A 274,130-nucleotide genomic window follows, 5' to 3' on the forward strand; every position below is an offset into this window, starting at 1 on the left:
GCAGTGCAACATATGCAGAGGGTGCCAAGTTGGGGAGGGCTAATCTAATCTCTTGCCCTGTCTCTTCACTGCTGGCGTGGTCCTGCATTCGGACCTAATAGAGGAGCTGAGCTGTTATAAGGCAGCACGATAAGTCCTTCCTTACTCGTAAACTGGCTTTGGAAACTCTGAAAGCATAAATGTAAATGTCAGTAATAACGTTTTAAGTTGTTGATTACTGACCCTCTTTTCAGAACACATTTTTCCCTGACTGGACCTGTGTGCTCATACGAACATTCAGCCATAACAGCAGTTCACAATAAATGTACACTGAAATCGTTCACAATTAAAATAATTACAATCACAACAGAGGGGCACAGAGGCCAGGAGAAAGTGCTGGAGAACACTGAACAGAAACGATAATGCTGTTGGATGTCGGGGGGGAGGGTGTCCATGGTGTCTGAGACATTCAACAGGCTTCCTGGCGAAACAATAAATAGCAGACTGCATAATAAAACACAGCACGAATGCTAGCCTGGCTGCTAGAGATGGAGACGGACTGAACTGTAGGGTTGTATTTCATTTGAGAACGGCAGGAGGTAAGCTGAGAGGTAAGAGGTAAGCTGAGAGGTAAGAGCTTACTTCAGAGGTAAGAGGTAGGCTCAGAGGTAACAGGTAAGCGCAGAGGTAAGAGGTAAGCTCAGAAAGGCAAGAGATAAGCTCAGAGGTAAGAGGTAGGCTCAGAGAGGTAAGAGGTAAGCTCAGAGGTAAGAGGTAAGCTCAGAGGTAACAGGTAAAAGGTAAGCTCAGAGGTAAGAGGTAAGCTCAGAGGTAAGAGGTAGGCTCAGAGGTAAGAGGTAGGCTCAGAGAGGTAAGAGGTAAGCTCAGAGGTAGAGGTAAGCTCAGAGGTAACAGGTAAAAGGTAAGCTCAGAGAGGTAAGAGGTAAGCTCAGAGAAGCAAGAGGTAAGCTCAGAGGTAAGCTGAGAAGGGCAGGAGGTAAGTAATAAAGAGGGGGGCTGGCTTCAAGGGAGGGCATGGCTGGGCACCTGCCAAGGGCCCACATCACAGCAGGGGCCCACTGGCAAGAGCTCCCCGGAGTTGCTCCTCCTCTTCCCTGTTGCGACCTGCTTGTTCCCCTGCCTCTCGCTCTGGCCCAGACAGTGGCTGTGGTGAGGAGGAGGAGGAGGAGATGCCGCGGCCCGCTTGCTCCCTGGCTCTCTGCCTGCCAAGTAAGCAAGTGATGGCAATGACGAGGAAGAGGAGCAGCTGGTGACCATGGCACGGAGAAGGCAGACCCGCTGAGGGAGGTGGCCATGGGAGGTGGCTTGCCCAAGGGCCCCCGAAACCTGGATCCAGCACAGCATGTAGCAGGCCTGACGTGGCCAAGCAGCGTCCAGGGTGGGCTTGCCACGAGCGAACATGAGGTGGCAACCAGAGGGTGCAGAGCAGAAGAGAGGCAGAGGCGTCCCTTGAGGCAAAGTCCCCTGGGAGGTTCTCCGGCAACAAGCCCCACTCAAGTGACACACTCTCCCCGCCACCGCCCCCCCTGCGCCCCGCTCCACATCTCTTATCTCTGGCCCTGTGGGATATCGGTCGTCGCTTCACTCGGGATCCGAGCTCTCCCTGAGCAACGGATTTTGCTTAATCCCTGCATGCAAATTGCTAGATCAATGAACGGCTCGGTGTGAATTAGAATTCTCTGTGTTCACCGATGCTCGCCAGCTCCTCCCGCGCAACAGGCTTTGCGCACTCAAAGCTTGCGCTCCCTCGCTGAGCTGGGGATGCCGGCCCCCTCCCTTTGGCTGCTGCTGAGCCAGGGAACTGTCATGGGTCGAGCCAGGCCCGTGCATGGCTGCAGCCAGCCAGACCCAGGCTCGGGATGGAGGTTTCCCCACTCCCAGGGCCCCTGCTGCCCATCGCTGGAACCAGAACCGAGGACTTGAGCCAGAGCTGCAGCAAGGAAAAGATAGTTATTTATTGCATTTATATTTCTATCCCACCTTTCTTCCTCTTGCAAGGAACCCAGGGGGGCTTACACGGTCCTCCCCCCACCATTATCCCCACAACAACCCTCTGAGGTAGGTTAGGCAGAGAGTCAGTGACTGGCCCAAAGTCACCCAGTGAGCTTTATGACCGAGTGGAGACTAGAACCCAGGTCTCCCGAGTCCCAGTCCAACACTCTAACCACTACACCACACGGATGGGTCTGTTCAACTGGCAATTTCAGGAGGCCAGCTTCCTGGCATCTATACAAGGCGTGACCAATCAGAGGTGCTGTAAGGAAATTTTAGACCCAGGACATAATAGTCTTACGCAGTCGTCTACAACCTAGTTCCCTCCAGATGTGCTGGACTACAAACCCCAGCATCCCCCAGCCAGCTACTGAGCATGCTCAGTCATCACTGAGCTACTTTTGGAAGGGGGAGGTGGCCCTGTCAATTTTGCAGTGGATCTTTTTGCATCCCTCAATGTCTCTGGAATGTCTCAGGTGTGGGGCTTTGCTCAGGTAGGCCTCATCAGGTCCTCATTGCGTCTGCTGCTGGGCCGCCGTAAAGACAAAGCGTTCCTCCGAGGGAATACCTGTGGATTTATTCTCACCCAATTCATGGGGGATTAATTTCTCTATTTCACGCGTTCGTTAGAACATCCCACCGCCCCGCCCCGCCCGCCGATGGATGGATGGATGGCCTTGAGGCGACTCCGTCAAATCGAGCTCTCGTCTGAGAAACAACTGTTTCAGTCCAACGGCCCCTTCCTACTCCTCAGTCCCACGCGCTGAGCGTGCCCCTCAAACAGCCAGAGCTGCTGGATGCTCTTGAGTTGTGCGTCGTCGTTTCTCTCCGAGTCAGCCCGATTCTATGCAAAAGCAGTGGCGATTCTTCACTCACTCGTTCGAGGTGCAGCCTGCCGGGAACAAGCCCCCGGATGTCTGCAAGGCCCTTCGCTACTGCCGTCAAAAACGCCTCCTCTTTTGAAAACGCTGTCCTAGGCAACAACCTAGGTTTCCTTTAGGGACAGCAACGGGGACTGGGACTGGCGTCAAGGGTCGGCATGGTCGGGCACCTGCCAAGGGCCCACACCCCCGCAGGGACCCACCGACAACAGCCCCCTGGAGCTGCTCCTCCTCTTCCTCTTCCACTGGCCTCTCGCTCTGGCCCAGGCAACGGTGGCCGTGAGGAGGCGCATAAGACGCCACAGCCAGCTTGCTCCCTGGCTCTCTGACAGTCAAGTGAGCAAGTGGTAGCGAAGAGGAGGAGCAGCAGCAGCAGCAGCTGGTGGTAATGGTGGTGAGGAGGTAGACTCACTGAGACAGGGGGCCCATGGAGGATGTTCTGCCCAAGAGCCCTCCAAAACCTGGAGCCACCACCGACTGGGACCAGCAAGAAGGGCAAAAGGGGTGTGGCCAAAACAGCTTAAAAGCACAATCCTACGCATGGAAATTTGGTTTTGTTCATCAGGAACTCAATAGGGAGTATGGTTTCTACGCACATTATAAAGGCTCTTAAGGGGCAATCCTATGGTGGGGCATGCTGGGAGTTGTGGGTCTTTTTTCTGTCTGCGCCATAGGATTGCACCCTAAAGCTCTTCCTGCCAGTAGCTAAGCCTTAGGAGAGGCATTTCAACCATTAAGAAGGGGAAGGAGGCCGCAAAAGCCAGAAAGCCATCAAGTGATAGGTGTTCAGGGGAAGGGGGCATAGCTGGCTGGATTTGGACCCTGGCTTAAGCCCCCCACCCCCCAGTCCTATAGCAGCAGTAGAGAATATGCTACTTTTCAGATGCCGGAATACAGCTCCCTTTCCCTTACCACTGACCCTACTGTCTGGGGCTAATGGGATCTGGAGTCCAACATCTGGAATTTACCAGCCCTGTCCTCTCTAGGATGCCTGCCCATTTCTGGAAGTCACAGCACAAGCCACCGCCTTCATTGGCAGGACTGAGCGGTTGGGAAACGTTTCCATGCCGCGTATCTGTGTCCGCTCCTCTCAGTGCAGCCAGTCCAGGGCTGCTGCTAACGCTCCAGCTCCTGTTTTGCCACCGTTCTGTCCGGAGCTGACCGGAGACCTTACTCCAGGCTTCCCCAACCGGGGATTGCTCTCCCCTTCCGTTGGTCCCCTACGGACGGATTGCTTCCTGGCCGTTTAAAAGTAACACGCGGCTTGCTGGGGAGCTGTCATAGCAGAAGGCCCGAGATCAACCCTGGCCGGTCTTCTCAGCATATTCCCGGAAGAGATGGTCTCCTTTGGTGGGCCGGTGTTTATTACTCCCGCTTTCAGCTGCTGGACGTGCGTCATTTGCCGCCGCAGCTGTTTTATCCAGATGTGAAAGCTTTTGCTGGAGTCCGGCAGGAGGCCTTTTCTCTACCCACGCTTCCTCTCCTCCTGTTGCTTCTCCCCCCCCCCCCCGCCTCACCCCAGCATGTGCACAGCAAGTCTTGAAGATTGGTAGGGGAGGAATGGTATTATATTAGCAAGCACAGCTGGTACCAGGCAAGCAGAGAGATCCATTCCTTCCTGCCTGCTAGGCATTTTTTCTGTCCAAACATGCATAGGATTGCACCTTAAAGCTACAATATTCCCACCCACCCACCCCGTTTTACCTTTGGCCCCGTTCTTTGGCTCTGCCAAGTTTTTATTTTATTTCATTTATTTATTTTAAATTATTTCTTTTAGGCCACCTTTAAGGGTAGAACCCTCTCCGGGTGGTGTAGAAGCTTGCATTGGGGGACAATACATAAATATACAGATAGGCAATAAATAAATATACAATGAGATATTATAAAAATACTATAAAAACAGATAACACCAATAAAACCTGCAGCCCAACAGATGGTACAAAAGCCCGCGAAAACACCTAGGCCTTCAGAGCCTGCCTGAAGACCTACAAAGAAGAAACCTGGCGAAATCCTGATGGAAGCTGATCCCAGAGGGATGGCGCCACCACTGAAAAGGCCCCCTGTCTTGTATTCGCCAGCTCAGGCACATTTGGCCATGAGCAAGTGAGAAGGGCTTCTGTTGATGACCTCGGAGTGCAGGCAGGCTGGTACTGGAGATCCTTCGAGTAACCAAACCATTTAAAGCTTTAAAGGTTAAAAACAGCACTTTAAATTGGGCTCAGAAACACACTGGCAATCAATGTGGCTGGTGTCGTATCGGGGTCAGATGAACAGACCCCTCAGCACCCACCAATATTCAGGTGGCTGTATTGTGCACAGTTGAAGTTTCCAAACTGTCTTCAAAGGCAGCCCCACGTAGAGCGCATTACAGTAGTCCAGCCTGGATGTCACCAGAGGATGGATGACCGAAGCAGGGTTGATTTAAGTTTGGGAAGAGGCAATGTTCCTACACAGAAGCATGCATAGAGAACCTCAGGGCCTGCTCCATTTGGACTGTCCTCCCCAACCCGCCACCCTGCCCCAGGCCAACTGACATCATCTGCCCTGTGGGAAAGAAGATGGAGCAAGGGAGACAGGAGCAGGCAAAGGGAACAGCAGGGCCTGTTCCAATTAGACTGCCTCCTTCTGTTTTTCCTCTTCCCTCCCCATCCTTTTCCTTGTGTGCCATGGCTTTTTTAGATTGTAGGCCTGCAGATAGGGACCGTGCTGTTTACTGATCGATTGTAAGCCCCCTCGGGAGCCTTTTCTGGCTGAGGAGCAGTATAAAAATACTTTAAGTATGTACGTACATTCATACGTACGTAAATAAATAAATAAATAAATAATGCTTCCAGTTTGATGGAGCGTTGGCTTCTATTATGAGGTGTAATTTGTGTCCTGAATTTTGACTGTTAGATATTAAAATGTGCAAATAACTAGGGCATTTTCAACTTCCTGCCGTCCACTATGGGATATATTTCCTCTCCCCTCCCCTCCCCCTGCTCCTTTTGCAAGAGAGGTGAACATGTATCTCCCTTTCAGACTTCTCTAGTAATTGAGAACCAGCATGGCGTAGTGGTTAGAGTGTTGGACTGGGACTCAGGAAATCCGGGTTCTGGTCCCCACTCAGCCATGAAGCTAACTGGGAGACTTGAGGCCAGTCACTGACTCTCAGCCTAACCTACCTCACAGGGTTGTTGTGAGGATAAACTGCAGAGGAAGAGGGTTGCGTAACTTGCCTTGGGTGATTTGGAGGAAAGGCAGGACATAAATGTAACAAATAAATAAATAACAAGCATGAACTAGGATCTTGGGTAGGGCAGCTTGAGATTTTTGTTCAGTCCACATTTTTAACCTATCTGATTTGACTTGCACTTTCTGGGCTAAGGTTATTAATACTAATAATCGGAGTGCGGTTATCCTTCTGTTTTTGTCCTTCACCAAATTTTTCGATACAGCTCTCATCTCGAAAAGCATAGCACGGTGTGCATTGTAGGTTAAAATGTGTACAAAAATGCTAATTTTAAGGGGAAACGCATACAAAAATAATGTGAATTTTTCTGCCTTTTTAACTGGCGGGGGCAGATTGATACAGAAATGGGAAAGAACAGACTGATTAATGAAAACTGACCAGACATGGACTGACCATTCCCCCCCTAGGTCCTGGGCGAGATGTATTCCAAATTCCTGCTTGCTGGGTGGTACCTGAACCATTTTTGAGTACAGTGACCTCTCAGTTTGAGGGAGAGATGTCCACATAACTCAAAGATTTCTGCTTCTTTTAGGAAAGAGGCCCACTGTATGAATCGTATTTCAGCTTCCCAAGTCATGCGGAAGGACTCTAACCATTTTCACAGGGCTGATTCAAGACATTTCGCTGCCTGATGCAAAGGACATGACAGTAAACAACTCCCCACATTCCGCATACCAAGGCCAATTGTACTGGGAGTTGAAGCTTACTTTGACATGCCAGCGTCTTCCTGCTGCCCTCTGGTGCGGTGGAGGCAGCTGTCTCATTTTGCCTAATGGTAGGGCTGGCCCTGAGCCTTCATGACCCCATGAGTCAGTGAGCAGCTCAGACCTGTATAGCAGTGGTGCAGAACCACAGAAGTCTCTCCTGAGGCTTAGTTACTGCCAGTTACTGCCAGTAAGAGCTTTAAGCTAAAATACGCCGGTATGTTTGTCTCCACTCCTTTTGCCTTTCGTCCCACCCACCCCTGGAATGCAGCCCCCGAGAATTTCTCCGAAATGGAATTCGGCACTCGGGCGGAGAGAGGTTCAACAGCCCCGCCGTATAGGATTATTTAACGCCACTGTCCACAGTAGAACCAAGGCGCTTGGAAGCCCCATCAAAGCCATTTCCCCATTTCCAGTGCTATTTAAATAATAACCTCCACATATATCCAGAGAGAGGTCAGCCACATCCTCATTTTGCTGGCCGCTGGATTTAAAATAATAAGAACTAGGAACATAGGAAGCTGCCTTATCCTGAATCAGAAACAACGATTACCAATAATGGTTCTGTCCTTAACCAAATTTAACAAAGAAGCAAAATAGGTTGCAATTTGCATTCTTAAAAGCTTCCTTACACCTATTTTGCTTCTTTATCCTGAGTCAGACCCTGGGTCCATCTAGCCCAGCATTGTCGACACTGACTGGCAGCAATGGCTCTCCACAGTTTCAGGCAGGACTTTTTCCTGCCCTACCTGGAGATGCCAGGAATTGAACCCATGACCTTCTGCATGCAAAGCAGGTGTTCTACCACTGAGCTACGACCCTTCCTAAAAACACAGGGGCAAAGGAGCACCTCTGTAAACACCAGGAAGGTTCGTGGCATTTTGCAAAGGAGATGCCAGGTGGGCAGGGGAATCAACTGCACCAGCCTCTGCCTGCATTTAGCTTAATTCTCCAAGAACCAGAGCTCAACTTCCCTGTGTGTTTTCCATCACACAGACACAAATGCAGAAAACTGCATTATTTATAACAAGGAGGCTCCCTCTCTATGCTTGATGCTGAAATTAGGTCAGCATTTCTTGTTTTAACTTTTTTTATTTTTCCTTGCTTGTTCTCAATCGAGAACAGGCATCTCCCTCCCCGCTCTCCCTCCCGTCATCAAAAAGGAGTAAATTCCCTCTTCGCCTCCGCTCAACTGTACCTCCTGTCTGGTTTGGAAAGAAAGAAAGAAAGAAAGAAAGAAAGAAAGAAAGAAAGAAAGAAAGAAAGAGAATAAGCCACATCAACTCATCTACTGTTCCTGAGCCAATTACTGAATTTGGGCTGTGGTGGGGAGCGTGCACAAAATATGACAAACAAAACCATCTTCCTCATCAAAAGTTAAATTTAATCTCCAGGGGACATGTTTTTTCTGGGTAGCTGGGACTGTGCAAACACAGAGAAGATAAACAACTCTGCTGGTGCATTTATTAAGTGACACAAGCAAATCTGGAACTCCGAGCGTGACAAGGCTGGGAAACCGCACCAGAGCGTGTTTGCCAATGAGAGGCCCCGCACCTTCCTTAATGGCCCACGACAAGCTTGCCAGTGAAATGCAAATACGAAAAGGGTCATTTTCAGACTGGCTTGCAAGACCCTTGGGTCACGCTTTATATATATATATTATAGACATACAACAGATCTGGGAAGGAGATGACTGAGTTGGGAAAGTGGCATCTTTGGTTAAGAGAATCTCAGCAGGGTGGCCAGCATCAAGGGGTAGGCATGGTCGGGCACTTGCTGGGGGCCCACACCCCAGCAGGGCCCCACTGACAAGAGCCCCTGGAGTTGCTCTTCCTCTTCACCTGGGAGTGAGAAGCTTGACTCACGGAGGGAGGGGGCTCACGGAGGGGATCTTGCCAAAGAGCCCTCCAAAACCGGGAGCAGGCATTGCTGGGAAAGACCTCTTTCTGCTGGAGACCTGGGGGAACCTCAGCCAACAGGAGCAGACACCTTACAAGCGAGATCAGCCTTCCCCAACCTGGTACCCAGCCTGGCTGGGAACGCTGGGAACTGTAATCCAACCCACGTGGAGGGTACCAGATTGACGAAGGCTGCTCTACCACCTGCCTGTAAATTCTGATTTCATTGGGTTTGTTTGTTTATTAATAATATTTCTTGGCCACCTTTCAGGGCAGAAGCCCTCCCAAGCCAGCTTACAGCAATAAATAAAAGAGGATTGTTGAAAGGCAGTCTTCAAATATTGTTTGCATACTGAGAGATTTTATTATATTCAGCAGTATACAGTCAGGGCCAGAAATATTGGAACAAGGATAACTGTTTTGGCAGTTGGCCTCTGTACACCACCACATTGAAGTTGAAAGGAAACACACCCAGATAGGAGCGAAGTCAGGACTTTCAGCTGTAATTCAAGGGGTTGACAAAAATGGGGCACTAACCATTCAGGAAGGACAGCCAGTGGCATACACACACACCCATCGTTGGGGGCTCATAAGTAATGGAACAAACCAACATCATTTCAAACTTAAGGATCGCCTTCAATACCTGGATGAAAATCCTTTGCAGTCAAGGACTGCCTGCAGCCTGGAACCCATGGACATGACCAAATGCTGAGTTTCCTCCCTCGAGATGCTTTGTCAGGCCTTTACTGCAGCTGCCTTCAGCTGCTGTTTGTTTGTGGGTCCTTCTGCCTTCAGTCTTGTCTTCAGTAAATGAAAAGCATGCTCTGTTGGGTTGAGATCCGGTGACTGACTTGGCCATTGAAGAACATCCCACTTCTTTGCCTTCAGAAACTCTTGGGTAGCTTTTGCTGTATGTTTTGGGTCATTATCCACCTGCAACATGATGCAGCGTCCTATCAGTTTGGCAGCATTCGGCTGAATCTGAGCAGAAAGTATAGCTCTATACACTTCAGAATTCATCCTGCTGCTTTTATCAGCAGTCAGGTCATCCATAAACACCAGTGACCCGGTTCCATTGGCAGCCATACATGCCCAGGCCATAACACTGCCTCCACCATGTTTGACAGATGATGTGGTCTGCTTTGGATCATGAGCTGTTCCTTTCCTTCTCCATACTTTTCTCTTCCCATCATTCTGGTACAAGTTAATCTTGGTTTCATGAGTCCAAAGAATCTTATGCCAGAACTGGGCAGGCTTCTTTAGGTGTTTGCTGGTGAAAGCTAATCTGGCCTGTCTGTTCTTGAGCGTTACTTTTCAGCGTTTTGCACCTTGTTGTGAAGCCTCTGTATTTACATTCATAAAGCTGTCTCTTGACTGTAGTTGTTGACAATGACATGCCTACCTCCGCAAGAGCGTTCTTGACCTGGCTAGATGTTGTGAAAGGGTTCCTCTTCACCATGAGCAGCATTCTGCGGTCATCCACTTTAGTTGTCTTCCATGGTCTTACCAGGCTTTTTGCTGTTGCTGAGCTTGCCAGTTAATTCCTTCTTTTTCAGGATGTTCCAGACTGTTGTATTGGCCACTCCCACTGTTTTTGCGATTTCTCTGATGGGTTTATTTTGTTTCCTCAGCCTAATGATGGCCTCCTTCACTCGCAGGGACACCTCTTTGGACCTCATGTTGGGAGTTCCAGTGAACAGCTACCAAATGCAAATGTAACACTCAGAACCACCTCCAGGCCTTTTGTCTGCTTGATGGGTCATGGGGTACCCAGGGAACAGGCCACACCTGGCCATGCAGCTGCTTGTCAGCCATTCGTTCCATTACTTATGAGCCCCCAACGATGGGTGTATGTGTATGCCACTGGCTGTCCTTCCTGAATGGTTAGTGCCCCACTTTTGTCAAGCCCCTTGAATTACAGCTGAAAGTCCTGACTTCGCTCCCATCTGGGTGTGTTTCCTTTCAACTTCAATGTGGTGGTGTACAAAGGCCAACTGCCAAAACAGTTATCCTTGTTCCAATATTTCTGGCCCTGACTGTATAAATGCCAATAATATGACTACTAATAGGGTTGCAAAAAAACATTTTAAAAAGCTTTTAGAGCCATTTTTTAAACTTGCTCTACAGTGATGCAGCTAGGGCTGGACTTCTGGGCCAAAGTCCAGGGCCTTGCAACCCCACCCCCACCCCCACTGATCTCTGAGAGATGGCAAATTCAGCACAAGACCAGCGGAGACACTGGGGTTGATGCTGGGGTTCACTTCAGTATCCTTCCTCTTTAAAAATACATTTTACAGTCACGGGCAGGGCAGCCGGGCAGCTACATGGGTACAGAATGTCATTTTGTCCTTTGGACTTTAACAATCTGTTGTCCTTTTCTATAGCAAAATGATGCTTATTCCCAAGTAGATGTGTAAACCACCTGGTTTGCCTCTTGCTGGGTGTTCAAGCAGAAGCAGGACAGCCATCTATCTGGGATGCTCCAGTGTTGGATTTCCTGTGGCAGCAGGGGGTTGGCCTAGATGCCCACAAGGGACCCCTCTAACTTTGCACTTCTGTCTCTGCATTCATTGTCAAAGCCCACCCACCCAACTGGCTTCGTTTGGGTGTCCACACCCTTCCTCCCAAGTTGCTCGTGCATCGCTTCCCTCCACCCCACCTCACAATCTTATCCGCACACCAGGCCTCTGAGGTAGGCCACGCTGGGTGTACTGTTGTAGGCCAGCCTGAATCTGTTTCCATGGAATGTGTGGAAAGAGCCTTAAGCCTTCCCTGAGGCACAAGAATGCTCCACCCAATATCTGCTGTACAGGGCCGGCGTCCAGGGTAGGCCTGGTCGGGCACCTGCCGAGGGCCCACACTCCTGCAGGGGCCTGCTGACAAGAGCCCCCCGGCGTTGCTCTGCCTCTTCCCCCTTGCGACCTGCTTGTTCACCTGCCTCTCGCTCTGGCCCAGACAGCAGTGGTGGTGAGGAGGCGCGGGAGATGCCAAGCAAACAAGCAACGATGAGGAAGAGGAGAGGAACAAGGGAGCAGCTGGCGACAATGGCAGTGAGAGGGGAGCCTCACTGAAGGACGGGGCCCACTGAGGGGCCTCAAACACCCAGAGCCAGCACTGACCCGTGGCTTTGGCTTCTTTTGCATCTTGGCTCAAAAGCCACTGGCACCAAAGCATTCCTGGGGAAATATAACAGGCCGCTTCTGCCTGACCTCCCCGTGCCATGGAGGAGATGGAGACGGGCAGCCCAGACAGGCAGGATTGACGCGACCCGCTTTCTCCCCCTTCCTCTGAACACACAGAGCTTTTGACTGGCACTGCCTTGCCTCCCGGAGGAGCCCTGGCCCTTTGCAACTCAACGGGGAATATCCAGAGATCATATTATCTGGCAGAGAGACGCAGCTGCCTTCAGTGTGCAAAGGGGCAGGCGTCTGACAGGAAAAACAAGATTACATAAGTATTCGGGGCAAGGAACGAGGCACACGAGCATTTGAGGAAGGGTTTGGAGACAAGGGAGATAATGAACCGAGAGCAGGGCTTGGAGGGAGAGAACAGAGAAAGAGAGGAGCAGGCTCGTGGCGCCTCTGAGGTCCAAGAAGGGTTGTGCCATGGCCTTCAAAGGAGTGTGTGTGTGTGTGTGTGAGTGAGAGAGACAGACAGACAGACAGACAGACACAGAGAGAGACAGAGAGAGGAATTCCCTGTGGAAGCTGGTGGCTCCGATGTCAGTGGGGCAGTGAATCCACTCTGGGTTGCAGTCAGAACCAATCAGAACTCTAACGTAGCTATCCAAGGTGCAAACCACCCTGCATCTAGGAAAAAGAAACCAAATGCACAGTTACAAGATGGGGGATACGTGGCTCAACAACACTACAAGCGAGAAGGATCTTGGAATTGTTGTCGATCACAAGCTGAAGATGAGCCTACAATGGGATGTGGCTGCAAAAAAGGCAAATGCTATTTTGGGCTGCATGAACAGAAGCATAGCTTCCAAATCCCGGGAAGTACTAGTTCCCCTCTACTCAGCACTGGTTAGGCCTCATCTGGAGTGCTGTGTCCAGTTCTGAGCGCTACACTTTAAGAAGGATGCAGACAAGTTGGAGAGGGTTCAGAGGAGGGCAACAAAGATGATCAGGGGACTGGAAACAAAGCCCTATGAGGAGAGACTGAAAGAACTGGGCATGTTTAGCCTTGAGAAGAGAAGACTGAGGGGAGATAGGATAGCGCTCTTGAAGTCCTTGAAAGGTTGTCACAGAGAGGAAGGCCAGGATCTCTTCTCCATCATATCAGAGTGCAGGACACAGAATCAAGTGACAGGAAGCCAGATTCCGGCTGAACATCAGGAAAAACATCCTTACTGTTAGAGTGATAAGACAATGGAACCACTTCCTGAGGGAGGCGGTGGGCTCTCCCACGCTGGAGGCATTCAAGATGAGGCTGGACAGCCATGTGTCAGGGATGCTCTGACTTGGATTCCTGCACTGAGCAGGGGGTTGGACTCGACGGTCTTATAGGCCCCTTCCAACCCTACTATTCTATGATTCTATGAGAGCCGCACAGTTTGCAGAAGTACAAAGAAATACTTCCCGGGGGCGGAAGGAATAAGTAGAGGGATCCACAAACAGCCCAAAAAGAACCAAGCAGGCTCAGTAGGCACAGAATGCTGATTGACTGGGAGATGGGGAAATAGGAAATGAGGGCTTGTAATGGAGTCTCCTGGAAAAGGGCCTTCCCTGAGTAGGAGGCAAAATTATGTTACAGGTTTCACTGGCCACCCTGCACAAGGCTTTCCCATTGATGCCATCCACACATTCAACAGAGAGTCAGACTGTTCACACTCACACACCTTAAGAACGGTAGCATGTTGCATGTGTGAACAAGCCCCCCACCAATTTTTCACTACAGGCAGAACTGCCATCATTCTGAAGGTTGGGGCTGCCCTCTCCCCACCCCCGAGATCATCGCTGAACCTAAAGCAAAAAGCAGCAGTGGCATCACCTCCATCTTCTCTCTTTGTTTTGGGTTTGAGAAGAAATAAGGTGGCCTCCCCTTCATGGATCACTGCCTTGTTGTGGCGAAGGGGCTTGCGTAACTCAGTGAAGCCATAAGCTATGCCGTGCAGGGCCACCCAAGACGGACAGGTCATGGCAGAGAGTTCTGACAAAATGTGGTCCACTGGAGAAGGAAATGGCAACCCACTCCAGTATTCTTGCCAAGAAAACCCCATGGAACGTATCACAAGGCTAAAAGAGATGACGCCGGAAGATGAGCCCCTCAGGTCGGAAGGTGTCCAATATGCTACTGGGGAAGAGCAGAGGGTATTTCCAAGTAGCGCCAGAAAGAGTGAAGCGGCTGGGCCAAAGCCGAAAGGACACTCAGCTGTGGATGTGTCTGGCGGTGAAAAGAAAATCCGATGCTGTAAAGAACAATATTGTTTAGGAACCTGGAATGTCAGATCAATGAATCAAGGTAAGCTGGAGGTGGTCAAACATGAGATGGCAAGATTGAACATCGACATCTTGGGAATCAGCGAACTAAAATGGACAGGCATGGGCGAATTTAATTCAGGTGACCATCATATCTACTATTGTGGGCAAGAATCCCTTAGAAGAAATGGAGTAGCACTCATAGTCAACAAAAGGGTGGGAAAAGCAGTACTGGGGTACAATCTTAAAAATGATAGAATGATCTCAGTATGAATCCAAGGCAAACCATTCAACATCACAGTAATTCAAGTCTATGCCCCAACCACTGAGGCCGAAGAAGCTGAGGTTGATCGGTTCTATGAAGACCTACAACACCTTCTAGAACTAACACCAAAAAAAGATGTCCTCTTCATCATAGGGGATTGGAATGCTAAAGTAGGAAGTCAAGAAATCACCGGGATAACAGGCAGGCATGGCCTTGGTGTACAAAATGAAGCAGGACAAAAGCTAATAGAGTTTTGCCAAGAGAACACACTGATCATAGCAAACACTCTTTTCCAACAACACAAGAGGCGACTCTACACATGGACGTCACCAGATGGTCAATATCGAAATCAGATTGATTATGTCCTTTGCAGCCAAAGATGGAGAAGCTCCATACAGTCAGTAAAAACAAGACCTGGAGCTGACTGTGGCTCAGATCATGAGCTGCTTCTTGCAAAATTTCAGCTTAAATTGAAGAACATCGGGAAAACCACTAAACTGTTCAGGTATGACCTAAATCATATCCCTGATGAATATACAGTGGAGGTGAGGAATAGATTTCAGGGATTAGACCTGATAGACAGAGTGCCTGAGGAACTATGGACGGAGGTCCGTAACATTGTTCAGGAGGCAGCAACGAAATCCGTCCCAAAGAAAAAGAAATGCAAGAAAGCCAAGTGGCTGTCTGATGAGGCTTTACAAGTAGCTCACGAAAGAAGGGAAGCGAAAAGCAAGGGAGAAAGGGGAAGATATACCCAACTGAATGCAGAGTTCCAGAGAATAGCAAGGAGAGACAAGAAGGCCTTCTTAAATGAACAATGCAAAGAAATCGAGGAAAACAACAGAATGGGAAAGACTAGAGATCTCTTCAAGAAAATTGGAGATCTCAAGGGAATGTTTTGTGCAAAGACGGGCATGATAAAGGACAAAGAAGGCAGGGACCTAACAGAAGCAGATGAGATTAAGAAGAGGTGGCAAGAATACACAGAAGAACTATACAGGAAAGATTTGAATGTCCCTGATAGCCATGATAGTGCGGTCACTGAACTTGAGCCGGACATCCTCGAGAGTGAAGTCAAGTGGGCCTTAGGAAGCATTAGTAACAACAAAGCTAGCGGAGATGACAGTATTCCAGCCGAGCTATTTAAAATCCTAAAAGATGATGCTGTTAAAGTGCTGCATTCAATATGCCAACAAATCTGGAACACTCAACAGTGGCCACAAGACTGGAAAAGGTCAGTTTACATTCCAATTCCAAAGAAGGGCAACGCCAAAGAGTGTTCAAACTACCGCACAATTGCGCTCATTTCACATGCCAGCAAGGTGATGCTCAAAATCCTACAAGCTAGGCTTCAGCAGTATGCGAACCGAGAACTACCGGAAGTACAAGCTGGGTTTAGAAGAGGCAGAGGAACTAGAGATCAAATTGCCAACATTCGCTGCATCATGGAGAAAGCAAGAGAATTCCAGAAAAATGTCTATTTCTGCTTCATTGACTACGCTAAAGCCTTTGTGTGGATCACAACAAACTGTGGCAAATTCTTAAAGTGATGGGAGTACCAGACCACCTTACCTGTCTCCTGAGAAACCTGTACGAGGGTCAAGAAGCAACAGTAAGAACCAGACATGGAACAACCGATTGGTTCAAAATTGGGAAAGGAGTACGACAAGGCTGCATATTGTCACCCTGCTTATTTAACTTATATGCAGAGTACATCATGAGAAACGCCGGGTTGGATGAATCAGAGGTCGGAATTAAGATTGCCGGGAGAATTATCAACAACCTCCAATATGCAGACGATACCACCCTAATGGCAGAAAGCGAAGAGGATCTCAAGAGCCTCTTGTTGAGGGTGAAAGAGGAGAGTGCAAAAGCTGGTTTGAAACTCAACATTAAAAAAACTAAGATCATGGCATCTGGCCCTATCACTTCCTGGCATATAGAAGGGGAAGAAATGGAAGCAGTGACAGATTTTACTTTCTTGGGCTCCAAGATCACCGCAGACGGTGACTGTAGCCATGAAATTAAAAGACGCTTGCTCCTGGGGAGGAAAGCTATGGCCAACCTAGACAGCATAGTAAGAAGCAGAGACATCACCTTGCCGACAAAGGTCCATCTAATCAAAGCTATGGTTTTCCCAGTAGTAATGTATGGCTGTGAGAGCTGGACTATAAGGAAGGCTGAGCGCTGAAGAATTGATGCTTTCGAACTGTGGTGCTGGAGAAGACTCTTACGAGTCCCCTGGACTGCAAGGAGGTCAAATCAGTCCATCCTAAAGGAAATCAACCCTGACTGCTCATTGGAAGGACAGATAATGAAGCTGAAGCTCCAATATTTTGGCCACCTAATGCGAAGAGAAAACTCCCTGGAAAAGACCCTGATGCTGGGAAAGACTGAAGGCCAAAGGAGAAGGGGACGGCAGAGGATGAGATGGCTAGATAGCATCACGGATGCAATGAATATGAACTTGAGCACGCTCCGGGAGAGAGCGCAGGACAGGAAGGCCTGGCGTGCTATGGTCCATGGGGTCACGAAGAGTCGGACACGACTGAACGACTGAACAACAACAACAACAACAAAGGTGGCCCGAGGCAAAGCAGAAAGAGGCCTCCTTTAATAGTAGGGTAGAAGAGAGCCAGTGTGGTGCAGTGGTTAGAGTGTTGGACTGGGACTGGGGAGAGCCGGGTTCTAGCCCCACTTGGCCATGAAGCTCAGTAGGTAACTTTGGGCCAGTCACTGACTCTCAGCTTAACCTACCTCACAGGGTTGTTGTGAGGATAAAAATGGAGAGGAGGAGGAGGATCATATACGTTACCTTGAGCAACTTGGAGGAAAGGCGGGATATAAATGTAACAAAAAAATAAACATGAATTGCATCAGGCACACACATAACTTAGGGTGCAATCCTATGCATGTTAGGACAGGAAAAAAGACCTACAACTCCCAGCATGCCCCAGCCAGCCATGCTGTCAGGGGCATGCTGGGAGTTGTAGGCCTTTTTTCCTGTCTAAACATGCATAGGATTGCATCTTTATTCTCTCAGCCCTGTCATGTTGCATCTTCCAAAATTCCCTTTTCTATGCAACTATTACAAATAGAGAATCCCTCATCTGGTCGCCCTGGAGAAAGAAAAGCAGGAAGGGGCCCATGCATGAGTTAGCAAATTAAAAGCCGATCCCATGTTGCAGGTTATGAACAGTGGGGTCTGGGGCAGGAAAAAAGGCTGAAGAGGGCAGTTGACTCCAATGCAGTACTTTTCGAGGAAGACAGATCACAAGGTCCAAATGAAAAGCTGGATCAGAGCCTGCATTTCTACAGCTAGAGATAAATGCAGTGTGAGGGCTTCTCTCACGAAGGGAGGCCCGGAACTGAGCCCTTAGCCTTTGGGGGCCCAACAGAGGTGGATCTGAGTCCCCATCCTACTTTCTGTGGGGGAACAGAGAAGGGACTAACACAGGGAAGGTTTTTCTTTTAGCTTTTCATAAAACTGCCCCCGTCACAGCCTATACCGCCCCTATTTATAGCTCTGATCCCTCAGCTACATGAAGGTAGGCGGCCTGGAACAACCTCCTCCAATACAAGATTGATTCCAAAAGGGGTCCGACAAATTGGCGCACACACACCCTGCCACCCACCTCACACGTGTTTGAAATTCCTCAAGTGCTTTCGGAGAGACAATGCAGGAAGCCTAGCAACTGGGAAACAGTTGTGCCTGATGAAGTACACAGATGACAGGAGCAGCAAGACAGCGTTGATCTGTGTGTCAATAATTTATGGATATCCGCTTTGGTGCTCAGGAGCTGATCACGCAATTAGAAGCACCTCGCAATGTTGCACAATAGGAGGCTAATTAAAGCACTTGTGTGTCCTTTTGGAGCAAACAAAAAGACAACAAAAACAACCACCTGCAACCGTTCTCTCCCAAGTGCTTGGAATTTTTATTAAAACTAAAATGAGAAACAACCAGTTCTGTAGCGCAATCCACAGAAATAGAAAAAAGGGTCTCATCCGTACCAAGACCCTGCATAAGGGAACAAAGGGGGGGGGGGCAGTAGGATGCTTCAGTTATCTGATTTTCAGACGTACATTTAAAAAAAAAAGGTTAAGTACAGACAGACAGGGATTTATTTTTTAAAAAATAAAAGTGACATGAGAATACAACTGGTAAAACAAATGAAGAAAAACGGGCGCGCTGCACTAAATTCTGGCTTGAACGTTTGGGACAGATGCATGCCTGGAATTCAGCAGCAAGCCTGGGGCTCAAATGTGCCTAAAGCCAGGAACAACCCAAGCAAGCCAGAGGCCCTGCCCCGTAAGCAAGGGCCAGCTACACCAGCTCCGGGCTCCTTCATATTTGAGGCACCGAACATTTTTCAAGCATCTCCTCCATGTGTCTTGTGGCAGCACCACTGCAGTAGGGGTGCCAGTCTACAGCGCAGGAGACGCAAGTACTATGGGATAGGCATGGGTAGGCGAGCAGAAGGACCCGGGGCAGAAAGTCAGGCCTGCGTGGCTGCTTGCTCCCAGGCTCAACAGCCTAGAGCAGGGGGAGGCAACACAGAGGCTATACGCTCCAATGCGCTTGCACTGCCCCCCCCCCCCGCGCCGGATGCCTTTCTTAGCACCCTTCCCTTCCCATGTTCAGTGGTAATCCAGAGCAAGAGAGAAAGAAAAAGCGATGGGGGAATGAGTTGACTGGCAGGGGGTGGGGGGTTGCCGTCGGTGAAAGAGGTTTCTGCTGGCGCTGAAAAATGTGGGTTCAAAGGAGTTTAGCGTACGAGGGCTCAGACCTTTCTCTCCCTTGTACTCAGTCTTTGGGACAGGTTCCTTGCCTTCTGCCATGCCTCCTGTGGCAGCCATTTTGTGGTGGTGCCCGGGACAGTTTCTCAAATTGCCAATTGTACCCATGGGCCCAAAATGGTTGCCCACCCCTGGCCTAGAGGCAAAACCAAAGCACGGCACGGGGTGGGGCAGGGGCTGTGCCTGTACTACAGTGTGCACAGGAATGGTGCACAATCGCTCTTTGGACTAGTCTGATGGCGTGCCCATTCAAAGGGAAGCTGTGTCAGCGGAAACCAATGACATGCCAGCCGAGGCCAATCCCAGCGCCTTTCCAGGGATCCAGTTTCCCATTTACTGACATGATGAGCCCCCTTCCAGAACATTAGCATAAAATCTGAAGCTTCCCTCAATGGCAAGGGAAATGCTTTCTATGCATGCTCAGAGGCATGTTCCTACAGCCAGACTGCAGACCATGGGGAAAATGCAAGCCCAACTGCTATGGATGAGGCAGCATAACCCATGCAGACTTCCACGACCTGGCTCCTCACTTCTGAAAACTGTTTTCAAAGGCATGATGCTGAGGTGAGCTGGCTTAGAATTAAGTGCTGCCTACCAGGGTTATTGTGACCGAATTAAGTGCTCACCAGGGTCATCTGGCTCCAATTAAATTGCAGTTGAGAAATACTAAAGCAGCAAGTTCAATATTTTGTGTCAAAGCATCAAGGCAGATCACGTGTCATGTCTGAAAAGCTGGGGCAGTTCTGATCACTGCTTACCTTGTAAGGGGGCTTTGTAGTGGCCAGACACCCAAGTCAGCTGAAACCTCATATGCATTTACCAATGTGCAGGATCTGGCCTCAGTGCGTGGTGAATGCCAGCACCTAGAAGCCTTCCAATACCTCAAAATGGTTTTGACACTCTTACTCAGGGATGGGGAATCTGTGGCCCTGTTGAGCCCAAGCCAGCATGGCCAGGGATGATGGGAGTTGCAGTCCATCATCATCTAGAGAGGCATAGTGTTCTCCATCCCTGAACTAACCCAAAATATGCCTTGCCTTTACTGGCAAAAGCTCTCAGAGTTTTATTTTCCTTCCTCACCTCAAAAAGACAGCAGCTTTCTCTTTCCAGCTATCTAGACAAGTCAGCTTGTTGCATCCAAACCCATTTTTTAGTTACTGGGGATGCAAAACAGAGGTCAAGCCAGTGTTTGAATCTGGCAGGAGTCTAAGAGACCTTGGATAAGATCTTACCTGATGTACCTTCTTTAAACAGGGATCTGTTAAACAGGGCTGCCCAATTCAGACTGACTTGGACTTTTGTCACCGAGAGCAGTGCTGGCGCCCTGCAGTCCCAGAAACTCTCCACCCTCACTGAGTTATAATTGCAGCTCCCCTCTGGTCCCTCCCCTCATCTTGTTCACTACTGTTTCACTCCATAAGTTTGATAAATAGATTATAGAATTATGGGGGACAAACCAGGAGGGCCAGCAATGGTGGTGATGGTAGAAAACTGTAGCTGCTGGGAGTTTGGGCACTAATACAGCTTTGAAAGTTCACCTGGGTCTGCTAAATCTACCTTTAAAAGTGCTACTTTCTTATATCCTTTGCTAATTGCACAAAGAGACTAAAAAAGGAGCACAGGCAGTACTAAGGCCTGAAAGTGAGAACATTATTTGAAGCATTTTAAAGAGAGGCATGCTTCACTGAGGTATTGCAATATACTTTTGTTTTTAAATGGCCAAAGATCAAAATACTAGAACTTGAGAAATGGGGTGGGGAGTGCCCATTTTGATCTCTTGGCAGGCGTCCCACAGTAGTTAAGGCTGTGTGTTCCTGCACAAGTTATACATTTTTCAGGCATCATGAAGCCATAATATAGTGCTCAGTTTAGTTTTAAAAATAAGTTTCCAGCCCTCATGGTTGCACAGAAAATGTTTATAAAGACATGATAGCATTGTCCATTAGAAATTCAGAATTCACAGATGATCCAAATGTGAAATGATGAAGTGTGTGTGTGTGTGTGTGCGCACGCGTGCGCACGCACGCATGCATATGAAGAGTCTGCATCTTCTACAGCACCATGGTTGCAGCTTCCGGGCACTCAAATGCCCTGCCTTTCTGCTTCCTTGTCTTCCACTATCCCAGTTCTTGCTAAAACCAATTTTGCAAAATCTCAGTTCCTGAAATTAGAACGATGATGTGCCTTAAAGCAAATCGGCTTGTTACTGGTTGTTGTTGTTGTTGTTGTTGTAAGGGCTTTTTATATGCTGAGCCTGGAGCAGAACCTGACTTTCTCTGTATGCAACACAGATCAAGAGGGGCGCTCCTTCCAAGCCCATCCAACCACTCTCCTCAGATTGGCTCAAAACGAGAGACAGAGTGTTCACTGAAATGTAATACTCTAGCAAGGTAAGGGTTTCACTTTGTTGACCACACAGCACGGGTGTTTTCAGAGGGTGATGTGGGGGCAGGGGGAAGAGAGGGGTTAAAATCCACAGATGGGGGCTTCAGAAAGGAGTTGCACCTCTTTGCCTGCAGGAGGAAGCATAATTCACAGTGCCCCTAAAGAGGGGCAGGTCGGGAAGGAGTAATGCTGATGTCCACCTGTCATAGGAGGATAATACAAGTCGCAATCAATACACTAAAAAAAAAAAAAAGCTACAGAGTATATCACAGCTATGTGCCATACAAACGTTATTAAAAACTACAAAGTACGAAGCTAGAGAGGATCAAGTCGAACTCTTCCAACAGCGCAACGCCGGGGCTCACCACACACGCAGAGAGGGCCGCAGTGCAGATGGTGGCTCAGAAGAGAGAGTCCTGACCGGTCATGGCTGAGTCCTCAAAAGGAGGTTCCGTTGGGTGGGAGCTGGCTCAGGCAGAGCTGGCTCGCTTGCTAGAGCTCCTCAAAGAAGGCCACACGGGACTTTGTGCTCTGCAAGGTGAGCTGAAGAGGCCGGGGGGGGGGGGGAGAGATGGTATGGAGAGAAAAGAGAAAAACAGACAGACAATATAATACACAGGCTGTTGATTTCCTGCTGTGCAAATTCATTGCCCCAGTGAATCTTGGGAGAACAAGGCCTGTAATGCAGCAGCAGCAGCAAGCAGGCCTTTTGGTCAGGTACAGTTTGCATGGAATGGAATGTGCTTTGAGCCGGTCGGACCAGAACCATAAAGTCCAACTGGTCCAGTATCCTCTTTCTCCACAGTGGGGAACCGGTTGCCTCTGGAAAGCCCACAACTAAGGCATGAAAGCTGCTTGGCTCTCCCCTGCTGCTGACCACCCTCACCAACTGGTATTCAGATATGCTGTCTCTTGACATGGAGGCTGAACTGATCCGTCGTGGCTACAGCCATCAACAGACTGCTCCTCCTCCATGAATGCAACTGGCCCCTCTTTTTACAGTCATCTGAGCTGGTGGCGTCTGTGCACTCGGCCTTGCTCCCAGGTGAAATGGTGGATGCTAGAAAAGCTGCTTTTCGGAGGAATCCAGAACTCTAGGATGCACAGCAAAACACAACAGGGAGTGTCCCACAACCCTAAGCAATATAACAGCAGAACAACTGGGCTGGGCTGGGCTTACCGGTGATAATGAATGAATGAATGAATGAATGAATGAATGATAAAATCTAATGATACAGTGTTTTTTTCTGTGTGGTTTAAATCATACATCTAAACATTAAAAGAGAATACAATATTATTGAGCTGGAAAAACTGAACCATACCAAAAAAATAAGCAGTACCAAATGGTCCAAACAAGTTTCAGCATACAGTCAGTAGTCTAGTACAATTAGAACATGGTCTCGTGTATAAAAGGGATGCCAAAGAGTGAACAAATGTTACGTCGAAACGTGTTTGGTTTGTCTACAGTCTGAATTCTACAGATCAGGCAGATGTGCATCCCTGATCTTATTTGGGCAGAACATCCCCCCCCCCCAATCCACTTACAGGACCTGGAATGTTGTTGTGCAGAAGCTGCAGGTGGTCCGTTCTTTTCACAGGGGTGAAGTATGTTACTGACAACTGGGGAGGGACGATCGCTCAGCGCCAGAGTACATGCTTTGCAGGCAGACCGTCCCAGGTTCAACCCCAGGCATGTGGACAGCAGATGCCAGTAAAGGCTCCTTTGCCCGAGACCCTGGAAAGCTCCGTTGCCACGCAGGACAGACAATTCTGGGCGAGACGGCTCAATCGCCTGACCTGGTATGAGGCAGCTTTCTGTGTTCACCACCTGGGAGCCCTATCAACATGCTTCCCCTTGTTCCAGGACACCTCCTAAACCAGCCTTCCCCAACCTGGGAATTATGACTCCCATTGACCATGCTGGCCAGGGATGATAGGAGCTGTAGTCAACCCATCTGCAGTGTACCAGGTTGAGGAAGGCTGGCCTAGTCTCTCAAAGTGTAGTGTCGGGGCTTAGGAGAGGTGATGAAATGCCTGCAGGGGCCCTGTGAAAGCTGGGGGCTCTGGGAGCACCCGAAGGCAAACTGCAGCTGCAGCCCCCCCCCCTCTGGAACCCAGGGAGGGGGAAGCTCTTTTGCTAACGTACCTATTCACCCCAACTCATAGACTCTTGTTTGCAATGGGGGGGGGGGCAGGGGATGCATGTGAAATGTCTCTATGCCCTCACCCAAACAGATGGCCAATGCATTGCAGGGGGAGAGAAGGGGGAACGGTCCTGTAAAAAGGGTGGAGTCAGCGCAGAAGCCCCTCTTGCTTCCCCACCAGGCAAGCAATCAGAGGCACTCGCCTCCCCTGTGCTTCCGTAATCAGAAGGACCAAAGGGACATGTCGAGCGGTCTATCTCTGCAGAGCCTCAAGTACCATCTAGTGAGCTTCGGCCTTTCAAAAAGCATTTAACCCCTCCCTTTCTTTTTCTTTTTGTGCCTGGCTCAACTCACTGTCTAAAGGAAAATGACTCACCTATGGATAGGGGCGGGGGAAAGCACTGAAATATGTATGACAATGGAGAGGGGATGACATGACACATTTCAACAGGGGCTGGAGGGACTTTACATGAATGCCAGAAATTCTGAATAGCAAAACTCCAGTGCGGAACGCAGGGAGCTGCCCTCCGCTAGCCTGCTATGTGGTCCATCCAGCCTAGCACTGTCTGCTCTTAACTGGCAGCGGTTCTCCAGAGTCTCTGGCAGGGAAAGAGAGTGGTCTTTCCTATCACCATCGCATGCTACCTGTCCTTTTTTAAACTGGAGATGCTCAGGATTGGACGTGGGACCTCTGCATGCAGAACGTGTGGTCTACCATGAACTACAATTCTTCCCATTTCTCAAGAGAGGGGCTGAACCTGCTACCCTAGCATGATATGCCCTCAGCCTTGCCTTGCCCATCTGGAATAAAGGCAGTCCAAACAACCCACAGGTACAATTTAGGGATGTCAGAGAAATCCATTTGGGGGAATGGAGTTCGACGGGTTTTCCTAGGCTCAGCCCCCAGGACTTCATTTTGATTCCCATTGCGATGCCCGACTCAATCTGCAGTGAGTCGGGCCAGTTTGTGGATTTTCTGGGAATTTTGCACATTTGTGTGTGGGGGGAGGTTCTGTAATTTGCACAAATGTCTAAGCAATTTGTGCAAATTTCAGAACAGTGTGCAAATTATGGCTGAATTTGCACAAATTACGTACATTTGGCCATAACTGCACAAATTGCTCAGAAAACAAAAATTGCGCAAAAAAGTTCCTGGCGTTCAGGGAACAGCCTGCAGTTCAGCTCGCTGACAAAAAGCAAGCCATGCACTCTGCAGAACTCTGTCGAGCCAAATAAGAACTGGATTTCCCAGAGATGGGCATCCCTAGTACAACCTGCTTTTCCTGGCCTTAAGTTACCAGCAGGCTCAGTCAGACCCCAAAGGAAGCTGGGAGCTGCAGCTGTCAGACTGGTCACCCATCAATTCTGAGACTGTGTGACTGCACCGCACATGAACAACTTTTCCCCTGGAAGTCTGACCACCCACCAATGCATCATTTAAACCGGCAGGTGGGGAATTTCCACTATATTCTCTCTGTCTGAATTCCCCAGCTGTGCTTTGGATCCAGCTCTGCTTTGCTTCCTGCTGCTGGGGTCAGCTTCCAAGCCACGTCTCAGGGCCCAAGTCAGCAAAGACTGCTCTTTCTGCCACTATCGTAACCTTCTGGAGAAGAGATGCTGCTCCAAAGTCATACCAGCTCAGCAGCAGTGGTGGGGCTCCTGGGCATTTTGGGAGCCCACTGAGCTGAGTCCAGAACTCGCAACCTCTAATCCAGCTTTCCCCAATGTGGTGCCCTCCAGATGTGCTGAATGACAACTCCCAGCAAGTTCCAGCCAACCATGCTATATGCTGGGAGTTGCTGTCCAACACACATGCAGGGCACCAGGTTGGGGAAAGGTGCTCTAATCCACTGTTCCAACTGCTCTTCCAGCAGGAACGTTCGATTGCAAAAGGGTGGGGAGGGGGAGTCACTGTCAGGACAGACAACACCCTCTCGCTGCAAGATCACTTTGCTCCCAAATCTTTCCATGTGCAGCAGATGACCAAGACGTTTGGAGGCAGACGTGGGTTGCTTGTGCTCTCACCAACCACAAGCTGAAAAGTTGGGAGATCGCTGCTCCCCTGTTCCCCTGGTCATCAGAGAAGCACAGAGGGCTCAGCAGTAACGGGGATCTCAGAACCTTTGTGTTGAATATGCCTCCCAGTCCAGTATGAACTGCAGGAACTTGCTTCCCCTGCCCCCAATGATGTCTGCATTGTGCAAAAGAGCACAGGGGTGGAGGCCTCAGACTGCGAAAATGTCTTTGCTCCACAACAGAGGGTAGCCCCATTAAGTCTTGCACTGAGGAGAGGCAGAGACAAGATCATGCCTCCCCCACCACACACACACACATGCCCATGTTTTCTTAGAAGACATGCCTCGCACTCCAAGAACGCTATTTCGCATTTTCAAAAAGCGTCTTCCGTGTTGTCAATACAAGAGCAGCTCTTGGGAGCAGGCTCACAGAACTGTATTTGCAGCCAAATAAAACACCATAAGGGGCCGGAAGGATTTTGGCTCCACAATCAACTACTGAGACACCTGTAGAGAGTCTGCCGTGCATGTGTGCACCTTTTGCTTGAGGTGTATGTGCTTTAAAAGAGCCGTTGCCAATTGGTCACATCGCAGAGACAGGCACAGCAAAGCAAGACTGTCCTGGCAAGTTCAACAGTGAGGATTCGCTTGGGGGCCGTTTGCTTGGGCCGCCCTTGGCCACTGCTTCTCGGCTTTTCCTACCCCATTATTAATTAATAGTGCTTTTTATGCCACCCCAAAAGCCCCAGGGCAAGTGGCAACGCTTAAAACTCTAATAAAGCCTTCAGAATAAAATACTGACTCAGATGCAGCTTACCGAAACGCCGCCATGCCTGGTTAACCCCAGCTGCTGAAAGCTCTCTCCCCCAGTGTGTACAGAAAGCATCCAAGCTCAACCGCAAATACAGAGTGTTTCAAAAAGATGAACCTGATTTGAAATCGCTATATCTCTGCAACCACGAACCACCCATGAATGAAACTCTTACCACTTGAAAGGGTGGGGCATAGAGTTTCAAATGATTACCACTAGATGCCTCTCTCAGCACACAAACAGCCCCTAGCCTCACTCATTGGCAAGAAGGCGAACCCGCAACACAAGGCGTTTTGCATTCTGCAGTTCAGCAAGACTGAATCCGCAATCGCGGTGCAGCGTGCGTTTCAACGGCGTTTTGGCATTGATCCACCAATGCCAGAGAGTATTCGTCATTGGTGCCGACGATTTGAGGAAACAGGCTGTTTATGCAAGGGGAAGAGCACAGGGCGACCACGCACTTCAGAGGAAAACGTGAGAAGAATTCAAGAGAGTTTTCAGCGTAGCCCGCGAATTCAACTATTGTCTCGATATTGTCCGTACAGCAGGTGGAGGGCACACAGAGCATTTATAAAATGGTTAGTAAAACTTGGTAACTCATTAAACTGTTTGTAACTTTTGTTGTAATTGTAACATGTTGCCATCGTAAAATATACTGCTTTGAAATTGGGTCCATCATTTTGAAACACCCTGTATGTCTAAAGGAGGGAATTCCGCAACTGCGGGCCAGCTCTCAAAACAGCTGCCTCTTCCACAACCCTGCTCCAGGAACCTCATCCTCAGACCGAGTACCTAAGAGAGCGCCTGCCAGTCGGTCACAAAGACCACGGCAAATGTTAGAGAAGCTGGGCACACCAAGAATAACTTGTCCCTACTCAGTCAAGCCAAGCACGGGAAAGGAGGAGGAGTGAGGGGAGCGGGAGCAAGCGAAAGAAACATTGGGGCCTGCTCCAGTTGGATCATCCCCAAGACTAACTGACACTAACTACCCTATGGGAAAGGAGAAGGAGGAGTGAGGGAGACAGTAGCAGGCAAAGGAAACATCAGGACCTGCTCCAGTTGGACTGGCTCCTCTCACGCGAGATGAGAGGGAAGCAAGGCCATTCCATCAGCCCAGCTCACACTCTACATAATTTTTTGCCTCTTCCCTCCCCACCACTTTGTGTGTGTCTTTTGTCCTTGTGTGTGTCTTTTTAGACTGTAAGCCTATGGCCAGGGACTGCCTTTTTTGCCGAATGATGGTCAGCCATTCCAGAAACCCTTTTTTGGCTGGAGAGCAGGATAAAAATACTGTAAATAAATAAATAAGCAGGAAGCCGCCTTAAACCAGGTCAAAACTGCTTGCCCAGTATTGCCTGCTCTGTCTAGCGGCAGCTCTCCAAAGTTGTTCCCATCACCAGCCTGATCTAGGTTGTAACTGCTGTTGGGTTTTACTTTGGTTTTATATGCTACTTTTAAACTTTTGAAGTCTTATATTACATTGTATCGTGTTGTAATTGTTGTGAACTGCCCAGAGAGCCTCACCTATTGGACAGTACATAAATGTAATTAATAATAATAACAGTAACAATAATAATAGAATGATGATGATCTTTTTTTAACTGGAGATGCTGGGGATGGAACCTGGGATGTTTTACATACAATGCAGATGTGTTCTACCTCAGGGTTATGGTTCCTCCCTGAAAGGTCACCCACCGTGGGCACTAAATATATCAGCCAATATTTTTGCACAGGCAAAACTATTTAAATAATAGGTCTGTAGTTCCCAGGTTCCTCCTTTTTACCCTTTTTGAAGATAGGGACAACATTAGCCCTCCTCCAGTCATCTGGCACTTTACCCATCCTCCATGATTTCTCAAAGAGAATAGACAGCGGTTCTGAGAGTTCTTCTGCCAGTTCCTTTATTACTCTAGGATGCAGTTCATCTGGCCCTGGCGATTTGAACTCATTCAAAGTCATTAGGTGTTCCTTGCCCATATGCCTATCAATCTCCAGCTGCAAGCCTGCCCCTTCAGCCTGTACTTCGCCTTTGCCGGGGGGGGGGGGGTCATAGACCCTCTTTTGGGAGAAGACTGAGCCAAAGTCGGAATTGAGCACCTCTGCCTTTTCTTGGTCATCTGTTATCATTTTGCCATCCTTATTTAATAGCTGAACAACCATTTCTTTCCTCTGCCTTTTACTATGCATGTAGCTGAAGAAAGCCTTTTTGTTGTTTTTAGCATCCCTCGCTAACCCCAGCTCGTTCTCAGCTTTAGCCTTCCTGACGCCATCCCTGCAATTCTGTGCTACCTGTCTGTACTCTTCCTTTGTTGCTTGGCCTTCCTTCCACTTCCTATATGTGTCCTTTTTTGTTTTCAGGTCATCCTGTGAAGCCACATTGGCTTCTTCTGTTGTCTTCCACCTTTTCTTCTTGTTGGAATTGTTTGTGATTGTGCCTTGAGAATTTCCTTTTTTAAAAGCTCCCACCCATCTTGGACTCCTTTTCTCATTCGCGTCGCTTGCCATAGGACCTTACTGATCATTGCTCTGAGTTTATTAAAATCAGCTTTCCTAAAATCCAGGGTACACGTTTGACTACACTCGGCTTTTGCTTCCCTTAGAACCAAGAACTCAAGTACAACATGGTCGCTTTCCCCCAGAGTTCCTGTAACTGCTACTGTATCCACTAAGTCATCTCTGTTGGTTAGGATCAAGTCAAGGATAGCCGATCCTCTAGTTCCTTCCTCTACTTTCTGTAGGAGGAAGTTATTCGCCACACAAGTCAGAAATTTCCTGGAGGGGCCATGTTTTGCAGAATTTGTCTCCCAACAAATATCGGGGAAATTGAAGTCCCCCATTACTACTACATCATGCTTCCTTAAAACATTGACTATTTGCTTTTCAAACGTTTCATCCTCGTCTTCTCCTTGGTTGGGTGGCCGGTAGTAGACTCCGACCACCAGGTTCCTTTTATTCTTTGCTCCATTTATTTTGATCCAGATGCTCTCGATGGGGCTACCAAGCTCCTCCTCCTGTATTTCTGTGCAGAGTTATGTATTTTTCACATACAGTGCAACCCCACCTCCCTTTCTGTTCCTCCTGTTCTTTTTGAACAAGTTATATCCTTCCATTGCTGTATTCCAGTCATGAGAGTCATCCCACCAAGTCTCAGTTATACCTATCAGGTCATAATTTCCCTCCTGTATTAAGAGTTCAAGTTCATTCTGTTTGTTTCCCATACTCTGGGCATTAGTATATAGACATCAAGACCATGTGCTTCATAGTCTGGCTTTCTTCCTACATGTGTCTGAAGACTATTATTGGGCGCTATCAGAGCTGTTCTCCCCGTTACAGTGCATGCGCCTACGTCCATTGTTACCCCCAACATTATATCTCCCTTCCTCATAGGATTCAGTTTAAAGCCCTCCTGATGAAGTTCTTCATGCTGTGGCCAAACACATTCTTCCCAGCCTTTGTGAGGTGCAACCCATCCCTTGCCAACAGGCCATCTTCCAGGAAGTATAGCCCGTGGTTCCAGAATCCAAATTTCTCTCGTCGGCACCACCTTCATAGCCAGTCATTCACTCGGAGTATTTTTCATTCCCTTTCTATCCCTCTTCTAACTACTGGAAGGATGGATGAGAAAACTATCTGGGCCCCAAAGTTCTTGAGTTTCCTTCCCAAAGCTTCAAAGTCTGACGTGATTTCTTCGTAGCTCCGCTTGGCGGTATCATTTGTTCCCACATGGATGAGAAGAAAGGGATACCTGTCAGTGGGCTTTATGAGTGCAGGCAACCTTTCAGTCACATCTCTAATCCGTCCTCCTGGGAGACAACATACCTGGCGAGTCCACGGGTCTTTGCGACATACTTGGGTCTTGATCTCACGCAGCAAGGAGTCTCCCACTACTACCACTCTTCTCTTCTTCTTGTTGTAGGCCTGGGTTTCATCACCTCTGTTTGACTGACCTTCAGCCTTTTGCTCACTTTCATGCAGGTTCCCCTGTAATCCTTCCTCTGAAGGCTGTCCTCCAGTCTCATCCACAAGTACCTGGAATCGGTTCCACAGCTCCACTGCTTCCACTGGTGCAGAGTGGCGTCTAGTTCTTCTTCTCCTAACTGTCACCCTTTTCCAAGGAGTATCCTCTACTCCATTTTTCTTCACCTCAGCATTTCCCACTGCCTCATCTTGCTGTTGCTCTTCAAGCTTCTGGTCTTCCCTTTGGTGCTGTAGTTCCCCCATTCTGTCCAAGAACTCTTCATGTTCTCTTATTCCCCGGAGGGTCGACAGTCGCCGCTCCAGTCCACTTACTTTTTCTTCCAGCAGCGTGATCAACTTGCACTTGTTGCAGGTGTAGGCCATGTTGTTCTCAGGCAAGAAAACAAACATTGCACACACCTTGCAGGTCACCACCACTGGAGAGTCCTGTCCTTCCACTGCCTCTTTTCCCTTTTTGTGTCTAGCTTTGTGATTGTTCTAGACTAGCCTGTGCCTGCTCCTCTACTCAGCAGAGGTTAAAAGCAGAGTCTCACTGGTGTGGAAGTATGTGTTACAAGACAAATAAATGAAAAAAGTTAGTTAAAAAATAATATAAAATGAAAAAATGAAAAAAAAAATGTTAGGGGCCTCCCCCTTGACCTCCCCTGGCCAACTCCTGTTTGCTCCCCCCGTGTGCTCGCTCTGGTTGCTCGCTCTCTGGGAGCTTGCTTGCTTCTGTAGTCCCTGGACCAGCTGGAGCTTGCTCTGCTCTGCTCTGCTGGGAGGTGGGAAACAGACTGAAGCTTCCCGCCCACTCAGCTGCTGGAAGTACTCAGGCCACACACCCCCAATTCAGTTGGAGCTCTCAGAAGCACCTGGTGAGCTCATAGCCACTCAGAAGGATAAAGGACAGCCCCCTGGGCTTCCTGCAGCCCACTTACCTCTTTGCCTATGTCTCCTTTGTCTCTTGAACCACTGCAACTCCCCTGGCCAACTCCTATTTGCTCCCTCTGTTCGCTCGCTCTGGTCGCTCTCTCTCTAGGAGCTTGCTTGCTTCTGTAGTCCTTGGACCAGCTTGCTCTGGTCTGCTCTGCTCAGCTGGGAGGCGGGAAACAGACTGACAGACAGGGTAGGACTAGCCCTATCATTAGGCAGAGTGAGGCGCCTGCCTCAGGCAGTGGGTGGGCGGGGGGCAACATTGACATGTTGCAGCGCAGAGTTTGGTGTGCCAGGTGGCCTGCCCCACACCCTCTAAGCTAGCCTGCTGTCCTCTGGCACAGAATGTTGCCCTGCTGGTAGTGTTGAAATAAGAGCAAACTGCCAATCTGGTTGGCTTCTGTAGATGGAATAAACATGTTTTAGCACAAGGGCACCTATGGCAGCACTAGTCTTAATAAGCATAATGTCCCATTTTATAGATGGGGAACACTGAGGGTCAAAGATATTGAACTTGTCCATGGAACAGCGAAGTATAACAATTACGTCATACCTCATCCATTGTGTGACTCCTTTGACGGGCTGGCTGTTTTTCTATTAGCATCCTCTGTGCCACCAATAAATTGCTTCATTCACAGGTAGGATGAACGTCTTCATGGATTTTTTGTATTCATGCTGTTGTTAAGCACTTGGGAGTCACAAACCATCTGTCAGGGATGCTCTGACTTGGATTCCTGCATTGAGCAGGGGGTTGGACTCGATGGTCTTATAGGCCCCTTCTAACCCTACTATTCTATGATTCTATGATTCTGAGCTACAAATGACCCAAAGATCTACCAGCAGATCCCATCTACCACCTGCCGGCCCCTGTTATAGACTTCTCTTATGAGATTCCCAGCTTCCTCTTCTCAGAGCTACAATTCCAAGATGCTTAGGAAGAAGCTGTGACAACTGAAACCGGTCTGGCTTTTTCTCATGTAAACCTACACTAGATTCCTTCAGGGCAGACAGGACACCCCACCAGTGAATGAAGCAATTTATGAGTGGCACAGAGGATGCTAAAAGAAAAAGGCAGCCCCTAAAAGGAGACATACATGGAATGTTCTTGTGCTACTGCAGGAATGTGGATGTGAAAGGAAACAATTATAGACCTTATGAGATAATTATCGTATTTGATTACAGTCTCTGTAATAGGCATCCTGGGACACATGATGCTTTCCGGATTAGCAAACGAGGAGGGGCACATCTGAAAGGAGTTTCATTAATTGGGAACATTTTGGCACAGGCAGACTACACGGTGAGCGACTTCGGTCAAGGTGCTGACATTTTGCTGAAAAACGCAGTCTTACGGGAAACACGGGAGGCCCGTAAGTCATGCTGCTGGCCTCCCTGCTCTTCCACCTGCCTGTCTTGCAGTGGTGAGTTATTCCTCACAGTACTACAGCGTGATGGCAGAGCCCCTCCTTTGCATGCAGAAGGTCCAGGTTCAATCTCCTGACAACTCTAAAGGGTCAAGTCATAGGCAATGGGAAAAACCCTTCCTCTGGCCGAGACCCTGGAGAGGCACTGCCAGGCCGAGGAGACAATGCAGGGATGGACCCGCAATCTGACCTGGTAAAAAGCAGGCTCCCATGCACCCGTTTGGTTGGGAAAACCTGATTCACAGAGGAAATTACCGCAGAGGCGTAATGCCCTCTGCTGGAATCTATCCTATTGCTGCCTCAGCCGGCCCAGCTAGCAGCTGCCTGGTTCTTGCTCTGCTGTGCGTTGCAAATTTCCTTGGGTAGCAAGTGCCTGCAATCCCTGCCACTTCTGACACCGGTCAGGCACGGAGGAAGGAAAGAACGGGAATGGAACCTGCCTCCATTGGGTGGCAACTCACTCCTGCCTCTCCCTGCAAGTGGCTGCTGGATTCCAGGACCAAGTATAACATCAAGACCAACTGCAGGCTGGCACAATCACCAGAAGCAGGCAGCTCCCTGGGGAGATGGGGTGGGGAGAGACACTGGCTTACCAAAGCCTAGCATAAACTACAGCCTGTTTTTTACACACGGAAGAAGAGAGACTTGAGGCACAATCCTATGCATGTTTAGAGCTGGCTGGGGCATGCTGGGAGTTGTAGGACTTTTTTCTGTCTAAACATGCACAGGATTGCACCCTTAGTCCAGTAAACTATTTACAATAGAAATCTGTTGCTGGCTTTCCACTAGAACTACCCCCCGCTTCCATTAGCACTGTGCATACTCTGCATCTAACTAAAATAATTCTGCAGCAAGGTAATCCAGATTCTGCAGCAAAAAAGGGTGCATTCTTTGGTCTCTATACATTAAGAAAACCTCCATCGTTTCCCTTGTTCTGCATAATTTAGTCTGCAATCCTTACTAGTTTATGATAAAGCAGTAAGCCAGCCTTACCAAACTGGTGCCCTCCATATGTGCTGGACTGCAACTCCCAACATCCCCAGCCAACAGGAGAATGATGGGAGTTGCAGTCCAACACATCTGGGGGGCACCAGGTTGGGGAAGGCTGCAATAAGCATTCACAATGCTATTTTGCTAGATGGAGGGAGGGACCAAGAAGTACACAGGGGAATGGAATCCCCACCTCTGCCCACCAGGAGCTTTTATTTCACCACCCCTCTCCCTTTGGGGATTCCAGGAGGCGTTGTCAACACACGTTCAAGCACATATTTGCAGCGATAAGGGTGAGAACCTTGCTCCCGTTAAATGAAATAAAGAAAAAAGCTCTATTTCTCCAGAAGCTGAATTCTGCAGCCAATTCTGCCACTTTACAACAACCCTGTGAGGTAGGGCAGTGTTAACCTCAGGATACAGTGCCAACTGAGAGCCCCCCCACTTCTGCTACCAACTGTCACTGCTGAGGCCATCAGAGGGAGAGGAAGCAGCAGCCTTTCCACTGTGTCTCTGACGTGCTGAACTTTGCAACTAAGAACCAAGTCCCCCTTTCCTTTTGTGTCATGGCTTTTAGATTATAAAATCTGTGTTATTTCAGGGACTGTGTTATTTCTTATCTTTGTAAGCTGCCTTGGGAACCTTTCTGGCTAAAGGACAGGATAAAATTTTAGAAATAAATAATAAATAATACAACCGATGGGAACTAAGCGAAAGGCTTGCCGAAGGGCACCGACCGATTTGGGGGAAAACCAGGATATAAATGCAATGGAACATGACATGAGGAAAGTCCAACCTGACCAAACACACAGAAATTGACTGTACCTATTAAAGACCCAGCGTACTGCAACCCAACCTGGCAAGCTAAAGAGTCACCCCACAACCGGGAAGCTGTTTCCCATGTTACAAAGACACTGGGATAGCTGAAAGGCGCCTGGGCCTATTTTAAAAAGAACTAACATTTATTGGCAGTTCTATAATGATTTCCTCCCCCTCTCGGGTCCCCACACCACAACATTCCTGGCTACAGGCCCAAATGCTGCTCTCCAATCAACCTTTCGAAGCAGGAATTGGCAGCTATAAAGGGGAAAAAAGAGAGACCCTGCTTGGAGGTTTCCACAGCTTACCCCTTAAGACAGGGGTGGGCAACTTGTAGCCCTCTTACCCCTTCGGATGGGGTGGGCAACTTGTGGCATACAGTTCCCACAGCTACAAGTTGTGTAGGCTACAGCCTTAGCCAGCATAGCCAATGATGAGGGACCATGGGTGTTGTAGGCCAAATCATCTAGAGGGCCACAAGTTGCCCACTCTTGTCTTAGGATCTCCTGGACTTCTATAGAACTGCTTAGCCATGCTACAACTGGGCCTGGGACTTCTGTCCCCCGTGGACCATCAGGTATTGCAGAAGCTGCCCCTCTGGACATGATGATGCCTCAAGCCCACACCAGCCCCTGGCAAATAAAGCATGTGGGTCTGCACTACCAGGACGCCAGAGGAAGCCCATGTTCCACAGTGCTGGACGGGGAAGGCCATGCGGCCATGGAGCTCACTGGGTAACTTGAGGCCAAAGACTCTCACCCTAACCTACCTCACACGGTTGTTGTGAGGCTAACGTGGAGAGGAGGAGGACCACGGGGGTTGCCTTGGGTTCCTTGCAAGATGGACAAAGGTGGGATTTACATGTAATCATCATCCCAAACAAAATGAATCTGGACTGGGTGGTGGAGGGGGGGAGAAACATCCTTCCCACCCTCTTGCTTGTGCCCGAGGAAAGGAAAATCAAGAAGAGGAAGGCTTTAAATGACACATCGCAGGGGTGCCTGTTTCCAGGGAGTTTAGAAAGGTAGAATTCCGCCCAAGGAGTTCCAGCAGGAAGCCCGCGGAGCTGCGCCAGGCTGTATTTGCGTCGTGTCTGCCAACCAGAGAGTGGGACGGCTCCCGACAGCTTCAGGCGCGAGCTCACAAATTGGGGAGTTTCCAACAGACCCTGGGGCTGACCCACATCTCTCCTCTAGCTGCTGCTGCGCATCCAATTAAAGTTGGCCGCGTGCAGTTTGCTCTTGGCTGAGCAGGCGGACGCTTTCCATCTCTGACCCTGCAGGGAGTGCTGCTCTCAGCACAGCGGCTCTTCAAGAGAGGAAACGCAAAGGGGTCTCTCGGTGGCAAAGGAGTTCCAGGCATGCACTGCGTTTGGCTTTCCCCTGCTCTGGTGCATCTGCTTCAAGCCTGCCTGGCGCTTCACCCGTCAGCCTTCCTCTTGCGCTTTTGACAGTCACCCTGCTGTGGCAGGCGGCTCAGAGCTGCGCTGGGATCCGCCACGTACCAGCTGCATCCAGACAGTGCAGGATAGAACGGAGGCTGACATGTCTAGTCCAGCAGGAAAAAGAAGACCGGAGCCTCGCCTGGCCTTTGTGGAGAGGACGCCCAGGGGATTCAAAACCGGCAATGGGTGTACATCAGTGGGAGATGGGAAGGAAGAACTCTCTTTCCTAATAACCTAGGGCACTGGTCGCTGGGGCAGGTGGGTTTTAAAAGCAGAGAATTTTGTCCCAAGGCATTCCTACGGCAAGGCATCTTGTCTGGCTTTCTGGAAACTACCAATTTCACTCTTCCCTGCATGCGGCTAATCACTGGTAGCAGCTAACACACTTCGGTGGCCAGCCCCTCCTACGCTGCTGTCTGCAGAGGGACGCTGCTTCTGCAAATGCTACCTGCTTCCCACATTCTCACTCAGCAGTTCTTATCCAAATAACTTGGCAGTTCAAATTAAGCAGATACTTGTCCCAACCACTTCTGCGCCTGTCGGTTCTTTGCACACGCAGCCAAACACTTGGGCAGACACAAGCTGTTCCTTCTCTGCAGCTACAGGCTAGGGCTGGGGGGGGGGGGGGGGCACACACGACATGAGAAAAGAGATGTGTGCTATTTCCTTCAATATGGATGTGTGTGTGTGTGTGTGTGTATCTGCATGTACATGCAGCAAAATTGTGCAAGCAAGTTGGAGTGATTAAGAGCAAATTACATTTTTGTCACAGAGAGAAAATTGATTTTGCAAGGCAGTATTGTGTGATCATCTCCTTCCTGCAGGGAGGGAGGGAGGATAGAAAATGGACTGTACAATGCATCACCAGAAAAATCAAAGAAAATATAAATAAAAAGAGATGTCAGGAGGGAGAGGAAGGCAGTTGAGCAGAGAGGACTCAAAAGGGATCAAGATCTAAGGAAAGAGAGGGACATTCTTTGATCCTCTTGGCTGGGGCTCCTGCATTCTTCTCAAGATGTCCTAGTTTTTTATTTGATTTTAACTAACCAATAACTCCATTGCAGTCAAACCAGTTTTACAGCAGCTATCTCAATAACTACGGGCACAGAAGTTTTGCGGGCCTTGAAAAATTGCACAGAATTGAAATGAGACCACCAAATCCATTTAGACTCCTTTCCCAATAAAGCTGGAGATTATGGTTGAGTGGGAGGAAAAAAACAGGAGGAAGGGGCTACAAAGCCAACTCTTAATCTGGAGCTTGAGTCAAGAACCTCAGAGGGGGCTTCCTTTGATCTAGAACAGGAAAAGAGGAACCAGAGCCTTAGGATCTAACTAACCCTGATGGGCTTAAAAACAGAAGCAGGGGGAGAGAAAACAATCTGGAAGGGGTTCATCTGAAGTCGTGGTTTAAGTACCCCATCAATGCTTTCTACTCCAAATAGTTTGTCTGAAGCAGCTTTTCTCAAAACAAAAACTAAAAAAAGACGATGACATCAAGCTGTCGTTGCATAAATTTGCACGCAACATTTACTTAGGCCCTTACAAAATATGAATATTAAACCATCCACCTTTCCTTTATCTGTGCCAGTAGCTGCGCCTTCGATTTCAGCAGCATAAAAAGTTTACGGCATCTCATTTACCTGTCGCTGGCAAACTATACAGAAACCATCTTTTGTAGAGAAGGTCACCCTGATGTCTCTGCCACCTCCTTTTAATACCACTTTTATCTTCCCAGGGTTCCCCCTGCAAATGAAGCTTTCATGGGTGTGCTTCCGCACTATAATTGGGAGGAAAGTCAAATAACTCTGTGCAGCACATATCTGAAATTCAGCACTCGGAAAGCTTCCTCTAGTGACAGGCCTTGAACCAGGGTTTCAAAGCAAGTTGTCAGAAGGACAAGCAAAAGGAGAACTGGAGCAGCACAGCTGGGACTGCACACATGTTGGTTTCCAACACCCACATCTATTTGCTTATTCTGAATATTCCTGGAGTAATTAAACCCTGACATTCAGGCCAGCAACATAACCAGCAGTAAATCCTATGGGGCTGTTGACATACATCATTCAAACCACAAACAAAATGGCACCCCTTCTTTCAACTGTGGTTAAGAAACAACAGCAGGCTGTGGGATCAGGCTATGCCTCCCCCCACCTTGTCTCTCATTATGTGTAATGAGAGTTGCCCCCCTTCAGTTGCCCCCCTTCCCTGCCACCTTCAAGACATGATCTAATGTTAATCGATATACTAGCATTAGCTACGGTTATGGGCAGTGGTGGAACACAGGAGGCTGCCCTATACAGAGTCAGACCATGGGCCATCTAGCCCAATATCAATGGCAATCTTAGAAGTACCAATGTAAACCAGAGGATAACCAGTGGTTCCCACTTGTCCTCTGCTTTTTCAGTAAATGCTGGAATGTGCAAGGCTATTATAAGGGACAACAGAGGGCACAGATGGCCCAAGACACTTTGCGGTCACCCCCAATTCTATCTTCATAAGCTGGCCAGACCAGTAGTTTAATCTTACTTCAACTCTGGCAATTTATTTACTTCATCTACTTGTAGTATTTATAGCCTGCCCAAAAGCCTCCCAGAGTGGTTTACAAAGGTAAGTAGCTTGATGGCCCCTGCCCTCAGGTTTACAATCTAATAAGGGACAATGGGACATCCGCCTTCGGGGCAACAGAGGGCAGCAGGCTAGTTTAGGAGAAGCACAACTGTGTGCTCCGACACCTTGCTGCTACCGCCCACCCTCCAGCATTTACCACTTGAGGCAACCGTCTCACTTTGCCTAATGGTAGGGATGGCCCTGCTGCAGGATATGCAAAATGGACTGCACGTGCTTAGGATTCTTTGAAGCTATGGAATAAAGCTGTTTCCCAATTTTTGGAAAAACAAATTGGGGGAGTGGGGAGGGGGGAAAACTGAACTATGCAATATTCACTTTCTTAACAAAAGGAACATGAAATGTATCATGCGACTGACACATAAAATGGTGCCACCTTGTATATTTATGAAATATAAAAGTATAAATGCCTAAGTTTTATTCAAACAATAATTGCAAACAGACCCAGGTTAGAAATGGTACCTAAATATATCTTTAGTTTTTGCCAGCTGGGAAAATTGCCGCGGGGGGGAATTAAATGACGGCTGAAAATTAAGACCATCAGCATTGCAGTAAAGAAAGGAATTTTTTTATTATCTGAGCTTAGAAACAGCATGTAGGTCTCAGCATTATGATCAAAAGTTGTAGAAACCCATAAAAGCTCAGAAAATAAATGTTCCTAAAATGCAATGAAGGGGTGGCAATGAATTTTATAACAGAACATAATTATACCCAAAAAAAGATTCTATGCACATTTAATTGGGAGTGAGCCCCACTGAACTGAGTGGGGTTTGCTTCTGAGTAAACATGCAGAGGAACAGGCTGCAGCTATCATAGTAACTCTGCAGAAAGTAGGCTTTCATGGTTCCATATTATTCATACAATACTGCACCTTGAAAATACTAGTAAAACTCAAGTTTGGTTCTCTAATCAGTATCTGAAAGATACAAAGCTTCTGATTGTAAACTTCTACCAAGTTTCATGGACTTCAGAAAACAGAAGGTTTATATGAATTGAAAGAAGTTTGAGAAACTTATTTCATACGTTAGGTTATTCCTTGATTGCATGGGTCTATTTTCAAACATTCATCAGTGTTTTACTTGTTGCAGATGATGGAGGAATTTGAGGCAGGTGAGAAAACGAGTCAAAGGCTCTGTTGTCTGAAGGCTTGCCACCAAGCTACAGGAGCAATATGCAATGAAGCATAACCCTTCATTGGAACCAAATACCTGAAGATGCTCTACTTTTGAAAGTGCTTTTCTGACATCACGTTTCTCACTAACCTTGCTACCACTGAATCTTGGATCTCAAGGTTCTGCAGCAATGCAAAATGTGGGACAGTGCTCATCATGGACCACTGTTGCCATGAACCAGGACCCCAAATCCTCGGCCTCAGAGGATCTCAACCCCTTGTCCTCAGTGGAGGCTCCCAAGTTAACGGTTCAGGAAGAGGGTTTGGTCATGGAAAGGTATCACAAGGCTTCCACCTCCCCAGAGCCTAGTTCCCCAGAAAGATCCTGGGGGTTGACTCCCCTGCTTCCAGGGGTGGTTGCCTTGCCATCTTCAGACTCTGGCCCTGAGAACCCTTGCGTGCCACAGCTGCTGCCTCCTGGACCCCGCTCGCTGAGTTGCCATGCACTTACCAGGCCCATTCACCGAACACCACACAGTCTGCGAGCACCTGACAGCTGCCCTTTCCCTTGGTAAGCTGCCATTTTGCACAAAAATGGTGGTTCGAGGCTTTCCAAAAATATAATGTTGCGTAAATGGCAGCTATAATGGGGACAGGTGGCTACTGGGCCATCCAGCAGCTCGCACGGCAAGTAGGGGTGAGCTGCAGTTCAGCGAGTGCCCTGTGAGGATGGGTGGAGGTGAGTCCGTCCATCCCTAGTTAAAACAGACAACCCTCCCAACACTGGGAGCTTTCCGTGGTGCTGATCTCTTCCAATCTTGCTTCCCGACAAACCGGACCTAACCTGACCCATAGCAGAACCCTAAAGAGTACTGACAGAACCCACAGCCTGAAACGGTACAACTGGTGGCCTCCTTTTGCTGCTTTTGTCCTTGTCATGCCATCCCAGGTGAAAGGCCAGATTACACCACAGGTGGGCACTGAGCCCTTTAAAAGGCATGAGCCCTGCCATCTGCCCAGAACTGTCTACGCTCCATGATGAGGCTGGCCCCGCTAAAACTCCAGAACCCTGGTGGCATGACACCAGAACCTTTCTTAAGGGCTGGGTTCCTGGATGAGAATAACTAGATTCTGAAAGGGTCAAGAATTGTAACGAAAACAAGCAAGAAGGAGCATGCAAGGATGGCTGGCCCTCCTCTTTTCTTGCTTCAGAGGCAAAACAGATGCCTTTTCTGTTTGAAAAAGTAAAGCTTGAAGCAGCCCCAAGTTCTGCTTGCTCTTGCTGAGCATTCTTTGCTGATTCATCAGGCTGGTCTAAGAGAAACCCTAGAAGTCAAGGGGAGAGAAAGAGGGCACACACAGCCCTCAAGAGAAAGTCTTGTCTCTTATATTCTTCTGAAGTCTAAAGTAACAAGCCTCCCTGAAGCTCAGCCAGCCGGAATTAGTGCAGCCAGCATGCTACACAAGGAGGAAATCAGTTTCCAGAAGAGATGCCTGCGCTGTGTCCACAGAGCTCATAAAAAGGGATTAGCATGTTAACCACATAATTAAACATGAAAAACTTATCCAAGGTGGATAAGAAAACTCAGAGGTCACAAAAACAGCACTTGTTCCTGCATCAGGGCTTAATTATAGAGAGGCCTCTATCCGGACTAGAGACTCCTTAAACCTCCTCATTTCCATTGGGCCATGTTTGCCGCTGGATTTTGGCCAAACTGCAGATGATGCAGAGGTTCTCAAAATAATTCGGAGATCAAACCTGGGAGCCAAACAACAAGCCTTATCACATTCCTTTCCCCTAGACCTGCAATGCCTTGAGCGCTATTTTGAGGGCTCTTTGCCACCTTCAGTGCTATTTTAGAGGGGAAAGGTGGGATATAAGCAAACCCCCTCCCAAAACCAAGACAGGGTCCCACTGACAAAATCCCTTTTCAAAACCCACCTCCTCCAGAAAGTCCTTGATTTAACGCCCTTCATCTGTATACCCGCCTGAATGAAATCCAAGTCTGTGTAAATGCATTTGGTTGCCCTGTATGATGAATGATGTTGGGAGAGAGACAGGAGGAGTGCAAACCTGTTGATTCTCCTTGATCTCTCGGCGGTTTTCAATACCATCGTCCACGGTATCCTTCCAGGGTGGCTGTCTGAGCTGGGAGTGAGGGGTACTGCATTGCAGTGGTTTCGCTCCTACTTGGATGGCCAGCTCCAGAAGGTGGTGCTTGGGGGATATTCCTCGGCCCTGTGGATTCTCCAGCACGGGGTTCCGCAGGGGTCAGTTCTGTCCCCCATGCTATTTAACATGACTTTTCTCTATTCCCAGGCATTTGATGGAATATGTTGATAGTTTTGATGTCTGTGTTTTATCAGGTCCCAATATTATATTGTAACTGGGGTTTGTTTTGTTTGCTTTTTCACTGTTTTTAAAATTTTAGTATGTATTTTGTATTGTAATTTTTGTGAACCGCCCAGAGAGCTTTGGCTATCGGACAGTATAGAAATGAAATAAAAGAAATGAATGAATTTGCTCACATTCATCCTTTATTGCACCATGCCTTTCTCGTCCCAAAGGCTGCATAAAATGTAGATTGTAAGCCCCATGTGGCAGAGACCTGTTGGTTTGCTCATGCAACTGTACACTGATGGCATTATATAACATACGACCTGAATTCTTCCTCATTTTCTGGGTTTGTTTTTCCTAGAAAGATTAGCATGAGAGGTTTCTTTGCAGTCTCCATGAACAGAGAAGGCTTCAGACAACATACAATTTGTACCACTTAATGCTAGTCAAGAGGGTAAACCCAACAGGTCTGTGCAGTTCATACAAAGGAACAAAAACTCATTACCACTGCCAATTCTAGCATCAAGGAGGAGAGTAGAAAATCTTTATGGCTAACACAAGAGGCTTGCATCTCTCTTCTATAGTGATGCCTCCTCTCAAGACATATATGGATTTTTTAAAAAAAATGCAGGCCTGGTTAATTGTGGTTTAGTCAGAGTAGTGTATAGATTATGCAAGAAAACCACTGATCAGAGAGAAATTAAAATCCTGCGGGGAGGTGCAAAAAGAATCAACACAATGTTTAGCGAGGGCAGGAATTGAATAATGTAAGGTTCTTTAGCTGTGGGGCTGGAAAATGATAATCTCAAGTATCAAACTATAAAGAAATGGCTCATAACTGTTTACATACACACACAGACGTGTTGCCAAGTCAAATAGATTCATCATTCCCAATACACCGATAGCAAAGTAGAAGCATGACCACAACGTAGCTAACATCAAAACCTGGACAAGGAAGTCAACTTGAACTGCCTTTCAGATTAGGGCTCTGCAACAAGAAAGAGGGAATGCCACAATTCCAGAAAACCATAGAATGTGACAAGGTGTATAGAGGCGTGGGATGCCTGTGCCCCTCAAGATGTTGTTGGACTACAACTCCCATCATCCCTGACCATTGGCCAAGTTGGCTGGGACTGATGAGTGCTAGAGTCCAGCAACATCTGGACAGCCACAAGTTGCTCACCCCTGTACAGAATCCAGCCTCTTGAGAATTTTAAAATCAAGTTTCTGATGATTTTAAAATCAAGTCCTGATGATTATGCCTGAAGCTGGGTAGGCAATGCCTGGAAAAGCTTCTACATCCAGAGGGGTTGTGAAATAAGATTTCTCACAGGGGATGAGACTTTACTATCCTGTTTGTCTCTATGGTAAGCAGAAAGAGAACGAATTATGTTCAACAGAGAAAAGCGCAGAATAAGCTACGCATAAAGAACATTTACACCCGTTGCAGAATGCAGCTTATCTTGGTACAATAGCTGGATGCATTTATAGCACAAAGTGCACTCAAGACCTCCTACAACTGAATCACAGCATCGTTCAAGATAAATGGAGTTTCTACTTGGCAGCCTTTCGTAATTTAGGCAAAAGTGTGGAAGTGCTGGCACGTGTTTCTAAAAAAAAGTGTGTCTTCCACAAGAATCGCAAACCTACATCTAAGCAAGTGGTGCCTCTGGTGGCCATCAAGGTTGTTTGTTCAAATCTCTCAATGCTAAGACTTGGGGTTTGGGGCATCCAACGAGAAAGGGCTGCCGGTCAGCAGCATGAAGACAGAAGCAACTCCTGAAATATGAATGATTCTGACAAAGGCAGGCAGGCTTCAAGAGAAATGAACACAACAAGGCCAAAACTGGAGAGGTGATCCAAAGAAATCCATGTGATCTGAATCTGGCAAACAGAAGGCTGTCACATGCTTTCACTGGCAGGTGTCTGACCCAAGGTAGCCATTTCATACTGCCAAGCTCAATGTGACATGCAACAGCATGGCTGTGTGAAACATGACAGCTGCCGTTATCCAGTGATGGATGCTCTTGTATGATGCAAGCACGTTGAGGGCAATCTGTAAGTCACTTGCTCCAGCACACAGCCCTAAAAAAAGCACTTTGGATGTGCCAACGATGGCAAATGGCTCCAATTCAGGTCCCACAGGGAGGCTCTTAGTGGCCTTCCTGCCTACGTGATGCTGGCTGTCATTTGCTCCCCCTTCTCCCACTTCATCAAGAGCCGGCTGAGTCTATTGAGCAAACTGCGGAAGGGGAAGCAGAGGTGCAGAGCAGCAAGCAGGGACACCTTTCTGAATGCTTCGAAAGACAATGTAGCTGCTTTGAAGTGCTTGACTAGGGAGTCAAGTGGCAGCCTCAGAGGGTTTCAAACGATTAATTTTTCACCATTTTGCACCAAGTGCAAAACGGGGGGGTGCGACGGATGGGAGAAGAGATGCAAAGCAGCCTCAGCTTGTGGCTACTGATACAGGGTGGTGATTCTCCTCACCCATCCCCTCCCTTCCTGATCAAACACATAGAATAAGGCCGAGATGTGTAAGCGTGATTTGCAATGGTGTGCAAATCCAATTCGTGCAGTCGTCCCCTAAATAGGCTTTTTGAAGTGGCAGAGTTATGATAATCAAGTCTGCCCACAGAGATCTTCATGCGGAGCACCCCTTTCATGTGCTGCTCTGCAACAATGGAAGATGCGCAAATACCCTCCACTGGTGTATGCGCACCCTCTACCATTGGGTGTATGGTAAGACTGGAAGCGTCTCCCCAATGCCTGTATTATTTAACTGTGAGTCGTGTCGAAGCACAGAAGGCGGAGTAATATTAAAACTGTTCAGCCTCTGCCTCCATTCTCAATGCCAAGTCTGCTTCTGTCAACCCTTGTCAAGGTATCAATTGCATAGCAGATGCACCCATAGCAGATGCACCCAAATACTCCAAGAAAGAGGAGAGGTTCCCACCAGCATCACGTTGGCTGGGTTTTGTGGTGCTGAAAGGCAGCTGCAGCAGCAGGTTTGCACAGGCAAGCTCATGCAGACATTAGTATTAGAGACGACCATCCCATCACCACACACAAAGTACCTGGAAAGAACCTACTTGGAAGTCTCAAATGCAGATAGGTCTTCTGCTCTGGGCTTGAGGCTAAACCAGCAAAATAAAAAACAAACACAAAGAGGTCCTCTGTGAAATCTGGAGTACCAATGTCCCAGTCGTGGATTCCTTACAACACTGTGAAATTCAGGCTGACAGTTCTAACCCAGGGGGCATAAACCCTCAGAACATTCTCTGTCGTGCTCTTGTGCAACGGGACTTGCACAAGAGAACTTTCCACGGGGGGGGGGTGGGCTTGTGAGCTATATTAATTGCAGGTAACTGAGATGCTAACTGGATGTTCTTTCTCGGGCACTAAGCCAGACCCGACAGTTACTAAGGGCTGGTCTCCTTAACTTGTATGTGCAGGAGATTATTTTCTTGTCACAGCAGTAGACATCACTCATTATTTGATTAAAAGAAAAGATTTGCTATGCAGGCTGATATGAGATCTGTTTTGATGGCTGTCCCTGCAGGAAGTGAAGGGGGAAGATGCGAGTTAAGCTTTCACTAGGCAAGGCTGGTAAGGGCAAATCCTAGTATTGACAGACAAAAAGAGAAGCCCCAGAGTGGTACAGCAGTCAGTGCTGTCACACAATGCATAACCAACTTTTGCTGCCACTAGGGATGGGGGAGAAATTCATTCAGTTCCCATATTAATGTGAACTTACATAATTTCACTCTTTCGAACCATGATGCGAACTGAACCTGTTATCCTTTAACATTTGCACTTTTCCAAATTTTGTAACAGAGTTCTCCAATTAAAAAAGTGTACAAAATCCTCATCCTCATCCTCATTTCTATACCGCCCCATAGCCAAAGCTCTCTGGGTGGTTTACAGAATTAAAGTATTATGAAATACATTCTTTTAAAATTTAAGACAATGTGTTTACGTATTGTTATCAAGCCTTTACTGCCCCCCAAATGATTTCTAAAAAGTATGTAATAAGAAGACTTACAGAAAGACTAGAGATGAAAAATGTCTGGAAATAATGAAGCCATGGGGGAAAACGTTTTTTAATCCTCTATGAAAGATTCTCCGCATAATTATTTCTTCCATTTCTTATTAAAATTATTGATCCACTGTATCTTTCACTGATAGACATTTTGGGATGTTCCAAGTCCTGCTCATTTCCCAACATGTGAATAGAGTCACAATATCATAATATGGAAGAAAATGTACATTCTTGACAGTTTGGGTTTTGTTCTGTGTTTCTGGACCCATCTTCCACTGCCTCCAGTTCTTCCTGCTTCTTCTGGCTAATAGGATGATTCAGATGTTTCAGGGACTACTTGCTGAAGTTCCCTCTAATCAGGCATAAACTAAGAATCTAAAATATGCTATCTATAACTTGGTTTGCTCATAAAATTAATCATGTTTGGTATATTAAATTTTAAAACTATAGTTTATTCAGACAATAATTACCAATTTATTGAGTTCACTTTTTAAAGTTTTCAGACACAATGCTAATTTTATGAGCAAATGATGTTATACATAATATAACTTTAGAAACATAAAGGTTGTCTTCCTCAACCTCGTGCTCTACAGATGTTTTGGACTACAATGTCCAGCATTCCTGACCATTGGCCATCCTGCCTGAGCTGATAGGGGCTGAAGTCCAAAATATCTGGAGGGCATCAGGTTGGGAAAGAGTGACCTAAAGCAACAAAGTGACTTTAGATCTGTCAAGAGTGCTTAAAATGTAAGTATTGCTTATTTTTCATTTTTTCCCAAAATTTCCGTGTTTTTTTTCCAGAAAAAAACAGGAAAAAACCCAGGTGTTTTTCCATGGCTTCAAAATTTCTGGAAAGTTTACGTCTCTAGACCCTACTGGACACAATAGCTAAATGGAGCCTCCATGTTTTCCAGTAATGTGCCTCCAAACACCAGTCGCTGGAGGGGTAAACCTCATTCAGGCCCTGCACATGGGCTTCTGGGTAGCATCTGGCTGACCGCTGGAAGAAATGGGCGGCTAGACTAGATGGGATGCTGGCCTAATCCTACATTCTTATGTGCTGAGTTTGGACATGGGAGATATTGGTCAAGTAACTGTCTCTTAGTTTAATGACCTGGTCTTTCTCAGCTGGTGGATCTTGCCCCAACCAGAGGTGGGTTGTGTCAGTGGCACCACTATTTTCTTTAAATAGGAAACAGGCATTCCCACCTCCATCCTCACACACCCCACCATGATCTGATGCAGAACTCCTTTAATACGTGTACAGAGGAGGGGAATTTTGGCAAATCTAGCTTTTTCCACTCCTGCATATCAAGCTGCACCTGCCTAAATTCCCCCTTCTACACACATATTAATGATACAAGCACCTACTTTTCATCAGGACACATAACTTTAAAAAAAAAAATCAGATGGGGATCTTATGTTCCAGATTGGGATTTAAAGCAGCTCTCGTGTCTGAAAAGTTTGAAACTACTGGCCTACCTCTCAGGGCTCCTGTGGAAGTAACATGAGAGAAAGAGCTCTCGAGACAGGAAAGAGATCAAAATAAACCAGAGATGAGATGAAGCAAAGCCCACAGCTCACATTCCTTGCATATAATAATCTCTGTCTACTGCAGTGCCTTCCCCAAACTGGTGCCTTCCAATGGCCATGCTGGCTGGGGATGATGGAAGTTGCAGTCCAAAACATCTGGAGGGCACCAGCTTGGGAAGGCTGGTCTACCAGCATCTTACAGGATTTCTTTTAATAGAAGGCTGTTATCTCTAGCTTAAAGGGAAAACAAAACCCTAGAGATTTTAGAGAGATATTAAAGGCAATCCAAGGATTTCTCTACACCCAGCAAATAATTTTTTTACAAATGCAGACATCACTTAATTTACAAGAATGGAGCGCCAAACAAAAAGAATGATTCTAAATAGCAGCTCAATCAAGCAGAGAGGCACACAAAGGCAAAGCAAGGACACTTTCAGCATGAGAGGTTTAAAATAAACGTGTGTTTCAACTTTTTTTTAGTTTCAGCAGCCTCAAAGAGGATCAGTAATATGGGAAAGGAGGCTTTGAGATGATGTCTAAACGGAACCTCCATATTCAGGATAGCAGCTGCTGGAGAAAAATAATAGGTGAAGGATTTTGCTTTCATGTCCTGTTTGCGGGCTTATCTGGAGGTATCCAGTCAGCTCCCAAAGGAAGCTGGATGCTGGACTAAATGGACCTTTGCTGTGATCCAGCGGGCTTCTTCTTATGTTCGTAAGAAAGGCTCTGCGTTCCCCCCGTCCTGATGTGCTTTTCTGCCACAACTCCTTGCATTTACAAAAGGAGATCTCCACTCACAAACCATACACATTCCCTTTCATTTAAAAGGTGATATATCAGTTAGGGTCACATGGCGCCACAGCTACGAAAAGCAGGGAAGCCTGAGAGAGATTGCTCTTGCCGCGCAAGCAAAATTGAGCACAGCACCACACCGTGATGAGCTTCCAGGCAGCAGTGCTTTCCTCCAGCATACAATATGCCAGCCATCCCTCAACAGAGCGCCCTCCAGATGCTTCGGACTATAACTTCCCAACATTCCTGACCACTGCCCATGCTGGCTGGGGCATATGGGTGTTGGAAGTCGAAAACACCTGGAGGGCACCAGGTTTTGGAAAGCTGCTATAAGCTGTTTAGGGCTCTAGCAAGCCAATTCACGATTTCAGTTTTCCCTGCAACTGACAAGATTCCCTGGCTCCTGGGTCCACTGACTATGGTCAGTCCTCACTCAGCTGGATTTGCAGACGTGAGTGTGTGTGTGTGTGTATGTGTGTGTGTGTAAGCTATCCCTTTTGGCGGTTTTTTAAAATATATTTTTTGTGCTTCTACAGCGCTCAAGGTCCTCCTGAGCGTGGTGATACTTCCCTTCTTCTCAGTGGCCCCACTTTGGCTCCATTTCCATCAACACAGAGGCACAGAATTCACTACTGAGGTGAGGGCGTGTTGCTAACATTCCACCCAGTCCCATTCACACACTCAAGTGACCAGGCAACAGAACCCAGCTGCACAGATAGGAGCAGGCTTGGAGGCTGGGGCCACCGGGGCAGGGAACAGTTTATCTCACTGATGTCCCCAATGCTCTACTTTGTGAGACTACACAGATGTCCTCCTGTCCTGGGAGGGAAAAAAAACTGCTGTACTTTGTGGTCGCTGCTGCAGGGAGAGCAAAATCTGCCCCACTAACAGCAGGTGGCCCATTCCCTCTCCAACAGGGCCCCTGCAATGAGCTGTATCCCACCTAGGGAGACTTGCAAGACCAGAGCCCTCTCTGCACACATACCCACTCCTGACACAATGGGAGGCTTTTTGCTGGTGTAGATGTTCAACGCCAAGGTGGATGAAAAGGTTCCCCCTATCCCTTTCCACCCCACTGCGGTCAACAAAGGATTCAACATGGATGAGAGACAAATCATCCTCTCCTTGGGATAATAATAACACTTGAGAGCCAGTGTGGTGTAGTGGCAAGAGTGTTGGGCTAGGAGCTGGGAGATCCAGGTTCTAGCCCCAACTCAGCCATGGAAGCTCACTGGGTGACTTTGGGCCAGTCACAGACTCTCAGCCCAACCCACCTCACAGGGTTGTTGTTGTGAGTATAAAATGGAGAGGAGGATAATGTAAGCTACCTTGGGTTCCTTGCAAGAGGAAAAAAGGCAGGGTATAAATGCAATCAATCGATCGATCAATGAATCAATCAATCTGGGGAAAATCCCTTCCATTTACTGCTCGTAGCAACAACTACGCTTTTTTAAATGTTTCTATTTTGTGGTTGCGGAGGGTATCCCTCTGGCTTCCTAGCTTGCATCCTTCTGCTTGTGGACCAATTTAGGACAGCTGACCCACTTACCAATACGTTCGGTTACAGCCCCTAGAAACCGCCGCACGTAAGGCCTGTTTTAGATCAAACTGCTCGTCGCAGGGCAAAACTGCTCCTGGATTAAGCCATGGCGGTCCGCACTGCAGACAAGGAACTGCCTGGTTAAATGCTCCTGCACATCAAAAGCCAAATATCAAGGAGAGAGGGTCAAGTCTAGCTTTCTGACATGCCAGCTTTTCTGTGTGTAAGGATTCTTCTCCCCATGGTGGAGCATTCATTCATGCAGTCGCTCATCTGCAATCTAAAGTGTCCAGTCCAGAACAGTTTTATTTTGTGGAGAAGCTAGACTGGGCCTCATATCGTCCAGGAAACCTCAGAGAAGAAGCCAGAGATCTTTGGGGGTAAGATTATTTTTCAAGACTACCAGACCATGTTGTCGGGGCAAGGACTACGACTGCTGCTGTTGAATGTTCGCTGCACACAAGCGTGCTTTATGCTGAACAGAACCACTGAAGAGACGCTGCCTCTACCCCCAACAGTTTCCAATCTCCATTAGGAATAAGAATGTGGGAACTGCCCTAAAAACAGCATAGGAAGGACAGGGAAGTGAGGATCAGGACAGCTCAAGAGAATAGTGAATTCTGAGGAAGAAGGTGGAGGAGGGAGGCCATGGGACATCTGTACAATGCTCTATGCTGATAACTGTTTAAAGGCAAGCCATGCTAGCGGAGATTTCTCACTCTCAAGGTTTTTAAAGCAATTGGCATGTGCCACTGCAGGAGATCTCCCTGCACAAGACAGCCTAATCAGACTACAGTGGCAATTTCACAAGCCAAGCCAACTCCATTTTGTAAAGCACTGTGTTATGGCAAAGGTCCCTGGTACCTTCTTAATGGTGTTGTGCTTGCTATTGCCTCGGTCGCTGTTCTCATTGTGCAATATATCCATCGCCGTCTCCCTCTCCTTCAGCTTCAGAGCCTCGATTTCGGTCTTCAGCTCATTCAGCTGCTCCTGAAGATGCTTGCTCTTTTCCATGTACTCTACCCTGAGAACACACACGACACCAAAAGAAGTCTGCCGTTAGCTCGTGAAACCAAACGATTTTGCAGACGCAGCTAGAACAGCTGATTGGCTTCTTATTTAATTACCCCCGAAGCACAGCCTGGAGAATGAAACTGATGGCATTGCTTTGAACTGTGCCAGGAAGATTCAGTTAAGCATCTTTTCCTCCCACAGTTTGCAATATTGTCCTGACTGCAGCAGGTTGAATGTCAGCTAGTGTAGCCTTCCCACCCACCAAGATGACAGATTATCAGATCTACAAATCAGAAGTCCAGCATGTACAAGGGAGCTGCACAAACATGCCTGCAGTCTGACATCGCCAAGCAGGCTTCAGTCATCACCTCAGCTCTACTATTTATTTATTTTATACCAGGCAACACAGCATGGCAGGACAACCCACTGCACGGGCAACATTTGAGATTCCCATGGCAATCAATGCTACTTACATCCAAGCCATGAGGTAGGGGCGAGGATCCTCTTTCAGCCCGCGGGCTGAATTCCATTGCAGAGAAGCTCTCAGGGGCTGCATTCCAGGGGTGGGCGGGGCTAAAAATACCAGCATATTGTAGCTTAAAGCTCTTACTGCCGGTCGCTAAACCTCAGGTGAGGAATTTCAATCTTCTAGAAGTGGGCAGGGGGTGAAACTGTATAAAAGATGGGAAACCACCAAACAATCAATGAGGCCATTCACAGAACATGCTAACTCACACTCAGTGGTTGAGTGTGGGTTGTTTTGAAGTGTGGGTTATTTGCTGAAGTGTGGGTGGCAGCATTTTGTCTAAATGCAGCACAGTTCCCACAGGGTGGGCTATCGTGTTGTCTGAACACAGCCAGGGTGGCTTGTTAACCAAGCAGTGGCTTGTTAACCACCCTGAACAACCCAACAACAAACCATGGGTTCTGTAGGTGGCTTGTTAGAGAAAATAAGAGACATTGCATGGTTAACAAGCCACCCTGGCTGTGTTCAGACAACACAACACTAACCCATGGTTCAATGAACAACACACAGTTCAAAACAACCCACACTCAACCACTGAGTGTGGGTTAATGTGTTGTGTGACCAGCCCCAGAGGTTGGGGGAAATGGGCTGGGGCCAGGGGAAGGGGGCATGGCTGTCTAGAGCGCCCCGGAGGGCTGGATTAGGACCCCAGGAGGACCAGATTTGGTCCCCAGGCTTGAGGCTGCCCACTCCTGCCATAGGGCTTCGGATCAGGAAGTCAGTTCCTTAGCTGTTAAAAGCCATTTCTGGCAGGGCCTTTGCTATTAGGCTAAATGTCACACTGAAAGAGAGAAGGCTTTCTGCATTGCTTCCAAGCAGTGCCACCAGCCAAAGGGTTACCACTACATAGATATAGCACAACGCACTTCTCCTTCTCTATCTCCATGGACAACCTCTTCATGTCGGTATCCTTGAAATCAAAGGACAGGCTTTCGCTGATGAGGCTGAAGGTTGGCAAATCAGCAGGCAAAGTGGCTGTGCTTGAATTCATAGGCTGCTAAAGACAAAGCAGAGATTAATCACCAGGACAGGTTAACAACAGCTGCCTGCTCAAAATGGTTCCTAGCTGATGAGACAAGAGTAAGGAGGCAGCAGTTGGCTCTGGCTTAACAAGATCGACTACTGGCAGATGCTTGCAGGCTTTACGAATGCCCCAGCACCATCGGAAACTGGCTACGGTCTTGCATCTCATTTGATGCTGCTAAGAAAACATGGTTGGCCTCACTATGGAAAATGCACTTATTTCTCAAAGCGCCTAAACGAGTGTAAATGTTTACTCTGGGTGTGCGTATGTGCGCATTTAACCATTTAGCCTTAGGGGAGGCATCTCAAGCTTTTAGAAAGGGGTGGGGGTGAGGGGAGGAACTGCACAAAAGCCAGGAACCCACCAAACAATTGGTGGTTGAGGATGGAGGCCAAGAGGATGGAGCCCTGGAAAATTGGTGGTTGAGGATGGAGGCCAAGCGGATGGAGGCCAAGGAAAAGAGGGCATGGCCATCTGGGGAGCCCTGGAGGGCCAGATTTGGCCCCTGGACCTAAGGTTCCCCACCCCCGTGTTAGATCGTCAGTTGTTGCTGATGAGCGACCAGTTTAGGTTGGGGTCTGTGTGTAAGTCAGGAAAGGCCTCTCACACCTGGCCTGGGAGAGATTTAAAGATGGGTTGTAGACCAATGATGACCCACTGGAATTGTTTTAGCTGGAAGCTGCAGGTGACAACAAGTGGTGTTGTGGTCATGTTTCCTTCCTGACATGTTGCTGGTAACACCTGGATACTAGTCCAGCTTTGTCAATCTGTTTCTTTACTTCACTGGCTGAGTATTATAGATCTAAGGACATCTGATGAACAGCTGAGTGTAGGAAATGATATGGTTTCCTATCCTTCCTAAGTGTAGGAAGTAAGAGTAATCAGGGTTTCCTGCTGGAACATTGGGGACTGCCACAACCCAAAACAGGATGTTGCGTAGCATAGATGTTTCACCCACATAATTTCTGGTAGCACAAGTCTGGATTGATTTTGTTTGTCCTGAGATTCCAACTGCCATGTTTGAGGTTGGGAAGGAATCCCAAGACTAGCTAGTGATATTTTAGGGGGCAGGGGTGCCTTCATGTGTAGCTTGTGGCTTCGCTCACTTGCTTCAATTGCCTGGAGCTATTTTGCTCTGCCAATGCCTTTGGCAAGGCATACAATAGTATGAGTTGCGTAGGCAGATGGAGTGGGAGAAGAAGACTGGTGGATGGGTGATTCTGCCTCGCAGCCGGACTTGGACTAGATGGCATTTTGTCCCTTCCAGTTCCACAAGTCCATGAATCTGGGATTTATCAGAAGCAGGAAGGTGCAGTGGAATCCTACACTAGAGACTGGTCAGAGCAGCCATGCTGATAATTGTTAACTCTTCTGGACAGCTGATGTCGAGGTGAAAGTGCTTCAGACTGAATGGATTTTACAACTCACTTGAAAAGCCTCAAAAATCACCATCAAGCACTATCTTTCAGAACACAAAACGAAAAGCAGTGTACCAAAGCTACTAGTAAGACCAGTTGTTGTTGTTCAGTCGTTAAGTCGTGTCCGACCAATACAAAATACGGTCCACTCGGTCACTGGGTTTCCCTTGCTTGATCTACAGTTGCTATGTGCTACAGTTTTAGCACATAGGAAATTATATCTAAGTGGGTGCACACAGACTTTCCACAATCCAGTGGCTGTGGTGCACATATGGATGCTCTAGAATTCATACACACATGCTAACAATGATCCATGATAGCAGAAGCTGCCTCATGCCTTTCAACACTGGGAAATGCACCTTCCCTGCCCGCTGCTGCTTCATTAAGTAGTGACTGGGCTCCCTCCCTTCACTGAGGCCATTGCAGCCAGCTGCCATGTGAAAGCTAGAGAGGAAGAGGAAGCTTTGGCTGGTATGTCAACTGTGCCCATTCCTGGACAGGGAGAGCTGAACCTCTGAGATCCATGCATTAGTAACCTCAAGACTGAACTACTGAAAGGCTACGTAGCCCCGCTAGACCACTACATTCCTCAGGGAAGGCTTGCTTTCCGTGCCTCATCCCATCGGGCAGCAACTCAGCAACAAGCCTTCCCTGTGGTGGTGCCCTCCCTCTGAATGACCTCCCCTCTGCGATATGTCGGGCGCCGACGATCACGGGCTTTTGACATTTATTAAAAACGTACATGCTTACCCTGGCTTTCCCCTTGTCTAAATGTTGTTGTGCTTTTATAATGATGTATTGTTTTATCATTTGTTGTAAACTGCTTCAGGACTTTTTAAGTGGGAAGCGTATTATTATTATTATTATTATTTTCATTTCTCTACCACCCAATAGCCGAAGCTCTCTGGGCAGTTCACAAACATTACAAACCATAAAATACAAGATAATAAAATGCCATATAACATTTTAACATACACAATTTAGAACAATTCAGACAGCTAAACAATTTCAGTAAAATACTAGACCTGTTAAAGACAGCTGAGATAAATGCCCCATCATATGCCATTAAATGCCTGGGAGTAGAGGACAGTCTTAACCTGGAGCCAAAACGATAACAGTGCAGGTGCCAGGTGGGCCTCAGTGGGGAGAGCATTCCATAATTGGGGGCCACCACTGAGAAGGCCCTCTCCCTTGTTGCCACCTTCCAAGCCTCTCTCAAAGGAGGCACTCGGAGGAAGGCCACTAATGTTGATCGTAGTGTCAGGGTAGGTTCATGTCAGGAGAGGTGCTCCATCAGGTATTGTGGTCCCAAGTGTAAAGTTAAAACCAGCACCTTGAATTGAGCTCAGAAACATACAGGCAGCCAATGCAAGCAGGCCAGAATTGGTGTTACATGCTCACACCTTCTGGTCCTAGTTATTAATCTGGCTGCTGCATTTTACAGAAGCTGCAGCTTCTGAACAGTCTTCAAGGGTAGCCACACAGAGTGCACTATAGTAATCTAACTTGGAGGCTGCTGGGTAGCAGGGTGGGCAGTACACCAGCAGAATCCCCAACCTGTCCTGCTAGCACAGCACAAGATCCAAACACTCTAGACTAGTAGTCAGATGGACAGGGAACCTGGAGAGAGAGGGAGAGAGAGAGGGAGAGAGAGAGGGAGAGGGAGAGGGAGAGGGAGAGGGAGAGGGAGAGGAGGAGAGGGAATTCCTATAGACCGAGGCAATGTCTCTCCCCTCACATCCACCCTCATGCTAAACCAAGTACCCTGGTGGGCACAACTGGGAGAGACAAATTTAAATGTCTTAAATTTGGATTGCAAGCATGAGGGCAGGGACTGTCATACTTCGTATCTCTGTAAGTCACTCTAGGAGGCTTGTTGGCTAAGGGGGGGCCTGTTATAAATACATCCACATGTATGCAAGCCTGGTATTTCAACTGGCAAATATGAAGCGGACAGTGTTCCATGTGGGGTCTTCCCAAACATCACACGTCCTTGTTGCCTAGCATGCCTATCCACACTGAGCAAGGATCACAATGGCAGCCTTAAAAAAACCCATTTTATTGGAAGTAAAGTGCAAAGAAGGTTGAAGTATATTAGCGTCTCTCTGATGGAAGCACAAAGGGAAGACTGTGCAGTTTTGTTTGCCAATATGCTCCCCAACCTCCTGTTCCAAGCAGGAGGGTGGCTCACCTGTTAATAAGTAAATTTACTCCAGAATGGGTATGCTGAACAAAAAGAGTAGTGACAATTGCTGCAGAAAGCTGAGCCCTTTCAGAGTGAGTGCAAATGCTGTAGAGAGACATTTCTGAAAATTTAAACAGGGCATAGAAAAAGATCCTGGGGAGATGGTAGCAGTGAGCTGTATAACAAGGAGAAGCCGTTCTCTTCTGGAACATTTCTGGGATTATTGCAGCTGGAGGGGTGGAACCAAACTGCCATCCTACAGTCTTCCTCTTAATTATACTTCAGTTCCAGGGGCAAAAATATACTTGCAGCGCCTGCTGATTAGCTTCCAATGACAACACAGAATGCATGCATGATCAGAAACCCCTGTTTTGTTTAGTAGAGTTTCGCCAAGAACATGCGGCTAAACTCATATGGCTAGCAACCTTCCAAACATTCCTCCAACATTCCTTAATGTCCTGATGTTGGAGGAATCCAACACCAGGACATTAAGCATAGCAGGGTGAGCTGGAGTTCCCTGCTTCAAATCTCACCTTGGCAGTGAACAAGTCTCACCGAAGGCCAAACAGTTCCCACTCATGCCCTCTCCCTATTTTAATACAATAGCATTTCTGTACTGCACGTCAAGGGTACAAAGTGTTTCACTTACCTTATGTCAGTCAACTTTACAGCAAGCCTGTAAAGTAGGTTACTATTATCCCCATATTACAGATGAGGGAGAGGCTGAGATATACGTGGCTTGCCAAAGGCCACATACCCACGTTCAGCTTAGGCTGGTGGATACTAGGGATGGGTCTTTCTCAGTGGTGACCCAACACCTTTGGAATGCTCTCCCCAGGGAGATACGTATGGCTTCATCACAGCTGGCTTTTAAAAAAGCAACCTGAAAATGCCTTTGTTCCAGTCTGCATTTGGTGCTTAAAAATCATTAGATGTTTCGTGTGTGTGTGTGTGTGTGTGTGTCTGTCTGTCTCTGCATCTCTGTGTGTGTCTATATCTGTGTGTGCGCGGGCGTCTGTCTGTCTCTGCATCTCTCTGTGTGCGCCAATATCTGTGTGTGCGCGCATGCGCGCACACACCCGTCTTTCTGTCACTCTGTGTATGTGTAAGTCTCTCTCTCTCTCTCTCTCTCTCTGTATGTATCTATATCTATATTGTGTGTGTGTGTGTGTGTGTGTGTGTCTGTCTGTCTGTCTGTCTGTGTGTCTGTTTTATTTCAATTGTATGTTCATGTTTTTGTAGTATTGTAGACTGCCTTGGGAGGTCAGTGCACCTCACATGAGATAAAAACCCCATAACCATAATAATGGCACAAGTGAGATTTTATCCAGCGGCTCCCTGGCTCACACCATCCTTTAGCCATAATATTGCCCTAGCTCTCATGGCGTGGCAACACTACCCTACCAAGTTGTTGCAAGGATTTTGGAGATAAACAATCAAAATATTATTATTGCTATCATCCTAAAACAGTCTTTGGACCCTAAAGTTTGGAGACCAGCCCTACACCATATTTGAGGGACATCCACCCATTCTCCTGGCTTTTCCTCCCTCCTAGTGCCGTCGCCTCACTTCAGACTGGAGCTTTAGTGCCTCAACAACCATTTCTGTGAAGTGGCAGAAGAACCCCTCAGGGGCCCAAGCGAGCTGGTCAGGAAACCCAATTGCTGGCACCAAACCTGTTTCAACTCTGGCGGTTAGCACAGGGAAAAGACAAGCGGAGAGTATTTGTTCCAAAGGCGTCCCTGACAAAGCACACCAGCAACTAGTGCTCAGCTCCAGGGGCCTCTGGCTAGAAATGGCAGTCTCGTTTCAGCACCACAAGTCAATGCTCTTAAAAGCTTCTGAACATTTGCAGAGAGAGCCTCAGAGAATCTAGAGGAAAAGCCATTAAATTCAAGCCACCTTTGTTCTGCTTGTTTAAACGCTCACTCAGGGCGATGCAGTATTGAAGACAAATTGTGATGGTGAGAGAGGCTTGGAAATGGCTGTAAAAACCAACCTGTTTATAGGGCTTATTTGTGACAGCACAACTTGGCTCACACAGCCCTCTCCCTGAAAAAGGCGCTAACCATTTAATCTTAAGGAAAACACACACGCACACTCATGCCCAGTTCCTACAATCACAGAGTGGTTAATAAGCCATGGCGGCTTGTTAACCACCCTGCACATCCCAGTTGCATGCTGGGTGGTTTGCATAATTCCCCTCACTGGGTGCTGCTTCTTGTGCAGTCTGAACTTGGCGAGGGTGACGTGTTGGGATGGTTAACCAACACCCAGAATCCATGCCCTGTTGTAAGGTTGCAGGGTGATATGTGAACTACCCCAGCAAGCCACCTTCGTGGGCTACGGTGACTGAGCAAACCAGGTCAGACAAAACAAGCATATGACCCTTCCCAAAGCCTTGACTAAATGCAGTGCTGGGGGGAGATAAATCATCTGAGTGCCCCCAATTATGATCAAATCAGCGTTTCCATATCACACACTGTTCTTGGTATCATAAAGACTGGCAGAGCCTCCCTGCCGGGATCAGTGGGGCCTCTGGCACAAGTTGTCCTGGGCAATGGATCAGCTCCACCACAAACCTGCCCACCCCAGGGACAGAGATGGGATAAGTGGTTACCGGAAGGGGGTGGCAGAGGCACTGCGCTGTACTGTTTATGGCCTGCCAATAGCAAAAGGAGAAGAGAAAATAGGCATACGTGCTTACTAGGAAATGAGTAAGCTCCCTTGGATCCAGAACACCAGCATGGCCAGCTGTAAAGATAGGAGGACAGGGGGCGTCCCCAACCTGGCACCCTCCTGATGTGTTGGACTACATCTCCCATCATCCCTAGCCATGCTGTCTGGGGATGGTGGGAGGTGTAGTCCAACCCATCCGGAGGGTGCTGGGTTGGGGAAGGCTGGACCACATCTTGCTGTCCCTCACCCCTGCTACATTTCCATGTTCAAAAGAAGAAGGCAACAACTGGGTCACAGCACAGCAACTTTCTGGACGTTGCAGAACTGTGCAATAGCCAGCATACAGTAATTATGGAGCAGTGGGCCAAAGCAAAACACCCCTTGACCTTATCTACTCAGTCCTAATACATCTTACTCTGTATCACAGGAACCTAGGAAGCTGCCATATACTGAGTCAGACCCGTGGTCAATCTAGCCCAATAGTGTCAAGGCTGCCCAGGAGCAATAGCTCTCCAGAGTTGCAGGCAGGAATTTTTCCAGCCTTAACTGGAGATGCCGGGGATCGAACCTGGACCCTTCCGCATGCAAATCAGGTGCTCTACCACTGAGCTACAGCCCCTCCACATCCCTGGCCTACTCTCTCCTCCCTCACACATTCACAACACACACTCCATTGTTGTTGTTGTTCAGTCGTTCAGTCGTGTCCGACTCTTCGTGACCCCATGGACCATAGTACGCCAGGCCTTCCTGTCCTGCGCTCTCTCCCGGAGCGTGCTCAAGTTCATATTCATTGCATCCGTGATGCTATCTAGCCATCTCATCCTCTGCCGTCCCCTTCTTCTTTTGCCTTCAGTCTTTCCCAGCATCAGGGTCTTTTCCAGAGAGTTTTCTCTTCGCATTAGGTGGCCAAAATATTGGAGCTTCAGCTTCAGTATCTGTCCTTCCAATGAGCACTCAGGGTTGATTTCCTTTAGGATGGACTGATTTGACCTCCTTGCAGTCCAGGGGACTCGTAAGAGTCTTCTCCAGCACCACAGTTCGAAAGCATCCATTCTTCGGCGCTCAGCCTTCCTTATAGTCCAGCTCTCACAGCCATACATTACTACTGGGAAAACCATAGCTTTGATTAGACGGACCTTTGTCGGCAAGGTGATGTCTCTGCTTCTTACTATGCTGTCTAGGTTGGCCATAGCTTTCCTCCCAAGGAGCAAGCGTCTTTTAATTTCATGGCTACAGTCACCGTCTGCGGTGATCTTGGAGCCCAAGAAAGTAAAATCTGTCACTGCTTCCATTTCTTCCCCTTCTATATGCCAGGAAGTGATGGGGCCAGATGCCATGATCTTAGTTTTTTTAATGTTGAGTTTCAAACCAGCTTTTGCACTCTCCTCTTTCACCCTCAACAAGAGGCTCTTGAGATCCTCTTCGCTTTCTGCCATTAGGGTAATCTGCTTCTCCAAATCTACTTCTCCACTTAGGTTTTCCCAGTTCCAACTCTTCCATCTTGATAGGCTCGTTATCTTTCTTGTCAGAAACCACATTAATACACAAGTAAAACCTCCTCGGGAGGAGCCATAGCTCCGTGATAGAGCATATGTTTGGCATGCAAAAGGTCCCAGGTTCAATCTCCAGCTAGGGCTAGGAAAGAATCCTGCCTGAAACCCTGGAGAGCCAGTCAGTCTCAACAATACTAGACTTCAATGGGCCAATGGTCTGACTCAGTATAAGGCCGCTTCCTATGTTCCTAACTTTATTGCCCCACTCCCCACCCCTTTCCCAACTTCAACTATGAGCCTTTTAGGACGGGGATGGTTGTCTATGCTGCCGCACTTTTGCTATCCAGTCCAAACCTGGAATGGTGCTCACAGCAAGCAGAACAAAAGTGGACAATAGAACTGTGGAGGGCAATATGAAACCTCATCACTGTTCCATGATAAGAAGTTCTATTAGTTAATAAGTGCAGCCATTTAACAAGCCACAGCATCTCACTCCACTTAAAAATCCATTTCATTCCAGTTTAAGTAGAAGTCTTGTAATTTTTCTAGTACTAAGAGGATGATAAAGGGATTTAAGGAGTCAACCGCCTGCTAAAAACTCCAGGAACAGATGCCTAAATTTCACTAACTCAAAACACACTGATTGCTCTCACAAAGCACACAGCAGGATAGTCCTGTAAAAACCTCAAAGATTAGGAAGAAGCACTGGTGATCCTCTTGTCTTTTTTTAAGGAACATTTTCACAACTTTTACTGCGTAACCTGGACAATCAGAAGCTGAAGAAGAATCGCTGAAAATCAAGGGTTTCATTTTGAAGGGTGGCAGGGGGAGAGTTTCTAGACCTCGTGGCAGGAGCAAGTAGTGCTGGCATTTTCTGCTAAAAGTCTTAGAAACTGTTGGCATTCTTAGGACTTCTTAACTTAGCATGGAGATCAGATACTCCCTGTGTCTCTACCTCCCTGGCTTTGAACGTGTATTTCTCCCAAGACTCTTAAAAAAGCTCCCCAACTGTGGAAATTGATACAGTTCTGGCAAATTTTCATAACCTCCAAATGCAACACTCAGAACTTGGGATTGCAGAGCTTGGAGGCTTTGGCGCAGACTGCCAGGGGCAAGCAGTACGGAGTCACTAAGGGGCGGGGGGGGGGGGAGAATGGTGCAGAGTTGTTCTTACTGTGTATGACGACTTGCTGGTAATTTCCAAGAGTTTCTGTTTGGCTCTCCGCTCAGAGTCACGGGCTTCCTGCAGGTCCTGTTTGAGCTGATCAGCCTCCTTTGCCCTATAAGCACCAACACAAAACAGGAGTCAAGGGCAATCGCTGGGCCAAGACAGGACAAATCCAGCACTCTACTCACTATGCTACCGTTACTCCTCTTTCCCCAAAAGCAGGAATTGGCTGATGCTTGTCCAGGGAAGGACCGGGGGGGGGGGGGGGGGCTGTTTTTGTCTGGGGCAAGTTCTAAGAATATTTTGTCTCCAGGATCTGAAGCTTCTTTCTTCTAAATGCTAGTCTAAAGCTATTAAGGACAGTTTGGTCCACCCATGCAAGGAAAGCACAAGCAGTACTTAATTAGGGTGCTCAAGGTTTCAAGAACTACTGCATACCCCTCAGAATTGACAGGTCCTTCTGAAGCTTTCTGAGTAGAAAGTTGTGGGGGGGGGGGCTGTGCGGTGGAGAAAGAGGAAAGAAGTAGTGTGTAAATCACCTTTTTCTGAACAATATCTCGCATTGAGGAGCTTGGAAAGTGAAGCACAGAAACAACAAATAAGGGGGAAGTTACAAACATGAGAAAACAGAAGCCCAAACACAGGATGGAAAGGGGGGCGGGGGAAGAGAAGGAGTTCAGAATGAAATTAGCACTATTGTTAATTTGCTCACTAATGAATGCAAATTATGACAAGAGCCCTTGGCAGCAGCCCTCTTATGCCCAGAGGATCAGCAAAGCGAAGGCCTGGCATATAGCAGGAGCCTCGTGATTAGTTGGGAGGGGAGGGAGAGATCTGCAGCAAGATATTGGAAACAAGGGGGAGAGTAATGAATTCAGTTTAATATCTAGAGGCAAAAAACTTAATTAATGGCATCGCAATGCTTTGAAGAATACAGTGAGTGTTTCTTGAGCAGCTGAAGAATCAGTCAGTGCCCAGACTTAAAGGCTAGACTAGATGGCACTTCTTTCCACTGGAGCACTCAGCCAAAGTGTGGGGTAGGGGGCAAGGGGTGGGGGGGAGATGACAACAAGTTGTCCGAAGCATCTGAGAACCCCATCAAATGGTCTCTCTGCTGGACTGTGCCACCTGTGAAGAACTGGCTAAAACAAGACCTATTCTTGCACTATGAATAGTGCTTTCAAGGGTTCAAAGCACACCACACACATCATTTCTATCATGCTTGCAACAACCCTGTAAGGTAGGCCAGTGTTGCTGTTTTAATGTATACTTTACTACTGTGCTTTTATAACTTTTTGAATAAAAGCTTAAAGAACACAACTTTGCAATCTTTTTCCTTTCTAAACAATAAAAATTAAACAACTTTAGCATTACTCAGTCTCCAGCTTTGATAATATGAGGAGTACTGTGTGATTTTATTTACTTCTACTCTCTGTATTGCAAAAGACCCATGCGTTCCGATTGTCGCCAGAGGCAGATGACTTTTATAATTTCAAAGAGGAGAACATCCCTGGGTGCAACCCGAAATCTGTTTTGCATCTAGCAAGATCCAACCTAATTAAGTCTACGTAACGCTTCCTTGCACCTCCATTCTTAAGACTTTGTGGTTTTGTCATCATGCTCTGAAAGATCTTTCTCTCTTCCCCCCAAAACCAGAGTAAATATTTTGGGAGTGCTATAAAAAGAGCCAGTGTGTCGACAGAACCAAAACAGAGGAGAGGTGACACAGGTCGATAGCAGAGTACGTGCTTTGCGGGCAGAAGTCCCAGGTTCAAACTCCTGTTGTCTCCAGGTAAGAAGAATCGCAGTAGCAGGGCTGGGGAAGGCCTCTGCTAGGGACCCTGGAGAGCTGCTGCCAGAACGGTCAATACCAGCCTAGACGGAATGCTGGTCTGACCCAGCTTCCTAAGTTCAAAGCGGCATTCCATCTAGTGACGGAACTATTCCGGAACAAAAAGATGAGCACACCTGTCTGAGAGGACAAAGCAGGCAAGGAGGAGCATCTCCTTCCCCACCTTACCTTCGCTCAGATTCCTCCGCCATCTTCAATGCCAGCATCTCCGCCTCCAGCACTTTTTGCTCCATCAGCCGCTTTTCTTCCTCTGTCCGGATGGCCGTGGCCTTGATCCGCTGCATCTCCTGCTCTGCCTCAGCTGCTTTCTGAGCCAGGAGCTTCGCTTCCTCTTCTGTGATCTGGGCTTTTTCAGCCAGCAGGTCTGCTGTTTCTTCAGATCTCATCTGGGCAAGAGGGATGGAAAATTACATCCGCCACGTCTGACACAACCGCACTTACCATCAGTCCAGTGGATCGCTGCATCTGGGAGTTATGATTCCCTTCCTAAAAAGGACTCCGGCCTTCTTCTCAAAGAAGTGGTAAACCTGCAGCTGAACCACTTCAGACTGGGGCTCACAGGACTGAATGTACCACCATGAGGGGGGAAATCCATGCAAACAGAAAATTAGCCCAGCAGGAAGAAGCCTGGTTAGAACAGTTCTCCTTGACATGCTAACTTTCTATGTTCAGGGAATTAATTTTTTATGGAGGCGCATTCAGTCTGGTGAACCACTATCTGTGGCATGAAGTGGTACAGGCCAGATGCAGGTTGATCTCCTCCATGAGTGCAAGGTCTCTATCGGCAACCATTCCACCTAGCAGGTGTCGGAAAGAGACTGGAACCAACTACTACTTGGCTCCTTCGCCCATCTACTCCCCAATAAAGGCAATGTTCATGGCTTTCACACCTGGAAAGTGACAAGACCAGAATTCTGGATATGTTTGTTTTCTTCTTTCCTTCTTTCTTTCATGATACGTCTACTGTCAGCCATGCTGGCAGGATGTGAATCTCTTATTCTTGGCACAACACTTAATGGAATTTTAATCACTTAATAATGATTTTATTTTTCTTTCCAAAAAAGGAAAGGCAATTCAGATGGCCTGGTGACCACAACAGTAACTTCCAGGTAGCATAATTACTTGAGCATAAGTCTGTTTTACCAAACAGCCCCATAGGTAGCTTTGACCAGCAATCGCATCCTTGGCTTCCAATACCCTGAAATCTGGATAACGTGGGCTAATCAGCTGGACAGGGTTAGGTACAAAAGGAACATTTGAACTTCCTCTAAGTTTCAATTCTCAGGGGTTCCAGGGTGAGTCAGTCTTTAAGTGTTGGGAAGTACCTCCCCTCTTCTTTGGCAAGGAATGCCCTCTAGTAAGGATGGCACCAAGGAGGGCTGCAGCATCCCCTCAACTCCCAGACCAAGCCCGAAACCTGGAACAAAGGCCCTTGGCCCTCACGTGAAAACTAGATAGGTTTCTCTCTTCTTTCCCGTTCCTTCCAATATAGATAGGAAGACTGCCTTACTCTGGAACCCCTGATACTGGAAATTTACAGAAAGTTAAAAAAAAATTCCAGTGGTTCCACGGCAGGACAGTTCTGGGATGTAGGAAAGCAGTTCATCCCCAGGGTGGGAGTATATTCTCTCATTTGCTAGAAACAACTTTTTGGAGGAGATATTACCCAAGAGCTGCATCAGAAGAGACAAATGTATTGATGCGGTAGTACCTAGGGAATACGTGGACAGGTTTTCAGGCTGCTGTCCTACCCAGTTAACTTGGTTAAATGCCACACCTGTAAGCTGAAGTAGTAACAGAACCTCTCAAGGAATGAACTGTAATGCCTTTTGGTGGGGAATGATCCCAGGTCTGATAAGACAGACAAATGCAATTGCTTCTCCATTTAGCCACCCTCGAAGTAAAACCCAAAGAAGATTGCCTAACAGACATGAACAAGATTTCTCGAACCCTGGGTCTAGGAAAAATAGAGACAGAAGCATCTCCTAAAATCCAGGATGGATTTTAGCCTGGTTGGAAACCTCTGCAGATGCCACTAAATCTGTTGGGTCTGTCTGCAATGTGAGCCTTAGTCCCTGGGCAGTGAAGCTACTGCTCATCATTGAGACAGGGGAGAGTGGGCTCAGGTCTGCTCAGAAGAGGTGGGGAGCCTGGGAGCTGCCATCCCTCTCCATTTGGTTCTTACACGAACTGTCAGGTTTCAGTGCTGTTATCTGTCTCATGTCACACGCCAACTCGGCACCCCATCAAGGGAAGGAGGAGCTGCTTGCTCTGGAGAGGAGAAATGGAGAGTTGTCATCCATCTCCAAGGTGCCTGCTCTGCCTCTGTGAGGACTGAGGGGGGGAAGCAAGTGGAAACAACCGCATTGCTGGTAACAACGCTAAGGGGGTGTGATGGATCAGCACCCCGAACCATCATCCTCAGAGGAGGCTCCAGAGTCAGTAGGAGAAGACTCAGCCATGGAAAGGCATCATGCAGCTTCCATATCCCCAGGACCCAGAGGAACCCCAGGGTGCAGCTTCCCTTCATCCAGAGAACGCTTTGTTGCTGTCCTCAGAGTCTGAGGACTTCGGCCATGAAGACACTAGCATGCCACAGCCACTCCCATCTTGTCGCAGTCTGAGGTTGCTGAAGTAGATCCAAGTCTCCATCAATGTAGAGGTGAAGCTAACTAGCCTCAATGCCCGTAACTTCCTATTTAATCCTCAGGCTTGCTCAGATCTCCAGTGGAACAACATACAGACAACTCTGCCAGGCTTCCAGCCCCAGCACCACTCGGAGCTTTCCGTGGTGCTGATCTCTTTCTGCCTTGCTTCCTGACAAACTTGACCCAACCTAATTCCTGCTCATGACTGTAGCAGAACCCTGCAACCCAAGCTTCATCACAGAGCCTGAAACAGGACCGGGGAAAGGCAGGAAGCAGGAGAAGCCTCAACAAACCTCTTCTGGGGAGGGGGGATTACTTACAGCACATGCACTGCTCTCTTCTGACCTGTGGACTAGTTCCTGCCATTTTGCAGATGCTGAAGAGATACAAAGCTGACAAACCAGGGTCAGCACGCTTGCCCCAAACCGTGATCGAGGAAAGCAATAGCCGTCACTTGCCTCCTCCATAACATTCAAAACGGTGTCTGCCTGTTGTGAGGCACCACAGAAGGGCATGAGGTCTGGCCAAGAGAGATGCAGAGGAAGGGTTGCCACTTTGCCTCTTTACCTGCCCAAAGGAGGGGAGAAGATATATAGATATATATAGAGAGAGGCATTCAGCAGCCTCCTTCACACCAGTGTCAGCTGCTTTCCTGAGTGAGGGAAGGAAAGAAGTTGAGCACATGAAGCTACATCAGAAGAGGAAATGCCACCTTCTCATGAACACTCTTTTCCACAGCTGTTGGGGTGGGGGCTTAACACTATGGCCAGAGTCCCTGCCTAAAATGGTGGCTGTCTCCTGCAAAAATAAAGCTGCTGAAGTAAAATTCAAATGGTGTTGCGCCAGATCAGGTACAAGCGGCACCCAAACTCTTCTGTTTGGTACCCAGGCAGAGCTGGCCTGGAAGCTGAAGGGAAGCCCTCCAGCCTTTCATGTCATTCTTGCTAAAGGAATCTGCTTGTCCACCAAGAGGAGATACATCCCAGAATTAAAGACTCTATGCCTCTGAACATGAGTTGCTAGGGAACACAGGCAGGACAGTGCTCTTATGCGCATGTCCTGCTTGTGGGCTTCCCATAGGCATCCTTTTGGCCATTGTGGAAACAGAATGCTGGACTAGATAGGCCTTGGGTCTGATCCAGCAGGGCTCTTATGACTGCCCCATCCCACAACCACTGGAGAAAGATCTTGTCTAAGTGAGGGAGCAAGACAAAAAAAAAAAAATCTTCCAACCCTACAATTCATAATGCTATGAGCAGATGCAGACTATTCGTTTTCCTAAACCACTGTGGTCCATTGCACTCACAATGCAGGGGTATCTATGTCAATTTAAAATGTTGTGCAGGACACCATCACTGAAGTCCATTCAGACTGGGCCACACAGCAGGAAATCCAGTCTTCTGAATATATCCTACATCTCTCAGAATACTGGAACCCCAAAGGGTCATCCCATAAGCGGGATGCTGGGAGATTCAGATCAGATAAAAGGAAGGACTTCTTCACACAGCGCAGAGCCAAACTATGGAATTTTCTACCACAAGATGCAGTGATGACCACCAACCTGGATAGCTTTAAAAGAGGATCAGACAAATTCCTGGAGGAGAAGACTATTGATGGCTACTGGTCCTGATGGCTATATGTTAACATCAGGGTCAGAGGCAGTATATTTATGCAGACCAGTTGCCAGGGGACATGAGCATGAGGGTGCTACTGCACTCATGTTCTACTCATGGGCTTCCCGTGGGCAGTTGGTTGGCTACTATGTGAACAGAATGCTGCACTAGATGGACGCTTGGTCTGATCCAGCATGGCTCTTATGTTCTTACTTATTTGGTGTTAATGGGACGATGTCACTGCCCTAGCCTGCAAATCAGTCTGAAGAGACCTACCAGGGCTTCGTTCGCCATCGTTGCCTCTTCTTTTAACTGCAACAGTCTCCTCTCTAACTCATCCCTCGTTCGCTCTGCCTCTTCTCTCATCTGTTTCTCTCGGGCTAAACGTTGGCGTTCCAGCTAGAAGGAGAAGAGAGGGAAGCAGAAAAGTCATAGATATTAAGAGCAACCGATGTGTGCAGATCGTATATATTCTGCACTCAAAAGAAATCCAATTTATTAGGACCATGCAAGTGACAGAATTCATATATTTACTTGGCACAATCAGTTCTGCTTCCATGATTCAGATTTATAAGAGAATGTATCATTTTTGTTAAGAAATGGGGTGATTAAAGGTACGGAGTTTGCTGCCAGACTGAGACAGAGTTGGGGAAGCCCAACTTGGTACACCCTAAGATTTCTGAGTTTTCACTCAATAATTAAACTGTTTACATGATATGATCCTTACATTATCCCCCTGGATAAGCAAAATAGACTTTGAACTTCTACCAGCCATAACTGGAATGGGCCTTTAGTAAGATGTCTAAAAAACATTAGATACTACGCCAAGTTGTGCATGAGTGCAGAAAGGGTACATAGTGTGATCAGGAAGGGACCAGTGAGCAGGCTGGGGATCCGAAGCCTCACACATACTGACAACTGGAAGTTCCAGCCAGCCAGCACTCTCTAGCTTCCTCGATTCCATGCAACATTCTCTCTCTCTCTCTCTCTCTCTCTCTCTCTCTCACACACACACACACAAGCTTCTTTCCATAAGAGCTGGATACTTCTGTTTCTTTTTTGAACTGAGCACTGAGAATCACAGGATGCTAAATGCTGAATCTGAGCCATGAAATTGAGGCTCTGTACCCTGCACACAGCACCAAATAAAAGGAGATTAGGAGTAGTAGAGTTCATAAGAACAAAAAAGGAGAAAGAGAGAGACCAAGGAGAATTAGTCAAGAGTCTAATAGAGCACCTCATTCCTTATTAACCATTCCAAACCAGCAGTGGTTGAAAAGCAGAAGCTCAAAGTCTCTTACGGAATAGCTATTGATTGTCCTGTTGTCTATTAATTTGTTCCAACGGGCTTCAGTTCTGCCTGCTATTAACTCAGACAGGCCTCCCTCTTCTTAAAAGCATCTGCCAAGTTCTATACAATTATTTATTCTTCACCAAACCAACCTTGAGCCGTCATTATCTGAGTTGAAATGGAGTTCAGAATGATCTTTGCAGCTAGTCAAGATAATGTTTTTATTGGCTTGGTGACACAGCCCAAGAAACCATCCTCCCCACCCACCACCCCTGCAGAGCTCAGGGGACTGCTTTCATGTTCCTCGGGACCACTTTGATTTTTACTATTCAAGTAGAACTGAACACAAGTCCTTCTCCTCTGCAAACCCAGAGAGACTATCACTGAGCTGGCTGCCCCAGCACTAAGCTCTAAGCCCAGAGTTGTAACATCCCTGACACGAGCAAATCCAAGAACAGTACTTTAACCTAACACTCCTCTAAGCTTAGCATCTCTTGGCACAGGAACGCACTCCCCTGCTGCCGCTACTACCTAGCAGCTTACCCAGAAGTGGCAATCTATATTCTGAGCAGCACCGTACAGATTAGCTGTGTGGGTTTCAGCAAGTAGAAAAGGTCTACAAGCAGAAAACAATGATTCATACAATCCAATTTGCTGATATGTGCTCATTGGCTCCATGCTGCTGCCTGCAATGTGCTGTGTCTGCTAGCTGGGGCTGACCCGCAGCGGATAAAGCAAGCCAGGCCCAAAATTAGCATGCAGGCAGCATGCAGCAGACTGCCGCCGCGCATTCCATCACCTTCTAATTAGGACACAAGCATGCCCTGCTCCCCCTCCCAGGTCCTGTCTTAGCTGCAAGGAGCCTCCCCAAGACAGAGCAAACTTAGTAACACCACAGCCCAGAAAGAGGATAACAGATGGGGGAAATGGTTAAGGATCTGCATGTGCTTGCACGTGTGAACACGCATTCACTCTACATTTTTATTTTTTGCCAAATTGCATACGGAAAAGGAAAGAGGAGAAGGAAGCGGTGCTCCCAAACTACCAAGAAAGAGAAAAGCAGGAGTCTGTCAAACAACTGGAATTATTTTGGGGACCAAGAAGCAGTATGTCAATGAAGAAGAAAATGAAAACAGCATACATAAGACCATAAAGGACTGTCACTGACGGTGAAGCAAGGCCTTTTGTTTAACTTGCCTCTTGGTTTATGTATTTGGCAGCTGCGCAGCCTTTTCCTTGCATTTTATTTATTTATTGCATTTATACCCCGCCTTTTTCCCTCTTGCAAGGAACCCAAGGCGGCTTACATTCTCCTCCCCCTCTCCATTTTATCCTCACAACAACAACCCTGTGAGGTGGGTTGGGCTGAGAGTCTGTGACTGGCCCAAAATCACCCAGTGAGCTTCCATGGCCGAGTGGGGGCTAGAACCCGGATCTCCCGGCTCCTAGTCCAACACTCTTGCCACTACACCACACTGGCTCCCTTATTTTACAATAACAGAATGAATTTTGGTACACAAGTTCAGGACACAATTCTGTGTTTCAGGTTTGAAACCCGGCTCAAACCCCTGCATTTGTTTTTGAAGGGGAGAGGAAAGGCCAGCATGCATAGTGATGTGGCATCTCTCTGGAGCACTGGGAAACGGTAAACGTATCATAAATGTACATTTATGACTCAGTTGTCAGTCTGAAGATTAGCTCGCCCTATTTGGCAAGTGTCAGGTGGAAAAACACAAAATACTGTTATGCAGCATCTAAAGTGAGGCCTCTTGAATATTACGATTTACTAGTGATAAACTGTAATATATTGGAGTAAATAGGTTAAATCCAATTTGTCCAGTACAAAAACAAATCCAGGAGAAAAATACCATATGCACAGTAATAGGTGTGGGGTTGGGGAGGGAAGTAAGGTTCCAGTTCTCGAAAAGATTCAAAACTAAATACATGTTGGCTTGTGTCAAGACGTATCTTAAATCAACATTTTCCTTGGAAAATCGAAGGGAGCATAGCTGGTCTGCTACTAACCCAACCATGCAACAGCATAGCAATTCTGAACAGTTCACATGCACGTGACTGAAATTCTCCAAAATATGGTCAATGCTGACATTTACTCAATACATTCCAACAATCCCAAATGAATTTTATGAATGTCTTAAAAGACAGATTTCTCAAACACAATCACTTCTAAGTGACTGTCAACATTCTGCAGTGTTTCTCAGTTTGGGATATTTGCAAAATTTGTCTCTGATAGCCATCTCCCGCATGGGAATGCCAACATTCACCAAAGTTCAGACATTCTCTGTAACACTTCTGTGCGAGCAGTTTCTGGGTAATTCAACTGGATGCTTATAAAAATCAAATCTTCTCTCACCTGTTTCCTGGCCTTCTCTTCCCTGGCCTGGGCTTTCATCTGCTGGACTTCAAGGGAATCAGCTTTTCTCCTCCTCATGAACAGGTCATGGTTCCCAATGCACAGCTGAAGGATCTGTTCCAGCCAAAAAGAAGAGGAGGTTGGATGACGTCTTTAACACCACACAGCATTTGAATAGTACTTTTCTCCCATCTATCTCATAGAACTGCATGGCAAGCGGAGAGTTTCCATTATTTTTGTGTTTCATTTATATCCCGCCTTTCCACCAAGGAGCCCAAGGCAGTCTACATTAGCCTTCCCCAACATGCTGCCCTAGAGATGTTTTGGACTATGACTCCCAGAATTCTTGACCATTGCCCATGGTGGCTAGGGTTGATGGGAGTTGAAGTCCAAAACATCTGGAGGGTACTAGGGGGAGGAAGGCTGGTGTACAAGATCTTCCTCCTCCTCTCCATTTTATCCTCACAACAACCCTATGAGATAAGTTTGGCTGAGAGTCAGTGACTGCCCCAAAGTCATCCAGTGAGCTTCATGGCCGAGTGGAGACTAGAACCCGGATCTCCCAAGTCTCGATCCAACATTCTAACCACTACACCACAGAAATTGTCCTCCAATAAGTGGTGGCATGGAGAACAGTTTAAGGGGGCCTCCACATGGCACCTGTGATGGCTAGACCAGTCTCACATTCCCACATAGATTTTATCGTAGGAACACAGGAGGCTGCCTCATACCAAGTCAACCCATTGGCCCCTCTAGTTCAGTACTGTCTATACTGACTGCCAGAAGTTCTCCAGGGTTTCAGTCAGGGGTCTTTTTCCCCAGTCCTTTCTGGAGATGCTGGGGATTGAATCTGGGACCTTTTGCCTGCAAAGCGTGCATTCTACCACTGAGCAACATAGCCTTTTCCACTGAAGGGGGAAGGAAGCACCCATTCCTGGTAATCCCATAATTCTTTTCACTTATTCAGATGCCTTTAAAGAAAACTCTTGAAAATTAGGCCCTAGCTTGCTTGCAGGGTTTTCAGATGCCCCTTGGCAGGCAAAAATCAACAACCCACTGGCAGCTCAAGGGAATGACTTAGTTCAGACAGTCAGTTCCCTTGGCAATAACAGACAGCAGGAGCAATTAAGGCTCTGGCTCAGGATAATCCTCCAGTTGAACGTTCTCCAGAGTTCTATACTACTGCCACCCAAGGTGTCTGGAAGAGTGGGCAAATTAGCCATCTCCAGTGGCATGGGTCAATACTTTACCTCAGGGGTCCCCAAAGCGGCGCCCACGGGTGCCACGGCGCCCACGGGGCCCTCCAACAGTGCCCATGAAGCTCTCCACTCCTGCCTCCTTCAAAAAATTATTGTAAAGAAAAACCTTGAAAAACATTAAGGTGCCAGGCTCTCCTTCCTGTTCCTGCACCTGCTGCAGATCAGCTGTTGGTGGGCAAGCAGAGAAGAGTTGCTCCCTGGCCCTGCCCAGTCTTTTCCCTCCCATACATCCCTTTTCCCTTTGGTCTCTCTCTCCCCACTCTCTGGCTCTAGCCTCGCTATTTCTCTCCCTTCTCCATCCCTAGCCGCTGTCTTTCTCTCCCTTTCTAGCCTCTAGCCTTGCTCTTTCTCGCCCCTCTACCATGCTGTTTTCCCCACCCTCCCAGCCTCTAGCTTTGCGATTTCTCTCTCCTCCCACCCCTTTAGCTCACTTTTGACTAGCCAGGCCCCCATGGCCACCATTATGTGACTAGCCACATCCTCTGTGGGAGCCATTTTATGGCGGTGCCCACAACTGTTTCTCAAATTCCCAATGTGCCCACGGGTCCAAAAAGGTTGGGGACTCCTGCTTTACATAAAATGTTAAACTCATTCATGGGTGAGCTCATGAAAACTCTGGGTAAAACAGGAGAAATGAGAAGAAGTCCCACCAATGAGGCTTTTGAATGCTGATAAGCAGGTGCAATCACAGTTCTGAGTAAGGAAAACAATGGAGGCCCTGGAGGAAATGTTTTCCCAAAGACCTTGTTGCTTTCCACACTCTCCAAGAGACCAATTTCTCAGTGGGATCTACCAGCTAATCAAACAAAGCCCTGCTGCTGCGGTTGCTGAAACTGTGGCTTGTTCCCTGTCATGCTGGCCTTTCATGCAAGATAAAGAGCCACTCACAAATATTTAGAGAACCACCATCAAATCCCTCAGAATATTCCTTGAAAGGGAGGTGTGTGGCCACAGTTGGGCAGTACCTACTCCTTATTAGACTCATGCCTACTCCATATTAGACTGTTCCTGCAGTCCATTTCTTGTATGAGCCAGTGGGAACACAGAAAGCGACCTTATACTGAGTCAGGCCCTTGGTTCACCTAGCCCACTACTGTGGACACTGATTGGCAGCGGCTCTCCAGGGTTTCAGGCAGGAGTTTTTCCAGCTCTACCTGGAGATGCTGGGGATCAAACCTGAAACCTACTGCATGCAAAGTGGGGGCTCTACCACTGAGCCACAGTCATATGTGGTGTTTTATAAAGTAACCAACAGAAAACAGGATTCTGCTGGGTGGAGTTTACAGTTAGACTGTGGGTGGAAAACAGCACAGGAGGGAAGTCAAGGCAAGGATAATAATCTGGGGGGTGGGGGAAGAGACAAGAGATGAGCATGATTCATAAAGTTACACATACTGGAGCTTCATTTCAGCTGGGAGCATATGAAGCTACCTTTGGTTCATGTAGTTCAGTATCATCATACAGGCTTGGCAGCAGCTCTCCAGGTCTGTAGGAACCCGCAAGTTTTGGGGGCTCTCCGGAGCTTTCAGCTATTTGTCTTTTGCAGCACAGTAGCATTTCCTACCACAGAGTTTGTGAATGGCTGCCTTGGGAGAATGCCTGCCTCATTGCTCAGCAGACAGCATCACTAATGCCACTCCATCTCTGCACCTACCAGTTTATTCACACGCAGCTTGGAGGAGTTGAATTTGAAGACGTCAATTTTTTTGTCCAGAGGCTTTATTGTAAACTGTAAGGGAGGCAGAAGTTCAGACTGATTTAAAATACTGACAGTAGTAACAATGCTAACTAACAATGCTAACTAACAATGCTAACTAACAATGCTAACAGCAGAAGAGGATACTGCATGATAGCTAAAAAATAATGGGAGCGTTAGAGAGGAATATGGGAAGCTACCTTGTGCTATGTCAGACCATCGGTGCATGTAGCCCAGTACTTTTCTACACTGACTGGTAGCGGCTCTCTGTAGCTCCAGACAAGTGTCTTTCCCGGCCCTATTTGGAGATGCTGGTGCCAGGTGTTGAACCTAGGACCTTTGGCATGCAAAGCACATGCTTTGTGACCGAGCTACGTTCCTTCCCCTAAATGAGGAGCGCATCTGAGGTTTATTTTCTGGCTGACTGCCAAAGCAGAATCAAATCAAGGGACAACCAGTCCCCTGAGGGTTGGGGAAGTTCAGTGCCTTGCAGGTCTTTGTATACTTTCAGGTGCCAACAAACTAGATCCCAAAGCAAAGCCAATTTGCAACATCAGTAAGCGCAAAGGGGAAGGCCGTTGCGGGACGGGTGTGAACAAGCCTGGAACCAAACTGGTAGCCACCACAGCTGCAGTGAAATTAAATTGTTCTGTGAGGTGGCCAGTTGGGAGATTCACTCCTTCATCCTTTCCTCCCCAGGAATACACAGAGAAAGCTACAACCAGCAATTTCCTGCCCAAAAACTACACTTGGGGGGTGGGGGTGTATTTATCAAGGCCTGGAGGGAGGGTCAGCACAGCTCACATTAGCAAAGGGCTGTTGTTTTGTTTTGTCGGCTGAGCTGGCAGCCTAGAGAGAGAGTGTGACATGCCAGCTTAGATTCCAGCTCTTGCAAAAAGTCCCTGAGCTTGCTGCCAGCAATGGGGTGAGCGAGGATCATCCCAGGTCCAGGCGAACACTTGATAAGTACTGCACTAGATTAAACACCTCTGATGTGTCAGCACTGTCCCATGCCACCATTAAGCCTGCTTACTATCATGTCAGATCTCACTTGTGGCCACCTTATTACAAGGATTATTGACACAATAAAAGATGACAGATCTTTCCCTCAAAGGGCAGGTCTATTACAGTCTATTATGTTTGAGGCCTGGCAGACAAGAGCTTGGGCTCTCAATTCCTGAAGGAATGGCGCAGTTGGAAAACTTAAACTCAGAAGAGCTGTGCGTAGGCAGCAAAATGTCTTGTGGTTCAAAAAAAAGTAATAGGATTATTTATCCAAATTTTTTAAAAAATGTAAAGAAACTATCAAGAGCTAATTACTTAAGGCTTCAGGAATAAAAGTAACTGAAGTGGAACATTTTACGCCCTTTGCCCTCAGCAGATAATGCCTAAATATTATTCACTCCACCCCCCAAAATGCTAATTTATTCTGCAAACCACTATTTGTACCAGTCTTAAAGAAAAAAAAATTTGGTCAATATTTTCCAATACACTGAGGTAGGAAGGATTCTCTATTCATAGTAAAATCTGGTCCCTGTTTTTTTACTAACTGCAAAGCCCAGGAAATGCAGGAATTCTGTGCAGTGCAGCTGGATAGATCGGATCCAAAGGCTCTCATTACGCATAAGCACAGTGAGAAGGGCAATTAAAGGCCAGTGCAGAGACCTGGCAGGGCAGGCTTTCGCAATCGATAAACTCTCAGTCTGCTGGGCCAAACACACCAGGGCAATTTTCATTTCAAAACTGTGTGTCAAAGGGTTCTGTAAAAAGCACATAAGAAATAGCTCCAGGGCTGACAGCTTCTGTAATGTTTCAGGTTTCTATAAATAGGATGAGGAGGGGCAGATTGCAATCACTCCAGAGCCAAACAAAATAGGTATTTAACAGTAGTTACTGAACTTTAGAAAAGTTTGGTAAATAAGGATATTAAGAAAATGCTTAATAGAACTATAAGCCAACAGCTCTGAACTTTAGGCCGCAGTTCGCTGCAAAGTTCAGCGCTACATTTGCTAGGCCAACAAGAGTGGCTTGCCCCAGCTCCTTTAGTCTTTCGTTGCCAGTCTGTTGTGGATGTTCGCTCTTCTTCTAGCTGAACGTGGCTTTGTCTGTTCCTTTCTCTTCTTCACGACACTGCTGGTTTCCCTGAATTTCCTTCGCAGCTCTCCTCCTTCCCATCCTCTTCTCTAGCACCAACCGCCATCCCTTTCCATCAGGCATTTTGCTCCGTCCATTCCATGCCCCACCCACTTTACACAAACCACAGTCCAAGGCCCTCAGAGGCAGGAATTTCACTTCTATTCTTTCTTGCTTTTAACAAATACGTGCATGCGTGCGCAAGCCCTAGAGCTGCCTTCCCCAACCCGCTGCCCTCCAGATGTATTAGACTAGAGTTCCCAGCCCAGCCACCATGGCCAAATGAATGTTTTTTAAAGAGACCATCAAGAGCTAATTACTTAAGGATTCAGGAATAAAAGTAAATGGTGGAACATTTTAAGCCCTTTAACCTCATTAGATAATGTGTAAACATTATCTAGTGAGGGTGAAAGATAAACATTGGGGAACGCTGGCCTAGAGTTGAGAACTCTTCACTAGACCCGATGAAACGTTGGCCAGAATAATCCTAGCCAAGCAGGAATGAAAGAAAGACCCTAACCCATTACTGCTTATTCAGCTTCTGTCCAGAGGCACCAGAGGGAAGAGGGAGCATGCCCACCTCCTTATCACTGTAAGAAACATTCCGAATCTCGTTCCATGGGAAGGAAATTTTGGGGGTCAGCTTGTTTTCTGGATCATATATGTGGAGACCCAAGGCATCAACCCCAAGCAATAGCTCAGTTCCCTTCTTATTCTAAAAGGAAAGAACACAAAAACAAAAGAACATGTCATTTCCATTGGAATCTGCACCGCAGATCTGATGCAAAGATTCTATTCACCTAATTCTATCATCGGCCCAACGGTTCTGCTGCATCAACCCGGCCAAAGGGGGTGTGGGGGGGGGGAGCAGAGAGGAGAGCATTCAAGCATTCCCAGGCAGCATGAACTGCAGTGGCAATGACTCATTCATCCCCCTTGGGAAACCTCTCAATGGCCCTTTCTGGTTGCAGGTGAAGCTACAACAGGAAAGCTGCCAGTACAGCAAAGGCTCTGCATAAAACTCTCCTCTGCAATATTGGAACAACTTTTAGCAAAACGGCCTAAAGCACAGAATCCGTCCTCACTTTTCCCTTCAAAAGAACAAACCTGAGACCTTACCCGAATGGTGAAGTAGTTCACACCATACATCTCTAGGTCCTGGGCTATCTTCAGGTACTCCATTTCAGCTTCATCGCTGTAAGATGGAGGGAGGGAGGACCACAGTAAAACAGGTTCGCAGCTTCACAGGTGTATTACATTCCAGAGCCAGGATCATTCCAAGGCATTAAAACTTTGTTTACAAGCAAGATCAACACAGATCTACAGCAAATCTCATCTGGCAGGTTTACTGCATCAGAATGTCTACTAAAACGGAAACACAGCTAGAGAAAGAGAACAAAACCCCTTCTCAAACACCCTAAAGTTCAGATCTGCAGGAGAACACGCTTAGTGAAAAGGAAGAGTTAGCCACTGTTGTATCACAAGGAGGAATGGAAGTGGAGTGAAATAAGGGGAACTGAGAAGTTAGACATCTTCTATGTTTGCCTCCAGTACAAGAAATGCCTTATCCTAGAGCAGCCTTCTCCAATCTGGTGCCCACTTGACGTTTTAGACTATAACTCCCATCAGCCCAGACCATTGGTCATGCTGGCTGGGGCTGATGGGTACTATAGTCCAAAGGATCTGGAGGGCACTAGGTTGGGGAAGGCTGTCCTAGAGACTTCCAGCTCTACAGGACTCCTGCACGAATCCTTCTCTAGTTCATCAACATAACTGACTTTTACATCATTCCCTAATCAGTGGAATCAGCCAGTGTGGTGTGGTGGCGAGAGTGCTGGACTGGGAGCCGGGAGATCCGGGTTCTAGTCTCCACTCAGCCATAGAAGCTCACTGGGTGACTTTGGGCCAGTCACAAACTCTCAGCCTAACCTACCTCACAGGGTTGTTGTTGTGAGGATAAAATGGAGAGGAGGAGGGCTATGTACGCCGCCTTAGGTTCCTTAAGGAGGGGGGAAAGGCAAGATATAAATGTAATAAATAAAAGATCAGAAACAAGATGGCAAACAGAGGACAAAACAAACTCACACTCTCAAATGATGATTTACACCACATAAAAAGGTGCAACGCCACAGGTTCAAAAGTCATATGGCATTGTAGAAGATGTGAAATATATATAGCCAACACTGTATGGCATACACAGAACCTAGTAAGCAGGCTGCTTACTTTACCCATCTAGTTTGCAGAGCCTGGAGCTGGTGAAATACTCTTGTAATGAGGGGGTGATCCATGTGATGTTGTCTGTTCCGTCACACAGAGAAGTCTTTGTAATCACAGAGAAGTTACAGAGATGCGGATTAGCTTTTAAAGAATTCCTTGCATCACATGTTTCATCTGCCCATGACAAAGAGTAATCTCTCAGAACATATCAGCACACAAATATATTGGGTATTAAACCTTGCAGCTGTTGGTTTTCTTTTGTTTGGCTTTTACAGCTGTCTTTTAGATCCTCCTTGTTTTTTTAGAAAAGCTCTAGGATCCCTGTGGACATACGTACTGCCAAGAAGACACCCCTTCCCCCCATCATGCATCACCAAAGCTCCTCCCTCCCTCACACACACACACACACACACACACATACACACCTACCTCTGCATGAGAGCAATTTACCTATGATGCAATCCCAGATGGTGTGAGGACAGGGCTACTGTAAAGACAGGCTGACTACATGGGCCTTTTCTACCAGATGGTCTCCCTCCTTCCTTGTGGGGCGGTGCTCAGGTGAGATCTACATGATCTGACCTGCCCATGCTGTTGTGCAGCTCACACACATACCACAGTTATGTGGGATCGTGCCAAAGGGAAGCGGCTTCCACATAGCTGTGCATTGTATGAATGGGGCTAAAGCCAGTCCACTGAGATACATCAGCCACCACCAACACGGTGGCTTTCCTTAAGGGACTCACCTGGCTCTGCCTCGATGTTGGCCATACCAGGCAGTGATTCTTTCTTCCCACATTTCTGGGGTCATCTGGTACAGGTTGATCACCTGGAAGTGAGACATAATGGAGGAAGCGCCGCTCAGCCCAACCTTGTCTTCCTTCAAAAAGGACCAGTGCAATCTATTGGTCAGAGTTAGACCAGGTTAGAAATTCCTCCTCAAGCATGAATCTCACTGTGACATTCCTGGACGTCTGCCTCTGCTTTGGCCAGTTGTCCTCACTGCATCTCAAAGCTTCAGCCCTTTTACTTTGTGTCAAGGAGACACCCAATAGGTTCACTGGTTTCCTTTCACCAATACAGGAGCAGTAACAGGAAAAATAGACTTTTCTATTTGGTAGTGTTAATAAATTAAACCAGCACATGGGGTTGTATATACAACAACTAAAATGTTATTAAATGCAAGAAGAGTTATATAGGTTATCATTTAATCATCCTATACTTAGTCCTAACCTATCTACCCCTTCAAACCCTTCTCCCACCCACCCTCCTCACTAGATGTACATTTCCTGATTCCCTCTACCCTCTCCGACTGTTAAACCTTCTGTTCTCTCCATTTTAAACTCCTTAGAATTCTCTCACTCACAAGCCCCCCCCCCCCCTTCACTCACACACTCACATTCCATCAACTCTAACTTAGCTGGGTAACATTTTACAAGTCAAACACAAACATTTACATTATCGTGCATATGTTACACTCGCCCAGGGAGCAATGCTATGCCTGTTTAGACAGAAAGAAGTCCTACAATTCCCTGGGGCATGCTGGGAGTTGTAGGACTAGGACTGCCCCCTGTGTGCTGTTATTCTCTCTTGGCCGCAGCTGCCTAGCTTCCCAATCCATGTAACTGAATCAGAAAGATGGCTGCATGAGCATTTGGACATAGCAACCTTTCCCAACACAAGTGTTAACCTTTGCATCAAAAAAAGTAATGAGAGAAGCCTCTACCTGTTTATTGACTTACAGATCATTACATTATTTGCCCAGACAGACAGAATCTTGGGATTCTTTAGGCCCTAAAAGAGCAGGGATGCACTACCTTTTTGGTTCCAAAGCCTGCACTGGGTAGGGCCAGGGAACCACACACACACTCACACATGCACCACTGCCCCACCGCCCCCAATGAGCATACACACAAGCCTGGCTAGTGCTAGCCAGAAAAACCCTTCCCTTCCCTCTGCTCTCCCACTGAAATCTGAGATAAGCAAGGGAATCCCTTATCTCTGATGAGGGATGAGAGATAAGGAAGGGGTTCACTTGCTAGCACTATCATGGGAAACCCCAGGCCCTGCTGCCGAAGGTGTCTGGTGACCCACCAGAAATGGCTTGGCGGGTTGCACCATTTGCACTCCCTGTGCTAAAGAAACAAAGAAAAAGATGCTCCAAGAGTGGAGGAAGTATCTCCCCATTTCTGTTGCCATTCAAGAACCTTTGTGAAGCAGACAAAGGATGAGCCAAATCATGGTTGTTATATTAGCAGAGCTGGGGACACCAGTCTGGAAAGCACCATTTCTGGAGAAAGGCAATTCAAAAGTTCTAATATTTATTTAATGGTCATCCTACACACGAGGAACCTAGGAAACTGCCTTATACAGTCGGACCATTGGTCCGTCTGGCTAACTGTCTTCCCCAAGAAGGGTTCCTCCTGATGTTTTGGACTACAACTCCCATCATCCCTGATCATTGGCCCTGTTGGCTGGGGTTGATGGATGTTGTGATCCAGCGCATTTGGAGGGGCCCAGGTTTTGGAAGGCTGATCTGCACTATCTAGCAGCAGCTCTCCAGACTTTCAGACAGGAGTCTCTCCCGCCTCCACCTGGTGATGGTAGGGACCAACCCCACTGAGCTCCAACCCCTTCACATCCAGCTGAGCAAGCAAGATCCTTACCCGTTTCGGAAGCAACTCCTCTTGGGCCAAGAAGCCACGCTTGTGAACAGTGGGGTCGTAATCTCCAAACTGCAAAGACACGGGGATTTGTAGAGTTAGAACTAGCGTCATATGACTCGGCACCAGTTCACAGAGCCATAGACGGCTGTTAGGTGAAGTGCAAGCTCCTTGCTGACCCATCTGCATCATGCCTCTGACAGTTCTCTCCTCTGTTCTGGGCAGCACAGGGTGGTTTAACCCTTCTCTTTGTCTGTGGCAAGGTCAATGCAGTCATCTTCTTTTTCTGAAAGCTTTCTGCGTCTTCTCTCGCCCCTCAAAGAACCCTTAAGACTAGAACCTGCTGTTGTTGTTGTTGTTGTTCAGTCGTGTCTGACTCTTCGTGACCCCATGGACCATAGCACGCCAGGCCTTCCTGTCCTGCGCTCTCTCCCGGAGCGTGCTCAAGTTCATATTCATTGCATGTACTCTGCCCTTAAACAACCTGAAATTCAGTTCCAAGATAACCATCGTCCTAATATTTATTATTAAGATCTGTACTGGTTTTAAGAACAAAATATAAAACAACAGTGATGGCCCCAAAACCCATCCACTGTCTTCCCCAGCTAACCAGAATCCTGGAATAAGAAAAGCTGTGTTCTGCAACTCATATAGGTTACACAAATTAACGATACATACATTCTATTGTATAATGTATTCTGTTTCTGTTAATTATGGGGAGAGGGCAGGCACTCGGCTAGGCACTGAAACCCTGTTGCCTTGAAATCCTACTGAGCTTTGCAGGTTTCACAGGCTACCACTTACACACTTTTATGCCTATGAAATAAAAGCTGGGCAGTTCGTGTCACGCCAGTATTTATGGTATGGTTGTGAAACCTGGAGTCTGAGAAAATGAGCTGGCAACGATAGGTTTTTCAGTGGATCTTTGGAAAATTAATGGAATCTGTGGGAGATGGAACATGTAAGCCCTGCAGGACTACATAGAACCAGGAACCCCGAGAATTAACGAAAGGGAGGTAACTGCGCTGAATCTAGACTGACTTTGAAGAGTGCAGGGGGAGGACTGGAAGACATCAAAAGTGGGGACCAGCCCAAGAAGCTGCCCTTTCACTTCTCAGTTAAAGCTCCTTGCGGATGTTGACCTGGCATGGTAAAAATATTTTAAACAAACAAATGAACAAACTGGAAGCTTCAGGGCTCGAGCTCGTCTGGGCTGAAGCCTCAGAGCTCCTTAAGGTTCCAAAGTGAACAGAGAAGTGCAACAGAAGCCCCTGCCAACGGCCCAAAGTGTGAGGCCGCTGGATTGGCCAGTCCTAATATCAAAATTGGGAGCCTGGCCTTCCTCCTTTACCTGGCCAGTGGAACGGTCTGCCTTCTTCCTGCTGTACTTGAGTCTCCAGATTCCAGTTCCAGGAATCCTGGAGCTAGAGAGCTTCCCAGTTTAGATTCTGACACTTGTTTGACCCCGACAAAGAAAGCGGTTCAAATAAAAGTTTCATGAGACCAAAACCTGTTGCAGTGCCAGCTCTCAGTTTTTGAGGGCCCTTGGGCAAATCACCTTCAATTGGCCCCCTCCCTCAGTGAGCCTACCTTCTCGCCACCCACTGCCTATGTACACCAGTTGCTGGGGAACATGGGCGGGAGGGTGCTGTTGCACTCATGTCCTGCTTGTGGGCTTCCTGTGGGCAGCTGGTTGGCCACTGTGTGAACAGAATGCTGGACTAGATGGACCCTTGGTCTGATCCAGCAGGGCTCTTCTTATGTTCTTATGTCACCTGCTGCAATTGCACCTCTCCTCTTTCTCATCATTGCCACCACTTGCTTGCTTGACAGGCAGAGATCCAGTGAGCAAGGAGGCCGCAGCATCTACTGCTGCTCCTTCTCACCACCACCGTTGTCTGGGCCAGAGCGAGAGGCAGGTGAACAAAGCAAGCTGCACTGGGGAAGAGGAGGCTCAGCTCCAGGGGGCTCTTGTCAGTGGGCCCCTGCTGGGGTGTCGGACTTTGGCAGGTGCCCAACCATGCTGACCTTTAATGCTGGCCCTGACCTGCTGGTTAAGAAATACGCAAAAGAGGCACCTTACTGTATGCAGCAGACAGATGGCAACAGTTCCAGTCCCTCTCATGTGGATTCCAGTTAATGCATTTTGGCCATTGACATGAAAGACTTTCCTTGCAAGCAAGATTTAGATGGGCAGTGGGAAAAAGTTCAGACAGCAATCTGTCTGGCTGCCAAAAGATCTTTTACCTAAATTGGGTCACTAAATAGCACTGAATCATTATGCACATTAGTTCATATGATCATCATTTTGTGCCGATACCCTTCAAATAACGAGAAACCCAGTGAAACAATCACTTTAGGTATTGAGAATTCGGGGCAGCTCCTCCTGTAACACATTGCCAAAGGGGCACTATACAAAGGGGCACGTAACAGGCCCCTCCAAGCAGGTGATATAAGGGAGAATTATTTATAAGCGATATATACCGGAAACATTTTGATTTCATTTTGGCTATCGATGCAAGAACCGCAACGTCCTGCCATCAGCCATTTATGAAGCCAAGACGTGATTTCCTTCAGTAATTAGCCCCAGGATGCAAGATGTCCTCCATCTCCATGTTCCTCATGTGGACTTGACTCAGATGGAAAGCTAGTGTGGCATAGTGGTTAGAATGTTGTACCGGGAATCGGGAGATTTGGATTCTAGTCCCTGCCTGGCCATGATGCTCACTGGGTGACTTTGGGCCAGTGACTTGACTCTCAGCCTAAGCTACCTCACAGGGTTGTTGTTAAGGATACCATGGGGAGGAGGAGGGTCATGAAAGCTGCCTTGGGTTCCTTGCAAGCGGAAAAAAGGCAGGATATAAATGTAATCATTATCATTATCCCAAACAACTGAGAATGGGGATGTGGGGGGAGACACGTCCTTCCCACCCTCTTGCTTGTGCCCAAGGAAAGGAAAAGCAATTCCATTAAGCTTGTATCAAGAACAGGAAGGTTTTAAATGACAAATCACAGGGGTGACTTTTTCTCCTGGACTTCCACAGAACTGCTTAGCCATGCTACAACTGGGTCAGAGACTTTTGTCCCCCGTGGAAGATCAGGTATTGAGGAACCTGCCCCTCTGGACACAATGATGCCTCATGCCTGCACTGGCCCCTGGCAAATAAAGCATGTGGGTCTGTGCTACCAGGCTCCCAGAGGAAGCCCATGTTCCACAGTGCTGGACTGGGGAGACCACACAACCATGGAACTCACTGGGTAACTTTGGGCCAAAGACTATCAGAATAACCTACTTCACAGGGTTGTTGTGAGGATAACATGGAGAGGAGAAGGACCATGTGAGCTTCCCTTGGGTTCCCTTGAAGTGGAAAAAGGTGGGATATACATGTAATCATCACCATCATCCTAAACAACAAAATGAATGTGGATCCAGGAAGGAGGGAAGGCGACAACAACACATCCTTCCCACCCTCTTGCTTGTGCCTGAGTAAAGGAAAAGCAATTCCACAAAGGTCCGCATAGTTAAAGCAATGGTATTCCCCGTAGTAACCTATGGCTGCGAGAGCTGGACCATAAGGAAGGCTGAGCGAAGGAAGAGATGCTTTTGAACTGTGGTGCTGGAGGAAAATTCTGAGAGCGCCTTGGACTGCAAGAAGACCAAACCAGTCCATACTCCAGGAAGTAAAGCCAGACTGCTCACTTGAGGGAAGGATGTGAAAGGCAAAACTGAAGTACTCTGGCCACATCATGAGAAGACAGGATACCCTGGAGAAGATGCTGATACTAGGGAAAGTGGAAGGCAAAAGGAAGAGGGGCCGACCAAGGGTAAGATGGATGGATGATATTCTGGAGGTGATGGACTCGACCTTGGGGGAGCTGGGGGTGGCGACGGCTGACAGGAAGCTCTGGCGTGGGCTGGTCCATGAAGTCACGAAGAGTCGGAAGCGACTGAGTGAATAAACAACAAAGTATCAAGAAGAAGGCTTTAAATGACACATCACAGGGGTGCCTATTTCCAGGGAGTTTAGAAAGGTAGAATTCCGTCCAAGGAGATCCAGCAGGGAGCCCGCAGAGCTGCGCCAGGCTCTATTTGCGTCGCATCTGCCAGCCAGAGAGTGGGACGGCTCCCGACAGCTTCAGGCGCAAGCTCACAAATTGGGGAGTTTCCACCAGACCCTGGGGCTGACCCACATCTCTCCTCCAGCTGCCGCCGCACATCCAATTAAAGTCGGCCGCGTTCAGACCGCCACCGGAGAAATCCAGTTTGCTCTTAAAAGCCTGCAATGGGGGTGGTTAGCAAATGATAAGAATAGAGCAAAGATGGGAGGCCAGGAGTCACTCTCAATCAGCCTCTATTTAAAAGTTTGTGCAAAAATGCCAGAGCTCACAATTGGCACCCACAAGCAGCACACACACACATCCTCTTGGCAGCAAAGCCACTCTGTGGCTCACACAAGATTGTGGGAGGGGGTCTTCAAGACAGAAGTGCCAAATCTGGAACCAGAACAGATGTAACAGGAAGTGCCCAATCAGCATCTGACTCAGACTCCAATTCATGCAAGAAACACTGCAAAAGCTAAGCTGGGGAGGTGCTGAGCACCCGGCAGCTCTCTGCTGGTTTTGGTAGGAGACTAGACATTTGGGGAGAACCCAACCACCGTCAAAAGTGTATGGCTGAAGCAAAGGATGGCCAGAGTCATCTCATTTCACTCTAAGCAAGATCAATTGATGGTTCCTGGCACCCATCTTATACAGAATTCAAGGGTAAAGTAGGAGTTATGGGTAAGGCTGTGTATTTTAAACATATGAATCAGAATAATTCAAGAGTCAGTCATAGATATGTGGGTGGGGGTGGGGAGGGATTTTAATAGGTATATGTCTTAGTATTCATATAAGCTCTGGGCTGCCTTTCAGTATAAAACTCCCAGGGGAGCATACTTGATAATACAATTACAGCAAAAACAAAAATAAAAGCATAGAAAGAGCAGCATATATCAGAATTAAATTCAGAACGAAAATCAGTTTGAAAACATGCTGAAATGCATGGGCAAATTAAAAAAAAAAGTCTTCATTTGGCAACAAGAGACAGTGCAGGGTAGTGTAGTGGCTAGAGTGTTGGTCTGGGGAGATTGAGATTCAAAAACCCACATAACAATGAAGCTGACTGGGTGACCTCAGCCCAGTCACTGCCTCCCAGCCTAGCCCACCTGAGGAGGTAGTTGCGAGGATAAAATTGGGGAGGGGAGGGAGAAACAGATACCGCCTTGAACTCCTTGTGGGGAAAGCAGGCTGCAGATGTTAACAGAAGCAGCCGCCACTGCCAGATGAGCTCCCCCAGAGTGGGCATGCCACAGATTCAAAATGGCGCCCTCTCTCTGGTCACCATCCACTCACTTTGGATTGCAGGGATACCTAAAGAAAGACTCCAGATGAAGGACGGGGAGTTCCAGTGGAAGCAAGCACAGCTGAATTCACACAAATGCTTTGAAAGTACGCAAGGGATACCAGAAGGCAGCCTCGCGGGGAGATGGCATTTGTGAAAGCGAGCCACAACCACCGTTGTGGGGCAGCAGCGGAGGCCCCAACAGCAGTGGTCACACGCACAGCCCTCACAGGGAGGAGTTGGTTTTCACCAACACGAATCTGGTAGCTGCTCCCACTCACTCTCAAGCCACTTGATGGGGGCTGCCTGGAGCATGAACCAGCCCCAAGAAGGATCAGCAAGTCAGGACTCATGAAGAAGACTCCTCCCACATAGACTTCATGGCACGCTCCTCCCTTGTGCCATATTTGATCAATACAAACTATGAAAGACAGCTTCTCCTACCTGCTTATATCCAAACTGAACACACCATTTAATTTTCAGGATGACACTCTCTTTGGCCCCAGGCCTGTAACCAAGTCACCTGTAGTTTTAGAGGGGCCTAGAGATAATGCTTGGCTTAGGTTCATTATAAGTGCAATTTCCTTGCTAGTGGGCTTCCGAGCATGTGAGATTAGTCAAAGGTCAATAGCGCGGCCTCAGCACGTTCCATGCTAATGAAGGCTAGTCTCTTATCAGGGCCTAGGCTCTATTTATGCCAAGCTACACATGTCTGTGCTGGGAAAGTTCTGGTTGTTTTCCTTTTGAACAAGCACAGTTAGTCTATGCTGGGAAAGTTGCAAATGAAAGCTAATTAACACTTGCTGCTGTCGTGCTGCCTCACTGCTGACATGTATGGTATAAAACCCATTTTACCCCACGGCTTTGGGTTCAGAGAAGCTGTCTGACCCCACCACTGGGTACGCCTGTGTGCTGCAAGTACTCAATAAAGTCTCCTTGCAAGCAAACCTGGGTCTGGCTTATCATTATCTCAGCACTTCCAAATTTTAGCAGCCCACGGCCGGGGCAACACACACTCCTATGGCTTTTCTTCTAAAGATTAAAGCCACAGGCAACTGCAGCTGACAGTACTCAGCCAACACAGGCTAGTGTAGCTTTCAAGCTAGATTTTCCACAGCTCTAGAAGGCCTTGTTTTCGTTGAGGCCATTTTTGTCTTTGGTATGTTAGTGCAATGGGGAATATTCTGTGCTTTTATGTTCCTAGATTCAACAAAAAGGGACGTTTCTAAGAGGGGACCTTTCCATCTTACAATGAGTGGTAACTTCGTTTAGTTATCACATACTTAAAGACAAATGATGACTTTCCTTCAGGAATCACAAAAAGGCACCTTCACTGAGCTTTTGCAATAATTCAAGCTTGACTGACTGAAACAGAGAGGAAACCATTTTTTAAAAAATAATCCTTAAATCAACTGACAGCCTTACTTTTGAGTTCAGAGTATACTTAACAAATATCACAGAAGTGATGTACCAAGAACATGGCTGGATGAGGAACTGGGTTCCAAATTTGGGGGAGCAAATATTTATATATTTGGGGGAGCAAATATAGCATAAATATTTCAAGAAATGTTGGTTTGAGTAATATAGCAAACTCTTAGGACAAAAACACACACAAAGCTTTTCAATTAAATTACATCTTTAAAAGTGTCAGGAAAACGGTTCTTCTTGAACGAACACTGATTCATGTTTATGTTTATACTTGTAGATTGTCTTTCGATCACTCAGACATCTGGTTTTCCTTGTACCAAATAAATTTGTTCACATTTATATTCAAGATACCAAAGCTTTATTAGTTTTAGAAATAACAAATGGATGGAGGAGAGAAAAACACTGGCGGGAGCAAGGATACCACAGAATCCAAGGGGCCATAAGAGGCAGAGGCACTTACAATGATGACTCACACATTTAAAGGAACAAAATTGTGTGCTTATTGCTTTGAGAAAGGGCACTTATTATTTTTAATATCTGCTGCACTTTTTAACACATATCCAATGCTGGGAAAAAGTCAAGGTAGCATGAATGCAATGCAGGAAGGTTAAATAATAATCTGCAGAACAGGTAGTACTGTCTATAACAGCCGAAGGGCTATCTTTCTGGGGAAGTCTTTGTCTTAAGAACATCAGAAGAGCCCTGCTCGATCAGACCAAGGGTCCATCTAGTCCAGCGTTCTGTTCACACAGTGGCCAACCAGCTGTCAACCAGGAAACCACAAGCAGGACACAAGTGCAACAGTCTTAACCCTTTAGTGTGAATCCACTACTGTATCAAAATCTAAGTACACCAAACAACATTTGATTGCCTTTACCTTTGTTACTCTTGCTTCTCCCTCCCTCTGTTTTCTCCCTCTCCTCTCTCTACATTTAGGTTTTAAGTTCCTCGGGGCAGGGAACTGTCTTTTGCTTATGTTACTCTGTGCCATGTACTCTGATGATACTATATTTATTATTCTTATTGCTAACAAAGATATATATTTTACTCTCATGATAGCTGGATGAGCTGCAGGCTCCAGATCACAATTCTAAGCACTGAAACAAGTTAATCCATTCCTAGGGTGGCTTGCCAGTATCCAAGCCCCTTAATCCCAGATATGGTGTAGTGGTTAGAGTACTAGACTGGGACTCGGGAGACCTGGGTTCAAATCCGCACCCAGGCATGACGCTCACTGGGTCACTTTGGGGCAGTCACTAATTCTCAGCCTAAACTACCTCAGAGAGTTGTTGTAAGGATGAGATAGAGAGGAAGAGGAGGATCATGTACGGCTCCCTGGAGGAAAGGCAGCATATGGATGTAACAAATAAATACATATGTGGAGAAATAAATCTGCCCTTGTGCGCATTCAGAGGCATTTGGTTACCACCTCTTGTTCCATGGCTGAGCCCTGGCATTTGCGACAGCCTCAGAGTAAGCACTGTCATGACTAGCACAACAGGAGTGCATGGATTCTGCAGTTTTAAGGGGATGATGGGATAACAGCTTTGCTATTACGCAGACAGCTCCTCCACAGACAGTCTGGTATATGGGATGCTGCTCACAGATCTTCTGCGGTTCCCAGAGATGACTACTTCCCACGCTCAGAACTGTACTGAGGAAGCATGAACACTCCTGAGTGAGACCAGGTAGCCATATTTCCTCCTCGGACCAATCTCCAAAAGCTGCCCCCATCCTGCCCATTCCTTTATACAAAGGTAGGGGTTCTTCACTACATGGGAGCTACATTTTCATGAACTGCTCATATCTGTGGCTGCGGTAACATTTAAGTGACTCAGCGTCATGGGCAGAGGCCAATCCCAGGTCCCAACCATCCATTTTCCACCCTGGCAGGTTCGGCACATGATCAGCTCCTCCCCACATGGCTGGATCTTGTAAGAGATGCCCAGCCGAGTGAGCCACACACAGGAAAGTGGCTCCCTCATGGCTACGCCACCTCTTTCCAGATGTGGAAAAAAAGAGGTCAGCCGAGTAATTCTCAGCCAGTCAGGGGCTGATGACACTCTTCCAACTCAGGTCTGCCTCCATCTCAAACCTGGGATGTATAAACATGTCAGAGTCGAAGTGGGTTCAGGGGCTGTGTGAACCAGCCTTCACAAGCAGGACTGTGGCCCTTAAGCAGAAGATGGAGGGCATCCAAGGGAAGAACACATCCGACAGTCAAGGTAAGGTCTCCAGCTGCAGCACCTCCAAGCCACAATTCACACAGGAAACTCTGCTCAACACCCAGTTTCTGAGCTCAACTGATAGGAGCGGGCAAATTTTGCTCTGGAAAAGCTACCTTTTGGCAATTAAAGTCAACGTGACTTTAATTTGGGTTTGGCTTAAACTAGCCAACTATTATTTGTAGTCGCCGCTGATGTCTCACCTCAAGGGAGGTTCTCCCTTTTGTGCTAGGCTTTTGCAAGAGGCACAAGCAAAGGGATGCTTTGCGCTGGGCACGTGAAGCACGGGTGTTTGCCAGAGAAAGGAGGCATAGTCACTCTTGGAGAGCAGATTTATAAAACAACCCTGCCTACAATTTCTCAAGGATGTGTGTGACAAGATTATATTGCCAACCATATGGCCAGTAGATGAAATGAACAAGCAAGAGCTCCCTTGCAAGAAAAAAAAAAACTTATCTAATCGTATGCTGCTGTGCACACAGAAATAATGGTTTCTGAGCTCAACAGGTAGGCGCAGGTGACGTCTGCTCTGCAAAGTGACTTTTTGCCAATTAAAGTCGTTCTACACATCTCCTGCTTGAGAACATAATGCTCAGGCTGCAAAAGCACAAGATGAATGCTCTCACCCATGCAGTCTAATAGCAGGACAGCACATGGTGGCTCAATACAATACACTCCCTTTGTAAACACTCGCTAAGAGAGTCAGCTAGTCAGTTCATTATACGGAATGCCGTAATTTTAAGGTAAAGATAAAATGCATTAGTCACCGCTCACAAGAAACAGAACAAATACAGCTCATTAAAAATAATCATTTATCAATATTTATGTCCCAAGAACCATCTTTCCATGTAACTCAACCACCACAAGTGGTGTTTTGTTTGTTTGTTTGAACAAAGATGAGATGACGCAGAAGGTAAGGGAAGCAACAAATTCAGTGAACAAAGAAGCTGTGAACATTTGCTAGAGCGAGGCAATGAACAAATTCACCACCACTCTCCCTTAGGGATGCTGGATAAATTCGAGACGGACTAAAATGAGCTTGGATTTCTAAGGATCTGACCTGTGGAATCCGCTGCAGAGCACCCCCTCCAGCTGCGTGGAGTCCGCAGACTTCCAGATTTTTTTTTTTACTTTCCCAAAATGTACACCTATTTATTCATAGGAAAATATGCAAGTTTCTGCTGAGGAAAAGTTGAATGGAATGGGAGACAATACACTAAAGGTTACACACTAAAGCAAACTATGTAAATTATTACTTAACTTCTTACGTAATTATTTGCGTATCAATCCGCATGATGAAAAAAATTAGCATCCATCTGTGAGCGGACGACAGAACAAAAGGCACCTGACGATCCACGAAACACAGAGTGGATTTTACACAGTCTGTACATCCCTACTCCCCCTACAACTGCAACTGAAGAAAAGCAGGTCATCGAAGGAGACTAGAGTGAAAACACAGGGTCCCATGCACGTCTTCTATGACAAAGCTTTATCACAAGATGGTGTGAGAAGCAGGACTGTCATGTACGCTATAGGTGAGCCACCTGCTGTTCCATCAGGAGTGTCACTGGAAATATATTTTGAGAGGCAGAGAATTAACCTAAAACAGCTTGCAAGGCATATGCTGAATGACAATCTAAGGGCCCACCACGCTGCTTCCACTGTGGTCTTATTCGGAAATTGTTAGAAGTTCATATTAGAAACCTTATCCTTGAAAAATCTTAATGCATACAACTTGCGTGTCACACAAGCCATACATAACTTGACATTCAACACATTCTGGGGGAAGGGAACCATGTATTACTTCATCTGAAGCTCAAAAGAAAAAGAATATGGGGATATCCAAACTGATGGAAAGTGGCAATGTCATACTGCTGCTTCCTATACCATTTGGGGTACTGTTGGAGGATGGTTTATCTGTCCAGACAAGTGATGCTTCTCCTGTTCTGGATAGGGTAGCGCTCCCCTTAATGGATTAGGTTTGCAGTTTGAGGGGTGCTCTTGGACCCATTATTGTCACAAGAAGCACAGGTGGTCTCTGTAGCACAGAGTGCCTTTCACCAATTTTGGCTGGTAGGCCACCTGGGCAGAGATAGTCCAGTTATGCATGCTTACTTATCTGTGCTCTGATAATCTCCAGGCTGGACTATGTATTGTTTCAGGCTGTGGCTCCTGTTGATGTTCTGTTCTTCTTCTGCCATGGGAAGGGCTCAGCATTGTGGTGCTGGTGAGGTCTGGGTTACAGGATTCCACTATGGGTCAGGTCTTTACCAGAGTTTGGGGCAAGTCAGGTTTCCCAGGGAGGGAGGTACAGGATAAGGACAGGACCAGGGAGAGCTCCAAGCTGTGCTGGGTCTGGAAGCCAGACAAGCTCGTCTGTACGCTGCTCCAACAGGCAGACTCAGACTGAGCCTTAGAAAGACTTGGGCTTCCTAGAAGCTGCAAGACCAGCCTTCCCCAGCCTGACGCCTTCCAGATGTATTGGGACCGTAATTCCCATAATTATGGGAATTATGGGAGCTGCAGTCCTATAATTATAGCTCCAGTCCTATAACTGCAAATACCAGTTGCAGTCCCAGGATGCTGTTGCGCTCATGCCCTGCTTGTGGGTTCCTGGCCAACAGCTGAATGGCCACTGTGTGAACAGAATGCTGGACTAGATGGACCAGATCCAGCATGGCTCTTCTTACGTTCTAACACATCTTGAGGGCACGAAGTTGGGGAAGGCTGTGTTAGATCTTCCCATAGACTCCCTAAAGCCTTCTCCTTTAAAGGGGCCTTGCTTGCTTTTGAAGCCTTTGGCTGTGACAGCATGGAGGCAACTGCGGCATGGTGGTAGCTCCAGATGGAGTCCTCAGAATCTGAGGATGTCAGTGCAACCTTCTACAGACTTGGGGGGGGGGGGAGGTTCCCCTGGGGTTCTGCTGGGTTTGAGGCCCTTGAGGTGAGAGAGGTATCAACGGGTGCCTCCACAGCCACATCCTCTTTTGGTTCTGAGAGCTGTATATCAGAGGAGCTGCCAGTGAAAACGGTGTGGAAACATCTCTTACTTCGGAATACAGCTGCAGGACTGCTAACTGGGACTGGGTGCATCATTTGTTTTGTGCACTGGCTCCCCGTCTGTTTCTGGGCTGAATTCAAAGTGTTAGTTTTCACTTTTAAAGTCCTTGATACTTGTGATCTGGTTCCCTTAAGGGTTGTGCATCTCCATATGTACTTATCCAGACTCTAGAAATCATATTGAAGTCCCTTCTCTGCATGCCCACCAAATACATTGTGGCGAGTGGCTGTAGGAGACAGAGCCATTTCAGTGCTGGCACCCTAGCTTTGGAATACCCTCCCCAAACAAGCTCAGCCTGATGCCTACTTCGTGGTCTTACCTGTACCATGAGACCTGAGGCTGCTATCATCATTTTATGGATTTGTATTTTAGATGTTCTGGACTTTCTGTTTTTCACTTTTGCATTTAATTGTTAGCTGCCTTAAGAACTTCAAGGGTGAGATATAAATATCTTTAAATAAATAAGTGATATTTTCTGTGGGGACAAAATCTGCATACAGCAGTTAATACATTTTAGGAGCTTTATAAATGATTAATAAGAATAAACGAATAAGAATAAGAGGAAGAGGAAGAAATAATTGCACCAGGTACAGCACTTGAAAGTTAAAAGAAACAAAGCCAGGCTAACATCCAACATAGACCAGGAGGGAGAGAAACCCAGTTCTGTACTTGACCTTACCTTGGCTTGGACTGCATAAGAGGCAAGGAGAACAGATGCCTCAGGGGGACAGTAGATCTTCTCATCCAAGATCTGCTTCTTTACCTGAACAAAACAACAAGGAAGAAACAACACTGCTAAGAATGGCAACTCCAGCAGATGGCCGCGGTTTGCGCCAACTGCAACCGTGGCTGCCTACCAGCCTGCTAATTTTCAATTACAATTCTTGGGCTACAATCCTAAAACACCTGCTAGGAAGTAACTGTGGACACCGTGAAGACTGTGGGAGTAACCTTGGAGTAAAAATGCATAGTACTGCACTGTTATACATACAGGCTCCCAGCAGCACCCATAAAAGTAAATTACAAAGAGGACTTGATTGCTATATGAAAACCAAGTAAAACATAAGCAAACGCTACAGGCAAAGTCAAATCCAAAAATCCTACCCGAGAAGCACAAAAACAGCATTTTAAGGGGTGCTGGGACAACCAATTTGTCTTTACGCGTGCGTGCGTGTGTGTGTGTGTTTTAAGGCAATCTGTAACTGACACTTTATGCTGAATTTCCCAAGTTTTACTTTTTCTTTAACAATTTGAGCTGGTTGTACTCAGCCACATGTAGCCATGAATGTGCACTTAGATCTCATTTTAGGCAATCTCATAACTACCTCTGTTCCTGCAACTCAAACAGCTTGAAGGGTGATCTACTCCCTTCTGTAATGAGTCTGCAATCCAAAGACTCAGGATAGTCGTAAAGTCCTTTTGAAGTGCGTAGGGATTCTCTAGAGCTGTGATCGTCAGTATTTAGTTTTCAAGCAGGAGCCACTTTGGCTCCAGGCACCATCACCAAGGCCACTTGGGGGCCTTTCCCAGGTTTGGGGGGCCTCTCCTCTCCACACACCCCAGTCAAACACTGAAGCTGTGCACCAGACTTCTTTGGAGGCCGTTTCGGGCCTCTCCTCCCCAACCCCTCCACCTCATCCAAGCAAGGCCTCAGTCAGTCACCAGGCAGGCAAATTCCAGGAAGGTTCACCTAGAGATGTGTGAGAAGTTCATTTCAGTTCGCAATTCACTTGAAAATGCTCTGTTCACAACCCTGAACATGAAGGCAAACAGGAACACAGATTCTCTGAAAACGTTTGCATTCCTGAAGTTGCCTTCGCATTCACAAAATGCACAACATTTGAAAAATGCACTTTTCCTGTTCGAAGAAACCAAAGAACAGGTCGCAAACGAGAACAGACGCGAGCCAAGCCGAGCTTTGAAGTAAAGTTTGGAGAATTTCAGCGAGCTCGCACATCCCTGATTCTTCCATCCGTAGGCTTGCTTGGTCCTTGGATTGGAACGGATCTTTTCTCGTCACTGTGAGAGTGCTCTGCTCGGTGTTCCAATCACAGCAGCTAAACAGCTAGGCAAAGCTAGAGAGCCCCTGAAAAGAGGGAGAAGCTACTCCAAAATGAGAGACTGGCAGAGAGCTGCACTTGAGGTAAGTGGGAGCCACCAGAGGCCCTCAGGCCTTGCAGCAAAGAATGCTGCTCTAGAGTTCTGAATTACAGAAACAAATCTTACTGATACAATACCTCCCAGATAGCATTTTTCTTGCCTAACAATGAGGCGTGAGTTCTAGAAAACAGATTTTTGTTCCTGGCTGCCCCTGGAAGCCTCATCTTCTGCCTCTCAAATCCAAGGCTGAAGAGGCAATGAAACTCCCACAACACTGAGCCCCACATGCATTAGCTTGGCTTGCACTGGACTAGATGGATGGCCTCCCGTTGTGAGTTTGCTTGTTTTACTCTTCTGTGCAAGCGTGTCTCATTCCAACACTTCTGTAGTCATGAGCATGTCTTGGGTTGTTATGCAAGGCAAATGTGAGTGCTCTCAGTGGCTTGAAAGTAGTTTAACTGTCTGGGAAAAGCCCTGTGAGCCCTGTTTTGAGGGAGAGATGTACAAATGGCTCGTTTCTGGGTCTTTATCTATCTACAACATTTGTATATCACTCCACATCTAAAACAGATTCCAGAGCAGTGAACATAAACAGTAGAATAATAAAAAGATAAGAAGAATTAAACCACCATATTAAAATTGTTCTTTTAACAACAAAATACCAATAAAAACCACGGCTGGTCAGTTAAGGAATGCTTCTTGGAAAAGAGCTTCCTGGAAAAGAGCTGTTTTCAGGAGGCGCCGGAAGCAGCGCAGTGTTGGTGCCTGACTGACCTCCAGGGGCAGGGAGTTCCAAAGAAAGGGGGCCACCACACTTTTTTCTAGTAAACAGGTGCCTCGGACTACATTATGTACTCAAGCTGAAGTACTCTAATAATGTTGATACCCGTTAGCAAGTCAGTTAGTCAGGGCCACGCATCTTACATAAGTACAACACAGTGATATCTACACAAAGTCTTTTGCTTCTTTTCACAAATACATAATGAGGTAGATCACCATTTATGTATTTATTCAAAGCATTTTTATCCCACCCTTCAGTCAAAAGGCTCCCGGAGCAGCTTACAAGAAGCAGTGGGCAGTCCCTGCTCTCAGACTTATAATCTAAAAAGACATGGGACACAAGGAAAAAGGACTGGAAGAGAGGAGGGAAAAGGCACAAGGGTGACACTTGTGCCCAGATGGATGGGAATATGCCTACTCAGGATCCAATCGTACTCAGGTTTGCGCTGCATCTACAAGGCTGGCCTGTTATTTGTTGGCCTGTTCCTCTTTTATTTCTTCTCTCCTGCAGTTTCTCTTCTTTTGAGTTCAAGCTTAATCTGTTTCTTCTCCCATCCCCTCAGGGCAAGACATATCCTCAAATGCTCACCACGTTTTGTCACTAACTCCTATTTTACTGGTAGAGAAACTGTGGCTGAGAGACAGCAGCTTCCCCAACATCACACAGTAATTTCTGACTGAAACAGAAATAGACCAGTCCTACCTCCCTGGTCCGAGTCCAGTAATCTAAGAACTGGTTTCACACAGGCTCTGTGGGGATTTGCATGCTCATGTGTGCATGCCATGAATGCTTCAGGAGATAGTTTTGATAAAAGCTTGAGGCATCTGAATTCAACACTTAACTGCCTCTTTTCGCATACCGAGTTTTCAAAGTCACTTGACACATTCAGATACAACAGAAAGCTCCTCGATACTAAAAAGAAAATGCAAAACTTCAATTCCAGCCTGAAAATACTTCTCCTCTGGGCTGAACAAGCATCAGGCTCCCCCATAAAATGCATACCTGAAGAAAGAATAAGCGCTGAGTTGTTTCCTGAACAAGTTCCTCTTCAGCATTTTCTGGGTAAAATTTGGCCAGGAAATGAAAAGTGACTGGCTCTTCCTTTGGGACATCATGGTCTAGGACCTGCAGAAGTAGATCCCCAATTAATCTCTCCAAACTCCATAGGTTCAGTCTCTTTATAGCTTACATGTTTCTCATCTCTCTGACTTGGCCTGGAGAAAACTGCAGTACAAATTAGGAAGGTGATTGGAAGGTGAGGAGGTGCTATACCCATTCCTTCACCTGCCACTTTTGTCCCACAAACCAGATTGTTTCCCCTAAGTTGCATTTCTCCCAGCTGGACTTAGTTTCAAACTCGGATCCCAGCCAAAAAAAGTATGTAGCGGGGGGAGGATTCAACACCCCTTTCCCAGCCACCACTCTGCCATTTTAAATTGCCCTTCCAACTTACCTTAGCTTTACAGCTGTGCAGCAGACCCCACAGATCTGCCACCATGATGTCTAGTCCCATATGCAGCACAGAAGATCTAACCCTTATCTAGCAACTGTCCAGAAGTACAGATCACTGAACTGAAGCCAAGATTTGGAAGTCAAGTTTTACTTCACTCTATGATTTAACCCACTTCAAGAGATATTTAATAAAATCTCAGCAACAGATGCTAGGTTCCCTTCACTCCTGTGGTGCAAGCATAACCTTACTCTCCATTATATGTGCTCTAGTACTTTCTAAATGTTTAATAAGTATGCCCTTTTGTGATGTTTCAGGGGTTTTTTAATAACTAGGATAAGGAGGTGCAGATAGCAATCACTGCAGAGGCAAACAAATCAATATTTAACAATATTTACTTAAGAAAGTAAACTTCACTCTCCTTCTGCTGCTTCTTCCTCCTGGCCACCAACTGCCTTCTTCCAGCCAACCTCTCCCCTCTCTCCATTCCATGCCCCTCCCACTTTATTCAGCTCACATTCCAAGGCCCTTAAGAGAAAGGCATTATACTTTTAATATTTCTCTAGAGAAACGGCTGAACAGCCTGGAAATCCACAGCATGATGAACTGTTCCCGACAATCACTATAAAATTCTCCTTACTCTTATGTCAATGTAGTCTTGCTCTTTATTCCCTGATGCTTCAAATACATGAAGTCTGCCTCGTTAGGAAATTGCAGGGTGGACTAGAGCCCTGGGTCACCAGTAAAACAGATGCATTGACTTGGCACTGCTCTGCTGTCTTCAATGGATTTTGTTAACAGGCATTGGAGAGTCTCATCAGTCAATGCAAACACATCAGGCCAGAGGGAACTGCACACTGAGTGAATACTCTAATATATGATCTGTCTGGAACCTAAATGTCATTGAATTTCAGCTGCCTGAAACCCGATTAAGAGCAGGAAACCTGTCTCAGAGTAAGCTTGTCACTGTGAGAATTAGCCAGTGGTACATGCAACTCAGATAAGCTAAAGTTGACTACTTGATACTGCAGACTTACTTTGCAAAAGTTACACTTGAGCTACAAGAGTAAGAGGCAGGGATCCTAAGCAAGTCCCCTTTGAATACAGCAGGACTTGCTCTTGAGTCAACCCACTCAGGATCAGGCTGAGCAACAATTAGACAATGAAGAAACATTTCCCATTGAAAGGAATTGAAAGTATGCCATTCTGTGGGAACTCGTTATAATAAAAGTATAATAAAACATTCTAGTATAAATCTTTAAAAGGACCTCATATTCTAATAACCATCTAACATCAGTGCGGTATTCTTCTTGTAACTCAAGTATATACATTTTGAAACTGGAAGTGTTACAGATAAGGTTACACAAGTTTAAACATCTGAAATATGAAGTGAGAGTCCTGCTCTCTTACATGTATTCATAAAGCATTCCCCAACCTGGTGGCCTCCAAAAGTGCTGGACTACAACTCCCATCATCCCTGACCATGTGCCATGCTGGCAAGAGATTTGGACATTGTGGTCCAACACATCCAGAGGCACCAGATTAGAGAAAGCTGTTTATGAGTATTTTTCTTGTTCTATCAAACAAGTTCAATGACTACCATTTATTCAAAAGCTACCACAAACATGCGTTGTTGGGGGAGGTGAAGAAACATGGTCATTCATGTTATATTCTTTTAGGAGTGGATTATTCAAGAGGGCTTCATTTCCCATCAACTGATTAGATTTATTTGAGCATTGTTGCCCAAAAAGCTGTGCAGTTTTGTCTCACACTGAGAAGTAAAAATAAACAACTGTTTAAGATGTTGAGTTCATGTACACAGTTACACAGAATAACACAAATAAATACATTAGCTTTGGTTCGGGCAGTTTGAACTCCAAGGCCAATGTTTGTGTCTGATAAAAGCATGATTAATATGAGCAGAATATTAATTAACCTACAATTTGCTATGCATAAATGGGATTGAGCAAGTGACTGCCTCCCTCATGCTCCTCACTTCTGCTTTTATTTGACAACCTACCATCAACCAGGTCGCAGGTTGCGAATGTGACATGCGAATGTGGAACACTGGGTTATTTAGGGGCTAAACAACACAGCTCGCTCACTCCCCTCATGCATGGCAAACTGTGGGTTAATTAACCCAAGATTTGCCATTACATGGGAACTGGGTCAATGAGAGGTACACAAATTAAAACCCCTATTAATATAGATGAGGGCACAAAGTGAAAGATGGAGTATCGAAACCAGGGAAACATGGGAAGGGTGCACTCATGTTCCTATATAGGAACACACACGGTGGGGGTCCTAGTGATGCAGTATTATTTATTACACTAAAGCTGGAACAGCATTGCCTCCGCAGTGCAGAAAAGGTCTTACACAATTAGTTTGAGGTTCTGGAACCAAAGAAGAATAAGCCATACATGACATACATGCCATGTTGCTGATGTCAGTGAAAGGAGGTCTCCAGAGTAATCTACCTCCAAAAAAATGCTGGCTCAGCTTTATGATGATCAATTTTTAAATTCAGCTCTTCAGTGGAAACACTCAGCACAGCTTAGGAGGAGCTCCTAGCCAGGAACTGATCAGGTCCACACCCACTGAGTCCGCACCCACCAACAATCATCAGATGCTCTGAAACCATCCACTGGATCAATTGAGTCCTTGCATTTTCCTTCCATGTGTTCACATTTCCTCAAAGGAAAGACATTCTTACCTTCTTGTCCATTTTGAGCCAGGCTATAGTGTCCTTGATCATGTACTGCAGTCCAAAGAACCACGTCTCACGGAGTCCCACCGTTCTACATACCAGGTCAAACAGGTCCTTCCCCTTCCACTTTACCTGCAACAGGGGGAGAGAAGTTAGGAACTCCTGTTCTCATATCCAATGCACTTCAGTTTGCATGTGGCCTTGCTTATCACCACTATTAGGATGGAACAAGCAGAAATAACATGCCTATGGTGGAAGCAGAGCAACACATGGCTTGCTTACAGTATAAGGCAGGGATACAGAATTGCTTTTCAGCGTGGGGAAGTGAGAATTGTCCCCCAGTGGTCCCTCCGCAGGCTGTATGACACCAGTGGACATGGCCATGCCCACTGATGGCACACTCCCCCACACACATTTATCTGTGTTGGGAGTGGCACAGACTGCACTGTCCCCACAGGGGTGTCTTGCTTTGCACAAAGCCACTCAACTAGCACTGGGAAGAGTGGCCGCTCCTCCCAGCACGACCAAGTACATGGCTTCAAGCGGCACGCAGAGTCCCGTCACCCACATCCCCGCTGTTATCTCCCAACTCAGATCAGAGATAACACCATGGATTCCACCAGGAGATGGAACCCCCTTAAAGACCCCAAGGGATGGACTAGGCTTGCAGACCAGAGGTTCCACATCTCTGCTATAAAGTTTAGAGACTGTCATTTCAGGATTCCTGTCCTGGGGTAATTGCTCCCACCTACAAAGAATTCCAGGATGTTTCAGCCAACAATCTTTTGGGTTACACTCACACCACTATGCTTCAAAAGACAGCTGGAATGAGAGCCTGAAGAACTATGCAATCCATTAACAAAGTAATCCCTTTTAAGTAGAAAATATTCATCAGAATATCCCATTCCAAAAACTGCCTCCCATTCTGTTTTGGAGAAATTAGTTAGCATTCATGCTTTCAGTACTAGAAAGTTTAGATAAAATCAATCTCATGTTTGACCACTTCCCTAGTCACCACTGGCAACCAGAAATTCCATACAGGTGAGTGCATAGGCTGGTGAAGAAGAGACAGAGTGCACTCTCCCTTCTCCACCAGCCCACTTGGCTTCTATGCTAGCCACAGAGTCAGTGAAGTCCCTTCCTCTGCGGCCAGCATGAAAATGCCAACTTGCAAAGGAGGGACAGAGTGCTCTGCTTCACCATCACCAACTCGCTGCACTTCTAGCCTGCAAAATATTTTACTAGTCTGCTTTCAGAGGGACTCTCATGAACAAAAAGCAGGCAAGTAAAAAAAAAAAAAAAGCAGCGGGAGAGACTAAGTAACAAGGCTGGATTAAATACTGTAGTTTTGTGTACCCAGGTATAATGATCTACTCTTTGAATTCTTGTTTACTTTCCACCAGGTAAACTTGGCTCATCTTCCACTGTATGGAAGCATCATACCACTTGTGTTTGGGAAGATATTCCAAGCATAAGGGGCAGCAAGACAGATGGGGAGGAGTAACTGAAGGGGAACGGAGCTCATGGAAATATGAAGAAGACCAGGGCAGCATGACCAGGGGGTTACATGGGGGATTAGGTTTTCATTAAAAAATTAACACTGCATTTACAGGATAACCATTTACAAAACTGAAGTACTTTGCCTTGAATTACTGATCATTTAAACAAGGTCCAAGATTTAATATACTTTGCAATATGTTGAAATGCCACCCAAACAACCCTAACTCTCCCCAGTTTATCCTATTCCCCATTAAAACCGCTTCCACTAGCCGAAAGGGAAACAAGCTAAAATTCTGCCCCAAATTCTCATGGACCCCTTAACACAGTTTCCAACAACTTGAAAGGGATGATACTGGTCTTATTTGAAACGTATTAAGTCTTCACAAATCTGGGTGGGATCACATCCACCTTCCCAGAGCCATGCTACCTTTACAGCAGGGGTGGGCAACTTTTTTGGCCTTGAGGGCCACATGTAGCACTGGGTGGTGGTCTGGGGATCACATACACAGATTTGTGCAGATATGCACAGACATACATATGCATGCCCACATATCTATATTCACCTACAACAATCCTAATCCAGTTTGCCGTTTCCACATTGTTAATAGCAGTCAGGAAACAGGTATCTCTGCATCAAGACCGCTGGGAGAAGAACAAAGGTAAAGCCTCTCCCCAACACAGACAACAATCATTATCAAGATTGTCCCCCCACCCCAGTCTTCCCAGCCCAAAAAAGATCTTTGCATCAAGATCACCAGGAAGGGGATGAGGTTAAAGCCACTCCCACACAGACAAACACAAGACCATGATCCCGATTGATGTTTCATCACTGTTAAAAGCATCAGGAAAGCAACAGCTAATGGCTGAGCAGCAGGAGAAAGTGGTTATGGCATTCCAGGGCTCCGCAGGCTGTACAGAGGCTACATGTGGGCCAGGGATTGTCCATATGGGCTTTACAGGGTGACAGTCAAGTTGTTTCAAGAAAGATACCATTCATTTGCAACGCTCATTACACAAAGTCCACAATGCGGACTCTCAAGCAACCCAGCTGTGGAGTTAACAAGGGGCGTTATTGCAAAAAGTAAAACCACACAAGGATTTGGCATGACTACTGAGCAGAGAAACTAATCTGGAGCTTGGGAAATTGGTGCAGTCCAAAAAGATGTGACCATCTAAATGGCTGCATATCACCACCAACATTATTCAAATAAATGTTTGGTTTAAAAATTAGGTAATTCAGGGGGAAGGAGGCAAATGCAAGAGACAAGCCTGTTTAAAGCAAGGGATTTTCTAGTGTTCTTCTACCTTCATGAATCAACAAAAAAGCAAGTGGAGACATACGGTCACTCATCTAAAGCCTTAAGGTAGAAGGGCCGCCTCCCATCCTGTCAGTATCGCTCAGTCTTAGGATCACCTGCACAGCATCAATATTAGTCTTCACACATGGCATGGGCCTGCTCTGCTTCAACCGCACTATCCTCCAGCTGTTATCGTATATTGCCCCCTTGTGGCCACTACTACCTGCATCACGAAGAACAGATTTCAGCTCCCACCGCTCTTTTCAGCAGTCTCTTATTTGAGCAGTATTATGAAAAAGTGACTACTGCAGTTCCAGCAGTCACTTGAGGAGAGGGAGAAGCAGCAGCAAATGCTTTTATGACATGAAAGATGTGCTGGTCCCCATTCCACAGTGCTTCATAGAGCAATATGGTCCCTGTCCCAAAAAGCTTCCAAACCCATTTTAGGGAGCAAAGACAACAGACAGTAGGGACGCTATGGCAGTATCACATTCCACCACTACCAAAAATTTAAAAAGTATTGCAGTTACTTGGACTTTTAAGTTCAGGGATTCAAAAAATCCCCCTCTACCCAAGGCAAGCCAAAGACATTTTGGTGCCTGAGGCAGAATATCCAACTGGCATCCCCGACACAGATTTTGGAGCATAAATTACTGAGAAATTATCCTGTGCAAGCAAATAAGACAAATAAGAGAGGTATGCAAGAGTCAGCAACGTGGGGCTGAACATTTTCCAAAACAGAGCATTTTCCAGTGTATTTATTTTTCTGCAGAACATTTTCCATTTCATAAAATTGTTAGTAACAATTAATGGATGCCAATTGCAAATACAATATTAGGCAAGGTTGGCAGTTTTAAAAGTGTAGGTGAGTGGTTGTCAGTGTATCATGCTCAGTTCTTTGGGTTGTACAAATGTATTAGTGTCAATAGTTTTGGTACCTGGGGGGGGGGGGGTTCTTAAATTTAAATAATGTAAGGGAAGTACAAGCTATTGTCTTTAAATTTTTACAAGCATTCCAATAAAAAATTCTTCATCATGTACCATTTAAATCACGTTAAGGGATTAACGTGATTAATTTTTTCCCTCAAATATTTCAGGTCAAATGCTTGTGGTGTATTGGGACAAAAGAAGATAACATGGTTTTAAAAAAAACTTTAGTTGTTTACTTAATAGAAATAGTAAAATAAAAATGCTAAACTGGACCACTCTCTAGGACATCAGAAAACTTTCCAATGCAAATTACCCTAATTCCAATTCAAAATTTTCTGGAAAACCCTCATTACCAGTAGGTGTACTGCTGTGCTCATTTCACTTGGGCTTGCGCACGAAAACTTCCCAGGACTCCATGAATTAGCCCTGTCTCCCGCTCTTTCACCTTGCATGGCATCCAGTATCACCCCATGAAGCAACTGCCTTGCAGCAGGGTCGCCTATGCCAGGTAGAATACAGCTCATAAATTTATTTATTTATTTATTTATTTATTGCATTTATACCCCGCCTTTCTCCCTCTCGCAAGGAACTCAAGGCGGCTTACATTATCCTAATGTATTACATTATTATAAACAGGTTGCCTTGCTGTTCTTTTGCTGGTAGGTACGCTTCTGCTCAAAAGCATGCACAAGTATGGGCAGTCAGGTATCCAAGAAACCATTTTGATGCCTCAGTCATTCAGACAGCAAATCTGGGTTAATATTTTTAGAAAGAGGCCATTTCCTATGGAGGCTAAATTGCACCACATACAGAGCATCCGCATTTTGGAAGTGGGTTCTTTTTTTCTCTCTCTCCTTTGGAAGGCCACTTTACTGCTATTGTTTCAAAGGGTTGAAGAGATTCATCCATTTACTAAAGAGGCGGTAAAGAAGGCACTTGCAAATGCAGGCCACCGCACTCTGCCAAAGAACGGCTTTCATCCACAGATGCAGATCGGTACCCTGTGGAATCAGTGTTTTCAAACTCCAGCTGCGCTTTAGACGACAAATGACACAGAGGCCCTCCCTCACTGGAGTTGAAATCCGTCCGCAGACTGCAAATGATTTTCAGTGTTATACAAAAAAGTGCAAAACCTGTGACGAAGTTCTCAAAACATTAAAAGACTGTGTTCACTCATAGGATTGGGGTGCTGAGGTTGGGAGGGGGTGTGAAGACACACACAGCCTTTTGCACCACAGGATGATTTCTAAGATCCGTTTAAAATATTGATTGTCAACGTTTTACGGAGATGCGTGTTCCCCCACAGCTGCAATTTGGTCCTATGCACATAAACTAGTGTTTCTATGACTGTTTATTTACGCTATTAAGTTTTATGCCTTGACTCACAAGTGCAATAACACCAATTTAATGGCTGCTGGGAGAGCCGCATACTCCAAGTTGGACTTGTGCATGTCAATAGGCTCAGCTACAAAAGCACATTAACTTTCTTATTCCCCCCACAATTTAACTAGCTTAATTAAGATCAAGCTTTAGTGGCATTTGTTTGTTAATTTCAGCATAATTGTTAGAATCCCATATTTTTGATACTAAGAGGAGATTCAAACAATGTCTTTTTAATATGGCAAAGTCAACCTTTTAGCACAAGATTCTCTGAACTGCTGCAATGCTCAGACCACACTTGAACGCATCCTGGAAAATTCCCAAAGCAGCCTGAACCACAACATACGTTCACACTGTGCCAAAACTGTTCACAAAATGGGTTCGGCGCATCAAAAATCAACTGGAAGAGGACATTCAAACTGACTTTATGACATTAAAAATAAATGTGGGCATGTGAAAACAAGCTTTACAACACTACTCTGAAATTCCAATGTGCCTTTCATACAAAGTAAACCTCCGAAATGTTGATGACAGAATGCTTGGCTTACAAAAACAACCCAGAGGAGTGGGGCAGGACACACACAATTAAAAAACCACTGTGTGTGGTTTTTATCTTATAAATCGCCTTTAGAGAGTTCCACTCTTAACAAAGACCTAGAAATAATTTTAAATAGAGTACAAAATCCCTTAACTGTAATCCCAAGTGTACACTGGCTGTGGTTATTCTCTGCACCTGATCAGAAGCTATTTCCTCACTAACCCATACTGCAGGAGCATAATTCCAGCTAGTGTCTCAATTAAACAACACGGGGCCTAGTGTCTAACTTTAGCTTCTGAAGCCACATCTCCATTTTATAAGTCTGGTGCGCATAATCCAACCTGTAGAACCTACACAGTGCTATACACCTAGCATGCATCAAGCAGGGTTAGCTTGGAGCCATTTCAGGAATCATACGGCAAATGATCACTGCAGAAACTGACCTGAAGGGCACCAAAATGCACAATCTAGCTGTGAAAGACATCTGGATCCACAGAGGTAGAAGATACGGTATAGGTGATCCATTCTATACATGGAAGCCTGCAACCAAAACTCTAGCTGGATAGTCTTCATCGCTGAGCAAGATACACCTTTCTTTGCCACTCCACACCCCTTACCAACAATGATCTCTCTAGACCATAACCTTTGTGTAGGGTTTGGCTCAAAGCATTCCTGGTTCCTTCCACTTCTTAAGGGGCCAGGGTGACTTCTTGCCCTCTAGTCAACATTCTTTGACGGATCCATCCAGTTCAGTAATTAGGTTGAGTCACATTCTGTGAGTCAGTTCTCACAGTTAAAAGCCTCCCCCATGCAATGCAGAAAGACGGGCCCCGAGGACCTACCTGCCTGAATACTACTAATCTGCCCTGGGCCACTTTACACATTACACTTAGGTGTACATTTCAGATGTAAAAATGGAAAGTGGAAACACAACAAACAGAGCAGAAATCAAGTCTACCGGAAAGTTTCGTGGTTAACAACCCATGGTTAAACCATAGTACAGGGTTCACACATAATTACAACTCCACAATTCAACAAAAACCCACAATTCAATGACAACCCATACTCGACCCATACTCTTGGTTGTCATTATGTCCAAACCAGGTCATTGTTTTATCTTACTGTTGTTAGCTGCCTTGAGCTTACCGAGGACAGGTGGGTACAACTGCTTTAATTAATAAAGGCTACAGCTCCCTGCCATTTGTACTCAACAGATTTGCCTGTGAGTAACGTGTGAAGCAGCCCTCTGAAAACAAGTATGGTTATCACAATTCTTCAAAAGTGGAGGGTCACAAGTAAAGCAAAGGCCCCCAAGTCGAATCAACAGCTTCCAGGAGAACAAGAACTAAAATCCACACTTCTTGCAGTGGCCCTGACAAGATTTAACACAAAAAGGCATTTGATGAAGGTCACTGCTATCTAAAAGCAAGGCTTATAATCAGAGTTCTTCCCCCACCATAATCTAGAGTTGTGGCAAGAACGATATAATAAAGCTAAATCCTCAGAATATGAACTGCATTAGAGGCACAGCCATAATTTAAAACGCAAGACTGCAACGGCTCTGCTACTGTCTGGGTGTAATGGCGCTTGGCGCACCCACACACCCTCTTCCTTTCGATGCCCTGATTGAGCCAGTGGCAGGAGAATGAATGTTCTCTCCTAGGTGGCCCTGTCATATTCCATTAGCTTTATCTTAACGTGGTTTGTTAGATATATTTGCAAGTCTTGGAGGAATACGTGGATGAACTCCCTTATAAACAGGGCTAAGTGCTGCAAGGCAGTTATTTTGCGGGGTTGGGATTTATGATCTTTACTAAGTGCGGAGCACTTGTAATTTATCAGCACAGAGGGTTTTAAGGAAATAGGAGGAAGCACTAAAAACTAAGCAGCCACCCAGCAGAATAGGGGTGCTTCCAACTCAGGTTACTGGTGCGGCCTCCTTCTCCAGCCGAGGTGTCAGGTGGGGAGAATCTATTAAGAGGGTGTACATTATTTATTAACCTGCAACAGGAGTCATCTGCAATTGGCAGGCAGCCGAAGTGTCAATCTGATAATACAATTTATGTGGGTGCAGTGTCCTCCCTGCAAGTGTCACACAACCACTTCTCAGGCAATTACAGCTATAAAGTTGTGGAGAATAGAGAAGTTGCTCACATTTGTATGGAAGTAGATGAAGGAGGGTGAACACAGAAGCTTGCTGGAAAGGGATCTGGTATTGAATCAGCCGTAAATTCTTTAGAAGAGAGCCAGTGTGGTATAGTGGTTAGAATGTTGGAATGGGGAGATCTGGGTTCTACCACTCGGCCATGAAGCACATTCTGGGCCAGTCACCAACTCTCAGCCTAACCTACCTCGCAGAGTTGTTGTGAGGATAGAATGGAGAGGAGAAAGAGCAGACTCCTGGATGCCACCTTGGGTCCATGATAAATAAACAAATCAGAAGAGCTCAGGAACGCATAACCTTTGGAACATCCTGGTGAGGTAAGAGATCGTGACTGGCCCAAAGTCAGCCAGTTTGCTTCATGGCTGAATGGGGATTCAAACTTAGGTCTCCCTTGTGCAAGTCAGATGTTCTATCCCCTACCCCAGCCACCCCCAGCCTGGTGCTGTCCAGATGTGTTAGACATCAACATAACTGGCTGGGGGATTCTGGAAGTTGTAGTCCAACACATCTGGAAGGCACCAGGTTGGGGAAGGCTGCACTACCGCATGCTACCCCCTCACGGCAGCAATTATTTTAAAGAGTTTTATTTTATTTTTAATTTATTTTTAAAGCTGCTAGACTGCTTTCCATTCTAGCAGACTCCACAGCAGTGTACAATAATAAAAGTACAATATAATAAAAAAATATGTTTTATATAACATAAAACTGAGAGGCAACAAAACAAACTGCAGACAAGGGCAAAAAAACCCTCAGTTTAAAATGCCTGGGCAAATACATAAGTCTTGCCCTGACACCAAAAAAAGATTGTAAATGTTGGTGCCTTTCAAACTTCCTTGGAGAGAATGTTCCAAGTGGGCATACTGCCACAGAAAAGGCCCTTTCTGTTGCACAGGAAGCCACCTTTCCTAGGGGAACAAATGATACAATAAAATATATAAAATAAAATATGATTAAACAACAATTCCCCACAACGGAGCACAAAGATACACAAAAATCTGCTCACACCTCAAATGCCATCTTATAGAAAAAGATTTCACTCCACGCTCCGGAAAGTAAGACAGATGAACTCAGCTGGGCCTCACCTTTGAGAACTCCAGAAAAAAGGTGCCACAAAATATAGGACTCTAGATCTCATCAATGTTAATCTGACATCCCAAAAAGATGGGACACACAAAAGACCCTCCCCTGCAGATCTCAAGAAAGATGAGAGGGGGTCATAGGGAAGCGCTCTCAGAAATGCATCATGCAATCTTTGTAAATTGGAAAACGACATAAGAAGAGCCATGCTGGATCAGACCGAAGTTCTATCTAGTCCAGCATTCTGTTCACAGAGTGGCAGACCAGATGCCCCTATGGGAAGCCCTCAAGCAGGACATGAATGCAATAGCATCCTCCTGCTTGCCTTCCTCAGGCAGGCTTCCTTCTAGACACTGCTGGGCCTTGGCCCTCAGCAACCACTTCATCTTCCACCTCAGACAGTGCTGAAGAGTTCCTGGAAATGCTCCCCCCGGGGGGGGGGGGTGAAACTAAGGAGGAGTCTGCATCAGGGCCCTAGTTCCCTACCCTGGCTAGATCCAATCTGACCATGCAGAAAAGTCCTTCTCCACTTCAAACCTGGTAACCCAGCCTTCTCCAACTTGGTGCCCTCCAGATGTTTTCAACTACAACTCCCAGAATTCCTGATCATTGGCCATGCTGGCTGGGGCTGATGGGAGTTGAAATCCAAAGCATCTGGAGGGCACCAGGTTGGGGAAGGCTGCAGTAACCAATCAGGCCTTGAGTGAGCCTCAAGGGAGCAACTATATTTATTCTTTGTTTATACGCTATACATTATTAACTGTATATCCCTCTCCTCATCCTGCACTTGGAGGTTTGCAGGTTTGGGACAAAACCCTCAATTGCGCATTTCCCCCCATAGCCATTGCTGGCATAGACGCCTTTATTGCCCAAAATCGACAATAATGTGGAGTCGCACATTTCACACACACACACACACACACACACTCTGCTGACAGAGCCGCTTCTGTTCACTATAGCGCTTTAACTCTAAAGTGAAATTGTACAAAAGCACAATTGCGCATCCCCCCCAGCCATTTTGCTTCTTCATGGAGAAGTGACCAGAGAAGAAAAAGGGGGTGGGAGCTATAACTCCCTGACAGTGTGCTGGAATGAGGCAAAATTGCACAGGTGGGGTGCCTTCATGGGGAGCCTCCAGATGCTGTAGTGGATTATTGTGGAACTGTGCTTCTTCATGGAAAAGTGAGCAGTTCTTTCCCTTTTCCCCTATTTCCCCAGTTGTGCAGTTTCAAAGCAGTGATCAGAGAAGCCTGTCATTGTGTAACTTCGCTGTAGCAGGGTAGAGCAATAGCAGAAGGTTGTCACTGTATTCAGGGACATTTTGTAAGTGAGGCACAGTATCAGGGAAGGCTGTGCTTGTTTGGTTGTGGCTGTCCTTCGGCTGCTTGACAGATCTCAGAAAAAGAGCTCTGCAGGCTGGAGCAGAGTGGCCATAATGGTTTTGACTGCTCTTGCCAGACGACTCTGTCGGCTATCAGAATAAGCCATGCTGCGCGCCAGATGACACAATAACCCACAGTGGGTTAAATAACCCTTACTGCAGGTGATCAGAGTGGCTTATTTTGGCTAAATAAGCCATCGTGAATTTAAAATTTTTCGACAGACGACACAATAACCAAATGATGGGTTAAATAAGCCATAGTGACTGATTTAATCCACTGTGGGTTATCATGTTGTCTGAACCCAGTCTAAGTGCTACATCCTACAGACTTCAACTGAACATCCTATCAAGGAAGTGTAGAGGGGACAAGGTAGGAGCAACATATAAATGAACAGAAAGGCACAGGAAAAAGTCCCTGTAAGGCCAGTCTCCTTTGCAACATGAAAGCAGGTCAAAATTTCAAAGAAATGAAACTAGTAAAATATTTGCTTTTTTTTCTTTGGTTAAAATTAATGTTTCAGTTGAACAAGGAACAGAAGGCAACTTCTGTTCTATTTTCCACTGCCTAGGAAGATACTGGAGCATTTCACAACAAAACAGCTTACAATTCCAAAGGAAGCACATCCAAAGCAACATATATGATGGGGCATACTAAGACCCCAATAACTGTGCTGAAAAATAGCAGCAGGAGGTAGATAAGCAGCAACAGAAAAGCCACAATATTTTAGAGACGCTGAGAGCTAACAGAGGGAATCACGAGATTCCCTTTAATTTCTTTCTTCAGCAAACAGATGTCAACAAATTTAAAGAGCTACTTAACTATGCCAGACACAGAAGCTGTGAAAAGCTATTTTTATTTACTTATGATGCACGACAACTTGATAATGAGTTTTTAATTAAAAGCTATTTCTGTTAAACCTCCAAGGAGACAGTAAACATGGCAAGGTACAGCTACTGAGACATTTGGCTGGCCTCTGTGTCTAGTGGTGACTAAGAGAGACAGACAAGTAAGGCTAAGACAGTCAAAGTAGAATCCTGGTAACAGCATAGAATGGAGGTTGTACTGCAGAAAGCAGCTAGGAGAAGATAAATATTTTTAACCTAGAGTATTTATCCAACATCAAAACTTAAGTTTGCATCATGGGAATCTTGCCAGATCACCAGATGTTTTTCCAATGATTGAACTGGGTTCAGGCATCTTGACAGTGCTGTGAATCAAACTAATTTGGTCGCTACCTTTTATTGAGAGGGAAGAGAATTACTGTGATAGAAAAGCAAGTCTAATCCCTTGTTCAGATCCACACCAGAAACTGGGGTTGATTGTATTTATAATTATTTTTTAAGGCTGCTTTCCCACTGTGAAGGCCCCCAAAGTGGATTACAAATGTTTAAATAATTAAAAGTAAACATCATAGAAATACAATTAAAATCAGTTTTTAAAATATTTTAAAAAATAGTTTAAGCATTGGAAGCAGGTTGGCACAAACCCATTCCTGCCTTTCCCCTCTCATGCACAAGTCTCCACCATTGCCCAACTGCAGCCCTAGGTGCTATCATTGCCAACACAGGTTAAAATGAAACAGGGTTCACTTCAAATTCACTTGAAGAACAATGGATTCTCAAAGTGAATTTAATTGTGTACCCAATTTCATTTTAACCTGGGTTAGTGACAAACACTCATACGTAACAGTGAAACCAAGGGGTGTGTGTGTGTGTGTGTGTGTGTTTCGGGGGCGGGGTAGTCATTACATAGAGGAGAGCGCATGCCTAAGCCCTGATTTCAATTGTAGGTCTGAATGGGTATAAGGAAAAAACCTGAGATAAGGTGTTCTAAGAGAACTAAAAAGGCGTATCAAAGTAAGTGCCATGTGAGCAATGTGCAAAAATCATTACTCAAAAAAAGGATGCAAAGCCAAGGTGTTTCCAGGCAAAGTAATTCCCAAACTGTATATAATGTCTGAATTTGAGAGTTGTGTTTCCTGAACTGTGAAAGCTCTTCAATATATTATGAGGCAAGACTCAAAAAAATATGATAGGGCGTGTATTGCATATTTTAAAAATTCAACTATGACCATTTAAGAAAGCCAGGAGCAACAGAATCCGGGAACCTTTTACGAAACTGGGGTATTCTGTCAGCTATTTAAGAGTTGTCATTTCAGGTTGAGTCTGAATTTAAGGTATTCTTTTTTCAACAGCCTGTGAACATTCCCCAACCCTCCCTCCCCCTGCCAAAACATATCCAAAAGGCATTTATAGCTGCCCTTTCTGGTCCTTTGCTCTAACTCAGTGATTCTCAAATTGTGGGTCAGGACCCACTGTCTCAGCCAACTTTCAGGTGGGTCTCAGTGGTGCAGATTGCCCAGTGCCCCCGGGGTACCTCAGCCACAGACTATACAAACTGTAGAACCAATTTCGGGTCTAAGGCAAAGAGCCTAGCTGACCACAAACCACTAGTGCATGCTTGTTCCCAGTGTCTCTAGAACACAGCGATGCAAGTGAGTGTATGCATAACTCCTTCTGAATCATTCTATAGATGTTCAGTAACAAGTAATCTGCCAGAACCATGAGAACGATTTTTAATTTTTTCCACATTGTCCAGCAGGGGTAAAAATTATGGCTTGGTGTTCAATTCAGAAGGAACTGATCTTTCTTTTCCTGTGAGTGAGTATGAGCAAGGCCTCAGAGCATCCGCTGGGGGGTGATTTGACCCTCCATCTCATTTATATTTGACACCTCTGGTATAATGTTGCATTGCTCTTCAGCTATTGCAATGGAAAGTCCAAGCTATGCCTGAATGCATGAACTCCTTAACTGTGAAATCCTTACCAGCTTTATTATGAAGCCTAGCCACGTGGAAACAACACCTGGTTGTGTGGCAAAGTACACTCCTGTTTTGTTTGGGGCCTTGTGTTCACTTGGCAATAGTCCAGGGAAGTGAAGGGTGGGACAAAAGTTGCCTATCTTTGCCCTACGTTGCTTCACTGTCTTTTACAATATGAACCTAGAGAGAAGGAAATAATTACTGTGAACTTTCAAAGACTTGCACAGGAAACTCCTTTGCAACACCTCATTCATTCAGCTCTTTGTCCTATGATACAGAACACACACACACTTTTATTCCTCTTCATGTGTGACCCCAAAGAAGGTCACCTGACCCTCCAAATCATGTGAAAATGAATACCTTTGATTAACTCCTGGGTCAGGTAATACACTGATGAGCAGTCATCTACGGACTGCTAAGGTAGATAACTAATTTCAGTAGTAACAGGCACTAACCTCCCAAATTGGTAATAAGACACAAGGTTAGTCCTGATGAATTTGCCAGTTGAAACGGTCCCCTGTTACTGCTGCTTGTAAAGCTTTTCAGTCTACTTTTAACTCAAGACCTAAAAAAACACTCATTGCCAAGAGTATTAAGGGCAGGAAATCAGCTGGGACAATAGTGGCACCTCCACAGAATACAAATTTGGAACTAGAAAATCGTAGAAAAGGCAGAAATTCTTAAAACACCATTACACTAGTCAACTGAATGCCTTCATCAGGAATGCCACATACCAAAGTGGTCAATTCATGCCAAATGTGATATTGCTGAGACTTAGAAGGGCAACTGAGTAGATGAAGGGCATGGAAAACTTTGCCTTGAGGAGAGAGTGAAAATACTTGCTTTAAAAAGATAGCAAATAGAAGACAGCTATGACAGATCAAACGTCCTTGCCTTCTATATACATCCTGCCCTTTGTTCCTTTATGTATGCAGAAAAAATAAATTTGTACTCTGTTTGATCTTTCCATATCAAATCCATCTAGTTGGCAATAGTGGATATAACAAGAACCTAATTTCCTTGGGTATTAAACCTGCTGTTCATTAGGACCTCAACCTAAGGGATTATGATAATTCCATCTTCAAAGGAAGCTTTTGGGTAAAGTGTTTTGTTGTGAAAGCAGACCCTATTGACAATTTTTAAGGGTGGTTATTTTCTTTTTGTCATAATATGCTTTAGGACTCCTATTCTGCAGAGAAAAATAGGGTTAAATGTTAATAAATAAGATAATGGAAATAATTCCCTTAATTGAAGCTACAATCCTGTATACACATACCAAGGAGTAAGTCCCACTGAATTCAGTCAGCCTTACTTCTGAGAAGAAATACAGAGGATTATACTGTTAGCACCACTGTCAACTGGACTGACCCATCTTCATGCACATATCCAGAGACAAGCCTTTCCAAGTGAGAGCCAGGCTTGACTTTGCTCTCTAAGAATGACCTAGTGGAATTTCACAAGCAATGTTGTCAGAGTATTAGTTAAAATGAGGTTTTATTTCTGATACACCTAACATTTTGTTCTATTTTCTGAATAACCATATTTTGCCCTATGCCCCATTCTCCCCAAATCACAAACCCTTCACAGAATTCTTAAACCATATTATAATTGATATAATACAGAAACAAGATAGAAAGCAAGAAATCTGTCTGCGATAAGGAAGGTGTGCATAGAACTAAACACATTTGTGCATCCTCAGGATCCTGACCCATTCATGGGCAGGAACTACTTTAAAAGCTCTTATACTACAACTACTTGTTAACTACATATTAGTAAAAATGATCAGAACTACTTTGAACTAATTACGTAGTTTCAACTAGGGATGGCAGAGAATTCTGCCACGGATCTCGGTGAGGCCGAATGCCAGTGCATTCGGCCCCCTGAAATCTGTGGCGGAACGGCCTGCCCCGCCCGCCCCCCCACGGATCCCCCCCAGGACGAGACTCACCTGGGGCGGATCTTCTGGGCAGCGGCAGCTCTGGCGGTGGCTGGTCTTCCGACCGGTTGCCACCGCCGCCATTTCCACGCTTATAAAAAAAAAAAAAAAAAGATGTGATAGGCTACATAAAGATTTACGAAGCCTATCATGGCTAGGTTTAAAAAAAAAAAACACCACGACATGATAGGCTACGTAAATCTGTACGTAACCTATCACGGCTGGGTGGGTTAAAAAAAAACCGCATTAAAAAAAACGGCCGCGGAGGGCCCTGGGAAAAAAAAACAACAACCGTGTACGCAAATGGCGGTGGCTACAGCCGCCGCCATTTGCGTTCCTTATTTTTGGCCGTCTTAGTCTACATAAATATTTACGTAGACTATGACAGCGAAAATAAAGGGGAAAGCAAATAGCGTAGCAGGCGCTATTTGCGTCCCTTTTTGATTCCACATTTTAGCCTACGTAAATATTTACGTAGGCTAAAACGGAGAATCAAAAAGGGACGCAAATAGTGCCCGCTACGCCATTTGCATTCCCCTTTATTTTCGCTGTCATAGTCTACGTAAATAATTACGTAGACTAAGACGGCCAAAAATAAGGAACGCAAATGGTGGCGGCCGTAGCCGCTGCCATTTGCGTACACAGTTGTTGTTTTTACCCAGGGCCCTCCGCGGCCAGAAATCCGGCTGCGGATGGCTCTGGCCTGGCCTGGGCAGCTGCTCCGCGGAGCTGCCGCAGAGCACAGCTGGCCACAGAGGATTCCGGGGTGGGGGGGGGGACGGAAAGATCTGAATGTCCCTGATAGCCATGATAGTGCAGTCACTGAACTTGAGCCGGACATCCTAGAGAGTGAAGTCCAGTGGGCCTTAGGAAGCATTAGTAACAACAAAGCTAGCGGAGATGACAGTCTTCCAGCTGAGCTATTTAAAAGCCTAAAAGATGATGCTGTTAAAGTGCTGCATTCAATATGCCAACAAATTTGGAACACTCAACAGTGGCCACAAGACTGGAAAAGGTCAGTTTACATTCCAATTCCAAAGAAGGGCAACGCCAAAGAGTGTTCAAACTACCACACAATTGCGCTCATTTCACAATGAAATGAGGTGATGCTCAAAATCCTACTAGCTAGGCTTCAGCAGCATGTGAACTGAGAACTACCGGAAATACAAGCTGGGTTTCGAAGAGGCAGAGGAACTAGAGATCAAATCGCCAACTTTCGCTGGATCATGGAGAAAGCAAGAGAATTCTAGAAAAACGTCTATTTCTGCTTCATTGACTACGCTAAAGCCTTTGATTGTGTGGATCACTACAAACTGTGGCAAATCCTTAAAGTGATGGGAGTACCAGACCACCTTACCTGTCTCCTGAGAAACCTGTACGAGGGTCAAGAAGCAACAGTAAGAACCAGACATGGAACAACCGAGTGGTTCAAAATTGGGAAAGGAGTACGACAAGGTTGCATATTGTCACCCTGCTTATTGAACTTATATGCAGAGTACATCATGAGAAACGCCGGGTTGGATGAATCACAGGTCGGAATTAACATTGCCGGGAGAATTATCAACAACCTCTGATATGCAGACGATACCACCCTAATGGCAGAAAGCGAAGAGGATCTCAAGAGCCTCTTGTTGAGGGTGAAAGAGGAGAGTGCAAAAGCTGGTTTGAAACTCAACATTAAAAAAACTAAGATCATGGCATCTGGCCCCATCACTTCCTGGCATATAGAAGGGGAAGAAATGGAAGCAGTGACAGATTTTACTTTCTTGGGCTCCAAGATCACCGCAGACGGTGACTGTAGCCATGAAATTAAAAGACGCTTGCTCCTTGGGAGGAAAGCTATGGCAAACCTAGACAGCATAGTAAGAAGCAGAGACATCACCTTGCCGACAAAGGTCCATCTAATCAAAGCTATGGTTTTCCCAGTAGTAATGTATGGCTGTGAGAGCTGGACTATAAGGAAGGCTGAGCGCCGCCGAAGAATTGATGCCTTCTAACTGTGGTGCTGGAGAAGACTCTTACGAGTCCCCTGGACTGCAAGGAGGTCAAATCAGTCCATCCTAAAGGAAATCAACCCTGAGTGCTCATTGGAAGGACAGATACCGAAGCTGAAGCTCAAATATTTTGGCCACCTAATGCGAAGAGAAAACTCTCTGGAAAAGACCCTGATGCTGGGAAAGACTGAAGGCAAAAGGAGAAGGGGACGGCAGAGGATGGGATGGGTAGATAGCATCACCGATGCAATGAATATGAACTTGAGCACACTCCGGGAGAGAGCGCAGGACAGGAAGGCCTGGCGTGCTATGGTCCATGGGGTCACGAAGAGTCGGACATGACTGAACGACTGAACAAACTACAGCAGTTAACTACAGAGATGTGAAGGCCCAGAAAGAAAAGAGTCTTCTCCAGCACCATAGTTCGAAAGCATCAAATCTTCGGCGCTCAGCCCTTGGCGCTCAGCCTTCCTTATAGCATTTCCCCACCCCCAAAAACCAGTTTTTTCCATGGCCTCAAAATTTCTGGAAATTTTACATCTCTAGTTAACTACCTGCAGAAGTAGTTTAAGTAGTCTGAACTACTTATCATGAAGTAGCTACAATTATCATGCAACTACATGAAAAGTAGTTGGACTACTTGCAGTTGATGAATTACTGCCAATCAGGGCCCCTACATTTCTGAGTGTAAAGAAACGGGTAAAATGCCAGCAGCTACCAAAGTTGGCAAGAGCAAAAAGTGACAGTGTTAACAGAGATCAAAACAGAAGTCCCTTAAGAACAACAAAAATTCTTGTGGCACCTTGAAGACTAACACATTTACCTTGGCATTAACTTTCGTGAGCACTATATACTTCATCAGATGCATGAAGAGTTATCTGCAAATTGGCAGATCTATATACACGTGCTGGAGGCGGGCGGGGAGGCGGGCGTGGGGGGCAGATGGAGGGAAGATGTTACCAGGTTGTCAGAGGGAACTGAAATGCAAAACAGTACAGCTGGTGATGATTACCTTAATAATTGCCTGCACCTCAAGAAGAAGCTCAAAGCACTGTGAACATGCTTTAAATCACACTGCAGTGTTTATGTGGGGCCTGTAACATAGCAGCAGATCAAATGCTGCCATGCTAGACGTTTTCCTGGCTTGCCTATCAACTGCCTCCTCCTCCCACTCCGGGAGAAGGAAGCATCCCGCAGCCGCTTGCCTGAGACTGAGAGAGGAGCACTTCTCCCAGTGTGGGCACTTCCTTTCCCAGCAGCATGAGAAGGTGGCCTTGACAGCAGTGAGTTCCCTGTGCACAAGGTGAGGGAGAGGAGGGTCCCGTGAGAAAGCAGCTTGTCCGCCTGCCCCCTCGACAGTGCTGCTGCCAATGCCATTTCCCCCGATTGGAAAAATATATACCTGCCCAGACCCTGTGATAATCCTCAGAGACACTTCTCCAGGTGTCCCCGCTGAATGAGGTAGGTAGCTACTAAGAAGAAGGCCTTTTCAGTGGTGGCACCCCAGCTGTGGAATGCTCTCCCCAGAGCTGCTCACCTGGCACCTACATTGTGGTCTTTTCAGCACCAAGTGAAGACCTTTTTACTTTCCCAGCCTTTCAGTCCTTCCGTTTTAAAAATTACAGTAATGTTTTTTTTTAATCTTTGCACTGCTGCTGGCTTTTATCTTGGTTTTATTCTGGTTTTTATATTATGTTTTACTATGTTATTGTATTCTATGGTTTTAAGTTTTGTTTTGTGAACCGCCCAGCGAGCTTCAGCTAATGGGCACTACAGAAATGAAGCATTTGAATGCTGGGAGTTATAGGACCTTTTCTGTCTAAACATGCATAGGATTGCACCCCAAATAAATAAGAGAGGTACCTGGAACCACAGTTCCTCCTGTCTTGGGCAAGGTGCTGCTGGGTGTTTCCTCCCCTTAGAGGAGGGGGTGACATCAACAGAGAAGCCAGCCAAGCAGGAGTTACATGGCGGCTTTCAGTTCACTGCTGTGCTACAGACACCTACATATATTTTTTCAAAGTATCTCAAACTGTGCTCACCATGCTTCGAGCCTCTTTCTGATGTTCATTTGTCTTGGCCCAAAGTCTCCCCAGAGTACTTGTAAAATGAAGAGTACCAAACTCCCTCTGCTGGTCTACAGCTCATTGACAAGGACTCCAGTGCAAAGCTGCTGAACTGGAAATTCAGTAGCAAATTTGACACTGGAATTTGGCCTCAACAAATCCTGAGAATTTCTAGCTCCCCATAAAAATTGTCCCTCTTCCAGTCTTTGTTTGCACTGTCGATCTTGCTATGCCTATTAATCACCAATGGATGCTAGTCAGAAGTAGGTCATGCCCAAACTGACTGAGTCCTGGTTTGATTAGATTCTGTATTCATACACTATATAGTACAATGACGCATCTACAATTATTTCTTGCATTACTTGGCATTGTAAACTCACTGTGTAATTTTTCCCCTTCTCTCTATACATGGGTATATATACCTTACATGCTTAGATGACCGCTCTGCTCATCTGACAAAGCTTATAAGAAAAAGCTTTTGTCACAATAAATGTCTCACAACGCAACCCCATACACGCCTATCCAGAAGTAAGTCCCATTCAGTTCAATGGGGTTTATTTCCAGGTAAGCATACATAATGGACTAGTCTCACTCTTTAAAGTGCCAAAATACTTTTTTGTTTTCATTGATGATGGGATTTAAAAAGTTAATTCCTTAGAAACAACTACAACATTCAAACTTACTAAGAACACCAACTGAAAACTCACTTCACTTATACTTCACCACAGATTCATTGCACAGCTTTTCATAGAATTTTATTTTCTATTAATGCAAATGTAAGCTTATTTAGTTTACTCTTAATTTTCACAATTAACTGAACTGTGCAACAATCAGACCAGTTGGCACTACCAGCCCCAAAAGGAACATCAATGCTGTGGGTTGGACAGAAAGGCTGAAAACGTGCCCAGGCCTTGAATATCTAAACCCTCACAAATAAATGTTTTAAGAGGTTCTCCATAAATCTGTCCAGGAACATTCTTTATTCTCATAATTAATCCAAGGAGATAACTTCTAAATTAGTTATTAATCTTCTGAATTCCAGCTAAAAATGGTTAGTGGCCAATTTGTACACATTAGTTGTTATACCCAAAACCATCTTTAATCTATATTGCTTCTCATAAACATTCATTGGAACCCTGTGGGAGAGAGGTTGGGAGGGGATGATTTGGAGTGGAGAAGCAGCAGGCAGAGGCTGGGTTAAGCATACACACTCACACACTGCCATTTCTCAACTCCCAGAGTGGCTTCTTCTGGGGGAAAAAAGGGAAGGCCATCAGGGTTCAGTAGTTACACATGTTTCCATTAGGCTCTTTACCATCACAAGTAACTAGCTAAGATTAATAAAGGAATTCTGAAGGCTGCATACTGCACTATGAAGCTACAATAGCCACCCCGGCTGCGTAAGAATACCCCACAAAGCAGCATTTAACCTCAGAGAGTACAGCCATAACATTACCTCGCAGTTGAACTCCATCTCCGCCTCCATGGTAACAATCCGCACCGTGAACGTTTTGGGCTGCTTCCTCTTTAGAGAGCTGAAACTCATGCGAGATGCAATGGCACCAGCCATGGCGAAAACCCAGGAGAACCAACCTGACTACCGAGGGCGCACTTGGACCTCCTTCTACTCCAGGGAAAAGTCCCTAATGGGAGTGCTAGGTGAGCAGAGGTATGACACTATTCAGAGGCAACAATGAGGGATCCAATGAGAGAAACCTAAAAGAACCATTTAGCCCCTCTTAGGCCTTTCCTTGGGGGAAAAGGCTATGGGTCACCACCCTTAACATGTCTCCAAGTCTTGTCTCTAGCTCCCCAGTGTTTTTGTCCTTGGCGATGGGAAAGTGTTGAGATGGAGAAAGGGGGGGGGGGTTGTAAAAAAAAACAAAAAAAAAACGGGAAAAAGGACACTTCCCCTTTCAAAAGTTGCACAAAATTGCTTGGCCCCCTGGGGGGCCAGGTGATCTGAAGATTTTTATGGGGACGAAGAAGCCTTTGCACCAAGGTGAACTTCTGCTTGGCCTTCAAAAGCTTTGAGAGGCAGAAGTCCTGGAGAACAGAAGTGGTGTGGGGACAGGACGGGAGGCACAGCCTGCCAAGGGTCCCTAGGCTGTAACCAGGCTTAGGGGAGAACGGGCCAGGTAAGGATTCCCAATTTATTTGGGGAAGGATATGAAAGGGCCCTCTCAAGTTGCCTCAGCCGTTGACGGGGACAGCTTTTGTCTCAGCGTTTTATAGTTTTAGCTTTTAAGAGGAGCCTGTTTTGGAGGGGGGATTCAGCCACGAAAGGAGGCGTTACTCTATATGATTTGGGGAGTAAGGAGGCATCCTTTGAAACACCCTGGAGGGAAGAGCTAGGGAGAAAAAGTAGGATTAGCAATAAGTTGTTGTTGTTGTTATTATTATGATGATGAATTATGGGCACAACCCACAAACTCAGTATAGGGGAAGGAATGAGAAACAGGGGAAGGGGCTTTTTTTCACTTTGTGGGAAAGTGAGGAAGGATCTTGAACCCAGGGCCGGGGGCAGGGCGGTGATATTGAGCGGGGGGGGGGAGTTTTAAGGGAAGGAAGATGCCTGATAGGAGCCAATATAGTAAGTATTTGGGGAGGGGGGGTTAGAATCCCTAATGCAAACTTGGGGGGGGGGGTTCAGGGAGTGGTGAAATATTGAACCCAGGGCTGGAGGGGGGATATCTGGGAGGAGGGGGGGCAAGGGAAGGAAGGAGCCCGATATGAGAGAACGTAACGTGTGTTTTGGGGAGGGGGCTCGAATGGGGGGGTCGGGGGCCCTACTCTTGGGGGAGGGGTCCTTCTGCGTGAGGACTGGAGAGCGGGGGGGCTTTGGGGGCCGCCCTCCCAGGAAGGGGGGGCTCCTTTGCCCTCGCGGCGGCGGGGAGGACTCGCCTCAGGGGCGACCGGCGCTCTCGACTCGCCCCCCGCCGCCCTGCCTCATAGAAAAACTGCCCCTCACCTCAGCCATCACAGCCTAACCTGCCACTCCTTGCCCCTCTCCTCCCATTGGCCGAGAGCGCGAGAGCGCCCCGCCCACTCGGAGGCGGGGCGTCCAGTCTTCTGACCGCCCTTCGAGGCATAGGGCTTTGGAAGGGGCAAGGCCAGCGGTACAGTTCCGGTTTCCATGCGAACGGCCGCCCTTTGCGGGGCAGGAGGGGCGCTAGAGAGTGGAAAGAGGGCCCGCTGCACAACACTCGTTCAGAATCTGCGCTGTAGCTTGCCCTGTTCCTTCCACAGAAACGGGAAAAGTTACAGTTCGCTTTTCTTTCTTTCTTTCTTTTTTTCTTTTCTTGGTCTTGTGATGTCGTTGGGTTAGTTGCTTTCCAAAAGAACCGGAAATGGCGGCCTACGTTCGTTGTGGCTTTGACCGCCGGCTGGGAAGGGGGCGGGGAAGCCTCGGATTGGTCGTTGCGCCGCCATTCGGCCCCGATGACTCCCCGCCCCCTCGCCCCCGTGGAGATCATAGACACGAGGCAGAGCGGCTCCCGCCTTCGCTTCGCTCTGGAAAAAGCGAGTTGACGGGAAAGAGAGGCCAGGCTGGGAATGAGGTGCCCTTGAGCGCCCTCTCGTGAACGAAAGTAAGAGGGAGGAAAGAAAGAACAAAGAGAGAAGAGAAGAGAAGAGAAGAGAAGAGAAGAGAAGAGAAGAGAAGGAAACGGAAAGAAAGTAAGAAAGGGAAAAGAAAAGAGGGGGAAAGAAGAAAAAGAGAGAAAAAAGAAAGGGGGAAGGAAAGAGGGAGAAGAGAAAAAAATAAAACTTCTATATAGTTTGTGTGAAAAAAAAGTCAGAACTGGTGAAAAGGACAAACTGGAGGGAGATAACACCTTAGGGTGCAATCCATGCATGTTTAGACAGAAGAAAGCCCTACAACTCTCAGCCATCATAACAACATTTTTTAAAGTCGTTAAAAACAACCATAAACCAAATGAATTAAAATACACATGAAAACACATCAAAATTGCAGAATAAAAGCAGCACCTTAGGCTGCTGTCCTGTGCTTGTTTACCTGGGAGTAAGTCCTATGGAACAATGGGGCTTACTTCTGAATAGAAATGTGTAGGATTGCGCTGTTCAAATGCAGGAGCTTTCAGTGGGCCTGTTTTGTTATGAGACTTCCGGTGATCGCTAATCCTGGCTTAAATTGCTGCCTCTTTTTCCTTTTTTTTTTAAGGTTTAGAAAAATATACAGCAGATAGTTCCTGGAGGACCTCCTTGTTAACCCCCAAAGAGTCTCACAGCACCTTGAAGACTACATGGTGCCCTGAACATATGTATATCTGTGACACATCCTATGTTACTACAACCTGGTAGCCAACTTGGAAGAGAAAGTGCCTCTGTGCATGTGCAGAAGGCCATTCTTACTTCACAAATCCCAGTGTTTCAGGGGTTAGAGGTCAGGACTTCCAGCTAAGGACACTTAGTTTCCAGCAGTGTTGATACCTGCTGATGGCTCTTTTGTTTTTAACAACGTAAGCAGTACCCCCCCCACACACACACACACCCCAATCTTATTAACCATACACACTTATACCAGAACGTTTTGCATAAGTGCCATGGGGAGAATCTCTGAGATGAGATTTTCTGCCACTACAGGGTGGACTCTCAGACCAGCCATTCTCTAAGCCTGGCTCAAGGAGACTGGACCATTATTTCTGGCCTATTGCTCCTCCATCTATCATTTGCAAATGGAGCCCTTTACTGAAACCCAGAGACATCCACTTCCCCTCCACGCACACATTAAGCCTCCAAAGTAGCACCGTATCCTTTGGATTGACGTTGTGAGCCAGTAATAAACTCCAAGGGCATCCAAGGTATTAAAGGCTTTCATCATTCACTTCCTCAGCTTGGCCGGTGAAGTGTTGAAGGTACAGATCGAAGCCTCGCCTAACCATTTGTAGCATCCTAATGACCGGTGATGAATTTCCAGACACAGGGATTCGTGGATTCTGCCCTATAAGCCAGGGGTGAGCAGCCTCTTTCAGCCCGAGGCCCGAATTCCATGTCAGAGAAGCTCTCTGGCCACAGAGCAGTGGTGGGTGGAGCCAAAGGCAAAAGGGGCGGGGCAAAAACCCAAAATACCAGCATGCTGTAGCTTACAGCTCTCACTGCCAGTAACTGAGCCTTAGGAGAAGTATTTCAGCCTTTTAGAAGGGGGGGGGGAGAACCTGGGAAACCACCAAACGATTGGTAGTCAGGGGAAAGGGAATGGGGTGAGGGGACGGTGAGTGGCCCTCTGGGGAAACTCAGAGGGCCAGATTGGGGCCACAGCCTGAGGCTCCACACCCATACGTCGGCCTCGGATGTCCTTGCAATAGGAAGCACCACCACCTTTTTGACTGCTCCTGTGCCTGTAATGTTGGCCTGACTCAACAGCCAGCAAATCACCAGGGGCAGCTCTTCAGATCCCTGACCATACAAGTGTGCTGCTGCTTGCCGAAAGCCACCCAAACTGAACCCGTACAGGGGCTCTGGCCATTACTTCTTCCTTTGGGGATGTGTATACCACTTTCTCCTGCCGAAATGGAGATGCCCCAAACAGCTAAGTAATCATAAACCCCAGAAGAGACCGGCAGCGGGGGAGGTTTGCAGCTGGGGGGGGGGCTTTCCCCTCCTTAGCAGCTACCCCCCTCCAGAAATGTCCCCCCATACTGCAATTAGATTTTTTTGTAAGGCCCCCAATGGTACCCGTGGTTACTTTTTTCAAGCTGAAACGCAGTGCAGCAGGAGTGAAAGCAGGGGGAAAGTGTTATCTCCAGTCTCTGCAGAAATTGGAGATAAGAGATTTTGGTCTGGGGGGGACAGTGGGGGCAGGGCTTGGAGGTAGGGGGTGGGGCCAGGAAAGAGGTGGTGGAAACAGGAAGAAGATGGCAAGCTGGGTGGGCACCCTCGGGCAGCTGGTTCCCCAGGCCTGGGCTAGATGGACCAATTGTGGGGATGTTAAAGAGTTATTCTACTTAGATCCTACCCTTCATAAAAATCTCAGGGCGGGACACCATTAGTGGTGTTGTATTTTATTGTTTTGATATTAAAACAATAAAATTCAACACCTCTAATGAAACCAACAACTATCAGCAGAGAGAAACAAATACATCAATGTCCAGCCATAGTTGATGAACACATATAAATGCCTGGGTAAAGAGAGAGGTGTTAACCTTGTGCTGAAATACCAGTAAAGTTGGACCAGGCATACCTCCTGAGAGCCAGTTTCCAGAGTTGGGGTGCCACCACAGAGAAGGCCCTGTCTCATGTCTACACCCAATGTGATTTCCCCAAGGGTGGCCACGTGTTCTCGTTTGCAGGGACAGCGCTGTATTTGAAGGGTTGTGCGGTCCAAGTCTGGTTTGAAGAGAAAGAACCCTCAGAAGGAAGAGCAAACCAGAGGCCACGGAGTCACCCATCAACAGTTAGCGGAGCTGGGAGAGCAGACTGAGCAGGCACAGAAGTCACCTGGTCACCATTTTCCCAATGGTTGCATTTCTATTTAGATTCTAGTATTCATTTCCAAATTTGCACCCCTACTTAGTATATGCAGATTTAATGCAAATCTCTGTCCTCTTTGGTTCTCTTGTTTGGAAAGTGCGTAAGTAGCCACCCTGACCTCCCCTAGTGGTGGGGTGAGACAGGCCTCTCCAGATCTAAAGGTGCAGGCAGGCTGATAAAGGGCAAGGCATTCCTTCAGGTACTGGTATGACCAGGCATAAGGCAGTTTCCTGTGTTTCACTGTCAACATGGAGTTATGTAAGTCAGCACAGAAGAGGCATTCCCTCTTGTGCGAGAGCGTAAGTAGAAGGCCTCTTCTCAGAAGGTGCCAGCCAGACATGGATTTGTAAGCACTTACATTAAAAAATAATTAACATTTCTTAAAAATGATGCCTAGGGAATCAAGTACTTTTTAAATCAATTAATCCAATCCATTAATGCATTAGATTTTGTGACATCACTGCTCAATCACTCCCCACCCAACAATGAAGAATGCAGGAAGGAAATCTTTTTACCAAACATCATTTCTCCACCAGATTGTCATAAGGCTCTGTGCTTGGCATTAAATCAAATATAAGATTTTAAGTATTATTATAAAGCACAGCCTGTCTGCATCAAAATGAATCATCTTAAAAAGTAACCTCTAAAGTGGAGGGAAATGACTTTGTACTTTTCATTTCTCCTTGTTTATGAGGGACTTAAAAGACAGGCTGGAAATGTGTGTGTGTTTTTAATGCTTCAGTACAGCTGTCCCATCCCGATACCCTCCCAATGTGTTGAACTACAACTCCCATCATGATGGCAGGGTGATGGGAGTTGTAGTCCAACACATCAGGAGGGCACCCAGTTGCGGGAGGCTGCTTGAGTACCAGAGCATCTATGGGCTGTAGGACTGCAATGTTTAATTGTCAGGGCAAATCATAATCAATGGGACTATCAATTACGCACTTGATTATTTTCTGAGGTTATTTTGGTTCTGGGGCGTTATGATGGCTTTTTAAAGCCATCCAAATTGGTGGCCACGACTACGCCTTGTGGAAGTGAATTCCATAGTTCACCTATGAGCTGTGTGAAGAAGCCTTTCTGTTCATCTGTCCTGAATCTCCAACCAGTCAGCCTCATGGGTCGACCCCACTGGGGGCATCTTTACACCAGCCTAAAATCCTGCTCATTTCACATGCCAGCAAGGTGATGCTCAAAATCCTACAAGCTAGGCTTCAGCAGTATGCGAACCGAGAACTACCAGAAGTACAAGCTGGGTTTAGAAGAGGCAGAGGAACTAGAGATCAAATCGCCAACATTGGCTGCATCATGGAGAAAGAAAGAGAATTCCAGAAAAACGTCTATTTCTGCTTCATTGACTACGCTAAAGCCTTTGATTGTGTGGATCACAACAAACTGTGGCAAATTCTGAAAGAGATGGGAGTACCAGACCACCTTACCTGTCTCCTGAGAAACCTGTACGAGGGTCAAGAAGCAACAGTAGGAACCAGACATGGAACAACCGATTGGTTCAAAATTGGGAAAGGAGTACGACAAGGCTGCATATTGTCACCCTGCTTATTTAACTTATATGCAGAGTACATCATGAGAAATGCCGGGTTGGATGAATCAGAGGTCGGAATTAACATTGCCGGGAGAATTATCAACAACCTCCGATATGCAGACGATACCACCCTAATGGCAGAAAGCGAAGAGGATCTCAAGAGCCTCTTGTTGAGGGTGAAAGAGGAGAGTGCAAAAGCTGGTTTGAAACTCAACATTAAAAAAATGAAGATCATGGCATCTGGCCCCATCACTTCCTGGCATATAGAAGGGGAAGAAATGGAAGCAGTGACAGATTTTACTTTCTTGGGCTCCAAGATCACCGCAGACGGTGACTGTAGCCATGAAATTAAAAGACGCTTGCTCCTTGGGAGGAAAGCTATGGCAAACCTAGACAGCATAGTAAGAAGCAGAGACATCACCTTGCCGACAAAGGTCCGTCTAATCAAAGCTATGGTTTTCCCAGTAGTAATGTATGGCTGTGAGAGCTGGACTATAAGGAAGGCTGAGCGCCAAAGAATGGATGCTTTCGAACTGTGGTGCTGGAGAAGACTCTTACGAGTCCCCTGGACTGCAAGGAGGTCAAATCAGTCCATCCTAAAGGAAATCAACCCTGAGTGCTCATTGGAAGGACAGATACTGAAGCTGAAGCTCCAATATTTTGGCCACCTAATGCGAAGAGAAAACTCCCTGGAAAAGACCCTGATGCTGGGAAAGACTGAAGGCAAAAGGAGAAGGGGACGGCAGAGGATGAGATGGCTAGATAGCATCACGGATGCAATGAATATGAACTTGAGCACGCTCTGGGAGAGAGCGCAGGACAGGAAGGCCTGGCGTGCTATGGTCCATGGGGTCACGAAGAGTCGGACACGACTGAACGACTGAACAACAACAACAACAACAACAACAACAAAATCCTGCATTTAAAATGGGGCTTTCTGCTTCTGTGTTAAATGCAGGTTCACCACTGACTCCCTTTACACACGCTTTCTTTCCCCATTCCCCTTTCCCACTCCTTCTCCCCGTATCTGAGGGCTCCTTCACACGGAGCTTTTATCCTGCGACTGAGATTGCTCCTTCACGGAAGTTTGAGGGCTCTTTACATGACTCCGTCACCCTGCCGTCACCCTCCCAGGCATGTCCTGCACTTAATGCCCTTTGTTCCGTTTTTAAATAGATCATAGATCATAAGCTATCAAATTACCCCGGTGTGTTCCGCTTCAGTTTCCTCCGTGAAAAGAGTTAAAGCGGCAAGAAGAGGAGCGAGATCAATGAAAGATAATGGAAGACTCAGAGATGGGGAGAAGGAGGGGGGAAGGGGAGCGGGGGTAGGAAGTGGATGAAAAAGGGAGTCGTCGTAATCCTGCATTTAACACAGAAGCAGGAAGCCCCATTTTAAATGCAGGATTTTAGGCTGGTGTAGAGATGCTCCCAGTCTTCCGTTATCTTTCATTGATCTCGCTCCTCTTCTTACCACTTTAACTCTTTTCACGGAGGGAACTCAAGCGGAACACAACGGGGTAGCTTGATAGCTCATGAGCTGTGATCTATTTAAAAACGGAACAAAGGGCATTTAGTGCAGGAGACGCCCTGGAGGATCACGGCGTCATGTAAAGAGCCCACAAACTTCCGTGAAGGCGCAATCTCAATCGCAGGATAAAAGCTCCGTGTGAAGGAGCCCTGGATTCTAGTATTACGGGGGGGGGGGGAATGTCTCCCTATTCACATTCTCCATACCATGCATAATCCTTCAAGCCAGAAACTGATCCGCAGAACTTCTGCATGCGCAGAGCATGTGCTCTACCACTGAGCTGTGGCCACACCATCTGTAGTAAAGAAGGAACCACCTGTAGCTTCTTCTTTTCCCATCACAAAGCTGCAGTGATGGAAGAAGCAGTGCCTTCTAGGGTTGCCAACCTCTTTTGATTTTCTTTTTACTGGCCTTGTTCCTGGACCTGTGACATTAACACCAGATATGACATTCCCCCCATCTTTTTAACCCTGTACCAGGAACGGTGTCACTGGCTAATTTTTGGCACTTTCGCTGGCTTTGAAAGGCACAGAAGGGGAACCAAGGGGGAAAAACTGGGGGCTGTAATGAAGGCATAGTTTTCTGGCTAATATGGATGTGTGAGTTCTTCTTAGGGCTTTCCCGAAGGGGAGACGTGATAGTCTGTTGCAGCAAAAACAACAAGGAGTTTTGTGGCACCTTAAAGACGGACAAATTTGTTCTGGCAGAAGCTGTTCTGGACACAGTCCTTTTCCTAAGATGCACGTTAGCCTCTTCATGCCCTCCATCTGCAGTGTATACAGAAATTCCTCAAACAGGGACTTCCTGGGTACTGTATATGCCACGCTTACAGAAATAGCTTGTGGCTTTGTGCATGCTGGGAACTGTAGGACTTTTTTTTTTCTGTCAGAACTTGCATAGGATTGCACCCTGAATTAGGTAGTCAGTTGCAACCGACCAATTGAGGAAGAAGGGGGACTTACTTTAAACTGATATTTGGAAGGATTTTCCCTGGGAGTGCTGATCCATTATAAAGCTTGCTTATTTTAGGGGGAACCTATGTAATTCTCTGTGTTATAGATACATACACAAGCCTACAGAGAGGATAAGGGTGCAATCCTATGCATGTTTAGACAGAAACAAAGTCCTACACCTCCCAGCATGCCCCAGGAAATTTAAGATTTTTTTTCTGCCTAAACATGCAGAGGATTGCACCCTAAGTTAGCTCTGAAGTTAGGTAATTGCTTACCTAAGTTAGGTAAGCAGTTGCATCCGACAACTGGGCAGAACCTAACCCTCTGAAACAGATGTGGTGTGAGTTGGACTAACCTGACACCCTCTCAAGGGCGGAGTGACTTACAGATGGGAGATGTCGTTTGGACTGTAGAATGGCTTGCACAAAGGGGGCCTTTTCTGCTGTGGCACCCCAGCTGTGGAATGAGCTCCCTTGAGAGGTTCGCCTGGCGCCACCTATTTATTTATTTATTATTTATTTATTGCATTTATACCCCGCCTTTCTCCCTCTCGCAAGGAACTCAAGGCGGCTTACATTATCCTCCTCCTCACCGTTGTATCCTCAAAACAACAACCCTGTGAGGTAGGTTGGGCTGAGAGTCTGTGACTGGCCCAAAGTCACCCAGTGAGCTTCCATGGCCAAGTGGGGACTAGAACCCGGATCTCCCGGCTCCCAGTCCGTCACTCTCACCACTACACTACACTGGCTCTCTCTACTCACCTACATTGTACTCCTTCCGGCGCCAGGTGAAGACCTTTATATTTCCCCAGCATTTTAGCATTATAGTATTTTAGCTGTGCTGTTTTAAATCTGTAACTGTATTTAAAATCTCTGCATGGGTGCTAGTTTTTATTCTGGCTGTATTTTTATACTGTACTTTTAAGCTGTTATATTTTATACTGTTTTTATTCTTACTTTGTGGTTTTAATTTTTGTGAACTGCCCAGAGAGTTTCGGCTATTGGGCGGTATAGAAATATAATAAATAAATGCTATCTTGTACCCGTGACCTCATCATACCAGAACAGGCACAGCGGATATTTTGCTAGAGTTTGTTAGAACGGACTTGTCAACAACTGGACTAAAAAGTATATCAACCCCTGGTTCTGGGCATAAGGAGAGACAGAAGATTATCTGTCAGAGGTGAGCCAAGCCCCTGTCTGTCCGTTCCTGATCTGACTATCAGCTTTCTGTGGAGACTTGGCTGATCTCCCAGTAAGGACTGGAACCTTGGTGAAACAGACATAGCATCATGATAGATAGGCAAGTTAAATAAAAATTAGTAATCATTATTCATGTCCAAATAGGGCAGCAAGATGTTAATGGGAACTGGTCAATGCGATCGTATTATGCCAGTGCTCTGTGATCTGTTTCCTGGCCCAATTCACAGAGCTAGTATTAACTTTTAAAGCCCTAAACAGTTTGTGGCCAGGTTACCTGAAGGATCGTCTCTTTCCATATATACCTGCCCACATCCTAAGATCATCTTCAGAGGCCTTCCTCCAGGTGCCCCCATTGAATGAGGTGCGGTGGGTGGCTACTAAGGAGAGGGCCTTTTCAGTGGTGGCACCTGGTTGTGGAAAGAGCTTCCCACTTACATTGTGCTCTTTTTGGTGCCAGGTGAGGAAGACTTTTTTCTTTTTAGTCCTTTCCAGGCTTTTTTGCCCTTCAGATTTGCTTTGGGCTGCTGTGTTTTTAGATTATTTTTACACTGTTGCTGGTTTTTACTTTGGCTTTGTACTGTTGTAAACTTTTAAAGGTTCTATATTTAATAATGTCATAATTTGGGGTTTAAACTTTGGTGCACCGGCCAGAGAGCTTTGGCTATTGGTCGGTATAGACGTTTAGTAATTACATACGTACATATATACATACGGTAATACTGTATTACTTTGCTTTGTGAGCAAAATAAAGTTTTGAACTTGCATAGTGAGTAAAATGTTCCTTTGGATGAAGGGCTGCCTAGGTGTTTCTGGGGGCAAGATAACTGTGTAACTGTCCATGCTTACTTGAAAGTGGGTTCCGCTGAATGAATGGTGATTCACCAGCGACTAATGGTGCAGTCCTATACATGCCTACTCAGACATAAGCCCCACTGAATTCAATGGGGCTTTACTGCTTAATAAGTGGATTGCAGAGGGAGTAATGGAACCATCAGATTAGCAGTGTTGAGGGTCAGGTGATAGTGCAGTTTCTGCAAAGGCTCATGTGAGCCTTCTCCAACCTAGTGCCCTCCAGATGTATTGAACTACAACTCCCATCACCCCAGCCAGCATGGACAATCGTCATGCTGGCTGGGGATCATGGGAGTTGCAGTCCAATGCATCTGGAGGGTCCCGGTTAGGAGAAGGCTGACTCACACGCACAAGAGTCCTGTAAAGTGAGATTAATATTTGTAGGTTCAAGCTCTCACTCAGAATATCTTTGTGTGGCTACTGAGCCAATCCTTCAATGTGGGTCACCCTCTATAAGAGTAGAGATAATTCACGTTCCCAAGAGCTTTGTCAGGAGCAATTGAAACTCTCCTTTCCTCAAAACAGAAAATAAATCAGCCCAAGAGTGGATTTGTCAATGTCAGACTTTATTCCCTACATCCAGAAATCCTCTTGTTCTCGTTTAAATCGAAAATGCAATTGCTGGACCTGTCTACGTTTTTGAAATCTCAGTGACTGCATGTTCAGACTGTGTTTGTTCGTTTGTTTTTGCTCTTAACGTTTCAGTCTTCAGAATGCCAGAAAACTCACCGTAGCTCACAATAATATTACTTTATAGGAGGCGGCATTTTGCATCTAAAGACTGTTTTAATATTAAAATGTTTGAATATGTTTTTATTTATTTATTTATTTATTTCTATACCACCCAATAGCAGAAGCTCTCTGGGCGGTTCACAAAAAAAGTTTTAAATGAAAACAAATATTATTTTAATATTAAAATAATATTGAGATGCAAGACCTTTTAAAAAGCATTCAAAAGAGACTTTTTAAAATGTAGATTTAGATATATACAGAAAAAAACATGATTAAAAAATTCATTCCAAAAGGTAGGTAGAATCCAGTTGTTTATCCAGAATTGCTGTATTATGTTTTGAAATGTGTTGGAAGTAGGCTGTTTATGGTTGCTTTGGTATGTATTGCTGTCTTTGAGTTCCATGCCCCTTTCATCCTATTTGTGTGGAAACGCCACATAGAAATAAAAATAATAAGTATGTTGGTCTTTTGCTAAGAGTCTTGGGAGAAACATAAAGCTTGCAAGCCCAATACAAGATGTTAGCTTTGACTTCTAAAGCTCTTGCAACGGGTACAGAATGAGACAACTAGAACATTTGTGAGATCTAGGGGATAAAATCCAACCTAAGGCCTGCTCTCAGTCCCATTCATTTCAATGGATCTACTCTAAGGAGGACTTACGTTGGATTTTACCCAGTGCCTTCAGATCATATTATTCCTATTCTGTATTGTTTACTTTGGCTGACTGTTAGTTTCTGGGCCCAATTCAAGGTACTGGTTTTGCCCTTTAAAGCCCAAATTGTTTGGGGCCACGTTATCTGAAAGGCTGCCTACACCTGTATGAACCTGCCCAGGCACTAAGATCAGCGATGGAGACCCTATTCTCTGGCCCAATGGCAAGAGCCATTAGGTTGGCAGGTACAAGAGACAGGGCTTTTGTAATGGTGGCCCCTCACCTCTGGAACTCCCTCTCCAAAGAGATATGCATGGTCTCAACTCTGCTGGCTTTTAAATAAAACCCTGAAGACTCGTTTATTCCAGTGCGCGTTTAGTGCTTCAAAATTATTAGTAACTGCTGCTGCTACTGATATTTGTATGTGTGTTTGTGTGTTCATGTTTTTGTGGTGTTGTAAGCTGTCTTGTGAGGACAGGTAGCCCACAGCTTGGGACCCAAGCATCTTAAGGACCAACTGTTCCCATATCAAACCCCACAAAAGTTAACACCTTCTCCTGTGGCCCTGGAGTTCAAGCAGGTAGCAACAAAGGGGGGGGGGGGTTGTCAGAGGCATCCCAGCTAGGAACACAGGAAGTCAGACCCTTGGTCCATCTAGCCCAGTATTATCAACACTGACTGGCAGCAGCTTTCCAGGGTTTCATGCAGGAGTTTTTTGAGCCCTGTCTGGAGTTGCTGGGGATCAAACCTGGGACCCTCTGCATGCAAATACCACTATGCCATGGCCCTTCCCCTAAAAGGAAAATAAGTTTCCAATCCTCATGGTTCCAAATAAAGGGATGATTTTAAATCGGGACTTAGGAATCTGGCTTCTACTGAATCCAACCATCTGGCCCAGTATCGGCGACACTGACAATTCAGGCAGGAGTTTTCCAGCCCTGCTTGGAGAGATGTCAGGGATCGAACCAGATATCGAACCGGGGACCTTGTGCATGAAAAGCAGGTGTTCAACAAGCGAGCTGTGTCCCCAGTTGCACAACGCTTTCTCCCCAAGGCCCCCAGTTACCCGCTTTATCGTCTTTCGGGCCTCGGGTTAAGATGTTTTTATTCTCTCAGGCATTTAAATGAGTTGGTATTTTAATCGCCGGTAATGACAGCTTTCGACTCTACTGTTTTTATCTGGTTCTTTAATTGTGTTAATGTTTTGTTGATTTATCTGTTGTGCTTTAGGTGGGGGAGTGCATGGCAAACTGGCCTGAAACAACTGTTTGCAAAGGATTGGCCGGGGGGGGGGGGGGGGAAGCGTGTGTGTATATAAATGCCAGTAAATAAATAACACATTCATTGTGGGTAAAATTCATATCAAAATTTATGGAAGAAGGTGGCAATCTGACATGTGCATTGCCACGCCATCCTAAGCACTAATGCTGTTTTAAGCTCAGTAAACACCTTGTTCAGCCCCTAGGTTTTTATGTTTGGTTGCTATAATTATAATTTTCAAGGAAGAGGCAAGGATTTGTGTGTGAGTTCACATTACACTTGTGATGAAGTTTGCGGTTCAAGGTGTTTGTGATCATGTTACTCAGAAGGGAGGTGCTGCTACTCACTTTCCATTGTGTAGACATCCAGCCCAGGTTGCCAACTTTTTTCCCCCTGGCAGAATAACCAGTGCCTTTAACAGCTGCCCTAACCACACATCCCGCAAGGGGCGCTTTTTCTTGTTTCTTTTTTAGCAAGGGAGACAGGACTCCCTTGCTAAAATCTCTGTGGGTCAGGCTGCAGTCAAGGCACAGGAGCTGCGCGGCCGAGAGGGGGGGGGGGGAGTGGCGACCCTAAAGCTGCGAAACTACACACACTTACCAAGTCCCAATGAATACAAAAGGGCTTACATTTGAGTAAATCATGCATACAATCGTGCTGTAAATACATGGGACGTTATTTTCCAGCCAACGCAGCTAGGTTCACGCTGCAGGGCGGCTAGGCCGTTCAAAGCACGTTACGACGCGGCTAGTCCACATCAAGGCCGCAATCCTATACGCATTTGGGAGTAAGTTCCATGGAATATAGCGGTACCCCCTTTGGAGTGAAGATGGGGGATAGCATGTTGCTGCAGGTTCATTAGGCTACAATCCTATGCTTGTGTGGGCAGAAAAAAGCCCTATTATTCCCAGCTGGCTTGGGAACGCTGGGAGTTGTAGTGCTTTTTTTTCCCCCCCCCTGCCTAAATATGCGTAAGGTTTGCGGCCTTGGGGTTTTTAAAGCGTGCTGATCAATTCGCATTTGAGCCGCTGCCTTCAATCCACTTACAACGGAGTAAGCCCCAACGAAACACGGAGGGGCTTGTTTTCTAAGCACGCGCGCGCTGTAGGGCTCTCATCCCCTACCGACTAGGAACGAAGGTTCTTCCCAACAGGGAGTGCGTGCGTGCGTGCGTGCAAACACGGGAACGCAGGTTGCGGCTGCACGTCTGAACGCTCCAAGCCCACTGAGGGGCGGCTCGGCGGGGGTGGGGTGGAGGAAGAAGGAACCCGACCTCAGCCCTCCGTAAAACAGGCCCGTTAAAATGCACGGGACTTGAAATCCGTCGTGACGAGCGGAGCCCCGTTCGTTCCAATGGGCCTACTCTCGCTAGGCCGTGGGCCGGACTTCACCCTCGGTGGCCCGCGTCGCGGCCGCAGCCTCCCCGGGAGTCGACGCGGGCGGGACTCCTCGCGAGTAAAGGGCCCCGCCCGGCCGGCCGGCCCAGGGGCTGGCCCCAGCTGGGCCGCGGAGCCAAGGTCCGCCCCGCGGCGCCTCCCTCCGGCCCGGCGCGGCGGAGAGCGAAGATGGCGACGCGGGCGTGCGGGATCCCGGCGCGGCGCGTGCTGCTGGCGCTGCGGGGCGGAGGCCCTTGCCTGGCCCGCGGCGGCGGAGCCCGGTGAGCAGCTCGGCCCGGACGCAGGGCGCCGCCGCCGAGATCGCAGCGCCCCCGCCCCGGCGCGCCCTCCTCCTCGCTGCTCCTGAAACGGGGGGCTCCATCCCCCGCCGGAGAGGTGCCGGGGCGCCGGCCAGCCAGCCTGGGGGCCTCCCGCACCCGGGCCCCATGGCAGGCAGGCAGGGCCCCGGGGAAGGGAAACCGCTTGGCTCCCCTTGCTTTGCGCTCTGAACGGCGGAGCCCCCCGCCGTGGAAGCAGGTGACTGGGGCTGCGCAGCCGCGGCCCCCTCTCAGCCCCACGCGCCTTCTCCACGGAGCGCCCGCCGGCCCGCCCCCTCTCTGACCGCTGAGGCCGCTGGTCAGCCCCCGGCGGCCTTTGGGCCAAGGCCGGCCTGGAAGGAAAGGCCGCGAGGGCACAGTCCTGTGCCTGTGGAGACAGGACCAAAACGAAGTCCTACAACTCCCAGCGTTCCCCGGAGAGCATGACTGGCTGGGGCATGCTGGGAGTTGTATGACTTGCCTACACACGCGTAGGATTGCCCCCCCTGCCCACCCGGCAGACAGAAGAGGGCAGCAATAGGACTTGCTGGCAAGCCACTTTAAAGGGGTGTGTGTGTGGGGGGGGGGGTGTTCAGGCGTTGCTGGCAAGCCACTTTAAAGGGGTGGGGGGGGGTGTTCAGGCGTTGGGTCAGCACCCCCTTCCTCCCCTCTCAGAAATAACTGGGGAGGCCAGATTGGGGCCCAGTTCTGAGGGGAGGAGGACGCAGGCTTCTTGAGGAGCGCCTCCAGCAACACCAGACAGGCCGGCCTCGGATGGCCTTCTCTCAGTCCCGTCAGCCAGGACAGCTAGACTGGTGGGGACGAGGGAGAGGGTCTTCTCTGTGGTGGCCCCCACTCTGGGCAACTCCCTCCCTAGGGAACTCCGCCATGCCCCCTCTTTAGTGAGCTTCCGTCGTGCATTAAGAACGTGGTTGTTCAGGCAGGCGTTTGGGGTGGGTTACGGTATTTTAGAAAACGTTTTTATTGTAGAATTTTATTGTTTTAAACTGTTTTATTGTACGCTGTACATCGCCCAGAGTGGCTGGGTGACCAGCCAGATGGGCGATTAATAAATTTAATAAATAATAATAATAATAATAAATATAGGCTGCAGCGGCCGCATTTTGAAAAGGGAGGCTGCTAGAGGAAGGGGAAGTTCTACCCCCTTTCCACTTTTATCCCTGTTTAACTTTTCCCCAGCAGCTTGAACCCATTTTCCCCCCAGGCCTTTTCCCTCAACGTTTGGCCTGAGGGGGAAATGGGTTAAATTACAGCTGGGGTCTCCAATGTGGCGCTCCTGGGCATCCATGTCCCCACAGATCCCTCTCTTGACACCCACCAGGCTACCAGCCCCTCCTGATTTTTATTTTATGTCTTAAGTTTATTTATTTATTTATTACATTTATATCCCGCCTTTTTAACTCTCTAAAGAACCCCAGGCGGCATGCATAATCCTCTTTCTCTCCATTTTATCCTCACAACAACAAGCCTGTGAGGTAGGTTGGGCTGAGAGGCAGTGACTGGCCCAAAGTCACCCGGTGAGCTTCCATGGCCGAGTGAGGACTAGAACCCAGATCTCCCGACTCCCAGTCCAACGCTCTAGCCACTACACCATGCTGGCTCTTTTAATTACGCTTAAAAAAACAAACTTACAGGGAGGCTGGCCTGCTGCAAAGCGATGGGCTGCCTTACAGAGCCATCTTTATGCGGGCGCCAAAGAGTGGTTTTGTGTTTTGGAGCTCACACCCCTCCTTGGTCTTGTAATTGGGTTCTTTTGTTTTAGTTTCAGCACTTTGTCTTCTGGGAAGTGTTTTGCGACCGCCCCCCCCATGGCAGCCATTTTATGAATGGGCAAGCCCAGCCCTGTGGTAGCCATTTTGTGAGAGCACCCACAACACACTAAAAATGTGCCGGCTGACCCAAAAAGGCAGCATACCCCTTGAATTACAGCCTCGGTGGGAGCATTGTATAAAAGTGGGAAATGCCCCTAAGCAGTAACGTGGAACTAGGCCCAAACCTCTCCCTTCTCTAGGGTCTTGGAGTCAGCCGTTCCTTCTGAAGGGCCACTTCAAGAAGGCCATGAGGGATGTGGGGCCGATGTGTCAACTCACATTGCCTCTCCTCCCCACCCTGAGTGACCTTCCGTGGATCTTGCTTTCTCCATATCTCTCTTGTTTCTGTCTTGGCAATGTGGGTTTAGCTCAGAGGCCCTCCCTTTGCGAACCCCGCTCTGGAGCAGTTGTGCTTCTTAAGTGCGGATGCCTAGTCTGCTTTTTGAAGACAGAAGTTTAATTTTATATATTGCTGAGGTGCTATTTCCACATTCGGCATTCAAAGCAATTATGCTTTCAATTAAGAGCATAAGACTGATACAATAGCAGTCATATATCCCTTGGAAGAGAGTGCCACAAATTAAGAGCCACCCCCGAAAAGGCCACGTCTCATAACACCCACCAATCTGACCTGATAGGCGTGTATCATAATTACTACATTTCTATCCCAACTTTTCTCCAAAGAGCTCAAGGCGATGTAGTTTATCCTCCCAACAACCCTGTGAGGTAAATTAGGCAGAGAGCAGGTAATAGGCCTCAAATCACCCAGTGACCTTCATGGTTAGGCAGGGATTTGAACCCAGGTCTACCCCAGTCCTAATCCAACGCTTTGAATCTTGACGATGCCAACATAGCCATAAAACCAGCAAGCAAATACTTTTTTTTTATATAGTTGAACAATTTTCTCGTATCACTGCAGGCAGGGCTCACCCGTTCTTTCAGTGGAACAATGCCTATTTTTAACTTGGTGCTTGATAACTATTTTATTATTATTCCCTCTGCCCCCGCCCCAGCTTCTCTTTTACACCCATACAGTTGAAGTTGGTTCAGCCTTGGGAACCTTGACATTTAGACAGGCGGTGCTGAGCTCTTCAAATTCTGTGATGAAGCTGCTTCTGAATTGAACAAGGGCCAGCAAGGAAAGGACATCAGGCAGGCGAACCTGTGTCCCTCAAGCTGTTGGTGGGAAATGATGCTGACCCGTCCCTGACCATCAGCTGTGTCGGTGTGGCTGATGGGAGTTGTACTCCAGCAACATTTGGAGACCTGCAGGTCTGTCTGTCCACCCCACACCCCTACATAAGCAATAGCTTCAGTCTTGAAAGCGCAAAGACAGAATCGAAAGGGGGGGTGTCTTGGGAGAGGGAATTTCTTATTTCTTGGTTATGTTTTCAGGCTGCAGTTCTGTGCAGGTTCCCTTGGAAGTGAGTTCCACTGAAATTGCTGGGACTGCTTGGCAGCTAAGAAAATATATTTTAAGGACTGAGGTTTAAGCCTCTTAAGAGGCACCATCCTATTCCCTTTCTGGGAAGAGGTGAATGGGTATTAATTGTTTCTGCCCTTCTAGGCTTTCCCTGGGAGGCTCCTTGGGGCAGAGACCTGATTATGTCACCCTTTAAAGTGCCAGGCACGTTGGTGGTGGAATACAGAAAGCCAGTGCGTTGCATTGCTGAGCAGTCTCCCCCGACCTGGTGTCCTCCAGATGTGTCTCCCATCATCCCCAGCCAGCATGGCCAATGGTCAGCAATCCTGGGAGTTGTAGTCCAAAGCCTTGTGGAGGTACCAGATTGGGAAAGAATGGTTTAGAGCATTACATTAGGACTGGGAGTTCAAATCCTTGCCAGTCACCTGCTCTCGGCCTAATCTACCTCACAGGGTTGTTGTGAGGATAAACTACATCGCCTTGAGCTTCTTGGAAGACAGTTGGGATACATATGTAATAATAATTCATGCCTATAAGATTGCATACCTATAAGATTGTTTAAACTGGTAAGCGTGGGAGATAGGGCCTTTTTGGTTGTGGCTCCTCATTTGTAAAACTTTCTTCCAAGGGATATATGACTGCCATATGCACATCTTCCTGGAGAAGGTCTGGATTCCCCTTCCCAGACTTTCTCCCGTGGGTTGCATATATGAAACGACCTACGTTGATCAAGGAGCTTTCACCCTGGAGGGAGGAGCCAAGATCCTGCCTTGGGCTGCATTGCTGGTGGAGTTACTGTCTGCCACTGTCAGGCCTGTTCTATGTTGGAACTTGCCAGCAGCTGTACTAGAGACAGTAAAAATGCATCTGGAACAGGTAGGGGGATATGTTGCATGGGGCACATAGGAAGCAGCGTTTTCTCTGGCTCCTGATGATTGAAGTAGGCTCTTATTTCTGAACTGAAATGAAGGCACAGCTGCACTCCTGCACACCTCAAGAGCAGAGCAGGGAAGGGGCGTAAATAAGATCTACCTGATGTCTGGGAGCCCACCCTCCTGACAGGCCTCTGCTTGCATGCCTCTAAGATTGGAGACAGCCCTTTTTGGTGGTGGCTCCTCATTTGTGGAATTCCCTTCCAAGGGATGTATGACCAGCCCTGCCTGTGCTGGCTTTCAAACGGGCTTTGACAACTTTACTTTTAGCTGAGTTGCTTTCTATTCAGTATGTGGGTAGGTCTCAGGTTATTGATGGTTATTTTCTGCTGGTTTAAAAGTGTGTTAATGTAATGGGTTGATCAATTTTAGGGATAATTTGGGGCCTGTTTAGATGTTGTGAAGCACTGTTTGTTTGAAACTATGGCATTTTATTGAAATTATGTTTTAGAGTTTATTTATGTAAGCCATCTTAGGAGGGCTTTTTGCCCTGAAAGGCGGCCCAAAAGTATTTCAGATAAAGACAGCCCAGAACACTGATTCACGCAGAGGTACGATGGGGAGCCTCCTCTCCAGGCATATAATTCTGCTGTGTATTGGAAGTGATTGTTGAGAGAGTCGATCACACCCCATGGAGATGCAGCAGAATGGCCCACTCCCTGCATAGGCTGAGTGGAAGGAGACAAGCTTGGAGCTTTGAATCATGCAGAGATACAACAATCCCCAGCCTTCTGCCGAAGTGGCTACTTTGGGCTTACAGGAGACTTGTATATGTTTCTCATGGCACGCCGTTTGGGAGTTACTGACCTCATTTGTATGTAAGTGTAAGCCAGGATTCACTCCTCCTAGAAACAGGAGCTGGCAAACAAACCAGAAGTGGTTTGCTTAGCGTTATGTTCCAACTGGGTCTCCTGGGTTGTTGCTCTGAAACAGACCAGGATTTGTGAGCCAAGAACAAACCCTGGTTTACTCCTGGCTTATGAGCCTGGCTTGTTTGAGAGCAGCAAACCAGGATCCCAGGTGTGGACATAGCACTAAGCCAGTCTTCTCCAAGCTGGTGCCCTCCAGTTGTGTTGGACCACAACTCCCACAATCCCCCACAAGCAAACCTGGTTTGTTCACCTGCTACAAAAATTAGCCAAGAGGGAAGGCGCTGTACGCCCAAAACATCCAAAAGGAAAAAAAAAAATCCCAAAGCACCTCTGAGTATGGACTGTAATAATAATGTATTTATTGTGCAGGTCTCTAAACTACTTGTGGACTCTAAAAACGTTTATTGTGCAGGTCTCTAATCTTCCTCAGGAGCAATTAATCTCTTAGACGAGCCTACTTCCGTTTCTGTTGAAATTCGTCTGTTCTGAGATCTGCATAATAAACATTTTAATAAGTAATAAATGTAATAAATTATTATTTTAATAAATCAAATAATAAATAATTAAAATGTAATGACTAAATTTAATAAATTATCATTTTAATTAATAAGCCTTTTTAATAGTCCACGACTATTTTAGAGATCTGCACAATACCTAAATTAGTATTACAGTCCATAATCGGAAGGTGCTTTGGGATTTTTTCCTTTTGGATGTTTTGTGTTTACCTACTAGCACTGGGATGGACAACTTACGGCCCTCCAGGTGGTTTGACCTACAACTTCAATCATCCCTCACAATTGGCCTTGCAAGCTAGGGCTGATGGGAGTTGTAGGCCAAAACATCTGGAGGGCCACAAGTCGCCCACTGTGTCTCTTTTTACGAGATCTGGGTAACTAACCCTTTTGAAACCTGAGGAGCTCGAGGGACCAGCCGTTAGCCTTTGGCTAATAGCGTAGTACATGCAGATGGGATAACAGCCATCAGTGCCTCTGTGAAGGGTTGTTTACCACATATTTTCTGCAGTTAATGAATGACCAGCATTGGGGCGAAGGTCTTGGCAAATAGAAATGGTCTCCCTTTTGTTGTATCTTTAGTTAGTGTTTCAAAGTTGAGGCAGATCGTGGTCTGGTTGGAATACTGAACCCACAACGCCAAGATGGAGTGGGGCGGTGTCCATTGCTCCTTCGGGCTGTACTTTTGAGACAAATAAGTTTGAGATAAGTCATCAGTTCTTAGCTTTGCAAATAAATATTTGACTTTTTTTTATTTGGGGAGAGTTAAAGATAGAAGTTTGATCAAAATTGTTATATAGCAGTAGTTACCATATTTTCCTCTCTTTCTATATCTGTTTATCTTGATCATCCCAGAGTGCAGGACACGAAATAATGGGCTCAAGTTACAGGAAGCCAGATTCTGGCTGAACATCAGGAAAAACTTCCTGACTATTAGAGCAATACGACAATGGAACCAATTACCTGGGGAGGCGGTGGGCTCTCCCACACTGGAGGCGTTCAAGACGAGGCTGGACAGCCATCTGTCAGGGATGCTCTGACTTGGATTCCTGCATTGAGCAGGGGGTTGGACTCGATGGCCTTGTAGGCCCCATCCAACCCTACTGTTCTATGATTCTATCATATAAGCAATCCGTACAACAACCCTGCAAGGTAGTTCTGTGTTATGATTCCCATCCCACAGAATGGTGGGTGGAGATAGTTGAAAGATAGTAGCTGTGAAAGCCAGCTGCTGAGGTGAGATTTGAATTGGGATCTTTCGTGGTTCACATTCCAGTCTCTTAGCCACCATGCTATAGCAGATCACTTAAAAACTAGTATAAATGAGCAAAGTGCTTAACCAGTTTTGCAATGAAGTCCTGAATCCCTTGAGTTCAATTGTGCTTACACTCAGGTAGGTCTGTAAATAATTGCAGCCTAAAATTTATTTATTTATTACATTTCCATACCGCCCAGTAGCCGAAACTCTCTGTTAATCCTTACATTAACCGCTTCACAGACGGGAACTGAGACCAAGTCAAATAGGTGTTTTGCTAGTGAACTCCTGGTGAAGCTTGGAGCAGACTTTGGGTATTCCAAGTAACCCGGCATATATTTCAACTACCTATTGGCAAAGCCAATAAAATAATGAATAATTGAAATAATAAATAAGGTTTATTGCCAGGAAACCATATGCTCTTTTATATTTCTTTTTTTACTTGTGTGATGTGTATAATATTGTTCTTTCTGGCCGGGATGGGCTTTTGACAAATACATGGATTGGTAAGAATGGTATGGAAACCAAGGTGTAATCTGGTACAAAGTGCCAAGAATAGCACCTTTGGGAGTAGGTACAGGTTAGAGTGGATTAACCATTGTGCAAAGTATACTGCAGAACTGTGACCCAGCATATTGAAGGCTCTGATGCTATGGTGTGGTTACTGGGGGGCTCTGAATACCAGTTCTCTTATCAGAAGAGGTGGAACATTGGCAGCTTATAGGCCAGGCTGTGCCAAGGTAATCCAAATTCTGTACTAAGAAAATCTCTATTCTGCAGCCTGTATACCAGGAGTTCAGGGCAGCTTTCAGCCTCAGGGCTGCATTCCAGTGGTGGGCAAGCTGAATGCAAAAGGAGATAGGACAAAAAAAAGGAGAGCGGCATTTCAACCTTTTTCAATGGGGAAAAATTTGTACAAAAAGCAGGAAACCACCAAAGGATTAGCAGTTGGGGAAAGGGTGGGGAATCCCGAGGGCCGAATTTGGCCCTCAGATCTGAGGTTCTGCACCCCTGCTATATACATTATGCCAGCCTTTCATAGAATCATAGAATAGTAGGGTTGGAAGGGGCCTAAAAGACCATCGAGTCCAACCCCCTGCTCAATGAAGGAATCCAAGTCAGAGCATCCCTGACAGATGGCTGTCTAGCCTCGTCTTGAATGCCTCCAGTGTGGGAGAGCCCCCAACTCCCTAGGTAATGGGTTCTGTTTGGTAATTCCATTACCAAGTTTTTTCTGACGCTCAGCTGGAATCTGGCTTCCTGTAACTTGAGCCCACTATTTATTTATTTATTTATTATTTATTTCTATACCGCCCAATAGCCGAAGCTCTCTGGGCGGTTCACAAAAACTAAAACCAAACAACACACAATAAAACAATTTAAAATATATAGAACATTAAAACCACAATATAACAATACAACCACAATAAAACCTAGCAGCAGTACAGGAGTTTAAAATACAGATTTAAAACAGCAAAGATAAAAATTTAGAAAGCTAAAATGCCTGGGAAAATAAAAAGGTCTTCACCTGGCGCCGAAAGGAGTACAATGTAGGCGCCAGGCGAACCTCACTAGGGAGCTCATTCCAGAGCCGGGGTGCCACAACAGAAAAAGCCCTCCTCCTAGTAGCCACCCGCCTCACTTCCTTTGGCAGGGGCTCACGGAGAAGGGCTGCTGCTGATGATCTTAAGGTCCGGGCAGGCACATATGGGAGGAGGCGATCCTTCAGGTAACCTGGCCCCAAGCCGTTAAGGGCTTTGAATGTTAACACCAGCACTTTGAATCGGGCCCGGAAATGGACCGGCAGCCAGTGCAGCTGGAAAAGTACTGGCATAATATGAGCTCGCAGGCCAGTCCCTGTTAACAATCTTGCTGCCCTATTTTGGACCAGCTGAAGTTTCCGGACCGTTTTCAAAGGCAGCCCCACGTATAACGCATTGCAGTAATCCAGACGAGAAGTTATCAGAGCATAACTATTCCATGTCCTGCACTCTGGGATGATCAAGAAGAGATCCTGGCCTTCCTCTCTGTGACCACCTTTCAAGTACTTGAAGAGCGCTATCCTATCTCCCCCCGATCATCTCTTCTCAAGGCTGAACATGCCAGTTCTTTCAGTCTCTCCTCATAGGGCTTTGTTTCTAGTCCCCTGATCATCTTCGTTGCCCTCCTCTGTTCCCTCTCCAGTTTGTCAGCATCCTTCTTAAATTGTGGTGCCCAGGGCTGGACACAGCACTCAAGATGAGGCCTAACCAGTGCTGAGTAGAGGGGAACTAGTACTTCCCGGGATTTGGAAGCTATACTTATTTAATGCAGCCCAAAATAGCATTTGCCTTTGTTGGCTCATATTCAGCTTGCGTTCTACAACTTTCCCAACCTGGTGCCTTCTAGATGTTTTGGACTGCAACTCGCAGAATACTTGATCATTGACCATGCTAGCTAGGGCTGATAAGAGTTGATTCTTGTCTGGAGGGCAAGGCATGGGGAGTTAAGCAAGAGCCCTGTGTGCCCTGGTCATCTCACCAGGCTTTACCTGTTCACTTTCAAGAGTGACTCAACAACAATAGGGGCTAGAAACTTGCTGTTTTTCAAAAACACATACTTAGGAACTTGACGTTTTAAGTTTCATTTATTTCATTTTTTTCATTTCTATACCGCCCAATAGCCGAAGCTCTCATCAGTTGAATACAAATGCTGCAACCAGAAGAAGTGGGAGGATGTTTTGTGTATGGGGGCTTGCCCCTTTCGAGAGAGTGTGACCTAGGGTGGCTATTCACAGTTTAAGAGGCGGTGCGGTGTAGTGGTTTGAGTATCAGGCTAGGACCGGGGGCGGGGGTCTCCACTAGTGATTTACGGCAAGGTTGCTGCATTCGGAGGTCTTTCGGGACACATGACATCATGGCCGTCTCACAGCCACCCCAGCGTTAAATGCCAAAAAAACGGTTCTTCTGAAACTACTTTTAGTCTGATTCTTTTTCTTAGTTTGGCTTGTCTGCGCTTCTGTTGTGGTGTGCACCACCCCTTGCATTTACTCCAGCATGATTTCCTTGCCCAGGGGTGTGTCTTTCACCTGGCTGTGCCCTCACTGACCCCAGTCAAGGGGTGTTTCCCCAATGTTTTCCCTGCCTGTGTTTCTCTGATGTTTCCTCCATTTCAGGACTGGCCATCAGAGTTCTGAGCTACCTGATGGCATTTACTTCACTTTGCCTACCACTAAGCTCTGGTGGCCATCCCCACAAAGTATAGGTGTGCTCTGGGCAGCCTCTAACTTTTTTTTAAAAAGTAATTCATTAAAGTGAAATAGTGCTTTTGTCCAGCAATACCTACACCTACCATCTCGCTATTGTGCGATAGTGAGATAGGGGCCATAGGACTTGTTGGCAAATGCGCGATAGCGAAATAGGGGAGGGAGAGAAATAAAAACCAAATTGGCGGAATTGGGCATAGGTTGGGGAAGCAGGTGTCTCCTCAGAAGTAGCTCCCATTGTTTTCAATGAGGCTTGTTCCCTAAATATTGATGCTGCGTTTCTTTACTGTTTGCTTTGTTGCTGTAAGGAAGTAATTAATGTGAAGCCTTGAATCTTCATATTACGGGAGCTTCAGGGGAAGGAGATGGGGAGGTAGAGCCTGGAATGGGGGGAGCCTCTCTTAACAGTTGAGCGGCCCCTGCCAGTCTGATGATGTTCACTCCACGCCCCACCCCCCAAAGTATGTTCCTGTGAAGCGACTTAGAATGGTGCGGTGCACTCATTCATGGAGCCCTGCACGGACCAAAGCCGGTTCCTTGAAAAATCCAGGTAAGCCTTCATCCGCCTCTCCTTCCGTTATCGTAGAGACACCCCCCGGGAGACCCACACTTAAATCCCCATCCGGCCATGAAGCTTCTTGTGTGACCTGGATGACGGGCCTATCTCTCAGCCTAATCTACCTTGCAGGGTTGTTGTGTGTATAAGATATGGAGGAAGAAACTTGTACATTGACCTGAGCACCTTGCGTGAAAGAGGATTAAAAAGAAGTAAAAATTCACTTCAGCCTAGCCCTTTTTGCCAAGCTCGGTCCATTCCCTTTCCTCCTTCCCAGGCTATAACCCGTCCCCAAATGCTAACCGCGTGTTTCTGAGGCACTCTGTTGTTCCCAATTTACAGATGGGAACTGACGCTAAATCAAACAGGTGTTTTGCCAGGGAGCTCATGGTGAAGCATGGCCCAGGAAATAGGTCAGTTGTCAGTTCTGGATGGGGCTGTGCTTTCCCTTGAGGGAACAGGTGCGTAGTTCGGGGATACTCGTTGATTCATCTTGGTCACTTTGAGGTTCAAGGAGCCTTGGTGTCTAGGAGTGCCTTTTACCAGCTTCAGCTGGTATGCCAACTGAGGCCGCTCCTGGACCGTGAGCCACAGTGGTACAGGCATCGGTAACCTCGAGATTGGACTATTGTAACGCACTCTATATGGGGCTACCTTTGGGCTTGGTCCGGAAGCTCCTTCCAACAGTAAGCTACACCCTTGCTAAAAGAACTGAAACCGGCTGCCAATAAGCTACGGGCCAAGTTTAAAGTGTTGTTCACATACAATTTGGGATCGGGTCACCTTAGGGATCGCCTCACCCCTTGTGTCCCCACCTGATCTCTGTGATCATCTGCGGGAGCACGTCTGAGGGTTCCTCATGCGCCTCAGTTTAACCTCAAGAGCATGTGCAGTAGAGCATTTCATGTTGCTGCACCCACCCTCTGGAACCCTTCACCAATTGACTTTAGACAGGCCCCTGCAGCTCTGACGTTTAGATGTCTCCTTAAGACCCATCCCTTCACACAGGCTATCTCTGAAGTGTGACCCAGTCAGCTATGGTCTGTAGCACACAGTAGAGATTTATTGCTGATTAATTTGTATAGTGTTGCTTTTCTTGTTAGATTTTATTGTTCTGATGCCATTAGGTTTTATGTTCACCACTTTGGTACCTCTGTGGAAAGTGGTGTGTACATTTGAGTAATAATAAATAAATGATATAATAAGCATGGACCTGGCTTGCAATATCCAAGTGGCTAGGAATATACACAAACTACCTGTTGGCAAAGTCAGCAAAGCTCTGCCCCTGTATTTCTGAGGCAGGCTTTGCACCATGAGGGCTAGGAACATGTGTAACCTGTGGGGGCAAGATGCTAGTGTCCTGCTTTGGCTGATGGGTGCATGGAATACAACTGACTCTCAACAGTTAACATCATAATCGTGGCCATCCACCAAGCCCTTGCAGCCGTGGGTGTGCATTGTCTGGCCCAATGCGCTCTTGCATTGACTCCGTCAATAGAATCTCCTGCTTTGTTCTTGTTTGGTTTCTTTTTTTTACGTCTGCAGGTGCAAAGGTGCCAGCCTGTGAGCTGAGTTGGTTCCCCGGGCAGGCAGGAAAGGACAGCCAAAAAGTGGGTTGCGGCCGGTGACTTTGGAACACGGGGCAGAGGGCGTGGGTTGCCTGCTTGGCAAAGCGGCATTCTGGGAAAGCAGAGACCAGTTTTGCTGCTCTGCATGCTGTAATATCTCCCTGGTGGCGTGCAGGAGCGAGCGCTGGTGGATTCATTGGTTTTTAAACTCGCAAACAGATCTGACTTCACACCGCTGGGAATAGTCATTCCCAGTGGAGGCTGGTGGATCGCTCCTTCAGAGTCCTGGCTGAAACCTGGAGCTGATCCACCGCCCCACTGACATTCGAGCCACCAGCCTCCACGGATCCTTCTGTCGATGCAGCGAAGGCTGCAAGCAAACTCACACAGTTGTCAGAGTTGAACATGTTGTGCCCACCCTGTCTGAGTGAAGCCGTGCCCATCGGCACCCCCAGGCACAGCCCCTGCTAGGTGCATCCCTGTAGCCCCGTAAGAGAGGGGTCTGCCCACTCTACTCCCCTGAAGGAGGGGGATGCCCCACAGGCAGGCGTAAAAACTTGTCCCTTGGCCCACTAATCTCCCCTGGCTTTAAACTGTTGTTGTTCAGTCGTTAAGTCGTGTCCGACTCTTCGTGACCCCATGGACCATAGCACGCCAGGCCTTCCTGTCCTCCTCTCTCTCCTGGAGTGTGCTCAAGTTCATATTCATTGCATCGGCGATGCTATCCATCCATCTCATCCTCTGCCATCTCCTTCTCCTTTTGCCTTCAATCTTTCCCAGCATCAGGGTCTTTTCCAGGGAGTTTTCTCTTCACATTAGGTGGCCATAATATTTGAGCTTCAGCTTCAGTATCTGTCCTTCCAATGAGCACTCAGGGTTGATTTCCTTTAGGATGGACTGATTTGACCTCCTTGCAGTCCAGGGGACTCATAAGAGTCTTCTCCAGCACCACAGTTCGAAAGCATCAGTTCTTCGGCGCTCAGCCTTCCTTATAGTCCAGCTCTTACAACCATACATTGCTACTGGGAAAACCATAGCTTTGATTATACGAATCTTTGTCGGCAAGGTGATGTCTCTGCTTCTTACTATGCTGTCTAGGTTTGCCATAGCTTTCCTCCCAAGGAGCAAGCGTCTTTTAATTTCATGGCTACAGTCACTGTCTGCGGTGATCTTGGAGCCCAAGAAAATAAAATCTGTCACTGCTTCCATTTCTTCCCCTTCTATATGCCAGGAAGTGATGGGGCCAGATGCCATGATCTTCGTTTTTTTAATGTTGAGTTTCAAACCAGCTTTTGCACTCTCCACTTTCACCCTCAACGAGAGACTCTTTAGATCCTCTTCGCTTTCTGCCATTAGGGTGGCATCGTCTGCATATCTGAGGTTGTTGGTAATTCTCCCGGCAATGTTAATTCCGACCTGTGATTCATCCAACCTGGCGTTTCTCATGATGTACTCTGCATATAAGTTAAATAAGCAGGGTGACAATATGCAGCCTTGTCGTACTCCTTTCCCAATTTTGAACCACTCGGTTGTTCCATGTCCGGTTCTTACTGTTGCTTCTTGAAGTTTCTCAGGAGACAGGTAAGGTGGTCTGGTACTCCCATCACTTTAAGAATTTGCCACAGTTTGTTGTGATCTGCACAATCAAAGGCTTTAACATAGTCAATGAAGCAGAAATAGACGTTTTTCTGGAATTCTCTTGCTTTCTCCATGATCCAGCGAATGTTGGCGATTTGATTTTTAGTTCCTCTGCCTCTTCGAAACCCAGCTTGTTCTTCTGGTAGTTCTCGGTTCACATGGTGCTGAAGCCTAGCTTGTAGGATTTTGAGCATAACCTTGCTGGCATGTGAAATGAGCGCAATTGTACGGTAGGTTGAACACTCTTTGGCGTTGCCCTTCTTTGGAATTGGAATGTAAACTGACCGTTTCCAGTCTTGTGGCCACTGTTGAGTGTTCCGAATTTGTTGGCATATTGAGTGCAGCACTTTAACAGCATCATCTTTTAGGATTTTAAATAGCTCAGCTGGAATACTGTCATCTCCGCTAGCTTTGTTGTTCGTAATGCTTCCTAAGGCCCACTTGACTTCACTCTCGAGGATGTCCGGCTCAAGTTCAGTGACTGCACTATCATGGCTATCAGGGACATTAAGATCTCTCCTGTATAGTTCTTCTGTGTATTCTTGCCACCTCTTCTTAATCTCATCTGCTTCTGTTAGGTCCCTGCCTTCTTTGTCCTTTATCATGCCCGTCTTTGCACAAAACGTTCCCTTGATATCTCTGATTTTCTTGAAAAGCTCTCTAGTCTTTCCCATTCTGTTGTTTTCCTCGATTTCTTTGCATTGTTCATTTAAGAAGGCCTTCTTGTCTCTCCTTGCTATTCTCTGGAACTCTGCATTCAGTTGGATATATCTTCCCCTTTCTCCCTTGCTTTTCGCTTCCCTTCTTTCCTCAGCTACTTGTAAAGCCTCATCAGACAGCCACTTGGCTTTCTTGCATTTCTTTTTCTTTGGGATGGATTTAGTTGCTGCCTCCTGAACCATTACTCTGAGATGCACACCCCTAGGGCCCCCTTAGTATGCATGCCAAATTCCAGGTGTCTGGGTTTCATGGTCTTGGGAGTTATTGCAGTGACAGACGGACACACATCCTCTTTTATTCTTATAGATGGATTGCAGGAGGTGTGTGAAGGAGATGGAGTTAGTTTTGGAGCAGAAAAAGCAAGTCTTCCATCCTGCTCCTCCTCAGAAGAGACCTGGAGAAGGGCAAGAATGTGCCATCCAAAGGATCAGAGGATCGGAGTGAATTCTTTAGAAAGAAAGGATTGGGGGATTTTTAGTTAACAGGGGGAGATAACAAATGGAGGACATGAACTAATGAGCTTTTCTACACGAGGCTTTTATTGTGCACTCATGATTGCTCAGTCACGGTAGTTTGTGGGCCCTTTACGTGATGTCGTCATCCTCCAGGGCCTCTCCTGCTCTTTGCAACTTTTTCCTTGGTTTTTTTTTAGATCGAGGAAAGTGTGGTATTATTTGGAAATGGCGGAATGAGACTCTTGTGTAATTGCACCATTCTGCTATGCCACAGCACCACCTAGTGGTTGTGTAATGAAACATATGGTAAAGGTGTCCCTAACCAGTCGTGTCCGACACTAGGGAGTGGTGCTCGTCTCCATTTCTAAGCCGAAGAGCCAGCGCTGTCCGATGACGCTTCCGTGGTCATGTGGCCGGCATGACTGAACACCGAGGTGCACGGAACGCTGTTACCTTTCCCGCTGAAGCGGTACCTATTTACCTGCTTGCAATTTCTTGCTTTCAAACTGCTAGGTTGGCAGAAGCTGGGACTGAAGATGGGAGCTCACTCCGTCACGCAGCACTCGGGTCTCAAACTGCTGTCCTGCCGACCTTCCAGTCTGCAGTTCAGCGTCTTAACCACTAAGCCACCGCAGCCCCTTAATGAAACATATAGAAAGACAAAGAGACAAAAATCCTGGAAAAAAAAGACATGTGAAGGAGCCGATCCTAATCCCGCAAATATTCTGGAAGCAGGAACCTTAGTAAAGGTGCAGGTTAAAAGCCTCATGTAGAAAAACCCGTAGATAGGAAGTGAAAAAAGGAATTGGCAGTTCAAAAGAGAGAACTCAGCGGTTTTCCCATGATTAAGAGCAGCTGATTTGAAATACTTGACTGTTAAGGGGTGGGGGGCAATCAATAAAGCACACTTTGACTGCAGTGCTGTGCAGGCTTTGCCAGGAATAATCCACACTGAATGCAGTGCAACATACTTCCAAGTATACGTGCCTAGGGTTGTGCTTTTAGTGTGGTTCTGATGTTACGCTCCAACCAATTCAAAGCTCTATAAATTCTTTTATGGAAGTACTTGTCAATATTTTAGAATAGGGATGTTGAATTTTTCCAACCTGAGGGTGGAATTCAGTTTTAGAGACGCTCTTGAGGTGGCGGGTGGGGCTGTTGCCCTCTAAGGTGTGTTTTCTAAATATTTTTTGTACTTGGGCAAATGTCGGGAACAGGTTCCTCCGTTTTGTTTCTCTCTGGCTCCATTTCTGTTGGCACTCACCAACTGAGTGTGATGATATTCTAAAAAAACACGTGATAAGGTCAGAGGGGGAAGGAAGCGATCACGAGGGGACTCACACACAATGTACTAGAGGAGTCACTTTTGGCTTACAAGAAGAATCAGCGACAGGGCTTTTAACTCAGCATTTTTTCTTTGGGGGCCATCCAGGTCATCTTGACAACTATTTTTATGACAGTTACCCAGAACACATTGTGCACCTGCTTGTATTTTTGTGTCTCTTCTTTTTAATACAATTACTACATTTCACTCATTTACATTTTTAAATTCTTAATTATTTATTATAAAACATTTTGCATTTGCATTTCATAATAAGACATCTTGTATTGTTTTAAAAGAGGTGGACTGGCAATTTTTCAGTAGTCTTTCCAGCAAGTCCAATGAAGCAAGATCAGTTATTTCCTTAAAATCCAGGATAGAAGGATCAGTTTGTCTAAAACTTTCCTGCCCAGGTTGCCTGTGGGTAGTTTCTCACTCGCCATAGGTGACCAGGCGAGTGGTTGTTTACAAGCCTAGTCTAGAAGATGCTATGGTGGGAAGACCACCTCCTCCTGGCCCCAGGGTCCTTTGTGCATTGCCCTTCTGACTTGCCTCTTCTTTCAGGGACTACTCCAAAGACAATGAAAGCAGCTGGTTCCGCTCCCTCTTTGTCCACAAAGTGGATCCCCGAAAGGATGCACATTCCAACCTCCTGTCCAAGAAAGAGACCAACCACCTGTACAAGATCCAGTGTGAGCCACCGCCATTCCCTTGTCCCTGTACTTCCTTTCGCCTCTGTGGTTATCATAGGGTGTGTGTGTGTGTGTGTGAGTGAGTGAGTGAGAGAGAGAGAGAGATGGTGAAGGGCTGGTCTGCAGGTAAGGTCTGGTGTTCATAAGATTTGTTCAAAGTCTGCTGCGAGCAGATGTGGTTTTCCTGTCTTTTGTAGGCTGATATTGTTCTGTCTCTGCAGAACAGGTGGGAGACTGGTGTGAGAGGGTCAGGGGCCACATGATAGAGGTGTACAAAATTATGCAGGGTGTGGAGAATGTGGACAGGGAGACATTTTCCTCCCTCTCTCAAAATACTAGAACCCAATGGGGTCGTCCCATGAAGCTGATGGGTGGGAGATTCTGGACAGATAAAAGGAAGGGCTTCTTCACACAGCGCAGAGCTAAACTATGGAATTCGCTACCACAGGGTGTAGTGATGGCCACCCATTTAGATGGCTTTAAAAGGGGGTTGGACAAATTCCTGGAGGAGAAGGCTGTCAATGGCTACTAGTCTTGATGGCTATGTGCCACCTCCAGTACCAGGGGCAGTGAGCCTGTCTACACCAGTTGCTGCACAACATGGGCGGGTGGGTGCTGTTGCACTTGGGTCCTGCTTGTGGGTGTCCCACAGACAGCTGGTTGGCCACTGTGTGAACAGAATGCTGGACTAGATGGCTCCTTGGTCTGATCCAGCAGGGCTCTTCTTATGTTCTTATATGTGGAGTGTTCCACACTTAGCAGAAATCCCAGAGTGTGCACCCTCCTGGCTGTCTGTAAACCTCTAATGGAGAGGGAGTCAGGTTTCTAGTCCTCAAGGTTATGGAAGGCACATTAGAAAATATGCAGCCTGCAAAAAAGTCTCTCTTGTTCATGGGGGTGGGGCTTCGGCATGGCACATGGCTCTCTGTCCCCTCCCCATGGCTTCCCATGACTCTTCCATCGGCACCCAAGGGGCTTCTGCCTGCTCTTACCCAAACCTCCCTGCTCCCACCAACTCTTCCATGTCTGGGAAGTCCAAATTCTGTGGAAACACAAATAGGACCTTCAGGATTACAGATGCACACCATGCAGGCCTTTGGTAAACAAGCGAATCTTCATCCTTTCATTTTGTTGGTGTGTTTGAGCCTCGGAAATTGGATTTCCTGGAGACAGTATCCAGTTGTTGAGGGCTCCTATCGGGTTGGTGCGGTGCAAAATCTTGCAGGGGCCACTGAGCAGCCATCCCACGCCACCTTCCTGCTGTTCGGTGATGGGTCCTGTCAGGAATGCCCCTGTTGCCTTCTGAATCCTCTAATAGCCAGAATCAACACTCAGACAAAAGGGCTGCTTTCCAAGGCTTTAATTCCATTCAGCCTAAGGAAGCTTACAGATGCTAATTGCCTGAGACTCAGGGGAAATACAAAGGAACAGCCTAGTAGGGGCTTCTAAGAGTTAAGACGTCAGTTGGTCTCCATTTGGGGGAAAGCGCGGCAACTTAAGAAGTAGGAGGAGGAGGTCTCCCCTCTCCCGTGGGGCCTCGGGGCGCAGGTGTTGACGTCGAGCCAATCGAGCTGAGCGCCTAAGCTCAGCTCCCACAACCTCTTGCTTGTGCCTGCACCTCGCGTCTAAAAGCTCAAGTTGTCCCTCCCTTTCCATGATAGGGTCACTGTCGCTCCCAGGAATGTGAGCCGGGGGGGCTCCCCCTCCAGCTGCGCCTCTGAAATCTGAGAGAGTTCCCCTCCCACGGATTGTATCTCCTCCTCAGAATCAGGGCTGCTTTGGGACTCTATGGGCTCAGATCCAACCCTGACAGGTCCAGTCTGCACAAGGGAACAGCTAGGCTGGCGTTGCGTTACCAGAGGCTGCCTGTGCTTTGCTCTAAGCTGGGCCACAGGTTACCTTCTACACCACGGGCTGGGAATCTCCGGTCTGGGGCCAAATCCAGCCCTCCACGATCCTGCAGATGGCCGTGCCACCTTCCTCTGACCCCACCCCCTTTCCTCCCCAAGAGCTGGATTCTGTTTCCATAAATTTATTTTTGGTATTTTTGTCTCCACCTTTTTTTTTTAGCCCCACCCCCTTTGCCTCTGGCACTACTCACCTCTGGAATGTGGCCCCTGAGCGCTTCTCCAAAATTGTGTTTTGCCCTAAAGCTAAAAGAGGTTCCCCACCTATCTCCTACACTGGTCCCCTGCTCTTTGGAACAGGACGCCTTCCACCTTGTTTTGATACAGCTTCTCGCTCTTTCGTTGCAGTCCACAATGTGAAACCCGAGTGCCTGGATGCCTATAACAGCCTGACGTAAGTGGCTCTATCTCCCATTTCTCATACACGAGGGATTCTGGGATCAATAAGATAGTGGCGGGGTGGGGGGCAGTAATTGTACGACCATAAACCATAATGATGCAGTATAAACAAACAGTTCACAAGTGGAACCTGCAGCAAAATGTGACAGTGTACAGTTCCACTGTTTCGTGTGCCAGCCAGTCTCTGCCTGAAGATTCCATTCCTTCCTCCGTTCCTGCTTTTCCATCTTTTTCTCTCTGAACAGTCAGTGCTCTGTGCTCACCGAGTAGGTTCAGTCCTCACTGACATGTTCTTTGATGGAGGGTCTCCCCTTATTTATTTTTTTTTACTAAAATTCTTTTGTATTTCTGCAAACCTTCCCCCAAGCCTGCTGTAACCTCCCTCTTGGGCATGGGTGGTGCCGTTTTGGCTACCTAAGGTTCCATACTCAATGCAGGTTACGATCATTTCTGAACAAAAGGAGTTGGAACACCATTATTAACAGGATAGCTCCCTTTCTGAAGAAAGGAGAAGAAATACCAGTCATCAGACCCACAGTCAAAGGCATGCAGAGCCAGATGTTTTTTCCTGGCTTTTAGCGACAGGCGACAGCCCAAGCAAAATCTGCTCCTGTCCTTTAGCACTGGGCCAAAAGAAGCCAATCTTTTGACATTGTGGCCAGCAGTGTTTCCCCTCAAAATATGATCCAAGGATTGATTGATTTTTACAGGATGATAATGAAATGCTGGCATATGATGCTCTGGCATATGCTCTCAGTTCTTGCATGGTGATGAGAGGAAGAATACGATTTTTTATAATCATCATCATGAATATACGACCTTATTTGCTAGAAAGCCTGTGTGCAACACTTTAAACAAGCAAACCTTGAAACAAGCAAAACACAAACATTAAAAACAGTCAAAACATTAAAACTACATATTTTAAGGGTGCAGTCCTATGCATATTTAGACCAAAAGGACTAGCTGGGAATGCTGTGAGTTGTAGTACCTTTTTCTGTCTAAACATGCGTAGGATTGTGCCCTAAAAGGCTAAATGGAAAAGATGCAACTTCACACCCTTCCTAAAAGCCAGGGGAGCAGGTCCAATTAAAGGCAGCCGCCGGTGTGATCACATCACTCCGGTGCTGAAGGAGTTGCACTGGCTACCAGTTGTTTTCTGGGCCAAATTCAAGGTGTTGGTTTTGACCTTTAAAACCCTATACGGTTCCAGCACAGCCTATCTCAAGGAGCGCCTCCAGCAACATCAGACAGGCCGCTCAACAAGATCAGCCTCGGATGGCCTCCTCTCTGTCCCATCAGCCAGGACAGCTAGGCTGGTGAGGGCAAGGGAGAGGGCCTTCTCTGTGGCATTCCCTCCCTAGGGAACTCCACCGTGCCCCCTCTTTAATGAGCTTCCGCCACGCACTGAGAACTTGGTTGTTCAGGCAGGCATTTGGGGTGGGTTAGGTTATTTTTAGAAATACAATGTTTTAATGACTAATTTTACTGTTTTAGACTGCTTGTACTGCTGTACATTGCCCAGAGTGGCTGGGTGACCGGCCAGATGGGCGATTAAGACATTTAATAAATAAATAAAATCGTAGTTCTTGAGGGAGCGCTTTCCAGCATTCAGGAGCAACCCAGGAGAAAGCCCTTTCACGGGGGCCTGACAAATGGACTTCTCCGGGTAATGATGCCTTCAGATGGGCCTCTCCTGCAGATCTTAACAACCTGGCGAGTTCATAGCGAGACCGGTGGTCCTTTAGATAGCCAGGTCCTAAGCCCTTTTGGACGCAGTCCCACTGATTGCAACTTCAGTGCCCATAAGCCTCCAAACTTGGAGGCTTACAGGTGCCCAAAGCCGATCAAGAGGAGCAGTGGAGGATCGCCTCTGCAGCGCCTCCCTTCTCTGCCTTTTAGCTAGACGGGCTTTTCCACCCATCCAGCATGGTCACTGCTGAGGGGAAGAGAAGGAAGGTGGAGAGGAGTGGGGATGCAGCGAAACCCAGCCCCTCCCCTTCCCACCCACTGACACGGCCCCTTCGCCTCCTCTCCGAGGTCGCTTTTGCAGACTCAGAGGGGCAGCCGTGGAGGTTCTCTCCATGCCGGCTGCAAGGGGGAGGGGGCAGGGAGCACAGATTTCCGGGCTTGAGGTTAGAGCACTGTCTCCAACCTCGGATCCGGGAATCCGAAATATCTTGTACCCCCCCCCCAGACGCCGTCTAGGCGCCATAGGATTACTCCCTTAAAGGTTAAAACCTTGAATTGAGTCCAGAAAGCAATTGGCAACCGGTCCTTCAAGACAAGTGTAGTGTGCGCCTGATACTGTGCACTTTCCAGCTTAGCTGCCACATTTTGCATCAATTGAAGCTTCTGGACTCTCTTCAGGGGTAGCCCTACGTAGAGCACATTGCAGTAGTCTTAACGTGGTATAACCAAGGCATGGATAACTGTTGCCAAGTCAGACCAACTGGCTTTGGGGGCAATTTTTGCCAGTGTCACTCTTTTCATAGAGGCCCCCTGATAATTTTGTGTAGTTACTTATTTAACAGTTTAAGAAACATGCAAGTTAATAATTAAAAGGAACAGGGCAAAAACCCCACAATGCAAAAATAAATAAATAAAAAAGCACCACCACAACCAAGAGCCAGTTAAATAATCAAAAGCTGCTGAAATCAGCAGAATAATTTTTAAAAATCAGCAGAATTAAACATGTTAAAAATCCTGGGTCAGTAACCAGGTCTTTGCCTGCCATCTGAAGGCTGTTAGGATTAGTGCAAGGCAAGACTCTAGGGAGAGCAGGGTGGGGAAAGTCCTCGGAATAAAATGCTGGTCTCTTCAAAACTCCAGTGTACCAATGGACCTCACTGTCCCCGTGACATAGCAGCCTAGCGGTCACGTTTCAAGCAACCTCTATGTGGACAGGCCAGAATTCCCCCCTCCCCCATTGGTTCTGTCTACCAGGAGGATATTGGAACTCTCTCTGCTCCCCGGATAGCTCCTTCAGAGTTCTGACTGGTTCCGACTGAAACCCAGAGCAGATTCACTACCCCACTGACACTGGAACCAGCACCCTCCATGTATGAGATTAAACAGTCCATTTGTTGGTGTTCTGTTAGGACAGAGGTGCAGAACCCCAGTGATGGGGGCCAAATTTGGCCCTCCTGACATCCCAGTTCTGGTCCTGCCTAGATGGCCACACCCCTTTTCCCCCAGCCATCAGTCATCTGGTGGTTTCCCGGCTTTTGTGCCATTTTTCCCCCATTTTAGAAGGCTGAAATGCCTCTCCTAAGGCTGAGTTACTGGCAGGAAGGGCTTTCAGCTATAATATGCCGCTATGTTTTTGTAATATTGGCCCCGCCCACCATTGAAAGGCAGCCCCCGAGAGTTTCTCTGAAATGGAATTTGGCCCTTGGGCTGCAAGAGCTTCGACACCCCTATCTTAGAACAGCAGCTGTTGCAGAAGAGCTCTCAGTTCATGTTTGGTCCGGACGGAACGGTGCTGTGCCTTTGCAGCGAAGAGATGCAACATCCCAGGCTCTTCCCGTTGCATAGAAGACCAGTTCCTCCTGTTTCTGTGGAGGGGCTTGTGGGAGAAGCAGTGCCTGCTGGGATTCCGCAGTGCTCCTCGAGGCACGGGGGCGTGTTGCAATCCCGGAGAAGCGCTGAGGCAGCAGCCCCCACTGGCTCTCCATCACCGGCAACAAGCACGCGTCCTCCAAGCCCCTTGATTCCACATCTTTTGCTTTGCAGGGAAGAGGTGCTTCCGAAGCTGCACTCAGATGCCGACTACCCCTGTGACCTGGTTGGCAACTGGAACACTTGGTATGGCGAACAGGACCAGGCAGGTGAGGGGGAGGGGCCACCTGACAGCCGGGGGAGGGGCCTCCGAGCTCCGCCTTGGCAGGGAGCTCCCTGCACTGCCCCTGCCGCCTGCATGCTCTGCCCTTCGCCCACATCACTGCCAAGGGAGTTTCGGGGATCAGAGGAGAGTGGGAAGCAGGGCCCGGCTCACCGGCGAGAAGGACTCTCCTTGCAGATGTGGGACCAGGGCAAAGGCCGGCCTGGCTTCCTCTGCTGTTTCCAGCCGTGGAGAGTCAGGCCTCTTTGGAAGCTTCCAGGAGGCGAAGCCTCTGCTCACGGTTCCTCAAGGACCTCTTCCTCATAAATCAGGGGCCTTTGACAAGATGCCCTCGGTGGGTCTCTCATTTCCTCCCTGCAGTTGTCCACTTGCTCTCACCCTGCCGCTGGGCCCAGTTGCTGCCCACAGGGCAGGTGAGCGAGCAGGCAATGGCAGCGGCTGTTCCTTTGGCTCGCCCTGACTTTTGGCTGGCAGGCTCCCTCTGGGCCAGAGCAGGTAGCCGTGGTCAGAGCAGCAGCAACAGGGCCAAGCAGCAAATAACCCAGAGAGGGGACCCTTAACACCAGTTCTGGATGGAAACCATTCTTTTTCCTCTTCCCTCCCCTTTCCTTTTTCCTTGCATGCCGTGCCTTTTTAAATTGTAAGCCTGTGGGCAGAGACTCTTATTTGACCGATTCTATGCAAGGGAGCTTTTTTGTCTAAGGAGTGGGACAAAGATCCTTTGAATGAATGAATGAATGAATGAATGAATGAATAAAACAAAACCTCCAGGCACAGGAGCAGTATATCCCAAAGTACCAGAGACTGTGGACTAACAGGGAAGGGCTGTCCCCTTTCTCTCCTGCCTGTCTTCTGCCAGGGGCACCTGGTTGCTGGGAAAGAGAACACGGAGCCACGTCTTATCTCCAGTTTAGCACTTGCACTGACTGTAAACCATTCTTTTTCTTTTCTTTTTCCTCTTCCCTCCCCATTTCTTTTTCCTTGTGTGCCGTGCCTTTTTAAATTGTAAGCCTGTGGGCAGAGACTCTTATTTGACCAATTCTATGTAAGGCAGCTTTTTTGTCTAAGGAGTGGGGCAAAGATCCTTTAAGTAAATAAATAAATAAAACTAAACCTCCAGGCACAGGAGCAGTATATCTCCAAGTACCAGAGACTGTGGACAAACAGGGAAAGGCTGTCCCCTTTCTCCCCTGCCTGTCTTCTGCCAGGGGCACCTGGTTGCTGGGAAAGAGGACACGGAGCCACGTCCTGCCTCCGGCACAGCACTTCCACGGACTGTGTCATCCTTGGTAAAAGGCAGACTCCTACCACGGCAGCTCTGCAGTAAAGCCACTGGCTTAATTCCTTGTACGGATGCGTGTCAGCGCTTGTGGAGTTGACTGATGGTTGTAGAATTAGGTGGGATGGAATGAGAATGTTCTGTACTGCCTTTCCGGACGGTGAAACGGAGCTAAGAATGCTGCAAAAGGACCAAGGCGGTGACAGGTACTTATCTACTTCCTGCCCCAGCAGCGCCCCCGGTGGAACTCCAGGGTAAAGCCAGCCCCGTAGCCAACACCACTGCACTGGTATCTGCCGCATGTGGATTGTTAGGGTTAGGAAACCCGATCCTTAATTATTTCTAGTGTTTTTACTCTGCTCTTCAGCCCCCCAAAAAGCTCCCAGAACAGTTTACAAAGAATAATGATGAGAGAGTGCCTGCCCGCAGGCTTACAATCTAAAAGCCACGACACAAAAGGAAAAGGGATCCAGAGGGAGGAGGAAAACAGCAAAACTCAGGCACCAGTTCTTGGTTTCAAAGTTCTTTCTCACAGGGGAGGGTGAAACAAGCTCCTTGCGGCTGTTCCTTCTCTGGCCAATGTATGGGGCCATGTGGGGTGCCCCCTTGCCATGATGTCCTTCCTGGGTGGGAGGGGGACAGCCTCTTTACCAGATGGATGAGGCCAGAGTCCGCAATCCCGGGGGATTTGATCCTTGAATTTAGGACTTGATAATACATTGTTAAGTCTCCTGTTCTGTTGCTCAGGGTGAAGTAGTATGTATGTTTATGGCAAATGAGAAGCGGAGGCAGTGCTGGATAGTGGGCGCATCTCTAATGGGCTGCTGCTGCACGGGCAGTCGGCTCCATGGCCTGGATGGTGTGAAGGCATCAGAAGCAGTGGCTGTGCTGAAGCTAAGCAGATCTGGGCCTGGTCAGTGCCTGGATGGGAGACTGCCAGGGAACCCTCTGTGCCAGGGGTGGGCAATATGTGACCCTCCAGCTGTTTTGGCCTACAACCCCCATCATCCCTCACCATTGATTATGCTGCCTAGGGCCAATAGGAGTTGTAGGCCAAAAATAATCTGGACAGCCACAAATTGCATCTATACACACAGTTGTATAGATATAAATGCTTTACCACCATGGCAGATTTCCTGCTCCAGGCGCCACGCGCTATCTTGAGCTGTCCCTATGTAGCATTTGAAGGCAGGGGTGGGAAATGTCAGGAGGTCCAGTGGCCGCTCATGGGTCATCCCATGATGCTGATTGGTGAGAGATTCAGGACAGATAAAAATAAGGGCTTCACAGAGTGCAGAGTCAAACTATGGAATTAGCTACCACAAGGCGTAGTGATGGATGGCCACCCATCTGGATGGCTTTAAAGGGGGTCTGGACAAATTCATAGAGGAGAAGGCTATCAAGGGCTACTCGTCCTGATGGCTCTGTGCTACCTCCAGTACAAGAGGCAGTGAGCCTCTGTACACCAGTTGCTGGGGAACATGGGCAGGAGGGTGCTGTTGTGCGCACGTCCTGCTTGTGGGCTTCCTGTGGGCAGCTGGTCGGCCACTGTGTGAACAGAATGCTGGACTAGATGGACCCTGGGTCTGATCCAGCCGGGCTCTCCTTATATGCTTGTGTTCATGTTTGTGAACCACCCAGAGAGCTTCTGCCATTGGGTGGTATAGGAAAGGAAAGGTTCCTCCTGTGCAAGCACCAGGTCCTTACTGACCCCTAGAGGGAGGCTGCTTGCGCTGGCGTTTCCATGGCAGACTGTAGCGGGGTGGTTTGCCATTGCCTTCCCCAGCCGTGACTACCTTTCCCCCAGCAAGCTGGGTACTCATTTTAGCGACCTCGGAAGGATGGAAGGCTGAGTCAACCTGAGCCGGCTACCTGGGACCCGCTGGGATTGAATTCAGATCGTGGGGAGAGTTTCAGTTGCAATACTGCCGCCTACCACTCTGTGCCACACAAGGCTATAGAAATGTAATAAATAAATAAATAGATTTCTTGCACCCCGTATCAATCCCCACCCTTCAGTGCTGAATAAAGTAAAATAAACTGTCATCTGGAGTGGTTATAGAGCATTAAAAGGGTCAAAAATTTTAAGGCAACATGACGTGGAGCTAAGCTGTTCAGCCAAGTCGGGCTTACAGATATGGGTTGCGTTGCCTCTTCTTTCGTTTGCCTTTGCGAGGATCTGAGGTCTCCCTCTTCTTGCCGTAGTGCACCTCTGGCGATTCAGTGGCGGTTACCCAGCCCTCGTGGACTGCATGAACAAGCTGAAACAGAACCAGGTACGTCGCCTGGTCGCTCCTCTTCTCTGAACGTCTCTGGGGGACGAACCAGTTGCAGCGCTCCCAGGCCGTTTTTGGCTAGGCAGTGCCTCTCAGTCTCTGCAGTAAGTGGCAGTGTCGTCTAGCATCCTGGGTTGTGCCTCTGAGGCCTGGGTTCAAGCCCCTTCACTGTCGGTGGAGCGCCCTGGGCTGATCTCTCTTCTCCTGCATAGGTGTGCTGCTCCGCTCTTTGCAGAGCTGCATTGCATTTGTGGCATTTATATAGCGCTGAATATAATAAAATCTCGCAGTGGTTCACAGTATTAAAATACAATATTAAAAACACAGCACTAAAAACACTTCCAGCTACAGTAAAAAAAAAAAAAATCAAGGAGCAGTAAAATGGAGCAGCATAATTAATTTACTTACCGCTCAGGGAAAGCCTGGGTGAACAGATGTGTTTTCGGGAGGCATTTGAAAGGTGTCACATTTTCTGCCTCCCATTGCTACAGCAGTAGCCATGGGAGCAGGGGGCTGCTGTCTGGACCTAGCCCCTTCAAGGATGTTCCAGGCCTCGTCCTGTAATATTCACCTTCCATTTTTTTAAAAAAAAAGTCTCTAGTTCCTTCGCTTGTCAAGCTAAAAGGAAAGGCATACAGGCAACAGTCCATCCAGTTGCTCACTAAGACATATTGCAATTAAGTAATGCAACTGAAAACCCTTAAACATATTAACTTACCTGTATTTATGTTCTGGCTATTCTGCAGCAATTCCTAGCCCACTTTTGCCCACTTTGGGTACAGACTTGATCCCCTGACTACCCAAAATCCTACTCAACCCCAATCCCTCTTCGTAGCCTGTGACTTCATGAGGCATTGGCCACAGCAGGCTTCCAAAGCTTCCTTCTCATGAGGGAAGAAACGTGCACCTTTTCTTTAAAATGAAATCTGAGATACTGAATTCCGCAGCCCCTACCGAACTTGGGACTTGATTCATGTATTTATTTTTGCCCTGGGAATATTCAAATTGAAGAGGGCAGTATAGAAATGTTAACATAAATATTATTATGCATTTGTTTATTATTGGCATCCCACTTTTCAAACCTTTTTCAGTGTGGCGTATGGAAAAATAAAATGCAGTGAAACATGTTTTAAGAACATGCTTAAAAATATAGAGTGAACAGAAACCACATGAAACCAGCAAAAACCTGCTTTGAAACAGCAAAGCTCAAGTATAAAATGCCTTCCTTCATCATCATCAAGTTTTCATGCCCATCTCTAAATGGGAACAGAGGGTGCTTGTTGGACTTCCCTGGGGAAACATTCCACAGCTGTGGTGCCACATTCGAAAAGACCCCGTCCTGTGTATGTGCTGATCAAATATTTACTAATGACAGGCCAGAGAGCGTGGCCTTTGGTGCTGACCTTAAGGCTCAGGGAGCTTCATTGCCCTGCATTGGTATGGAATTGCAGGATAGACATAATTCTGTGGCAGCTTGTGGGAGGATGAATATGAAAGGGATTTTAAAACACCATCAAGCATGCAAAAAGCTGTAGGAAGTATTTAAAAGCAGCAGAGGCCCCAAATATTCTGTACAATTGTGAGACGGGGTGGGCATCTTGTGGCCTTCCAGATGTTTTGGCCTTCAACTCCCATCATCCCTCGCCATTGGCTGTGGTGGCTGGGCCTGATGGGAGTTGTAGGCCAAAACATCCGGAGGACCCCAGGGTGCATGTAAGGGCATGCTCATGTTAAGTACTTGATTTCTTTTTGACCAACTTTGGGAAGGAACTTTGGGATTTGCAGAGCACTGGAGTCCATCCCAGCCAAGGGAATATACTGCTCAGCCTCCTGCTCCCTGCTCAGGATTTTGAGTTTTCATTGGGTGCCGTTAATGCACCTTCACATCAATAAGGGCTAGGAACTCGCTTAAAGGATAGCACAGCCAAATTCTGTGTTTACACAATGCATTTGCAGATGTAGGGAAAACCCAAGAGCCCTGCCTGTGAGACTTCCTCATCTGCTGGCCCACTTCCCTGGGCCACATACCCCTCCAAAAGCTAATTGCCCTTTTGCTCTTTCCTTCTACAGGCGTACCTGGAATTCCGGAAGGAGAGGAGTCAGATGCTGCTTTCCCGAAGGAATCAGCTTCTCCTGGAATTCAGTTTTTGGAATGAGCCGTTGCCACGGGCTGGGCCCAACATCTACGAGCTGAGAACGTACAAGCTTAAGGTGAGGGGATTGGGTTGCATCGGGCCGGCTGCGGGGGAGAATAGTGTGTGTAGGAATGAAGGAAGCTTGTCCAGTGGTTCTGGTGCAGCAATTGAAAAAGGAGATCAGGAAGATTATGAAGTTTCTGCCAGTCATAGCGAAGATGGAGGAAGATGCATTTGCATTCCCAGCCTCTCTGGATGGTGAGCTGTGATGTGCAGTGGGAAAAAAATCCACTTTTCAATTTTTAGTTTTTTCATTCTTTCTTTATTATGCTTCTATAACCCCCATTAGCCAAAGCTTTCTGGGCGGTTCACAAAACAACACTGAAAACCATAAATTACAATGACATAAGCCAGCCAGCTTATGTAGCCCCTTCAGGGAGGGGCAGGTGGAGCAGCACAGCTGGCTCGGTACCTGGGGGCCTGGTCCTGCAGGGACTGGCGGTCTGCCAGGCAGAAGTCTCCAGGGAAGGCCTGGTGGTAGTGGCGGCAGCGGTGGCGGCAGCAGCAGCAGGCCCGGCGGCAGCAGCAGCAGGCCCGGCAGCAGCAGGCACGCCTCTTCCCCGGTGGTGGTGGTGGTAGCTTCTCCTGCAGGCCCTGGCTCATAAGCTGGCCACCTGCCCCTCCCTGGAGGGGCTACATAAGCTGGCTGACTGAGGTGGCCTGGGAGAGCCAGGGCCTGCAGGAGAAGCCACCACCACCACCACCGGGGAAGAGGCGTGCCTGCTGCTGCTGCTGCTGGGCCTGCTGCTGCTGCCTCCGCCGCCACCACCACCAAGCCTTCCCTGTGGACTCCTGCCTGGCATTATTTTTAAGGGGATTTTTAATTTTTTTTTCCGGGGGATTTTGTTGTGTTTTTAGGGGTGGGTAGCCTGCCTGATAGGCGGGAGCGAGGGGGCATGTGTCCACCTGATGGAGGCATTGCGGGGAGTGTTGGGGGCCAGAACATACCGAGGCTGGGCGGCAGGCGCTGGCGGAGCGCTAGGGGCAGGCCATGCCAGGTAAGGGGAACAAGGGAGAGATGTGTAGTATCTGTCCCCTGCTCCGGGCCTGTCCAGAGCCAAAGGATGGCTGGGGGAGGCGTGACCCCATCTTCTGGCCTTCGTTTGCTGCTCTGCAATGCCAGGTCTGTTACCCAGAAAACCTCCCTCATCCATGACATGATCCTGGATGAGGGTGCAGACCTGGCATGTATTACGGAGACCTGGCTGGCCGAGGCTGGTGCTCCAACCCTTGCAGCCATGTGTCCAGCCGGATTTTCGTATGCACAGCAGCCGAGGGCTGGGGATCGGGGAGGGGGAGTGGCTGTTATCTACCGAGAGTCCTTGGTCTTCACCAGACCCCCTCTCCGGGAGACCAGGGTTGCTGAGTGCATGTACTGGAGGTTGGGCCCGAAGGGCAGTCTGGGGATTCTGCTCGTGTACCGTCCACCCCGCTGCATGACTGGCTCCCTGGCTGAGGTGCTTGAGGTGGTCTCTGATGTGCGTGTACAGTCCCCAAACTTATTGGTGTTGGGGGACTTCAACGTACATTCGGAGGCCATCCTCACAGGAGCACCTCGGGACTTCATGGAGACCATGGCCTCCTGGGAGCTGCACCATATTCTAACTCGGCCCACCCATGTAGCCGGTCATGCACTAGACCTTGTGTTTGTTTCTGGAGAAGCGGGGAGTGATCTGGAAGTCAGGGGTATATCCACCACCCCCTTGTCATGGTCAGATCACTATCTGGTGACGTTGGACTTCTCGGTTCCACAACCCCTCCGCAGGGGTGGAGGACCCATTAAAATGGTCTGCCCCAGGCATCTTATGGATCCAAATGGATTCCTGAACGCGCTTGGGGATTCTCTGGGGCACACCAACGGCCACTCGGTCGAGACCCTGGTGGGTGGCTGGGATGCCACAATCACTGGGGCATTAGATCAGGTGGCTCCGAAACGCCCTCTCCCCCTAAACAGGGCTCAGACTGCACCATGGTTCAATCCGCGGTTACGAGCTCTGAAACAGGAGGTGAGACGGCTAGAGCGCCGGTGGCGGAAGTCTCGCTCCAAAGACGATCAGACACGGGCTAGAGCTGTATCTTCAGCCTATCACGTGGCGGTGAAGGCAGCAAAAAAGGAATATTATGCTGCCTCTATCGCGTCTGCAGAGTGCTGTCCCAGGAGGCTGTTCCAAGCGGTCCGGAGCCTGGTCGGTCCTGTGGCTCCGGAACCACTGGAGCATTCTAAGGCCTGTGAGGCCTTGGCAAGGCACTTTGCAGATAAAATTGATCAGATTAGGTGTGTTACTCTGCACGCTGTGGATACAGTTAGTGAGCAAGAGGCGGCCTGTGGCAAACCGGTTTTGTGGGATCGGTTCCAGCTTCTTCCTCCTGATGAAGTGGACAAGGTGCTTTCATCTGTAAGGCCGACCACCTGCTTACTTGATCCTTGCCCATCGTGGCTCATTAGGGGCTGCAGAGAGAGACTGGGTGAGGGGATCAGGGCGGTGATGAACGCCTCCCTTGAGGAGGGAGTGATGCCATCAGCCCTCAAGGAGGCAGTGATAAGACCACTCTTAAAGAAGCCCTCCTTGGATCCTCAAGTTCTGAACAACTTTCGCCCAGTCTCAAATCTGCCATTTTGGGGCAAGGTGATTGAGCGGGTGGTGGCGGTGCAGTTGAAGGCACACTTGGAAGAAACTGATTATCTAGACCCATTTCAGTCGGGCTTCAGGCTTGGGCATGGGACAGAAACGGCCTTGGTAGATGATATGAGGAGGGCTCTGGATAGGGGTGAATGCTCCTTCCTTGTTCTCCTCGACCTCTCAGCGGCTTTTGATACCGTTGACCACGGTATCCTCCTGGACCGCCTGGAGGGGTTGGGCATTGGGGACACCGTATCGCGGTGGTTCCGGTCCTTCCTCTCCGGCAGGTACCAGAGGGTAGCACTGGGAGAGGACGTTTCGGACCCGTGGCCACTCACTTGTGGGGTGCCACAGGGTTCCATCCTCTCCCTGATGCTATTTAACATCTATGTGAAGCCGCTGGGGGCTATCATCAGGAGGTTTGGGGTGCAGTGTCATTAATATGCGGATGACATGCAGCTCTACCTCTCATTCAAATCTTCACCAAGGTTGGCCGTAGAATCCCTGTCCAAATGTCTGGAGACGGTGAGTGGCTGGATGGGGAGGAATAAGCTGAAGCTGAACCCTGACAAGACCGATGTACTTTTGGTGGGAGACAAGAGGAGGCTGGGGGATGTTGACCTGGTGTTGAATGGGGTACGGCTACCCTTGAAAGACCAGATGCGCAGCCTGGGGGTCATTTTGGACTCCCAGCTGTCCATGGAGGCTCAGGTGTCAGCTGTGAGCCAGACAGCGCTGTATCAACTCCATCTGATATGGCGGCTGCGCCCCTTCCTTCCCGACCATCTGCTCCCATCGGTAGTACATGCCCTGGTCTCCTCTCGTTTAGACTACTGTAATGTGCTCTACGTGGGGTTACCCCTGAAGATGGTTCGGAAGCTGCAGCTGGTACAACGCGGCGGCTCGCCTGATTAAAGGCAGCCGCCGGCGAGATCACATCGCTCCAGTGCTGAAGGAGTTGCACTGGTTACCAATTGTTTTCCGGGCCAAATTCAAGGTGTTGGTTTTGACCTTTAAAACCCTATATGGTTCCGGCCCAGCCTATCTTAAGGAGCGTCTCCAGCAGCACCAGACAGGCCGCTTAACAAGATCAGCCTCGGATGGCCTTCTCTCTGTCCCATCAGCCAGGACAGCTAGACTGGTGGGGACGAGGGAGAGGGCCTTTTCTGTGGTGGCCCCCACTCTGTGGAACTCCCTCCCTAGGGAACTCCGTCATGCCCCCTCTTTAATGAGCTTCCGTCGTGCATTAAAAACGTGGTTGTTCAGGCAGGCATTTGGGGTGGCTTAGGGTATTTTAGAAAATGTTTTTATTGTAGAATTTTATTGTTTTAAACTGTTTTATTGTATGTTGTACATCGCCCAGAGTGGCTGGGTGACCAGCCAGATGGGCGATTAATAAATTTAATAATACAATAATAAAAAAATAAACATAGTAAAACGTAATATAAAAACCGTAAGATTAAAACAGAATAAAAGTGAAGTAGGAACCGAGATAAAAGCCAGCAACAGTACAAAGACCCATCTTACAAGCCGAGAGGCCCACCTGCAAGGAAATTGCAACTACTAATGAACCAAAGCAGAGAGCATTATGGATCTCTAAGCCTCTCGAAACTACTGTTAGCTGGCTTGCAGACCTGGGGCCTTACAGTTTTGAAGTGATAAAGTTTTGATGTGTGACTGCATCACAGCTCCAGCTCTTCCTTTTTGCTTTCAGCCCGGAACAATGATCGAGTGGGGGAATAACTGGTAAGCAGCACGTTTCTCAGGTCCCTTTGATGTGCCTTCACCCAAAAGATCAGTTTAAGGGGGGAGCCGACGGATCACCTCATAGACTCTGAAGGAGACAGTAGCCTTCCCTGCCTGCGTAGTAGAAGACCAACTTAGGCAGCAGGTTTTCTTCCACTTCTCAGTTCTCAGACCCAAAGAAACCAATCCTGAAGCCAGCATTGAGCTCAGCCCTTCGGTAACTGGATATCGTTTCCTTGTTTCGATAGCTCACCTGCCCAAACAAAGGGGCTGCCTTAAATCAGCCCTCCCCAATCTGGTGCCCTCCCAGTGTTTTGGACTACAACTCCCAGAATTCTTGACCAACGACATGGGGCTGATGGGAGTTGAAGTCCAAAACATCTGGAATTCACCAGACTGGCGAATGCTGCCCTAGATCAGCTCACAATATTACAAAAACATACAGTTACAAGTAAATACACACACACACACACACACGAGTAGCAGCGGCCAATGGCATTTAAGCACCAAATGCAGACTGGAATAAATGAGTCTTTGGGGCTTTTTTAAAAGCCACAGTGGCTGTAGCCAGGCCCACATAAAGCCAAGCAAAGGTACCTTGGCAAGAGATAGGAATGAGCCGATGGTGAGAGGCCTTAAGTTCGTCGACCAGTGAGAGCAGAGATGCCATCTCCAGGTATAGTCACATAGGGGCATCCACATAAATGGGTGTGCCACGAGTGTGCACTCAGCTTTGGAAAAGACCCCGATCCAAACCATGAACCTGGTTAGGAACTTGGGAAGCTGCCTTATAGTGGGTCAGACCCTTGGTCCATCTAGCCTAGTATTGTCGACACTGACTGGCAGCGGCTCTCCGGGGTTTCAGGCAGGGGTTTTTCCTGCCCTACCTGGAGATGCCGGGGATCAAACTGGGACCTTCCGCATGCCAAGCAGCTGCTCTACCACTGAGCCACGGCCCCTCCACGGCATGGAAGTTGTGAACAGCACGCACGTGTGTGCGCTGGAGATGTCCCCGCCAGCTCGTTTTTCCTTATGCTTCTGCCGCTTAGAGCTGGTCCTGTGCATCATCTACAGGTGTCAAAACAGCTGCTGGACATGGTGACATTTGGCGGGAGGCACTTCTGCGTCCCTAGTGCACAGCAGCCGTTTTTGACAGCTTGGCAACGTACAATGGACACTCCAAGGCAGCCACGTTCTTTCTGGTCTGAGCCAGTGTACCTAGTGGATAGGAGGCAGGTTCAAAGGCTTGCTCTGCCGTGAGTGATTTGGGTAGCCTCGGGCGAGTCATGTGCTGTGTCCCGGCAGCACAGAAACAGCCAAAAATACTGATTCTCACCTCTTTGCTGATTATTCTCTCCCTCAATTCCAACAGGGCGCGGGCCATTAAATATCGCCAGGAGAACCAGGAAGCGGTGGGGGGCTTCTTCTCCCAAATTGGGGAGCTGTACATCGTGCACCATTTGTGGGGTAGGCATCTTCCTTGCTACAGGCTCTGTCCCATTGCACTGGTCTTCTGTGTTCTGACTTTTGACAGTCCCCTTGCCTCTGTCCGTTTATTGGCAAGCACCCACAGATCTCTCTCTGCTGCCCCACTTATCTGGAAGGCACCAGGTTTGGGGAGCGGGGAGGGGCGGAACACCCGTCCAAGGCAGCAGGGATGGCCCGTCCCATAGCAGTGCAGTGCATGAAGCCGTCTTGCCCTTTTGTCCGTGTTTGATAAGCGCCCCTGTGATACGCTCGCCTCCTTCTAGCCTACAGAGACCTGCAGTCTCGAGAGGAAACAAGGAACGCAGCCTGGAGGAAGCGGGGCTGGGACGAGAACGTTTACTACACAGGTGAGGCGTCTCGCATGGCTGCTGGGTTAGGACTTCCTCTGAGTCTCCTCCCCCCTTGTCGTCGTCTCCTCCCCACTCCTTTTCCTGTGACAGTGCAGATCAGCCTTCTCCAAAACTGGCTCCCTCTGGATATGTTGGCCCCATCAACCGCAGCCAGTGGCTGGTTGTGATGGGAATTGTGGTCCAGCACATCTGAGGAGTGCCAGCTTGTGGGAAAGGCTGCTATAGGTTGTGCACCTCCTCCTCTCCACCAGACCACATTTGAGCCCTGTTCTGCCACGACTTCTACGACTACTCTGGTCTCAGCCTACTCTTTGCCTGCAACCTTCCAAGTTCCCCTGCCTTGGGGAAGGGCTGAGTGCTCCTGAACCCCCTGGGATTGGGAGAACAACACTGAGCTGTTTTTTCAGTCATCCTCTGCAGGGAGAAGGCATGCTCCCCTCTTCCCCCAGGGGGCTGCCCATTTCATCCCTGTGTCTTCCAAATACGTCTCTTGAATTTAAAACATTAGTCATGCAACCAGGAAGGCCACCTGGCCAGAGACACCCTTAGAACGATGCTGCGTAGTAAGACAAAAGGACAAAGGGAAGAACGATGCTCTCCTTGGCTCGGAAGGGCGAACCGCCCTTGGAGAAGTCTCTGCTTATAAGGGTTCCCTGACGAGGATGTGGGGGGCGCTCCTTGTCCACGAGGCGAACGTGTCGTGGTTGGGGTGGAGGGTGGCAAGAAGGAGGGCTCTCCGTTGCACTTCCTTGCTGAGCGACTCCGTGAGCTTCCTTCTGTGTTTGCAGTGCCTCTGGTTCGGAACATGGAATCTCGGATCATGATCCCCTTGAAGATCTCCCCGCTGCAGTGATGCTGACTCCGTGGTCACCGTGGCCCCCCTCTCAGCACCAGCCTCGGTAATTGCACTGGAAGGAACACGTCTTGCCGTATTCCTCCCCCCTCCCCATTTCTCTCCATCCCCCTCCTTTCTCTTTTCTCGTGCTGCGTTGGTTAGGGACCATAGATTTGTTCATCGCCGTCTCTCCTTCTTGCCTGGCTGGGAAAGGCTTCCTGCTTGGCTTGGGTTTGACTCCGAACAGAGCCTGAGACAGGCCTTCTTCCTTGCCCCAAGACATGCTCTAGACGAAATGTACAAACCGAACGTATCTGATGCACTGCCTTTGACGTGGGACCTGACCTGGTTGGCTGCAGGCCGGCGGTTCTCTGGAGGCTGGAAGCGCCTTACAAGCACTGGAATATTGGTTTTTTTATTATTTTTGCACCCAGTTCTCCTGCCACGTTTTCTGATCCTTGAGGGTGAATTCTCCCTGGCCCCTTGACTGGGATGCTCTCACGTTGGCTCTCTTGAAGCATGTTTCTCTTTGCTGTAGCAGTCCAGCACAGCTCTGTTGAGAGCATGGTGTGCCTGCCACCAGCTTCCGTTCCCTTGCTGTGGGATCTTGGTGCTCGTGGTCCGTATGATGCAAAGCTCTCCCCGGCAATAGCATCTTCTTCTCTTTCCTAAGGTGGGTAAGCTGAGCTGAGATGCTTTGAATTGCCATGCTGTCCATTAAGGGCTTTGGGTCCAATTGGCCAGCTATACCAAGCCTCAAAAGGCTGTACCAAGTCCAGCATCCAGAATGATCTGTTGACCTACCCTGGGGCAAAGATGACAGAAGGCTTGTGTGCCCGGCAGGTTGTAAAATCAGAGGGGCAGTTTGGGAAGTCGAGGCTGCTTAGCCATTCCGTACCCCTCCCTATGTCTTTGCTGCCTGTTTGATGTGACTTCAGTCTCTTTCCCACACAGCCCCTGGCAAATCTGTATAGACATCTGAACCTGCATTCTGGGGAAGCTTGGTGCTTCTGTATGAGTCTATGTGCTTTGCAGAGCTGGCTGTAAGTCCCTTCCAGGGCATCTTCTCTCTTCCTACGGTAACATCCATAGATGCTAACTCCAGGAGCATGGCTGGCCGAGTGGCTGCCACCCAGCCAGGGCAATTGGCCCATCTGAGCATTAGTCCTAAAGCAGGCACTGTTAAAATGCAAAAGGTGCAACCTGGGGTGAAGCTGTTCTCTCTCCCTACCTCCCCCATAATTTTTGGAACCAGATGCCATTTTTAATCACCACAAAGATTGTCCTCTGCTTGAATGTCATCTCCAAATCTCCTTTTCAGGAAGGACGCATAAAAGGATACAGTGTTATGAATGTATAAGGCAGCCTTCCCCAACCTGTCAGATGTTTGGACTACAGTTCCCATCAGCCATGGCCAGCATGGTCAGGGATAATGGGCTTTGTCCTCCAAAACATCTGGAGGTCACCAGATTGGGAAAGGCTGGTAGATAAACAGTCTGTGCCTGCTTGCCTGTCTCTTCCCCCCACCCCCTGAAATACCTAAAGGGTTTCATCCTAAGGTCCTACGTGCGAAGCAAGCAAGAGAGACAATGTCATCCTCTTTTCTCTTGACAAGCACGAGATGTTGGGTGATATAATAAGAATATGCTTGTTAATTAAAAAAAAATTGTTCTCCTTTTGAGGGACCATGTAAACTGCTTAGCTGCATACGTAATTCAGTATTTAATAAACTAACATTTGTGTATGTGAGAATGTGTATTGTATTTGTGAGGTCAGAGTAAAATACCTCTGCTCCAAGTACTTGCAGGGACTACGACCCATCTATGCTGCGTGGAAAGTTGGGAATCTGTAGCTCTGTATGGGTTTTGCCTCGTCCTTTGCTTCCTTGCAGAACTACACTTCCCAGAGTTCCTGGCACAGGTGGTGGTAAGGACAGGTAAGCCAATTTCAAGTTTGGAATATTGATTGAATCATGAGAGAGAGAGAGAGACCTATCTATATGCCTGTGTGTAAGTAGGACTGCAGCCCTGATGCATGTTTCTTGATGTATTATTTATTTAAATTATTTTTATCTTGCTCTGTAGCAAAAAAAGCTCCCAGAACAACTTACAGTCCATCAGTATAACAAGAACACAGGATTACAATCTAAAAACACACGACACAGACGGAAAAAGGTATGGGGAGGGAAGAGGACAAAACTGCCACGATTGTGCACAAGCTGGAAAACGACTAAAAGCTCAGGGGACACCATGTGTAGCCATTTGGGAAACCCCAGAGGGCCAGCTTGGGCCTGTGGTTCCCCACCCCTGGTATACACTGTGTTGCACTGTATAGCTTCTTTCAGTGGCTGCTTTCCGCTGTTTTTACAGTGACCCGGCTCACACGGCACGACAGCCCACCATGGCTTAATTTAGCCACAGGGCCTGTCGTGTTGTGCCAGACACACGGGGTGCCGTTTTTCCTTGACGCCCACAGGCATCCCTGTTTCCCATGGCTTGCTGTGTCTGAACCCAGCATGGATTGTTTGAATGTGGACAGGGAGACATTTTTCTCCCTCTCAGAATACTAGAACCCTGCGGGGTCATCCTGTGAAGCTGATCGGTGGGAGATTCCGGACAGATCAAAGGGAGGACTTCTTCACACAGCGCAGAGTTAGATTAGGGAACTCGCTACCACAGGATGTCGTGATGGCCACCAACTTGGATGGCTTTAAAAAAAGGGGTTGGCCAAATTCCTGGAGGAGAAGGCTATCCATGGCTACTAGTCTTGATGGCTGTGTGCTACCTCCAGTACCAGAGGCAGTGAGCCTATGTATACCAGATGCTGTGGAACATGGGTGGGTGGGTGCTGTTGCACTCATGCCCTGCTTGTGGGTTCCTGGATGACAGCTGGTTGGCCGCTGTGTGAACAGAATACTGGAGTAGATGGACCCTTGGTCTGATCCAGCAGGGCTGCTCTTACGTTCTTAACCCACAGTGGCTTAGCATTATGTGCGAACAGGGCCCAGGGTATTGTTTGCTCTTGCTGTTTTAATTATTGTTGTAAACCACATTCGGGGGGTGGGTGGGGGTTAATTCGAAAGGCAAGATTAACATGTTAAAAATAATTTTTAAAAAAATGTTCTAGCTTGCTGCTCTGCCAACCGTAATACTGAAAGCAGCTTAAAAAAACTCAATACATTAACCACTACAATAGCAAATACATATACAGCAGATAAAAACCAATCTCAAGCAGCTCTTATTAATTCACCAGGTTACATAAATAGATAAAGATACACAATTTTGAGCAAGCTGTATCAGCAAAGTTAGACTATAAAAAATAACAGCCACTCAACAATAAAATAAAAGCACTACAGTGAAAAGAGAAAATAATCACCCAAAATTTGGGTCAACAGTTTTTGCCCAACACCTAGAAGAAGAATGAAAGACGGTGCCAAGACAATACCCTTAGGGAGGGAGATCCACTAGTGAGGTGCAACAGCAGAAAAGGCCTTCTTCCCATAAAGCTCTGCAAAAGAGGGGCACCACCTGGATGATGATGATGATGATTGTTATTATCATTAATTTTATTCTTAATTAATTATTAATTCACTTATAAAGCATTGAAAGTTGTCTTAAGTGCTGTAGGAAGATTAAAAGCTCAGACAGTTCCTGCCCTCGAACTTACAATTGAATAGATGTGACAGGAAAGAAGAATGGAGAAGAAAGGAAATGAAGCAAATTCAGGTCCCGACTCTTGAAGGTCTGTAACCTTGGCAGTCACATCTGATGTGGACTGGTGGGTCTCCTGCCATACGCACACACACCCTAGCAGTCCTTGGTCTCCTGGCAGAAGCCAGAGTGTGCTTTTCCCCCCATGTTGCATTTCCAGCAGGACAAGCGGTGGTCCCTTCATAGAATCATAGAATAGGGTTGGAAGGGGCCTACAAGGCCATTGAGTCCAACCCCCTGCTCAATGCAGGAATCCAAGTCAGAGCATCCCTGACAGATGGCTGTCCAGCCTCGTCTTGAATGCCTCCAGGATAGGAGAGCCCCCCACCTCCCTAGGAACCACCTAGGTAAGTGGTTCCATTGTCGTATTGCTCTAGCAGTCAGGAAGTTTCTCCTGATGTTCAGCCAGAATCTGGCTTCCTGTCACTTGAGCCCATTATTCCGTGTCCTGCACTCTGGGATGATGGAGAAGAGATCCTGGCCTTCCTCTCTGCGACCACCTTTCAAGTACTTGAAGGGCGCTATCAAATTGTGACCACTGCAGCTGCCCGACAGGCTCATACAGGAGAAGGGATGTCATTTGGTTTGGGGAGGGTCTGTGGTCCAACGGCAGCCACTCTGCTGAAGCTAAGCAGGTCTGGATCTGGTCAGTGCCTGGGAACTCCCCTATGTCTGAATGGAAGGAAGGTGGGATATTAATGGAAACAATGCATAAATATGGCATAGACCAATTGGCCATACTTACTCAGAATGATGAGCGTTGCAGGCCAACCCAACACATCTGGAGGGCGACTGGTTTGGGGAGGCAGTTCTAGCTGGAGAATCTTCCGGCTGGGGGAAGGAGTGACTGAACAAACGTGCTTGAGGGACAGGCAGCAAAAATGGGGTTGAAAGGGAGGTGTGGTTGGGCCATACTGGCTGGGGACGATGGGAATTGTGGTCCAAAAATCTGGAGGGCATCAGGTTGGGGAAGGTTGCTGTGCTGCTTTGATGTGTTCAAAGCACTTCACACCCATCCCTCTTCTCATCCTCCTTTCCAGAAGCTTATAAGGTAGCTCAGTATTATCTTCCCTATATTGCGGGGGGGGGGGGGGGCTTGTGGAAGTGAGATTTACACAAATTGGAGTATCTAGGGTAGGCCTGGTCAGGCACCTTCTGAAGTCCCACACCCCAGCGGGGGGGCCCACTAGCAAGAGCCCCCTGGGCTTCCTCTTCCTCCATTGCAACCTGCTTGTTCACCGGCCTCTCGCTCTGGCCCAGATATCACTGCTGACTGGGGGGGGGGGGGGGGGGAAGCGCGTACGCAAATGGCGACGCCCATGGGCACCGCCATTTGCATACACGCTTTTTTTTTCCCCCCCAAAGTCAGCCGTGATAGGCTACATAAAGATTTACATAGCCTATCACGGCTGACTTTGAAAATCTAGCCGTGATAGGCTACATAAATCGTTACGTAGCCTATCACGTGTTTGTTAGTTTTTTTACACTTTACTGAGAAATGGCGGCGGCGGCAGCCAGTCAGAAGACCGGCCGCCGAAACACTGCCGGGACCCGCTGCCGCGAGGGACATTCACACGAGGTAAGTCCCATCCTGGGGGGGTGTCGGAGAATTTCCCCACCAATTTCGGGGCGCCGAATGCGTTGGCATTCAGCCTCCCGGAGATTCGTGGAGAAATTCTCCGACATCCCTAGGTGCCACAGAAGTGATAAGCTAGACCCAGGTTTGCTTACAAGGAGCCTTTATTGAGTAATTACAGCACAAAGGCATACCCAATGGTTGGATCAGACAGCTTCTCTGAACCCAGAGCCAAGGGGTACAATGGGTCTTATACCATACATGTAGCAGTGAGGCAGCACAACAGCAGCAAGTGTTAATTACCGTTCATCTGCAGCTTTCCCAGCATAGGCTAACAGCGCTTGTTCAGAAGGAAAACAACCAGAACTTTCCCAGCACAGCCACCTGTAAACAGAGCCTCACTTCTCAGGCACATCCTAGGCCCTGATAAGATACTAGCCTTCGTTAGCATGGAACGTGCTGAGGCTGCGCTATCGACCTTTGACTCATCTCACATGCTCAGAGGCCCACCAGCAAGGGAATTGCACTAATAATGAACCTAAGCCAAGCAGTATGGATCTCTAGGCCCCTCTAAAACTACAGGTGACTTGGTATCAGGCCTGGGGCCAGTACAGCCTTGCAAGTCAGGAGCATGGGCGTGTGCCACCTGTTCAGTTATGTAATCACATCGGCCAGGTGCGCTCTCTCCTGTTGGCAAGGATGGCCCTGAGCCAGTGGAATAGGACACGTCCCCGCTTGCTTGGCCCCGCCCCCTTTCCCTCGACCACCCATCGTTGGAGGCTTTCCTGGCGTTTGTGCAGTCATCCCCCCCCCCGCCATCTAAAAAGTCGAAATGCCTCTCTGAATTACTGTTAGGAAGAGCTCGAAGCTGAATGTTCCTCCTGATTTGGGGGCCCCGCCATTTTTGGCATTGGCCCCGCCTACCATTGGAATGCAGTACCTGAGAGCTTCCCCAAAATGGACGTCAGCCCTTGGGCTGAAAAGGGTTCTGCGCTTCCTCGCCTACAACTCCCGTGGCCCCTCCCCGCCAACTAAGGGCGCAGTCCTATGCATGTTTAGACAGAAAAAAAGCCCTACAACTCCCAGCATTCCCCAGCCAGTTCTGTCTAAACAGGCATAGGACTGCACTGTGAGTTGCCCTAGTTTAAACAAATTATAGCATCAATGGGTGACGGTTTGACTTTGTTTGAACTATGTCTGTAGTTCAGTATTTCTGGAGCATTTAGCAGCCTGTTTACTCCCCATCGCAGATAAAACTTCTTCTAGGCGTACACCTAAGATTGTTTCGCAGGTTGCAATCTAGGTTTTGTACTAACAAGAATAAGCAACAGGAAATATTTTGTTTGATCCATTTATCATTTTTATTAGAAATATACTTGTAGTGTCACGTTTGACTACATCATGCATATAAAAACAATTTTTTTGTTAAACAGCATTGCTAAAGATCCTTAGATCTGAATAGCTTAAAAAGGAAAATAATTTCTTAACCATTTCTTGTTCTTAGACCTAAAAAGGAGAGATCTCATCCTAAGTAACAAGTTCTCTGTTCAGTACTGAATAGGCTATTCAGCGGACAGGCGCACAGGCCTGGTGAGCTTCAAATAAGAAGCTCCCCCTTCTAAAACCAGCACATGTTTATACCCTTTTGTGTAGAAATTACCTCATAACTAATGTTACCTATCTACTGTCCCATAAATTAGGGCTCACATCCTTCGTTATCTCATTGTAATTGAACATACTTTAAAAATTAGAATACAGAGAAAAGGCTTACATGTACACCTTTCAGGCTAGGTAAGATCAATTTTGAATTATACCTTTGAGAAGATTATACCTTACTCAACATTTCCAGTTAAACTTAAGCCTATACATTTGCCTAGACATTTGTATATGTCTAGATGGGTATACCTTACACATACAGTATGTGTATATCTTTTTGATGTGTATACCTTACACAGTATTTTTGGTTTATTAATTGATAAGCGAAAACCTGAAGTACACATTTGACCTGGAATAATGCACACCTGTTCATTACTCAAATAACTTTTTGGCCCAAGTGACAGGGCTTTAAATCAGCATTTTGTCTTTGGATACCATCCAGGCCATCTTGACCATTATTTTTATGCCAGTTGCTGTCAGGAGCGCCCTAGCTGCCTCTTGCAGTCCCCACCAATAGCCAACTCAGGACACAGACGACGAGGAATTATTTCCAAGACTTTATTCCTTTATTACTTTATGACTCTTTCAGAATACTAGTCGCTAGCGCCAAAGCAAGGAACAGCACTGGGGAAAGATAGCAGAGTAGCCTAAGCTCCAGGTAAGGCAGTTGGTCCCCGTTTAAAGGAGAACCACGGGAAGACCCTGAAATTACGAGCTAGGGAGAGATCCTCCCTCTTTCCCTTGGGTCCTCGGGACACGACCGTTGTTTGTGCGCCAAGCGAGCGCTACGCCTCCTTTCCGTGCCCTCCATTGCTCGCCGCTCCCTGCGTCTGCGCCGAGCATCCAGCAAGCCCCCCTCCAGCGCTCTCTCCCTGCCAGGGTCACTATCTATCCCAGGAATGCTGGCAGGAGGAATCTCTGCCAGCTGCTGTGCTTGTGAGAGATGAGCGAGCTCCTCTCCCACGGATTGCTGATCCTCCTCAGAATCAGAGCTGCTCTGGGACTCTATGGGCTCAGTTTCCACCCTGACAGTTACCCAGAATCCATTGTGACAGTGCTTGTGCCTCTGTATCCTCAATACAATTTCATACAGTGCTTCTTGCTTATTTACGTTTTACATTCTTAATTATTTATCAGTGAACATTTGGCATTTGCATTTCATAGTAAGACATCTTGTGTTGTTTTAAGGGAGCTGGATTAGCATTGTTTCAATAGTCTTTGCAGCAAGTCCAATAAAGCAAAATCAGATATTTCCTGAAATCCAGGACAAATGGCTACTAGTCCTGATGGCTATATGCTACCGCCAGTATCAGAGGCAGCATGCTTCTGTATGCCAGTTTGCTGGGGAACATGGCTGGGAGGGTGCAGTTGCTCGTATGTCCTGCTTGTGGGTTTCCAACCACAGACAGCTAGCTGGCCGCTCTGGGAACCAATTGCTGGACTAGATGGATGGTCCTTTGGTCTGATCCAACATGGCTCTTCTTACGTTCTTAAGTATTAGATAAAATTGCATGCAAAAATGCATGTATTAGGAGAAATATATGAAAACACATACTAATTTTCACGTAGGCTTTTAAAAACAATTTTGTGGACTGACTGGGACCCCAAGTGGGCCGGTTCTGGTCCACAGGACTGATGTTCTGCACCCCTGGTTTAAAGATCTTGTGCTACTCAGATTGTGGTCTTTAACCCAAGTGAAACTCTTCTCTGGAAAACTGGGGTGGCCCAGGTGATCCTTGGAAAGAAAATGGTTGGTTTCTGATGGCCTTGGTTTAATCGCAAGCCCCAGTGGCATTTTCTGAAAAATGAGAGCTGTTTATAGAAGAGTAAACACATCAGCTTCTTATCTCTCATCTCGGTTGGCTCCAAGGTAAGGCCGTGCTATAAAAAGACTGAGAATTATACATCCCAGTCCTAACTGCTATACCTTAACTGCTGAGAAAATGAATCTCACCCAGTTCCTTCTCCTGGCATCAGGTAAGTTGTGGTTACCCATGGTCCAATGAAGGCGGCTACGTTGGTGTATATCAGCCTTCCCCAACCTGGTGCCTTCCAGATGTGTTGGCTGGGGATGATGGGAGTTGCAGTCCAGCACATCTGGAGGGCATCAGGTTGCTTGCAGAAGGCCCGGGGTTCAATTCCAGGTAGGTCTGGGAAAGGTTCGGGCTCAGACCCTGGAGAGCGGCTGCCGGTCACTCAGGCAATTCTGAGCAAGGTAGACCAAAGGTCTGACTTGGGAGGACAAGGCAGCTTCCTATGTTTCTTTGAAATGTTACTGAATTCAAATTAAATGTGATTTGATTTGTTGAGGGTAAGAGGTTCTTTACTTTCTCTTTGTTTTAGCTCCACTGAACCAGCAGGATGGGTTGGGCTCTAGAACTAAACGTATCAAAAAGAATTCATGGGTTCCTGTTGTCTGCATAAATGTGCATCCATATGGACGGAGGGGTCTCCAGCATGGATTTTCAGCAGCTGACATGCCAGATAGCGACTCTCGTTCTCTGCATCTATTCTGCAGAGCACAGCTGAGAAACGGTGGCTTGCTGCCTCTCACTTTAAATAGTAATTCAGCTTGGGAGTGGAGATGGGAGCCAGCCGTGCTGTTTTGAAACTGTGCAGCTACACAGGAGCCTATTATTATTATTATTATTATTATTATTATTATTATTATTATTATTATTATTATTATTTTACATTTCTGTACCACCCAATAGCCAAAGCTCTCTGGTTGGTTTTCAAAGATTAAAAACATTAAAAGTACAATATAGAGATTAAAAACCATTTACATAAGAAACACATGAACAGACAATATACACAAAAGAAATATATAAAACAACTTCAAACAACCTCAAAAGCAAATAACTATAACCGTAAGACATTCCAGGATTGATTAAAACTTATCATATGCTGCAATACCTGGGAGAAGAGAAAGACTTAACCTGGTGCCGAAAAGATAACAGTGTTGGTGCCAGGCGGGCCTCAGGGAGATAATTCCATAATTTGGGGGCCGCCACCGAGAAGGCCCTCTCCCTTGTCTCCTTCTTCTGAGCTTTCTTTGGTGTAGGCAGCTGTGGGAGAGCCTTAGATGTTGAGTCTAGTATACAGGTAAGTTCATGTTGGGAGAGGCACTCTGTCAGGTACTGTGGTCCCAAGCTGTGTAAGGCTTTATGGGTTAAAATCAGCACCTTGAATCGGGCTCGGAAACATACAGGCAGCCAGTGCAAGCGGGCCAGAGGCAGTCTTATATGTTTGGACCTTCTGGTCCCCGTTATCAATCTGGCTGCTGCATTTTGCACGAGCTGCAGCTTCTGAACTGTCTTCAAAGGCAGCCCCATGTAGAGTGCATTGCAGTAATCTAACTTGGAGTTTACCAGAGCATAGACAACTGAAGCCAGGTTATCCCTGTCCAGATAGGGGCGTAGCTGGGTGTAAAGGAAGGCCAGACCTCTGGGCTCAATCAGCCCTCCTTGATCCACAGCCCTCCTGTCCCTCCAGACCAACTCAGTTTGGCCTGCAGGCATACCCCAACCCCCTCCCTTCCCAGAGGAGGAGACAGTAGCCACTGAATGTAGCACTGACCCAGAAAAGAAATAGCAGCAAGGATTTTGAGGTAGATGTTTATTCACTAATAAGGGGTAAGGGAATGAGAAGAGAGGCAAGACAAAGTACGATTTAGAATTTCCCCAAATATCAACTCCCCGTTTGGAAACCCAACACAGACGAAAACAAGAAAAGACTACATAACCCTATCTACTCACACCTCTGAGTAGGATCCTTAGTTAATGCCAGCATTCCAACACCTTCCACCTGGACCAGATGGAAACCAACAGATAAAGAAGAGTGGCCACAGGGCTCTTTTTATCCCATCCCAAACCCAGTCCTTTGCTCTTTCATCCCCCTTCCCTCCCTCAGGGAGGATGAGCTGGGCTTTTTCACACCTCCCCAGCTGTGCTGGCCTCTTGGCAGGCCAAGTTGTTTTACGACCTTGGGCTCCTGTCCTGATAAGGTCTCTGCCCTGGAGCCTTCCATCCTGGTATGCCCACATCTCTTCCTCCAGGTGTCTGGATTATAAATCTTACCAGATCCCACTCTCTTTCCTACCCTAAATCTCTAAAACACCATCTAAAACTATGCAAGGTAAAATTAACTCTTTCCCGCCACCACTTTGGCCCCATAGGCCTTCTCCTTGACACCTCCCCCCATAAGATGAAAATTACGGGGTTTGCCTCTAAATTTCAGCTAGGCAACACTCTCTTTAGCTCAGTCACTCTGGTAGACTTTAGACAACCCATCGGCCGCTACATTCTCTCGCCTGGAAATGTGAGTCACTGAAAAATCATAGTCTTGCAGGGCTAAGCTCCAGCACAACGGTTTTTGAATTGTATTTTTTACTTTAGTCAACCAACACGGGGGAATGGTCTGTTTGGAACCGAAAAGGCCTCCCCCATAGGTAAGGTCACAATTTCCTAATGCCCACACAATAGCCAAACATTCCTTTTCGATTGTGGCTAGATTAGGGATGTACGAAAGTCACTTACCTTTTCGAAGGGTGACATTCGCGGTGGGGGGGAGGCGCTCCATCCCTCCCCCCGAAATTCTCTCCGGCCAGCTCCGCTCCATGGAGATTCCGCAGAGCTGCCGGCCGGGGCCGCCCGCAGCCAGACATCCGGCCGCTGGGCAGCCTGCAGGGATGCAAATGGCAGCGGCCATAGCCGCCACCATTTGTGTCCCTGTATTTTGCCGTGATAGGCTATGTAAATATTTACGTAGCCTATCACGGCAAAAACAAACAAAAAAACAGCAAACGCAAATGGCAGCGGCTATGGCGGCCGCCATTTGCGTTCCCTTCCCCCCCCCCGTTTTAGCCTACATAAATATTTACGTAGGCTAAAACGGCGGAAAAAAGGGAACGCAAATGGCAGCTGCCGTAGCCGCTGCCATTTGCGTTCCCTTAGTTTTGCCATGATAGGCTACGTAAGTATTTACGTAGCCTATCACAGCTATATGGAAGAAGCAAATGGCGGCCGCAGACGTGGCCGCCATTCGCAAGTCAGCACGGATGGCAGCAGGTAGGTGCTCCGTTCCGGGCCCATTTCGCGGGCCAAGGGGGCTTTGTTCCGCCACGGATTTCAGGGAGCTGAATGCACTGGCATTCGGCCTCACCAAGATCCGTGGCAGAATTCTCTGACATCCCTAGGCTAGATTCTTCTCCCTGGGCAATAACTTTTTGCTAAGGTAAGCCACCGGATAGAGAGTTGCCTCCTCCCCAGCCTGTAGCAAGACAGCCCCCAACCCAGTCTCAGAAGTATCAGTCTCTGGCATAAAGGGCTGTTCAAAGTCAGGGGCCTTCAAAACAGGAAAATGTTTCAATCAATGTTTCAATTCGTCAAAGACTCTCTGGCACTGTTCTGTCCAGCGTACCTTAATAGATTGCCGTTTTTTTACATAAGTCAGTCAGGGGGGCTACCTCAGCACTAAAGTTGGGAACAAAATGCCGATAGTACCCCGCCAATCCCAGAAAGGATTGCACTTGCTTTTTGGTGGTAGGTATGAGCCATTGTTGTACTGTCTCTGCTTTAGCTTCCAGGGGTTTTAGGCTTCCACTGCCAACCCTGCGGTCTAAGTAAGTCACTTCTCCTCTCCCAAATTGACACTTGGTAGCCTTAATAGTCAAAACCAGCCCCTTTCAGGCGTTGCAACACCTGACAGACATGGGCCGAACGCCCTTCTGAGGTTGAACTGAAAATCGCAATATCGTCCAGATACGTACAAGCAACCCCCACCAGCCCATTCAGCACTCCATTAATTAGCCTCTGGAACATCATTGGCACCCCCTTGAGGCCAAAGAGTAAACAGTGAACTGGAACAAACCAAAGTGGGTGCTAAACGCGGATTTTAGAGAAGCATCTTCATTCAATGGGACTTGCCAGTACCCTTTAGTCAAATCTAAGGTGGAGACGTATTTTGCCCCAGCCAGCAGCTCTGTCAGTTTGTCCACACAAGGCATGGGGTAGCTATCTGCCTGAGTAACACAAGTTATGGCTCTATAGTCAACACAGAACCTCAACTTCCCCCCCTCCTCCTTTTTGTTTACCAACACAATTGGGGAAGACCAGGGGCTTTGACTCTCTTTAATCACCCCCAGAGCCAATATCTCTTGCAATTCCTTAGCCACAACCTCTGCATGGCGCCCCATGGCTCTATAGCGGGGAGACTGAATGGGTGGATGGTCTCCCATGGGGATCGAGTGGCAGGCCAAAGAAGTCCATTCTGGAGCACTAGAAAAAAATTATGGAATTTGCCTAATAATTCTTGTAGCTGAATCCTTTGTCTGTCTCCTAGGATCTCAGGCAGGGGTATCTCAGCCACCCCTCCTCCAGTAAGTCCACCACGTGCCCCATCTCTTTGGCTTTGGCCCCAATTGTCGTCATCCTCCCTCTCTCCTGGAACGGCTTCATCATATTTACATGATAGACTTTAGCTCTCTTGGAAGAGTCGGGGAGGGGGGTGTCAGTAAATAATTCACAGAGTTCATACGTTGTTCTACCACTAGGGGGCCCTCCCACCTCACCAACAGCTTATCTGGTTTTGTTGGTTTCAATACCAAAAGCCTATCTCCTGGCTGGAACACCCTCTCTCTGGCCTTGGCATCATACCAGGTCTTCTGACGGCCCTGGGCTGCTGTCAAATGAGTCTGGGCCATCTCTCCCACCTTCTGCAGGGTATTTTGCAGCCGCTGCACATATGCCACCAGAGAGGTGGGGATCGACGCCAGCTGCCCCTCCCACTCTTCTTTGAGCAAAGCCAACGGTCCCCGCAGTTCTCTTCCAAACATAAGTTCATTTGGGGAATAGCCTAAGCTATCTTGGGGCGAGTCTGTATGCAAACAACAAAAAGGGCAGTGCTTGATCTCAGTCGGTGTTATGGGCTAAGGCATAAACCTTCAACATCTTCCCTAAAGTCTGATTAAATCTTTCTACTAATCCATTGCCCTCATGATGGCATGCTGAGGATGTACAATGCTGAATTTCTCCCATAGTCTCTTCATTAGCTGTGACATGAAACCAGAGCCCAAGTCGCTCACCAAAGTCGGTGGCATTCCTAATCGAGCAAAAACAGCTAACAAAGCTTTAGCAATCCGAATGGAGGTAATTGAAGTCAAAGGTATGGCTTCCGCATACCTGGTGGCAAAATTTACAGTAGTTAAAATAAACATCTTCCCGGCCCGGGTGGGTGGTGAAAAAGGTCCCATAATATCTATTCCCACTTTCTCAGAAGGCTCGCCTACAACCGGTGACGGCTGGAGGGGTGCTTTTGGCTGATCTCATGGGAACCCAACTCATTGGCGAATCTCACAAGTGTTGCAATATTTTTTCACCTCATCCGCCACTGGAGGCCAGTAGGATCTGGTTCGCGGGATGCCCAAATGGCCTCCCCACACCGTCTCATGTGCTAACTGGATTACTCAGGAGTGGTAGGTTTTTGGGACCACCAGCTGCTTCCTTAACACCCCCCCCCCAGCCGCTTTGGCTGCAGATTCTCTGCACAGTAGCCCCCGTTCCCAAAGGAAGCAGCTTGTCCCTATGCCAAGGGGCTCTTGAGCAGCTTTCTCTGCATCCTGGTGGCAAGTCTGTAAATTGGGATCTTCTTTCACTGCTCCTTTAAAGCCCAGTGCCTCTTCCAGATCTAAGGGGCCCCCTTCCCTTCTCACTTCCTCCCTGATGGGTGGTTTTGTCATACTGATGACAATGCGCCCCAAAACTCCGGATGACCACACTCAACCATTTCATGTAGATGTTAAATAGCATGGGGGACAGAAGTGACCCCTGCGGAACCCCATACTGGAGAATCCACAGGGCTGAGCAGTGTTCCCCCAGCACCACCTTCTCAAGCCGACCCTCCAAGTAGGAGCGAAACCACTGCAATGCAGTGCCTCCCACTCCCAACGCAGACAGTCGTCCCAGAAGGATACCATGGACGATGGTATTGAAAGCCTCCGAGAGAGCAAGGAGAATCAACAAGGTCACAGTCCCCCTGTCTCTCTCCCGACATAGATCATCACACAGGGCGACCAAGGCTGTTTCCGTGCCCAAACCCGGCCTGAACCCCGACTGAAATGGATCGAGATAATCAGTCTCATCCAAGAGTGTCTGGAGCTGGTTGGCAACCACCTGCTCAAGAACCTTGCCCAGGAAAGGAACATTTGCCACTGGCCTAAAATTACTAAGATTTTCCTGGTCCAGGGAGGGTTTCTTTAGGAGTAGTCTCACAACCACCTCTTTGAGGCGGCCTTGGGACCACCCTCTCTCGCAAGGAGGCATTAATCACCTCCCTGGCCCAGCCAGCTGTTCCTTCCCTGCCAGTTTTTATAAGCCAACAGGGGCAAGGATCCAGTACGGAAGTGGCTGCATGAACCAGTCCAAGCCCCTTTTCACATCCTAAATAAATACATATATGCATTGTTTGTGGGGGATTTTGCCAATCCAAGATTTTGCCAATCCAAGAGGTCCCAGGAACTCTCGCAACGGGAGCTGTCAGGAAGGGCGGGGACAACATTTGGGTGATTGTGCATGTGACAAAGCATATGACCCTGTATGCTTTGCGATGTTGCAAGCGATTCTGGGCACACCTCTCGCATTATACGCGCCACTCAAGGGGAGTCGCTAAAATGTTGGAATCCTCAAGGAATCACTCAGGTGGCTTGCTGGCCGGCTTGCTTGTTCCATTTATATCCCGCCTTTCTCTCTGAGGAGCCCGAGGCACTGTACACGATCCTCTTCATTTTATCCTCACAACAGCCTTGTGAGGTAGGTTAAGCTGAGAGTCGGTGACTGGCCCAAAGTCACTCAGTGAGCTTCATGACAGAGTGAAGACTCATGGATCTCCCCCATCCCACTCCAGCATTTCAGCCACTGCACTACAGTGGCTCATGCAATTGGGCCAGCTCTAATCCTGCTACATATCTTAACCCAGTAATTCCCAAACACCACTGGAAGGGCTCAGATGCAATGCCAGATGAAATGGCCTGCGTAATGGCAGGCTCCTGTGAATCTAAAACAGCCGCACACAGAGGAGGCTGCATGCTGTGACTCTGAATGTCCCCTGTTCTGGCCGTGACCCCTTTTATCCAATCAGTCTCTCAGTGGGGTAGATAATCAGCCACACCTTGCCTTGAGTTTGATTGGATCGCTCTGAATCACGCTCTGCTCCAGGAGTCTGCCAATTTATTTATTTATTAAATTTATTAATCGCCCATCTGGCTGGTCACCCAGCCACTCTGGGCGATGTACAATAATAAAAACAATTTAAAACAATAAAATTCTACATTTAAAAACATATTTCTAAAAATACCCTAACCCACCCCAAATGCCTGCCTGAACAACCATGTTTTTAATGCATGACAGAAGCTCATTAAAGAGGGGGCATGGCGGAGTTCCCTAGGGAGGGAGTTCCACAGAGTGGGGGCCACCACAGAGAAGGCCCTCTCCCTTGTCCTCACTGGTCTAGCTGTCCTGGCTGATGGGACAGAGAGGAGGCCATCCAAGGCTGATCTTGTTAAGCGGCCTGTCTGGTGTTGCTGGAGGCGCTCCTTGAGATATGCTGGGCCGGTACCATATAGGGTTTTAAAGGTCAAAACCAACACCTTGAATTTGGCCTGGAAGACAACTGTCTTCCTGGATGCCTTTTTGCTCTGAGCTTGTTTGCTTCTACTCCAGGGTCAGTGGCTCATGCAAAAGCAGAGTGGGTATGTTCCTTTCTGACGCAGGTAATCTGTAACCTTGCAGGTTTTAAAAGGGAAACTTTGGGAGTGGAGCCCCCCCACCCCCCACCCCACACTCCTGTTTTAGCTTAGTGGAGGGAGAAGTGCTTTTCAGCTGTCAGATGTCTGGCTAACACAGATCTTCTTGTGGCAAGTTTGTGTCTCCCTTCTAGTGGGCTCGGCTACCGCTTCCCACCGGAACTTGTTGCAGTTCAGCAACATGATCAAGTGCACCATCCCGGGCAGTGACCCCCTGAAGGACTACAGTAACTATGGCTGCTACTGTGGCTTTGGGGGCAGCGGCACACCGGTGGATGACCTGGACAAGTAAGCCAGTTCCTTGCCTCTGCACCCCTCCCCACCCAGGCCTCACACTTCTTCATTTTATTAAGGAGAACCTCTTAAAAACAGCTACTTAGGGCGCAATCCTATGGGGATAGGCGGCCGCCTCCAAACTTGTAGGCTACCGCCTATCCAATGCAGGGCAGGAGAAGTGTGGTAGGGGTCGTCCCCTCCACGCTTCAGCCGCCCTGCATTTGCGGCTACACAGCCGATTTCGACTGCCTGGCCACGGGAAGGCAGAGCGGGGGAGGCGGCTGCCAAACAACGCATAGGATGTGTCGTACCAGCATTTCCGCCTTCCCTGCCCCGGAACGCCCTGTTTTTGCTGCCTTGCGCTCCTCTCCCGAGTGCAGAGCCGTTCCGGGCTGCCTGAGAGGCAGCGCGGGAGGGGGGGATGGTCAGGTCTCTGGGAACCGACCTCAGAGTGCGGGCTCCGTGGTCGGTTCCTGGAAACTGATATATCCTACGGCTGTCTGGCCGCTGACTAGTGGCCATATGATTGCTCCCTCCGAAAGAGTAGCCATGAAATAAGATCTCCTGGAGTGTATGACAAGTATGTATTTATTTTATTTATGACTACCCACCTTTTTTCCTCTTGCAAGGAAGCCACGATGGCTAACATTGTCCTCCTCCTCTCCATTTTGCCCTCACAACAACCCTGTGAGGTAGATTAGACTGAGAGTCAGTGACTGGCCCAAAGTCACCCAGTGAGCTTCATGGCCGAATGGGGACTAGAGCCTGGATCTCCTGAGTCACGGTTAAACACTAACCATTACACCATGCTGGCAGTCCTGCCTTAAAAAAATATGCTTCTAACTCCAAGAGCCATAGTTACCGGCAGGAATGGATAAACCTGCCCATTTCAGTTTCACTCCTTTTCTTATTTTTCCAATCTTAACTTCAATTTGTCTCAAACTTTGAGAACTTCTCCAATCTTACATTCAGTTTGTCCCAAAATTTGACAATTTTTTAAAGTGTGCATGAACATTCATAAACATTTTTCTTCACATTTCTCTTAATGTGCACATTCTTTGCAAGCAATTTCCCAAATATAATGCATTTTGAAATGTCATTTTCCCTAATATATGCACCTTACTGCACATTTTTATTGGAAAATTCCATTGTAAATTTCAAGCGAAGTGCAAAGAGTTTTGGTTCACATAATGGCTCAAAAGTGCAAAAATGGGTCCGTTCACATTAACATGTGAGCTGAATGAATTTCTCCCATTCCTTGTTACTGGAAAGTCTCCATCTGGTCCAGAGTCTTATGCTCTTGGACATACCCATGGAGAATAGACGAGGAAGTTGAGTGCAACTTCCATGTTCATGGGGGAGCGGGTGCAGAGGGGAAGTATCTCTCTCTCCGTCTTTTTTCTTTAGTTTTTTTTAAATATACATACATGAATTTGTATATATCCTTAGCAATGGATACTTATGAAATGCATATGTATAAAAATACAACTTTCTAGCTAGTATACATAAGCTTCAACAAAAGTGGACCACATATCCAAATAAGTATGCATTTGAAGGTGGTGTCTACGTGCCACTGTTCAAATAGGGAAAGCATGGTAAGGTCTTCAATCCAATGCATTATTGGAGATGAGCATTTATTCTCCCAGTGTTGTAATATCAGTGTTTTAGCTGTCAAAAGGGCGTGGAGAATCCATTTTCGCTGACCATTTGTTAATTTCCACAAAGCAGGTAAGGGAGGTGGTGTATTTCTGAGTCCCAGATTCTGGAGACAAGCACCAGGGAGTGGCCTCACATTGTACTAATGGGCTTCTTGGCAGCATCCCGGCGACTGCCGTTCTCATCATAATGCTGGTCTCAGGTTTAGAGATATCTGGTGTAGACACAACGGATAGATCAGCCTTTCCCAACCTGGTGCACTCAGGACGTGCCAGACTACTACTCCCATAATCCCCCAGTCAGCAAAGGAAAGATAAAGCTATCAAACTAGGCCTATGTTCACCAGTTGCTGGGGAACATGGGGGGGAGGGTGCTGTTGCACTCATGCCCTGCTTGTGGGTTTCCCATGGGCAGCTGGATGGCCACTGTGTGAACAGAATCCCAGACTAGTTGGACCCTTGGTCTGATCCAGCACAGCTCTTCTTATGTTCTTATAGGGGAGGATGGGGAAGGGTAGGGTAGAGAGACATTTTCACCCTCTCATCATTCTCAGATTTGGGATCAGCCAATGATATTGGTTGCCATCTGGTTGGCCAACATGAGAAACATGATGCTGGACTAGATAAACCTTTGGACCATCTTTGAGCCATGCGGTGTTTATCGAGCTGAGTGAATCAGTCTGAACATTTCTGCTTTTCGAGCAGGTGCTGTCAGATTCACGACCACTGCTACATCCAGGCCAAGAAGCATCCTAAATGTAGATTCCTTGTGGACAACCCTTACACGAAGCCCTATGCATATAGCTGTTCTGGTGGTGATATCACCTGCAATGGTAAATGTACCCTACGCTAGCATGTCTCCGACTGTGGGCCTCTATGCTCCTGCCCACCCGATACCCCCAGCAGGAGGCAGGGATGACAGAAACTTGCAGTGTGGAGTGGGAAAAGGTGACAAGTAATGTGTGAAAGGAGAAGTGGGGGAAAAGACAGGAGAGGAATTAGGAAGAATAGTTTGAGTGGCACGTGTAGGGAGGCAGAAGACAATATAAAACAAAACATCTCCAATTAAAGCCTTTGGATCGGCAAAATTCTGCCTGAAACAGAGAGACTGAAGCAATGTCTGTACTTCACTTGAGGAGAGCTGAATTCTGGAACTCTCTTCTTCAAGGAAAAGAATTTAGCTATTTCCAAAGAGGGATTGGTCATCAATATAAAATGATAATGCCAAACTCGGCTTCCATCTGCCACCATTTTGTGACTGGCTCTGCCCCAGCGACACCATTTTGCTTTGGTCACCTTCAGCTCTCCCAAGGGGGCCTGGGGCTAGAAAGTTTGAGATCTGCTGCCTTACACCATACTTTAGCTTTGCCAGGGGACAGGTGTTTGAGAGCAAGGCACATTCAATGCGAACTAACAAAGGGCTGGGTGTGCCCGATCTCATCTGATCTCGGAAGCTAAGCAGGGTCAGCCCTGGTTGGTACTTGGATGGGAGACCGCCTGGGAATCAGGCTTCCTGCACTGAGCAGGGGGTTGGACTCGATGGTCTTGCAGGCCCCTTCCAGCCCTATGACTCTACGATTCTGTGATAATGCCCTCACTGCCTCCAGTGATCTCCCTTCTCACACCATTGTCCCCAGCAGCTCTTGCCCCTCCTCCTCCTCTTCTTCATCATGGCTGCCACTTGCTTGCTTGACAGGCAGAGAGCCACTGAGCAAGTAGGCTGTGGCATCTCCTCCTCACCACCTCCGTTGTCTGGGCCAGAGCGAGAGGCCAGTGAACAAGCCATTTCCAACGGGGGAAGAGAAAGACCAAGTCCAGTGGGCTCTTGGTCAGCGGGCCCCTGCTTGGGTGTGGGCCCTCAGCAGATGCCCTAGTATACCTACCTTTGTTCAGCAGCCGAGCAACTGTGCAGCTGTGCATGCAGCCGGTTCCACATTAAATCCCTGAGATTTCCAGTGAAGAGATCTCCAGTAGCGGGGCTCGGAGGATTCGGCCTTGGACAGCCATTCCCAGTGAGAGTAGATCAGCCTTCCCCAGTCCGATACCCTCCAGTTGTTTTGGTCTACAATTCCCAGCATTCCTGACCATTGACCACTCTGGCTGGGGCTTATGGGAGTTGAAGTCCAAAACGTCTGTAGGGCACCAGGTTGGCAAAGGCTGGAGAAGACAATACTGGGCTAAACCAAAACTCTTAACTACTTAAGACAGGCCAGATGTGGCCCCACCGCCCCCTGCTGTCACCCCAAATTGTAAAATAACATTTAAAAACCTTTAAAAAAAATCAAAAAGTCTTCCAGAGCAGCTGTCAAGTGCCCAAAGGGTCAAAATTAGCTTCTTTGCAACAAATGTTGAGCCTTTTAGCGCTCCACCAAAGGGGTCAAAATTAGTTTGCCAACAACCTACTTTTGGCGCTCCATAGTTGCTCTGGATGCCTTTTTTAATTTAAAAAAAATTGGCACCACGGGGGGGGGGGGGGGGGAGCTGCAGTCTGCGGGAGGAGGGAGGTTGTCCAGGGAGCAAACATGGCCCTTGGACCTCCAAAGTCACCCAAAGCAGAGAACCAGTTCATATTTATATATGAGTTCATATTTTCCTTCTCTCCCTCCAGACGACAAGGATGAATGTGCGGCGTTTATTTGCAACTGTGACCGCAGTGCAGCCATCTGCTTTGCAGGGGCTCCATACAACAAGGAGTACAAGAAACTGGACAAGAGCAAATACTGCTCTTGACGTTTGGGTTGCCCCAGTGAAGGGAACTTCGCACCCTCTCACTCACGTTGATTCGCTGGGCAGGACTTCAAACACACCTTCGTGTGTCGTATGACGGATGGAGACAGGGGTAAAAGTGGGATGTTTTGTGTTTTCTACGGCAAAGGGATTGCTTCCATCCTGAGTAATAAAGTCAGGCATCAAAAGTCGTGTTCTTTTTCTCAACGCCCCGCCTTGCCGCTGAAGTCAAGATGGCCTTTCCAAATGCTCCAACTCATTCCATGCAAGGTTTCCATGTTTGCTGTTGGGCAGATTAAAGAATACCCTGATGAATTACAGACAATAAGCAGTTCAAAGGGCTTATTGTGTCTTCTTTCTTAAATGTCTTACAGTTGGTTTGTTCATTTATTTACTTATTTTAATTTACATTCCACCTTCCTACCCAAAAATGGCGCTCAAAGTAGTTATCAATAGTATTCAGATAAACAAAAGCTTAATTCAAACAAATAAAACAACAACAAAGAAATAAGCAGCACCAACTAATTAAAAAAAAACCTTCAATAACAGACCAAAAGGCCTGCCCGAATAAAAATGTCTTTGCCTGCCAGCAGAAGGATAACAGAGAAGGAGCCAAGCAAGCCTCCCTCAGCAGGGAATTCCAGAGCCTGGGAGCAGCCACTGAGAAGGCCCTATCTTTTGTCCCCACCTAACATGCCTCTGTTGGCAGTAGGATGGAGAGAATGGCCTTCCCTGAAGATCTTAAAACCCAGGCAGGCTCATATGGGATCTCAAAGACTTCACTCTCTCAACGTTTTCTGTGGATTGCCATTCATGTGAATCCAACTATCCGCTGAGAATTTTCCTTTTTTGAGAAATTAGACACTACATCCATCCTCAACAACTTTATGGGCAAAGCTGCCAAATCAAAATATGAACAATCAGCTAATACTGGGCCAATCACTGACTAATCTAACTTCACAGGGTTGTTGGGAAGATAAATGGAGAGGATTATGTATGCCGCCTTGGAAGGATGGCAGGCTAAAAAAGTAATAAATGAATATCTTCTGTCGCTGGTCTGGCCTTTCCCTTCCCTCAGCCTCTGCTCTTGGTTCCCACTTTCTCTGCTCTCCCTTCTCCTCGGCCCCATCTACACAAGCCATTTACTCCAGGGCGGCTGTGATTCGAGGTCCTCCAGGACGTACGACAGAGTTGCCACTTTGCAGCCAAACCAGGGTTTTCACCCAGAAAATGCGGATTTCCAAAGAGGCGTTTTGCTGCAATGTTTTTGGTTTGCTTTGGGTTTCCCATGGCTGAGAGCTGTCTGAACCTTCCCCAAACCTACTTCGCATTGTGTGGTGGACGTGCCTAGTGCTTGTGTCACTCTGTGACACCCCTTCACATCTCCCCGTTCCTTCGCGGCTGCGCAGTTACAGAGGCACAGAGATGCGTGCTCATTTCTTCAACCACACCTTCAAACACCTTTGCAGCTTCGTATCTTCGCAATGGCTGCTTTGGAGTCAGTGGCCAAGGGCTGAGGGGGTATCGGGGGAGCAGAAGGTCCAGGACCAACTTTGCTCCAGCCACCATTTTGGAATGCTGGATAGGCACGTACTATGGGCACACGCCTTGGCATGTGTGAACCATCGCAAGAGTCTCGGGCTGGAGAACTGCCCAACAGTTGGCATAGTAACGAAGGAGCAGATCACCCACATTTTACCTAACGAGAAACGGACAGACACAAAAGAACCCCTAAAATACAAAACCCAAAGTGTCACACCCCACCCTCACGTGCCTGCGCAGCTGCGCATTGAAATATAATGGTAAAAAAAGAGCAGCATGACTGCTGCAATTTACTTCGCTTCAACGGCTCTGTGTCAGGGCGCAGAAGATTGTCCCGTTGGAGAAGTCCACAGTGAATCGCACGCATCCCGCAGCAGAAGCTAATGTGCAGCTGCAATGCTGTGCAGTTACGACGGAGTGGAGGCTGAAAGCGGTGCCGTGTAGGTGGCCCCCTTGTAAGTCTCAGCTTCCCCTCCCTCTGGAGCTTTACCTTGTCTCTCCCCAGCCCTGAAGTTTGCCTTGTCTCTCCCCAGCCCTACCGCCATCTTCTCTCTTGCCCTTTTCCTCCCCTCCACTTCTGCTCTCTCATGGAACCCTCCTTGGCGCTCCTTTGCCCAGTTTTGAGGGAGGGGGAACATCGCATGCACACACACACAGGCCCTCTGCCGAAGTGGAGGGAACGTGCAGTACTGAGGAACCTGAGGGCACCCATGCACAGACCTCAGCAACCAGCTGGGTTTGTGGGTGCTGCTTCCGTGCAGGGGCTGGCTTTGAGAAATCTCACGTACTTCTGCTTATCTCAGGGTTCCCTCAAGTATCCTGAAACCTCTGGGTTGGTTGCGGGCGGATGGCGTTTGCCATCCATAGTGCTCCAGACACACCACACAAAGTTGGTTATTAGAAGGATTGGTTGGAAGTTATAAGTATTTGGATTTTTCAAGATTCCTTCTGGATTGATCCATTCAGGCAAAGTTACCCAAGCTATTTATTTATTTATTTGGATTATTTTTATCCCACCCCTTAGCAAACAAACAAAAGACTCCCAAGCACTTTACATATAATCAGTAAACCAGGATAGTCCCTGCCTGCACGCTTACAATCTAAAAAGACACAACACACAAAGAAAAGGAGATGGGGAGGGAAAAAAGCAAACAACACGAAATGGTCTCCATCCAAGGCTAGCATCTAGGGTCCCACTCTGTGGGCTCCTTCACACGGAGCTTTTATCCTGCTGTTGAGATTGCTCACTCACAGAAGTTTTCAGGCCCTTTAGATGATGTTGTGACCCTCAAGGGCATCTCCTGCACTAAATGACCTTTAGCCTGTTTTTAAATAGATCGGAGATAATGAACTATTGAGCATCTCTACACCAGCCTAAAATCCTGCATTTGAAATGGGGCTTTCTGCTTTCGTTTTAAATGCAGGATCAGGATGGACTCCCTTTATACATGCGTCCTTTCCCCCTTCCTTCTCCCCCTTATCTGAGTCTTCCATATGTTTCATTGATCACACCCCTCTTCTTGATGCTTTTCCTCTTTTCACGGAGGGAACTTAAGCGGAACACAAGCAGGGTAATTTGATAATTCATTATCTGCAGTCTATTTAAAAACAGAATACAAGTCATTTAGTGCAGGAGATACCCTGGAGGTTCATGACGTCTTCTAAAGGGCCCGCAATCTTTTATCCTAATAGCAGGATAAAAGCTCCATGTGAAGGAGCCCATCAAATTACTCCGCTTGAGTACTCCACCTTAACTCTTGTGTGCCTGTCTAATTCGTTTATTTTGAGAATATCTATGCCACCCTTCATTAAAAGCTCTCGGGGGGATATACACTAAAAGGGATATCTATATAAAACGCTAACTAGTCCTTGTATAGTAAGCACACACGTGCGTGTGCGCGCACCATGCTTGCAGTCAATGATTGGGTTTGTTAGTCCAAGTCAGTGTAGAACATCCTTTTCAAGAAAAACCCATTCTCTAGAAAACACATTCTCCATTTTAATCAACGGCATAGTTTGGTATCAATATAGCGCAGGGAAATTTGGGCAGAAACCTATGCAAAGCAGGGGGGAAATACCCTAATTGCAAGGAAATGTGGGTTTTGACTTGTTTTTCTTATGGTCCGGCATGCCTATCTTTTGTTTTGTATGCGCCACTTTCCCAGGAATCTTGGCAAAGTGCGGCAGCTGAAAGAAATAAGGCAGACACAAATCCTTTGACATCTTGGCCTGGTGATGCAAGGAATTGCAGGGCCAGGATAAAAGGTGGCAATTTGGAAGCCAAAACTTGTAGCGGAATCTCAGGAAAACAGAGAGAACATTGGGTGCAGGAGCCTTTGGCTGGCTATCCAGCCAAGTGAGCCGCTTTGCCTCTCGAGTCAAGCATGCCTGATGTTCACACTGTCTTCTTGAAAGGTCTAAACCAGCACGTTGAATTAGGTCCTGGTGATGGCTTTGGTATCAGCATGTCCGCACAGGGAGGTAACAGCAGCAGGATAGGTGCACAAGCAGCTACTGCTATAGTCCCAGCTGGAGCAAGTTCAGAACGTTGCTTCAGCAACAGGAAACCACCTCCAGTCCCCCAGCCCCCATCAGCCTGAAATGCTGCTGTGCTCCTGCGCCCCAGTCCTCAGAGGGGTGAACTGGAAGGGGGGTTCAGCACTCACTCGGGCTATGGTTTCCAGGAAGGAGGGCGCTGGAGACTTGTGGTCTTTCTTTTATTTAGGTTTATTTACACAGTGCTCAGGATGAAGGCCTCTATCACAATGCCAAGCAAAACCTTGCTTCCTCGCAGCTGCCCAGCATGGAGCTTCGTCTGCCAGAGAGCCAATCTCTCCTTTTCTCTTGATTCATCTCTTCCCCAGATTCATTCCCTCCTACCCCCTCAGGCCTTGTAGGACAAAGGTTACCTGTTTGAGAGTCAGAGTTGTTGGAAATCCTCAGTCTCTTTGTACACAGAGACACTGGATTGTAAGGGATCCCTGGAGGTAATTTAGACTAGCCACTTGTATCCTCAGCCTATCCTATCACTGGGCTTCTTCACACAGAGCTTTTATCCTGCTATTGAGATTGGTTACTCGTGGAAGTTTGCAGGTACTTTAGATGACGTTGTCAACTTCTAGGGCATCATAAAATACCTTTATTCTATTTTTTAAAAGATCAGAAATAATGAGCTATTAAATTACAGCACTTGAGTTCTGCTTGAGTTTCCTCCATGAAAAGAGGAAAACCGACAATAAGAGGCGCTAGACCACAGCGCCATCTAGCGGCTGTATAATGAAACATATGGAAGACTCAGATAAGGGGGGAAAGGGGGTGGGGAGGAAGGACGTGTAAAGGGAGTCCGTTGTGATCCTGCATTTAAAACGGAAGCAGAAAGTCCCATTTTAAATGCGGGATTTTAGGCTGGTGTAGAGATGCTCTTAAAGGGTTGCTGTATGGATAAAAGAGGTGGCAGAGGACCTTTGAAGCATCACAGGTTACCATAAATGGGTGCAGAGGATCTGGGAATTTAAGGATTGCATAATTAAGTAATCCATCTTTTAATAAATCAAATGCTTTTTGATGGTCTGGACCCCACACAGAGTTATTTTTCATGAACTGATACAGTGGCACTGCCCTTTGTGCAAAATGATTTACAAATCTCCTATATAGAATCCACAAAAGTCCCAGGAATCTCTGGACTTCTTCCAAGTTTTCTGGTACCTTCCAATTTTTTTTATCACATCCAGTTTTTGCGGATGGAGCTCCAACCCACATCATGAAGCACCGCCCCCCCCATGTTGATTTCATAATCCACATACATATATTAGAGAGCCAGTGTAGTGTAGTGGTGAGAGTGACGGACTGGGAGCCGGGAGATCTGGGTTCTAGTCCCCACTTGGCCATGGAAGCTCACTGGGTGACTTTGGGCCAGTCACAGACTCTCAGCCCAACCTACCTCACAGGGTTGTTGTGAGGATAAAATGGAGAAGAGGAGGAGAATGTAAGCCGCCTTGGGTTCTTTGCAAGGGGAAAAAAGGCGGGATATAAATGCAATAATAAAAAACAATAAAATAATAATAAACTCATCAGAGGAATGTGAATATTATCCAAGGCCAAATGTGTTTTATTTACAGTCCAAGTATACCTGTGGTATCCCCAAATGAAGTCTACCCCAAGAACAACATCACCAGAAATATCAGAAGTCACAATGAAATCCCATTTAGTAAGCAGAGTTCCCAACTTCCCTGGAAGCTGAATTTGCCCCCTCATTGCAGAGGCTGGTTATTAATTGCCACAGGGTTAGACTCAGCTGTTGGAGCTTTCTTTCCTTTCAGTGAATCACGTATGCTTCCTTGAGCTCCTTGAAGGAAAGGTGGGATATAAATGAAGAAGGGTGCAATCCTAGGCATGTTTAGACAGGAAAAAGCCCTACATCTCCCAGCATTCCATGAGAGCATCTCTACACCAGCCTAAAATCCCGCATTTAAAACGGGACTTTCTGCTTCCGTTTTAAATGCAGGATCACAACGGACTCCCTTTACACGTGCTTCCTCCCCACTCCCTTTCCCCCCGTATCTGAGTCTTCTATATGTTTCATTATACAGCTGCTAGATGGCGCTGTGGTCAAGCTCCTCTTATTGTCGATTTTCCTCTTTTCATGGAGGGAACTCAAGCAGAACTCAAGCACTGTAATTTAATAGCTCATTATCTCTGATCTTTTAAAAAACGGAATAAAGGTAATTTAGTGCAGGAGATGCCCTGGAAGTTGATGACATCACCTAATGTACCCGCAAACTTCCATTCCATGCTAGGAGATGTAGGACTTTTTCCTGCATAAACATGCATAGGATAGTGCCCTAAGTAAATAAAGATAACACCTGTCAAGCTAATCAAGATTATATATACGACTCGTGGATAGGATTACCAACTGCCCAGGAAAGAATTCTGACCTTGTTTTGAGCGTCACCACAATATATAGGAATTCGCAGGAGATAAATAATCTCACGAGCTCTTGGCTGCAGAGCAACTGACTGCGATCAGGGTAGCTACAGGGTCTACTTCAAAAGTTGGCAACCCTGCTGAGCCTTCGCTCAACAGGAAGATGCTCTAGCCACCAGGCCACCTTCCCCAACCTGGTGCCTTCCCAATGTGTTGGACACAACTCCCAGACCCCACCCATCCCCAGCAGAGTAACGTTGTTAACAACATTGGTCATGCTGTCTGGGGATGATAGGAGTCCACCACTTCAGGACAGCACCAGGTTGGGGAAGGTTGCCGTTGACCAGGGTTTGGGAAAGATGATTGACTGTTTTTGATCTGTGATGTCAGAACTGCATTGCTGGAGGTCACAACTGGAAAATGCGTGATTGGCCGATTTGGCTCTGAGGTCACAATTCCTGCTGAGGCCTGCAGCATGGGAGGTTAGAACAGGATGGCTAGCCTTGCAGGCCTGCTCTCTACCAGCCACCTCAGAGCCCAAACCACGCCTTCATTCCTGGCTAGCTGGCCTGGGGCGTCCGCTGCTGGGCTGTTACGGGTCTACAGAGTCTTTGGGAATAAGCATCACTTCCCAGCAGAGGTAGCGCCTTGGTTAGTCAGATGCTTAGGGGGTTAGCGCACCCGGAATGAGATTTATGCTGTAATCCTCCGCACACATCCTTGGGAGTAAGTCCTGTTGAACACGGAGTTGCCTCTCCGTATACAAGCATGGAACTGGACTGTGTCGGTCATGCGTGTCTGTCAGCAAAGGCGTCTAAGCCCTAGCTACACCAGAGGCTCTGTCTGGCGACGCTCACAGCAAGGGCGCGGAATGTGTGGCCCTCCAGGTGGTGCTGGACTGCAACTCCAGTCATCCCCCACTATTGCCTATGCTGGCTAGGGCTGATGGGAGTTGCAGTCTAACACGATCATAGAATCATAGAATAGTAGGGTTGGGAGGGGCCTACAAGGCCATCGAGTCCAACCCCCTGCTCAATGCAGGAATCCAAGTCAGAGCATCCCTGACAGATGGCTGTCCAGCCTCGTCTTGAATGCCTCCAGTGTGGGAGAGCCCACCGCCTCCCCAGGTAATTGGTTCCATTGTCGTATGGCTCTAACAGTCAGGAAGTTTTCCCTGATGTTCAGCCGGAATCTGGCTTCCTGTCACTGGAGCCCATGATTCCGTGTCCTGCACTCTGGGATGATCTGAAGGGCCACGTGTTCCCCATTCCCGTAATAGAGACAAATCAACATGTGTTCACACACCAGCATTTCAGAAAAGTATCCTTACCTCTTCTCAAGAGGCAAAAAGGGATAAAATAGCGATGGTGTTTCATTAAGCACAGCTATTGGAAAATACGAGCTGTACTCACCACCAGTAACCTCCTCTACAGCTGATGCACCGTCCCTGCTCTCTCGTTTAGTAATGTCGCTGCTTCCCTCCTTCTTGTTATGGGAAGCTTCAACATCTTTTTATTTTTATCCTCCAGAATGTCTGTTTTATTCCTTTTCAGATTCTTCAGGTGGCTTAGTGGTGTTAGGGGGATGCATTATTTATTTTAGAATTTTGCCTTCCCCCCTGCAAAAATATCTCCCCTTCCCTCAGATACTCCCCTTCCAACCCAAATAATGGGATGATTAATCAAAACTTCCCATTTTGAGGTAAATGAAATGGCTAAGAAATTATCCTTGTCAATCCCCTACAGCCTTTGCTGTGGTGGAATTCACAATGCAGAATCCAAAACCTGAGACTTAAGAAACTAGATGCAACATTAAATGTACGATTGCATTCAACGAGTCTAGTTTTATTCCTCTAAATAACAGCTGGGGAAAGCTTCGTTCAGTTTTGTGATTACATTGTGTAGGTAGGTGGCGTTAACCTGTCTCCTCCTGGCTCAGGCCTGATGAAAATCACCCTTCAACTAAAGATGTAATTAGCCCCGGGAGCAAAGCGTCTATTGGCACCTATTATTTAGGAGGAAAAAAGCTAGATGTGTTAAACACATTTAATGTCATGTTTAGTTTGGCCTGAAGCCTGACCCACTGGACACTAGCCTTGCAAAGACGGAAACTTTGGTAATGAAATATTACAACCCTTTGGGAAAAGGCTTAACGTTCTGCTTCTCTTTTCTGGCCAGGTATAAGATGGAGATCTTGGGGGAATTTGACAACGAGTCCCCACTCTACGTCTCTTTCTGCAAGCGGATATCCCCCGAGGACTTTGAAAGGCAGTCCCAGACTTACACGCAGAAATCCCTGCAGGATCTTTACACCAAAATGGAGCAGAATCCTGGAATCTGTGAGTCAATTGTGCGGAAGAGGAAACAGCTGGAGACTGAGGAAGCGGGTTTGGCCTCCTACCTGAAAGTAAGATTTGGGCCTTCTCAGGATGACTAGTAAACGGGGTTTAGAGCAAAAGAAGTGGCAAGCCTCAGAACAGTTCTGGGAAAATAGTAAACTGGACGATTTTGATAAAATAGTAAATTTTCTGGCTTCTGCAACCTGTCTGAGCCAGACCTGTTCTTCCCACCCTGATGGCTAGATAGACATACAGTCTGACCAGGTGTAAGGCAGCTTCTTATGTTCTTAACATGGTAGGTCTGTGTCTTAAACCTGGGGCCTGATTCAGCCAGGACCCACACTAAACAGATTCGAAGGTACCAATATGACTCATGTCCACCTGTGTGAAAGAATGACATAGTTTATTGATGGGAAAGGGATGCAGATAATAAAAGCAAAGAAAAACCTACAGACGCTCCTCAGCCTGTAGCTGTAGTTGCTCCAGTTCCCTTGAAGCAACAGACGTCGTCCCAGGGGCTGTTTATCTATGCACCTTTGCCCTTTCAGACGAGAACAGGTAACAGATCAATCTGCCCAGGATTTTATAGGGCTGGTCTCGCCTAGTTTCAGACTGTCAGAAGGTGCATACACACCTCCCTACCTTCTCCAAGGAGGAGAAAGTGGGGGGGGGGCTTAATTTATGGGTAGGAAAGACAGTTCCTCACAGCAGAGGAATGAACATTCTTATCAGAAGGAAGGTACGAACTGTGCAAGACAGCTTCCGCACATTATCTAACTTTTTTGTAAGTAGCAAAAAGCCCTTACTTCCACTGTACAGCGATGGAAACCAACTCTAATTTCATAATAGTTGCCAACTGCTCTACCAAATAAGTATACATATACTACTAGACTCTGCATAAGACTCTGTGCAAGTTCACACCTGACTCCTTGCCAGTCTTCCAGAACCAGATCCAATACAGCTCATGATTAGGCTGTCCCGCAGAGACTAATTAGCACAGCCTCAAGCGGCTGCTTTGAACATGAAGAAGGTATGTCACCTTTTTCCTCCTGGACTTTTTCCTCAATATAAATCTCCCAATCCCAGCTTCTAATAGAACTGGGGGTGGGGGGAGATGCAGTGTTGAGGAGTCTCAAACTGGGGCTCTGAGCAGTCCAGGTTCTGGCACCGTACTTGTTGCGCCACTGGCATTCAGTGTCCTCTGGCAGCCTGTGCTTTCGCGGTCACTATCTAGATTCCAGTACCTGCCTGCTTGAGCACTGTGTCAGCTGGACCCCAACTTTCTTTGCAGCCAAGGTGTCCGGTCCTGTTTCCAGTCAATTACTTTTATTATGCAAACTACAAGCAAACAGGCATTGCCTCAGGCTACAGACGATATCCTCATGCATCCATTAGAGACAGGCTTTTCTAGCAGACTTTGCATAATACAGGATTACATAGACTTTGGTTAGTCACCTGGGTTAAAACACCATGAAAGACAGTAGCTAAGAAACTGCTGCTGGCTACTATGGATTTCCCTTGGCAACCTGAGTGGGCTACTAAGTCCTGCCCTCAAGGTGGGTCTTCCCAGGGGGTTGCCTCTCTTGCTTCCAGTCTTTTAGAGCGTCTTATGACCCTGCATTACGCCTCCCATTTCAACTGACATCTAGCCCTTGGGCTTGTTATTCCTGCCCCCTCCTCCTCTTCTTTAGGAGCCCACGTTTCCACAGATTCAGAGGCCTGGGCCCAGCAGTTATCCAAATGATTAGGCTGCAGCTGGGCTTCATCCTCTCTGTCACTGTTATTCTCACCGGCCTCCTGCAACCTTGGCGGCTCGAGAATGCCTTGAACCTCCCCCTCCCCGTCTGACTCAAAATCTGCTCCCATGTCCTGTTGTGGCACATCTGTGGACGTGCTGGGTGCAATCCCTGCATGTAAGGGCCAATCTGCGCCCACCAGGCCCTATAAAGCCCATGCCTTAGAGCTTGCACCTCGTGGCCTGCATCAAAAGTAGGCATGGTTAGGCACCAGCCGAGGGCCCACACCCCAGCAGGGGCCCACCGACAAGAGTCCCCTGGAGCTGCTCCTCCTCTTCTCCATCGCAACCTGCTTGTTCCGCTGCCTCTCGCTCTGGCCCAGACAACAGTGGTGGAGAGGAGGAAGAGGCGTTGCTGGAGCAGGGGGTGCCGTTGCCTGCTTGCTCCCTGCCTGTCAAGCAAGGAGCAAGGATGAGGGAGAGCAAGAGCAGCTGGGGACAATGGCAGTGGGAAGGTGGGCTCACCGGGGGAGGGGGGCCACGGAAGGGGTCTTGCCCAAGGGCCCTCAAACCCCTGGAGCCAGAACTATCTGCACATCCTCCCTTTCCTTGTTTGTTGCTCTGAACCTTGACTAGTACCCTCCATGTTCTGGACCACACACCTGCTTCTGGCCTACTTAGAGCCTCGTGCCAGGACCCGTCTGTTTGGAACTTGATCCTTGCCAAGTCCTGACGGGGAAGAAAAGAGAGGTGCAGCACCTATATCTTTCCCCCGCCCCTGCCCCTTTTGTGGCGCTAATCGTAGCTTGAGGACAGGTCATTGAGGGTGGGGAGAAGGCATGGGAGGAAAGGGCCAGGAGCACAGGAGGCTACAGCAGCATGAGGCGTAGAATGATCTGTGCCACTTCGGACTGCAGTGGGGTGGGGAGTGTGTTGCATCTCTTAATGCTCCCGTACATTTAAAAGCACACCGCCTCCCTGCAAGTAGAAATCTAGCACAACAGGGAGACCGCTGGATTGGCACCTTTCTCCCTGATGTGTCTCCTCTACTCACAGGGTGTTGTGCTTTAGCTTATTTGTGGCGAAGCGTTTAAAAACAGAATGGGTCTCTGAAGTGGTGCGATCCATTCGGTCCCCTCTAGACACCCCCACCCCATGTTCTTCTGCATGCCATGGTACCCAGCCTCCTCTACCTCACAACGGTTGTCTTCCAGGCCAAGTTCTCTTCACTGTTTAACTATGCCGACCCACTGGAAATGGAGGAGATAAGAGAAGAGGTGGAGCAGCTGAAACATGAGATGCAGAAGGCCAGCAGCTATGCCTTCGGTTAGTCCTGGGTTTTCTTCCAATGAGGTGGTTCTTGCCACGCTCCCTCCTCCCCTCCAAACTGCTGCCATCATCACTTGCTGCCATTCTCCTTTGCGTAATGAAAGAATACTCTCCATAACTGATGATGCTACATAAATAAATAGCAATCATTGAGAGCCTGTCTACACAAGGCTTTTATTGTGTGCTCAAGATTGCTCGCCCACAGTAGTTTGTGGGTCCTGACACTGGCTGTCATCTTCCAGGGCCTCTCCCATGCTTTGCAACCATCATCACGTTTTTTTCCTAACAAGGAAAGTGTGGCATTATTTAGAGGTGGCGGAATGAGAGTCTTGTGAAATTGTGCAATTCCGCTATACTACAGGGCCATCTAGTGGTTATATAATGAAATATATAGAAAGGCAGAGAAAGAAACCCCCTGGAAAAAACACACATGAAGGAGCCGAAGGCTTGTTAAAGTCCAGGATAAAAGCCTCATGTAGAAATGCCCATATACTAATAACAACTCGTTTGGAGACTGTAATTCTTACGTAGCCAAAACACCACTACCAACTAACAAGAGGGAGGTAGAGCAGCATTAAAAAAAAGTAAGAGATGCGGGGGGGGGGGAATCCCGAACACACCCCAGTCAGGACAGAGAGCGCGCTTAGTTGCCACAGAATGCTGAGTGGCTGTTGTGGGGGGAATAGAAAACCAGAGGAGAGGTAATGGAATAGACTGCAGTGGTGGGCAGAAAGTAGATCACCAGAGGTTTTTGACTTCAACCTCCAGCATTCCTGACCATTAGCCATGCTGGCAGCTGGACTGTTGGGAGCTGAAGTCTAAAACATCTGGACTTCTGCCTACCCCTGGAATAGAATATCCTGGAAAAGGGTATGGCTGGCTGGCTAGAACCCTGAACAGGAGCCCTCTACACTGCAACATTTTATTGCAGAATCCTCCTCCTTCTTGTCATGCTCATTGTACAGGTACACTCATTCTATATAACCAGGACTGACTGTTGTGCCTGACTGCACTGTCAGCAGCAAACAGCTGTTATATAATGTGTGAAATGGCTCCCTTGAAACTCACTTTCTTCCTTTTCAGCTGCCAAGAGAGTATCACACTGGCCGTTGGAGAGAAGGGCAAGGAAGAACATTCCACTGGGAAAGTTCAGTCCGAGCGAGACCGGGCTTCCTGAGCCAGCCATTCCAGCCATGCCCAAAATCTTTGGTCCTTACCCAAAGCAGGTTTGTGCCCATAACGTCCACCAAGCCCCTTTGACCCTGCAGCGATTGCACAGCAGCTGCCCTTTGTGCCTTCTTTGCTTAGCCCACCTCTTTAAAGGGGAGTTAAAGGGAGTGAGGACCCGGCTCCTTTGAAGGAGAGCGAGGCAGGAGGCGAGAAAAAACGGGGACATTCTTTTTGTTTGGAGCAGGTAATAGGATTCTGGGGAGAAATTAGTATTTTCTATAGAGAGCTTCGGCTATTGGGCGGTATAGAAACGACATGAATGAATGAATAAAATATTTGCAGGGAAATTCCCAAGGCAGCATACAAAGTTTAAAAGTAAAGCATTTCAAATTTCAGATATACAAAAATAAGCCCCAAACAGTAAAATCGCTAGGACCTGCAGAAAAATGACAAACTCAGCCACAACACAACAAATCAGATTGAATTAAAATGACAGAAAGACTAAAAAGGCCTTTGCCTAACACCAAAATGACGTTAGGGGAGGATTCTGTAATTGGGGTGCTACCGCTGAGAAAGCCCTTTCCCCAATAGTCTCCCGTGGTACGTCAGGGGGCAGGGAAACCCAGAGAAGGGCTTCGATAAAGATTTTAGTGTACAGATAGACACATGGGGCTTTTCAGCACAAGGCTGTTAATCCGCTGCATCTACTTTCAGTTTCATCGCAGAACTGAGATCGGAGCGCTACATGAGGAATGTTTCCTTTCCTGTTTTTCCCCTACATAACCGCTAGGTGGCACTATGGAATAGCAGAACAGTGCAAATATGCAAGAGGAAATTGTGCTTTCTTTCACCAATGAGAAATAATACCCCATTTTCCCTGCTCTAAAAACACTTGCCCCCTTCATGGATCACTGCCTTGTTGTGGCGAAGGGGCTTGCATAACTCAGTGAAGCCATAAGCTATGCCGTCCAGGGCCACCCAAGACGGACAGGTCATGGCAGAGAGTTCTGACAAAATGTGGTCCACTGGAGAAGGAAATGGCAACCCACTCCAGGATTCTTGCCAAGAAAACCCCATGGAACATATCACAAGGCTAAAAGAGATGACGCCGGAAGATGAGACCCTCAGGTCGGAAGGTGTCCAATATATTACTGGGGAAGAGCAGAGGGTATTTCCAAGTAGCGCCAGAAAGAGTGAAGCGGCTGGGCCAAAGCTGAAAGGACACTCAGCTGTGGATGTGTCTGGTGGTGAAAAGAAAATCCGATGGTGTAAAGAACAATATTGTTTAGGAACCTAGAATGTCAGATCAATGAATCAAGGTAAGCTGGAGGTGGTCAAACATGAGATGGCAAGATTGAACATCGACATCTTGGGAATCAGCGAACTCAAATGGACAGGCATGGGCGAATTTAATTCAGGTGACCATCATATCTACTACTGTAGGCAAGAATCCCTTAGAAGAAATGGAGTAGCACTCATAGTCAACAAAAGGGTGGGAAAAGCAGTACTGGGGTACAATCTTAAAAACAATAGAATGATCTCAGTACGAATCCAAGGAAAACCATTCAACATCACAGTAATTCAAGTCTATGCCCCAGCCACTGATGCCAAAGAAGCTGAGGTTGATCGGTTCTATGAAGACCTACAACACCATCTAGAACTAACACCAAAAAAAGATGTCCTCTTCATCATAGGGGATTGGAATGCTAAAGTAGGAAGTCAAGAAATCACCAGGATAACAGGCAGGCATGGCCTTGGTGTACAAAATGAAGCAGGACAAAAGCTAATATAGAGTTTTGCCAAGAGAACACGCTGATCATAGCAAACACTCTTTTCCAACAGCACAAGAGACGACTCTACACATGGACATCACCAGATGGTCAATACTGAAATCAGATTGATTATGTCCTTTGCAGCCAAAGATGGAGAAGCTCTATACAGTCAGTAAAAACAAGACCTGCAGCTGACTGTGGCTCAGATCATGAGCTGCTTCTTGCAAAATTTCGGCTTAAATTGAAGAACGTCGGGAAAACCACTAAACCATTCAGGTATGACCTAAATCATATCCCTTATGAATATACAGTGGAGATAAGAAATAGATTTAAGGGATTAGACCTGATAGACAGAGTGCCTGAGGAACTATGGACGGATGTCCGTAACATTGTTCAGGAGGCAGCAACTCAATCCATCCCAAAGAAAAAGAAATGCAAGAAAGCCAAGTGGCTGTCTGATGAGGCTTTACAAGCAGCTGAGGAAAGAAGGGAAGCGAAAAGCAAGGGAGAAAGGGGAAGATATATCCAACTGAATGCAGAGTTCCAGAGAATAGCAAGGAGAGACAAGAAGGCCTTCTTAAATGAACAATGCAAAGAAATCGAGGAAAACAACAGAATGGGAAAGACTAGAGAGCTTTTCAAGAAAATCAGAGATATCAAGGGAACGTTTTGTGCAAAGACGGGCATGATAAAGGACAAAGAAGGCAGGGACCTCACAGAAGCAGATGAGATTAAGAAGAGGTGGCAAGAATACACAGAAGAACTATACAGGAAAGATCTGAATGTCCCTGATAGCCATGATAGTGCGGTCACTGAACTTGAGCCGGACATCCTCGAGAGTGAAGTCAAGTGGGCCTTAGGAAGTATTAGTAACAACAAAGCTAGCGGAGATGACAGTATTCCAGCTGAGCTATTTAAAATCCTAAAAGATGATGCTGTTAAAGTGCCGCATTCAATATTCCAACAAATTTGGAACACTCAACAATGGCCGCAAGAATGGAAAAGGTCAGTTTACATTCCAATTCCAAAAAAGAGCAATGCCAAAGAGTGTTCAAACTACCACACAATTGCGCTCATTTCACATGCCAGCAAGGTGATGTTCAAAATCCTACAAGCTAGGCTTCAGCAGTATGCGAACCGAGAACTACCGGAAGTACAGGCAGGGTTTCGAAGAGGCAGAGGAACTAGAGATCAAATCGCCAACTTTCGCTGGATCATGGAGAAAGCAAGAGAATTCCAGAAAAACGTCTATTTCTGCTTCATTGACTACACTAAAGCCTTTGATTGTGTGGATCACTACAAACTGTGGCAAATTCTTAAAGTGATGGGAGTACCAGACCACCTTACCTGTCTCCTGAGAAACCTGTACGAGGGTCAAGAAGCAACAGTAAGAACCAGACATGGAACAACCGAGTGGTTCCAAATTGGGAAAGGAGTACGACAAGGCTGCATATTGTCACCCTGCTTATTGAACTTATATGCAGAGTACATCATGAGAAACGCCGGGTTGGATGAATCACAGGTCGGAATTAAGATTGCTGGGAGAATTATCAACAACCTCCGATATGCAGACGATACCACCCTAATGGCAGAAAGCAAAGAGGATCTCAAGAGCCTCTTGTTGAGGGTGAAAGTGGAGAGTGCAAAAGCTGGTTTGAAACTCAACATTAAAAAAACGAAGATCATGGCATCTGTCCCCATCACTTCCTGGCATATAGAAGGGGAAGAAATGGAAGCAGTGACAGATTTTACTTTCTTGGGCTCCAAGATCACTGCAGATGGTGACTGTAGCCATGAAATTAAAAGACGCTTGCTCCTTGGGAGGAAAGCTATGGCAAACCTAGACAGCATAGTAAGAAGCAGAGACATCACCTTGCCGACAAATGTCCGTCTAATCAAAGCTATGGTTTTCCCAGTAGTAATGTATGGCTGTGAGAGCTGGACTATAAGGAAGGCTGAGCGCCGAAGAATTGATGCTTTCGAACTGTGGTGCTGGAGAAGACTCTTACGAGTCCCCTGGACTGCAAGGAGGTCAAATCAGTCAATCCTAAAGGAAATCAACCCTGAGTGCTCATTGGAAGGACAGATAATGAAGCTGAAGCTCAAATATTTTGGCCACCTAATGCGAAGAGAAAACTCTCTGGAAAAGACCCTGATGCTGGGAAAGACTGAAGGCAAAAGGAGAAGGGGACGGCAGAGGATGAGATGGCTAGATAGCATCACCGATGCAATGAATATGAACTTCACCACGCTCCGGGAGAGAGCGCAGGACAGGAAGGCCTGGCGTGCTATGGTCCATGTTGTCACGAAGAGTCGGACACGATTGAACGACTGAACAACAACAACAAAAACACTTGCAGAAGGTGCTTAAAATAGAACTGAAACTGGAGGGTCATGACATAGTCTAAAGAACCCATAAACAATGATGAGTAGGGAACAACGAGCGCACAACAAATGCCTTGTGTAGAAAAGCTCATGGAGAGACAGCCACTCCTTCAAGTACCGTGCTCCCTAGCTTAGATGTCTTTAAAATGGGATTAGACAAACTCATGGTGCGTAAGTCTAATGGCTACTAGTCATGATGGCTGAGCACAACTTCCAGGGTCAGAGACGGCATGCCACTGAATACCAGCTGCCAGCGATATACTCAGGTCAGGACTTCGGGGCAGTGGTTTGGGGCCCTGTTTGGCAGAATGAGCAAAATGCAGCATGGCTGATTTACCACATTTTGAAGTGAGTGAAATAAGACAGATTACCGCCTAGAGGTCCCCCATCCTCTGTAGGACCATTAAGTCTGGAGCCTTAAATAACTCTTCCCCCCTAATCAGCAAAACTGCAGGCTGAGGCTAAAGAGCAGTGGTGTTAGCCGTGGGATCCAAGACGATAGCCAAGAGCTGGTCTTCTTAGGCCCCACACTCTGCAGCAGGGCTAGGAAACATGGTGCCCTCCTGACATTTCAGACTACAACTACCATAAACCCCAGGCAGCCTGGCCAATGGTTGGGGAGTATGAGGACTGTAGCCCAAAACATCTGGAGGGCATCTGGTTTCCTACTCCTGCCGCACAGTAACAAAACCCAAGTATGTATGATGGAAATAGATTTGCATATTCAGGGATATCTATGACTGAAGCTACCTGATACCAGACTATTTGGTCCAGATAGTCCAATATTGTCTGCTGTGACTGGCAGGGGTCTTTCCAGGGTCTCAGGCAGAAATAGGTCTTTTGCAACTACCTGGCCCCTGATCCTTTTAATTGCAGCTGCGGAGGATTGAACCTGGGACATTCTGCAGGCAAGCAGATGCTCTATGTCTGAGTTGGTTCATTCGTTCGTTCCTTCTTTCTTACATTTCCGTACCACCCAATAGCCGATGTAAAAGCTTAAAATGACAGTATAAAAGTACAACCCCAAATAAAACCTAGACACAATGCAGAGATTTAAAATACAATAACAGATTTACAACAACAGAGCTAAAAGACTAAAATGCCTGGGAAAATAAAAAGGTCTTCACCTGGCACTGGAAAGAGCACAATGCAGGCGCCAGTGAGCCTCTCTGGGAAGCTCATTCCACAACCGGGGTGCCACAGCAGAAAAGGCCCTCTTCCTTGTGGTTTTTCCTCATCTCAGTCTCTTTCCGCTCACTCTGTTTACCTTCCCCATGGCAAATTTTAGCCTGTCAGCTCTTGGGGGCAGGGTCCTGCCCTCACACTCCGTTAAAGCACTGTGCAGATTGATGGCACCATATCAGTAAATAAACCAAGGCTGCCCGCTAGAATGACAGTCTCCTTGTCTGTCGGGTGCCTTCCCATCTCCTGTAGTCCGTCTTTGCTTGATTGCAAAAGCAAACGGAGCTGGGACTAGTAAAGGGGATCTCCTTTGGACAAATACCCCGAGAAGGTCCGGTGGGACAGGCCAGCAGCTGCCGTGGTGTTTCTATTTTGGGATGGATCATTGCTTGCTGTGTATAACAAGACTGTATCCTTCACCCCCAACAGACAGAGAGATCTACGGGTTCTTCTAACAGAGAATTGAAACAGCTCGGTGCTGGCATGTCGTCAATCAATCAAGTGAGGTGGGAGCCGATCAGGGGCAAGGTGGGTGTGGGGAGGACTCAAACCTTCTAGAATGCCACAGGTGGAAGAGCAAACATGAGAACATTTTTGCTCTCATGCTGTCTGTGCATGGCTTCACTGATTTTTTTACAGAAAGTTTGAGGGCCTTATCCAGCAGTAGAAGAGATAGGCACATATACTTAGACTGCCCGGGGGGTGGGGGGGGGGGGAATTCTACCCTTCCTTTCCAAGGTTGTAGCTGTTTTCTACAGCTGCCTTCCCCAACCTGGCACCCTCCAGATGTCCTCCCAGGGGCCATAGGATTGTTTTCTCGATGACTTCAGTGGAGAATTGTTACAACGCTAATTTAAAATGTGGTTTTCAAAAGCTCCCTGCACTGCTTTTCCATTGGTGCAAGTTTAGTACAGTATTTGGGGCAGGGGTGGGGGAATCCTCATTGGCAGATTTGCGATAAAACACTTTCTAACATTTTTAAGACCTGAAAATAATTGCAGAGTTGTGCTTAAATAAGAGCTTTAACATACATTAAATAATTTATTAAAAAAAAAAAAACAGATTGGGGGAGGAAAAGGTTTCTTATGTGAATTTATCTTACCTTCCTCACCCACATGCTTCTTCCATCTTTTCCACGAAAAGTCCTCTAAGGAAGGAAAGATGGAACAACTCCACAATATCTCTGGATTGGCAGTGCTGTCTGTTTGGAAGCACCCTTATTATGAGCCAAAACCTGTATATATACTAGAAACTGGTTTTATGTAAGGTTAACTGCCATAGCTTTCCCCTAAGGAACACGAGAATTGTAGTTTGAGGTGCTGGGACTGCCTTGTTAGAGATCCTTAGCCCCAATCCCTTTACTGCTATTGGCCTCCTCTGGAGGTGCGATGAGGGAGCCAGCTATAATCTACCTAACCTGGTGAGAAGACCTCTCTTCTCCCTCTGAACTCTATTTAAGCCAGGCTGCTTTGGAGTACAGCAAAACTAGCAAGAATTTGCTTTCTATTTATTTATTTCCTTGTTAATTTGGATGCACCTCTGTATTTGTTATGTATTAAGTCTATAATATTTTGTTGCAATATTGCATTTTCACTACATTCTTGAATGTTTGATTTTCACTTATTTGGACGTATTGGTATGTCTTGTAACAACCGTTTCTTCAAACAGTATGTGTTTTTTATGTTTATTGTGGATGCAGTTTATTGTGGCAAAGTAGCATATAAATCAAGTAAACGTTGCCCCTCACCACCACCAGAATTGCACATCCCGGGTATTCTTGGAGAGAGGAAATAGCTGTTAAACCTATGATTGTTGGACTTATTTAGGTCTGTTATGCTTATGAGTGAAGCTTCTTCAAGTCTTGAAAGGTTGTCCCGGAGAGGAAGGCCAGGATCTCTTCTCGATCATGCCAGAGTGCAGGACACGGAATCATGGGCTCCAGTGACAGGAAGCCAGATTCCGGCTGAACATCAGGAAAAACCTCCTGACTGTTAGAACGATACGACAATGGAACCAATTACCTGGGGAGGTAGTGGGCTCTTCCACACTGGAGGCATTCAAGACGGGGCTGGACGGCCATCTGTCGGGGATGCTCTGACTTGGATTCCTGCATTGCACAGGGGGTTGGACTCGATGGTCTCGTGGGCCCCTTTCAATCCTGCTATTCTATGATTCGCCACATAAAAGTGAAACTCTGTGTCTAACCATTTCCTCCTCTCTTTGTCTATCAACAGCATGGTTGACCTGCATCCTGTAATGGCCGGTGGCTGTCATCCCTCATTCCTGGGGAACAACTGCTTCATGCGGCCGAAGCCCTTCAATTTTCCAAGGCAAAGTTCCCTTTCGAGGTTAACCACACAACCCTTGTTCCCACTCCACCCACAGTCCCATGCAAGGAGGTATTCTGTTTTAATGATGGAGGGTGCAGAACGGGCCTGTGGCTTCTCTGAGGCATCTGTTCTAGAAGCTTCCGTGGTCCCTGGCCAGGCCCCTAGTGCTCCATCTCTAGAGCAGCAGGTGAGGTTTTTCAGGGCCACGTCAGAAGGGGAGGGAGAAGCCGCTCTGTAAGAAGACCCCTGGTCACAGAACTACAATTCCCAGGATACCCTAGGAAGAGGGAGCAACCATTAGAACTGTATTCAAGTTTGAAGTGCCGCTACGCTCTCATGAGGCCCCTGCAAAACCTCACAAGAGCTGTTTTCTTGTTCTAGGACTGCTGCCAACAGCCCTGCTGAATCTTTCCAAAGCGATGGCTCACCCAATATTGCCTCAGCGCTGAAGACTCCCATGCTAGTCAAACCAAGAGGCATAAAAGAAGACATGAAAGAAAACAAAAACCTGGGCCCCGGTTCCCACCCTACAGGGTCCTAAACGCCCCTTGGTGTGTGGGAAGATGCTAAGCAAATGAAAGTTCGGTGCATGATTCTTAGTAGCGTGGTGACTCTGCTGTCAAAGCACCGCCGACAGGGAGACAAAATGGCTGACTGAGGGGTTGCTTCGAAGGGCTAAAGCAGCCTTCCCCCAACATGCTGGCTGGGGATGATGAGAGTTGTAATCCAACACATCTAGAGGGCACCAAGTTGGGGAAGGCCAAAGGACTGACCAAAGGGAGATATTTTTCTGCTTAGAATTTGAGGAATTCTTTATAATAGGCATGCAAAATCTCAGGCGCAGGGTTCAAATCCTGCCCACGTGGGGCCCGAACCTGGCCCTCCGAGGGTCCCCCAAATGGCCACACCACCTTTCCCCAACCACCAATCCTTTGGTGGTTTCCTGGCTTTTGTAGAGTTTCCCCCCATTTTAAGGGGTTGAAATGCCTCTCCTACTGACAGTAGGCACTTTATGCTAAACATTGTTGACTCCACCCCTTTTGCCTTCAGCCCCGCCCACCACTGGAACACGGCCCCCAAGAGTTTCTCCAAAATGGGCTTCGGCCCTCGGGCTGAAAGAGGTTCAACACCCCTGCCTTGTAGTCCAACCCCCTGCTCAGTGCTGGAAATCCAGAGCTATTACCCCCCAGCAGATCGCTGTCCAGCCTCTGAAGACCTCCAGCGAGGGAAAGCCCACCAGCCCTGCTAGGGAACTGGTTCTGTTGTTGAACTGCTCTTCCCATTAAGAGGTTTCTCCTAATGTTCAGTCGAAATCTAGCCCCGCATCAGTTAGGTACTCCTGTAAGCCAAATACATTTGCTGTGTTGCAACAACAGCAATCCATGCGCTACCCAAGCGGGTAAAAGGCTGGTGTAGTAAAATAGCCAGCAGCATGAGCCTCATTCAAACCTCAGTCACAACTTTATTGGGTGGCTTTAGCAGGCTACTCTCCACTCTCCTGTCTGTAACAATACTGGCCAACCTTACATGGTTGTTGTAAAGCAGGGGTGCGCAACTTGTGGCCCCCCCCCAGGCGTTTTGGCCTACAACTCCCAACATCCCTCGCCCTTGGCTCTGCTGGCTAGGGCTGATGACAGTTGTAGGCCAAAGCATCTGGAGGGCCACACATTGCCCACCCCTGGTATAAACGCTACTGAAATTATGTACATGAAGTACTTTGGTGCTACCCCAACCCCCCTCACAAGCCAGAATCCAGGAAGAGCCACGTGAATCGATCTAAAGTCCACCGGGGGGGGGGGGGGGGCAATAGCTTTATTAGGCCCAATAAAAATTCTGGAAAAATGTGCAAGCTTTTGAGTTCTCCAGAACTCTTCTTCAGGCTTGTTGTTGTTGTTGTTCAGTCGTTCAGTCGTGTCCGACTCTTCGTGACCCCATGGACCATAGCACGCCAGGCCTTCCTGTCCTGCGCTCTCTCCCGGAGCGTGCTCAAGTTCATATTCATTGCACTTCTTCAGGCTAGATGGCACCAAAACAGGGAACGTGGGGAGAAACAGAAATGTCCCAAAACTAGGCCGAATGTTGTGGCCATAAAGTCTGCAGTTTTTAGATAGATCCAGTCTCAAAATGGATATCCATTTAATCTCCATTAAAGTAAACAAAATCTCCAGTTTAGCTTTGCTTAGTTCCTTTGGTTTAAGCTCCTTACAGTTTTGGCTTCTGATTTTTGTCCCTTCCTCCTGCTGCTGGTCAGCTGCCACACCCTTGACTGCCCTTCAACCATGCATAGGAAGTTCCTATAGGAACTAAGGAACTCTGGGACATGTAGTTCTTGAGGGAACATGTCATATCTCACATCTCTTCAAGGACAAGTCCTAGAGCAGCAGTCCCCAACACGGCGCCCATGGGCACCATGGCGCCCACGGGGACCTCCAACAGCGCCCATGAAGCTCTCCACTCCTGCCTCCTTCAAAAAATTATTTTAAAGAAAAACCTTGAAAAACATTAGGGTGCCAGGCTCTCCTTCCTGTTCCTGCACCTGCTGCAGATCAGCTGTTGGTGGGCAAGCAGAGAAGGGAAGAGTTGCTCCCTGGCCCTGCCCAATCTTTTTCTGCCCACACATCCCTTTTCCCCTTGGTCTCTCTCTCCCGCTCCCAGGCTCTAGCCTCGCCATTTCTCTCCCTTCCCCATCCCTAGCCGCCATCTTTCGCTCCCTTTGTAGCCTCTAGCCTTGCTCTTTCTCACCCCTCTACCTTGCTGTTTTCCCCACCCTCCCAGCCTCTAGCTTTGCGATTTCTCTCTATTCCCACTCCTTTAGCTCACTTTTGACTAGCCAGGCCCCCATGGCTGCCATTACGTGACTAGCCACATCCTCTGTGGGAGCCATTTTGTAGTGGTGCCCTCAGCAGTTTCGCAAATTCCCAAATGTGTCCATGGGTCCAAAAAGGTTGGGGACCCCTGGCCTAGAGGTTTCTGTACAAGTGTGCTGTCCCTCTCTGTTCTAGAGAACTGACTGGGCCAGCCCAGTGTTGTTTGTTCTGTTCTAACATTGCTTTTGATTGGCTCCAAGAAATCCCAGATCTCAGCACCCCCTATAAAAGACAGGGAAATACGTTTGCATAAGCCTCGAGTACTATCTTCACTACAGCACTGGGTAATTTGTGGCCCTCCAGATGTTTTGGCCTACAACTCCCATCATGCCTCACCATTGGCTCTGCTGGCTAGGGCTGATGGGAGTTCTAGGCCAAAAGATTTGGAGGGCCACACATTGCCCCCCCAACCTGCAGTTTAGCCTTATTCTCTCTCTCTCTCTCTCTGCACAGTTATGGGATTATAGCTTGTTCTGGGCTACCTCACATCCATCTAAATTGTGCCAATTCTCACCCCATTCCCACCCCGCTGCTTGGGCCCTTTCTGGCTCACACGATCCTTTTAAATTTATTTCTCATCGTACAGTAATGGCTAGATTTTATATTTTCAGAAATAAAAATGCCACAATCGTTTCTTTTTTATGCAGCCCGAAGAGACAAATCTAATTAAATCTGCACCAACTATTCTTGATATCATGTTCTATTTCTTTCTCTCTCTCTGTCCCCCCCCCCCCCCGCCCCCGGCCATTTTGTTTAACAACCAGCCTGGAGAAGAGTTCTGGGGAACTCAAAAACTTGCTCAAGACTTGTGACAATTTGGTGTGTCCTAATAAAGGTATTTAGAGGGCCGTGGTGGCTTAGTGGTTAAGACGCTGAACTGCAGACCGGAAGGTCGGCAGGACAGCAGTTCGAGACCCGAGTGCTGCGTGACGGAGTGAGCTCCCGTCTTCAGTCCCAGCTCCTGCCAACCTAGCAGTTCGAAAGCAAGAAATTGCAAGTAGATAAATAGGTACCGCCTCAGCGGGAAAGGTAACAGCGTTCCGTGCACCTCGGTGTTCAGTCACGCCGGCCACATGACCACGGAAGCGTCTTCGGACAGCGCTGGCTCTTTGGCTTAGAAATGGAGATGAGCACCACACCCTAGAGTCGGACACGACTGGTTGGGGACACCTTTACCTTTTTAATAAAGGTATTACCCTACTATGGCTTTGGGACCAAGAAGGCTACCTAGAATTAATTTATTCCTGCCCACTCCATTCACCCAATGCCAGCTGTACACTGTGGAGGACAGGAAGGAGAAACTATGTGAGCACCTGCTCTTTTGTCAAGAAGATGTCCTCCCCGGGGACCATTGCATAAGACTCAGTTTCCCATGTAGGCTTCAAGGCCTGTGGTAAAAGTCCGAAACTGGACTAGGAGGTCCGTGCCCAGCTGCCCTCCAATTAAGCTCTGGACACGCGGGTAAGATCCAACTCGAGTTTATTCGTGTACAACGAAGGCAGCTCTGTTAACCCAGAGGCAGCGCAGATCAACGCTCTCCAGTTACATTTATAATCATAGTGTGGCTAAATAACTGACATCAGCCAAGCCCAGCACGCATGTCTGCTCATTATCAACTGAATTTTTACTGACCCCCCCCAAGCTTCTTCCCTGAGAGTTTCTGCAACTTTCTTAGGACTTATGACCCAATTATTTTGGAAGCACAATGATTCATAAGTGTGGGGTGAGTTGCTGTGCCAACAAGATAACTTATCTCTACTGTCCTAGCAGTTTCTCCTTCAATATGGAAGAAACAGACAGCAGTTTTAGGCCTTTGAGGAATCTGCTACGTAGGCATGAAGAAGCCGAGACGACATGGCTTTGCCTTAGTTATTTTCCACAGGCCTCAAAACCCTCCTGGATTATGGCCCCAGGGGCATCTGGATTCCACAACTGCGTCTACAACTCTGCCAGATGTGGGGCTTTCCAAAACCTCTCCCCTCTGCTCTCTTTCGATGCCACAGGTCACCTCCAGAAGCAGACTGATCCTACAGTTCTAACTTTTTAGCTGCTTTCAAGTTCTCCCCAGAGCTCGGAAAGTGCCAGTCAAGTCAGTCACCATCTAAGCAATGACCTTTTGCGGGGCTGGCCGGTGGCGTGGTGGAGCCAGGCCTTGCAGGGACCCAGCGCTGGCACTTCTTTATTCTGGGGACACTGTCCTCCTCTGCCACCCAAACCCCTCAGAATACTCTGTTCCCTCTGAGCTTCGCTGCAAATGAATTTTCCCATATTGTTGCTTGTTGTAAGACACTGTTTTTTTTCCTGGTGGCATCTTGAATGGGCCATTAAACCTATTAGCGTCACCATTTTTACTGACGGCCCCCCCCCCAAGCTTCTTCCCTGAGAGTTTCTGCAACTTTCTTAGGACTTATGACCCAATTATTTTGGAAGCACGATGATTCATAGGTGTGGGGTGAAAAATAAAAGACCTGCTCCTGGTGGAGATGAGAAGCGTCAGAGCTGGTTTGTTAATACAGGTCATCACAGATGCCTGAAGTTTTGACTCTCTTGGGGTGTAGCTATGGGGACTCTCATATGGGGACTCTCATATGGGGACTTCAAAATTTACCACCGCACCACTGCTGGCCCAAAACCTTTTGTTGCCTGAGGCAAAGAACAAGACAGCTCCCTCCTCTCCGGTCCACGTACAGAGGCTGACTGGGTTGAGAAGAGAATCTTACCACAGTACTGGTGATGGGACAGCATCCTCCACCACACCTGAGGCAGCAGACTAGATGAAGGTGTGGAAAATAACTAAGGCAAGGCCATGTTGTCTTGGCTTTTTTTTCGTGCTGACGTGGCAGATTCCTCAAAAGCCCATAACTGTTGTCTTTGTTTCTTCTGTACTGAAGGAGAAACTGCTAGGACAGTAGAGATAAGTTATCTTGTTGGCACAGCAACTCACCCCAGGCCTATGAATCGTCCTTGCAAAAAGTTACAGAGCGCTGAGAGAAGAGACTGGGGGTGATGGTCCAGTAAAGGTTTAGTTGATAATGAGCAGACATGCGCGCTGGGCTTGGCTGATGTCACTTATTTAGCCACATTATGATTCTAAATGTAACTGGTGAGCGCTGATCGGCGCGGCCTCTGGGTTGACAGAGCTGCCTTCGTTGTAAACGAATAAACTCGAGTTGGATCTTACCCGCGTGTCCAGAGCTTAATTGGAGGGCAGCTGGGCACAGACCTCCAAGTCCAGTTTGGAGCCAGTGTAGTGTAGTGGTGAGAGTGACAGACTGGGAGCCGGGAGATCTGGGTTCTAGTCCCCACTTGGCCATGGAAGCTTACTGGGTGACTTTGGGCCAGTCACAGACTCTCAGCCCAACCTACCTCACAGGGTTGTTGTTGTGAGGATACAATGGTGAGGAGGAGGATAATGTAAGCCGCCTTGAGTTCCTTGCAAGAGGGAGAAAGGCGGGGTATAAATGCAATAAATAAATAAATAAATTTTACCACAAAGGGGTCCAGGACAGGTTTCATGATGTACACAGCTCTGTCCTCCAACACAAGGGGACAGCTGGAGGAACTGCCAGCAGGCTGCCGCAGCTGCCCACAAGCATCTACCACCTGAGGCAGTTGCCTCGGTCTGCCTAATGGTAGGGCCAGCCCTTTTCTCTGCACAAAGCATGTGCTCTACCCCGAGCTGCGCTCCTTCCCCAGGAAAGCACATCTATTGATCTATTTGATAGCATTATATCCTGCCTTTCACCACCACACCTGCCTTTTCAGGGCAGCTCGCTCCATTTGGAAAGACAAAGCAGTCATAGCGGCAGCACGAAATCTTGTATGATGATAAGAATGGCAGGGGAAAAGGAAGAGTTGTTGTTGTTGTTCAGTTGTTCAGTCGTGTCCGACTCTTCGTGACCCCATGGACCATAGCACGCCAGGCCCTCCTGTCCTCCGCTCTCTCCCAGAGTGTGCTCAGGAAAAGGAAGAGAGCAGCAGATTTTAAAAATAATGCAGATGAGCAGTTTATTTATGGTTCAAAGGGTTTAAGGGTGCAATCCTATTCATGTTTAGACAGAAAGAAATCCTACAGCTGCAGGCAGCCATGGTGGCTGGGGCGTGCTGGGAGTTGTGGGACTTTCAAACATGCATCAGATTGCATCTTAAGAGGCCTGGGGAAATAAAAAGAGTTTTACCTTGCATTGAAATGTCAGGGAGGAGTTGGCGCCAGCCTCACTAGGGAGACACAGGGTACCTCAGCCAAAAAGACCCTGTCTCTGGTTGCCATCCACCCTACCTCAGATGGTGGGGGCACCTGGAGGAGAACATCCGAAGATTAGTTCAGTGTCTGGGCAAGTTGGTGGAGGTACCTAGGTCCTAAGCTGTGTAGGTCAAAGGCCACTGGGGTTTTAGGTATGAGAGTCTTCCTGCACTGGATTTCTTTGTTTCTGGGCTCAGCTCTGGCATATTTTCAGTGTCAGGCTTTAAAATCTGGAATACATGAAAGGATACAGAGCAGTCTATTCCAGGGCTCTCTCCGTGGTGGTGCCGCAATTACGCCACTCTCTGTCATGTGAAATCTTCCGAACGCCCCCCCCTCCGCATATTTATTTTTTAGATGAGCTGTGAAAACCTTTTTTTTATTGAGCGAGGCTTTTTAATGATTGATTCTCCCCACCCCCTTTTGCAGGCTCTTAGGGTCAGGTTTTCATGCCAGTCTTTTAGTGCAATACTGTGTAAATAATTTCCCACCATTTGTGTGACAGTTCTTTGGCTTTATCCCATTATTTGCAAACCGCCTTAGTAGAGGGCTAGGAGAAATACTTTTAAAATAACTTTTGAGGGGAGGAAAAGCTTTTTTAAAAAACCCAAATAAATGGAAAAGTGCCCCTGAGCAAGCGCAGAGTGCCTTCATCGCCTCGCTAAGGGAGTAGACTCAGGAGAGAGAGCCTTTTGCCCTCCCCAGCCCAGCGTCTGAAAAGATTAGCTGTGCGACCCTATGCATGTCTACTCAGAAGTAAGAGTTTACTATGAGTGTGTATAGGATTACCGATTTGGAGCACAATCCTATGCATGTTTAGCTCCCAGCACCCCCCAGCCAGAATGCTGGGAGTTGTCGGGCTTTCTTCTGTCAAAACATGCATAGGATTGCGCCCTTCACCTACCAAAGCCGCAATCCTATACCACTTACCTGAGAGTAAGCCGCATTCAGCTCAGTGAAACTTACTTCTGACTGGACGTGTATAGGTTTGTACACAATTCTATGCATGTTTAGACAGAGCAAAGGCCTACAGCTCCCAGCATTCCCCAGCCTGCAAGGGGGAATGCTGGGAGTTACCGCCCGGCAAGTCTGCGAGGGGGAATGCTGGGAGTTGTAGGCCTTTTCTCCGTCTAAACATGCATAGGACTGCACCCTACGTTAGAGAAATGGCCTGGGCGACATTTTGGAGGAATCGAAACAAAATAAACGCGGTTCTTCCCTGTAGGAGCCGCGGGGCTCCGCTAGGGGGCGGAAGAGAAGCGGCCCTGACGCTCTAGCGCGGTCGCCGGCTGCCGTCTCGTCTCCTCGCTTCCCGTTAGGTGCTTCCGGTTGGGGTCCTGAGGAGGTTCCCTGAGGGCTGCGCGGCGACGGCGGTAAGAGCGCCGGGGTCGGGGCCTCTCGCCCTGCAGGGGGAAGGGGGAAGGGGTCCGGGTGCCTGCATCCGCCTGAGGCGCCTCTTGCTTCGGGGGATTAAGCAGGGGAGGGGGCCTGAAGAGGGTCTTCTCATTTATGTAATCTATCTAGGCCCGCCTTTCTGGGTGACTTCTTCGTAAGGCGGCTTTCAGTGCGAAAGGGAGGGAGCATCAGAAGAGCCCTGCTGGATCAGACCCAGGGTCCAGCTAGTCCGGCATTCTGTTCACACAGTGGCCGACCAGCTGTCGACCCACAAGTGGGGCATGAGCGCGGCAGCACTCTCCTGCCCATGTTCCCCAGCAGCTGGTGGCCGCCCATGTTCCCCAGCAGCTGGTGGCCGCCCATGTTCCCCAGCAGCTGGTGGCCGCCCATGTTCCCCAGCAGCTGGTGGCCGCCCATGTTCCCCAGCAGCTGGTGGCCGCCCATGTTCCCCAGCAGCTGGTGGCCGCCCATGTTCCCCAGCAGCTGGTGGCCGCCCATGTTCCCCAGCAGCTGGTGGCCGCCCATGTTCCCCAGCAGCTGGTGGCCGCCCATGTTCCCCAGCAGCTGGTGGCCGCCCATGTTCCCCAGCAGCTGGTGGCCGCCCATGTTCCCCAGCAGCTCGTGGCCGCCCATGTTCCCCAGCAGCTGGTGGCCGCCCATGTTCCCCAGCAGCTGGTGGCCGCCCATGTTCCCCAGCAGCTGGTGGCCGCCCATGTTCCCCAGCAGCTGGTGGCCGCCCATGTTCCCCAGCAGCTGGTGGCCGCCCATGTTCCCCAGCAGCTGGTGTACATAAGCTTACAGACTGGCACTGGAGGTAGCATACAGCCATCAAGACTAGTAGCCACGGATAGCCTCATCCTCCACGAATTGGTCTCCTCTCCTTGTAAAGCCATCCAAAGTGGTGGCCATCTTGTGGACGTGAATTCCATAGTTTACGTATGTGCTATGTGAAGAAGTGTTTCCTTTTATCTGTCCTGACTCTCCCACCAACCTGCTTCATGGAATGACCCCACTGGGTTCTAGTATGATGAGGGAGGGAGAAAAGGGTCTCCTTATTCACTTTCTCCTCACCGTGCATAATTTTGTGCATCTCTGTCATGTCTCCTCTTACTCGCTTTTTTTCTAAGCGAAACAGTCCCACGTGTAACCTTTCCTCATAGGGGGGTTACCCCAGAATTAAAATAATTAAAAACATCAAATATAGAGAAACCAGTGATACAATAATGTGATAAGCTTTGGCTGGTGGGTGGTATAGAAATGTAATAGATAAATAAATAAGCAGTTCTGTGCTCCCCAGACAGAGTCGGGGGGAGGGGGCATAGGATACTTCACATTCCTGGGTCCAAGGTCAGAGACACTGCTCCGACCCTGGACCCAGTAGTCCAAGCTCCCCACCCCCTCCTCCTCGCAGCCAGCACAGAGAGAACCACACTGGCTGCCTCTCTGAGGTCACCAGACAGAGAGGGGGCATTCTTGTGGGTGGGGAGGGGAGCAAACTGGGGAGGCCAGCTTACGATGAATCCTCCGGCCTCCCCTGCCTCCTTCCCTCCCCAATGCCTCAGAGCTCTGCATTGGATGGTCATAAGCTTCCGACTTCAGAGGCCTACAGCCATCCCCATAGGATTGTGCCCTAAGAGGAATAATGGGATACAGCACAAAAATGTCTGCCTAAAATCGTCCCTGCACATCCAGATGGAGAGCCAAGAATTAAAGGTTCTCTTGAATAATGTTTTCTTCTTTAAATTTGGCATTTTATTGCTAAGGTTGAAGAAGAAGGAGAAGAAGAAATCAGAATGTTCAAATGATTCATTCTAAACTCAATCAGTTCGTAATGCATAAGTGTCTTAGGGTGCTGTCCTATGCATGTTTAGACAGAAAAAGGTCCTACAACTCTCAGTATTTCCCAGCCAGCCATGCAGGCTGGGGAATGCTGGGAGTTGTAGGACTTTTTCCTGTCTAAACATGCATGGTATTGAGCTGTTAGCTCAGTAAATATTTCAGAAATTAAATGCATGTAAAATATCATTTGATGAATGTAGTTTCTCAAATAGTTAATACATGTAGATGAATTTTGAGGAAATGTATCTTGTTAAGATTTAATATAATTGGTAAGTTTAGCTTCTATTGCAAAATCAATGATGAAGAAATCATATACTAAACTTAGATTTTAAATAGTTCTTTCTAAGATTAAAAACATAAACAGAGTTTAATTTGAGATGTGGGATCTGAAGTAGACAATAGTAGCAGACGGCACTAAAGAGCAATAATAGCAGAGGTAGGAGGGCTGGTTTACACGTAGGGAAACGAAATTAAATATGACCCACAAATTGCCTCCTGCCCCTGGAGGAATCTGTTTTGCCATGTGCATGACCTGTGAGTAGCTCTGAACAAATGAGTTCCTCTGGCACATGTGTGTGAGAAAAGTGGAGAGGCTTTCATATTTTAACATAAAAAAAGGAATTGTCCCCCAGCCATAAACGTATGTTCCACCTTATCTTATCCTTGAGAATGATTGTTCTGAAAGTAGCTTTTATTTGAATCCGTGTGAGATCAACTGATCTTTCCTCCTTTTTCCTAGACTGGCAGATTCTCAGGTTTAAAAAAAAATGTCATCTGACTCGAGCAAGAAACGGAAGCCCAAGGTCATCCGCACAGATGGAGGCCCACAGGAAGGCAAGAGGGGCAGGCCAGATGCTGATCAGGTAGCTTCGGGATGCTGGAGAGACTCTTGGGTGCTGTTTATAAGAATAACTGGGAAGCAGGCTGGATTGTGTATGTCTGTAAAATAAGCAGTTGGGTCAACTGTATTTTAATAGCAGGATTTTGAGTAGTAACCAAGTCTAATTTGGCTTCTGTTGAACTCAGTCAAAGTATAGCCCTTCAGTATAAACAGTATCAGGAACAAAAGGAAGAAGCAAAGGGCAGGCCTGCATTACTCATGATCGCAAAACCTTAACACACACCACCAGCCATATATGACATGGGGAAAGACTAGAACCAATGGCTGCAAGTTGCAAGAAGACAGATTTCAGCTTAAAAGTTAGGAGAAACGTCCTAACAATGAGAGCTGTTTGGCAGTAGAATAGACTTCCTCAGGTGGTGGTGGGTTTTCTTTTGCGGTAGATATATTTAGGCAGAAGCTGGGTGGCCATCTGTCAGGGATTCTGTAGCTGTATCAAGCAGGAGGTTGTGATTCCATGACGAATCTCCTAGAGCTTGATTAAGCTTCCCAGTTTTCCTGCTTTCCTGGGATTGCAAAAATGAATGGATGTTATCAAGCATCTTAGAGATAGGTGCCTGATGGAATCCCTTACTTCACAAAATCCCCTTCTAATTTAGCATAGTGGAGGCATGTGCTGCAGGTTGCCAGGCAAGGGTTAACATTTTTACCTCTGCCCAAATAAAGACAATATCTGGCAACAGTTCGGGAACTATTTAAAGGAAACTTTTAGCCACCAGGATGGTGGAAACATATCACAGAGCTGCCTACTGTCCTTGAAAGAGGATTATTTGAGGGATGGCTCAGAAATATGTAGCCAGTGTTCTCACCTGAAACCTTCCTCCTTGGGCTGGGAACTTTCAGCCAACTATACTAGCATCTACTGTAAGTTAAACGTGTTTTCTCCTTGCATTCTAATGTAGCATGGGCTCTGAAGCAGGATAAACTGGTTATTAAATGTGAAGGGTACTGATAGAGTTTTCAGCACCCAGGTACAGCTAGATCATCTACAGCTAGCTTGATATTCTGCTCCTAGAGCAAATGGATTGAAAAGTTGCAGAGAGTGCTTTATGTCTGCAGTGCCATCTCATTTCAAGAGGAGAGGAGGGCAGAACTTGCAAGAGTAATGCTTCCCTCTCTGTTCCCGATTCTTAGGATGCCAAATACTACAGCGAAGAGGCTGAGGTGGATCTGCGAGACCCCAACAAAGATTATGAACTTTACAAACAGACCTGCCAGGACCTTCAGAAGCTTATGGCTGAGATCCAAGAACTGAAGAGCAAAGGCAGCAAAGACAGCGTAAGGCATCTTGGCTTGACCAGAAGACTGTGCACGCGTGTATATGGGTAGAAAAGCAACACTGATAGATGTTTGAAAGAGAAAGGGGCGGGCTGCTGCACAGGGTACAGAGAATTGATGGGTATACAGTAACATCCTGTGTTTCCCCTCTGGTATTCAGGCTGCTGAGATAGAGGAGCGTCGCATCCAGAGCTGTGTCCACTTCATGACCCTGAAGAAACTGAACCGTTTGGCTCATATTCGGCTAAAGAAGGGAAGAGACCAGACCCATGAGGTATGGTTGAATCAGGAAAATGGAGAAAAGGGTAGAGGGAGTTTTAATGGCTGAATAGCTAGACCCAGTGATGCTCTCCAGAGTTCAAAATGTTTGTGCCACATATTGAAGCCTCCTTATTTAATACGTTTGTTATATTAACCTGTAATATGTTGTTTCTTATTGGTGTGGGGAGGTTTGCGCTTGTTTTAATGTGTTTGATGAGTTTTAATGTTTTAATTATAACTTTGTTGTTTTTTCTGTGTTTTATTGTTAGCTGCCTTGAGCACTATTTTTGGTGGAAATCTTGGATATCAATTTAACCTTCTCTATATATACAAATGGAAGTGTTTGTATGTCCTCGATGGACTCGAACCGTACATCTGATTATTATGAAACTTTCAGTATTTGTTGTACCTCTTATCTGGGACGGTTTTAAGCATAGTGAAATTTTTGTCTGCCCTCAGACACTCAACCTATATTACTAGATAGCTGCAGCAGGGTGCGGGGGAAGGGAGCAAGTTGCCCAGGTAATGGAATAAGACGTTTGGCAGTTGATGTGGAGGGAAGGGGAGAGAAGGAAGAACGGAGAAGAAGGGAGTCATGGCTGACAGAGCACAAGACAGCCTTCAGGAGATGAAGAACAAAGCAGATCCCTCCCTCAAAGGGCTATGGGGGTCACCATGGCAGGGGCTGTGCCGAGGGTCCAGGGCAGGAATAATGTGTCTAACTCTGGCAGCTGCGTAACTTTGCTTGAAGGCTGTATCCAACTCTGATAAGTGTGTAAGGCTTTGTTGTATCAGGGGCTCTTCCCAACCTGTGAGAAGCCGGATCTATTTGCTAGTTAATTAACAAATGGCAAACCCAGCCATTCCCAACCTGGTACCCCTCCAGATGTATTGCACTACAGCTCCCATCATCCCCAGCCAGAGTGGCCAGTATTGTAGTCCAGCACATCCTGGAGGTTGGGGAAGGCTGGGTTAACCTATAATATACATAGCCAAGGAAGGGGAAGTGTGGGTGTGATGCAAAAAAACCTTTCAATTCTTCCTCGTGTAGCATGTCTGTTCAGATCCTCCTGTAAGGACATACGAAATGACATCAGATCTAACATTCCAAAAACAGTGAGATCGTGTGTCTGTGTGCGCACGCGCGTGCGCATGTGTATGCACCTAACAACCAATACTGTTTTCTAACTCTGACTTCTGTGTTTTAAGAACCACACTTCCGCACGTGTCAGATGAAGTCATTTTGTATGATTGGTGGTAGATGCAAAGTATCTGTGATTTCAGTTAGGTCTTGTATGTTCTCACCAACTTACCACTCGTTGCTCGCTGTGCATCTTGGCTCCGTAAACTTCCTTTTTCGCTGCCTTGCATCTCAATGCTTCCGTTGTGTGTGTTTTTTTATTACAGGCAAAGCAGAAAGTGGACGCTTACCATCTGCAGCTCCAGAATCTGCTATATGAAGTCATGCATCTGCAGAAGGAGATCACTAAATGCCTGGAGTTTAAGTAAGATCAGCAAAGGAATGTGGTTGGAGGGTGGAAAGGCCGAACCTTTGTCCCTGGATGAGTGAGGCTCACAGTGAGAGAAAGAGATGATCTTCCATCCCATTGCAGTTGGGGAAGAGAACAGGAATTCGTTGAATGCCTGTTATCAGAACCCCCAGAAAAATGTTTATAATAGGCTACTACAGTGTTATCATTCCTCTCTCTACAAGGCAGAAATGTCCACATGGAGGAAGAAAGCAAGAGTCTTGTCTATCCTGCTGTTAAGCCCTGCTTCCCTTCACTGCTGTTGCTTCAGGCAGCTTATTGGTTCTGCAGCCAGCCCCATGTATCCCCTGGGGCGGGGGAGAACTTTGAGCCCTTTTCAAGGCTCAGCTCCTGAAGTGTCACTGAGCTATAGCCAACTGAGTATTGTGGTGCTTGAGGTCCTTTGAGTGAAGTGGGAGGGTCTTATCCCCGAGCTACCTACATTGCTCTTGGTCCTTTTCTTCAGGTCCAAGCATGAGGAAATTGAGCTGGTGAGCGTGGAGGAGTTTTACAAGGAAGCGCCTCCAGAAATCAGCAAGTCGGAGATTACGCGCGTGGACCCCCACCAGCAGACACTCTCCCGGCTTGACTGGGAGCTGGAGCAACGCAAGCGGTGAGTAGAGTAACCTGGCAGCCACCTTGCAGATCAGCCACTGGGTGACCTTAACCAACCACTGTTCTCTTCCCAGTATCCTTCCAACAGTAAACTCAGATGGTGAGTGCCAACAAGATTGTAGCTAGAATGGAGCCACTCAGAAACATGAGGGAGTTCGTGAAGGTGTTTGGGAAAACCCCAAGGTTTGCAGAAGCACAAAAAAAAGTTTAGAAGAGACCCAAGAGGGCAAGCCCAACCACCTAATCCAGTGAGGACTGCACATATTCATGGAATATAGCATGATAGTGAGAAAATAAAAAGTGGGATGTGGTGCACCTGATAGTAGGAAGAGTGGAATCCCTGCTTACAGGGAATGGCTGGCACCCGGAACAGGAGCGCTCCTGCTTGGTGGAGGATATGCTGCAACATTTTGTTGCCGGTCCTGCTTGTGGGGGGAATAATATTGAACTGCCTTAAAGAGCTGTTGTAAGGATTATGTGGAGTGCTTTGACCTCCTGGAATGGTTTATGTTGGGTGATAATACTTAATATTGAGCACTCTCACCACAAGAACCTTCCATACAATTTGAAGCTTGGTTTTTCTGAAGATCAGGGCTGGCTTTTCCCTCACCAGCTCAGGCTGCTTTATCATTCACGGGGAAAGGCGCTCCAGTTTAGGTTTTGCTCAAGATCCCACATGGTACAACAAGGGGTTCATAGGATCTAGTTTGTGTTTTTAGTAGAATCCCGAGCTGGTGCAAGTTAATGGGTTGGAGCTAAGGAACAGGGTGCCTCTGAGCACACGCTCAGCTCAGGAATCTCTTTTTATTACTAGAACTTAGCTCAAAATGTTTTCACACAGAAAACTTGTAATATAAATGTATTATGCAAATAAATATAGCTGGATTTATAGCCTTCTGTCCTATCGGTTTGAGGAGAATAACTACACTTTGGTCCTAAAACCCTACACATTTCTGTCTCCAAAAGGCATGCCCTCTTGAGTTTAAGTGATGTAAGGCTGCAATCCTATGCATGTTTAGACAGAGAGAAGGCCTACAGCTCCCACCATTCCCCAGCCTGCATGGCTGGCTGAGGGATGCTGGGACTTATAGGCTTTTTCTCTGTCTAAACCTGCATAGGATTGTGCCCTAAGAGGCCTTGCAAGTAAATCTGAAGTAAGTCTTCAACTCTGAGACAGCCTCTGAAAGAACCTTGGAGCCCTCCATTCAGGAAACTTGTGAGAGCAGCATCACAATGCCCAAGGGTGATAAAGATTGCAAGACTGGAGCTCTGTGTCTCCCCTTCAGCCCCTGCCACACATGCTTTCTGAATTGGCATCTCTCTCCAATTGGCATCTTTGTAAAGATCGTTGCTTATCAGTAACTATGAACCTACTTGACCCAGGCTGGCAGAGAAGTATAAAGAAAGTCTGGCCAACAAAGAGAAGATTCTTAAAGAGATAGAAGTGAAGAAGGAATATCTGAGTAACCTCCAGCCTCGGCTCAACAGTATCATGCAGGTATGTTGTGAGACAAGATTTTGTGTGTGTGCTGTTGTTGCTTCATTCCAAACATAGGGTCTAGAAACCTGGATATCTCAGTTACGGAGCATGGGATGCGGCCGTCAATACTGAATCTGTAAGCTGCCACAGAAGCCTGAAAATGTAAACTTTTTTTTTTTTTTTAAGTGCTAGCCCTCATCAATGTAGAGGAGAAACTCTGAAAGTAAATGAGCAGTTTCCATTTGAGACTTAGAAAGCAGTTTCTTGGTGGGCCGTTGTCAGGGTGGACACTGTGCCCATAGAATCCCAGAGTAGTTCTGATTCTGAGGAAGAGGAGTCGCTCCTGGGAGAGGAGCGCGCTCCTCTTTCCCAGGGCCAACAGCTGACGGAGATTCCTCCCACCGGCATTCCTAGCTTAGATAGCAGTCCTGGGAGTGACAGAGCGCGGGAAGCAGACTTGATGGACACGCGACGCCGATGCAGACAGCGGCGCCAAATGGAGGGCGCAGAAAGGAGGCGTAGTGCCCGGTTGGCGCGCAAACAATGGCTGCGCCCAGAGGATCCAAGGGGAAAGGGGAGGGACTCTCCCTAGTCCTTAAGTTCAGGGGTCTGCCAGTAATTCCCTTTCAAACGGGGACCAACTGTTCCAACGTAGGGCATAGGTACTCTGCTGCTCCTATCTAGTTGCTAACGGTAGAGTCGTTAAGTTGTAAAAGAGGAATAAAGCTTTGAAAAGAATCCCTTGGTCTGTGTCTGGACTTGGCTACTGGATTAGACTGAGAGAGGCCTCCACAGAGCCCTTGACAGCTGTCTTCACAAGCCCCAGCCCTTCCTTCTGAGATCTTTGTAGCTTTCCATCCGCTGCACTATGCTGGGGTTCTTTTACTGTATATGTTGTTGGTTGCCCATAGTTCCCCGTCCCTAAAAAGACAATGTGAAGCTAGAAAAGGGCAAGCTCAGGGTGTCGGGGCCTCTTCCCTACATGAAAAAGCCAGTACGTGTGCAGTTCTGACTGAGAAAAAGGATGTGATAGAGGCTTATGAAGTTATGAATAGCTGGTGTAGAGATTTTTTTCTCTCTCCCTCTCATGATACTGGAACTTGGGGACACCCAATGAAGTTGCCCAGCGGTAGGTTCTGAAGAGAGAAAAGGAAGGACTTCACCCGCCCAACTCATAACAAATTTAAGGAATTTACTTCCACAAGACGATGGTCACGAGCATGGATATGTTTTTAAAAGACTTATTTTAATTGCTCAAGATGGTGAGCAATCGTTAAAATGTATCCGATAAAACACTAAAACAGTACATTGAGTCAACCATGACAAAATTGCAGCATAAAAATGGTGTCTTTGGAGTATCTTGGTGCCAGGGCTCGGGTGACTGCCTCAGTGCAGGTGGAATTGTAACAGTGTCACTTTTGGTCTGTCCTCTTTCCTGCCAGGCTTCGCTCCCTGTCCAGGAGTACCTCTCGATGCCTTTTGATCAGGTTCACAAGCAGTATGAGACAGCCAGACACCTTCCTCCGCCCCTCTACGTTCTCTTTGTCCAAGCTAGTGCCTACGGCCAGGCCTGTGGTGAGTTACCTGAAGTTGGCCGAGGTGGGGGAATTTGAATGCTTTGTTCTGAAGGGGGAGAGAGAACCAATTCCACAGCTCCTTGCAGAAAACGTAGCTTATCTGAAAGCTGTCAAATGACGTTTTTTGTTCAACTGTCAGTTGGAAACTCTCCTGTGTGCTTTTCAGCTCCCCCTGAGTGTGCAGGGTGGGGTGTGTGTGGAAGAGTACAGCCGAGCAGCTGTCTGAAACCCGATGAAGCTGCTGTATTTGAGAACCTCGTTGGGGCTTTCAGGCTGCAGCCTATGAACCATCAGTTCCTCTTCCCTCTTGAAAATTGTCTTTGAAGAGTCCGTGTGCCCAGGCCCTGTTTCTGCTGGACATGGATGGGAAGGGGACTGTACAGGGCCTTAGTCCTGCTCGTGCCCTCCGTGTGACCATAAGGTCTAAAAAGTGGTGTGCTTTCCTTGCCGAGGTTTCCTTGCTAAGAAAGCCGAGGTTCTTAGCTGAATTCTGTGCTGAGGACCACACTGTGGCTTTTCTGTGCTCCAGAGAATCGTGGCAGGCTCACAGGCCTGGTAAGGCTGGGAGTAACTGCTGTGGACTTCCTCTTTCTGAACATACACCGCAGTGTGTTACTACTACTTTTCTCCTTCCTCCCCCCCTTATCTGTCCTCTGTTCTTCCCTCCATCCTGTCCCTTTTTGTTTGTTTGTGTTTTTTCTTTTTTGGCCAACCTTGTTAGCTCACATGAAACCCTTCGCCCTTAGGCAGGGTGAGTACCTTTTTTTTTCTCGCCTAAGAGAGCTGCAGTTTTCTAACACATGTCTCTCCCCAAGCAGAGCTTGCAGAGATCTTGGGGAAGCATGAGGAACAGAATTCCTTCCACCATTTGACCTTACACAGTAGATCAGCCTTTCTCATCTTGGTGCTCTTCAAATGTGTTGGGACTGCAACTCCCATTATTCCCAGCTGGCTGGGAATGATAGGAGTTGCAGTCCCAACAGTTCTGGAGGTAGGGATATATACATTTTGTTAAATCTATCCTGTCTGTGTTTCATGGATTGTCCTGTGTCTTTTGTTCCATTGTCTACTCATTGATGGAACTGAATTTTTTAAGGGATGTACGAGACATTTATTCCTGTTTGCATTTGTGCAAATGCATATTTTCCCCAATCCCCTCCCAAAAAGTAAAAAGCCAGTCCGCAAGTCCGTGCGACTCAGAAAAAGCCAGTCCATGGTGGAATCTGCAGGTCCATTTCATAGAGATCCAAACCCATTCTGTTGTGGATTTCTCTGACATCCCTGCCTGGAGGGCAGCAAGCTGGGAAAGGCTGCAGTGGATCTTCAGACCTGATGACATCCCCAGGGATCCCTGCACTTTCTGGGAGCTCCTTTAGCGCTCAATGGGAGCCACAGTGCTCAGATATCAAGTTCTTGATTCTGCTCTAGAAGGCATTTTCTGAGTCTTGGACCTCAACCCCTTCTATTCCTGTTAGTTGAATTAATATTTCTCAGACTCTACAAAGAAATGAATTAATATTTCTCAGACTCTACAAAGAAATGCGGGGAGCGTAGTGTCTTTAAACATGTGCAGAGCATCCTCCCCTCAGGGCTCTGAGCTTCCAGGGTCAGGGGTCCATCCTTCTGATCCCACTTCAGTCCTGGCAGCAGCTTTTGCTTCTCTAATTAACCCCTGAGCTGCTGGCTTGCAAGGTCCTGGCAGCATGTTGAGTGCTGCTCAGTGGCTCACCCTGTCATCCACAAAGCCATTTTTCCTTTGTTTGGCTGCCATTTTGGCTCTGTGCATACTGCTTTGTTCAAAGGGCCCCTGTTCTCATGCAGTTTGGCGCTCCTGTTTGGAAGATGACCATCGTCCAGCAAAGAGGGCTTGTCTGGTAGAGAGTCTTCCTCATCCCTGTCATTGTCCTGCCCCTCAAATGGCAGCCTTTGAATGGGACCAGGAAGTCAGGGCTGTGTGTCTACTCTAATCTTTTCTTAGTTCTACGATTGTGTCACTTGTTCTCTGTTTCATGTGACTGGTTGACTTGCATGCTTTTGGTTTTTCTCATTGCCACATTTGATCCTCTTTTGTATAAACTAGGGCTGGTGGGTTTAGACTTGCAGGGGGCAAGAGGTGAGCAGAAGCAGAACAGGACACACACTCCCCTCCCCGCATCTCCTCAACTTTTAAAGCTTTGAGCAATGTTGTCTGGCTCATTTAGATCCTTTCCCTACAGCCCAAAGGGTTTGGAAATGTGCTTGACAAAAAAAAGGATGTTGGCATACCCAACTGGTTTTGCACCTTAACTTGGAGCGCTGGTGTGGCCATGCAGCGTTTGGGTTACTAATAGTGGGCTGGCTTTGCAAGTGACCAGCATTGGGCTCCAGTTACAGGTTATCAGGTAGCAGGTTTGGAAAAGATCTCTGCTTGAGTCCCTAGAGCAGTCTTCCCCAGCCTGGTACCCTCTAGATACATAGACTGCAACGAAGTATTCACAACTGCAACTACCATTGGCCATGCTAGCTGGCGCTGATGGGAGCTGAAGTCTGAAACACCCGGAGCACGCCAGGTTGGAGAAGGCTGCCCTAGAGAGCTGAGTTTGGATGTTTCGGCAAACCTGGTTTCCGCTTGTTATCGAATCAGTCTTTATTTTAAGAGCTTAGCATGCTTTACTAAATGAGGCGGATCTCTAGGGGAGATGTGGTTAGTGGTTAATGGCGCTGTCTCTTTCACAGATAAAAAGCTGGCTGTGGCTATAGAAGGAAATGTGGACGAAGCCAAAGCTCTCTGCAAACCTCCAGAGGACTCTCAAGGTAAGGGATGAACTGCGAGCTGCCTTTGTTTGCCACATGACTCAGTAGTAGAGCACATGCGTTGCATGCAGAAGGTCTCAGGTTCAGTCCCCAGCACCTCCAGTGAAAGGATCTTGAGTAGCTAGACTGAGAGAGCTTTTGGAAGTCAGTTGGAGTAGACATCTCAGGACTAGGCGGACTTCCGGTCTGACTTGTGATTGTTCACAGTGTGATGGACAGTGGGTTGTTGGGGAACAGCACCATTCTGAGTTCACCCCACCAGTCTTGTGTGGATCCAGAATACAATTAAAATAATGTACGACGTGGAGAAAATGGAGACTTTTTCTCTTCCTCTCATAATACGGCAGCCCGGGGTCATCCAGTGAAGCTGAATAGTGAGAGATTCAGGACAGATAAGAGGAAGTCCTTCACAAAGGAGGAGAAAGTTATCAATAGCTGCTAGTCCTGAGACTCTGTGCTACTTCCAGGATCAGAGGCAGTATGCTTCTGTACACCAGTTGCTGGGGAACATGGGCAGGAGGGTGCTGTTGCACTCAAGAATTGCTCATGGGTTTTCCGTGGGCAGCTGGGTGCCACTGTGCGAACAGAATGCTGGACTAGATGGACCCTTGGTCTGATCCAGTGCAGCTCTTCTTATGTTCTTAAAACTTACAGTTAAGTGATGGAGTTCGCTACCACAAGATGTGATGGGTGGCCACCAACTTAGATGGCTTTAAAAATGGCTATCCATGGCTACTAGTCATGATGGCTATATGCTATGCCCAAGATCAGAAGCAGCATCCCTCTGAATACCAGTTGCTGGGGAATAACAGTGGGAGAGGGCTCCTGCCCTGCTTCTGGTCTTCCCAGAAGCATCTGGTTGCTTGATTACTGCAATGCGTTGTACATAGGGCTGCCCTTGAAGATAACCCGGAAGTTTCAAATAGTGCAGAATTTGGCTGTCAGAATTTAAACTGGCACAACCATGTTTGGTCTTATCACACCAATTTTAAAAGAACTGCACTGGTTGCCTGTTAGCTTCCGGGGTTTCTACTTGAAAGCCCATAACAGATTGGAGCTCAGATGTCTGGAAAGAGGACCTCTGCCCACATCAGCCAGCCTGGGTCCTAAGATCTTCGGCTGAGGTCTTGCTCCAAGGGTCTTCCTTACCAGAAGTATGCTATGTAAGTACAAAGAGAGGGCTTTTCCAGTGGTGGAAGCCCAGCTTTGAAATACCCTCCCTAAGGACTAGGCACATCTGATGCCTACTTTACAAGCATTTAGACACCAAATTAAGGCATTCTTATTCAACCAATGTTTTAAAATGTATGTGATGTCTCAGCATTGTGTTTTGGTTTTATTTTTTGCCTCATACGATACTGATATTACTCTTATACACCACTCTGAAATCTGAGTGTGTTTATGTGTTGTATGTAAATGGTTTTTTATATTATGTTGCAGTATTGTATTTTTTAGTTTTTTAATCTTCGTAAACCGCTCAGAGAGCTTTGGCTATTGGATGGTATAGAAATGTAATAAATGAAATGATATGAGGGGCTGTAGCTCAGTGGCAGACCCTGTCAAGGGCTCCTTGGAGGGCTCTCTCAGTCTAATCCAGTAGCCAAGTCCAGATGCAGACAAAGGGATTCTTTTCAAAGCTTTATTCTTCTTTTACAACTTACAACTCTACAGGTAGCAACTAGATCTGAGCAGCAGCATCCCTATGCCCTAAGTTGGAACAGTTGGTCCCCGTTTGAAAGGCAATTACTGGCAGACCCCTGAATATAAGGACTAGGGAGAATCCCTCCCCTTTTCCCTTGGATCCTCTGGGCGCAACCGTTCTTTGAGCGCCAACCGGGCGCTTACGCCTCCTTTCTGCGCTCTCCATTTGGTGCCGCTCTCTGCGTCTGCACCGCGCATCCAACCAGTCTGCTATCGGTGCTGGGTCACTCCCTGGACTGCTTTCTAATCTAGGAATGTTGGTGGGAGGAATCTCTGTCAGCTGCGGGCCCTGGGAAAAAGGGGCGCGCTCCTCTCCCAGGAGCGACTGCTCTTCCTCCGAATCAGAACTACTCTGGGATTCTATGGGCTCAGTGTCCACTCTGACAGACCCCTGCCTTGCACGCCGAAGGTCCCAGGTTCGATCCCTGGCATCTCCAGTAGGGCTAGGAGAGAATCCTGCCTGAAATCCTAGAGGGCCGTTGCTGCCTGTCAGTGTTGACAATATTGGGCTAGATGGACCATGGGTCTGACTTGATATAAGGCAGCTTGATCTGATGACACGCGATAGAAAAAGGGTTTTCTAAATAAACAAATCTGGTTGGCTACAGCGAGAGACTGGATGCTGGACTAGGTGGACTTTTTGGTACGATCCAGCGGCAGGGCTCTCCTCCGTTGCTCTTACGTTCGTTTATTTGGATTCACAGATGATGAGAGCGATTCAGATGCTGAGGAGGAGCAGACCACAGTAAGAGTTCCGTCCTCCTGTTGCCCATGGGATTGGAGGGAGGGGCTGCCATGTGATCAGGAAATACTGCCTCCTCCTCTCTTGGAGTCATGGCAGAGCATACGGGAATGCTTTCATGTGTAATGTGTGTCCCCCCACACACACACACAAATTAAAGACAGAGGCAAAGAACCTCTTTTGTATTGCATTGCTATCATCACGGGTGGCGAGAGACAGTCTGACCTATTGGGGCATGGGTGATGCACTTACAAACAGACCAGCTCCTGGAACTGCTTTGCTTTATCATTCCGTTTTGGCTCCCCCCTCCTCTTGTATGGGAGAGGTGGACGCAGAATCTTTAAACCAGGTTTCTCAAAAGGGAGGCACTCTTCAAAGGAGAATGGAAAGGTTGGGATAAACAAATGACTGTGTTTGTGGAGGCAGATGGGATTGGTAGTTTCTTGTCTTTCCTGCTGAAGATCTCACACTTGAGCTTCAAAGTACATGGCTAGGACAGGCAATGACAGAGCAGAGTACATCAGCTCTGGCGCAAAGTCACAGTGAAGAAGTACAGGTTTGCGGAGGAAAGGGGCTGGAAAAGGAGGAGATTGACTATGCTGTGATTTTGCCTTCCCTCCTCTAGAAACGTCGACGCCCAACTTTGGGGGTACAGCTGGACGACAAGCGCAAGGAGATGCTCAAGAGACACCCACTATCGGTCACCGTTGATCTCAAATGTAAAGGTAGGAGAGCGTCACGGATCTGGCAACAGCGGTTATCAGCAGCTCTCAAACTGGCCCCTTGCCTTGGTACACTGGAAGTCGCAAATCTAGCTTCTGTTGTCCCCAAAGCCAGTCTTTGCCAGTCTTCCTTGCTAAGGAAGAAAAGGTTTTCTTGTTTACATCTTTAATGAGAAGCGCATCCCATACAACATCAGCTGGAGACAAAACAGATCATAGGAGAAGGTGCCTCCTCTGGAACATACTTGGTCCTCTGTCTTAATTCCAAAGAAACGTTAACAGCGGAGAGGAAGGAGTGGCGGAACATGTGGGGATATCGGCAGATCCCGGGTGGGTGAAAGGGTTGAGGAGTGGGGAGGAGAACTGATCTCCAGAAAGCGAGTCTCCCTGCTCCCTTGTCACTGGAACACCCTCCCAGATCCCCTTGACTCCAAGGCCTGAAGGCTCTGTTTTTAGTTTTCCAGACTGATGATCAAGAGAGGGCTCTGCAGTCTGATGGATTCCTAAAATGCCAACTGCAGTGCATGCGGCCATGCAGAACACACAGCCCCATATTTCAGGGCATCGCTGAAGGGGGAGGGATGTCTAGGAGATCATGTGGTGGGGGCCTTTGTGAGGAGGCCCTTAGTTGCAGTGCCTTGACCATCTTTCACCCTTCAAAAAGGATGTCGGGGGATTGCGAAAATTCAGTATATGTGAAAATCCAACCCACCCTGTCATCTAAACCAGTTTTCTCCAGCCTGGTGCCCTCCAGATGTGTGGGACTGCAACTCCCATAATTCCTAACCAGCTTGGCCATTGGCTGGGAATTATGGGGATTGCTGAATTAAGGGCGCTGCAGTTGGCTGTGCTGGCTGGGAGCTATAGGAGTTGCGTTCTAGCATCTGGCATCTGGAGGGCACCAAGGAAGGCCAGTCTAAAAGAATATGTGATGTGAGGTGTGTACCCCGTAAGCGCTGCCGGTAATTTATAAACCGAGATGAGACTTGTATGGCTGTGCTGGTTATGACATCAGACAGGGTGGGCATGGCTGGCTAGCCCTTTTTAACCCTAAGTATTTGCTTCCTGGTCCAACACAATCCAGCATGGCACAAGCTTGAATCCAAACTGTTTCCCTCCCCTGTTGTCATTTTCTTCCTTACAACTAGTCAGTTCCCTCTTGCAATGGGCAAGAGGGCTGTTGTCTTTCCCCCCTCAGGGTCTAAGCGTAATTGAAGGTTGCTGCTGTAACCCTTTTTTTTTCTCCCCCGCCCCCTTTCACAACTTGATAAATCGCGTTCGCCTTCCTAACCTCCTGTCCTTGGCTGTGTGTTGTTGCAGATGGCAGCATGCTGCTCCTGACCTTCTACTATTTGATGAACCTCAATGTCATGACAGTGAAAGCCAAGGTGACTGCAGCTGTGGAGATGACCATGCCGATCAGCGCTGGGTGAGCTTTGGATGGCAGGATGCCGCTTAGATCTCAGGTGCTGGGTTCCGCGATGGAACTAGAGCTGTCATGAGATTGACTACAAACCAGTTATTGTGGTTCTCTAGAGCAGGGGTGGGCAACTCTGGAGAGTCCAGAAGCCACTTTCCACCGCCCAGACTCCTACAGGCTGTGCTCCTGCTGCTGCATTGTCCAAATCTGGTGGCACGGCAGCAAAAAAATTGGCAGCTTGCCACCGAAATTTGGCAGCAAACTGCTTGTTGTTGTTGTTCAGTCGTTAAGTCGTGTCCGACTCTTGGTGACCCCATGGACCATAGCACACCAGGCCTTCCTGTCCTGCGCTCTCTCCTGGAGCATGCTCAAGTCCATATTCATTGCTATCTATGTGATGCTATCTATATAGCATCAATATCTAGATAGCATCAATATAGTGATGCTATCTAGCCATCTCATCCTCTACCGTCCCCTTCTCCTTTCGCCTTCAATCTTTCCCAGCATCAGGGTCTTTTCCAGTGAGTCTTCTCTTCGCATTAGGTGGCCAAAATATTTGAGCTTCAGCTTCAGTATCTGTCCTTCCAATGAGCACTCAGGGTTGATTTTCTTTAGGACTGACTGATTTGACCTCCTTGCAGTCCAGGGGCAGATCCTTTAAAAGGACGCATTTAGCTTGAAAACAAGCTAAATGTGTCGTTCTATATCATCCATAGTGTTTTGTCACCAATTTTGGCAGCAAAGAGCTGATTTTGCGGCGGCAATTTCACAGGATGGTGGGGCTGCAGAAGACGGGGGGGCACATACAGCCCGCTGGTGCATGTCGCCCACCCCCGCCCTACAGAACCAATGTAAAGTCCAGCTTTTTTTCCTGCAGGAAAAGGAGAGAATATGAAATGTTCCTGGCTATGTACTGCTTGTCTAGGGCCGTGGTGGCTTAGTGGTTAAGATGCTGAATTGCAGACCGGAAAGTCAGCAGGACAGCAGTTCAAGACCCGAGTGCTGCGTCACGGAGTGAGCTCCCGTCTTCAGTCCCAGCTTCTGCCAATCTAGCAGTTTGAAAGCAAGAAATTGCAAGTAGATAAATAGGTACCGCTTCGGCGGGAAAGGTAACAGTGTTCCGTGCACCTGGGTGTTCAGTCATGCCGGCCACATGACCACGGAAGCATCTTTGGACAGCGCTGGCTCTTCAGCTTAGAAATGGAGATGAGCACCACACCTTAGAGTCGGACACGACTGGTTGGGGACACCTTTACCTTTTTATGTACTGCTTGAGTTGTCTCGCAGGAAGCAGCAAAGAGGTCTCGACATATATGACACGACTTTATCCATCTAGGACCTGTATTATCTACTCTGAGATCCTGAAAAGCCAGTGCTGCCAGGAAGACAGGAATCTTTTCTGTCCCTAGAACCTGAGCTCCTTTCAACTGTGAAGGTGCCAGAGACTGAACCTGGAACCTTCTGCATGTAAAGCATACTGCATGTTGGCTCCTGTCCTCGCACAATGTGGTGGTTTTGAACTCTGCATTGCAGTCATTAATGATCGTAATACCTTACAGCTCCATAGTGTTTTCCAAGTATTGAACATGCTTCACATGATATTGTCGTAATCCTTACACTATGGATGTAGTTCCCCAACCTGGCTATTGGCCATGCTGGCTGGGAATGATGGGTGCTGCAGCCCTACACATCTGGAAGGCACCAAGTAAGTATGATTTCTCCATATTGCATATGGAGAACTGAGGCTGAGTTAGTGGTTTTTCTTAAGGCCACCTTGTGTGTGTCGTAGCAGAGGGGAGATTTGGACCATAGAGTCATAGAGTTGGAAGAGACCACAGAGGTCATATAATCCAGCCCTTCCCAGTGTCGGATCTGCAATCCAACATGCCGCTATAGAATTCCTGTCAGATGGTCATCCAGCCTCTGTTTAAATACATCCAGAAAGAGAACCCACGACTTACTAAGGCAGTCTATTCCACTGGAAAACTGCCCATGCTGTTAGGAAGTTTCTCCTAATTTTAGCCGAAATCTGCTTCCCTGCCATTTCCACCCACTGGAGTAACAGAGAACAAGTCTGCTCTGTCTTCTGCATGACAGCCTTTCAGATATTTGAAGACCACTCTCATGTCTCCCCTTAATCTTCTCCAGGCTAATATACCCACCATTCCTCCTGGAATTGATTTCCAGACCCCTCTTTGGACACGCTTCAAGTTTATCTGACACAAACCAATTCCACCTACAGCAGTAAAAGCTGAGAACTTCTCTGGTTAGGATGTATGAGTTAAGGCTTTTTCCTGGCTGGAATGGCAATATGAATCCCTTACTGCATTCATCCTCTTACTAGTTCTGTGAGTTTCATTAATATCACCGTTTTACAGAGAGGACAACTAACATCGAGTCACATCGTTTATTCATTTTTTAATCTCTAATCCATTGATGCCCCTCTCCCCACAAGGATCAGCCTCACATCAGCTAGGATGCATAGACAATATATGTAAGCTGTCTGAAGTTGCAGAATTTGGATTTCTGTTTTCCTGATCTGCTCCATATCACGTTGTTCGGGCAAAAGTTTGGATGCAAAGGATCATTCTTCCACTGAGTAACAGCAGGGGGAGCTGGGGATGTTCAGTTTCTCGCTGCAGAGGTAGCAGGCACGTTTGCCTGAGCCATATCATCCCCTTCTGCCAGTTCGGTCCTGTCTCTTGTAGGCACTGCAGCGACTCTTGGGATGCATTTCCCCCTAATGAGCAAGGAGACTTTAGTGGAAGAGACAAGATCTGTCTCTGATCTCTTAATTTATTGTGGCTGTGAGACGAGGTGGAGCCTGACATGAGGGAAGAGTTAGGATGAGTCTGATGGCTGAGAAAGACAGCCTGTGTGGTCAGGCGAATCTGCCTTTGTCACTGCTTCTGTGTGTTTCTGCTATTCTGCTGAGCCAGTGCGGATGAATTGGGGGCTGATGGCATCTCGCCTCCCTGTCGCATTTAATTACCTTCTGGCAGACTAATCGCTTCCTCTCCCTGCTGCGGCTCTCTGCTCTGCCTCCTCCTCCCTTCCTCTGCACTTCCCTCTCCCTTCCCTCTCCTGCTGTGTGGGTCACCTTGCCTCAAGGGCTGGAGCTCCCCCCGCCCCCCAGGAGACTGGAAAGGCCACTTGGGGGTGATTAGTGTGGGAAGAAAAACTGGCTTGGAAACAGAGCTGCTGGAATGGGCTCAGGAGAACAGTCAGCTCCCTGTCTTCAGCCGAATTTCAGTATTAAATGCCCCTGATGTGTGAGGGCGGGGCAGGGTGAGGGGTCCCTGCTCCAGGGGCAGTGTGACCTGGTTCGCACGTAACACTAATCCATGGTTTATTTAGCCCATGGTTAACCCATGGTATGTTGCCCTACCCAGGGTTTATTTGGCAAATTATTAAACAAAACGTGGTTTGCTTTCCCAATCCCTAGGTTGGTTGTTTCCCTCCTCCTTTGCCTGCTCTCCTCCTGTAACCCAAATGCTTTTGCAGCACTGTACTACTACCATGTAGAACAGCTGGATTTCTGCCTGCCGCCTCTGTAGCCTGGCAAAATAACCCACAGTTCTAGGTTCACATGTAACAACAACCATGATTTAAACAACCCAGAGTTGACAGTTCAACAACAAACCATGCATTCATTTTCTGGATTGTTCGTGGTTAACAAACCATGGTTTATTAGTGTGGCTGGGTTCACACATCACGACTACCCAGAATTGTGCAAATCAGGTCTATATTAGTAACTTTCCTTGTGGTGATATCTCTTCTCCTCTCCCCCCACCTTCCATTCAATCTTCTTTTAGTACTCAAGTGCACTAAATCTGTTTGTCTGTTTGCTTGTTACATCTCCCCAAGGCAGCATGCATGATCCTCCTCTCCATTTTATCCTCACAGCAATCCTGTGAGGTATGTTTGGAGGCCTGGTTCTCACTGAAGGGACAAACTTCAGGGTGGCAAATTGCTCCCTTATTGGGGAAAAAATACTCCTATGCATCAGCCTTCCCCAACTACTATTCTATGATTCTATGAACCCGGTGCCCTCCAGATGTGTTGGACTACAACTCCCAACATGCTGGCTGGGGATGCGGGGAGTTGTATTCCAACTCACGTGGAGGGCACCAGGTCGGTGAAGACTGCTATACGTAGAACACTAGATATCCAGGAGAAAAGTCCTAACTTTCTGACCTGGTTTCCATTTTAAACTTAGCCGGCAAGCTGGGACCCACTTCAAAGGTCTGTTTCTCTCTCAGGTGATAAACCTGGGTCTGTGCCGTACTGCTTTGGACTGCAGTTGAGGACTCCCATGATGGAGTTCCTTCCCCACCCATACAAAGAACTAGCATGGGGTACGGAACAACCTGTAGACAGGTTTACTACTTCAATGAGAGCTAAGCTGTGAAACGGGAACTCTAGTTCAAATCTCACCTCAGCCATGAATTCCCTAGGTGGCCTTGAATAAACCACACTCTCTGCCTGTGCGCCATACTGTCTACCTTCCAGGGTTTGGTTGTTGTTTTTTATATAGCACTGACACACACAGTGCTTTACAAGGTTGCATGAGCAAACCCTGGAGCAAACTCTGTGTCCCTTGGAGTTTACAGTCTAAATTTTGACCATGGAGGACATGACAGCAGAGGGAGAGAATAGGAGGGAAGGTTGATACTTAAGGCTGTTCTGTTACTAAGGCCTGAGCTGCTAGTGGTAGAACTCCTGCTTTGAATGCAGAAGGCTCCAGGTTTAAGCCCTGGGTAGGGTTAGGGAAAAACCTTTGCTGAAACCCAGGAGAGCTGCTGCCAGTCAGTGTCATCAGTACTGGGCTAAATAGACCCATAGCCTGGCTCGGTATAAGACAGCTTCCTGTGTTTCTCAAAGATCACTCCCTCACCCTAAGAAAATGCTCCCTTAGGAGTGCTTCATACATGATGCTGTTCTGACACGGATGTCACGTGAGCGGGCACTTGCTTTTCTTTTTCTACATGCATGGGGTCTGTGAGAGAAAATGTCCCTGTGTGAATGGTGCTTCTGTGAAAAGGCTGAAGTGTACTTCTGCTGTGTTGCCTTGGCAATTCTGCGGCAGGCTTAAGAGCGGTTGTGGTGTTCTTTTGCCTTGCCAACTAGAACATTCTGACTTCAGTCTCTAAACTTTTGAAATGCAATTTTACATTCCATCGTTTGTTGTTCCCCTTTTAATGTGGGCTGCAGATTGTCATCTGTTACGGGATGAATCTAGAATTGCATGCAATCCCACTCACTCCAAAATAGCCCACCCTCAAATACTGTGATTAGCAGTAAATTGTAGAAAGCCAGGCAAAACACACTGTCAGTACCAGAGAGCAGCAAATCATCACAATTATTAAAAAATGTTTTTAATCTGCCTCTCAGGGCACTCTGCCCTCACAAGGTGGCGATGCACATAGCTGCTGCTAATGATTTTAAAGCACCAAGTGCAGACTGGAATAAATGTGTCTTAAGGTTTGTTTGTTTTTTAAAACCAGCAGTGATGAGGCTGGGGAGGGAATTTCAAAGGTATGGAGCAACCACTGAGCAAGTCTTATCCTTAGTGCCCATGTTCATGCAGGAATACAACCAAATCAGGGCAATCACGGTTACCAGTTATTTTAGAGATTGTGATAGCTGGTCAGCTAAGCAGGAGGTCAGGTTTTGGAGTAGCAGTCTGTTGTGCTGGAAAATAGGCATGGTAGGACAGGAACAAAAAGCAGGGGAAGGCTCCTAGGCACTCTGGGCAGCTGGAAAAGGACCATGAAGGGAGCTCTCCCTTCTTTGCCATTTGGTACTCAAAGACCTTGTTGTTAAATCTATGTAGTATCCCTCTCGGTATATAGCATCCTCAGTGTTTCATAAGCAAAAGCTAGGTGGGTCTGTCTGTTACCCACGAGTTTACAATTTAAAATAGAAAATAGACCATTGGGAAGACAACAGAGGGGAGGGTGGAATTTGCACCTTCATAGTTACAGTTGGGGAAGAGGGTTAAGGGGTTAAGTCAACACTTTCTTGTTAAAGATGGGACTTGAAAAGGGGTGGAAGGGTGGGGAGTGGCACCACATCCACACAGGTAGGCCTAGAAATGGGGGGCAGGATGGGAGACAGTAGGAGGGGGCGCTCAGAGGGCAAGAGCTCAGAGTGTGGTAGTTGCTGGAATGAAAGACACAAGAAGGAATGCAGTGGGATAAAAAGAAATGAGAAAGATTGGGGCAAAGCTGTGAAGAGTATATAGTAAGCTCATGGAGTTTGTGCTGGGGGCAAAAGGGGATGGGAAGCTAATAAAGTGATTTTGGGGAGGAGTATTAGGCAGTGGGAGAGAGGACCAATTTTTGCAGTGGAGTTTGGATAAAGAGAAGAGGACTGAGGTATGATAGGGAAAAGGCCCAGGGGGAGGTTGTAGCAGTCAAACCAGGAGATGACTGGAGTGTGAACCTGAATTTTTGCTGAGGGGACAGAGAGGAAGGGATGGATTTTTGCAGTGCTGTTCAGGGAGAAGCAACGTGATTTGATAACACATTGAGCATGGAGGCAAAAATGAGGGGGGAAGCAAGCCAGGGTAAAGGCGAGACTGTGTTCCTGCTCGACAGGGTGGATGTTGATGATGTAGACAGATATGCATAGCGACCAGGGTGAGAAAAGCTAGGGAGGAAAGAAAAGTAGCTCACTGGAGGTCATGCAAACCAAATGGAATTCATGCTGGCTTATCAGACTTGCAGAATTTCAGACACATCTGTGTCTCCCTCCAACTTCTGTCAAAACCATTTGAGCTGAAGGCTTTTTTACATTGGAATCTCTCCATCGCAGTTATCTGAATTGTTAGCTCCTTGGGGCAGGAGCCTGTCTCTCTGCCTACTTCATTTTATTTTATTTTATTTACTATAAACCCTTATGTATGAGGATATAAAGAATTATAATTCAGATGCAGATGAATATTTCCCTCTGCTGTCAGCCAGAAGAACTTGAAACTGCACAGTGGAAGAGAGAGTTTGGGGTTTCTGCAACTGAAGGGCTGCTGTGGGAAACTCGTGAGTTCATATCAATCGTCCTTTCTTCTTCGCAGAGACCTGTTATCCCCTGACTCCCTCCTGAGCTGCTTGTATCCCGGAGATCATGGGAAGAGGACTCCCAATCCTGCCAACCAGTTCCAGTTCGATAAAGTTGGGTAAGCCAGCTATGGAGAGGGAGCTGCCGCCTAAGCTTCCTCTGGCTTGGCTGTCACTGCATGCACTGTCTGTCTCTCTTTCCAGCATCCTGACCCTGAACGACTATGTCACAGAACTGGGCCACCCATACATGTGGGTGCAGAAGTTGGGGGGCCTGAATTTCCCCAAGGACCAGCCACAGGTGAGCAAAGAGTTGGCTTCTCAACCGTTGGCAAGGTGTATCCCAAGACCCGAGTAGACTTCAGTGCCTCTGCGAGTCTTTCATCTCCAAACGCAAAGGGAACAAGTGTTTGCTTCTTGATGCATGAATGAAGGCACACTGAGGGGTTGCCATGAGCATGTGGAAGTGTGTGTATATGGGGGGGATATGAGGGAGAGACCTCAGGCCCAGGGGTCAGATTTGGCCCTTTGGGGTCCCAGTCCTGCCCCCCCGTGTTCCCCAGATGGCCTCACCCTCTTTCCCCAACTGCCGATGGTTTGGTGGTTTCCCGGCTTTTGTGCAGGTTTTTCCCCATTCTAAAAGGTTGAAATGCTTCTCCTAAGGCTTAGTTATTGGCAGTGAGAGCTTTAAAGCTCCAATATAGCTGGCATTATTATTTCCCCACACACGCCTTTGTCCCCCCCCCCCCCCCCCGGAATGCCCCTGGGAGCGTCTCTAAAATTGAATTTGGACCTTCGGCTGATTATACCCCTGATATAAAGTCTGTGGGGGCGTGGATGTTTGTGTGCACATGACATATACAGATGTTTAGATGGCTACCAACTATGGGAGCAGAGTTCTAGGGCAGCGGAAGGCAAGCGGGACCCATCGGCACCCTTAGTGTGGAGTACCTAATGCTGGGTCTACGTGATGGTTTTTTTAACTGGGTAATCTCGCCAAGAAGTGAGAAATCTCTAAACATAGGAACAAGAACCTTGCCCTCTCCATAAAGCTTTGTGCCGCTCATGCAAATGTTTGCAATTTCACTGTTTCGAAAGGACGGCCTTTCCACAAAACATTCCCTAAACGAGCCCCAAACATCCAGTGTCCCTTTAGCAGCTGATTGTTGTGGTCTATGTTCTTGCTGAGAGGGAGAGGTCCAAGCTCCCCAGTCATTCCTGGTTTTCTGGCTGGTGGGTGGAGCTGGGGTATTGCCCCCCTTCCTAGTTTTTTCTTTTTCTTTTTCACACTTTTATCTCACTCTTCCTCAAAAGCGTTCAGGATGGCGTACGTGGTTCTCTTCTGCTTTTACTCAGCAACTCATGATTAGGGGCTAAACAACCCGGCGGTTAAGCCATGGTTTGTGGCTGGGTTAACTGCAGGTCTGTTTAGCCCCTCAACAACCCAGCCATCTGGGTTTGGACGTAACATTCCGCAACCTACGAACGTGTTGATAGTGGGTTGTGGAGTAAAAGCAGAAGAGGCAGGTGAACTGCAGGCAGCGTACCTGCCCACTCCCGCTCATGCACAAGAACCCATTGGTTTTTAAACCATTGGGGTGTCGTTATGTGCAAACATCAGGATCGAGTCAAGGCTTTTCAGCTGAGCTGAGATTTCAACCCGGATCTCCCCAGTCCAACACCTGGTGCCTTCCAGTTGTTTTGGGCCACAATTCTTACAATCTCTGACTCTTGCCCATGCTGGCTGGAGCATATGGGAATCATAGTCCAAAATACCTGGGGGGCACCAGGTTACCTATCCCTGCTCTAACCACAGCACCGTCCTGGCTCTCATGTGCGTAGATGTGCTCTAGGTGGACAAATGGAGAAGACCACGTTGAAGCCTTCAGTGGAAAATTAACATTCCTATATCTGTGGTCATAGAATCATAGAATAGTAGGGTTGGGAGGGGCCTACAAGGCCATCGAGTCCAACCCCCTGCTCAATGCAGGAATCCAAGTCAGAGCATCCCTGACAGATGGCTGTCCAGCCCCGTCGTGAATGCCTCCAGTGTGGGAGAGCCCACCGCCTCCCTAGGGAATTGGTTCCATTGTCGTATTGCTCTAACAGTCAGGAAGTTTTTCCTGACGTTCAGCCGGAATCTGGCTTCCTGTCGCTTGAGCCCATGATTCCGTGTCCTGCACTCTGGGATGATGGAGAAGAGATCCTGGCCTTCCTCTCTGTGACAACCTTTCAAGTACTTGAAGAGCGCTATCCTATCTCCCCTCAGTCTTCTCTTCTCAAGGTTAAACATGCCCAGTTCTTTCAGTCTCTCTTCATAGGGTGAATCGTAGTCAGGATTCTAAGAGTTCCTCCTTGAGATTCCTCTCTGTATAAATTCACTGTAAGGCAGGGGTGGGGGACCTCTTTCAGCCTGAGGGCCGGATTCCGTTTTGGGAAAGCTCTTGGGTACTGCATCCCAGTGGTGAGCGGGGCCAAAGGCAAATGGGACAGGGTCAAAAATACCAGCCCATTGTAGCTTAAAGCTCCCCAAGAACTAAGCCCTAGGAGAGGCATTTCAAGCTCTTAGAATGGGAGAAAAAACTGCACAAAAGCCAGGAAACCACCAAATGGTTGGGGGAAAGGGGATGGGGTCAGGGGAAGGGGGCGAGGCCATCTGAGGAACCCTAGGGGTCTGGTTTTGGCCCCTGGGCCTGAGTTTTACCACCCATGCCCTAAGGAAAAGGGCAGGGATGGAGTGACATCATGAGCTTTTTAGTCTGGATGAAGTTGCTGAAGGACAGAGGCAGCAGAGCCAAGAGAATACAGTCCAGCCACATCAACCCAGTTTTTGAGGCAGTTAAGGCTGGGTTGCAGCGGTGTCCTTGTCTCGCCATTGCAGAATCCTGTGATTGCCGATAACTCCCTGAGTGCCAGCCACATGGAGAGGACGATGAAATTGCTCAAGATGAGGCTGGAGTCCCGCCTCGCCCTGCACAAGCAGTTTGCTTCGCTTGGTACGTCACGGCCACCCACCTGTCCACCACCCCCTGGGGCAACAAAGTACCTCGATTCCAAACCACTGCGGCAGCAGTAGCCTTCCATCTTTTCAGGCCCAAGACCTTTCACCGCACTGACTTCTAAGGCCTAATTCTCACTTGGGGATGATAAATGTGCGTCTGCGCTGTAGCACTTTAGACTACAGAGGTAGGACGTGGGGTACACGATGGAATTCTCATCCACACACAAAATATATATTCCCTCCACATGGAAAACTAGCATTTTGGGGAGAAGATGTGGCGAAACCCCATTTTCCCTAATAGTATTTCTGTGCCTGAGCAGTTTTTTTGTACAGAAGAGCCATTCCATTATGCAGGCTCCTACCTGTAACCTGAGGTGGTACACCTCCAGCCTACACGCTGTGATAACAAGCATTTTAACATGATTAGAACCATTGTCGTCTTTAGAAAAAGGAACTGTGGGTACCTGGTACGAAAGATGAGAAAACGTAAACTCTGCCCCCACCATTTTCCTGCCAAAAATCGCCCCTTGAAGTTGCTGTAATGGCACCTTTGGGAGCAAACTATTATTAATAGAAGCTTAGCAGGGAAATGGTGTGGGGTGTGTGGGTTAATCCAGATCAGCCACCGCCCAAACACACACACACACTTCTGCTTTTTCTAAAGAAAGAGGTCTAAGCACAATAGTTCTGAAAAATGGTTTAAAAGTCATATGTAGTTTAGCTCTCAATGAGAACTAGGCCTGATTACTTATCATTTATGTCTTTTCTCTCTTTTTCTCCTCTTCCTCCTCCCTCTCCCTCCTTTTAACTCTTCTTATACACACACACACACACACACACCTCTGTGTGTCTCTTGCTGACACTCCCTTGCATTCTCTTTCTCCATTGGCAATTTGGATATAATACTGATCCGCCTTCCAGGGCTGTTGTAAGATAATGAAATGCTTTGATGCATTTTACAAATGCACTGTTCCAGTTCTTGGACGTTCTTACTGCAAAGCCTTTATAGAATAATAACTTTCATGCTACTTAACCTTCATGCCACTTTAATTAGCCAGAGCTTTAATTTAAGAAATAAATTTTTTTGTCTTCATTAGTTGAAATGTAAATTTGAAGTTTTTTTTTAATGCTCTAAAGGCAGACTCATGGCCTGGTTCACATGTAATGTGAACTGCCTAGAGAGCTCTGGCTATTAGGTGGTATAGAAATGGAATGAATAAATTAATTAATTAAAATAAAATAAATAATGTTAACTCATGGTTTATTTAAACCATGGTTTGGTACCCTGCCCAGAGTTTGACCTCTGTCCTGCTTGTGCAACAACAACCCATTGGTTTTGACCTGGTTCGCAGGATCAAAGCAACCCACTGTGGTTTGTTTAAATCAGCGTGTGCTGGGTGCCAATAGCCTAATTACCCACCAGGGTGCAGGTTGTCGTGTCATCAGAACCCAGGCAGCATGGCTTGTTTGAGGGAAAACAACCCTCAAATAACCCACGGCCTGTTGTTGGCTTATCTCTTGGTTGCTTCCCCCCTCAAGCAAGCTGTACCATATGGGTTTGGATGACATGACAAGCCACATCATTTGGACAATAACGTACTGACCTTTCTGAAGAAGGGCAGGCTCTTCTATCGTGTTGATGGGGCACTTTCTGTGTTTGGCTTCAGAACATGGGATCCTGCCCGTTTCCAGCGAGTGCCAGCACCTCTTTCCAGCAAAGATTGTGTCGCGTTTGGTGAAGTGGACGGCGCTTACCTATGAGGATTACCTGGTAGGTGGGGCTCTTTGGAAGAGCACTGGCCTCAACCATAAGAACGTCAGAAGAGCCCTGCTGGATCAGACCAAGGGTCCATCTAGTCCAGCATTCTGTTCACACAGCAGCCAACCAGCTGTCAACCAGGAACCCACAAGCAGCACACGAGTGCAACAGCACCCTCCCACCCATGTTCCCCAGCAACTGGTATACATAAGCTTACCGTCTCTGGTACTGGAGGTAGCACATAGCCATCAGGACTGGTAGCCATTGACAGCCTTCTCCTCCAGGAGTTTGTCTACCCCCCCCCCCTTTTAAAGCCATCCCAGTTGGTGGCCATCACTGTATCCTGTGGTAGTGAATTCCACAGTTTAGTTCTGCGCTGTGTGAAGATGTCCTTCCTTTTATCTGTCCTGAATCTCCCACCAATCAGCTTCATGGGGTGACCCCATTGAGTTCTAGTATTCTGAGAGAGGGAGAAAAAAGTCTCCCTATCCACATTCTCCACACCATGCATAATTGTGTACACCTCTATCATGTCTCCCCTGACCCTCCTCTCTCTAAGCTAAACCATCGCAGCTGATTTAACCTTCCCTCATAGGGGAGATGCTCCAGCCCCTAGATTGTTTCAGTTGCCCTTTTCTGCACTTTTTCCAGTTCTACAATATCTTTTTGTAGTGATGTATTTTCCCAGAATATTTTGAATTGGAAAATTTTCTAGGGAAAAAACCGTGGGATTGGATCCAGATCAAGTTGTTCTTAAAGTAGACCCATTGAAATCAATGGGAGCTTAGTTAGTCATGACTAACTAACCCACTGATTTCAACATGTCTCCTTAAGGTATGACTAAATCTGGATCCGACCCCTGGAAATTCTTCTTTTTTCCAGTAGTATTTGATTAGGATTTTAAAAAATAGAAGGATATTTCATATGGTCAAAATGTTATATTTAATCAAACTCAAAGCTCTACTTGGACATTATTTTTATTGGAATGCTGACGTGATGGTTCTGTAGCAGGGAGTTTCCTTATATGGTTTATATTTTAAGGGGAAACATAGGCTGTCAGCAGAGATTTTAGCATGTCCAAAGACCATTCATACATGCCTCTGAAGGATAGCCACCCAAAAATAATTGGTTACAACTTTGGAACTGTCCAGTTTGGGATTATATCTATCATTCTACTAATTATTTTCATGAAATGCTGCATTTTTTAGAAACTGAAAAGTTCCTGTGGGAAAATGAAAATTTTCCACCCCACATTGCTGGCCTCAGCTCCCCACTTATACACAGGGATTTGAATGAAGTGAACCAATCCGTGGTTGTGTTATGAGAGACGGGACCAAACCACACCATTGGCTGTGAACATATAGTGTGCACTCCACTCACCTCTAGTTTATTGCTCTTCCGTCGTAGGAGTTGCCCTACACTAAAGATGTCGTAGAGGCTGGCTTGGCAGAGGACACTCACCTGTATTACACGGCACTGGTAGAAAGAGGGACAGGTAAGTCCGTTTCTCTTCTCCTGTGCTTCCTCCAGCAGGTTGGAGAAGCATACATTACTGTTATCCAGGGAGTGAGGAGGTGGAATGTTTCCAATATTCTGATGGGACTGAATATGCCAAAGCAACCTCTATCTCATTAATAGATGGAGGGATTGTAGCTCCATGGTAGAGCATGTGATTTGCATGTGGAAAGTCCCAGTGTCAGTCTCCGGCATGTTTAGGTAAGAGAGAGATGCACAATCTTTCTGACCCTGAGGGGTGCGTGACATGCTGGCGCAGGCGAGGGGGGCACACGCATGTCTGCCAGTGACCCCAATGATGCAGATTATTCTTTCCAGTGACAAAAAATGGCCCGTATAAGGATACCTGGGGGAGGGAGTAGAGAGCCTTCGCTCTGGCAAAGTGGCCTGTGTGGTGGAGGTAGAGGAAAAGAGTTTGTCTTCTCTGAAATAGGTTTCTGTTGGCACTGAAAACTGTGGGTCCAAAGGGGTTGTTTAGTGTGTTGGGGCTCAGACCCCACCTCTGCCTTGTCCTCAGCCTTTGGGGTAGGTGACTTGCCATTTGCCTTGCCTCCTGTGGCAGCCATTTTGTCTTGGTGCCCAGGACAGTTTCTCAGATTGCCAGATGTGCCCACAGGCCCAAAAAGGTTCCCTGCCCCTTACTTAGGGAGAGGAGGATCCCTGCGCAGTAGGCCTTGGTGTGTTGTGATCCTAGCGCCCCCACCCCCCCCCCCCCGGCCTCTGGTCCTCATTTCTGACGTAGGTTGTTTGCTTAAGCTTTGCATAAGTCTGCCTCCTTGGTCTTGTTTAGTTTAATTCATTCAGTATTTATACCCTGTGTTTCCATTAAAACAATAACCAGGGGGGCTTACAATAAAATAATAAAATATAACAGTATAGGATTAATATGCGTTTGTTAAAGCGGCGAACAAGGAATATTTGCGGGTGTGCCTCTCCCTGTGCCAGCCTGCCTGCGACTTCAGATCATCAGTGCAGGATCTTCTGTAACGTACCTGAAGGAGTTACGCCTCGACAAGGGAAAGAGCCGTCTTAGTTGTGGAGCCCAGACTCTAGAGTGCTGTCCGCACAGAGGTGCAGCTGATGCTGGCGTTGCAATTGTTTCAGCATCGGCTCAAGCCCTTTTTGTTTGCCCAGGCATTGGAATTGGTTGATGTCGTCTGCGCTATTGTTTTAGCTGCCTTCGCTGTGTTTGTTATGATGCGGTTAGAGTGTTTTTATTGGATGATGTATTATTTTAATTACATTTGTACACCACCCTGAAATCCTCAAGGGTGAAGGATGGTTTAAAAAATGTTTTAATAAATACAATTTTAAAATAGTTAAAACAACAGCAGACAGAGGTAGTAATGCTTCAGCAGAGACATAGTCAAAGTTAGCTTGAACGGCTCATTAAAAAGTCTTCATCATCTGCTGAAAGATGAAAAGAGAAGGGAGCCTGGTGAATCCCCACCAGGAAGGTGTTCCAGCATCATGGTGCCAGCATGAGGAAGGCCCCGATGCTTGTACCCATGTGCCAGATGTCTCACATGGCTTTCAAATCTTTGGTGGTTCTTTGAGTAGAAGGGAGGCATGGGGAGGTTTTTGTTTGTTTTTTTTTTTGCAAGCTCTTCTCCCGAACCAGGGATGCAGAACCTCCTGCTCATGCGGCCTCTTGGGGATTTTCCAGGAGGCGGGGCTTAGGCTCCAAGCCCATCCTCTGGAGGAATCCCCTCGGAGGGCATCCCCCCCCCCCCCGCTGTTATATCTGGTCTGAAACTGGAGATAACAGTGGGAATTCCCCTGGCGGCATGCAGCAGAAGCCCAGCTGCTATCCCCAATCTCCGATCTAAGATAGCAGCAGAGATGTGGGGTGGCCTGGCGGTGAGGCTTGCCTGCACCGGGAAGAGCAGCCACACGCCCTATGTGTGTGCGAGTCCCAGTGCCCCTTGTCCCTGCTGCTGTCCCCGATTGGAGGTAACAGTGGGGGTGTGGGACAGCTTGGGTCGCTTTCTCCATGCTGGAAGATGGCAGAGCTGTGTGCCTCCTTCCAGCATGGAGAAAAATAAGGAGGGTGATGTCAGGGGGTTGGGCCACGCCCCCTGGCATTATCTGCTCCACGGTGGGCCTGGTGGGGGGACAGTTTCGTCCCCCAACACCACAGTACAATTCTGCACTCCAGTCCTAAACTATAAGGGGCTAGAAATGTTTTGTGAGAGGGAGGAAGGGATCCTGCGCCAGACGATTGTCCACACGCCGCCCTGCCGATAGCCTTCCCTTCCCTTTATGTCGCAGCCAAACTCCAGGCAGCTGTGGTGCTGAATCCCGGCTACTCGTGCATGCCGCCCATCTTCAGCCTGTGCCTGAACTGGAAAGGGGAGAAGACCAACAGCAATGACGACAACATCCGGGTAAGTTGCAGAAAGAGAACCACAGAAAACGGCCGGGCTGGGCAGCGGCTGCTGACTCCTGTCCCTCCCCAGCGCAAACAGCTTCGGCAGAGTAGAAAATGGCTGCATATCCATTCAACCGGTCTGTGGTGTGTGCCCACCCACGCTCTCATTAAAGTGGAGCACAGTCCATCAGGAAGGCCTTCAGGAGAACCTGACTGCCACACTCTTGTGCAGGATACCTTCCCGATGGATTGGTCCCTGCGGCTCAGATCTGGCTTTCTCCCTCCCCCTGCTGCCACTTGGGATACCTGGGTCTCATTTTGCCTTGCTGTTGATCTCGAACTGTGCAGCTGGAGCATCTGCCCCACACTTTCGGGAGTGCGTGTCAATGCGGGTGAGCGCTTGCCCAGCTCCAGGCATCATAAAGGATGAGGAGGCCAGAGCAGCCAGCAAGCAGGGCATCTGCTGGGATGTCCTGAGGGGCTGACTTCTCTCTCTTCCTCCCCTTCCCTTGTTCTTTGCAGGCCATGGAGAGTGAGGTCAGCGTGTACTACAAGGAGCTCTACGGTCCCAAGCCAGGCTACCAGCTCCTGACCAATCAGCTGCAGCGCTTGTGCGTTGTTCTGGATGTCTACCTGGAAACGGAGACCCACGATAACAGCGTGGAGGGACCGAAGGAGTTTCCGCAGGAGAAGATGTGTCTGCGTTTGGTCAGGTAGGTAGGAGCGGGGCTGCATGTGTCCAGTGCCGTGGTGGATCTAAAGCAGAGCCGGCGAAACGGGGGGAAAGGTCTTGCACCGCTCCCGGAAGGACTGCAGGCTCAGGCTGTGGCCGGTCTCTAGGTGAAAGAAATTCCAGAGTGGCACGCAAGCAGCTTGTCTAAAAGACAAATAGAGTTGAGTGTTGTCTACTCTAAAAGATATCTCCCCCCCAAAAAAAACCATGCAACAAGAAACTTGATTCGACAGCCTACTTAAATTGTAATGTTTTCTTACTTTGCATGATTCTGCTTGCTTTTGACATGGGAGGTGGCAGCTCAAGCAGCTATGCAGGTCCTGAGACTCTGGCTGCTGGAAGTCAGTCTCCATCCCTCTGGCTTTTGAGGCTTCACTAAGCAGTGGCCATACACACTAATGCCTATTCTTGCAATCTTAAGGGCTAGAATCTTTTTTTAAATTAAAAAAAGCTAGTTGCCTCAAAATGCTGATATCTGTGTCTGGTATTCAGTTCTGTGCTTGTGTAGTGCTACTGCAGAATTCCACAGTGCAAACAGCCCTGTTCCTTAATTCCCTGCCCGCCGACTTGCTCTAGAATGCTGCTGTTCCTGAAAGCCCCTTACAGTACCTGTTTTCTCACTGTGCGTGTCTGCCAAATTGGTAACTAGTCCTGGAGCACAGCCTGCAAAAATACTGTGTCCCCATTGGCGCCCAGCTTTTCTTTCTTTTTAATATCAGGGCACAGGATTTTGCTATTATATCTTGAGTTTTGAAATCCTAGAAGTGCTTGTTTCTGACAACAGCTGTGGTCTTCACAAATCTCTAAGTAAAATCAACAAGTTGTCTTAACTCTGTTTTGAGAGTTGGAATTTTAAAACAAGTAATTATTCCTAACAACAAAGCCAAAGTGAAGCTCATAAGATTGAAATTCAAAAAGCAGTTAGGTGGGTTCTGATCTTGCAGTTTTCTTCAGTGGCTGACATACATAAAATAGTGATCTGGCTCCTTCAGAGTTCAGTCAAAGAGTTCAGGGTTATTTTTATTTATTAAATTTATTTTAATTTTTTTTAATTAAATTTATTAATCGCCTATCTGGCTGGTCACGCAGCCACTCTGGGCGATGTACAACATATAATAAAACAGTTTAAAACAATAAAATTCTACAATAAAAACATTTATTTATTTATTTATTTCTATACCGCCCAATAGCCGAAGCTCTCTGGGCAGTTCACAAAAATTAAAACCAAACAACACACAATAAAACAATTTAAAATATATAGAACATTAAAACCACAATATAACAATACGATCACAGTAAAACGTAGCAGCAGTGCAGGAGTTTAAAATACAGATTTTAAACAGCAAAGATAAAAATTTAGAAAGCTAAAATGCTAAAATGCCTGGGAAAATAAAAAGGTCTTCACCTGGCGCCGAAAGGAATACAATGTAGGTGCCAGGCGAACCTCACTAGGGAGCTCATTCCAGAGCCGGGGTGCCACAACAGAAAAAGCCCTCCACCTAGTAGCCACCCGCCTCACTTCCTTTGGCAGGGGCTCACGGAGAAGGGCCGCTGACGATGATCTTAAAGTCTGGGCAGGCACATATGGGAGGAGGCGATCCTTCAGGTAACCTGGCCCCAAGCCGTTAAGGGCTTTGAATGTTAATACCAGCACTTTGAATCAGGCCCGGAAATGGACTGGCAGCCAGTGCAGCTGGAAAAGTACTGGCGTAATATGAGCTCGCAGGCCAGTCCCTGTTAACAATCTTGCTGCCCTATTTTGGACCAGCTGAAGTTTCCGGACCGTTTTCAAAGGCAGCCCCACGTATAACGCATTGCAGTAATCCAGACGAGAAGTTATCAGAGCATGGATAACTGTAGCTAGGCTATCTCTGTCCAGATAAGGGCGTAGTTGGTATACCAGCCTAAGCTGATAAAAAGTGCTCCGTGCCACTGAGTTCACCTGTGCCTCAAGTGACAGTTCTGGATCCAAGAGCACCCCCAAACTACGAACCTGATCCTTTAGGGGGAGTGCAACCCCCTCCAGAACAGGTTGAATATCACCTAGCCGGGCAGACGAACCACCCACTAACAGTACCTCCGTCTTGTCTGGATTGAGTTTCAGTTTATTAGCCCTCATCCAGTCCATTACCGTGCCCAGGCACTGATTCAGAACAGCCACTGCCTCACCTGGTTTTGATGAGTGAGGTAGAGCTGGGTGTCATCTGCATATTGATGGCACCTCAGCCCACACCTCCGGATAACCTCCCCCAGCGGTTTCATGTAGATGTTAAACAGCATGGGGGACAAAATAGAGCCCTGTGGAACCCCATGGCACAATTGCCATGGCACAGAGCAATAATCCCCCAGCACCACCTTCTGGAATCGGCCATCCAAGTCGGAGCGGAACCACTGTAGTGCAGTGCCTCCAACTCCTAACCCAGACAACCTCTCCAGAAGGATACCATGGTCGATGGTATCGAAAGCCACTGAGAGGTCCAGGAGAATCAACAGGGTCGCACTCCCCCTGTCCCTCTCCCGGCAGAGGTCATCCCACAGGGCGACCAAGGCAGTTTCCGTTCCAAAACCAGGCCTGAAGCCCGATTGAAATGGATCTAGATAATCCATTTCATTCAACAGTGCCTGGAGCTGTCCTACAACCACCCGCCCAAGCACCTTGCCCAGGAAGGGGATGTTGGCCACTGGCCTATAATTGTTAACATCCTCTGGGTCCAGGTTAGGCTTATTCAGGAGTGGTCTAATTACTGCCTCTTTTAAAGCGGCAGGCACCACTCCCTCTCTCAAGGAGGAATTTACAACCTCCTGGACCCAGCCGGACAACCCCTCCTTGTTTGATTTAATAAGCCATGAAGGGCAAGGGTCGAGCACACAAGTGGTCGATCGGACTTGGCCAAGCACCTTGTCCGCATCCTCAGGCCTCAGTAACTGAAACTCATCCAATAAAACTGGACCAGATGGTGCTCTGAATGCCTCTACCAATGGAGCTGCATTAATGGTGGTGTCCAATTCATGATGAATCTGAGCGACTTTATCCTCAAAGTGCTGTGCAAACTTGTCACAGCGTGCTGCCGAGGGTTCCACCGTCTCTCTCCCTGGCCCAGAATGTAACAGGCCGTGAACTACTCGGAAAAGCTCCGCTGGACGACACTGAGCCCTCGACACTGAGAAGATGCAATGCTGGTGGAAAAGAACTGTCTCTTTGCCACCCTCACTGCCACAGAGTAGGCTCGATAGTGGGCTCTTACCTGTTTAGAAAACATTTTCTAAAATACCCTAACCCACCCCAAATGCCTGCCTGAACAACCACGTTTTTAATGCACGGCGGAAGCTCATTAAAGAGGGGGCATGGCGGAGTTCCCTAGGGAGGGAGTTCCACAGAGTGGGGGCCACCACAGAGAAGGCCCTCTCCCTCGTCCCCACCAGTCTAGCTGTCCTGGCTGATGGGACAGAGAGAAGGCCATCCGAGGCTGATCTTGTTAAGCGGCCTGTCTGGTGCTGCTGGGTTGCACTCATCCACCCTGGAACTTAGCATGATTTTTTTTTTTGTAGAAGGCGAATGTAAACCATTCTACAACACGATGTCTGCTTATTGGACTGTTTATCTGGGTATGTTAAGTCTACATATAGTCAAGTGCAAACTCCTGGAGTATCCATCTCATTTGGGCTAAATTTGAATGCCTGATCTTTCCACATCTGCCAGTGGCCTCCATGGAAGTTTATTGCTCACAGCATTTGCCTGTGTATGATACACTTTCTCTCAGAGTAAAAGGGAGAGGTCATGACATAGTCCTAGAGCCCCGGCTTTGCATGCCAGATTAAATCCCTGGCAGCAGAACTGGGAAAACTCCTGCTCGCAGCCCTGGAGAGCCACGGCTGCCAGTCATTGTCAGCAGTACTGGACGGGTAGACCAAGGGTCTGACTTGGTATAGGCAGCTTCCTGTGTTCCTAAAACAAGCATGTACCTGTTTCCGTCAAGCCACAGGATGGAAGCTGTCATTTTTAACTAGCTGCGCCTTACATAAGTAATCTTTTCTCTCTCTTCTCCATCCCCACCCATCCCCTTTTTGGCACATATTGTTTCTGCTTTTGCTGTCCCTTCTCCCCCTGCCCCCTTGTCATCTCCCTCCTTGTGTAGCTGTGAGCCTCACTTGGCACACCTGCTCCATCTGCCTGCCTGCAAGAGAGCTCATCTCCCCCCCACTCCCCCATCTCTCTCCTTCCCATTCAGGGCTGGGGAGGAAGGAATTCTATATCTAGGGAATGGCTGCTCATTCCTCTGGATCCTGGAGCTTTGATCTTGGCTCCAGTGTCTCTTTGGGGCCTGTCTCCAGTTTCATCTTTACTTCCAAGCATGGCATCTTCTAATTTTGCACCCACAAGTGGAATGTGTCTTCTGCTTGATGGCACTGGGGCTGGTGCTCTGGCTGTCATCCCTTCTCTTCACTTCACCAAAGGCACTCAAAGGAGTAAATAGAACATTGTGAAACAAATCAAAGGCTGCAGCATAATGTTTCTGTAACCAAAATAGGGGAGAGAGGTTGGGGCGTGTGTGGAACACTGAAAAGGAGAGACTGGAGATAGGACATCTACGGGCAATTGATCTCCTGAAGGATGGGGTTTGTGGGGAAGGAAAGCAGCCTCTCACACATAGTTTTCAGGTTATATTTATTTATTTGAAGTATTTTTATGCTGCTCCTCAGCCAAAATGGCTCCCACAGCAGCTTATATATAATTACGTCAGGTTCTGTTCTGAGGGTTTTAAAGAAGACTTCTTCTAGAATCTTGAGGACTATATACTTGAGATTTATAATGAAGGCTATGATTCTGGGAATTCTGCAGGCTGCAGTAGATTCCATGCTGAAATCCAGACTCCCTTGGTTGTAACATGACAACAGAGATGCAGAATTCTAGTCTCTCTGTATTTAACTACTTTTTGTTTTGCTTGTATGTGTAATGTTAATGAACTGACTTCTCTGTTCCAGGTTAAAATACTTCGGCCTGGTTCACAATTCCTGGGTTGATTAACCCAGGAATTGCAGAGATGACTGGAGTGTGTGAGCCATTTCTGCTTTTAACCAACAGCCCAGGAACACTCCATTCATTGTTTTTTTGTGTGATGTGCAAACCCATAAACTTTGGGTTGTTTATGGGTTAAACAGTCCAGAGTTAATCCAGCAACAAACCATGGGTTCCTGGGTTGTTGATTAAAAGTGGAAATGGTTTGTGCAATCTGCTCGTCACTAGCAATTCCTGGGTTAAACAACATGTGAACCAGGTCTTTGTGTTTAGTCTTCTGATACTTCTCCCACCTGGCAATCGTATCTCCTCTCCTTGTTATGTCTTGTGTGTTCAGTTGTGTGCTCTTTGGGTTGGGGACCTTTTTGTTTTTTTTAATAGTTGTAAGGAGCATAGTATGAGTTGCGTTCAAGGCAGTCCCACTGCAAGTGCAAAATTATTTGGTCTTTCTCTGTGCAAAGATAGGCAGCCTGGTGTCCTCCAAACGTTTGGGACTACAACCCCCATCACCCCCAGCCAGCATGCCCAGTGGCCAAGGATTCTGGGAATTGTGGTCTAAAACATCTGGAAGACACCAGGTCAAGGAAGTCTTTAATACGGCATTTGCAGCTTTTCTTACAATAGCCTTTGAAACTCAAAAGTCTCTCTCCTTTCTTAGGGGGCCCAATCGGATGAAACCCTTCAAGTACAACTATCCTCAGGGCTTCTTCAGCCATCGTTGAGTCCTGGGGCTGGCAGCTCTATCCAAGAAGAGAGAGTCGCTCTCTGGCGTTCTTGGTTGACGGATCCCCAGCTTTGGCCAGGCCAGAGGGTTCGGCCTGCCCGCCGCTTTGGTTCATTCCATTCCATTATCTGTAGCGGGGGTAGCTTTGAAATAATTAAAATTTTAAGAAGAGTGTGTTTCCTAAATCCTGTGTAAAGTATCATTTTGTATCATTTCTCATCTTGTTCTACAGACAATCCAAGATATATGAGAGGGAAAGAGAGAAGGGTTTGATCCTTGGAGCCTAAGCATAAGAACATAGGAAGAGTTGTGCTGGATCAGACCAGAAGCCTACCCGGTCAGTCCAGCGTCCTGTTTCGCACAGTGGCCAGACAGATTCCCCTGGGAAGCCCACATACATGACAGCAACAGCACCCTTCTGCTGCTTGTCCCCCAGCCATTGGTGTTCAGAAGCAGGCTGCCTCTGACCCTGGAGGTAGCATATACCCATCGGGGCTAGTAGCCATGGATAGCCTTTATTCTCCATGAATCTGCCTAATCCCCTCTTAAATCTGACTGAGTTGGTGGCTTCCCACATAATTTGGTTGTAAATTCCATAGCTTAACCACGTGCTGGGTGAAAGAGGACTTCCGTTTGTCCATCACCATGCACCATTCAGCGCCGTTAGAGTAAGAGCCCAGGCTTTCAGTGTCAGTATTGGTGCCTCATCCCACGTTCAAGGAAGTTGCTTCAGTCTTCTCTGTCAGGGCCTCCTGTCTTTCTGTATGAGAGCCTCTGCTCTGAACAACAAAGGAAGGCACGGGGTGCTGTGCTGGGAGTCGAGATTGCCCAAGATTGCTGTGAGGCCTAACGGACTGAGCACCTCCACAAGCCCCAAATTAGACACTCGGCATATGAAGCTGCCTTAATAATGAGTCACATCATTCATCCATTTAACCCAGGATTTCCTACTTGGGCTGGCAGTGGCTCCTTAAACCTTTCAGCCAAAGGTTGTTTCCCAGTTCTGCTTGCTAAAATCCTCTAAGTGGGGAATTGCAGGGACTGGACCTAAGACCTCCAGGATGCAAAGCACATATTCTTCCACGGAACTGCTGCTAGGTGGGCTGAGTGTTTGCTTACAAGAGTGATTTGTGGGGAGGTTTAAATGGCAGTAGGACCCCTCTGTCCCTCCATCACACCTCTTCCTCCTGTGTCTGTTGGATTTGGTCAAGCACTAGGAAGGCTCTGGGGCTTTTCTCAGCACTTCTGCACCATTACTCGTTGAGAAGGAGAAGCAGATACTTTTCCTTTTTCCCCATCCCACCCCCTCCCTGCCTCAGTCCCAGCCAAGGTCCGGTTCATTCCATTCTGTGGCCATCACATCCACCCTGGTCAAGGCTTCTTGAAAGTAGGAACCCTAGTCCTTTAGGAGAGAAGGGACAGGCAACTGACTGAAAGGGCAAGAGAGGGCCAGTAGAGACAGAACCCCAGTCAGGGCACTGTCTTGCCCCAGTAGACCTTTGATAATTGCCCAGGGGTCACTTTGTACATTCCCCCCACCCCCAGCTTTGTGTAAGGAAATATAATGGAGATAAATTCAAAGTGCTACATTTAGGTACCAAATACACCAAAGGCATAAGAGGGGGGAGACCTGGTTTGTCAGCAGTACATGTGAAAAGGATCTAGATATCTTAGTGGATCATAAAATGAGCATGAGTGGCGGTGTGATGCACCTGCTAAATAAACTAATTGCAATCTTAAGCTGCATTAACAGCAGCATAGTGTCCAGGTGACGGGATGTGGTCAGGCCCTGTCTGGAGTACTGTGTCCAGTTGTGGGTACCACATTTAAAGGGCACACTGACAAACTCAAGTATGTCCAGAGGAGGGCAGCCAGGATGGTGAAGGATCTGGAAAACAAGTCACGAGGAACAATTCAAAAAGGGAAGCAGATTTCGGCTAAATATTAAGCGGAACTTATTAAGGGTAAGAGCTTTTTGACAGTGGAACAAGCTGCCTCAGGAGGTGGTCGTCTGTACTTTGCTGGAGATATTTAGACAGAGCCTGGATGGCCGTCTGTCAGGGATGCCGCAGTTGCAAGATTCCTGCATTGAGCAAGGGGTTGGACTAGATGACCTCTGAGTTCCTGGGGGAAACATTTACTTGAAAACTGGCTGTCTGACTTGTTACAATTGCATCTGTTTTGGAAGCTGCAGCCACAGCATTTCTTGCACCCTTCTACGAAAACTGTCTTGGTATGAAGCAATTGACCCTCCACCCCTCGTGCCGTTCTTGTATCAGCGCCAGCTATTAGAGATGCTGCTTGCACAGATGTGCAGGTGGGGGAGGAGGCACAGCAGAAGTAACCTGCCATCCATTGCAACCAAGATGCTAAAGGGAGACCTGCAAAGGCGGGGGGGGGGGGTGAACAGGCAGATCCTACTGCACAAGAGCTGCATTGATGGGTTTGCAGAGGGCCAGCCCTGCCAATGGAAGATGTGGGGACCTCTTGCTCAGATCTTCCCTGGCTGGATGGAGAAGTGGATGGAGCTGCAGCTGCTTTTCTCTATTCCCACCTTCAAATGTTACTTTCCAGCTTCCTTTTCTGTCAAATCACCTGGCTCCTTTCCAGAAAAGAAGAATGCAAGAAGCAAAGCTGCACTGCAGCTTCCATTAGGAACCTATTTTTAGCCCCACGTTGTGCTTAATTCTGTACAAGCGGTGGGAGAGCCTTGGAGGATGGGATGTTGGCAGAGCTGAGAAGAAAGAGACCAGGTTTGGGGGCAGGGGGCGGGGATGACACACAAGTGCGAATGATGTAGAAAGAAAACCAGGACCCATTGGGAGAGATCAAAGAAACTAGGAGATGCCAGACATCTGCAAGCTATTAAGAGGCTGGCACGGTTGCTATGCCCACTTTTCATGTGCTGGTTGAAAAACCGCTGACTGCTTAACAGGGGCTCACCCGTAATCTCTCCTCCGTGGGGTTTTGCAGCAATAAATGTGTTTTCTAACAGCAATTAGTATTTGTAGTGCGTGCTTTCTTAATTACTCAAAGTGCTTGCTTAAAACCATTCTGCAAGGAATAGAAGGCTAATAATCTCCCCCTATCATAGAGTGAGGGTGGGGATGGTAAAAGGCCTTCCACTTTAGTCTCCATTCAACTGAAGGAGGCAGCCTGAGCCCCTCTGTTTGTATTAAAAAGTCAGGGAGAGCCAGTCTGCTGGATCATGTCCAGCTCTCAACATTATCATTTTTTTGCAGCTTACTTCACCTCGTGGTTGCCAACCACTTTAAGGTTATTTTTGTTGGCATTTTGTCCACCCCTCTTGTGAGTCAGTGACGACTCACACTTCCAATGTCTAAAGTTCACACACGTAGGGCAAAATCCTATGCATGTTTAGACAGGAATAAGTCCTGCAGCTCCCAGCATTCCCCTGCCAGCATGGGTGGCTGGGGGCTGCTGGGAGTTGTAGGACATATTTCTGGCTAAACGTGTATAGGATTCTGGCCCAAATGACTAAGAATGCCCTCGGTGTCCAAATCTTCTGCAAATGTGTGTGGGTCAAGACAGTGTGTATCCAATCAAATATGAGATGGAGCCCAAAGAATATGTAAGGCAAGGATAGGGAACCTCCAGCCCACAGGAGATGGGAGATAGAAGATTTCCCTCCTTGCTCTCATGCTGCCAAGTGAGGCTTTAAAAATGGATGCTTTTAAAAGCCTAATTGCAGCATGGGAAGAATTGCAATAAATATGGACTTGAGCATGCTCCGGGAGAGAGCGCAGGACAGGAAGGCCTGGCGTGTTATGGTCCATGGGGTCACGAAGAGTCGGACACGACTGAACGACTGAACAACAACATTGCTGGGGGGGAGGGGGCTAACATTCCCTAACCCTGCATCTCACCACCACCACCACCAAAATGCCTCTCCCCGGCTGTATTTAGGATTTTAAAAGCATCCACTGCATACACACACACACGTGCGTGTGTGAGAGAGAATGAATGGGGTCTGGGCAATCACATTGGGGCTGCATGCTAGCCATGGGGTAGCCCTGCCCACAGCTGGCATATGACCCCTGACATGCTTGCCCAGAACCAATTTGGCCCTGGCACCAAAAAAGGTTCCTTACCCCTATTATATGAAGAGCAAAGAACCATATTTATCCTGATACCAATTTAAGCCTGCAAAGGGTTTACTATTGGGCAAGTCGACATAAGATGCATTAGGGGATTCACATCTCAAGCAATTATCACTGGTAGTTGTGCTTAGAGCTTGGCTGTGAGTAGGCGTCCAGTGTGCCCTAAGCACCAACTGTTGCTGTATAAGGCACAGCCTCAAATCCGCTGCTAAGGGCTGTATTGTGGCAAGGGCTGAGTTCCACTGGCCAGGTGTAAGTTCTACTTTTATTTTATTTATTTATTAAAACATTTCTATCCCGCCTTGTATCATTAAGATCTCAGGGTGGCGTACAGATAAAATCAATGTAAACAGTATAAAAAATAAATAATGTAAACACCTAAAACGTATTAAACTATTAAACAACCTAATACCAGTTAAAATCTAAAACAATAGAGCAGTTAAAACAATGTGCTAGGGAATGCATTTAGCCCTCGAAGACTTTGGTAAAAACCCATGTTTTTACTTGACACTGGAACAAGACCAATGTCTGCACCAATCGGGCCTCCAAGGGGAGGGCATTCCACAACCAGGGTGCCACAGCAGAGAAGGCCCTCTCCCATGTCCCACCATACTTTTAACTCTGATTTCCACTTCCATCAAGGTGCATCTGGATGTGAAAGGATAGCCTATTTGGGACAGGAAACTCCGAAGAGGCAGAGTTTAGACATGGTTGCAGGGTCGCCAACTCAGTCCATAAAGCAGGGATCCAGATGCATCCAGCTAGCACACCCAGCTATGCAAAGCTTCTGCTTGTACGTACTGCCAGGAGCAGTGGCCAGAAGCCAGATTTCTCCCTGGAGTGACTAGAATGGTTTAAAATGGGAATTGGATGTGATCAACTAATGGACTTGGGAGGATTCCCTTCCAGCCTAAAGGTATCTTGCCTGGAAGGATTCCCTTCCAGGCAAGATAAGCTACATATGACCTTCATATGTCGATTGCCCCACCGGGTTAGCTTAGCATGAGCAAAAGGGTCCCATTTGAGTTAGTCAGCCAGTGAGAGCCAGGGGTCTGTGGGAAATTGGAGACAGGAGATGTTTTCAGCCCAGGGCATCCCACCTGTGTTACCCTTCCAACTTGTGTCTCGCCAACCTGGCCCAGAGTTCTATCTCCCCCTCTTCCAAATGCCTGTGCCACTAAGAAGGCACCATGACACCACTGAATATGTAAGAAACTGACCTCACCCCATCTCCTTTTAATGATAATTGATGTTTGCCCTAAGGCAGGCACAGCCTAGCTAGAGACTGAGTGAGAATTTCATTTGCTTTGATTCTTGCTAAGAAGGTACCAAGATGCACAAAACTCATCATAAACAAGCAGAAAAGAACTTGAGATTTTAAAAATTCAAATGCGGGAGAAAGTGAAACTGACACATTTGTCCATCCAGGCAGAGGGTTTTGGGGTTTGAATCCCTTTTTTTAAACCATGTTTGCTAAATTAGGGCTTCCCCTTCTTTTGTCTGTCAGGCTTATCTTCACTAGCTTTGTGGCAGGCAAAAACAGCATGGTCCTCTCTGTGCTGGGAACAGCTGTACCTATTGAATTCGGCTGGTGCTGATGAGTGAGAATTTCCTTTTGGATCGATTTTGATAAGAATTTCTTTTCCCATGAAAGAACCGCATCTATGTTTCTTTGTTTCTGTTGCTAAACATTTTATCTTTTGTAGCATTTTGTGAGAATAGAAGTAGTTTAAAAACAATATAAAACAATTTAAAGTCACTATAAAAATGTACAGATCCACATAGCAGTATATGAAGATTAAATATACATTTGAAAGGAATGAAAGAAAGAGCAGAGAGGATCCATCCATCCATCCACCCATCCATCCATCCTTAACAAAGAAGGAAACCAGTATATTAAAATGTATCTGTCTGTCTTAAGAGACAGCTGGTTGGCCACTGTGTGAACAACGCTGGACTAGACGGACCCTTGGTCTGGCCCAGCAGGGCTCTTCTGATGTTCTTATGTTCTTAAGAGTGACAGAATAATGTCTTCACTGCTTGCCAAGTTTGATAGAAGGCAATTTCCATGTGCCTGGTGGGTGGAACTGTTCAGTGTCCTTCAGGAGGAGCCTTTGGACGAGGATTTGGGAGAGAGGGGTTGGGAAGAGGGGGAGGCGAGCCAAATCATGTCTGTCCCTTGGTGCAAGTCATTTGGAATCTGCAAGGGAGGAAGGAAAATGCAATGGTTAAATCCAGAGGATTCATGTGAAAGGGGAGACCGTATCCTAGCCAGCCCCAATGATTGCTGAAGTGACTGAGTTGCAAAAGGAGACATGTGCCAGGACCAAGGTTGCTGAGACAAGGGATGCTTCTGAAATTCTCATCTTCTGAATTTCTCCTGGATTTTAGAGTTTCCAGTTAACTGCTCTTATTACCAAAGAGGAATAGGGGCATTAGGTTTTCTCCCTTTTTCCATTCTTTATTTCAGAGCTGTGCCAAAATCTCAGAATATTTTTCAAATTTCAGATATTTTGGCCCCAGGCTCTTTGGGGCTTTAAGGGTGATAACCAGCACCTTGGATTAGTTTCAGTTACAACTACGGAGATTAAATTCTTTAAGATTCCTTAAGAATTGGTGTGACATGACTCCACCTAGGTAAAGCAGTCAGAATTTTGCACAAGTATATGTGGAACCAATGGATCACGGAGCCTGTTCAGCACGATACCATAGCTGACAGTATCAAAAGCTGCCAAGAGGTCAAGGAGAATCAGCTTCTCCTGTCTCTCTCCTAACAGAGGTCATCCACTGCAGCAACCATGGCTGTTTCAGTGCCAAACCCCAGCCTAAACCCAGATGGAGATATATAAAGCAGCAGGCCTTAAACAATAACGCTGCTAAACAGTATAGCAATAATATGCTAACGGAGTGAAGTGCGGAGTAATGAGACAATAAATATTAAATCAGTGAAGTGCTGAAGCAATATAGTTAAGCTTCCAAGATGCCAGATATTAATGTGCTTGAGAAGTATTTAAACAGTAAAGTGCATAAGAATAAAGTGAAGGATAGTAAAGCACCATGATAGGTCAGCAGAAATTATGATGATGATATCAGAATAGAATCATAGAATAGTATAGTAGGGTTGGAAGGGGCCTACAATGCAGGAATCCAAATCAGAGCATCCCTGACAAATGGCTGTCCAGCCTCGTATTGAAGGCCTCCAGTGTGGAAGAGCCCACCACCTCCCCAGGTAATTGGTTCCATTGTCATATTGCTGTTACAGTCAGGAAGTTTTTCCTGATGTTCAGCCGGAATCTGGCTTCCTGTCACTTGAGCCCATTATTCCGTGTCCTGCACTCTGGGATGATCGAGAAGAGATCCTGGCCTTCTTCTCTGTGACAACCTTTCAAGTACTTGAAGAGCGCTGTCACATCTCCCCTCAGTCTTCTCTTCTCAAGGCTAAACAGGCCCAGTTCTTTCAGTCTCTCTTCATAGGGCTTTGTTTCCAGTCCCCTGATCATCTTTGTTGCCCTCCTCTGAACCCTCTCCAGTTTGTCTGCATCCTTCTGAAAGTGTGGTGCCCAGAACTGGACACAGTACTCCAGATGAGGCCTAACCAGTGCTGAGTAGAGGGGAACTAGTACTTCCCGGGATTTGGAAGCGATGCTTCTATTAATGCAGCCCAAAAGAGCATTTGCCTTTTTTGCAGCCACATCACATTGTTGGCTCATATTCAGCTTGTGATCGACAACAATTCCAAGATCTTTCTCGCTTGTAGTGTGGTTGAGCCACGTATCCCCCATCTTGTAACTGTGCATTTGGTTTCTTTTTCCTAGGTGCAGAACTTGGCATTTATCCCGATTAAATGTCATTCTGTTGTTTTCTGCCCAGCGCTCCAGTCTATCCAGATCATTTTGAATTTTGTTTCTGTCTTCCAAAGTATTAGCTATCCCGCCCAATTTTGTGTCATCTGCAAATGTGATCAGCATTCCCTGCACCTCCTCCCCCAAGTCATTAATAAAAATGTTGAAGAGCACTGGGCCAAAAATATAATAAAATATAAACGTGCAATATAACAGTCACCTTAAAATATCCGTCTCAAGGATCTTCTCCAGCCTCTTCTCCAACCTTTTCCCACACCTGGGAAAAACACTAGGAAGGAAAAGATCCCAAAGCGTGACAGAGTATGGTCTATAATAATTGTTTATTCATTGCGCAAATCTCTAAAATACTCTGAGCAGAGCATTTTAGAGATTTGCACAGTGAATAAACAATTGTTACAGACCACGCACCGTGGCACTTCGGGATCTTTTCCGTCCTAGTGTTTTTGTGCATAGCACCTTCCCTCTCAGTTTCCCACACCTGCAAGCAACCTACAACTCCCAGACTGTCTCTCACACAGACAATGTAAAATTATTCATCCAATTCTTTCCCAAAGAACGAATAGTGCCCTGCCCTCACCCTTATGTATACCTGAAGTAAGCCATGCACAACAGCCTCAGCTGGCTTCACTGCCTCGTATGACTCTGTCCTGCTGCCCTTTAACTCTATACTGCCCTGCCATCCACACAGCACCTGATACTGAGAGGAAGGTGCCAGATGTTAAACAGCCAAGTCTCTCACTAGTTGTCAGGTGCTCCACCCTCCTGGCCTTTCCTCTCTGAAGTTCCAGATGCAGTGGTCTCTCCTCGTGTGCTTTGCACTAATACAACACGAAGGATGCATCACCGTAGTGTTAAAAGCTAACATTATTTTCTCAAATGTAAGGAGAAAAAGAAAAGTGACTTTTGTAAGAACTAAATGACACCTGGGTGGTTCCAGATATATGGGAGGGCCAGTCATCATCTTCCACTCATAGCACTCCAGAGATTTCCCCCCATCCCAGCCCATCTTCCATCTTTTTTCTTACCACAGAAAATCCCCTAAGGAGAAAAAGTTAGAATAGCTGCACAATCTCTTCTGATTGGTAGTACTAGGAGACCTCCAAATGGAAGCACCTATTAGGTTACGCACAATTAAAAAAAATATACTGGTTTACACTGGCCTCTTTCTTGTTTCACAAAACACAGCCACGCAGGGCCCTGAGGGGAATAAAATCATAGAATCATAGGGTTGGAAGGGGTCTACAAGGCCATCAAGTCCAACCCCCTGCTCAATGCAGGAAGCCTGGTTCCCAGGTGATTTCCCATCCAAGTACTAACCAGGGCTGACCCTGCTTAGCTTCTGAAATCAGGCACATCCGGGCCTTTGCTCATACTTAGGGATGAGGGGGCTCATCGTCCCCTCTCCATACCACTCAGTCACTGAATTCTCCCCCCTCCCCCATTGCAATTTGCTTCCAAAGGGGCTGTGTTCAACTGAAAAAGGCCCTGGCAGCCATGGAACTGCTGCCAGACAGAGTGGACGTACTGAGCTCTGCTGCTCTGACTGTGCAAGGCAGCTGCAAATGCTCTCCTTTCTTGACTGACTTTTCCAAATTGGAGAATCTCTCTGGGGAAGCTCAGTAGGGGTCCTTTTCTCCCAAGTGACGTTCAATAGAGCAGAGAGAGCCATCGGTTGATAGTCCACAAAGCAAGCACACAATACACTTTGTGCAATAATTCTCCTGTAATTTCAGTGAACTTGTACCTTCCCTTCAGTCAAAGGTCACTAAATGGAAAACAAATTACCTTTTCCTTTTGTGGTACTACTGGCCCTCTCCCTTCCGTGACCAAAACTGAAAGCGGAAGAAACAGAGCAGGAGAGGGTGTCATCATTACAGCAGACATCCATTTCGTAGTTTGTGAGGGGTTGTGCTTGTGTCACCTGGCAATTTATTAGGGCCTTGGCAGTCACACCCTTCCTTAAGGAATGCCCTTAATGCGAGGTGTGCGTTCAACTGGAGGACACCAGATAATCTGTGTACCTCACAGTCTTGTCTTTCTAAAAGCGGGGTGCAGACCTCAGCATAGACCAACCGAAATCTCTAACTCTGCCTGGGCCAGGGGCACCATTTGCAACTGAGCAGGAACTGTGGTTAAACATTAAACAGGGTAGGAAGTGCAGCGAAGGGAAGATGAAGGGAAGATACCGCTCATGCCTGCACTGCAGAGTTGGATGACCTGTTTGCTAGCTATGGAGAGGGATTGCTGCCGTTCTTCTCTACCCCGATTGCTGGCCTGGGAGCACAATGCTCCCAGGGTCTGTGCTGGTGGCCAGTGGGCTCCTTGGCCCCAACTGACAATTACACCAATGGTCTGATGTAACGCAAGCTGTCAGAAAAGAGTTAGAGGATGCCAACAGCAGCATTCCTCCCAGGACGCAAAGTCCATCAATCATGTAGCCTCTCCTTACTTTAGCCGTGGACTAAAGTAGCTCCTTACTTTAACCCGTTTGCTAAAAAGAGAAATAATTCTTTCAGGAGCAGTTTTTATTTATTATTATTAAATTTATTAATCACCCATCTGGCTGGTCACCCAGCCACTCTGGGCGATGTACAACATACAATAAAACAGTTTAAAACAATAAAATTCTACAGTAAAAACATTTTCTAAAATACCCTAACCCACCCCAAATGCCTGCCTGAACAACCACGTTTTTAATGCACGACGGAAGCTCATTAAAGAGGGGGCATGGCGGAGTTCCCTAGGGAGGGAGTTCCACAGAGTGGGGGCCACCACAGAAAAGGCCCTCTCCCTCGTCCCCACCAGTCTAGCTGTCCTGGCTGATGGGACAGAGAGAAGGCCATCCGAGGCTGATCTTGTTAAGCGGCCTGTCTGGTGCTGTGGTTCTGTGGAAGAACCAAAACCTTTGTGTAGATCATGCAAAGGTACATTTTTTTTAGGGAAAGGCAATGTGGAAGTCCCCTAGTCCCCTAAAACTAGTCTCATAAGAAAATAGGAAGAGCCGTGGTGGAAAAGACCAAAGGCCTTTCTAGTCCGGCATTCGGTTTAAAAGTGGCTAAGCAGGTGCCAGTGGAAGGCCCACAACCAGGCCATGAGTGCAATAGCAGCCCCCACCTACTGCCACCGCTTGTGTTCCCCAACAACCAGCGTTGAGAGGCACACGGCTTCTGATACCTCTGGAGGTAATACAAAGCCATCGTAACTAGGACCCCTTCACAGGCTTCTCTTGCATGAATTTGTCCAGCCCCCTTTTTAAGCTATCCAAGTTCACGGCCCATCACTACACCTTGTGGCAGCAAACTCCATCGCTTAACCATGTACTGTGTCAAAACGTTCTGCATTTCATCTGTTTCGCATCTCCCACCATCTCTCAGCTAAGACTCAACTTTCAGCTAGGCAAAGAGCCAAGGACTTGCCCACCACATCCATGAGTCAACGGGTAAAGATGCTGGCCTTCAGAACTAATTGTTCACAAACAGAAAAACAAGGTGCGGACATGGTTATGCATATGCCACGAACCAGCAGCAGTGGAGAAAGAGCCAAAAATGTGATGCTGGGTGCATAATCCATCATTATCTAGCTCCCTGAGATTCACAGCTTTTCTTTTTAAAAAATTAGGAACATGTTTCTAGCTATCATGACTGCTGAGATATATTTGAAAGAGTATGAGCAAAGCCTACAAATACCTCAGGTGTTACAGTGATGGTTGAATAAGGATTCCCAGCATTCATAGGGAAGGGTTTTAGAGCCCCTTGTACCTCCTTCATGCACCTAACGAAATGTGAATGATGGCAGCCCAGCCTAGACATTGTGATCTATCTCACAGGCTTTACTTTTAATATTTTTAATAGAACTATCACAGGCTTTACTTTTAATATTTTTTGTTTTATAACAGTTCCTATCTTTCAGTAAGCACTCTTAATGTTAGAATGTTAATTATTTGTATCTTTAAAAATAATAAAGAAAAGTTATAAATAATAAAGGTAATCCAGCGGGCCTCTTACAGTTTACGGCTTTATTTTATTATTATTTATGTGGTGCTTATAGTGTTTACATTATTTTAAGT

At 47.4% G+C, this 274,130-nt stretch overlaps 5 protein-coding genes across 27 annotated transcripts; 4 read left to right on the forward strand and 1 right to left on the reverse strand.

The window, feature by feature from the left end:
- Positions 1–18,304: 18,304 nt before the first annotated feature.
- NF2 (NF2, moesin-ezrin-radixin like (MERLIN) tumor suppressor) lies at positions 18,305–122,589 on the reverse strand. Of its 15 annotated transcripts, none has more exons than XM_084819369.1 (17): positions 121,022–122,558; positions 100,487–100,612; positions 97,326–97,448; positions 94,122–94,205; positions 81,349–81,417; positions 79,429–79,511; positions 77,585–77,660; positions 77,046–77,180; positions 74,291–74,365; positions 71,378–71,491; positions 67,992–68,114; positions 63,623–63,840; positions 61,609–61,714; positions 52,502–52,632; positions 50,960–51,119; positions 45,281–45,325; positions 18,305–22,123 (listed from the first exon to the last, which is right to left on the reverse strand). In XM_084819369.1, the coding sequence occupies exons 1-16, from the start codon at positions 121,133–121,135 to the stop codon at positions 45,290–45,292; spliced, it is 1,773 nt and encodes a 590-aa protein (XP_084675495.1). In that variant the 5' UTR covers positions 121,136–122,558; the 3' UTR covers positions 18,305–22,123; positions 45,281–45,289. The 15 variants fall into 15 exon arrangements, with proteins under 15 accessions (XP_084675495.1, XP_084675492.1, XP_084675502.1 ...); XM_084819374.1 differs by having other exon boundaries at positions 18,316–22,123; positions 52,502–52,629; positions 121,022–122,580; XM_084819368.1 differs by lacking the exon at positions 45,281–45,325 and having other exon boundaries at positions 18,339–22,123; positions 52,502–52,629; positions 121,022–121,220; positions 122,537–122,565.
- Positions 122,590–136,325: 13,736 nt separating this feature from the next.
- NIPSNAP1 (nipsnap homolog 1) lies at positions 136,326–189,305 on the forward strand. 6 transcript variants are annotated; one of them, XM_084819387.1, is made up of 11 exons: positions 136,326–136,441; positions 153,370–153,497; positions 155,753–155,798; positions 159,536–159,630; positions 163,129–163,199; positions 165,270–165,410; positions 169,730–169,761; positions 171,134–171,228; positions 171,513–171,596; positions 172,388–172,498; positions 189,292–189,305. In XM_084819387.1, exons 1-10 carry the CDS (start codon positions 136,350–136,352, stop codon positions 172,450–172,452), a joined length of 849 nt encoding a protein of 282 aa, XP_084675513.1. In that variant the 5' UTR covers positions 136,326–136,349; the 3' UTR covers positions 172,453–172,498; positions 189,292–189,305. The 6 variants fall into 6 exon arrangements, with proteins under 6 accessions (XP_084675513.1, XP_084675511.1, XP_084675512.1 ...); XM_084819385.1 differs by lacking the exon at positions 189,292–189,305 and adding an exon at positions 172,973–173,107; XM_084819386.1 differs by lacking the exon at positions 189,292–189,305 and adding an exon at positions 172,976–173,062.
- On the forward strand, positions 181,225–194,884 carry LOC146336229 (phospholipase A2, minor isoenzyme-like). Of its 3 annotated transcripts, none has more exons than XM_084819393.1 (4): positions 181,225–181,353; positions 189,292–189,463; positions 191,812–191,939; positions 193,715–194,878. In XM_084819393.1, exons 1-4 carry the CDS (start codon positions 181,320–181,322, stop codon positions 193,834–193,836), a joined length of 456 nt encoding a protein of 151 aa, XP_084675519.1. In that variant the 5' UTR covers positions 181,225–181,319; the 3' UTR covers positions 193,837–194,878. The 3 variants fall into 3 exon arrangements, with proteins under 3 accessions (XP_084675519.1, XP_084675520.1, XP_084675518.1); XM_084819394.1 differs by lacking the exon at positions 181,225–181,353 and adding an exon at positions 181,696–181,938; XM_084819392.1 differs by lacking the exon at positions 181,225–181,353 and adding an exon at positions 184,309–184,445 and having other exon boundaries at positions 193,715–194,884.
- An 858-nt stretch (positions 194,885–195,742) lies between these two features.
- On the forward strand, positions 195,743–215,134 carry LOC146336230 (uncharacterized). The gene is made up of 7 exons (XM_084819391.1): positions 195,743–195,830; positions 202,476–202,704; positions 205,586–205,697; positions 206,784–206,926; positions 212,639–212,715; positions 214,444–214,557; positions 214,921–215,134. Exons 2-7 carry the CDS (start codon positions 202,483–202,485, stop codon positions 215,078–215,080), a joined length of 828 nt encoding a protein of 275 aa, XP_084675517.1. The 5' UTR covers positions 195,743–195,830; positions 202,476–202,482; the 3' UTR covers positions 215,081–215,134.
- Positions 215,135–222,970: 7,836 nt separating this feature from the next.
- THOC5 (THO complex subunit 5) lies at positions 222,971–265,076 on the forward strand. Of its 2 annotated transcripts, XM_084819382.1 has the most exons (20): positions 222,971–223,022; positions 225,623–225,746; positions 226,919–227,062; positions 227,223–227,336; positions 228,731–228,828; positions 229,319–229,465; positions 230,851–230,965; positions 232,390–232,522; positions 235,240–235,317; positions 237,723–237,763; positions 238,386–238,485; positions 239,803–239,911; positions 246,978–247,079; positions 247,165–247,261; positions 249,842–249,956; positions 251,629–251,732; positions 253,128–253,215; positions 255,507–255,622; positions 256,129–256,319; positions 262,015–265,076. In XM_084819382.1, exons 2-20 carry the CDS (start codon positions 225,651–225,653, stop codon positions 262,076–262,078), a joined length of 2,052 nt encoding a protein of 683 aa, XP_084675508.1. In that variant the 5' UTR covers positions 222,971–223,022; positions 225,623–225,650; the 3' UTR covers positions 262,079–265,076. The 2 variants fall into 2 exon arrangements, with proteins under 2 accessions (XP_084675508.1, XP_084675509.1); XM_084819383.1 differs by lacking the exons at positions 222,971–223,022; positions 225,623–225,746 and adding an exon at positions 226,507–226,648.
- The last annotated feature ends 9,054 nt before the right edge of the window (positions 265,077–274,130 follow it).

The sequence above is a fragment of the Heloderma suspectum genome, chromosome 13 (genome assembly GCF_057233095.1).
Source record: "Heloderma suspectum isolate Gila_16-S chromosome 13, 16-S_ref, whole genome shotgun sequence".
NCBI classification, from domain to species: Eukaryota; Metazoa; Chordata; class Lepidosauria; order Squamata; family Helodermatidae; genus Heloderma; species Heloderma suspectum.

Coding starts and splice junctions, on each gene's coding strand:
- NIPSNAP1 (XM_084819387.1), top strand. CDS start 136,350: ATGGCGACGCGGGCGTGCGGGATCCCGGCGCGGCGCGTGCTGCTGGCG. Junction 136,442..153,369: donor GCCCGCGGCGGCGGAGCCCG/GTGAGCAGCTCG, acceptor CTCTTCTTTCAG/GGACTACTCCAAAGACAATG. Junction 153,498..155,752: donor CCACCTGTACAAGATCCAGT/GTGAGCCACCGC, acceptor CTTTCGTTGCAG/TCCACAATGTGAAACCCGAG.
- LOC146336229 (XM_084819394.1), top strand. CDS start 181,854: ATGCCAGATAGCGACTCTCGTTCTCTGCATCTATTCTGCAGAGCACAG. Junction 189,464..191,811: donor CCGGTGGATGACCTGGACAA/GTAAGCCAGTTC, acceptor CTTTTCGAGCAG/GTGCTGTCAGATTCACGACC. Junction 191,940..193,714: donor TGGTGATATCACCTGCAATG/GTAAATGTACCC, acceptor CTCTCCCTCCAG/ACGACAAGGATGAATGTGCG.
- NF2 (XM_084819381.1), bottom strand. CDS start 121,135: ATGGCTGGTGCCATTGCATCTCGCATGAGTTTCAGCTCTCTAAAGAGG. Junction 100,613..121,021: donor AGATGGAGTTCAACTGCGAG/GTAATGTTATGG, acceptor CCCCTGTTGCAG/GTAAAGTGGAAGGGGAAGGA. Junction 81,418..94,121: donor CTTATGCAGTCCAAGCCAAG/GTAAGGTCAAGT, acceptor GTGTCTTTGCAG/TTTGGAGATTACGACCCCAC.
- THOC5 (XM_084819382.1), top strand. CDS start 225,651: ATGTCATCTGACTCGAGCAAGAAACGGAAGCCCAAGGTCATCCGCACA. Junction 225,747..226,918: donor GCAGGCCAGATGCTGATCAG/GTAGCTTCGGGA, acceptor CCCGATTCTTAG/GATGCCAAATACTACAGCGA. Junction 237,764..238,385: donor CTGAGGAGGAGCAGACCACA/GTAAGAGTTCCG, acceptor TCCCTCCTCTAG/AAACGTCGACGCCCAACTTT.
- LOC146336230 (XM_084819391.1), top strand. CDS start 202,483: ATGGAGATCTTGGGGGAATTTGACAACGAGTCCCCACTCTACGTCTCT. Junction 206,927..212,638: donor TTGGTCCTTACCCAAAGCAG/GTTTGTGCCCAT, acceptor CACCCCCAACAG/ACAGAGAGATCTACGGGTTC. Junction 214,558..214,920: donor AGGCAAAGTTCCCTTTCGAG/GTTAACCACACA, acceptor TTCTTGTTCTAG/GACTGCTGCCAACAGCCCTG.